The sequence below is a fragment of the Saccopteryx bilineata genome, chromosome 8 (genome assembly GCF_036850765.1).
Source record: "Saccopteryx bilineata isolate mSacBil1 chromosome 8, mSacBil1_pri_phased_curated, whole genome shotgun sequence".
NCBI lineage: Eukaryota > Metazoa > Chordata > Mammalia > Chiroptera > Emballonuridae > Saccopteryx > Saccopteryx bilineata.
The window spans coordinates 55,072,846-55,312,330 of NC_089497.1; the positions used below are offsets into that span (position 1 = coordinate 55,072,846).

Here is a 239,485-nt window from a genome sequence, read left to right on the forward strand (position 1 = left end):
AGCACCCATCTGCTTCTCCACCCTTCTTCCTCTCACTTCTTTCTCTCTCTCTTCCCCTCCTGCAGCCATGGCTTGACTAGAGCGAGTTGGCCCGGGCGCTGAGGATGGCTCCATGGCCTCCACCTCAGGCTGGGCAACAGAGCAACACCCCAGATGGGTAGAGCACCGTCCCTAAAGGGCTTGCCGGTGGATCCCGGTCGGAATGCATGTGGGAATCTGTCTCTGCCTCCCCTCCTTTCACTGAATTAAACAAGAAAAAAAAAAGAAATTGTATGAAAATCAGCACAATACTTCATTTATTTATTGTATAAGTTTGGCAAACAGCACAAAAATCCAGCAACATTTTAAACATGTAAAAAAGTCAAATGCTGAACAGTACTGGGGATTTTTTTTTTTACATAATTTCTAATGAGCACATGTAAGATTCTGCAAAGCTAGCAAAATGAGGGTGCTTGGCTTCTGAACATATACCACAAAAACACACACCAAAAAAACAATATAATTTATCTTTACAAAAATTATAGCCAAGCAATAGAAATGAAGGATGTTAATGAAGATACTAACACATATGTTCACTACACATCTTATACACTGAAATGCTACATCTTGTACCCTGAAATGCCATGTGGAAAGAGCCAAGCAGAGTAAATTTAGGCTCATCACTGAGGTTAAGAATTATTTGAGAAAAATTTAATGCTTATATGTAACATACTCAATTCTATATAGCAATTCCTAGATCATAACAATGTATTCCATTATATATCTGAGGAGTTGAGTCTTCTTTGTTGGCAGTATAAAATTTCTGACCAGTATCAAAATTCTGGTAAAACACAAATTGAAGGCATTTTCAAGTGTATGCAAATGTTATAGGGGGCATCATGAATGTGGGAGAAAATCTGAGATTTTACACTAAGTTTCTGCTGAGCCTTGTCAAACCGAACAGCTCAACTATAAGGCATGAAAAAATAACCCCCTATAACAGATTAGTGGGTCTTGTCAAGTGAAGATAGGACTTCAATCTTGGAAAAAACTCTATACATAAACAGATCTAAAACAGCTGGAATTGAAATAAACACCTAGAAATTACCCAACATTTTGACATTTGGTCATTGGTTCAGAAGCCTAACACTCTACTGGTATATTTTATCAAATTAACTTTTTGGAATCAGCACCAGTCCCCAAAACCTCAAATTACAATATTTAACCTTCACTAAAATACATCCTTTTGTGCTATATAAACACAACTACAATCAAATTAAAGAAAGCTGAATTTACTCAACTTATATATTTTTGTGTAAACTGGGTTGCAACTTAAATTTTTTAATTTACTTGTGCTTCTGTTTTGGGGCACTTTGATTGGAGAGAAATTCATTTCACAGGATTACATCTTGCTGAAGCATTCCTTAGCATTGGTCCAAACTTGAATTCCCTGAAGAAAAATAGAAAGAGAGCTTTAAAATGTGATTTCTGACAGGATCCTGAACACCCAAGCATTTGGCTTGCTGGTATGCGACCTTTTGCTTTTGGGAAAAAAATTAACAAATCCTACAACGATAACACCTTCTGGCAATGGCTAATAGATGTGTCTAATGTTTCCGAGAAAAGTAAGAAAATCATTTCTATGAGCCTGTCTGCAAAATGCACAGAACTCCGCAACTTCTTTTTCAAAAACTGAGTTTTCAAGGTCCAAAATATAAATTCATTTACTCATATCACATTTATTAATATTACTTTTATTAGTAAACCAAACATGTTTTCATGTAGTTTTTCTATGTAATGTTTAAAAAAAAGAAAAAAACCTTATTAGTCTAACAGTTACATATAAATTAATGAATTATTAAATTATTACTTTAATAACTAATGTTTTGATAGAAACCAATTATGTACTAACCTATCAAACCCCTCTCAATGGTTCTGGCACACTGCTGAGCACAAAGATAATATGGTATAATATACCTAATATGCTTAAACAAAAATACATGTTTGTAGAAATATAATAGTAAAACCTAAGGAAGTAGTAAAAACAAATGTATTTTTTCACTGAACATACATATTCTCTAATAACCACTAAATTATGAAAAATAAATATTTTAATATTTAAATATCAAAATGTGTGTACATTTATCAAGGCTTCAACCAATAGGAAAAAAAGAAATCTTTTTTTCCCTTGACAATACAAAAAGCAAATAAAATTTAAAAACACAAAAAATCCTTTAAAATGATTCAGATTGGCTGGATAAAGTAGTAGCTAATGACTCGAGTATTTGTTGTTAGAGAGGATAGCATAGCTTGGCCCATGGTGGCTCACTGAATAGAGCACTGACTTGGAACACCAAGGTCGCTGGTTTCAAACCCTGGGCTTACCTGGTCAAGGCACATGCAGGAAGCAACTACTACAAGTTGATGCTTCCCGCTTCCCCCACTCTCTCTCCTCTCTAAAAATCAATAAATAAATATAAAAAAGAAAGAATAGATCTCATGCACTAGCATATACCATATTTCCCCATGTATAAGGTGCACCTTAATGTTGGGGCCTGAAATTTGGGGGAAAAAGTATTATATAAAGTTGTTGAACTCAAGTTTTACTCATCATAAAATTCATACAACTCCTCATCACTGTCTTCAACAATGAGTGCAAAAATAAGTGCAAAAAAAGTGGGAAGTGCAAGTAAAAAAAATCTACAACCACTGTATAAGACGCACCCAGTTTTTAACCCCCAAATTTTTCAAAAAAGGGTGGGAAATATGGTATATAATGCAACCCTGCTCTTGTGAAAAAGAGGAAAGTGTGTATTTTCTAAATGACTATATGTAAACAAACTTCTGGAAGGATACAGAGCAGGTGTAACAGTGCTGAGTTTTCTAAAAGGGATTTGGGGAGGAGGATAAAAATTTTTACTTAATAATGCTTCTAGATTATTTGAAATTTTTGCAATAAACATTTTTATGACAATTTTTTAAATTTAAAAAGAGCTTGAAAATCAATCATTTTTTTAAAAAGATTTTATTTATTCATTTTAGATAGGGGAGAGGGAGAAAGAAAGGCAAGGAGGAGCAGGAAGCATCAACTCCCACACGGGCCTTGACCAGGCAAGCCTGGGGTTTCAAACCAACAACCTCAGCATCCCAGGTTGATGCTTTATCCACTGCACCACCACAGGTCAGGTTCAATCACGTATTTCTTTTTTTTCACTTTTTTTTTTTTTCCATTTTTTCCAAAGCTGGAAACGGGGAGGCAGTCAGACAGACTCCCGCATGCACCTGACCGGGATCCACCCGACATGCCCACCAGGGGGCGATGTTCTGCCCCTCTGGGGCATCGCTGTGTTGCATCCAGAGCCATTCTAGCGCCTGAGGCAGAGGCCACAGAGCTATCCTCAGCGCCCAGGCCAACTTTGCTCCAATGGAGCCTCGGCTGTGGGAGGGGAAGAGAGAGACAGAGAGGAAGGAGAGGGGGAGGGGTGGAGAAGCAGATCGGCGCTTCTCCTGTGTGCCCTGGCCGGGAGTCGAACCCGGGACTCCTGCATGCCAGGCCGATGCTCTACTGCTGAGCCAACCGGCCAAGGCCTCAATCACGTATTTCTTTAAAAAACCTCAGCCTTGCCTGACCAGGCAGTGGCTCAGTGGATAGAGTGTCAGACTGGGATGCAGAGGACACAGGTTCGAGACCCCGAGGTCGCCAGCTTGAATGCGGGCTCATCTGGTTTGAGGAAAAGCTCACCAGCTTGGACCCAAGGTCGCTGGCTCAAGCAAGGGGTTACTTGGTCTGCTGAAGGCCCCCCGGTCAAGGCACATATGAGAAAGCAATCAATGAACAACTAAGTTCTCACAATAAAAAACTGATGATTGATGCTTCTCATCTCTCTGAGTTCCTGTCTGTCCCTATCTATCCCTCTCTCTGACTCTCTCTCTGTTCCTGTAAAAAACAAACAAACAAAACCTCAGCCTTCTTGATTCAACAAATTAGAAATTCACTATCAAAAAGGTTGACCAGCCCTGGCCAGTTGGCTCAGTGGTAGAGCGTCGGCCTGGCGTGCAGGAGTCCTGGGTTCGATTCCCGGCCAGGGCACACAGGAGAGGTGCCCATTTGCTTCTCCACCCCTCCCCCTCTCCTTCCTCTCTGTCTCTCTCTTCCCCTCCCGCAGCGAGGCTCCATTGGAGCAAAGATGGCCCGGGTGCTGGGGATGGCTCTGTGGCCTCTGCCTCAGGCGCTAGAATGGCTCTGGACACAACAGAGCGAAGCCCCAGATGGGCAGAGCATTGCCCCCTGGTGGGCATGCAGGGTGGATCCCGGTCGGGCGCATGCGGGAGTCTGTCTGACTGCCTCCCCGTTTCCAGCTTCGGAAAAATGGGGGGGGGAGAAAGGTTGACCAATAAAACACAAGGGATAGTGGATTTTAATGCTAATATTAATATTTTTATTAAAATTTTTGTTTTGGTTTATTACTACTATAATTTAGTATGTGATTATATTCAATTACCAATCTGAATAGCTAACAAAGTATGATATATTTTAAGTTATACACAAGTAAAATATACAAAATATAGCCACCCATATTTATCCCCCCCAAAATAAACTAATGTTAATCTTAATTTCTTGTACTTAATTTTATGTTTCTAAAGGAAAAAAACCACTGTAGATTTTCTTTTTTTTTCTTTTTCTTTTTTTTGCATTTTCTGAAGCTGGAAACAGGGAGAGACAGACAGACAGACTCCCGCATGCGCCCGACCGGGATCCACCAGGCACGCCCACCAGGGGGCGACGCTCTGCCCACCAGGGGGCGATGCTCTGCCCATCCTGGGTGTCGCCATGTTGCGACCAGAGCCACTCTAGTGCCTGAGGCAGAGGCCACAGAGCCATCCCCAGCGCCCGGGCCATCTTTGCTCCAATGGAGCCTTGGCTGCGGGAGGGGAAGAGAGAGACAGAGAGGAAGGCGCTGCAGAGGGGTGGAGAAGCAAATGGGCGCTTCTCCTGTGTGCCCTGGCCGGGAATCGAACCCGGGTCCTCCGCATGCTAGGCCAACGCTCTACCGCTGAGCCAACCGGCCAGGGCTGTAGATTTTCTTCTTTGTTGTTTTCTTTCCTTCTTCTCTGTTTTTTTTTGGTAAATTTTCAGATATAAAAATCTATTGTTCTTAGGGAAGAAAGAAAAACTGTAATTCTGTTCTTGAGAAAAAAAGTGAACGTGTACTCTTATTAATCTCATGTGAGTCTACAACAGTTATTATCTTAGGATACCTGAGTGGTCCCACAAAATATCCAAGGTATGTATAAATATACCTATAGTAACATCCTTTTTTATTCAGTGATTAATGAGATTAATTTCTAATACCCTCAAAGACCCCACTCTAAACAAAGGAGGGGAATTTCAACCATTATATGAAGTCTGCATTTTATTTTGGGGAAAGAAGCAAATGGAGATCACAAGGAGCTAGTTACTAATAAGTCTTTTATAGGAAACAAAAAACCTTTGTTATCTGATCTTTCAGACCACTCAAGATTTAAAAGGCAGATTAGGAGGACTGTAAAAGTGAAGCACCCTGTGAAGCAGCAAGGCAGGCAGGAGGAGTTGACAGAATACCAGCAACAGCCAGAACCACCACCACACTACAAATACCCAACCATCGCCCTGGCCGGGTAGCTCAGTGGTTAACAGCATCAACCCAAACAACAAGGTTGTGGGTTAGATCCTCGGTCTGGCACACACGGGAAGCAATTAATGAATGCAAAACTGAATGGAACAACAAATGAATGCTTCCTTCACCCTCCTCCCTCTCTCTCTTCTTCCGTCTCTCTAAAAATCAATCAGTAAAAAAATTAAGCTCTGGACAACTCAGTTGGTTGAAGTGTTGTCCCAAAGCATGGAGATTGACAGTTTGATCCCTGGTCAGGGCACATACAGGAGCAACTTGATGTTCCTGCCTCTCTACCTTTGTTTCTCTCAAAAAAGAAAAAAAAAAGTGTGTGTGTGTGTATGTGTGTGTGTGTGTGTGTGTGTGTGTGTATATATATATATGTGTATATATTTATATATCTCCAACCATCAGCATTTGCAGATTGACCAGTCATGATTTTAACTTCTCTTAAGTGACCCCAACAATCCACAACATGAACTAATATACTATTCCAATGATGAATTAGTCCAACACAAAAGGAGCCCACTTGACTAGTGTGTAAGACTGGTGTTTATGTCCCAAAATATGTTTGTTCTTTACTGCTATTACTGTTGATACAAGTAAAAAGTTTTAGAAAGTGATGATTTGATAATTCCTGGCCAGAAAATATAAATTTAGGATAAATTAAAGCATAAGAGTCAGTGGTAGAGCATCAGCCCAGCATGTGGAAGTCTCAGGTTCGTTTTCCATTTGAACCGTACAGGAGAAGTACCATCTGCTTCTCTACTCCTCCCCCTTTTCCCTCTCTTTCTCCTTCCCTGGTTTGATTAGAGCAAGATGGGCCCAGGCACTGAGGACGGCTCCATAGCCTCACCTCAGGCACTAAAATAGCTTGGTTGCCGAGCAATGGAGCACTGGCCCCAGATAGGCAGAGCATAGCCTGGTAGGGGGCTTGGTGGGTGGATCCCGGTTGGGGTACATGCAGGAGTCTGTCACTCTGCCTCCCCACGCTCACTTAATATATATATATATATTAAAAAAGCATTAAGAGTGTTTCCGCCCTGGCCGGTTGGCTCAGCAGTAGAGCGTCGGCCTAGTGTGCGGAGGACCCGGGTTCGATTCCCGGCCAGGGCACACAGGAGAAGCGCCCATTTGCTTCTCCACCTCTCCGCCGCGCTTTCCTCTCTGTCTCTCTCTTCCCCTCCCGCAGCCAAGGCTCCATTGGAGCAAAGATGGCCCGGGTGCTGGGGATGGCTCTGTGGCCTCTGCCCCAGGCGCTAGAGTGGCTCTGGTCGCAACATGGCGACACCCAGGATGGGCAGAGCATCGCCCCCTGGTGGGCAGAGCGTCGCCCCTGGTGGGCGTGCTGGGTGGATCCCGGTCGGGCGCATGTCTGTCTGTCTCTCCCTGTTTCCAGCTTCAGAAAAATGCAAAAAGAAAAAAAAAAATTAAAAAAAAAAAAGAGTGTTTCCATGAGTGTGATTTTCCCTCTAAGGTCTTCATACATATGGGAATTCACCTTACTATATGATTTACTGAGATATTGCATGTTAAATTGCTTGATAAATTGTGAAGTGCTAGACAAATGTAAAAGCACACAGGCAGATCCTGGGCTAAGAAAAAGCTGTTAAGGAATGTTTTATATTTTGTTCTTATAACAGCATTTTAGAAAGAGTTACACCGTTGTTGAAACACTTATTTTAACTAAAATGATCTTCAGCCTGACGCAGTGGATAAAGCGTCGACCTGGAAATGCTGAGGTCACCGGTTCAAAACCCTGGGCTTGCCTGGTCAAGGCACATATGGGAGTTGATGCTTCCTGCTCCTCCCCCCTGTCTCTCTCTCTCTCTCTCTTTCTTTCTCTCTCCCTCTCTCTCCTCTCTAAAATGAATAAATAAAATAAAAATTAAAAAGAAAATGATCTTCAATGTTTGTATCTTCTACTACAGATATCAGCTACCTGAAGGATTTACTCTGATCTCATTTTCCCAAACTAATGTAAGCTACTTTCCAATCAAAGTATCCATCACTGTTAGGAATGGTATTTTACTGCCCTGTCCAAGAACATTATATTATCAAAGCAATGCTGTTAATATATATTTTCAGCCTGACCAGGTGGTGGCGCAGTGGATAGAGCGTCGGACTGGGATGCGGAAGGACCCAGGTTCGAGACCCCGAGCTCACCAGATTGAGCATGGGCTCATCTGGCTTGAGCAAAGAGCTCACCAGCTTGGACCCAAGGTCGCTGGCTCCAGCAGGGGGTTACTCGGTCTGCTGAAGGCCCACGGTCAAGGCACATGTGAGAAAGCAATCAATGAACAACTAAGAAGTCGCAACGCGCAACGAGAAACTGATGATTGATGCTTCTCATCTCTCTCCGTTCCTGTCTGTCTGTCCCTGTCTATCTCTGCCTCTGTAAAAAAAAAAAAAAAAAAAAAAAAATATATATATATATATATATATATATATATATATATATATTTTCAAATACAATTGATAAATGGAGCATACAAACTTGAAACTTTAGCTGAGTGGAGACACAGTAACTGATATTTTTAAATTAAGTTGAAAAGTTGGGAAATATTCTGGAAGGGAAGAAGAATGGGCTTTAAAATGAAAATGAAAGCCTGACCTATGGTGGTGCAGTGGATAAAGCAGGGGTTGGGAACCTATGGCTCGCAAGCCAGATGTGGCTCTTTTGATGGCTGCATCTGGCTCGCAGACAAATCTTTAATTAAAAAAATAATGTTAAAAATATAAAACATTCTCATGTATTACAATCCATTCATTTCCTACCGCTCATGTTCATGGCTGCAGGTGGCTGGAGCCAATCACAGCTGTCCTCCAGGACAACACCAAATTTTTAATGGATAATGCATAACGTACACGGGTCATTGTATGGCTCTCATGGAATTACATTTTAAAATATGTGGCGTTCATGGCTCTCTCAACCAAAAAGGTTCCTGACCCCTGGGATAAAGTATTGACCTGAAATGCTGAGGTCCCTGGTTCAAAACCTGGGTTTGCCCAGTCAAGGGACATACGACAAGCAACTACTACAAGTTGATGCTTCCCATACTTCTCTCCCTTCCTTTTTCTCCCTCCCTCTTAAATCAATATATAAAACCTTTTTTTTTTTTTTTAAGTGAGAGGAGGAACAAAGATAGTGAGATGGGCTCCTGCACAGGCACTTACTGGGACCTACCCAGCAACTGTTGTCAGGGGCTGATGTTCAAATCAGCCAAGCTATTTTTACTGCCTGAAGCTGACACGCTCAAACCAACCAAGTTATCCTCAGCACCCAGGGCTGACACTCAAACCAACAAAGCCACTGGCTGCAGAAAGGGAAAAGGGAGAGGAGGGGAAGAGGGATGGGGAAAGAAGCAGATGGTTGCTTCTCCTGTGTGCCCTGACTGGGAATTGAACACAGGACATCCATATGCCAGGCCAATGCTCTATCCACTGAGCCAACCAGTCAGGGCCTAAAGAAAATCTTTTAAAAAATGAAATGATAAATACTTTGACTCACATAGGATCACTTGGGTTTTTAAAAAATCTGTAAGCTCTTCTTTTTTGTGTGTGACAGAGACAGAGAGAGGGACAGACAGGGACAGACAGGAAGGGAAAGAGAAGAGAGAAGCATCAATTCTTTGTTGTGGCACCTTAGTTGTTCATTGATTGCTTTCTCGTATGTGCCTTGACTGGGGGGCTACAGCAGAGCAAGTGACCCTTGCTCAAGCCTATGACCTTGGTCTCAAGCTGGTGAGCCTTGCTCAAACCAGATGAGTTGGCAACCTTGGGGTTTTGAACCCAGGTCCTCCGCATCCTAGTCTGATGCTCTATCCACTACGCCATCACCTGGTCAGGCCCTGTAAGCACTTCTGCATCTACTTGTATCTTCACTGAAACCAAAACCTACCTTTTTGCACATACTGATCTGCATGACTGCATAGCTTATGAGAGCCTCCTTTAAGTCATGGTTCTTTTGCTCTTTGAAGCGTTCAATATCGGCCCAAGCATTTTTCACAAATTCTCTGAAATAAAAAAAATAGTTACTGTCATGTTTATTTAAATTAAATATACTTTATAAATTCAAATAACCGGTTCTCGTTTGAGTTGGTTTTTATTTGTCTATATAAAGGAAAAAGCTATTGCTTGTATAAGATCTATTTCTTGCTTCTTAGAAATTACAGTGGGAGAAAAAGCAGCCAGCCAAACAGTCCTCTAATTATGCCCTGGCTGGAGAGCTCGGTTGGTTAGAGCATCACTCTGAAGCACAGAGGTAGCCGGTTCGATCCTCGGTCAGGGCACATACAGGAACAGCTCAATGTTCCTGTTCTGTTTCTCTCTCTCTCTCTCTCTCTCTCTCTGTCTCTCTCTCTCCCCCTTCCTCTCTCACTAAGATCAATAAATAAAAAAATTTTTTTAAATACCTCTAATTTTAATAATTAATATTTTTGCCAAAAGAATTCCAGCTTCAAATTATTCCTAAAAAACCGATAGAGATGGCTTCTGGAACCAGCTCATAAGCCTAACAGATGCCACATGAAGTTGCTTGCCTGGGGTCACCAGAAAATATTATATATATTCTTTTTGACAAGATGAATTATGTATTACATTTATCATGTACTTGTTTTAACTGACAACTACAGCTTTAAAAATCTTACAGGCATTTATTTGTCTTTTTAAATCTATTCATGAAAGTTTACTTCGACTTATTGAAGCCAGCAGTTCTAAAAATTAACAAAACCACCTCCACACTCATGATACACTCTTTGCCTGCCTTGGTCTACTCAGTGACTAACAGATGAAAACATTAAAGGTGGCCCTAGCCGGTTGACTCAGTGGTAGAGCGTTGGCCTGGCATGTAGATGTCTCCAGTTCAATTCCTGGTCAGTGTACACGGGAGAAGTGACCATTTACTTCTCCACCCCTCCCCGCTTCCTCTCCTGCAGCCATGGCTCAAAGGTTTGAGTGCGTTGGGCCCAGGTACTGAGAATGGCTCTGTGAAGCTCCTGCCTCAGGTGCTAAGAATAGCTTGGTTGTCGAGCAATGGAGCTCAGAACCAGATGGGCAAAGCATCACCCTTAGGGGGCTTGCCAGGTGGATCATGTCAGGGCACATGCAGGAGTCTGTCTCTCTGACTCCCACCTCTCACTTAATAAAAAAGAAAAGAAAGAAAATAAGGGAAATGAACCAAACAGTGATGGCAGATCTTTAAAAAGTGAATTTCTAGATATATTTATGGAATAATTGTATAGCAAGCCCTATGCAAGATGTAGAAACATAATGATGAAAAAGACACGGTCACTGGCTTTGAAGGGCTCTTAATTTAGCCAGGGACATTCACACAGAGCAATTAACTGTTCAGTACAAAGCCACTGCGTTATATTGGCATGAACCAAGTGATACAATAGCTTGTGAGGATAAGAGAAGGATTCTCAAAGAAAGTGACACAACAGCTGGGCAATGAAGAACGATTAGGCTTTTGTGAAATGACAGAAAAGAAAGGCTAGACAGGGGTCCCCAAACTTTTAACACAGGGGGCCAGTTCACTGTCCCTCAGACCGTTGGAGGGCCACCACATACAGTGCTCCTCTCACTGACCACCAATGAAAGAGGTGCCCCTTCCGGAAGTACGGAGGGGGGCCGGATAAATGGCCTCACGGGGTCACATGCGGCCCGTGGGCCGTAGTTTGGGGGCACCTGGTAGAGGGAGCTTGACCTCTGGTGGCGCAGTGGACCTGGAATGCTGAGGTTATCCATTTAAAACTCTGGACTTGCACAGTCAAGGCATATAGGCCAAGGCACATATGGATACTTTTCACTCCCTCTTTCTCCTCCCCACTTTCTAAAATAACAAAATAAAAAAGAAAAGAACAAGAAGGAAAAAGCAGAGAAAATGTGCAAAGGACAAAAACCATGAAAAGTGCAGGAAACTAATATGAAGTTGAAACTCTTCTTCCTTTCCCCCACACTAACACAGCTGTTTCTATAATCTTGTCAATAACTCAGATTTCTTAGGAATCCAATAACTGCATTTTAGAAAAACACGCCATCTCTAGGGATGCTAATGAAGCTGGGAATTGTTATAAAGGACAATCTGCCACATCGTCTACATTACTGTCTTTGTTAAACATCTCAGCACTTTTACCTGCTTTCCAGATTTTTAGACTTTAACTGCTGTTCTCCTTCACTTATTTGTTCTTCAAGTACCTTTATTCTGGCTTCTCTTTGCTCTGGAGTTTCTTGACCAAAAAGTTTGGTAGTCATTCCCTTCAAAGAAAATGTTCTCACAGTCTAAAAGGATATAGAAACAGATGAAGATAAACAAAATGTGACTGCATACATACAATGAAATATTATTCAGTCATAAAAAGGAAGAAAATTCTGACAGAAGTTACAACATGGATGAACCTTGAGGACATTATGCTAAGAGAAAATAAGCCAGTCACAAAAAGACAAATACTGTTTGAATCCACTAATAAGAGGTATCTAGCCTGATCTGTGGTGGCTCAGTAGATAGTGTCAACCTGAAACTCTGAGGTCGCCGGTTCGAAACCCTAGGCTTGCCTGGTCAAGGCCCATATGGGAGTTGATGCTTCCTGCTTCTGCCTCCTTCTCTTTCTCTGTCTCCTCTCTAAAATGAATAAAGTCTTTAAAAAAGAAATAAAAGAGATATCTAGAGTAATCAGGTTCACAGACAGAAAGTGGAATGGTGGCTGCCAGGAGTTGGGGGAAGAGGGAAACTGACAGTTCATATTTAATGGGTATAGTTTCAATTTTGCAAGATGAAAAGAGTTCTGGAGGTTGGCTGCACAACTACATGAATGTACTTACTACTACTAAACTGTACACTTAAAAATAGTTAAGATGACAGCCTGACATGTGGTAGCACAGTGGATAAAGCATTGGCCTGGATGGCTGAGGTCACTGTTCAAATCCCCGGGCTTGCCCAGTCAGGGCACATACAAGAAGCAACTATAAGCTGATGCTTCCCACTCCACTCCAATTCCCCCTGCCAACCTTTCTCTCTCTCTCCTCTCTCTAAAATTAATAAATAGCCTGACCAGGGAGTGGCACAGTGGATGGAGTGTTGGACTGGGATGCAGAAGACCTGGGTTCAAAGCCCTGAGGTCGCCAGCTTGAGCACCGGCTCATCTGGTTTGAGCAAGAATCACCAGCTTGAGCCCAGGGTTACTGGCTTGAGCAAGGGGTCACTTGGTCTGCTGGAGCGCCCCAGTCAAGGCACATATGAGAAATCAATCAATGAACAACTAAGGATCTGCAGCAAAGAACTGATGCTTCTCATCTCTCTCCTTTCCTGTCTGTCCCTATCTCTCTGTCTCTCTCTGTCACAAAAATAAAATCTATTTAAAAAATAGTTAAGATGATAAATTTTATGTTATGTATCTCTCATCACAATTAAAAATTTTTGGCCCTGACCGTTGGCTCAGTGGTTGAGCCTGGCGTGTAGATGTCCCGGGGTAAACTTCCAGTTAGGGCACACAAGAGAAGCGCCCATTTGTTTTTCCATCACTTCCCCTCTCGCCTCTCTCTCTCTCTCTCTCCCCTCCTGCAGCTGTGGCTCGATTGGAGTGAATAGTGCTGAGCATGCTCCATGGCCTCTGCCTCAGGTGCTAAGAAGAGCTCGGTTGCTGAGCAATGGAGCAATACTCCACATGGGCAGCGCATCACCCCCTAGTGGGTTTGCTGGGTGGATCCTGGTCAGGATGCATGTGGGAGTCTGTCTCTGCCTCCCCTCCTCTCACTGATTAAAAAAAAAACTTTTAAAAAAAGGAAAAAGGAAACTTCTGTCATTCTCCCCCTCTCCCAAATCATACAGAAGCATCATAAGCCCTTATAACTATAGGGCTCCTAATCTGATTGCTAACACTGAATAATATGGAGTAGACAAAAAAGGGTAAAATGCTAACTGAACTTCTTAATCAAATGAAAAATGTATAGCTGAAGTATTAGGCAAGTTATTTCTTTATATTAGTAGTTATATTTTTCAAAAGTACTCTGACATAAAAAAAATAGATAAAATTCAACAGGCTAAAATAGAAATAACCCAAACTAAAAAAAAAATACTTAAAATCTGCATAACTCACACTGGAAACTTGGATATCTTTAATAAAATAGAATGTCTAAGCCCAATCATTAAGCTTCACTGCTTTAACATTTCCTCATGCTCTGGAATTTATGAGGGAAACATTTTCCCTCATGTGCAGGAGTGAAGAGCAAAGCTCCCTGAAAATAAACTGGGAAAAAACTATGACTTTTAAAAATGTTAACCCTATTATTATATACCTGTTTCATGGTCAAAGGTGTTTTTCCACATAAATCTATAACTTCTCATACAGGTAGTTACTGGGTAACCAATAAAGACTTTTAAAACTAAAGTACTTGCCAGCTATGAAGTGACTTATAAATGGTAGTACTGTTACTGCTTCATTACTTCAGGACGTGTACTCTCACTCTGACAGCAAATTTATTTCAATGAAATAGCAGTAGAGTAGAATGTTGATTATAAAAATGATCAAAGTCTAATACAATAAGACATGGAATTTTCTTTACAAGTACTCACTGTGGGCATTCAAGAATAAATACACGCCTGACCAGGCGATGGCACAGGCAGAGGTAGTCAACCTGATCCCTACCGCCCACTAGTGGGCATTCCAGCTTTCATGGTGGGCGGTAGAGGAGCAACCAAAGTATAAATAAAAAGATAGATTTAACTATAGTAAGTTGTTTTATAAAGATTTATTCTGCCAAACTCAGCGAAAACATGACATAAAGTATACTTGGTAAGTAATTATTATTAATGCTTTAACTTGCTGTAACTCTGCTTTATAAATTTTATAAAGTAAAGTTACTTCCCTACTTTATAAATCACCATTACTGTGGAACTGGTGGGCGGTTATAAAATTTTACTACTAACAGAGATACAAAAGTGGGCAGTAAGTATAAAAAGGTTGACTACCTCTGGCATAGAGTGTCAGCCTGGGATGCTGAAGACTCAAGTTTGAGGTCATGAGACCACCAGCTTGAGCACAGGGTCGCTGGCTTGAGTGTGAGATCATAGACATGACCCCATGGTCACTAGCTTGAGCCCAAAGGTCACTGGCTCGGCTGGAGCCCCCCAGTCCAGGCACATATGAGAAGGCAATCAATGAACAGCTAAGGTACCGCAACTATGAGTTGATGCTTCTCATATCTCTTCCTGTCTTTCCGTCTGTCCCTTTCTCACAAAAATAAAAATAAAAAAGAATAAAGTACACAAAAAGCTCCTTGTAAAGACAGACATACTGATTCTAACTGGGTATGGTTTTTCAAAGTAAACCAAAAATTTTAAAACATACCTTGTAAAATTAAACTTGACAAAGGTTATTATTTCAATCCTAAAGAATAACATTTTTTTCACTTGGACTTAATCAGAAATGAGATGACCTTGTGAGTACTACAACTGCAGCTCCTTCCACATAAGGCTTACTACAATAATGCCGGAGGCCTAATGGAAAAACACTCACCCCGGTTGCCAGTTCCTCACATTGCTGCTTCTTGGAAGCTAAGTCCTGAGCAGCCATCTCCAAGTCATACTGCATAAGTTCATGTTTCCTGCACACAGCCCTGCAGATGAAGAAAGGGCTGCCATTTAATTTTTGTGGTTTCTCTTTTAGCATGTTAAAACTTCTTCTCAGGGGTAAAGGAGAGGCATCACAATGTCTCAGCAGGATCAGAAATTGTGTACCCAAATTTTCAAGTTTAAATGTATATAGAAGCCCAACATCAAAAATTAAATCTAGCAGAACCTAAGCATAAAAATATATGACTTAAGACAAAAGGTTGTTTTCTAGATACTTGCATTTTTTTTCAATAAACATACAAAATTATCACATCATAAAAAATATTTTGTATAACATAGAAACTATTGCTATAATCTCACATAGTAATTGAGTGTTCTTTAAAAAAAGATCTCAAAACTTCCCTTTTTATTTAGAAATGTCTATTAGTTTTTATTATCATAAAAGTAATTCATGCTCACTGTAAAAAAATTCTAACACAGGAATAACCAAGTAAAAAATGTTTCAAGAATCCTCTCTTTTCCCCAACCTCACTCTCCAGACATAATCCATGGTAATAGATGGTGTTTATCCTTTCAGACTTTAGCTAGGCATTTACAAATACATATATCTACACACCCCAAGTGATTCCGCATCTTTTCTTACTGACTATATATGATATATATGTATATCATGAACATGTTTCTATTTCAATACAATCTCTCTTGGCTTGAAACAACACAAATCTATTTTCTTGTAGTTCTGAAGGTCAGAAATCCAAAATGAGTCTCATTGGACTAAAATCAAGTTGTTCGCAGGACTCTATTTCTTCTGGAGGCTACAGGGGAAGGTCTTTCTTTTTCTTTTTTTTTTTTTTTTTTTTTTTCCATTTTTTCATTTTTCTGAAGCTGGAAACGGGGAGAGACAGTCAGACAGACTCCCGCATGCGCCCGACCGGGATCCACCCGGCACGCCCACCAGGGGCAATGCTCTGCCCACCAGGGGGAGATGCTCTGCCCATCCTGGGCGTCGCCATATTGCGACCAGAGCCACTCTAGCGCCTGAGGCAGAGGCCACAGAGCCATCCCCAGCGCCCGGGCCATCTCCGCTCCAATGGAGCCTTGGCTGCGGGAGGGGAAGAGAGAGACAGAGAGGAAAGCGCGGCGGAGGGGTGGAGAAGCAAATGGGCGCTTCTCCTGTGTGCCCTGGCCGGGAATCGAACCCGGGTCCTCCGCACGCTAGGCCGACGCTCTACCGCTGAGCCAACCGGCCAGGGCCTGGTCTTTCTTTTTCAATCCTTTCTATATATGATATAATTTTTAATTTTATTTATTTATTTTTACAGAGACACAGAGTGAGTCAGAGAGAGGGATAGACAGGGACAGACTCTATATATGATATAATTTTTAAGAGCTGCAAAAAATTCCACTCTATTTAGCAACTTTCTATTTTTTTGGTAACTTGAAAATACCTTGGTGAAATGATTTACTACTTAAAACTCTGGAAGGAAGAAGGCTAACAATGTCGTGTTTTCATACATGTTACTGCCCAGGTACAAAAATATTGCTCCACTGTTTTACTAACAGGATTTTTATATTGCTTTTAAAAGTGACAAGAAAATGACCAAAAGTAGTTACAACCAAAAGTCACCTATTACAAGAAAATGATTCACTTTTCTACAATGGACAGAAAAAATGTAGTAATTTCTTAATTAATATGACTACCTACTAGAGAGTTCTGTTTGCTTTGTAGGAGATACCATAAAACCAGAAGACAGCCCTGGCCAGTGGGCTCAGTGGTAGAGCGTCGGCCTGGCGTGCAGGAGTCCTGGGTTCGATTCCCGGCCAGGGCACACAAGAGAAGCGCCCATCTGCTTCTCCACCCCTCCCCCTCTCCTTCCTTTCTGTCTCTCTCTTCCCCTCCTTCAGCCAGGGCTCCATTGAAGCAGATAGCCCGTGCGCTGAGGATGGCTCTGTGGCCTCTGCCTCAGGCGCTAGAATGGCTCTGGTTGCAACAGAGCAACGCTGCAGATGGGCAGAGCGTCGCCCCTGGTGGGCGTGCCGGGTGGATCCCCGTAGGGCGCATGCAGGAGTCTGTCTGACTGCCTCCCCGTTTCCAACTTCAGAAAAATACAAAAAAAACCCCAAAAAACAGAAGACAAACTCCTGATATTAGTAAGTTTTACAACCTTACTAAGGAGGTAAGATATGCAAGTGTAAAAAAAATTTCAGAATAAAAATGGCAATATACAACCTACTAACAGATAATGCTGCACACACAATCTGAGCTTTGCTTCCAATCTTCAAATTGAAAAAAAACAAAGAACAACATTCCAAGACCTGATGCTTGAGACTGATGGGTTTTATCAATACAATGTTTCAAGGACAGGAACTGTCTTAAATTTCTATGCCCAGCATTCTGTAACACAGAAGATTACAAAGAGACCTCATTCAATATCTGGAGGAATGAATTCATTTAAAAACCTTACTATCTTTATATTATTCTTTATATTACAGTAGTATTGAGTAGTGACCAGCCACAGGGCTGCATCTGAAACTCATACTTACCGTAGGGCTTCTGCATAAAAAAGATACTCCTTTAACTGATCTGCATAATGTTCTTCATCTTCCAAAATATCATCAATAGAAGATGCATACCTGTTTAAAAAACATTGCAGAAGTAACTTTTATCAGGACATTCTAAAGAAGTGCTATTCCAAGTGTGGTCCTCAGACCCTCTGTTATCCATTAGTGAAAGGTAAGTACAGAAAGTAAGAATACATATTTAGACACATTTACAGCAATTTCTAATTACCAAGACAATTTTACTGCATTTCACTATAATGTTTCAATCAGCAACTGGAAATACCATATAAAACAAACAAAAAACTGGCCCTTCTTACAGGTAACTTAAGAAGCACTGGCAGACTTTTATAACGTATTATGTTCAAAGATACTATAAAAGGGCTACAAAATCTATAGAAAGAGAAAGAGCTTAGTATAATTGGTGCACAAATGTTGTTGGCAACTACATACAGTAATGCCAAAAAGCTATCAAAGAAAATGTTAAGCAAATAAAGATTACAGCAAATTTTAGAAGCCTTATTTTATGTAAATTCTCAATAAACCTCTGCTTTGATTCAAACACACTCCTCACTGTTAAGACCCTCTTGTTCCTGGACCCAGGTCTCTCTTTGTACAGGAATGTCATAGCTCTCTACACGCTTCTCCAAATCCTACAGGCCCATATCTGAACCTCTAGGAAATCTTCCCAGACTTTTTAGTCTTATTCACCACTCTACTTCTAATCTCTTATCAACAATTTAGAACTTAAATTGTACCAAAGTAACATCTGGAGTATTAGTTTTCTCTGATCACATTATAAATTCTGTAAGGACATGAGACATGTCATTTACTATTCTGATTCCTTAGCATAGGGAATAAAAAATATATGTGCTTTATGTCTCCAGGCCTGCTTCATGTAGGCAAGTAAACAAAGTTCACTGAAGTTCTAAAACTGAGTGGATCTAAGTTAAGATTCACTAAAAAACGATGTGCTTATATGGATTTATAAAAGTAGGCAAATTACATAGTCTATAATTACATTTGTAGAGTGTGGAATATCTTCTAAGAATCATTACTTTGAGTAGGAAAAACTGGCTTTACTTCATTAAACCTATGATTCTGGCAGAGTTAATGTTAAGGAAACCATAATGAAGAATCATAGTGTTAGTGGCTTAACAACAGGAAACACAATATAGGGATAAGTGGCACATTCTTGGTTAGAAAAGGGTTAAGTGGTAAAGAATTTTAGCTACCAGCACTAACAGTAATTTTATTTAATACTTTACAATCAATTAAAGGGATAATCCTAAATTCCTGCAAATTACTGAAAATGTTAACAGAATGCAGGAAGAATTCTTAACAAACTGACTGAAAAGTAGTCAGCTTACATATGGTCCAAAGAAAAATAATACTTAGAAAAAATTAAAATTTTCTCATTTTTTTGTTTTGTTTTGAATTCTTCTGAAGTTTGAAGCAGGGAGGCAAAGAGACAGACTCCTGCATGTGCCCAACCAGGGTCTACCGGCAAGCCCACTAGGGGGCAATGCTCTGCCCATCTGGGCCATTGCTCTGTTGCAACCGGGGCCATTCTAGCGCCTGAGGCGGAGGCCATGGAGCCATCCTCAGAGCTCAGGCCAACTTTTTCATCCAATGAAGCCTTGGCTGCGGGAGGAGAAGAGGGGGAAGGGTGGAGAAGCAGATGGGTGCTTCTCCAATGTGCCCTGGATGGGAATTGAACCTGGGACTTCCACATGCCGGGCTAACGCTCTACCACTGAGCAAACCAGCCAGGGCCAAAATTTTCTAATTTTTCCTATGAGTTGTAGTTCTTTGTATACGATGGTTGGAAAAGTCTCCTAGTCTGGGACTTGCCTCTTCATTATCTTAATGGTGTCTTTTATATGTATGTATATAGTAAAATACACATAACAAAAAATTTACCTCTTTAGAATTTTTAAGTGTACAGGATAGTGGCATTAAGTACCTTCACATTATGCAAGCATCACCACCATCCATCTTCCCCAATTAAAATGATAACAAATAAATTCCCACATTTCTTTTCCCCCCAAAAATTTTTAATTGGCAAAATTTTTAATTTTGATGAAGAACAATTTACCATTAAAAATATTTCTTGCGGACCAAGCAGTGGCACAGTGAATAGAGTGTCAGCCTGGGATGCTGAGGACCCAGGCTCAAAACCCCAATGTTGCCAGCTTGAGCACAGGCTCATCTGGCTTGTGTGCAGGCTCACCAGCTTGAGCGCATGGTTGCTGGCTTGAGCATGGGATCATAGACATGACCCCATGGTCACTGGCATAAGCCCTAAGGTTGCTGGCTTGAAACCCAAGGTTACTAGCTTGAGGCAAGGTCGCTGGCTTGAGCAAGGGGTCACTAGCTGAGCTGGAGCCCCCCAGTCAAGGCACATAAGAGAAAGCAATCAATGAACAACTAAGGTGCCGCAACTGTGAGTTGATGCTTTTCATCTCCCTTCCTGTCTGACCCCCACCCCGTGTGTGTGTGTCTGTGTGTGTGTGTCTCTCTTCCTAAAAAAATTTTTTAATGTTTTTCTTTTCTTATCCTCTTTAAGAAATCTTTGCCAACTGGAAGGTTACAACAATATTTTCCTGTTTTCTACTAAAAGCTGTAATTTTAACTTTTACAGTTATGTATATGATCCAAATTGAGTTAGTTTTTATGTAAGGTATGAGATATGCCTCAAAGTTCATTTCTCCCCTGCTGTAGATATCCAGTTAATTTCCAGAATCATCTCTTTATTTTTTTTTGTATTTTTCCAAAGTTAGAAGCGGGGAGACAGACTCCTGCATGCCCACTAGGGGGCGATGCTCTGCCCATCTGGGGCATTGCTCCTTTGAAGCCAGAGCCATTCTAGGTGGAGGCCATGGAGCCATCCTCAGTGCCTGGGCCAACTTTGCTCCAATGGAGTCTTGGATGCAGGAGGGAAAGAGAGAGAGAGAGAGAGAGAGAGAGAGAGAGAGAGAGAGAGAGAGGAGGGGGAAGGGTGGAGAAGCAGATGGGCACTTTCTCAGTGTGCCCTGACTGGGAATCAAACCTGAGACTTCCATATACTGGGCCGACACTTTACCACTGAGCTAACCGACCAGGGCTCCAAAATCATCTCTTGAAATAGAATGTTTCTGCACTCTATTCTGTTCCACTTATCTGTCTACTTCAATATTACTATATAAAGCTGTAGTTATCAAGATAGTTATCACTATATTTGGTATCATTTTAATTGGGGAAGATGGATGGTGGTGATAGTTGCATAATGTGAAGGTACTTGATGTCACTATCCTGTACACTATCTTGATAACTACAGCTTTATATAGTAAGTCATTTTTTTTTTTAATATATATATTTTTTTTACAGAGGCAGAGATAGACAGGGACAGACAGGAACGGAGAGAGGTGAGAAGCATCAATCATCAGTTTCTCGTTGCGCGTTGCGACTTCTTAGTTGTTCATTGATTGCTTTCTCACATGTGCCTTGACCGCAGGCCTTCAGCAGACTGAGTAACCCCCTGCTGGAGCCAGCGACCTTGGGTCCAAGCTGGTGAGCTCTTTGCTCAAGCCAGATGAGCCCGCAAGCGGCGACCTCGGGGTCTCGAACCTGGGTCCTTCCACATCCCAGTCCGACGCTCTATCCACTGCGCCACCACCTGGTCAGGCTATAGTAAATCATTTTAACACTACTGAGTCTTCTGATCCATGACCATGACTTATCTCTCCATTTATTTATGTCTTCTTTAAGTTCTCTCAGAAAGTTTATATATAAAGTTTTCAGTGTAGAGATCTGTCACATCTCTCACTAAATCTTTAAGAATTCTGGTTTGATGGTATTATAAATAGCACTGTTTTTCAATTTTTATTTTCCAATTGTTAGTATATAAAAACAGTAAGTTTCGGCCTGGCCTGTGGTGACACAGTGGATAGAGCACGGACCTAGAATGCTGAGGTCTCTGGTTTGAAACCCTGGGCTTGCCCATTTAAGGCACATATGACAAGCAACCAATGAACCACTCAAGTGAAGCAACTATGAATCGATACTTCTCATTCCTCCCCTCTCTGTAAAATGAATAAAAATCTTTTAAAAAATAACAATGTTTTTATATATTGATCATATATTCTGCATTTGTTAAATTGAATTTCTAATTCTATAATGTTTGTTATTGATTTTTTTATGTACATATCCTGTTAATTACAAATAAAGATGGTTTAATTTATTCCTTTCTAAGATGCAGTCTAAGGTTGATTTTCTTGCCTTGTGGCACAACTAGGACCTCTAGGACAACAGATGACAGTCTTGTCTTGTTCCTCATCTTAGGAGGAAGTGTGTTTCACTATTAAGCACAATATCAGCTGTAAGTTTTAAACTGAGGTAATCCCTTTTATTACTAGTTGGATAATTTTTACTGTGAACGAATGTTGCAATGCTTTTTCTACATGTATCGAAATGAACATACACTTTCTTCTTTATTCTGCTAATATGTAGGTTAGACTGATCAGTTTTTGAATATTAAATTAACTCTGTACCCCTGAGAAAAAGTTAAGACAGATCTGTATACACAAAGTATAATGTAACTGTCAGCAAACTTGATAAAAACAGAAAAGAACAATCACTAACACCAGCACTAAAACTTCACCACTGGTTTTACCTCACATTCTCTACCTCCATGATGGTGAACCTATGACACACGTGTCAGCTCTGACACACATAGCCATTTTCGATGACATGCGGCTGCATACCAGAGAAGTATGGGGCCACATGCCTAGAAAGACGTTTCATCCTCAGCTCCTGCACAGCCAGGTGCAGTAGCCGAGGATAAAACATTTGCTGTAGTGTAGACACTCTGTGCTGAGGTCTGTAGTCCAAAACAACAGAATTCCGGCACAGAGTGTCTAGTTCTGGGACTTCCAGTTAGGCCGTTAGGGGATCTTTGACCTCACTTCCGGCCGGCGGAGCAGGGAGCAGCAGAATGCCATGGGGGATGCATCTCTGGGGGCCCTGTGATCGCCATTACCAGCAACCACATAACCACAGCAACCATCATCCAATCTACTGTTCTGGGGTGTTGTGGATTTCTAATTGACCATCATTACTGAGATAAGTGAGGGGGAGCCTGGGAGAGGCAAGGGCCTGTGCTATGGGTGCCGGTTCCCAGCATTAGAAATAGTGGCAGCCATCTTAATTTACATAAGATGCAACTTGCAGAATTTCAAGATAGCATCTGGGCTCAGGTGTTTGTCGACTTGAGGTCAAAGCTTGAGAATTTGGAAAGGTGCCGCTTGGAGAATCAAGAGGAGTGCCACTACGAACAGGAGATTTGGAGTGCCTGGAACCAATTATCAGACACTTTTAGCACCCTGAAAAATATAGCAATGGCTTTACCCACAATTTTTCCCTCTACGTACTTTTGTGAGACCTTATTCTCAGCGTTAAATATCAAAATCAACAAAAGAAACAGATTGACAGATGAAGTTAGTAGCGCTTGCTTGAGCTTGAAGTGTACAAAATACCAACCTTCAATTGATTTAGCCAATGAAATTCAGCAACAGAAAAGTCACTAATAGGTTAAAGAATTCCCCCTCCCCCTCACTTATCTTAGTTCACGGCACCCCACACAAATTAAATAATATCAAGACCAACAAAAGAAACCGACTGACAGATGAACAAAGAAGTCACTAAGAAGGTAAGTTAAATAATTAATTTTTGGTTTATTAAATACAGTTATATATTACAATTATACATTTTTGTTATTTAAACTATAAATATTGCAAAATTACGGTTTTTTTCTCGAAGTGACACACCACTTGAGTTATGCTCGGTTTTTTGGCGAATTTTGAAAAGATTGCCCATCATGCTCTACCTACTTACACGTCCATATGATGACCCGCACTCTGCAGTCCATCACCCATTTCTTTTTCTATGGCACTCCATTCACTATAGAGAAAAAGATAAAACCCCAAACATCATGAATTAGATATGGAATATTATTGAATGAAATTAAAAAGAAAATTTTTGTGGATGTTTATTTTATTGATTTTAGAGAGAGGAAGGGAGAGACAGACAGAGACAGGAACATCAATCTGCTCCTGTCTGTGCCCTGACCGGGGATCAAACTGGCAACCTCTGTGCTTGCTTCAGGAGGCTGTTCTAGCCCAACGGGGCTATCCAGCCAGGGCTTAAATGGAATATTTTACAAGGTTTTTTCCTAACTTGGAATGCACAGTATCTGTATTTGGATTTATTTTCTGTGACTCAAATATGCTGCTTTCTCCTTAAGTTTAACAACTAAATGCAGGTGAAGGCTATAAAATGTTAATTCAAAAGTTGATAGTCCACTGTTGTCAAGTGCAAAGCAAGTACCATACAAATAGCTTCTGCACACAGACAACTTTGTCAGCAATGCTGCCTATTTAAATCAATTGTGGAGGCTGGCCCTGCTGTTGACCTACTTAATCAAAATCTCTGGGAGAGCTGAGACTTGTATATTTTTAAATACTCCACAGAGGATTCTAATGAACACAGCTGATTATATGACACTATATAACAGCCAACACAAAATGATGATTGTACAGAAATATTAGGTGCAATGTGAAGTTTCAATCATTTGCACTAAAACTAAAGTTGCATGAGGTTTACTAGAAACCACAAATTATTTTGTTAAAATATTCCAGGTAAAAATTCCCTTTTATAGAAATTATACATGTATATTATAGCAAATTGGGAGAAACAATGTATGTAGTATACTGGTTTAATGATTTCAAATTCATTATTTATGACTTGTTTTTAATTCACTTCTTTATGACAAACACAAAAATAGTTGTTTTTAGAAGTAAAAGTTGTTTTGATGTAAGAATGAAGTAAGTTATTTCAGAATGTCATCATCTCTAATGACTCTGATAAGCACCTCAGCAGCCTAGCTTATCAGTAAGAATGCGTGAAGAGGCCTGACCTGTGGTGGCGCAGTGGATAAAGCGTCGACCTAGAAATGCTGAGGTCGCCGGTTCGAAACCCTGGGCTTGCCTGGTCAAGGCACATATGGGAGTTGATGCTTCCAGCTCCTCCCTGCCTTCTCTCTCTCTGTATCTCCCTCTCCTCTCTAAAATGAATAAATTTAAAAAAAAACTAAGCTTAAAAAAAAAAAAAAGAATGCGTGAAGAACACGGTAATAGCTTTTTGGCGGGCCTTCCTTTGTGGGTCTCTCACAGTGCCCCCATGCCAGAGGAAACTGCAGCCTGGAACCATTGCCCAGCCTCCTTTCTAGTGGGCTGTGAGCACTAAAGAGAATTTTACAGTATGCGAAAGAAATAAAAAGAAAAAAAAAAAGCCCTGGCTCGATAGCTCAGTTGGTTAGAGCCTCGTCCTGAAGCACAAAGGTTGCCAGTTTGATCCCCAGTCAGGTCACACAGAGAAACAGATCAATGTTTCTGTCTCTCACTCTCCCCCTTCCTCTGTTTAAAAAAAAAACACCAAATAAATTAAAAGAAAAGAAAAAAAGTGCCTGACCAGGCAGTGGTGCAATGAATAGAGCGTTGGCCTGGGATGCTGAGGACCCAAATTCAAAACCCCGAAGTTGCTGCCTTGAGTGCAGGTCCATCCAGCTTGAGCATGGGCTCACCAGCTTGTGCGCAGGGTTGCCGGCTTGAGCATGGCATCACAGACATGACCCCATGGTCACTGGCTTGAAGCCCAAGGTTGCTGGCTTAAGCAAGGGGTCACTGGCTCGGTTAGAGCCCCACCCCACCCCCGCCCCTGACAAGGCACATATGAGAAGCAATCAATGAACAACTCAGGTGCTGCAACGAAGAACTGATGCTTCTCATCTCTCTTCCTTCCTGTGTATCCCTGTCTGTCCCTCTCTCTCTCTCTCTAGTAAAATAAAGAAGAAAAAAAATGGTTTGTGGAAGTCCCAGGTTCGATTCCCGGCCAGGGCACACAGGAGAAGCGCCCATCTGCTTCTCCACCCCTCCCCCTTTCCTTCCTCTCTCTCTCTTCCCCTCCCGCAGCCAAGGCTCCATTGGAGCAAAGTTGGCCCAGGCGCTGAGGATGGCTCCACAGCCTCCACCTCAGGCGCTAGAATGGCTCCAGTTGAAATGGAGCATCACCCTGTGGTGGGCATGCCAGATGGATCCTGGTCGGGCCTATGCGGGAGTCTGTCTGTCTGCCTCCCCCACCCCCCTGCTTCTCACTTCGGGGAAAAAAACAAAAAAAAAATGGCTGTGCAAAGAAGCAACTATGGCAAGGGACATTTAGACTACAAATACTGAGTCTGTGAGAAGTATTAGAGTTTCAGTTTGGGTGAGGCCACTCTCTGCTAACCAAAAAAGCTCTCTGAAGTCCCTTGGGGCAGTAACTCCTGCTAAGGGTAGAGGTTCAATGGCCCCAAGAAGGAAGCCTGCCAACACCACCTTCTTTGTTTCTGAGTGACATGCTCTCACAACTGGGGAATTTCACTTTCGCACTCGCAGCTGGAAATCATCTCTCGGATGGTCACGACTCCACCTTGCATAAGAAGGTACACCTTGTACTAAACTTAAAACTTTATTTCTTCATTGTCCCTTGCCCAGAACAACAGTGTGATTAATCTGCTATTTGTTTAAAGTATGTTGCTTCTTTATTTGACTTACTAAGATATATTCTTTATTAGCTGTTATCCTGTATGCTACTCTGGCTTATAAAACTATTACAATTCACTCAACTAAGCTGTGCTAAATAAATTGCTGCCAAAACAAAGTTTCTGAGTATAACTTTTGCTGCCTCCTCAAAACAAAATAATCTATAATCCAAAATACCAAGAGATGACCTAAGTTGATATATTTACTTCTAGTCTTTATTTACTCATCTTAATGTGTCTGAGAAAATGCAACATAAACAATTCTGTATCACGTTTTTTCTCCTTAACAGTATTTTCCCATATTATTAAAATAGTCTTAAACATTGTTTAAAATGGCCATGCATAATTTTTTTACAAATATTTTCCTGGCCATTCAGGCTGTTTTCAATTTTTCTGCTATGTAAAGTCTGTCTGATAAATATCTTCAATTGTGCCATATCACAAAAGGAAAAAACTTAAAACACTATATTATTCTGTTAACCAATAGTTTTTTGTTTTTTTTTTTACAGAGACAGAGAGAGAGTCAGAGAGAGGGACAGACATACAGGAACAGAGAGAGATGATGAGAAACATCAATCATTAGTTTTTCGTTGCGACACCTTAATTGTTCATTGATTGCTTTCTCATATGTGCCTTGACTGGGAGGCTACAGCAAACCGAGTAACCCCTTGCTCAAGCCAGCGACCTTGGGTCCAAGAAGATGAGCTTTGCTCAAGACAGATGAGCCCACGCTCAAGCTGGCGACCTCGAGGTCTCAAACCTGGGTTCTCCGCATCCCAGTCCGATGCTCTATCCACTGTGCCACCACCTGGTCAGGCCACATTGTTCTTGAAATAACAGTTTATCTGCTTATAGCACTAGAAGGAAAAAAGTCCTGTGGTTTTTAAGGAAGCAAAGCAAACATGTAAATCATTTATGTAACACTACAGTTATGATTCAATAAAATAGGCAGGGCTATCTCCGATAATTTTCTTTCCTCATGTTTACTCTCAAAAAGTAACAGAACAGTTAAACTTATTTTCAATGCTTTGCTCTTTACAAAATGATTTTTTAACATCTCTAGCTGCATTACCTAAGCTTTAAAACCATATTTCTAATGCCTACAATTTTGCTTTCACATAACTTTGTCACTTCAAATTCAACATATCCAAAACCCAGTTCTTTATGTGAAAAAAGAAAATCTAAGGATTTTAGCAGATGACAGGTATAACTAGCCAAATGTGTAATGTAGCAATCAGTTAATGCAGCTGTAGCTCATGCTAACAGAACTGAGGGGCAGTCCAGATCACTGTTTATATTCCACAGGTACTTCATCCATCTAATCTGAGCACCTTCTTATATGCTACCAACTCAAAGTCAACATAACTAAATTCTTTTAAAAAGAACCAAACTAAAAACTAGTTCAAGAACAGTAGGACCTATACTCAATCACCTATTTTCCTGTTATGTTGTCTGAAACCTAATAAATACTTGGCATTTATCGTCTGTAGGGCAAATGAAAGAATGAACCAATAAATAATACATGTAAGAAGGGAACATGTACTGAGCTCTATTATCACCACCACTAGGCACAAGATCTCTTCCTTCAAGGTACATATAGTCTACCCAATGCTACTCAAACTGTGATCACTAGAAACTTGTTAGATCGCAGGACCCATTTCAGATCTACTGAATCAGAATATTTAACAGTTCTCCAGGTGAATTGTATGCCCATTAAATTTAAGAAGCACTGATTAACCTGTGGTGGCGCAGCGGCGACAACCTGGAGTGCTGATGTTGCCAGTTGGAAACCCTGGGCTTGCCGGCTGAAGCACTTATGTGAAGCAACTCCTTCCCCCACCCCCCACCCCCTTGTCTCTCTCCTCTTTCTAAACCAAATAAAGAAAATCTTTTAAAAAATGTTTAAGAAGCACTTGCTAAACACAGGTTCTAATCTGGGGTCTGTGGATATGTCTAGGATTGGAAATTGGAAATGTTAACCCATAGGGAAATAAGGGAACCATTAACATACAAACAACTACTAAAGAGAAGGATTTAGCATCAATTTTATAAGAGGCATAATTACTATTACAAATTACTTAATGGGTGGGTAATTGTCAAGGATGAACCAGATCAAAGAGGGTCATGGGTCTTTGTAGCATCTGATGAAGACTACAGACCTTTTCTTTAAGGGGGAAAAAAATCACAAACTTTTGCATATAATTTCAGAGACTTCAAACAACCTCAAGTCCATCTTAACCTCTTAGTTTAGGAACATCTGAGCTATAAAACCGCCAAGATCCCTCCTGCTCTAATATTCAACATTCCATTAAAGAAAGAAAGGAAAAGACTCCAGGAACACCCAAGTGACAAGACTTTGGTAAGGAATTAAAAATACTACATTGCAATATACAGATAATGTATTATGTATAGAATGGTAGACTTGAAACTTATAAAATGTTGTTAACCAATGTCACCAAATAAATTTTATTACAACAAAAATAAAGATTTCTCGCTGGTTCGAAACCCTGGGCACATATGGGAGTTGATGCTTCCAGCTCCTCCCCCCCCTTCTCTCTCTCTGTCTCTCCCCCTCCTCTCTGAAATGAATAAAAAATAAATAAATAAATAAAATAAAGATTTAAAGTTAACCTTAGTCACCCAATCTGGTGCTCATCAGGATAGAGGCACAAGAGGGAACGTCTCCAGCCCCACGCACGTCTGTGGTAATAGGTTTTATCTGTTTATATATATTTCTGTATGAGATTTCATTTAACAAATGTCCATCCTAAGGAAGGGATTGGAAATCACTCTCCTCATTTAATCTCACATTTGAATAATGACAAGAAAAAAATATGAGGTGTCCTATATTAAATTACAACAGGCAGGAAAAGTGGAATGTGGAGTCAAGAAAGTTAATCAGTTAAGAGCTGCCAGTCAAAACCAACAAAAAACTTCTTACATTCCTGCATGTATGTGGAAACTTTGAATTAACTTCCAGAGTAGCTTACTACAGGGGGCGCCACCACATCTGCCTATGCATGAACTTTCCAGACTGTTGCCCACCACCAATACGAAGGAGCAAACACTTCTTCCTTACAGACAATGCACCTGTCCCAGAACTAGCCCCACTCCACCTTTTCCCACCTCTTTTATCTACAGCCAGTGTATATTCTTTCAAAACAAATTACATCTCCTTCTCCAGACTTTCTGTGTAAAATGCTGTCAGCCACAGTATAGGGCCTGTCTTCTCCAGCCAGCCCTGCTGCCGGGGGCTTACAGGGCATGCCCAGGACCTGCTCCTTTTATGACTAGCATAAAACCTTTCTTTCAGAAAAGCTGGCATCAGTGGAGATTTTTAAGAACGGATACTTAAAATCAAGCTCAGAGATCTAACATAATTTACTAAAAGTCAGGCAGCTGATTAGAGACAGAGCTGAGAAGAGAATCAACTGCTGATAGTGTTCTATCTGCTAATCCCAACCTCTAACACTTCCTTTTTTTGGTTTTCTTATTCAAAGGAGCTCTTTACCTCCACCCACTATACATATGACTGAAATATAAAATCATTAAACAAAATACATCCTGTGCCTGGCCGGTTGGCTCAGCAGTAGAGCGTCGGCCTAGCATGCGGAGGACCCGGGTTCGATTCCCGGCCAGGGCACACAGGAGAAGCGCCCATTTGCTTCTCCACCCCTCCGCCGCACCTTCCTCTCTGTCTCTCTCTTCCCCTCCCGCAGCCAAGGCTCCACTGGAGCAAAGATGGCCCGGGCGCGGGGGATGGCTCCTTGGCCTCTGCCTCAGGCGCTAGAGTGGCTCTGGTCGCAACATGGCGACGCCCAGGATGGGCAGAGCATCGCCCCCTGGTGGGCAGAGCATCGCCCCATGGTGGGCGTGCCGGGTGGATCCCGGTCAGGCGCATGCGGGAGTCTGTCTGACTGTCTCTCCCTGTTTCCAGCTTCAGAAAAATGCAAAAAATAAAAATTAAAAAAAATCTGAAAATACATCCTGTGTCTTTAAGCTCTTGGGTACCTGAGTTTTGGGTTTCCCTAAAAATGTGCACATGACTTTCTGCAAGAAATTTGCTTTGTATTTTCCTGAAATCCCTTGAAATAAATTATATCAATTAAATCTGCTCTTGACAATGTCCGGTGAGTTACTTCCACCTGTCCCTTTGAAGTTCCAGGTAACTATTCCATTCCTTAGCTCAGGATGGCATATAAGCCTCAAATGCCCAACTTGCCCTTGAATCTCATAGCTTTGGGGCTCCCGTTAAGTATGAAATTGTATTTGTTTTTTTCTCCTGTTAATATGTCTTTTGCCAATGTAGTTATTAGACCTAATAACCAAGATATGCAAGGAAATATCCTAAAAATCCATCTCACAAAAGTCTTCAGAAATTATAAAGTGAGACAGAGAGAAAATCATAATTCTGGAAGACAGTGATTGGCAATACAATCTTCTTGGGCATTCTTCTAAGAAAGAAAAAGGTGCCTGACCTGTGGTGGTATAGTGAATCAGTGTCAACCTGGAATGCTGTGCTTGCTGGTTTGAAACCCCAGGCTCGACGGGTCAAGGCACATACTATGAAAGCAACTACTATGAGGGAATGCTTCCCACTCCTCCCCTCCCCCCTTTCTCTAAAATTAATAAACAAAATCTTTAAAAAGAAGAAAAAAAAAGAGGTAAAAGGTAGAACATTGTTTCACAGTAGTTTCACTACTCTGCTCAATGTATAGGACTTCCTCGTTATTTTTTATTTAAAACAACTGCTACTACTACAAAAAAAACTGCTACAGGACATCATTTTAAAAATAATCTTCTACTTTTCAGACCCATAAATTTTTAAGAATGATTGTTCTCAGATAAAAAAAGCTAATTAGAGCTCATTGTTATTTATTTTAAAAATTTATGTAATGCTTACCTGAAAACGCGTCCGTAATTCCCATGTACTTTATAGACACCATAGAGCCGATCTGCTACTCTCTGGAACAAATATTAAGAAGAAATTGTTATTATATGGTCAAAGCTATATACATTTAAAAAAATGCTTAGTACAATAAACTTGAAAAATATGGAAAAGAAAAGCCTTAAATATCCCTAAGTCTTACAGTCCTGACATAGGAGACTTAAAGACATATACAGAAAAAAATATGAAAGAGAATACATATATATGACTGCATTATTTTTCCCCATAATATTTTTATCCAGCAGGTTAAAGATATCACTTTAAACAGTTGCATAAAATTCCACCTAGTCAGTATAGACTATGTAAACATTCCTTGTTGGATATTTAGTTATTCCTAATTTTTTCAAACTTATAAATAATCTTGTAGTAAGTATCTGAGAGTAGGTTCTTCCCAAATTTCAGATTGTTTCCTTATGATAAAGTCCTCAAAGTGGAATACATAGAAAAGAATATAGATGTTTCCAATTCTATTGATAGTTTTATACATAAATACTCAACACAAGCAACATACTTTTTTGCTACTCTGTCAAAACAACTCCTAATCAACAAAAACATTATATTTCTAATAACAACAAAATTTTAATTTAGATCACTGGGTTGAACTATGTATTGCCTAGGCCTGGCATGGCCAACATATGGCCCGTGGGCCACATATGGCCTGCGTAATGAGTTTATGTGGCCCGCAATTAAATTTTTAATATTCTCCGCACAATGCACTATGGAAATGAAATAAGCGGTGCTTTGAAATCATTATACATAAACTACGATATCTTCAGTAATCTTCAGCTCAACTTATATTTGTGAACAAACTTTTTCTTTTATGTATCTAAATAAAAGTACAAGATCAAGATTGAATGATTTACATTTGGAGGCTGTGTTAATAATAGCTACAAGTATAGAGCCAGATATTAAAAAAATAATAGGCGATGTAAAGCGCCTCAACACGTCACATTAGTTTTTTTGTTAATTTGTTGTCCTAAATTATTTACATTTATTCATAAACAAATTACATAAGAAAATTTCGTTACTTAAACAAATGGTTTTTGTATTTAACTTTTTATTTTTTTTACAGAGAAAGAGAGAGAGAGTCAGAGAGAGAGAGAGATAGGGACAGACAGTCAGGAACGGAGAGAGATGAGAAGCATCAATCATCAGTTTCTCGTGGCGACACCTTAGTTGTTCATTGATTGCTTTCTCATATGTGCCTTGACCTTGGGGCTACAGCAGACCGAGTAACCCTTTGCTTGAGCCAGCAACCTCCAAGCTGGTGAGCTTTGCTCAAACCAGATGAGCCCGCGCTCAAGCTGGCGACCTCGGAGTCTCGAACCTGGGTCCTCTGCATCCAGTCCGACGCTCCATCCACTGCACCACTGCCTGGTCAGGCTATATTTACATTTTTTAATTTGAATATTTCGTCCAGCTCATGAAAAAAGTTTTCTTTCTAATCTAGTCCGGGGGCAAAAACTGGTGGCCATGCCTGGCCTAGGCATTTATACATAATTTATAAAAAAAATAAAACAAAACACCACATCGGATAATTTGCTTTGCTCTCCCCAGTGTTATGGACAAGAACTGGAAGACCAGAAGTTAATTCCACATAAAACCCTAAAAAAAATTCATAGGATACAGTTTCTAAATGTAAACCCTAAGGATAAATTACCTCCCTAATTCCTTACTTAAACAGGAGTAATTTGAGAAATTAGGCACTACCCATACAACAAATCTCAACCCTTTAAATAATTCAGCTTCAAGTGAACAAACCACGATTATAAATACTTGGAGCTGGTCTAAGAGGATCATAAAATGTTTTTCATCTCGTCTTGGCCTGCTGTGAAGTAACACACACCCACTGGACCAGGAACAGCACACGACAGGTTTTTTGTTTTGTTTTGTTTTTTGTTTTTGTGACAGAGGCAGAGAGAGTCAGAGAGAGAGACAGATAGGGACAGACAGAAAGGGAAAGAGATGAGAAGCATCAATTCTTCGTTGTGGCACCTTAGTTGTTCATTGATTGCTTTCTCTTATGTGCCTTGATGGGGGGGGGAGCTACAGCAGAGCGAGTGACCCCTTGCTCGAACCAGATGAGCTCACGCTCAAGCTGGAGACCTTGGGGTCTCAAACCTGGGTCCTCCGTGTCCCAGTCCGACACTCTATCCACTGCGCCACCGCCTGGTCAGGCCACATGAGAGGTTTTCAGCTTGTTTTCTGTCAAGTCCTTTTGGAACACAGTCATGCACATTCACATTAGCACAGTCCACGGCTGCTTTCATAGCAGAGATGAATAGATTCAACAGGGTCATATGGCCCAGAAAGCTAAAAATATTTACCATCTGTCCTTTTGAAAAAGTTTGCCAACCCCTGCACTAGACTCACCTTTCAGGACAAAGCTCATAGTCATTATTCTCTTTGAAACTTTTTCAGGATGCCTAACCTATCGTGGCGCAGTGGATAAAGCGTCAACCTAGAAAACTGAGATTGCTGGTTCAAAACTCCCAGCTTGCCTGGTTAAGGCACATACTGGAGTTGATAGTTCCTGCTCCTCCCCTGCTTTTCTCTCTTTCTCTCTCTCTCTCTCCTTCTCCCCCCATCCTCAGCTCTCTAAAATGAATAAAATATAAAAAATAAAAAAACTCATTAAAAAAAGAAAAAAAAGAAACTTTCTAGGGTTGTCTCTAGTCCACTAAATTTATTTTCATGGGAAATTATTTCCCAATTATTTCTTGAAAGCCCTGTAGTGTATCAAAGGTTATTTTTTTAAAAGTGTTTCCATCATCAAGTAAGTTTGGGAAACAGTGAAATAAAGTCACCAGGTTTCTATTTGCAGGACATTTTAGATCTTTAACACCATATATGAGTCATAAATGTCCAAGAAAGAGAGATGGTTTACAGTGACATCTACAGGACTGGCACTCCAAACACACAAAACAGAAATGCCATTCTAGACCAGGAACTTTCTAGATCCTTCAACTTTCAGAGATGAAACCTCCTCCTCAAAGTTGAGCATTTTATCATCCACTGAAGATACGAACCGTGGAAGAGGAGAGAGAGCGTGTTTACCACATAAGAACAAAAACTAGAAGCAACCTAAGTATAAAATACATATCCAAAATAACTGTTTAACGAAAAAGCCCATCAGTCCCAATTAGTGAAAGGTTTCTTCTTTAAAGTATATCACTACTGGCACTGGTACAAAAGGAGCTTCTACCACAGTAATTAGAAGTCTGGACACTATTTTGATCCACATAGTGTAATGAAAAGAGGCAAGAGTTTTCATCCAAAGTTTCCTCTGCAAGTGGGGCACCGCTAGGATCAGCAGCAGGAGCATTAAGCAGGAAGCTAGATGCTGTTCCCAAAGGGATGGCAATGCCTCTGAATAAAGTCCAGACCTAGAGAGCTGAGGGTGCGTCTTTGATTAAGGCGTCCGTTTCCAGCTCTGCAAAAGCTTCTTCCTCCTTTGTGAAATCTTCTATACCTATCACCAATGCTAAAAACTGTGAAATACAAAATTGTGAGCAACCTCAAAAAACTCTTGTTAGTCCTCTAAAAACAGAAGGGTATTTATGTGACACAGAGAGAGAGTGTGTAACAGAGACAGGGACAGATAGCAATAGATAGGTAGGAAAGGAAAGAGATGAGAAGCATCAATTCTTCGTTACAGCATCTTAATTGTTCAATGATTGCTTTCTCATATGCGCCTTGACCAGGGGGCAATAGCAGAGAGTGAGCCCTTGCTCAAGCCAGCGACCTTAGGTCATTGTCTATGATTCCACGCTCAAGCCAGCAACCCCGCGCTCAAGCCAGATGAGCCTACGCTCAAGCCAATGACCTCGGAATTTCGAACCTAGGTCCTCTGCATCCAGGTGACGCTCTATCCACTGAGCCACCACCTGGTCAGGAGGAAAACAGAGGTATTGAAACCAATTGGGAAGTCAGTTGTTTGGCCCAAGGAAGAATTAAATAGAGAAATTTGTCTTCAGTCTCAATCTAAACACAAATTTACATCGCCAGAATGAACAGGAGTCCAGTTTTTCCAGGAATGCTTTGGAGAGCATTGTCAAGACTGTACCAAAGAAAAGTCCAGCTTGTAGTGCACTTCACAGAACCCTCATTATCACTCCAAACACAAAAGTCATCCAGGAAAGATTAGTAAAGCAATCTACAACCCATGGAGCACAATGGCTCAAGCAGAAACATAAAAAAGAACTAGCACGCTTTTGTGGCCAGTCTGACAGGGCAATTTATTGAGTACAGAAAAAGGCAAAAACTCAAGAAACAAACAACTAGAAACCAAACAGAAAATTCACTGTCAGAACACTCCCCTCAAAAAACATGAAGTTGTTTCAAATACCGCTCCGCTTCCAATAACAGAAAAGGAAAAGGTGACAGAAAATCAGATACCAGCAAAATCTCCCAGTACAGAACCTATAGGTTTCTCTGAATGTGAAATGAAGTCTAGCCCTTTGAAAATAACACTGTTTTTAAACTTTTTTTTTTTTTTTTGTATTTTTCCGTAGTTGGAAACGGGAAGGCAGTCAGACAGACTCCCGCATGTGCCCCACCGGGATCCACCCGGCATGCCCACCAGGGGGCGATGCTTTGCCCATCTTGGGGCATCGCTCTGCCGCAATCAGAGCCATTCTAGCGCCTGAAGCAGAGGCCACAGAGCCATCCTCAGCACCCGGGCAAACCTTGCTCCAGTGGAGCCTTGGCTGCAGGAGGGGAAGAGAGAGACAGAGAGGAAGGAGAGGGGGAGGGGTGGAGAAGCAGATGGGCACCTCTCCTGTGTGCCCTGGCCGGGAATCGAACCCGGGACTCCTGCATGCCAGACCGACACTCTACCACTGAGCCAACCGGCCAGGGCCCTAACACTGTTTTTAGAAGAGGGAAAGTCTTTAAAAGTAACATCAGATCCAAAGGTTGAGCAGCAGACAGAAGTGGTACATGAAATTGAGATGACAATGGATGACAAAAATGATATACATCGTTCAAAAGCAATTAATGACATCTTCAGAAGTGTTCTCCTAGACGAAGGTGAAAGAGACAAGAAGAGATGGATCAAGCAGAAGCAAAGACCAACAAAGAGCAAGAAGATGTACTGAGTATCTCCTCAACGTCTCTGCTTGCTCTGTTAGCACAGACAGTTGGTGCAGTAAGTCCAGAGAGTTGTTTCCACGCCTAGATTGGAAGTGAAAGACGGTAGCTTAAGTGACGAGAGTCCAAAACCAGGAAAATTCCAAAGAACCTTTGTCTCTCAGGCTGAGTCTGATGATAGCAATGGTTCTGAAGACTGTGATCTTTTTTTACAGCATGGTTACATATAGCTCTCAAAGAATCAAAACAGACCTTCCTTCAATAAAGCAGGTGATTGTTCAGAAGGAAGATATTACTTCAAAATTGGAGGAAAAAGAATGCTGAAGAAAAGAATGGCTTTCCTTGTCAAGTTAATATCAAACAGAAAATGGAGAAAATAATGAAATCAATCTGCAGCAGACAGTGATCTATCAGGCCAGGAAAAGGGTCCCTAGAAGGAGCTGAAGCAGAAAGACTCCTTCAGGTCACAACTGAGAACACTTCTGACTGATGAGCTGAGTAAATTAAAGGATAAAGGGGCTGAGAGGAAGAATAAAGGCAGGTCCCATATTCCAAAGTGAATCCACTTGTCTTTAAAAGCAGATTTTTGTCTGCAGTGCAGTTAAGAAATCAGATACAGCAAATTATCATTTATTAATTATACTGAAAGCAGGAGTTAAAAATATGGTAGTCATACCAAGTACTTCAAATTCTCTTAATAGTGATGCTCTGACATTTTCTTTTTTTTTTTTTTTTTTCTTTTTCATTTTTTCATTTTTCTGAAGCTGGAAACGGGGAGAGACAGTCAGACAGACTCCCGCATGCGCCTGACCGGGATCCACCCGGCACGCCCACCAGGGGCGACGCTCTGCCCACCAGGGGGCGATGCTCTGCCCATCCTGGGCGTCGCCATATTGCGACCAGAGCCACTCTAGCGCCTGAGGCAGAGGCCACAGAGCCATCCCCAGCGCCCGGGCCATCTCTGCTCCAATGGAGCCTTGGCTGCGGGAGGGGAAGAGAGAGACAGAGAGGAAAGCGCGGCGGAGGGGTGGAGAAGCAAATGGGCGCTTCTCCTGTGTGCCCTGGCCGGGAATCGAACCCGGGTCCTCCGCATGCTAGGCCGACGCTCTACCGCTGAGCCAACCGGCCAGGGCCTGACATTTTCTACTACATATACTCTGGAAGCTGTATCCAATGACTTTGAAATAGTGAATATTGAAGTTTACAGTTTGGTGCAAAAGAAAGATCCTTCAGAATCAGATAAGAAAAACACATATAAGTCAAGCATTTAACTTCAAAGCAACTTCTCACATCTATAACCACAAAAAGCACCCTTCATTCTTCAGTTATGGTCAGTCCAGGTGGTCTCAATGCTGTGCATACCAGTAACTTTATCCTTGTTGTATATTTCCACACTCATTATCGCCAGTAGGAAACACTAAAGTTCTCTGGAGAAGGTACCTTTTTGATCTCCTTAGAAAGGTCATATTTATTTAAAAATAAAATGTTAAGTGAATTTAAGTGTTGAAGAAAGAGGCTATCTAACCATATTTGAAGGTGTTAGTGGTTTTGGTGCCTGGCATCAAAGGTGGTATGTTCTCTCTGGAAACTATCTTTTACTACATTTATTCAGATGTTGAGAAACACACGAATCCCATAGGAGGGATAAATCTGGCCAATTGTACCAGTTGTCAGACAGGACTAGCCAACAGAGAACTGTGTGCAAGATGTAACACTTTTGAATTATTTACTCTCTGAGCACAAAGAGAAGATGACCAACTCTTGCCAGCCAATGCAGGGACACACTCTGTGTCACCATGCACTGTCTGTCTACAGATACCAAGGAAGAGCAGGATCTCTGGATGCAAAAACTCAAGTTCTTGTTGATATTCGCCTCTGACAACCTGGTACTTGCTACAAACCTACTGAAAAGCCCAAAACTGTAGCAATTTCCAAGTTAGTTAGAGGTTTTTTTGGCTATGTCATAAATATATCAAAAGCATCAGATATGCTGATTGAATTTTATGCTTTAAAAACAAAAGGGTATATGCTAATATTCACTACGTTATATATATCATTTATATATACGTTTGTATATGTGTCCGTAAAGTCATGGTGCACTTTTGACCTATCACAGGAAAGCGACAAAAGACGATAGAAATGTGAAATCTGAACCAAATAAAAGGAAAACTCCCAGTTTCATATCTATTCAGTGCAGTTCAATTTTTTAGGGCTCCTTAAGGTAGCTATCCCGTATAGCCTCTATAGACTCGTCACTGACTGATGGCCTACCAGAACGGGGTTTCTCCACCAAACTGCTGGTTTCCTTCAACTAACTGCTTATCCCACCGAGTAATGCTATTTTTATGTGGTGGCGCTTCGTTAAAAACGCGCCGATATTCACATTGCACTTTGGTCACAGATTCGAATTTAGCAAGCCACAGAACACACTGAACTTTCCTCTGTACCGTCCACATCTCGACCGGCATGGCCGTGGGCTGCTCCACTGTATACATGGTGTTACGTCATCATCTGCACATGCGCACATGCTGCCACATCATCCTACAGAAACTGGGAGGGTTTTCCTTTTATTTGGTGCAGATTTCACATTTCTATAGTCTTTCGTTGCTTTCCTGTGACCAGTCAAAAGTGCACCATGATTTTACGGACACACTGTATAACTTCAACTGATTTCTCATCTGTCATTCATAAATTATTTGAAGAAAATGCATTATAGTTGATTTTCCTAAATCTTAATTTAAAAATCTCATTTTCCTAGAAATTTAATTATTCATTTATTTATAATGAATTTTTTTAAGTAAGAAATTTTAAGTTGTCTTCTGGAGCTGTGGATCATAAAGTCGAGAGGTCTTCCAGGTGTTAGAGATCGTTCTTTCTCTAGCCTCAGTATTTTTTTCTTTAGGTTCTGGTTCTTTATTGGATATACATACCTTGTTAATGAAAAAATTTCTAAGGGACTATACAGAAACATTTTCAATAATGGAGGTAAGGACTTTTTAAAATAACAAATGTACATTAGTTTAAAATTCAAGGCTTCGAACAGGAGATGTGAATTTAGAGAAGACTGTGTGAGATTTTGGGATTAAATATTTTATTTAGAAGACTTAATAATCACATGGTCTATATTTACCCAGTTACTCTAGATGCTGTATAGTGTACGTTTTCACAGAATACAGGCTTCTAAAAGTAATTATTTGTGCTATATAGCTTACAGACTCCTCAAATATACCTGGCATGTGAATTTCTTTCTGTCAGTAACAAAAACAAATGTAAACTGGATCTTTATAAGAAAAAGTAGCTCTGGCCAGTTAGCTCAGAGGTAGAGCATCGGCCCAGTATGTGGATGTCCTGGGTTCGATTCCCACTCAGGACACACAGAAGAAGTGCCCATATGCTTCTCCACCCCTCCTCTTCTCGATTCTCTCTCTCTCTTTCACACTGCAGCCATGACTCGGAGTGAGTTGGACCCAGGCGCTGAGGATGGTTCCATGGCCTCCACCTAAGACGCTAAGAAGCACTCAGTTGCTGAATAACAGAGCAATGCCCCAAATGGGCAGACCATCACCCCATAGTGGGCCTGCCAGTTGGATCCCAGTCAGTGGGCATGCAGAAGTCTTTCTGCCTCCCCTACTCTAAGTAAAAAAATAAATAAATAAAGTAAAGTAGCCTCATCAGGCGGCGGCACAATGGATAGAACCTTGACCTGGGATGCTGAGGATCCAGGTTCAAAACCCCGAAGTCACAGGCTTGAGCATGGGATCATCTGGCTTGAGTGCGGGGTTGCTGGCTTGAGCCAAAAGGTTGCTGGCCCAAGGTCACTAGCTTGAGGCCCAAGGTCTCTAGCTTAAGCAAAGGATCCCTGGCTTGGCTGGAGCACCCCAGTCACAGCACATATGAGAAAGCAATCAATAAACAACTCAAGTACCACAACTATGAGTTGATGCTTCTCATAGATATGGGCTCATATCTATGATCCCACTGTCAAGTTGGTGGCCCCACACTCAAGCTGGTGAGCTAGTGCTCAAGCCGGAGGAGCCCATGGTCAAGCTGGTGACTTCGGGGTTTCAAACCTGGGTTCTCAGCATCCCAGGCCAAGGCTCTAGCCCCTGTACCACTGCCTGGTCTAGCAGATTTAAGTAAGACTCTAGATACCACCAAATGGTTCCCAAAGAAGCCACATGTAAACTTTTACTGCCATTATCACTAAATATTTTACACTAGATATTACAACATTTATAAATAACTACAAATTAAATGTTAAACAGTATCACAATAATTATAATTTGCATTTTTAGAGTATTAGCAAAGTTAACCCCTACTTTTTAAATTTGATTTCTCCTAGAGAGGCAGCATTTTTGGTAGTAGGAAATAAGGGATTTGGAGTCAGATAATTATAAATGCAAATCCAACTTCTTATTTTAAAGTTTGACTTTAGGGAATATATTAAGTCTGTAAGCCTTATTATTATATTTATCTACTGGAAATGTAAAAAAAACCCTCTATCATATGACTTTGTGAGTATTAAATAAGATGACATTTGTAAGGTTTTTAGCAATAAGTAAAGAGGCTCAATGAAAATCAGTTTTCTTCTTCAATCTCCTCAAATTCATGTCAAGAGCATGGGTTCTGGCCTGACCAGGCAGTGGCACAATGGACAGAGCATCGGCCTGGGATGCTGAGGACCCAGGTTCAAAACCCCAAGGTCACCAGCTTGAGTGCAGGCTCACCCGGCTTGAACGTGGGGTCATATATATGATCCCAAGGTCACTGTGAGCAAGGGGTCACTGGCTCAGCTGGAGCCCCTCCTGCCCCCCATCAAGGCATATATGAGAAAGCAATCACTGAACAACTAAGGTGCAACAACTATAAGTTGGTGTTTCTTAACTCTCTCCCTTCCTGTCTCTCTCTCGCTCTCTTAAAAAAAAAAGCATGGAGTCAGAGAGACAAAGATTTAAATTCTGGTTGCACATATCTATTTATAGTGTGATATTAAGCAAATATTTAACTTCATTTGTCTCTGTTTCCTCATCTATAAAATGAGGACAATAATAGTACCTACCTTCAAATGGCTACTGTAGGGATTAGGTAAGAATAATATAATATGCTCAAAAACCGGGTCTGATAAACTGAGGAATGGAATAGAGCAGTGGTCCCCTATCCCTGGGCCGCGCCGTGGGCCATTTGGTACTGGTCCACAGAGAAAGAATAAATAACTTACATTATTTCCGTTTTATTTATATTTAAGTCTGAATGATGTTTTTTTGTTGTTGTTGTTGGTTTTTTGTTTTTTGCATTTTTCTGAAGCTGGAAACGGAGAGACAGTCAGACAGACTCCCGCATGAGCCCCACCGGGATCCACCCGGCACGCCCACCATGGGGCGATGCTCTGCCCACCAGGGGGCGATGCTCTGCCCATCCTGGGCATCGCCATGTTGTGACCAGAGCCACTCTAGCGCCTGAGGCAGAGGCCACAGAGCCATCCCCAGCACCCGGGCCATCGTTGCTCCAGTGGAGCCTTGGCTGCGGGAGGGGAAGAGAGAGACAGAGAAGAAGGCACAGCGGAGGGGTGGAGAAGCAAATGGGCGCTTCTCCTGTGTGCCCTGGCCGGGAATCGAACCCGGGTCCTCCGCACGCTAGGCCGACGCTCTACCGCTGAGCCAACCGGCCAGGGCCTGAATGATGTTTTATTTTTTAAAAATGACCAGATTCCCTCTGTTACATCTGTCTAAGACTCACTCTTGACACTTGTCTCGGTCACGTGATACATTTATCCATCCCACCCTAAAGGTCAGTCAATGAAATTTTTTTCTGACATTAAACCGGTCCGTGCCCCAAAATAGGTTGGGGAGCACTGGAATAGAGGCAGAGGCAGGATTACGGGGAGCAGAGGGGCAGCCGTCAGAGGGAAGGGGGCTGAGGGGATGGGTTTAGAAGTGAAGGGATTAGTGAAATTATATATACGTAATACAGAAATACAGATAACAGGACAGCTTATCCCAGCAGGAATGTGGGGAGGGAGTCAGGGAGGAGACAAAGAAGGTGTAATGGGGGGCATGTTGTTGAGGCGTGAGGTATTATATTCAGTGGGACACTTGAATCCATGTTAACACAATAAATTAAATAACTTAATTAAAACAGCATGACCAGGCAGTGGCACAGTGAATAGAGCATTGAACTGGGATGCTGAGGGCCCAGGTTCGAAATCCTAAGATTGCTGGCTTGAGCACAGGCTCATCCAGCTTAAACAAAAGCTCATCAGCTTGAGCATGGGTTGCCAGCCTGAGCATGGGATCACAGACATGACCCCATGGTCACTGACTTGAGCAAGGCGTCTTTCGCTCTGCTGGAGCCCTCCAGTCAAGGCACATATGAGAAAGCAATCAATGAACAATTAAGTTGCCACAATGAAAAATTGATGCTTCTCATCTCTCTCTCCCTTTCTGTCTGTCCTTCTTGTTCTCTCACTTTAAAAAAATTTTTTTTCATTAAAACAAATAAATACCCGTGCCTGATATACAGTAGTGAATAAATGTTAAATGTCAGTATTATTTTCATTTAGTTTTAGTTTACAAAACAAATGATCTCATCTGAGTCTCATAACGCTGAATAAGGTATCTCTTTATATAATACACATTTATTCGGCATTTACAATGTGCCAGGTAGATATTCCCCAGCAAAGAAAACAAACTCTGAAAAGTTGCTGAATTTGTCAGAAGAACCTGGTAAACGGGAGAAACAAGTTTCAAACCCAGCTCCTCTTCGAAGGCCATCTGCCATTTCTTCTTCTATTTGACTTCTTAAATATTTAACTCTTTAACCCACTTGTAATTTATTTTTTGCCTTTTCTACTTTCTTTTTTTTTTTTTTTTTTAATTTTTTTTTTTTTTTTTATTCATTATAGAGAGGAGAGAGAAGGGGAGGGAGAGAGACAGAGAGGAGAGAGAGAGGAGAGAGAGAAGGGGGGAGGAGCTGGAAGCATCAACTCCCATATGTGCCTTGACCAGGCAAGCCCAGGGTTTCGAACTGGCGACCTCAGCATTTCCAGGTCAACGCTTTATCCACTGCGCCACCACAGGTCAGGCTCCTTTTCTACTTTCAAAAGAATTATCCTTCACAGAAAAGACAGTCAGGCCCTGGCCGGTTGGCTCAGCGATAGAGCATTGGCCTGGTGTGTGGAAGTCCTGGGTTCAATTCCCGATCAGGGCACACAGTGAGAAGCCCATCTGCTTCTCCACCCCTCCCCGTCTCCTTCCTCTCTGTCTCTCTTTTCTCCTCCAGCAGCCAAGGCTCCATTGGAGCAAAGTTGGCCCGGGCTCTGAGGATAGCTCCATGGCCTCTGCCTCAGGCACTAGAATGGCTCCAACCACAAAGGAGCAACGGCCCAGATGGTCAGAACATCACTCCCTGGTGGGCATGCCAGGTGGATTCCGGTCGGGTGCATGCAGGTGTCTGTCTGACTGCCTTCCCACTTCTAACTTCAGAAAAATACAAAAAAAAAAAAAAGAAAGAAAAGACAGTCAGATAATTCTATTTGCACGTTTTAACAATTCATCACCTGTCATAGTGTCTAAGCCTTCTCCTCTTGATGCTCTGAAACAAAAAGGCCCCTCCCCATGGTGCTTTCTGCATTGTTTGCAGGATTCTGTCAGTGTTGGGCTTTAAGCTTTCGTTTTCAATTATCTGTTACTGTCCACGACAAAATAGCCTTTCTCCCAATTTTAGAAGAATCAGAATTTTAGCTAATCAGAAAGCATTCTGTATTTTTCATTGGTATTTCTCTCATTGATACAGTCTAATTTAATTTTAACTCACAGATCAAGTGTTGCCTTTCCTTGGAAGAGCTCAAGCTATCTTTCATGTCAATAAAGTTTCTAAAGCCTGTTCTCATTAAGTTGAGGATAAATATCTATACCCAGAATTCCCTCACTTGTGTATCACGAACTCTTTGATGACAAGGTCATTTCTTTAAGAGTTCTTGTCATACATACATTAGTTACCAGTTCTATTAGTAGGTTATAATTAAATTCAAGAACCAATTTATCTTCTGGCTTTTTCAGATCTTTTTATTTTATTTATTTATTTTTTTTTTCTGAAGCTGGAAACGGGGAGAGACAGTCAGACAGACTCCCGCATGCGCCCGACCAGGATCCACCCAGCACGCCCACCAGGGGCGACGCTCTGCCCTCGGGGGCGTCGCTCTGCCGTGACCAGAGCCACTCTAGTGCCTGGGGCAGAGGCCAAGGAGCCATCCCCAGCGCCTGGGCCATCCTTGCTCCAGTGGAGCCTTGGCTGCGGGAGGGGAAGAGACAGACAGAGAGGAAGGAGGGGAGGGGTGGAGAAGCAGATGGGCGCTTCTCCTATGTGCCCTGGCCGGGAATCGAACCCGGGTCCCCTGCACGCCAGGCCGACGCTCCACCGCTGAGCCAATTGGCCAGGGCCTTTTTTCAGATCTTTTTACACATAGGAGAAGCGCCTATTTGCTTCTCCACCCCCCCCCCTCCTCTCTGTCTCTCTCTTCCCCTCCCGCAGGCAAGGCTCCATTGGAGCAAGGATGGCCCGGGCACTGGGGATGGCTCCTTGGCCTCTGCCCCAGGTGCTAGAGTGGCTCTGGTCTCGGCAGAGCGACGCCCCTGGTGGGCGTGCCGGGTGGATCCCGGTCCGGCGCATGCAGGAGTCTGTCTGTCTCTCCCCGTTTCCAGCTTCAAAAAAAAACCAAGAAAACAAAAACAAAAACAAAAACCTGTCAGCATATACATTCATTTACCCATCCATTCAATGTAAATGGAGTGAGTGCCTATCATGAGTCCGGCTTTATTCTAGGGACTTAGCAATGAGAGAACAAAGCTCCTACTCTGGTGGAGCTCACATACACTAGCAGGGGAGATAATTAACAAATGAGTACAGAATACAATGTCAGATACTGTTGCTATAAAGACAACAAGGACAGAAAATGACAAGGGAATAATAGAAAACTACATCATATTTTATTGATATATAAGATGCCCAAGGAAGATCTCTCTGAGGAGGCATTTGAGCCAAGACCTGAATGACAAGAGATAATAGGCCAAGGGAGGATCTCTGAAGTGGGAAGAATGGTACAGGCATGGGAAAAAGCAAATGACAGTCCTAGGGCAGAAACAAGTTTGTATGGTTGAGAATAGTTAAAAGGATAAAACTGCAGTGTAGACAGAATATAAAGGCATATACAAGCAGTTGTGTGGCACACTCTTAAAATTTTTTCTTTACACAAATTTCTTTACACCATACTTTAATTTTGTTATAATCTTTCTTTTTCTTTTTTTTTTTTTTTTTTTTACAAAGACAGAGAGAAAGAGTCAGAGAGAGGGATAGATAGGGACAGACAGACAAGAACGAAGAGAGATGAGAAGCATCAATTATTAGTTTCTTGTTGTGACACCTTAATTGTTCATTGATTGCTTTTTCATCTGTGCCTTGACCATGGGGCTACAGCAGACCCAGTAACCCCTTGCTCAAGCCAGCGACCTTGGGTCCAAGCTGGTGAGCTTTGCTCAAACCAGATGAGCCTGCACTCAAGCTGGCGACCTCGGGGTCTCGAACCTGGGTCCTCCGCATCCCAGTCCGATGCTCTATCCACTGTGCCACTGCCTGGTCAGGCAATTTTGTTATAATCTTTAAAGGTTATTAAATATTAATGACATTTTAAAATCTACTTTAAAATATTAGCAGAAAACCAAATATATCGCTATCATACCATGCTGTGTGACAATTTCCTTATTTGTTTTATGAAAGCAATCATCCAGACTTTCTTTCAGGCTAACTGATCTGCAGCACAGTCTCACAGCAACAATCATTTCTCCCCCCTTCAGATCTCACTTCAATTTATTTCCAATGCTTCATGAATTTTCTAAGTGCTTAACAGTTAAAATTTGTTCAATTCACCACTTATTTCTGAAAAAAAAATTTTTTTTTCATGACAGAGACAGACAGATGGGGCAGTCAGAAGGAAGGGAGAGAAATGAAAAGCATTAATTCTTCGTTGCTGCACCTTAGTTGTTCATTGACTGCTTTCTCATATGTGCCTTGATTGGGGGGGGCTACAGCAGAGCGAGTGACCAGTTGCTCAAGCCAGTGACCTTGGGCTCAAGCCAGTGACCTTGAGTTTCAAGATAGCGACCTCTGGGCTCAAGCCAGCGACTATGGGGTCGTGTCTATGATCCTACACTCAAGAAGGTGACCCAGCACTCAAGCTGGTGAGCCCACACTCAAGACAGTGACCTCAGAGTTTTGAACCTGGGTCCTCAGCATTACAGATCAACACTCTATCCACTGCACCATCATCTAGTCAGGCTCCGTTATCCCATTTTTTAAAAACTTATTATAGAAATCTTCAAACATACAAAAAGTAGAGAATAGTAGGATATTCTTCCATTTCCCAACACTCACCTTCAACAATTATGTGGCCAATCTAGTTTCACCTAAAACTGCCATACTCTCCACTCTTTACAGTAAACACTTTTATTAAAATAAATCCTAGATAATATATTTAATTTCAACAAGATACCAAACAATATAAGATGTGATAGTAGACCTGGCAACTCAGCATTTTTCAAATCCTTCAATAAGGCAAGCCCTGGTCAGGTAACTTAAGTTGGTTGGAGCATCACTCCAATATTCCACATGCCAAAGTTGCAGGTTCAGTCCCTGGTCAGGGCACATATGAGAATCAGCCAAAGCTTGTAAGGCAAGTTCTAAGTTTCCTCTAGGTTACTTTAAAGGACCAGAGTGGATAACATAATTTTCCAGGTACATTAATTTACCCCAAAGTATTTTACTCAATGTCTGTTACAGCCAAATTATACAGCTAAGTATAATGACTATTCTTAGATTTTTGTCATGCAGACCATTACCTCAAATAAGTTTATTTAGCAGAATTTAATAGCACAGACACCAGATGGCCTAAACAGTGATTTTCAACTTTTTCCATCTCATGGTACACATAAACTAATTACTAAAATTCTATGGCACACATAAACTAATTACTAAAATTCTATGGCACACCAAAAAATATTTTTTTTGCTTGTCTGACAAAAAAAAAAGGTATAATTTTGATTCACTCACATCAGATGGCTATTGTTGTTGGCTGTTGCCATTTTTTTATTTGACAATCTAAGGGAAAAGAGGTCAGTGTCCCTGACTAAATACTGTAGCTGGGTATTGCATGTTTTAAAAATTCTTGCAGCACACTGGTTGAAAATCATTGGTTTAACATATAAACTATTTCACAACCCTTGAAAAAAACAGATATTATATGTAGACATAAAATCCCACTTTTATATTGCCTGGTTTGTGGTAGCACAGTGAATAGTGTTGACCCGGAACACTGAGGTCGCTGGTTCGAAACCCTGGGCTTGCCTGCTCAAGGCACATATTGGGAGTTGATGCTTCCTGCTCCTCCACCTTCTCTTTCCCTTCTCTCTCTTTCTCTCTCTCCTCTATAAAATGAATAAATAAAATCTTTAAAAAAATAAATAAAATACTACTTATTTAATTATATTTCCAACACTGAAACACATCTTTTCACAAAATGCCAAAACAACCATATATAAACTATAGAAAAAACAATAGGCTAAATATCTTCAAGTCGTTTATGCTAGGAAACATTTCACATTTTTAAAAAAATGCAGTTTGGATGATAAACACTCCAGATTTAATTGTAAAATTCAGTTATTCATTATAAATACCATCCAATACTCCAAAGCAATGATTAAATGAGAAGCACTTTCTTACAGATTTGTGTCAAAAACCTCTTCGGGACCACTTACAGCTCTGACTCGAAGAAGATGTGAGATCACTGACTGCAGTTCATCACTGTAGTGCTTTAGGTCAGTAAATCTCCTGAAACAGGAAATGAAGAAAACATAATTTTTCTCATGAAAACACATCAAAAACTAAAAGACAAGACAGTACGGCTGACCCTTGAACAACACAGGTTTGAACTGTGCAGGTCCCCCCAGTAAATAACTGTAAATGTATTTTATCTCTTATCTTCCTTAAGATTTTCTTAAAATTTACTTCTCTCTAGTTTACTTTACTATTAGAATACAGTACAAAATACATATAACATACAAAATATGTGTTAACTTTATCAACAAGGCTTCTGGTCAATAGTAGGCTGTTAATAGTTAAGTTTTGGGGGAGTCAAAAGTTACATGTGGGTTTTAGACTATGTGGGGGGGAGGCGGTATTGGTGCCCCTAACTCCTATGTTGTTCAAGGATCAAGTGTAGTACCTGAGAATAATAAAATTGATTCTATTTAAACATATACTGGCCTTGAACATTTATATACCAATACAAACTTTAAAACTTCTAAAATAAAACCACCATAATTTCTTTTGATATTTTTAAAGCTGAGAAGAAATGTCATACTTCATCATTTGTACTGTGGAACTGAGATAGAGATAAATATTTGCTGGAATGAAAAATTACTTAAAAACAAAAAACAGGAAAATATTTACGGAGCTAAAAAAACTTACGGTGCAGACATAAACTCATCTTCTCTAACCTCAATCTTAATGCTCCTAATCTAATAACTGCCATTCTCCATTAAAACCTGAAATGTCTGATACCACCATCTGTCACTCTGTAACTTAGCTTCAAAGATTAATCAGATAGAAACTACCTCCACCTCCTACCAGTAAACTTAGAAAATTTCCAATATTACATCATTTTCCTTCCCTCTAGAACCTTCTTCCCATCCAATACTTGAGATTCTCCCCCAGTTATCCTCCATATGCCTGTTTTCTAACTTCCTCTCTCTACTGACTCCTTATCATTAGTATATCAATTAATTCATGGGTTTCTCTTAGATTAAAAAACACACACAGACACACACACATTTCCTTGACAACACACCTAACTCTTAACACCTTCTCAACGCTCCTTTTACAGCCACACTTCTACAAGGCATTATCTCTTTAGCAGAGACCACTTCTTCCCTTCCCATTCACTGCTCAGCCACTACAATCTAATTTCACCTCCAGCACTGTAGTGGAGGAATATTCTCAACAAAGTCACCTATTGTTTCATGTTGCTAAAATCCACTGACATACCTTAGTTCTTATTTTACTTGATCCTTCCAGCAAAGTAACAGCTGACTTCACCCTCCTCAAATATTTGTTTCTTTGACATCAGTGACATTTTGTCATGCTATTCCTTTTATTCTCTGGTCACTCCTAAAGTCTCCTTGGCAGTACTCACTTCCTTCACCCATCTCCTACACTCCAACTTTAGTATGCAAAGAATTCCTGAAGTGTTTACACAAACACTACTGAGGGCCTCCCAGTAAGAGAGAGTTGTGAATAACTACACAACTGTACAGAGGCCCTAAGGGGACTCAGGAATCTGAAGTTATGAAAGCTCACCTACAGAATTCAGTTGCTGGAAGTCTCAGATTACACTCTGGGAAACACCCTTAAAGTGTCAGCTTCTTCTAATCAGTCCAAACTCCTTGGCCATTTTACATCAATCTTTCAAAACTTCACAATTATGGTGTACATGCTGCTGAATTCCAATTCCTACCTCTAGCCCAACTTCTCTCTCCTAAATGCCAAATACATAATGCTGACTGACTAGGAGATATTTATACTTGTTCATATCCAAAACTCACCTTACCCTCCCTTATGTTCTTAACATCTTAGAGATGGAAACCTAGGTGCCGTCTGTACTTCCTCCCTCCTTTCATCCCACACATTCTACTGAACAACTGGTCCATGTCCTAAATATTGCTCAAACACTGTCCAAATATTGCCACATAAAAGTACAAGACCCTAGGTTCTCCTCTTCACTGCTCTTAACAGTCTAGTTTTAAGAAAGATAAACATGCATGTAGCAATTATCACATTGGTAATCTCTCTAAAATAACCTTTTGGGTTTTCTGGACTTTAAGAAAGGATAGAATAAAAGTATTTCAGTGATGTTAACTATTTTAGTAATGATATGAACAATAACTAATTTACTGGGCCAGAGAGATGTATAATAGAGATTCTGTATATTAAGAATTTGTTATAACAATCACTGATATAGACAATTCTCTTATCTTAAACTTCAGGCAAAAAAATCCTATTACTGATTACACCATAATTATACACTTTAACAAGAACTTAGAAATAAATAATTGCCTTGGTTATGTCATTCATCATATCACATTTAAAATTCTATACAGGGTGACGTCACGGAAATGGCGCCGTGAGCAGCGCGTCCGACAGCTCTCCCCTAAATCACAACAAATTTATCAACTAGAAACAGAAAAATTTATCCTCGGAGCATTCCGGAGTTCCACACAAACTGATAGCGAAAGGACTGTTATCACTTGAATCTGAGAGACGAGGGTGTGGAGGAATCTACCACAGGGACGTTCTTTCAAACTGCAAGGAAGTGCGCCTGTGGTGAGTTAGCCCATATACTTGGGAACCGCGAGCCGCCACCGCGAGCGGCCGCCCCGAACCGCCACCGTGAGCGGCTGCCGGGAGCGCGCCCGGTCCGGTTGAGCACCACTGACGTTCCCAGCAGCCCGCACACTGCGAGTGGGGGTTGCCGGCCACCGGTGCCCGGAGCGCCCCATTCGCGCGCCTGCCTTGGGCATTCCACGCGCCCAGGGCGCCCTGCTGGCCCGCACACCCAGGGGGCTCCATTATCCTGCACCTGGTGCGGTCCAGCCGCCAGCGGCGGGGCGGGCGGGGCGAGCGGGAGAGGCTTGGGAGATTCTCTCCGTGGGCGGGGCACCTCACCCAGCCATTCAAGCTAACAATCAAGCGTTGGGGGAGGGGTGCGCGCAGGCAGCCTAAAATACCTTCGGAAGCACAGCTGCGACCCAATCACTGAAATTAGCTTAACCCATGAAATCTGCGCACCCTCGGTTCTAATTGATAAGATCTCTCTCAGTTCAGCGATCCAAGACAAGAGGCGTGATATTTTTTAGTGCCTCTCGCTAAAGGGGCGGGGGCAACTTCTGATTGATAGAGCCTCCATATTCAGGGATAAACGCTAACAAGAAGGACTTGGCAGATAATAAGGTCTATACTACACTAGTCGTAAGCAGAGACTAGTGCCTCTTCTTCCCTGCAAAAACAGGCTACAAAGTGTGGAAAGCCTGGGTTGAGAGGTCCAACTAAATGATAGGCGCTGAACAGTCACCTTGACAACAATTGACTCCCACCCCCGCCTGATTACACTGGAGGCCCTGACTCTCAGAGCCTTTCCCAAAGCCTTGCACTGAGTGGGGATAGAGTGGGGATTTCCCAGCTCTTTGAGCCTCTTACTCCCCAGGCAGAAGCAGTTGCAGCCTTATAGCTGGATCACCAGGCTGCTAATTCAGAAAGGGGGGACTAGAAGAGGGAATCCAGGAAAGCAAACTCTCTCATCGTTGGACCCTGCAAACGCCAACAAGCCTTTACTTCCAGCAAGACTAAAGCCAAATATATGACATTGCCATAGAATCCCATCAACTGCAAATCCCTACCTAAGAGTGACACAGGGGCAGAGCCTGGGGTACAGAGTCACCAACCAGGAAGAGGGAGAGAAAAGAAAAAGGAAGAAGTTGCCCTGGCCGGTTGGCTCAGCGGTAGAGCGTTGGCCTAGCGTGCGGAGGACCCGGGTTCGATTCCCGGCCAGGGCACACAGGAGAAGCGCCCATTTGCTTCTCCACCCCTCCGCCGCGCTTTCCTCTCTGTCTCTCTCTTCCCCTCCCGCAGTCAAGGCTCCATTGGAGCAGAGATGGCCCGGGCGCTGGGCATGGCTCTGTGGCCTCTGCCTCAGGCGCTAGAGTGGCTCTGGTCGCAATATGGCGACGCCCAGGATGGGCAGAGCATCGCCCCCTGGGGGGCAGAGCACCGCCCCTGGTGGGCGGGCCGGGTGGATCCCGGTCGGGCGCATGCGGGAGTCTGTCTGACTGTCTCTCCCTGTTTCCAGCTTCAGAAAAATGAAAAAAATAAAAAATAAAAAAATAAAAAAAATAAAAAAAAAAAAAAGAAAAAGGAAGAAGTTAACCTCTCAAAATCAAGAAAAACCCACAGACTTTACAACTTGATCCACTAATTTTTTGTTGTTGTTGTTGTTGTTGTTTGTTTCTTCTATCTTTTTGCCTTTATTTCCTCCACCTCGGTCCTTCTATTCTCTGCCCATCTTATGCTTCCCCTTTCTTGAACTACACTACCCATGAGTGTTGCATTTTATTTTTCTTCTTCATCCTCACCCTCCTTTAAGGTTATACTCCAAAAGACTTAACTCTCACTCTCTCCTCTTTTGTTTTTTTTTTGTCTTGCTTTATTTTGTTTTTTTCTCTTCCTATTTTATTTCTTCCTTCGTTTTTCTCTTTTTCTTATTTTTTCCTTTCTATTCGTTTTTTTCTTTTCTCATTTTACTTTCCTCCCATATAATCCTCAATCACGAACAAATTAGTTAATTTGGGACTCAAGGCTTTTTTTTGGCTTTATTTCTCTTTTTTGCTTTTGCTTTTATTTTTATTTCTTGTTTGTTTATTTTTGTGGCATTTTGGGTCCTCCCAACCCAAGGTCTCCATTGTATTTAGTCTTCGCTCCACTTAATACAACAGATTTTTACTTATTATTTTTATTTTTTCTTCTTTATTATTCTTTTTTGGTCCTCTTTTCTGGTTCCCTCTTATCCCTCTCATTATATCTCTTAGTTGACCATCACTTACAAGCAAATCATCTTATGCTTGTCTAAGATTTTCTTCCCTTTTTTTTTTTTTTTTTTTTGCATTTAGTAGGTCCCTACTCCCTTTTTTTTGCCCCTTGAACTCTTCACCCCAAATCAGGCCCTCCATTATAGGCACGATATTTCCCTGAGGAGGGGAGAGGAGGGAAAGAGAAGAGAGAAAAAAAGGGGGAAATAATAAATTATTACTGTTTTTTTTTGTGGGGTATTTTACCCCTTTTTTTTTTTTTTTTTTACTTTTTACTCTCTATTAATTCTAATTAGTGCTATCAATAAGACCACCCTCAGATGCCGATAAGAAAGAGGAAATCGAATATTATGGATACAAAAGAAAGAGAGGTAACACAAATAGATGGGGAAAAATCTATGGAGAAAAGACTTAACATATTGGAAGCCTTGGAGCTAAATGACAGAGAATTTAAAATAGAAATCTTAAAAATACTCAGAGATATACAAGAAAACACAGAAAGGCAATATAGGGAGATCAGAAAACAACTCAATGAACACAAAGAATATATTACCAAGGAAATTGAAACTATAAAAACAAATCAAACAGAAATGAAAAACTCAATTCACGAGCTGAAAAACGAGGTAACAAGCTTAGCTAACAGAACAGCCCAGATTGAAGATAGGATTAGTGAAATAGAAGACAAACAACTTGAGGCACAACAGAGAGAAGAAGAAAGAGACTCAAAAATAATAAAAAACGAGAAAGCCCTACAGGAATTGTCTGACTCCATCAGAAAGAATAACATAAGAATAATAGGTATATCAGAGGGAGAAGAGAAAGAAAATGGAATGGAGAATATACTCAAACAAATAATAGATGAGAACTTCTCAAGCCTGTGGAAGGAACTAAAGCCTCAAATTCAAGAAGCAAACAGAACACCAAGTTTTCTTAACCCCAACAAACCCACTCCAAGGCACATCATAATAAAGATGACACAAACCAATGACAAAGAAAAAATTCTCAAGGCAGCCAGGGAAAAGAAGAGTACAACATATAAAGGAAGGCCTATTAGATTATCATCAGATTTCTCAGCAGAAACTATACAAGCTAGAAGAGAGTGGACCCCAATATTTAAAGCCCTGAAAGAGAGGAACTTTCAGCCAAGAATACTATACCCATCAAAGCTATCCTTCAAGTATGAAGGAGATATAAAAACATTCACAAATACAGAAAAGATGAGAGAATTTATCAACAGAAAGCCCCCACTCCAGGAAATACTAAAGGGGGTTTTCCAACCAGATTCAAAGAACAAAAGAAAACAACACCACAAGTAACAGCTCCACCAAGAACACAATAAAACCAAACTTAAACTGTGACAACAAAGGAAAAAAAGGGGGGAGAGGATGGAGATTAACAGTAGCAAAGGATGATGAAGTGCAGAAATACTTATAAGATAGGGTACTACAATGAATATGGTAGGTACCCTTTTCATTACTTAATGGTAACCACCCTTAAAAAAACCACCACAAAAACACTTGACTTAAAAAAGGTAGCAACAGAGGAAAGAAGTATGGAACACAAACAAACAAAAACAAATGATAGAAAAACAAAAAAGAAGAATCAAACTAGATACAAAACTAACAGAAAGCAATTTATAAAATGGCAGTAGGGAACCCACAAGTGTCAATAATTACACTAAATGTAAATGGATTAAACTTACCAATAAAAAGACACAGAGTAGCAGAATGGATTAAAAAAGAAAATCCAACTATATGCTGCCTACAAGAAACACATCTAAGCAACAAGGATAAAAACAAATTCAAAGTGAAAGGCTGGAAAACAATACTCCAAGCAAACAACACCCAAAAAAAAGCAGGCGTAGCAATACTCATATCTAATAATGCTGACTACAAGACAGAAAAAGTACTCAGAGACAAAAATGGTCATTTCATAATGATTAAGGGGAAGTTGAATCAAGAAGACATAACAATCCTTAATATATATGCACCAAACCAAGGAGCACCAAAATATATAAGACAGCTACTTATTGACCTTAAAACAAAAACTAACAAAAATACAATCATACTTGGAGACCTCAATACACCGCTGACGGCTCTAGATCAGTCATCCAAACAGAGAATCAATAAAGATATAGTGGCCTTAAACGAAATACTAGAACACCTGGATATGATAGACATCTACAGGACACTTCATCCCAAAGCGACAGAGTATACATTTTTCTCTAGTGTACATGGAACATTCTCAAGAATTGACCATATGTTGGGCCACAAAGACAATATCAGCAAATTTAGAAAAATTGAAATTGTACCAAGCATATTTTCTGATCATAAAGCCTTGAAACTAGAATTCAACTGCAAAAAAGAGGGGGAAAAACCCACAAAAATGTGGAAACTAAACAACATACTTCTAAAAAATGAATGGGTCAAAGAAGAAATAAGTGCAGAAATCAAAAGATATATACAGACAAATGAAAATGAAAATACGACATATCAGAATCTCTGGGATGCAGCAAAAGCAGTAATAAGAGGAAAGTTCATATCACTTCAGGCCTATATGAACAAACAAGAGAGAGCCGAAGTAAACCACTTAACTTCACACCTTAAGGAACTAGAAAAAGAAGAACAAAGACAAACCAAAACCAGCCAAAGAAAGGAGATAATAAAAATCAGAGCAGAAATAAATGAAATAGAGAACAGAAAAACTATAGAAAAAAATCAATAAAACAAGGAGCTGGTTCTTTGAAAAGATCAACAAAATTGACAAACCCTTGGCAAGATTCACCAAGGAAAAAAGACACAGGACTCAAATAAATAAAATCCAAAATGAAAGAGGAGAGATCACCACAGACATCATAGATATACAAAGAATTATTGTAGAATACTATGAAAAATTATATGCCACCAAATACAACAATCTAGAAGAAATGGATAAATTCCTAGAACAATACAACCTTCCTAGACTGAGTCATGAAGAAGCAGAAAGCCTAAACAGACCAATCAGCAGGGAGGAAATAGAAAAAACTATTAAAAATCTCCCCAAAAATAAAAGTCCAGGCCCAGACGGTTATACTAGTGAATTCTATCAAACATTCAAAGAAGACTTGGTTCCTATTCTACTCAAAGTCTTCCAAAAAATTGAAGAAGAAGCAATACTTCCAAACACATTTTATGAGGCCAACATAACCCTCATACCAAAACCTGGCAAGGATGGCACAAAGAAGGAAAACTACAGACCAATATCTCTAATGAATACAGATGCTAAAATACTAAACAAAATACTAGCAAACCGAATACAACAACATATTAAAAAAATAATACATCATGATCAAGTGGGATTCATCCCAGAATCTCAAGGATGGTTCAACATACGCAAAACGGTTAACGTAATACACCATATCAACAAAACAAAGAACAAAAACCACATGATCTTATCAATAGATGCAGAAAAGGCTTTTGATAAAATACAACACAATTTTATGTTTAAGACTCTCAACAAAATGGGTATAGAAGGAAAATATCTCAACATGATAAAGGCCATATATGATAAACCATCAGCCAACATCCTATTAAACGGCATAAAACTGAGGACTTTCTACCTTAAATCAGGAACAAGACAGAGTTGTCCACTCTCTCCACTCTTATTCAACGTGGTACTAGAGGTTCTAGCCAGAGCAATCAGACAAGACAAAGAAATAAAAGGCATCCATATCGGAAAAGAAGAAGTAAAGCTATCACTTTTTGCTGATGATATGATCCTATACATCGAAAACCCGAAGGACTCCACAAAAAGATTATTAGAAACAATAAACCAATACAGTAAGGTCGCAGGATACAAAATTAACATACAAAAGTCCATAGCCTTTCTATATGCCAACAATGAAATATTAGAAAACGAACTCAAAAAAATAATCCCCTTCACGATTGCAACAAAAAAAATAAAATACCTAGGAATAAACATAACAAAGAACGTAAAGGACCTATATAATGAAAATTACAAAGCATTGTTAAGGGAAATCGAAAAAGATACAATGAGATGGAAAAATATTCCTTGTTCTTGGATAGGAAGAATAAATATAATCAAAATGGCCATATTACCCAAAGCAATATACAAATTTAATGCAATTCCCATCAAAATCCCTATGAGATTTTTTAAAGAAATGGAACAAAAAATCATCAGATTTATATGGAACTATAAAAAACCCCAAATAGCCAAAACAATCCTAAGGAAAAAGAATGAAGCTGGGGGCATTACAATACCTGACTTTAAACTATATTATAGGGCCACGATAATCAAAACAGCATGGTATTGGCAGAAAAATAGACACTCAGACCAATGGAACAGAATGGAAAGCCCAGAAATAAAACCACATATATATGGTCAAATAATCTTTGATAAAGGGGCCAACAACACACAATGGAGAAAAGAAAGCCTCTTCAACAAATGGTGTTGGGAAAACTGGAAAGCCACATGCAAAAGAATGAAACTCGACTACAGCCTGTCCCCGTGTACTAAAATTAATTCAAAATGGATCAAAGACCTAAATATAAGACCTGAAACAATAAAGTACATAGAAGAAGACATAGGTACTAAAATCATGGACCTGGGTTTTAAAGAACATTTTATGAACTTGACTCCAATGGCAAGAGAAGTGAAGGCAAAGATAAATGAATGGGACTACATCAGAATTAAAAGTTTTTGCTCAGCAAGAGAAACTGATATCAAAATAAACAGACAGCCAACTAAATGGGAACTGATATTTTCAAACGACAGCTCAGATAAGGGCCTAATATCCAAAATTTACAAAGAACTCATAAAACTCAACAACAAACAAACAAACAATCCAATAAAAAAATGGGAAGAGGACATGAACAGACACTTCTCCCAGGAAGAGATACAAATGGCCAACAGATATATGAAAAGATGCTCAGCTTCATTAGTTATTAGAGAAATGCAAATCAAAACTACAATGAGATACCACCTCACTCCTGTTAGATTAGCTATTATCAACAAGACGGGTAATAGCAAATGTTGGAGAGGCTGTGGAGAAAAAGGAACCCTCATTCACTGTTGGTGGGACTGTAAAGTAGTACAACCATTATGGAGGAAAGTATGGTGGTTCCTCAAAAAACTGCAAATAGAACTACCTTATGATCCAGCAATCCCTCTACTGGGTATATACCCCAAAACCTCAGAAACATTGATACGTGAAGACACATGTAGCCCCATGTTCATTGCAGCACTGTTCACAGTGGCCAAGACATGGAAACAACCAAAAAGCCCTTCAATAGAAGACTGGATAAAGAAGATGTGGCACATATACACTATGGAATAGTACTCAGCCATAAGAAATGATGACATCAGATCATTTACAGCAAAATGGTGGGATCTTGATAACATTATAAGGAGTGAAATAAGTAAATCAGAAAAAAACAAGAACTACATGATTCCATACATTGGTGGAACATAAAAATGAGACTAAGAGACATGGACAAGAGTGTGGTGGTTACCAAGGGTGGGGGGGGGAGGGAGGACATGGGAGGGAGGGAGGGAGAGAGTTAGGAGGAGGGGGAGGGGCACAGAGAACTAGATAGAGGGTGATGGAGGACAATCTGACTTTGGGCGAGGGGTTTGCAACATAATTTGATGACAAAATAACCTAGACATGTTTTCTTTGAATATATGTACCCTGATTTATTAATGTCATCCCATTACCATTAATAAAAATTTATTAAAAAAATAAAAATAAATAAAATTCTATACAGTCATGTGCCACATAACAACATGGATACATTCTGAGAAATATGCTGTTAGGCAATTCTGTCATTGTGTGACCATCATAGAGGGTACTTACACAAACCTCAATGGTATAGCCCAGCAATTTCAACCTTTTTCATCTCATAGCATACAAAACTAATTACTAAAATTCTGTGGCACACCAAAAAATATATTTTTTGCCAATCTGACAAAAAAAAAGGTATAATTATGATGATTCATTCACACCAGAGTTACTGTTGCATTGGTTGCTGTCATTTTTTCATTTGACAATCTAAGGGAAAAGAGGTCGGTGGCCCTGACTAAATAGTCAAGTAGTGCATGTTTTAAAAATTCTTTCAGTATACCAGTTGAAAATTGTTGGTATAGCCTATTCCTCATATGCTACATGTCTGTACAGCATGTTACTATACAAAACAAGATAAGATTAAATCAAGCAAAAGAAAAAAAGGAAATATTAAATCAAGCACAAGAGAAAATGATGCAATCAAGAGGCATAATGCCTGACCAGGAGATGGCACAGTGGATAGAGCGTCGAATTGGGATGCAGAGGACCCAGGTTTGAGTCCCTGAGGTTGTGGGCTTGAGCGCAGGCTCATCCAGCTTAAGCATGGACTCACCCAGCTTGAGCACAGACTCATCAGCTTGAGTGGGGGGTAGCTTGCTTGAGCATGGGATCATAGACATGACCCTATGGTCACTGGCTTGAGCCCAAAGGTCACTGGCTTTAGCAAGAGGTCACTTGCTCTGCTGTAGCCCCCACCCCCCATCAAGGCACATATGAGAGAGCAATCAATGAAGAACTAAGGTGCCACAATGAATAATTGATGCTTCTCATCTCTTTCCCTTCTTGTCTGTCTCTACCTCTCTGTCTCTCTGTCTCTGTCACAAGAAAAGAGACATAGTAAACATGAGATATGAGGCTGCTGTCAGTGCAACACAGCAGTTTTACAGCAAACCTTTTTCATATGTAGAGAGAGCACACTAAAATAATGATAAAAAGTATACTATGTTAGCTACATAACCAGTAGCATAGTTGTTTATCATTATTAAGCACTACGTACTGTACATAATTATGTGTGCTGTATTTCTATAAAAGGTGCAGAGCAGGTTTTACACCAGTATCACCACAAATAGGCAAGTAATGTGTTATCTTATGACATCTGAGACAACTACATCACCAGGCAGTAGAAATTTTTCAGTTCCATTATAATCTTAAGGGACCACCATCATATATGTGGTCTGTTGTTAACTAAAATGTTAAGTGGCGCTTGACTGTATTGAATATGGATATCGCATAAAATTTAGCAATCTAGAAAACCTAGTTAGGTCATTCAACTAGTTAGACAAACATTCAACTGACAAAATATTTATTTTTTTCATTAAATTGGAAAACATTCAGTTGACAAAATATTAATATTAAAATACTAATTGAAAAAGTCTCATGTACATGCTGCTCTAATAAATGTACATCCATCAATGTCATAAACTTTCCTTGTAAGATTTTCCAAAGCTTTTCCTAAAGGGTGACATAATAATTTTAGTTCTTCATCTAGAAAACATCTCTTTTATACCATGAATGTCATTTTTAACCCTTATAAAAACCGCAGTGAAACCTTGAATGCACATTACGAGGTGAAAGAAGCTATCTGAAAAAGCTACATCCTATATGATAAGACATTGGAAAAGGTAAAACTATGGAGACAGTAAAAAGTTCAGCAGTTGCCATGGCTGCAGGGAGGAAGGGATAAAAAGGCGGGACAAAGAGGCTTTGTTGAGGCAGTCAAAATACTTTGTATGATACTATAATAACGTATACAATTGTCAAAACCCATGTAATATATAACACAAAGAGTGAATCCTAATGTAAACTATGGTCTTTGGGTGAAAATTTGTGTCAATGTAGGTTCATCGACTGTAACGAACCACTCCAGTGAGGCTAACAGACTGGGAGAGGTTATGCACGTGTAGCGGTGGTGTTTAGGCACAGTGGCAGAGGGTGTATGGGAACTCTCTACTTTCTGCTCTATTTTGCTGTCAACCTAAAACTACTCTTAAGAAATAAAGTTGATTTAAAAAAAAATCTCAGGCCCTGGCCGGTTGGTTCAGTGGTAGAGCATCGGCCTGGCGTTCAGGAGTCCCAGTTCGATTCCCGGCCAGGGCACACAGGAGAAGCACCCATCTACTTCTCTACCCCTCCCCCTCTCCTTCCTCTCTGTCTCTCTCTCTTCCCCTTCTGCAGCCAAGGATCCATTGGAGCAAAGTTGGCCTGGGTGCTGAGGATGGCTCCATGGCCTCTGCCTCAGGCGCTAGAGTGGCTCTGGTTGCAACAGAGTGACACCCCAGATGGGCAGAGCATTGCCCTCTGGTGGGCGTGCCAGGTGGATCCTGGTCGGGCGCATACGGGAGTCTGTCTGACTGCCTCCCCGTTTCCAACTTCAGAAAAATACAAAAAAAAAAAAAAAAAAAAAAAAATCTCAATGGTTACCATCACAATTTCTTAACAAAACTTTAAGATATTTACTTATATTTCATATTCAAAATATATCTTAAAAACTAAAGGCATTATGTTAATGTATTATGGTTTATAAAGTCAGGCATAATGGGCTATTAGACAATGCAAACTTGGCCTTTGTCTGCTAAGAATGTATACTACATAGAAATTAATGCCTAAGGCCTAACTAGAGAAATTCTAACAGACCTCATAAACTTAGTCATGAAAAATAGAAAAGCCTCATCTGCCTAAGCAACTTACTAACAGAAAGACTCAGCTGAACCAAACACCAGGTGAAAGTCCATATAAGTGAAGAGACTGATTTATCCAACAAACTCAGAGAATGAGCAAAACCAAAATCTTAAGAAATAGTTGGCTAGGTCCTATCCTAAGAAAAGTTATTTCTGAATATACTAGCTTCCTTTAATACAGAAATGCTTCCACAAACACCAAACATTATAAAGTTAATGAAGTTAAGTAATTGTCACAAACATACATCTCTATGAAATTATTATACTAGTATACATTTACCTATGAGAAGTTTTCTTGGTATGCAAAATAGAGTTTATTATTAAAATATGCATGTAATACAGAATCTTCTTATCTTGACCTTTTGTACATATTTGACAAGCAAAATCATATAAGAAAAACTGTTTTTATAAAATTAAAATTGCTTTTCTCATTTTTCTGATACCTTCAACATTCAAAATATTCTAGGAAAAAGCAGTGGCTTAGTTTTCTAAAACTTCAGAAGTTACAACCTGAAACCCAATCAAGTCACCAAATTTTGAAATCAGTTTTAGACTGTAAAATGATTTCACTAAATATGAATTAGTATTTAAAATATTTAGCAAAGAAAGTGCATACATTCAGAAATGAAAAATTAAATAGATAGGCACCATTCAAAACAACATTGTAACTGTTATTAAAACAAAACCTTACTTGTCTGGGTTTTTCACTCTGAATGTTGCATTAAGCGCTTTTAACCTGGAGTCTGCCTGGAAAAAATAATTTATTCACTTAATATAATTACATTTCAGGGTATAAATCCAAACAGTTTTATTTTCCCTTTAGAATTAAGATGCTTATGTACAGTTTCCTTCATTTCATTTGTGTCAAACACATTCAACATATCTAAAAAAACAGTATTTTTGTAAACACGACAAAAATGACATTATAAATTAAACTGAATACATGGCATTCAATGATATCAAAGTAAAATAACTGTAAACACCAATATGCTAACAGACATATAGCTCTGCATTATTATAACTCAAACTAGATCATATGAAAAAAGTAGTTTACTTTTTCTCAAAATCAAGAAAAGCAATAATCTGGAGAGATATACTAAATGAAAACTACTGCTTTGGAGCCTGTGCATTACTAAGGGTAGTTCTCAGGTGGAATCCAAACTAAATATACATTGGTTTTTCTCATTTTTAGGATCAGTATTACAGGAAAGAAAATAATATTAAAATGCCTATACTGAAGTAATACTGTACTAAAGTAAAACAAGCTAGATGACATCAAATTACTAGCTGGCAGAAAATGTTACAAGACAACACAACTTTTTAACTATCTTTCCCTATTTCTAGGTAACAGAGAGATCAACACTAAATAATTTCATTGCATAAGTTTATACTTAATAGATCTAAATCCTATCCTAAATTCCCATTAAAAAAAAAACACAAAAAAAAACCCAGAACAAAAAACCCACCAAATTACTTTTCTAACCCAGCACAGAAACTATAGGGTTCAATAAAGGGTAGTTCAATCAAGAATCAATTTCCTGGCCCTGGTCGGTTGGCTCAGTGGTAGAGCGTCGGCCTGGCGTGCAGGAGTCTCAGGTTCGATTCCTGGCCAAGGCACACAGGAGAGGCACCCATGTGCTTCTCCACCCCTCCCCGTCCTTCCTCTCTGTCTCTCTCTTCCCCTCCCGCAGCCGGGGCTCCACTGGAGCAAAGTTGGCCCGGGCGCTGAGGATGGCTCCATGGCCTCTGCCTCAGCTAGAATGGCTCTGGTTGCAGCAGAGTAACACCCCAGATGGGCAGAGCATCGCCCCCTGGTGGGCATGCTGGGTGTATCCCGGTAGGGCGCATGCGGGAGTCTGTCTGACTGCCTCACCGTTCGCAGCTTTGGAAAAATACAAAAAATAAAATAAATCAATTTCCTAATGTGGTTTGGTTTTTAAAATCCCTATCAGCTTAAAAATTTTACATTAGTATTCTAACCCATAATTATAAATATTTGCAAAAATAAAAAATAAAACATTACTTGGCTAAAAAGTGTTTTTAAATGTAACAAATATGATACTCCACAAACTCAGCTCCCAGACCTTGACACCAAAAGAAATAAAGATACTATGGAAGCTCAATTTGTCATGCATTTCAGGGGATTATTTTATTTCTAAAATCAGTATTTCACCAATTTCTTGACCTTTCTTATGTTTCAAGGGCATATGAGCTAATGTATAGGAAAGTTCTTACAAATAAAAGCACTTACAAATTTAAGGTATGTATCACTCCCTTATATTCTTTAAGCTAATTAAAATCACTAAATAATAAAGTGTTAATGACTTCACAGTCACATGCAAATATGTTTTTAAATGAGGATGAGATTTCATGAAAACCATCAGTAACAAAATTTTCATTTGTACCCTCCCTTTCTTGAATCTCATACTTCTTAATACCACCAATTTACTTTTTTTTTTTTTTCCTGAAGTTGGAAACGGGGAGGCAGTCAGACAGACTCTCGCATGCACCCGACAGGGATCCACCCGGCATGCCCACCAGGGGGCGATGCTCTGCCCATCTGGGGCATCACTCTGCCGCAATCAAGCCATTCTAGCACCTGAGGCAGAGGCCACGGAGCCATCCTCAGCGCCTGGGCAAACCTTGCTCCAATGGAGCCTTGGCTGCAGGAGGGGAAGAGAGAGAGAGGAAGGAGATGGGGAGGGGTGGAGAAGCAGATGGGTGCTTCTCCTGTGTGCCTTGACCAGGAATCGAACCTGGGACTCCCACACGCCAGGCCAACGCTCTACCACTGAGCCAACCGGCCAGGGCCCCATCAATTTACTTTTAATATCACAAAATTACCAATTTAGAAGTCATATAAAATGTAAAACATCACCATCCTATTAACTTTTGCTTACGAAACATTGTCAGGTCATGTTCATCACAACACCCAACTCAATATGCATTTCACAACATTTCATAAAAAGAGAAGTTGCCTAAAATGTCACCAAACCAGAAACTTCTCCCCAAAGCTAGATCTCTAAAAATACTACCTGGATGGGGGTGGGGCAAAAAAAACAGATAGAAGGGGACAGAAGACAATTTGACTTTGGATGATGGGTATACAACATAATCAAATGTCAAAATAACCTGGAGATGTTTTCTCTGAACCTATGTACCCTGACTGATCAATGTCACCCTATTAAAATTAATAATAAAGGGTAAAGAAAAAGATGCAATATAAAAATACTACCTGGACTATTCCAAAACTGACAGGTTACCATCTAAGCCCTTATGGAAGTACAAACTTCCAGATATAAAATAAGTCATAGGAATGTAATGTACAACACAGGAATAAAGTCAGTAATATTGTAATAACTATGTAAGTGACAGATACTAGACTTACTGTGATAATCACTATAAAAGGTACATAAATGTTGAATGACTATGATGTATACTTAAAACTAATATAATATTGTATGTCAACTCTAATTAAAAATAATGTTTAAAATAATAAAATAAAAAAGCCCTACTCATTGTTTCATTCCACCCTATTTTATTTCCTTTAGCACAGCACTATCTGAACTTACCTTGTTTTCTAGTTTCTTAGCTGTGCACTGGAATGTAAGAGCCATTTAAAACAAAAGCACAATGTGAACCCTGGAGCTACACAACAGCTGCCACAGTAATACATAGTTATCAGTGATAGAAAGGAAATAAATCATCACTGTGAAAGAGTGTGACAGCAGAGATTTTTTTCCAGGGGTTATTTTGAGATAGGTGAAAAAATGGGGATACTTTTAAGAGTAAAAAAGTGCACTGTTAACAATTAGATTAGGACAACAGGTGTAAACCAGGACTGTCCTGGGCAAACTGGGTCACATGGTTGCAGAGAGACAAATAACATTTGAGCTAAGACGTAAATAATAAGAAACCTGGCCTGACCAGGCGGTGGCGCAGTGGATAGAGCATCAGACTGGGATGCAGAGGACCCAGGATCGAGACCCCGAGGTCGTCAGCTTGAGCATGGCCTCATCTGGTTTGAGCAAAAGCTCACCAGCTTAGACCCAAGGTCGCTGGCTTGAGCAAGGGGTTACTGGGCCTGCTGGAGCCCCCCAGTCAAGGCACATATGAGAAAGCAATCAATGAACAACTAAGGTGTTGCAACACGCAACGAAAAATTAATGATTGATGCTTCTCATCTCTCTGTTCCTGTCTGTCTATCCCTCTCTCTGGCTCTCTCTCTGTCTCTGTTAAAAAAAGAAAAAAAAAAGAAACCTGCAGTGGAGTCAACCTTGGGAGCCAGTGTTAGAGAGAGAGGTCAAGCTGGGTAGCGGTTTACTAGACAAGGTTGAAGGGAAGATATGAAACAGGAATTGAAATAAAGGAAAGACAAGGTGCAGGGCAGACAAGTAAACTGCTTCATACTTTAAAGTATCTTATTTAAAATGCTCCATAAGAACAAGGAGCTTATGCCTGATGGTGCAGTAGATAAAGTATCAGACTGGGACGCTGAGGACCCAGGTTCGAAACCCCAAGGTCATTGGCTTGAGTGAGGGCTCATCTGACTTGAGTGCAGGCTCACTGGTTTGAACACAGGATCATAGACACGAGCCCATGGTTGCTGGCTTGAAGCCCGAGGTTGCTGGCTTGAGCAATGGGTCACTGGCTCAGTTGGAGCCCCCCGTCAAGGCGCATATGAGAAAGCAATCAATGAATAACTAAGGTACCACAACTATGAGTTGATGCTTCTCATCTCTCTCCTTTCCTGTCTGTCCCAGTCTCTCAGTCTGTCTCGCTAAAAAAAAAAAAAGAAAAAGGAAATAAGAAAAAAACATGGCGCTTATGTTTCCAGCTCATTCACTACTGTATCAACAGCACCTAGCAGATACCTGACACTCTGGGCACCTAGCATCTGGGATCTCCATGTTGGCTCCCAGAGTTCCTTTACAGTACACAGAGATTCAAAGGCCCCAGATCTTGTCTCTGGAAGTCCCCATTTCAAGCAACAGAGAGGGTTCCAGATTCTTTTAAGTAAGCCTAAATTCATTCATTTAAGGTTTGGGCAATTGAATGACACTTAATTTCATATAATTTAGTGAATTAATTGAGTTAAAGTAATATTACTTTAAACTAAATTAATTAGTTTATATGTTCATTACAGATAAACTCTGAATTGAATTCACTGAGTTGATTATGAATATTACATCAAATATTTTTTTAACAAAAGATGGAATGCCAATATACAGCCATAATAAAAAATATCTGTTGCTCATGTTTATGTTAAATAGAGCACAGATAAAAAGAAATAAAATTTTCATAATTATCTTTCTGGGTATAATTATTACTTAAAAAAGATCAATCTAATAGCCAAGGTCAAAAATCTTTTTCTTTTTTTTTTGTATTTTTCTAAAGTGAGAAGCTGAGAGGCAGACAGATTCCCACATGCACCCGACCCAGATCCACCGGGCAAGCCCACTAGGGGGCGATGATTTGCCCATCTAGGCGTGCTTGTTGCAACTGGAGCCATTCTAGCACCTAGGGCGAAGGCCATGGAGCCATCCTCAGCATCTGGGCCAACTTTGCTCCAATGGAGCCTTGGCTATGGGAGAGAAAGAGAGAGACAGAGAGAAAGGAGAGGGGGAAGGGTGGAGAAGCAGATGGTTGTTTCTCCTGTGTGCCCTGGCCTGGAATCAAACTCAGGACTTCCATACACCAGGCTGACATTCTACCACTGAGCCAACCAGCCAGGGCAACCAAGGTCAAAAATCTTATAAGAGGCCCTGGCCGGTTGGCTCAGTGGTAGAGCGTCAGCCTAGCGTGCGGAGGACCCGGGTTCGATTCCCGGCCAGGGCACACAGGAGAAGCGCCCATTTGCTTCTCCACCCCTCCGCCGCGCTTTCCTCTCTGTCTCTCTCTTCCCCTCCCGCAGCCAAGGCTCCATTGGAGCAAAGATGGCCCGGGCGCTGGGCATGGCTCTGTGGCCTCTGCCTCAGGCGCTAGAGTGGCTCTGGTCGCAATATGGCGACGCCCAGGATGGGCAGAGCATCGCCCCCTGGGGGGGCAGAGCACCGCCCCTGGTGGGCGTGCCGGGTGGATCCCGGTCGGGCGCATGCGGGAGTCTGTCTGACTGTCTCTCCCTGTTTCCAGCTTCAGAAAAAAGAAAAAAAAAAAAAAAAAAAAAAATCTTATAAGAATACAAGATTTTTGGTCTGATTCAGAACAATCTCATTTCATTGAAAAATAGTTTCCAACACTTCCTTTATCAACCATCTTTACATACATTAATTACATAGCTAATAAGTTAAAAGAGAGATAATATGGTATGATAATTAAGAAGAGTTTTGAGTTAAGTCTAAAGTTGGATTCAGACTCCATCACTTACAACTATGTGACCCTGGGTAAGTCACTTTCTAGGATTCCTCATCTAAAAAATGGGAATATTGTAATACCAAACTAACCCTCAAAGGTACTGAGGTAATACTTAGCAAACAAACAAACAAATAAACCCAAAACAGTATATTAGAGTACAAGGCTTCAGCACAGAGTAAACAATTATAATGCTGATTATACTCAAATATACTGCTTTAGCCAGACGTATGCTGACACAATGGATTAAACATCAACCTGGAATGCTGGGGTCACTGATTGAAAACCCCAGGCTTGTCCAGTCAGAGCACATATGAGAAGCGATTACTATGAGTTGATGCTTCCTGTTCTTCCCTTCCTTACTCTCTCTCCCCTCTCTAAATCAATAAATAAAATCTTAAAATAAATAAATAAAAAGATACTGCCTTGGGTCACAAAAAACTTTCTTTTGTTTACCACTTTGACACATTCCAAAATTATCTTTCCCAATACATTCTTATCTATCTCTTTATAGCAATGGTTGTCAAAATTTAGGCTGGTGGGAATCATGTCTGGAATGAACTCTAGGATTCAGTATTTTGCAAATAATCCCAACAAACTGAGATGTACAAAGTTGGCTGCTCATACTTTTAAAAATACTGCATTTAAAAGAAAAACAGCCTGACCAGGCAGTGGTGCAGTGGACAGTGTCAGACTGAGACGCGGAGGACCCAGGTTCAAAACCCCAAGGTCGCCGGCTTGAGCACAGGCTCACCAGCTTGAGCGTGGGGTCACTGGTTTGAGTGTGGAAATATAGACATGACCCCATGGTTGCTGGCTTGAGCCCAAGGTCGCTGGCTTGAGCAAGAGGTCACTCGCTCTGCAGCAGCCCCCTGGTCAAGGCACGTATGAGAAAGCAATCAATGAACAACTAAGATGCCACAATGAAGAGTTAATGCTTCTCATTTCTCTCCCTTCCTGTCTGTACCTATCTGTCCCTCTGTCTCTCTCTCTCTCTCTGTCACAAGGAAAATGAAAAACAAAACAATACACCCTGGCTGCATAGCTCAGTTGGTTAGAACATCATTCTGATACTGACATACCAAGGCTGTAGGTTTGATCCCATAATGGCACATACATTGATTGCACACTCTAGCTCTCTCTCTCTCTCTCTCAAATAAATAAATAGATAGATGATAGATAAAGTTTTTGGAAATAATTTAGAAACCAACAAAACTAGTAGTTGTATGCTAAAAAATTTTTTAAGAAAGGGGAAGAAACACTGAATTATAAGTACACAACATGTATAATTCACCCTTTCCTTGAGGCCTCAAGGCAGCCACAACCAATACTAAGCTCCATGTGATACAGTGAAGCACACCCAGTCAAGGCATGTATGAGAAGCAATCAATGAACAACGAAACTGATGCAACTGTGAGTTGATGCTTCTCATCTCTCTCCCTTCCTAACTCCATCTCTTTCTCTCTCCTTCTCTCTCAAAATATATAAATAAACAAATAAAAGTAAAACCAAGGTTTTACCATAAGGCTAGATATGCACAAAATATCTGAATACTTAAATAGCACCTACATACAAGATTCAAAGCATTCAGTAAATAGCATAGTCTATATGGATGGAGAAATTCAGGAGTTTCCTCAAGATTTACCAATGTTATCACCAAAACTGGGTTCAAGGACAAACAACAGATAACTAGTTACTAAACTAATAACTAAATCAATGACTAAAAATTTTTAATTTCTATTATATAAAGTGATGTCACCAAAACAATTATATTTATTTGCTCTTTTCCTTAGTATTAGTTTCTCCTTAGTTTCTAGCATACCTTAGAGTAGTTCTCAGAAAACCTTATCCTAATATAATTTTTTACAGTTCAGTTATTTCAAATCAATTCTAAACTAAAATTCTAGTTCTGAGTTCAATAAAGTAATAAATAACAGCTAAAAATTTTTTACTTTTTTTCATGTAAATTACCAACAAAATATATATTTATAAATTAGAATCCTTTTTATGGCCCTGGCTAGATAGCTCAGTTGGTTGGAGCATTGTCCCGGGGCGGTCCCTGGTCAGGGCACGTGTTGGAACAGAACGATGTTCCTGTCTCTCTCTCTCCCTTCCTCTCTCACTGAAATCAATAAATAAATGTCAAAAAAAAAAACTTTATAACAGAATTACATATTTGATTATATTATCAGTACAGAGAAAACAGTTCTTTTCCTAATTTTTTTGTGCTATATTTCATATACTTATGTAGCAATGTATAAATCTCTAGAGGGTGTTTTAATAATTATTATAAAGATATTCTGTTCTGGTTGCTTAGACCCATGAACTTTTGCTACTGGTTATATATCACCTGAATTGCTTATCAATTTATGTATTATATCAATTTATATATTTTTCTACTTACCTATTTAATTTACACAAGAAATGAAGACTTTGACAATTACCAAGAACCTTTGTTATGTTACTTTTGGGAACAAAAGAGAAAGCACAGCAGTGGTAGGGTGGCCACGCTACCACCATGATGCTCTCAATTTCGAGATAATAATGTCATTCCCAAATACTAATCCTAATGGCTAACTATGAAAAGCTGTACAAAAACTAAGTAAGCCTATTTCACTAACAGATGCTAATTCAAAATGACCCCTGTGCCCACTCAAAACTGGTCACCACGTCCTAGGAGGAAGAAACAGCAAGACTGATGGCTCATATTTTAGTTTACTATGATTGGAAAAGCAAAGCTCAATCTTTGGAAACACCCTTCATACCTAATAAAGACTGAGCAATTTCCGGGGCACCACTGGGAGTTGTAGTTGTAAGGACAAAGGAAAGAAAAACAAGATGCCAAGCCTGAGAAGGTGGTGGCGCAGTGGATAGATCATCTGTCTGGGATACTGAGGACCCAGATTCGAAGCCCCAAGGTAACTGACTTGAGCACAGGCTCACTAGTGTGGGGTCACCAGCTTGAATGTGGGATCATAGACATGACCCCATGGTCACTGGCTTGAGCCCAGGGTCTCTGGCTTGAGCAAGGGGTCACTAGCTCAGCTGAAGGCCCGTGGTCAAGACACATATGAGAAAGCAATCAAGGAATATTTAAGTGCCACAACTATAAGCTGATGCTTCTCATCTCTCTACCTTCCTGTCCTCCCTGCCTTTCTCTTATTAAAAAACAAACAAACAAAAAAGATGCCAAGTATAATATAAGCATACTGTAGGGGAAATCTACAGCTTGTGTCTAAATTACTGCTTCAAAATGTTCTTTCTTACAGAATTAAATTCATAAATATGCCCAGTATAGTCTCACTAGTAACTAAAATTATACAAATCATAATTAAATTGCAGTATTTCCTTGAAAATCTTACCAATGATACTGGATGCAAAGCCTATTTTTAACATTCATTCATTCAATAAGTACTAAGTACCTACTAAATGCACGGCACTGTTCTGGCAATTGTAAAGGAACACAGCAATTATTTCATACAAATATTCTTACCTTCAGCTGAAACCCAGTTTCATTCACAGTCTCCTTCCAGTTACCTTCCTAAAAATTAAAGTTAATTTTAAAAATCATTGCAAAATAAAACGACATAGAGCATATTTCAAATTAAAGAAAATACCTAACCCTAGTGGGTTGGCTCAGTGGAAGAGCATCAGCCCAGCATGTGGATGTCCCGGGTTTGATTCCTGGTCAGGGCACACAGTAGAAGTGATCATCTGCTTCTCCATCCCTCCCCCTTCTCTATCTCTCTCTCCCTTTCCTGCAACCATGGCTTGACTGGTTCAAGCGCATCGGCCTGGGCGCTGAGGATGGCGCTGTGGAGCCTCCACCTCAGGAGCTCGGTTGTGAGCATGGCCCCAGATAGGGGTTGGTGGGTGGGTCCTGGTTGGGGCGCATGCGTAGTCTATCTTCCCTCCTCTCACTTGGAAAAGAAGAAAAAAAAAGAAAAAAAACCTATCATTCTGTTCTTATTTCAAGGGAGATGGGAGAGAGAGAGGTCAAATAATTCTTTTCAGTTCAAAATTAAATATTAAATCCAGATTCCAAAAGATTATGAAAAGGACAAACCCAAGATTTTACAATATGGGCTTCAAATACTAAAGACTAACTTTTGATACCATTCAATATACCAAAAAGCACTGCCTTTATTATCTTTCAGTATAATAATGTTACCTGTTACCCAAAAGAATAATGTAACCAGTAATTTTGAAATTCAAAACAAACAAAAACGTATACAAATTAACAAAGCTGCTCCAAAAGGATCTTTAAGAGTAAGCACTCCAATAAAACTTATTAGGGTGATCATTTCATGAGTTATAAATGTTGTCCACATGAAATTAGTAATATTTTATGTCAACTATAATATAAAAAATTTTTTTTAAATAAAACAAATGCCTGATCAGGTGCTGACACAGTGGATAGAGCATCAAACTGGGACACTGAGGACCCAGGATCAAAACCCCGAAGTCACTGGCTTGAGCGTGGGCTCATCCAGTTTGACTGCAGGCTCAACACCTGAGCACAGGGTATCTGGCTTGAGCCCAAGGTCACTGGCTTAAGCAAGAAGTTACTGACTCAGCTGGAGCCCCCCAGTCAAGGCATGTATGAGAAAGCAATCAATGAATAGCTAAGATGCTGTAACTATGAGCTGATGCTTCTCATCTCTCCTTCTTTCTGTCTCTGTTTGTCTCTCTCTCTCTGGGAAAAAGAATAAGTATTCCACAATTAAAAATGTTAAAAATCCCAAGCCAAATGAATTTTTTTAAAGGCTAAATAAAAGAAAAATACCTGTGTTAAAAACAAATAGAAGATTTTGTCTCTACAAAGGATGGGATGTGAAGCAACTCTCAAGAGAAAGTTTTCCAAACCAATTCGTCGTCTTTCCACAAAATCCGGGTCCATATTGTCAGCAGAGAGTTTATGCCAAACAAATTCTGCCTAGGTAAACAAAACAATCATTAAGAATAGTCTCAATGTTAAATATTTCTTAACAGTACTGCCGTGTCATTTCTTACCCTTTTTTCTGGTAGAGGTGGCACAACAATATGTGGATAGTAAACTAAAAGGTAGTTTCTCAACAACTCAAATTCACTATACCGCCTCCATAGTGAGTCTGTTAGGACACTCGGACCATCAATATGTTCAACTGACCTGAAAAGAAATAGAGTAAGATTGCTATTATGTTTTAAAAATACAAATACTTGCACATAACCTCCTTTAAATTTTATAACTCTATTTATTGAATGCTATGAACCAGACACTGAGTAAAAGCATTTTCATGTGACCTGACCAGGCGGTGGTGCAGTGACTAGAAGGTTGGCCTGGGACGCTGCGGACCCAGGTTCAAAACCCCGAGGTTCCCAGCTTGAGCGTGGCTCATCCGGCTTGAGCACAGGCTCAACAGCTTGAGCTCAGGGTCTTCAGCTTGAGCGTAGGATCATAGACATGACCCATGATTGCTGGCTTGAGCAAGGGGTCACTGGATCAGCTGATGCCCCAACCCCCGCCAGTCAAGGCACATATGAGAAAGCAATCAATTAAACAACTAAGGTGCCACAACTACGAGTTGATGTTTCTCACCTCTCTCCCATCCTGTCTGTCCTTGTCTATCCCCCAACCTCTCCTTAAAAAATAAAAATTTTCATGTGGTGAACACACAATACAATATACAGACAATGCATTATAGAATTGTATACTTGGAACTTATAATTTATTAAACAATGTCACCCCAATAAAATGTTTTGTTTTAACTTTTTATTTTTTGTGACAGAGAGAGGGACAGATAGGGAAAGACAGACAGACAGGAAGGGGGAGAAATGAGAAGAATCCATTCTCTGTTGTAGCACCTTAGTTATTCATTGATTGCTTTCTCATACATGCCTTGACTGGGGGGCTACAGCAGACCAAGTAACCCATTGCTCAAGCCAGCGACCTTGGGTTCAAGTTGGTGAGCCTTGCTCAAACCAGATGAGCGCGCTCAAGCTGGCAATTTTGGGGATTTTGAACCTGGGTCCTCCGTGTCCCAGTCTGACACTCTATCCACTGCGCCACCGCCTAGTCAGGCTAAAATGTTTTTTTTGAAAATAGAAATTTTCATGTGTTATTTTTTCTTTTGTGAAGGATTCTTTTTTTTTTTAAGATTTATTTATTTTATAGAGGAGAAAGAGAGAATGAGAAGGGAGGCGGAGCAGGAAGCATCAACTCCCATATGTGCCTTTACCAGGTAAGCACAGGGTTTTGAACCAGTGACCTCAGCATTCCAGATCAATGCTTTATCCACTACGCCACTAAAGGTCAGGTTGTGTTATTTTACTTAATCCTTACAACAACCCTGTGAAGCAGGGATTACTGTAACCATTTTACAGATGAGGAAGCAAGCAGCCGCACAGTATATGTTCTTCCTACAATCACAACGGTCTGTGGATACAGCAGCACTCAGACTAACCCATTTCCAAGCCCTCACTCGTAGCCACTTTCCTTCTGTCACAGAAAACCTCTGGACTTAAGAGAACCAGTCATATTAGGAACACTAAAAGTGTCAATTCAGGTTATATATAATAATTGATTTTATGATATAGCAAAATCTGGCTTAGCTGTTGTTTCATTAAATAAAAAGTATTTGTAACTGCACGTCTGCCACAATGAGACAACATTCATCTTGAAATATAAGAGTGCAAAAATCTTGATTCAAGGTTGTAAATAAATTGGATGTATCTAAGAACCAAAATTTCAATTAACTCCAAAAGGGTGGGGGAGAGGGATGTAAATATTGTCTCTAGTTCTACCTTTTTTAAAAAATGTGCTTACTGAGAGAAGGGAGAAGGAGAAAGAGGGAGTGAGAGTGTTGTTTCATTTATTTATGCATTCATGTACGTGCACTGTCGGGATCAAATCCGCAACCTTGGCATATCAGAACAATGCTCTGACCAAGTGAACAACCAGGCCAGGGCTCTCATTCTACCTTTAATATAAAGGGCTAGCCCTGGCCGGTTGGCTCAGCGGTAGAGCGTCAGCCTAGCGTGCGGAGGACCCGGGTTCAATTCCCGGCCAGGGCACACAGGAGAAGCGCCCATTTGCTTCTCCACCCCTCCGATGCACCTTCCTCTCTGTCTCTCTCTTCCCCTCCCGCAGCCAAGGCTCCATTGGAGCAAAGATGGCCCGGGCGCTGGGGATGGCTCCTTGGCCTCTGCCTCAGGCGCTAGAGTGGCTCTGGTCGCAATATGGCGACGCCCAGGATGGGCAGAGCATCGCCCCCTGGTGGGCGAAGCGTCGCCCATGGTGGGCGTGCCGGGTGGATCCCGGTCAGGCGCATGCGGGAGTCTGTCTGACTGTCTCTCCCCGTTTCCAGCTTCAGAAAAATACAAAAAAAAAAATAATAATAATAATAATAATAATAATAATATAAAGGGCTGCCCTGGCCGGTTGGTTCAGTGGTAGAGCGTCGGCCTGGCGTGCAGAGGTCCCGGGTTCGATTCCCGGCCAGGGCACACAGGAGAAGCGCCCATCTGCTTCTCCACCCCTCTCCCTCTCCTTCCTGTCTCTCTCTTCCCCTCCTGAAGCAAGGCTCCACTGGAGCAAAGATGGCCCGGGCACTGGGGATGGCTCCTTGGCCACTGCCTCAGGCGCTAGAGTGGCTCTGGTCGCAACAGAGCAACACCCCGGAGGGGCAGAGCATCGCCCCCTGGTGGGCAGAGCGTCGCCCCCTGGTGGGCGTGCCGGGTGGATCCCGGTCGGGCGCATGCGGGAGTCTGACTGTATCTCCCCGTTTCCAGCTTCAGAAAAATACAAAAAAAATTACAAAATTAAAAATAAATAAATAAATAAAGGGCTGAAGGAAAAACCATGACTCATTATATAAAAGCTCAGCTTATATTTGGGAGAGGTTAGGGTAAAATCATATAAATATCTAAAACTAGTTTGACTACTTAAAATTTCCACTAGCAAACACTGTTAGAAAGCATCAGAATGACGTCAGAGTAATGGGAATGTGATACTCCTGACCTTTCCCCTTGAAATTTCAACAAATTGCCCTGGTGGGTTAGTTCAGTGGTAGAGTTCAGCCTGGCATGTGGATGTCCCAGGTTTGATTCCAAGTCAGGGCACATAGGAGAAGTGACCACCTGTTTCTCCACCCCTCACCCTCCCCTTCTCTCTACATCTCTCTTACTCTCACACAACCATGTTTCAGTTGGAACAAACTGGCCCCGGGCGCTGAGAATGGCTCGATGGCCTTGCCTCAGGTGCTAAAATGGCTTGGTTGCTGAGCAATGGAGCAAAGGCGCCAGATGGGCAGAGCATCACCCCAGTAGGGGGCTTGCTGGGTGGATCCCAGTGAGGGTACATGTAGGAGTCTGTCTCTCTGCTTCTCATTTAAGAAAAATTAAAAAAGAGAAAGAAATTTCAACAAATTGAACATCTATAATGCAGCAAAATAACCACAGCCAGGCTTGCAGGTGTGCCTGAAAGATCCATGCACTGAATGAACCAAAGGTAGGACGGGTTGAAAAGGGGAGCGAAAGATAAAACACATTCGAGGGTGGGTCTGGGGAAGAGACACACCCAGACTGGGTTTTTCTTCCTATGCCAGACTATGGGGAGGCGGGAAGCTCAGGCTGTTTGGATTTTGTCTGAGGGGTACACAGAGGGAAACCTGGAGTAATTGGGTCTCCTTCTGACAGAAAGAGTGGTGAAATAGCGGTCCCCAGGTGTGTGGAGATGTGAGAAGGAGCGCCCAGAAGCCTGAGATCATCACCACTGCTAAGTCATAATTCTATAAAGCCAAGCCATAAAGCCCTCACAACAGACCACACCCACCAACACAACTGCAGCCCTGCCTACATCATTGTGACAGCAACATCTCAGCAGAGGACAGCCCAGGAACTTCACAGAGCTAAAACTTGTAATACACGCCCTCTGGTGGGCATGCCGGGTGGATCCCGGTCAGGCGCATGTGGGAGTCTTTCTGACTGCCTCCCCATTTCCAGCTTTGGAAAAATACAAAAAAACCACAACAAAAAAAACCAACTTGTAATATAGTTGCACCTACTGAAAGAAACCTCTCGATTTTTTTTTTTTTTTTGGTGGCAGAGACAGAGAGAGTCAGAGAGAGACAGATAGGGACAGACAGACAGGAAGGGAGAGAGATGAGAAACATCAATTCTTTGTTGCGGCTCCTTAGTTGTTCACTGATTACTTTCTCTCATGTGCCTTGACCGCGGGCCTTCAGCAGACCGAGTAACCCCTTGCTCGAGCCAGCGACCTTGGGTCTAAGCTGGTGAGCTTTGCTCAAACCAGATGAGCCCGTGCTCAAGCTGGTGACCTTGGGGGTCTGGAACCTGGATCCTCTGCATCCCAGTCTGACACTCTATCCACTGCACCACCACCTGGTCAGGCGATTTTTTTTAATTCAGTGAGAGGAGGGGAGATAGAGAGACTGACTCCCACATGTGTCCTGACGGGATACACCTGGCAAGCCCAGTAGGGGACGATGCTCTGCCTATTGGGGGCATTGCTATATTGCTCAGCAACTGAGCTCTTCACAGCTGAGGCTCAATGCCCAGGGACAACTTGCTCCAATCAAGCCATGGATGCAGGAGATGAAGAAAGAGAGAGAGAGAAACAAAGGAGGGGTGGAGGAGCAGATAGGCACCTTTCCTGTGTGCCCTGACTGGGAATCAAATCTGGGATGTCCACATGCCAGGTTGACACTCTACCACTGAACAAACCAGCCAGGGCCTTCAAAATTGGCACTTCCTTTTTTACCTTCATTTTTTTCCTTTTTCCATTCTTATTCTTTTTTCCTTGTTCTCTCTTTTGGATTTCATTTTCTTTCATTTTTATATATTTTATTCGTACTTTTCCATGGGTGTTTCTTTTCTCTTTTTTTTTGGTATTTTTCTGAAGCTGGAAACGGGGAGGCAGTCAGATAGACTCCCGCATGCGTCTGTCCGGGATCCACCCGGCATGCCCACCAGGGGGCGATGCTCTGCCCATCTGGGCGTTACTCTGTTGCAACCAGAGCCATTCTAGTTCCTGAGGCAGAGGACATGGAGCCATCCTCAGCATCCGGGCCAACTTTGCTCCAATGGGCTGCGGGAGAGGAAGAGAGAGAAGGAGAGGGGGAGGGGTGGAGAAGCAGATGGGTGCTTCTCCTTTGTGCCCTGGCCGGGAATTGAACCTGGGACTCCTGCACGCCAGGCCAACACTCTACCAATGAGCCAGCCAGCCAGGGCCTTGTTTTGTTTTTGATGTTTTGTTGTTTTTGATCTTTTATCCTGTGGTTTTTCTTCTTGACACACTTTTAAATGTTTATATTTTTTAACTGTATTTTTTATTTTTCTTTTTTTTTGTTGCTTTTTTGTTAGGGTTCTTTTTTTTACAGAGACAGAGATTGCTTCAGAGAGAGGGATAGACAGGGACAGAAAAGACAGGAATGGAGAGAGATGAGAAGTATCAATCATTAGTTTTTCATTGCACGTTGCAACACCTTAGTTGTTCATTGATTGCTTTTCCACATGTGCCCCGACTGCGGGCCTTCAGCAGACTGAGTAACCCTTTGCTGGACCCAGCGACCTTTGGTTCACGCTGGTGGGCTTTTTTGCTCAAACCAGATGAGCCGCGCTCAAGTTGGTGACCTCAGGGTCTCGAACCTGTGTCTTCCGCATCCCAGTTCGACTCTCTATCCACTGAGCCACCACCTGGTCAGGCTTGTTAGGGTTCTTAATGACACCACTTTCAAATGCCATCAAGACAGAAGAAATCAAACACTGTGGCTACACAAGATAGAGATGTAGTTCAGAAAGAAAATGAACCCCCCCCCCCAATCTCAATCACATGGAAACCTTGGAGTTAAATGATAGAAAATTCAAAATTGAAATTCTGAAAATACTTAATGAGATGTGAAAAGACACCAATAGGCAACTTAATGAGCTCAGAAAATAAAACGAACAATTCACCAAGGAGACTAAAACTTTAAAAACAGAGATGAAGAACTCAATACATAAACTGAAAACTGAGGTAACAGTATGGCTAATAGAATAAGACAGAGGAAAGAATCAGTGACATCGAAGACAGGCAACTAGAGATGCTACAGAGAAAGACAAATTAAAAAAAACTGAGAGAGCTCTTACAAGAACTGTCCGACTCTATCAGAAAGAGCAATATAATAATAATGAGTATATCAGAAGAAGAGAGGGAAAAGGGAATGGAGAGCCTATTCATATAAATAATTAATGAGAATTTCTCAAGTTTATGGAACAGAGCCTCGAATCCAAGAAGCAATCAGAACACTGAGTTACCTCAACCCAAAGACCTACTCCAAAGCACATCATAATGAAATTTTCAAAAATCAGTGACAGCAACAAAAAAAATAAAATACTTAGGAATAAACATAACAAAGAATGTAAAGGACTTATATAATGAAAACTATAAACCATTTTTAAGGGAAATTGAAAAAGATATAATGAGATGGAAGAATATACCTTGTTCTTGGCTAGGAAGAATAAATATAATCAAGATGGCTATATTACCCAAAGCAATATACAAATTTAATGCAATTCCCATCAAACTTCCAATGACATTTTTCAAAGAAATAGAGCAAAAAATCATCAGATTTATATGGAACTATAAAAAACCCCGAATAGCCAAAGCAATCCTAAAGAAAAAGAATGAAGCTGGGGGCATTACAATACCTGACTTCAAACTATATTATAGGGCCACGACAATCAAAACAGCATGGTATTGGCAGAAAAATAGACACTCAGACCAATGGAACAGAATAGAAAGTCCAGAAATAAAACCACATATATATAGTCAAATAATTTTTGATAAAGGGGCCAACAACACACAATGGAGAAAAGAAAGCCTCTTCAATAAATGGTGCTGGGAAAACTGGAAAGCCACATGCAAAAGAATGAAACTGGACTACAGTCTCTCCCCCTGTACAAAAATTAACTCAAAATGGATCAAAGATCTAAACATAAGACCTGAAACAATTAAGTACATAGAAGAAGACATAGGTACTCAACTCATGGACCTGGGTTTTAAAGAGCATTTTATGAATTTGACTCCACAGGCAAGAGAAGTGAAGGAAAAATTAATGAATGGGACTACATCAGACTAAGAAGTTTTTGCTCAGCAAGAGAAACTGACAACAAAATAAACAGAAAGCCAACTAAATGGGAAATGATATTTTCAAACAACAGCTCAGATAAGGGCCTAATATCCAAAATATACAAAGAACTCATAAAACTCAACAACAAACAAACAATCCCATAAAAAAATGGGAAGAGGATATGAACAGACACTTCTCCCAGGAAGAAATACAAATGGCCAACAGATATATGAAAAGATGCTCATCTTCTTTAGCTATTAGAGAAATGCAAATCAAAACGGCAATGGGATACCACCTCACACCTGTTCAATTAGCTATTATTAGCAAGACAGGTAATAGCAAATGTTGGAGAGGCTGTGGAGAAAAGGAACCCTCATACACTGTTGGTGGGAATGTAAAGTAGTACAACCATTATGGAAGAAAGTATGGTGGTTCCTCAAAAACTGAAAATAGAACTACCTTATGACCCAGCAATACCTCTACTGGGTATATATCCCAAAAACTAAGAAACACTGATACGTAAAGACACATGCAGCCCCATGTTTATTGCAGCATTGTTCACAGTGGCCAGGACATGGAAACAACCAAAAAGCCCGTCAATAGATGACTGGATAAAGAAGATGTGGCACATATACACTATGGAATACTACTCAGCCATAAGAAATGATGACATCGGAACATTTACAGCAAAATGGTGGGATCTTGATAACATGATACGAAGCAAAATAAGTAAATCAGAAAAAACCAGGAACTGCATTATTCCATACGTAGGTGGGACATAAAAGTGAAACTAAGAGACACTGATAAGAGTGTGGTGGTTACAGGGGGGAGGGAGAAATGGGAGAGGGAAAGGGGGAGGGGAAGGGGCACAAAGAAAACAAGATAGAAGGTGACAGAGGACAATCTGACTTTGGGTGATGGGTATGCAACATAATTGAACGACAAGATACCCTGGACTTGTTATCTTTGAATATATGTATCCTGATTTATTGATGTCACCCCATTAAAAAAATAAAATTATTTAAAAAAAAAATCAGCGACAAAGAAAGAATCCTCAAGGTAGCTAGGAAAAAGAGGAACATAACATATGAAGGAAAGCACATAAGGTTAGCATCAGATTTCTCAGCAGAAACTCTACAAGCCGTAAGAGAATGGACTCAAACTTTCAAAGTACTGAAAGAGAAGAATTACCAGCTAACTATACTATATCCATCAAAACTATCCTTCAAATATGAAGGAGAGCCTGACCTGTGGTGGCGCAGTGGATAAAGCATCAACCTGGAATGCTGAGGTTGCTGGTTCAAAACCCTGGGATTACATGGTCAAGGCACATATGGGAGTTGATGCTTCCTGCTCCTCCCCTCTTCTCTCTCTCTCTCTCTCTCTCTCTTTCTCCTCCTTCTCTCCTCTTTAAAATGAATAAAGTCTTAAAAAAAAAAAGAAAAAAAATATGAAGGAGAAATAAACATTTTTACAGACAAACAGAAACTGAGGGAATTTATCACCAGAAAACACACACTGCAGGAAACAATCAAGAGGGTTATTCGACCAGATACAAAGAACAAAACAAAGCAAAACTATAAGTAAAAGCTTCGATAAGATCAAGGATAATCTGTGACAACAATAACATAAAAAGGGGGAGGATAAAGATCTGCAGTAGCAAAGGAAGATGAAGTGCAGGAGCACTCATAAGACAAAGGACTCTTATACATGTGAACATTTTTCTCTAAAGAATCTAATGGTAACCACCCATGAAAAAGCCACTAGTGAAACGCACAATTTAAAAAAAAGAAGAAACAGGGGAAAGAAGTATGGAATACCACCAAACAAAAACAACTGACAGAAACACTAAAGAAAAGACCCAAACAAGACACAGAGCTACCATAAAACAAAACATAAAAGGGCTATAGGAAATCCTCAATTGTCAATAATTACCCTTAATGTAAATGGACTGAATTCACTAATAAAGAGGCACAAAGTAGCAGATTAGATCAAAAAGCAAAACCCAACCATATGCTGCCTTCAAGACACATCTAAGCTGCAAGGACAAAAGTAGACTCAAAGTGAAAGGTTGGAAAATGATTCTCTAAGCAAATAATATCCAAAAGAAAGTAGGTATAGTCGTACTCATATCTGACAATGCTGACTTTAAGACAACAAAGATAACCATAGACAAAGATGGACATTTCATAATGATAAAAGGGATACTGTATCAAGAACACATAACACTTCTTATGGATTCACCAAACCAGAGAGCACCAAAATATATGACATCTACTAACTGATCTAAAAATAGAAGCAGACAAAAACACAATCATACTTGGAGATTTCAACACACCATTGACATCTTTAGATAGATAATCCAAACTGAAAATCAATAAAGAAATATCAGCCTTAGCCTGACCTTCAGTGGCACAGTGGATAAAGCATCAACCTGGAATGCTGAGGTCACTGGTTCGAAACCCTGGTCTTGTCCGGTCAAGGTACATATGGAACTTGATGCTTCCTGCTCCTCGTCGCCCTCCCTCTCCCTTTTAAAATAAATAAATAAATAAATCATTTTTATTTTATTTATTTTTTTTTTAAGATTTTATTTATTCATTATAGGGGGGGGGAGAGAGAGAGAGAGAAGGGGGGAGGAGCAGGAAGCATCAACTCCCATATGTGCCTTGACCAGGCAAGCCCAGGGTTTTGAACCGGCAACCTCAGCGTTTCCAGGTTGACGCTTTATCTACTGCGCCACCACAGGTCAGGCAAATAAATCATTTTTAAAAAAGTAAAAGAAGTATCAGCCTTAAATGAAACACTGCACCAAATGGACATATGTTTACAGGACAGTTCATCCCAAAATGTCAGATTATACATTCTTCTCCAGTGTGCATGGACATTCTCAAGGATAGACCATATGTTAGGCCACAGAAATAACATTAACATATTCAGGAAGATTTAAATTATGCCAAGCATATTTTCTGACTGTATGGCTTAAAAATTAAAATTCAACTGCAAAAAAAGTAAAGAAACCCACAAAAATGTGACAATTAAACAACATACTTCTAAAAAAATGACTGGGTCAAAGAAGAAATAAAAGCAGAGATCAAAAGATATAAACAAACAAATGAAAATGACAACATGACATGTCAAAATTTCTGGGATGCAGTAAAAGCAGTAATAAGAGGAAAGTTTATATTTTTATAGGCTTATATCAAGAAACAAAAGAGATCCCAAATAAAAAACCTAACATCACATCTTAAGAAGCTAGACAACAGAGAACAAAGGCAACTCTAAGTGAGAAGGAAATACAGTGGTACCTTGACACACGAGCACCTTAAATCATGAGCAATTTGAGAGACGAGCAGTCACTCATGGGATTTTTGCTTTAAGTCACAAGTAGATATTTGAATCACGAGTGTTGGGCAAATGAGTTTGTAATTTGTGTTTTTTGAGTTTGCTCACTTTTATTGTTAAAGATCGTGCTGGGCAGTTGTCTGTGAAATTGCTAATTACCTTCCTGCTTGGGAAGGGCCATTGTTATGCTAATGTCTCATCCCCCTCCACCAGCATCTCTGCCTGACCTTGAAGGTAAATATACTTCATAAACCAGTTTATTTCTTTACATTCTCTCTTATTATGTATATATGTAATTGTTATTTATAAAGTACATTTTCTTACTTAGAAGCATATAAAACAAAAAATGTGTGTGGTTTTCGGGGGCCGGAATGGAGTAATTGCATTCCCATTAATTTAAATGGGGAAATTCAATTTGACACATGAGCAAATTCAGTCACGAGCTTGGCCATGAAACAAATTAAACTTGTGTGTCAAGGTACCACTGTAGTGAAAATTAGAGCAGAACTAAATGAAATAGAGAACAAAAAAAAACCGGCCCTGGCAGGTTGGCTCAGTGGTAGAGCGTCGGCCTGGCGTGCGGGGGACCCGGGTTCAATTCCCAGCCAGGGCACATAGGAGAAGCGCCCATTTGCTTCTCCACCCCCCAAACCCTCCTTCCTCTCTGTCTCTCTCTTCCCCTCCCACAGCCAAGGCTCCATTGGAGCAAAGATGGCCCGGGCCCTGGGGATGGCTCCTTGGCCTCTGCCCCAGGCGCTAGAGTGGCTCTGGTCGCGGCAGAGCGACGCCCCGGAGGGGCAGAGCATCGCCCCCTGGTGGGCAGAGCGTCGCCCCTGGTGGGCATGCAGGGTGGATCCCGGTCGGGCGCATGCGGGAGTCTGACTGTCTCTCCCCGTTTCCAGCTTCAGAAAAGTACAAAAAAAAAAAAAAAAAACCTATAGAAAAAATTAATACAACAAAGAGCTGGTTCTTTGAAAAGATAAACAGAATTGACAAACCACTGGCTAGACTCACTAAGGAAAAAAGAAGGACTCATATAAACAAAATCCAAAATGAAGAGAAGAAATTACCACAGACATCACAGATATACAAAGAATCATAGTAGAATATTATAAAAAAAAGACTATATGACACCAAATTCAACAACCTAGAGGAAATGGATAAGTTCCTAGAACTATACTGTACCTATATACTGAAAACTATAAAACATTATTGAAATAAATTGAAAAAGACCCAATGAAATGAAAAAATATTCCATGTTCATGGATTAGAAGAACATAGTTAAAATGACCATATTATCCAAAGCAATATACAAATTTAATGCAATCCCCATCAAACCAATGTCATTTTTTAAAGAAATAGAACAAAAAATTACCAGGTTTGTTTGGAACCATAAAAAACCCCGAATAGCCAAAGCAATCCTGAGGAAAAATAATGAAGCTGGAGATATCACACTACCTGACTTCAAATTATACTATAGAGCCACAATAATCAAAACAATGTGGTATTGGCAAAAAAACAGACACACAGACCAATGGAACAGAACTGAGAGCCCAGAAATAAAACCACATATAAGTGGACAAATCATCTTCGACAAAGAAGCCAAAAACACACAATAGAGAAAAGAAAGCCTCTTTAATAAATGTTGCTGGGAAAATGGGAAAGCCACATGCAAAAGAATGAAACTTGACTACAGTTTGTCCCCATGCACAAAAATTAATTCAAAATGGATCAAAGACCTAAATATAAGATCTAAAACAATAAATTACATAGAAGAAAACATAGGTAACTAAACTCATGGACCTTGGCTGTAGAGAACAATTTATGAATTTGACCCCAAAGGCAAGGGAAGTAAAGGATGAATGAGATTATATCAAACTAAAAAGCTTCTGCACAGCAAAAGAAACTGACAACAAGACAGGCAGCCAACTAAATGGGAGGTGATATTTGCAAACAACAGCTCCAATAAGGGGTTAATATCCAAAATATACAAAGAACTCAGGAACTCAGCAACAAACAAGCAAACAATCCAAATAAAAAATGGGGAGAGGACCTGAACAGATACTTCTCCCAAGAGGACATAAAATTACCAACAGATACATGAAAAAGATGCTTATCTTCACTAGCTATTCAAGAAATGCAAATCAAAACTACAATGAGGTACCACCTCACACCTGTTAGATTGACTATTATCAAAAAGACAGGAAAAAAAAAAAAGAGACAGGTAATAACAAGTGTTGGAAAGGCTGTGGAGAAAATGGAATCCTTACTCACTGCTGGTGGGAATGCAAACTAGTACAACCATTATAGAAAAAAGTATGGTGGTTCCTTAAAAAATTAAGAATAGAATTACCATATGTACCAGCAATCCCTCTACTGGGAATCTACCCCAGAAGCTCGAAAACATTGGTACGTAAAGACACATGCACCCCCATGTTCATCACAGCATTATTCACAGTGGCCAAGATATAAAAACAACCAAAGTGTCCCTTGGTATAGGATTGGATAAAGAAGATATGATACATATATACAATGGAATACTACTCAGCCACAAGAAATGATGACACAGTGACATTTACAACACGGATTGACCTTGAGAACATTATACTGAGTGAAATAAGTAAATCACAAAAAGGTAAGAACTGTATGATGTCACACATAGGTGGGATATAAAACTGAGACTCCTGGACATAGATAAAAGTGAAGTGGTTACCAGAGGGAGGGGAACATGGGGGAGAGGATTGGGGAAGGGTATAAAGAGAGACAAACATAAAGTAACGGAAAATGATTTGATTTTGGCTGTTTGGTATACAACATAATCAATAGCTCAAATGCTATAGAAAAGTATACCTGAAATATATGTGCTCTTATTGATCAATATCACCCTGTTAAATTTAATTTTCTAAGTAAAAGAAAAGCATCAGTGTTGTAAACATTATCAGGACCTTCCTATTTTCTAATTGTTTGCTTAACAATAGGATGCACAGAAACACAACATGCATTTGAACTTTAGGGAATAAAGGCACAGAAGCTAAAATCAGTCTTAGAATAAAGTAAATACACTAAATTAAAATAAAGAATTTTTTAAAAATAAAGTAAAATTTTTAGAAATTATATATGTACTAGTAGGCCATGCTCAGTACAAAGGATGTTCAATATTATTTATTTATTTGTTTGTTTTTTAGAGAGATAAACAGGAAGGCAGAGAGACAGGAAGGGAGTGAGAGAAGAGGAAAGAGATGAGAAGCATCAACTCTTAGTAGTGGTACTTTAGTTGTTCATTCATTACTTCTCTTATGTGCCTGGATAGGGGATGGGAGGCTCCTCCTAAGCCAGTGACTCCTTGCTCAAGCCAGCAATCTTGGGCTTCAAGTCAGTGACTTTGAGATCATGTCGACGATTCCATGCTCAAGTGGCAACCCAGTGCACAAGCGAGTGAATTTGAGTTTCGAACCAGGGACCTCAGCATTCTGGGTCAACACTCCACTCACTGTGCTACCATTAGTCAGGCCAATATTTTTATTATTTATGTATTAAGTTTTCCACTGAGTCTATTCATTGCATATTAGTAAAAATGAAACAAATTATAAAATTCAAAATGCAGAAATGGCTCCAATGGAAAAATACAGGATCATTAAATAATTCATTTTAAAGACTTGATCTAACCATTAGCTATAATTAATACTATTGCAATTCAGCCCTGGGCAGGTAGCTCAGCTGGTTAGAGCATCATCCCAATAGGCCTAGGTTGAGGATTCGATCCCAGGTCAGGACACATACAAGAATCAACCAATGAATGCACAAATAAAGTGGAACAACAAATCAGTGTTTCCTCTCTCTCTCTCCCTTTCTCTTTCTCTGAAATCAATTTTTAAAAATATTATTCTAATTCAGACCCTCATCTTCAGTTAAAAGAAATCTATGTTAATATTGTTTCAAATTATTCAAAATCATTACCAACAGAACCCACATCTTACTAATAATTAGATAAATACAGTTTATAAGCAATACTCATACAAGGCTGTTAGAAGACCTACTAACTGGTTTTGTTTTTTTTTAATAAAGGGGCACCTAAGGCCTAACAAGGTAGTGGCACAGTGGATAGAGCGTCAGACTAGGGTGCAGAGGACCCAGATTCTAAGCCTCGAGGTTGCCGGCTTGAGTGCAGGCTCATCCGGATTGAGCGTGGGCTCAGCAGCTTGAGCGTGGGATTGCTGGCTTCAGCATGGGATCACAGACATGAACCTATGGTCGCTGGCTTGAGCCCAAGGTTGCTGGCTTGAGCAAAGGGTCACTGGCTCAGCTGCAGCCCCCCTCCCCGGGTCAAGGCATATATGAGAAAGTAATCAATAAACAACTAAGGTGCCACAACAAAGAATTGATGCTTCTCATCTCTTTCCCTTTCTGTTTATCTGTCCCTCTCTGTTTCTTTGCCTCTGTCTCTGTCAAAAAAAATAGGGCACCTAAGGCAGGGTCTAGTCCTTGGAAACTGACTAAAAACATAGAGAAGACTCTCACTGGGCCACAAAAGTACCCCCAGTTAATCAATCATTAACTCATATTTAATAGCATATAACTGGTTTTACATGCAACATTTAATATAACCCTCACGCCCAGGGGTCTTCAAACTTTTTATAAAAACCGCCCACTTTTGCAGTGCTGGTCAACCTGGTCCCTACCTCGCAACCAAACCGCTGCGATTGGCAGTAGCACAGTGGATAGAGCGTTGGACTGGGATGCAGAGGACCCAGGTTCAAGACCCCAAGGTCGCCAGCTTGAGAGCGGGCTCATCTGGTTTGAGCAAAAGCTCACCAGCTTGGACCCAAGGTTGCTGGCTCGAGCAAGGGATTACTCGGTCTGCTAAAGGCCCACCCGTGGTCAAGGCACATATGAGAAAGCAATCAATGAACAACAACTAAGGTCTCTCAACGAAAAACTGATGATTGATGCTTCTCATCTCTCTCCATTCCTGTCTGTCTGTCCCTGTCTATCCTCTCTCTCTTTCTCTCTGTCCCAATAATAATAATAATAATAATAATTTTAAAAAAGTTTAATATAACCCTCACAACAAAGTAGACAGTATCATTAGCTTCGTTTTATAAATTAGTGGAAGAATTAAATAATATCATACTGGTTTCTAAACCATGGAGACATTCTCACTTATTCTAAAAGAAGCATTTCTTATCTATTTAAAAGGGTTCATATTCTATGAACAAGTAAACACAAAATGTCTGGAAAATTAAAAACCAGTGGCTTTAGCCTCATTCAGTCTTAGCCTACTAACTACAGATTTATAGTTAAATTGTAACATTATTGGCAATTGTTAAATGGGCTTCCTAAGTTTGAAAGTTCTGTAGTTGTTAAAGGTAGGTTAACCTTAGAGGTACGGTAGTTCACAAAACACAAAGCAGTTCTCTTAAGTGGATATCTATATATGGGGTAGGGAAGAATTTCTCAAAATAGGGAAAATACATATAAAGAAAAAAGACATAAATTTGACTATCTTAAAATTTAAAGCCTTTGTACTTTATTTTTTATTTTAATTTTTTATTGATTGATTTTAGGGAGGGAGGGAAGAGGAGGGGAGGGAGAATGAGACAGAGAAGAGGGAGGGGAAGGAGAGAGAAACATCAATTTGTTTTCCACTTATTTGTACATTCATTGGTTGCTTCTTGTAAGTGCTCTGACTGGGGATCAAATACACAACCCTGACCTACTGGGATGATGCTCTAACCAACCGAGCTACCCGGCCAGGGCCAAAATGACCTAATTTTAAAAAGACCCACCTTACCTCTCTTTTTTCCAAAAATTCCTACTGTTTCTCTTGTTTTTGAAAGATTCTTTTTTCTTCTCTTTTTTTGGGGGGGTAGAGATAAGAAACTATAGTAAGAAAAAAGATTTTCAAAATTGTCTGCAGATTAAAAAACTTTACCAAGATTTAACCTTAATTTTAGATAAAACCACAGACCTGGAGAAAGCCTGGAAAATTATAGGGTTCAGCCTTAAGGTAAACTTGGTGACTTTTGGTAAAATCTAGGAAATGGAAGGTTTAAAACTTTTTTCTTAATGTATTCATATTAAAAGATGGTCATAACTCTTCATCATCTAGGTCTGATGGTTTTATCATTTTATTTTACTGGCTATGAAAAAGTTCTCTCATATCTGTTTTAATTGAAAGTATTTCTGTTCAGTCTTCAGAAAGAAAAGAACTAGTCAGTATACATAGTCTTTATATAGACTATTTATAACAGACAATATAAGCTGAGTCTTCCCTTGTTTCTCTAGACAAAACAATCTAATTCCTTTTAACTTTTCCTTATGATATAAAAGAACATTTGCCTGACTAGGCGGTGGCGCAGTGGATAGAGTGTCGGGACTGGGACTCAGAAGATCCAGGTTCGAAACCCCAAGGTCCGCTGGTTTGAACAAGGGGACACTCAGTCTGCTGTAGCCCCCTGGTCAAGGCACATACAAGAAAACAATCAATGAACAACTAAGGAGCTGCAACAAAGAATTGATGCTTCTCATCTCTCTTCCTTCCTGTCTGTCCCTATCTGTCCCTCTCTGTCTTTCTCTGACACTGTCACAAAAAATAAAATAAAATAACATTTTAGCTTTGATTTCTTACTCCATGAGCCTGAGTCGCTGGTTGTCCAGTGGCTAGAATTCTTACTCCATGATTTACTTTTTGTCTTTTTAATTTTACTCCAAAATCTAAAACTCCAGCCTCAATAAAATTTTCTCCTGTTAATTTCTCTCTAACTTCCAACTCTCCTGAAATGATTCAAACTGTATTCTTTCTAGACTTCATCAATATCTCCACTTATCTAAGTCTACTTAATATATCTGATATCCTTTCCTAAAACTGCACAGGGATTCTATCTAACACCAAGAACTTAATATAATTACTGGCCTAGCCCAGTAGCTCAGTTGGTTAGAGCGCTATCCCAATGGCCAATATGCCAATGTTCAATCCCTGGTTAGGGCACATACAAGAGTCAACTAATAAATGCCTAAATAAGTGAACAATAAATCGATGTCTCTCCCTTTCTTTCCCTCTCTCTCCTTCCTCTCTCTCTAAAATCAATAATTAAAAATAAAAGAATATAGATACCAAGAGTACCATAGTAAGACATGCCTGTTTATGTTACACGTTAAAAAGTAAAAAAAAAAAAAAGGCCTGACCTTTGGTGGCACAGTGTATACAGCGTCAGCCTGGAATGCTGAGGTCCCAGGTTCAAAACCCCGGGCTTGCTCAGTCAAGGCACATAGGAGAAGCAATTACAAGTTGATGCTTCCTATCCTCCCTCCCCACCTTTCTCTCTCTCTACCCTCTTTCTAAAATCAGTAAATAAAATCTAAAAAACACACACACACACAATCCTTAAAAGGACAATAACCTGTAAACAATTCCATTATACAACAGAATTTACATCAATACCTACCAAAGTTTTTTTTGTTTGTTTGTTTTCTGTATTTTTCTGAAGCCGGAAACGGGGAGAGACAGTCAGACTCCTCGCATGCGCCCGACCGGGATCCACCCAGCACGCCCACCAGGGGGCGACGCTCTGCCCACCAGGGGGCGATGCTCTGCCCCTCCAGGGCGTCGCTCTGTTGCGACCAGAGCCACTCTAGTGCCTGGGGCAGAGGCCGAGGAGCCATCCCCAGCGCCCGGGCCATCTTTGCTCCAGTGGAGCCTCGGCTGCAGGAGGGGAAGAGAGAGACAGAGAGGAAGGAGAGGGGGAGGGGTGAAGAAGCAAATGGGCACTTCTCCTGTGTGCCCTGGCCGGGAATCGAACCCAGGACTTCTGCACGCTAGGCCAACGCTCTACCACTGAGCCAACCGGCCAGGGCCAAAGTTATTTTTTTTAACTAAACCTTGGCCTAATTCTCATCACTAACCTTGTTTCAATGAGGTAAGCAGTATATGTTTCTTGCATGTTCATGGCATTTCTTCCAGTTCGCTTTTCTGCTTCTGAAACACTAATTTCTATCTTCTTCAACCAAAAATTATTTTCTGTCATCTGCACAAAAACACAAACGGAAGAACAAAACACAAAAAACCTTTAAGATGGCATGGGAACAAACCCCACTATTATAATAAAATCAATTATTGGGACATATTTCAAATTAGTTTCTTGTATTTCCTAGGTTGCTAGGGGTTTGCTAATGACAGCAGCAAATGATATGCCTCTCCTTACCAGCATACGATAGCACATTAAACTTTCCCAGAAGCTATTTTAACAGGTATCATACATTTAATTATTAAAACACAAAAAGATAATCGGAGAAATTAAAGTTAAATATAGACATTTCATACAAGTGACCAAGAATAAATCTATATAAACATGTATCAGAAAAAAATCTAAATATATATTATACAAAGATGAATGATCCTCAATAATGATACCTACTTTTCATTTTTACCAAACTCAAATTTCTCTCAAAAATAAAATACTATACATATGATAGAAGCCAAGATTTTCAGCAGGCAGTTTTATTTAAAAATTACAAGGCCAGGTAGGTCAGTAAATAAAGCATCAATCGTCCTGGCGCACCAAGGTTACAGGTTCAATCTCCATCAGGGCACATACAAGAAGCAACCTATGAGTACACAACTAAATGGAACAAAGTGGAACTCTAAATTGATGCATCACCCCCCCCCCACAAATCAATGTGAAAATCTTTTTTAAAAATTAAAAATTATAAAAGTAGAAATCATTTTATATTCAACTTTATTTATTTATTTTATCTTCTTTTCCAAGCAAGAGGAGAGGAGAGGAGATAGAGAGACAGACTCCTGCATGCACTCCGACCAGGAATCATCCGGCAACCTCTGTCTGGGGCCAATGCTCTTCCCATCTGAGGCCATGCTGACAACTGAGCTATTTTTAGTGCCTGAGGCAGAGGCTCCAGGGAACCATCCTCAGCACCTGGGGCCGAGGTGCTTAAACCAATCAAGTCATGGCACTGTGTGTGTGTGTGTGTACGCCGGGGGGGGGGGGGGGGGATGCAGACAGAGAGAGAGAGAGAGAAAGAGAGAGAGAAGGGAGGGGAGAGGGAGAGATGGAGAAGCAGATAGTCACTTCTCCTGTGTGCCCTCACTGGGAATCAAACCCAGGACATCCACATGCCAGGTCGACCCTCCACCACAGAGCCAATCGGCCAAGGCCTCAACTTAACTTTTTTAATTGATTTTTTTTTGAAGTGACAGGTGGGGAAATAGACTCCCACATGCGCCCTGACAGGAATCCACCCAGCAATCACCGTATGGAGCCAATGATCGAATCAGCTGAGCTATCTTCAGCACCTGAGGCAAATGCTCGACCCAATCAAGCCACTGGCTATGAGAGAGGAAGAGAGAGAGAGAAGGGGGGGAGAGAGGGGAAAAGAAACAGATGGTCACTTCTCACATGTGCCCTGATCAGAGATCAAATCCAAGATGTCTGCACACGAGGCCAATGCTCTATCCACTGAGCAAGCAGCCAGGGCCTAATATTCAACTTTATATTGGCCTAACCTTTTTGGCAGTAGTTAATAGACTCCAACTGTGAGTCAGCAGCAGGGCTTAAGAAGAAAAGACTTTTTCTGAGCTAAGTATCTCCAGGTCTACATCAAAGGACCAAAAAAACCAAACACACCACTGGTGGTTCATAGGCTCTATTTGTGGGAAATGCACCACTAAAGAAGGGAGTTGAATATACCCAAAGTTAACTAAAAATCTAAACAAAGAAGACAAAGGGAAATCATGTGCTAAGTGCTGTGCTTTGGATATTTTTCCTCCCTTGCTCATTCTAAATTTCAGAGGTGAGTTTTAATAAAAAACACTGGACAGGCCCTGGCCAACTGGCTCAGTGGCAGATCATCGGCCAGTGTGTGGAAAGCCCACTTTCGATTCCTGGCCAGGGCACACAGGAGAAATGTCCATCTGCTTCTCCACCCTTCCCCTTCTCCTTTCTCTCTATCTCTCTCTTCCCTTCCAGCAGCCAAGGCTCCATGGAAGCAAAGTTGGCCCGGGCGCTGAGGATGGCTCAATGGCCTCCGCCTCAGGCGCTAGAATGGCTCCAGTTGCAGCGTAGCAATGCTCTAGATAGGTTGAGTATCGCCGGTGGGCATGCCAGGTGGATCCTGGTCAGGCACATCCAGGAGTCTGTCTGCCACGCGCCCACTCCCCCACTTCTCACTTCGGAAAAATACAAAAAAACCCCAAAAAACACTGGACAGCCTGACTAGTGGTGGTGCAGTGGACAGAGTATTGACCTGGGACGCTGGAGTCCCAGGTGCAAAACCCCGAGGTGACTGGCTTGAGTGTGGGCTCATTGGGCACAGGCTCACCAGCTTAAGTGTGGGGTCAATGCCTTGAGTGCTGGTTCACTGACATGATCCCCAGTCTCTGGCTTGAGCCCAAAGGTCACTGGCTTGAACTTCAAGGTCATTGCTTAAGCAAGGGGTCACTATCTTGGCATGAACTCCTGGTCAAGGCACAAATGAAAAATAATCAATAAACAACTAAAGTGACGCAACTACGAGTTGATGCTTCTCATCTCTCTCTCTTCCTGCCTGTCTCTGTCTCTCTCTTGTGCAAAAAATAAATAATGACACGGTAGTATATATTATAATTGCAGGCAGTTTGTGAATAAGAGATATACTGTAAGTAGAAAGATGGATGCACCAAAAGGTAAAAGAGAAAGCTGCCTACAGTAAAATACATGGTGATACTTTACTTTACACAGATGAATAAGGCTAAGTACTATGAGAACAGAAAAAGCTATGTGATAGTGCAAAAAAATTAAAGCAATGATGAATAAAGATGACAAACTAAGGAAGTGCCCTCAAAATGATGAAAAATGGAGAAGGTAAAAACACTAAAAAGAAGATAAAGAAAAAGGACAGAGAACAAAGAGCCAACCCAATGAAAAGGAATTGTTATTAGTTAACAAAAACAGAAATCAGTCACCAAACAAGACATTTTTGTAGAGTATAAATTGTATGTTTACATACTAAGAGATAAGAGAAACAGAAGAAAATCATTCAATCGTGTACTTGCTTATAAATTTGAGTCACTTCTAAAGATGAGATTATTTTTAAAAAGATTTTAGGCCCTGGCCAGTTTGCTCAGTGGATAAAGCATCAGCCTGGCATGTCCGATGTCCGGGTTCAATTCCTGGTTAGAGCACACAAGAGAAGCGACCATCTGTTTCTCTTCCTTTCTCTCTCCTCTTTCTCTCTCTCTTTCCCTCTCACAGCCAGTGGCTCAACTGGTTTGAGGGTCAGCTCCAGGCACTGAGGATAGCTTGGTTGGTCCAAGCTTAAGCCTTAGGTGCTAAAGATAGCTTGGCTGATTTGAGCTCTGGCCCCAGGCGAGGGCTGCTGGTGGATCCCGGTTGGGGTGCTGCGGGAGTCTGTCTCCCCTCCTCTCACTTAAAAAAAATTTTTAGGCCCTGGCCGGTTGGCTCAGCGGTAGAGCGTCGGCCTGGCATGCAGGAGTCCCGGGGTCGATTCCTGGCCAGGGCATATAGGAGAAGCGCCCATCTGCTTCTCCACCCCTCCCCCTCTCCTTCCTCTCTGTCTCTCTCTTCCCCTCCCGCAGCCAAGGCTCCATTGGAGCAAAGTTGGCCCGGACGCCGAGGATGGCTCTGTGGCCTCTGCCTCAGGCGCTAGAATGGCTCTGGTTGCAACAGAGCGACGCTCAAGATGGGCAGAGCATCACCTCCTGGTGGGCGTGCCAGGTAGATCCCGGTTGGGCGCATGCAAGAGTCTGTCTGACTGCCTCCCCGTTTCCAACTTCAGAAAAATACAAAAAAAGAAAAAAGAAAAAAAATTTTTTAATGGTTATTACATTTATAAAAATAATTGTCTCAGTTATGTTTTGGGGAAGAAAAAACAAAGATACAGGCCTTCCAAATAATTACAGAGGATAAAACCAAAGAAATTATGGTCCACAAAGGAAGACCCAAAAACAGAAACTAAAATAAGAAAGTATAAATTGAATAAATTCAACTAATAAATTCAACTAAAAACAGCTTGACTAGGTGGTGGCACAGTAGATAGAGCATCAACCTGGGATGTTGAGGACCCAGGTTTGAAACTTCAAGGACACCGGCTTGATGCAGGCTTGAATGTAGGCTCACCAGCTTGAGCGCAGGGTCGGTGGCTTGAGCGTAGGATCACAGACATAATCTCATGTTCTCCGGCTTGAGCAAGGTGTCACTGGGTTGGCTGGAGCACCCCCCTCCATTCCCCCATCAAGGCAAACATAAGAAAGCAGTCAATGAACAACTAATGTGCCGCAACCATGAATTGATGTTTCTCATCTCTCTCCCTTCCAGTCTGTCTGTTTCTCTCACTTTTAAAAAAAAATCAACTAAAAACAAAGCCAGTTAAGGTAATAAATGCAAATGTTTTCAATTTCTTACGATAAAAAGAGTAAGAGTTAAAACACAAAACTTGGCATAAAAATTATAAAATAGACACACACAAATAAAACTGATGTAGCATTAGTCCAATCAGTTAATCAGGAAAATATAAAAGTTTGTAATTAGATCAGTTCTCCCTCAGATTAGTAACCAGCTTTCCAGAATTTGAATCCCATCTCTGCCACAGATTACTGTGTAATCTCTGGGCAAGTTATTTAACCTCTCTGCCTCAGTTTCCTCATCTGTAAAATAGGGATAAAAGTACCTAATACATAATTATCAGGCACATTTGATGAGTTAATGCATGTAAAGAGTTTTAAATATTGCCTAGCATGTAGCAAGAACTCAAATACAAATTACCTATCACCTACTATTTGTAGATTTATTTTTCTGATTATGAAAATTAAAACATGCTTAATGTACAAAACTTTAAAAAAGAAAAAAAATTAAGTAAACATAAACCATTTTATCTCAGTGCTAAACATTCTTAATACATTGGGGTATTTCTTCAGAATCATTTTATTCTGGGTGTGATGCTTCTGTTACCGAAAAAGGTCAGACATCTAGAGTTTACAAACTATTTAACGAATCTATATCCCTAGCCCTGGTCGGCAAACTGCAGCTAACGAGCCACCTGCAGCTTTTTGGCCCCTTGAGTGTGGCTCTTCCACAAAATACCATGTGCGGGCACTACCTTGATAAGGAATGTACCTACCTACATAGTTTAAGTTTAAAAAATTTGGTTCTCAACAGAAATTTCAATCATTGTACTGTTGATATTTGGCTCTGTTGACTAATGAGTTTGCCCACCACTGCCCCTAGGCCTATGATGGCAAACCTTTTTATAAAAACTGCCCACTTTTGCAGCGCTGGTCAACCTGGTCCCTCCCGCCCACTAATGGGCGGTCCAGCTTTCATGGTGGGCCAATCGCTGCGCTGTTTGGTTGCTCCGCTACCGCCCACCATGAAAGCTGGACAGCCCAATAGTGGGCACAAGGGCCCAGGTTGACCAGCACTGCAAAGTGGGCAGGGGTCTTTTTTTGTTTGTTTTTTTTTCATTTTTCCGAAGCTGGAAATGGGGAGGCAGTAGACAGACTTCCGCATGCGCCTGACCGGGATCCACCCGGCATGCCCACCAGGGGGCGATGCCCCTCTGGGGCGTTGCTCTGCTGCATCCAGAGCCATTCTAGCGCCTGAGGCAGAGGCCATAGAACCATCCTCAGCACCCAGGCCATCTTTGCACCAATGGAGCCTCGGCTGGGCGGGAGGGGAAGAGAGAGACAGAGAGGAAGGAGTGGGGGAGGGGTAGAGAAGCAGATGGGCGCTTCTCCTGTGTGCCCTGGCCGGGAATCGAACCCGGGACTCCTGCACACCAGGTCGACGCTCTACCGCTGAGCCAACCGGCCAGGGCCTAAAAGTGGGCAGGTTTTTAAAAAGGTTCACCATCACGGACCTAGGGGATGTCTCTAGTGGTCAAAAGTAGCTGTTATTAAGCAGGGGGGAAAAAAAGTTTACTTAGGCCTAATAGTATGTTTACTTCAGCTGTATTTCTTAAATAACTAAGAAAAATGGGGTTATAATAATGAGCTGTTTTCTTGTGCTTTTTATCTATTAAAAAACATTTAAAAATAGCACAGCTATTCATAAAACTTTAGTTTTTATTTAAAACAAAATAACATATAAGTTTGAACAATTTTCCAAACTGAATCACAATACATTCATGGTTCATAAAATTAATTTGGTGGGTTGTGGCCAACATTTCTTTTTAATGAAAAATAAAAAAATCAGAGGGCACTGCATGAAGTAATGCTTAAGTAGTTTTCTGAAACATTTACGTATGAAAGTATATGCTGATTATGTTGTAAAAACATATTTTGCACTATGAGTCACCTTAAGAAATTTCTGAGAGCTGCTGAGGTAGAAAAATGAGAAAAACTCTGAGTATGATGTAATCATCTGCTGCTAAACAGAAATTCATTTTTATAGTAATTCTCACTCACAGATGCCTCAAACCTACAGTTGTGGCCTACTCCATTCAGTGTTCGGCAGCCACTCAGGGAAGATGTATTGTGTATAGAAATTTCTAAGCACTCTGCTCTCACCAGCACTCCCAGGCCTAGAGCACTCTCCTTAAAAAAATCACTCAGGCACTGTGGTTCTTCTCTAGATAAATACTGTTCACTACCAACTCAATGGTATCCTCCAGTCTAAAATAGAAGTATTCTTACTCCCACTCCCATGCTATTTCCACTCTTCTGTCTGGACTAATTACTACTTTCTGATATATCGGATTCCTCTCTCATTTTCCCATTTTCTAAATTACTTTAAATAGAATTGGCAATACTTAAAAAAAGAAAGCATTCTTCCTTACATGGAAAAAGTACAAAAGGAAAAGAAAGAAGACTTCTAATTAGACAATGGAAAGAAAGAGGATTGAACACTCACAGAAAGAAAAACAAGAAACTTCAGAATAAGAGCTTATAGAAGAACTTAGAATCTTGATTAGTGATGTTTAAAATCAGAAGAAACTTGCAAGTCTTAGGCAGTGCTTGTTTCTAGTACCCCTAGGTGTAGAGCAATTGGTACTTATTACTCTCTACCCAAAGTCTTCAGTTAAATTCAAGGCTCATGAACTTTTTTCCATTTTTGCACACTATTTGTATAGACATTTTTGTGGTAAAGAACTGCTTGAGCCAGACCTGTGGTGGTGCCATGGATAGAGCCTCGACCTGGGAAACTGCAGTCCTAGGTTCAAAACCCCAAGCTGGCTTGACCACAGGCTCATCTGGCTCAAGTACAGGCTCACCAGCTTGAGCACAGAATGAATCGTTGACAAGATCCCATGGTCACTGGCTTAAGACAAAAGCTCTTTGGCTTGAAGCCCAAGGTCGCTGGCTTGAGCAAAGGGTCACTAGCTTAGCTGGAACCCCCACCTCATCGTCAAGGCACACCTGAGAAGCAATCAGTGAACAACTGAAGTGCTACAAATACGAGTTGATGCTTCTCATCTCTCTCTCTCTCCCTTCCTATTTCTCTCTCTCTCAAAAACAACAACAAACTGCTTGATAAAACAACACACTACTTAAAACTTCATTTTTAAAATTACAACTTACTCTTAACCACACTAAAAAATTTAAAATACAGTATTAGAGTAATTTACAAGACTATTTGCCTCATGTTCTCAAAAATATTTAATGACACAGGAAATACTGTTAAGTGAAAAGAACTGACAGAAAAACCATACATAAAAAGAAAACAGCCTGACCAGGCGGTGGCGCAGTGGATAGAGCGTTGGACTGGGATGCTGAGGACCCAGGTTCGAGACCCCGAGGTTGCCAGCTTGAGCGTGGACTCATCTGGTTTGAGCAAAAAGCTCACCAGCTTGGACCTAAGGTCACTGGCTTGAGCAAGGGGTTACTCCGTCTTCTGAAGGCCCACAGTCAAGGCACATATGAGAAAGCAATCAATGAACAACTAAGGTGTCGCAATGCGCAACAAAAAACTAATGATTGATGCTTCTCATCTCTCCGTTCCTGTCTGTCTGTCCCTCTCTCTGACTCTCTCTTTCTGCCTCTGTAAAAAAAAATTTAAAAATAAATAAAAAAAAACAAGGCCTTGGCCGATTGGCTCAGTGGTAGAGCATCGGCCTGGCGTGCGGGTGTCCCAGTTTCGATTCCCAGCCAGGGCACACAGGAGAGGCGCCAATCTGCTTCTCAACCCCTCCCCCTCTCCTTCCTCTCTGTCTCTCTCTTCCCCTCCTGCAGCCAAGGCTTCATTGGAGCGAAGTTGGCCCGGGCACTGAGGATGGCTCTGTGGCCTCTGCTTCAGGCGCTAGAATGGCTCTGGTTGCAACAGAACAACGCCCCAGATGGGCAGAGCATTGCCCCCTGGTGGGCGTGCTGGGTGGATCCCGGTCGAGTGCATGTGGGAGTCTGTCTGACTGCCTCCCCCTTTCCAACTTCAGAAAAATACAAAAAAATAAAAACACACAAAAGCTAGAAAAATATCAGACAAGAGAGCATCACAGCATTAACAGTGATTATAGGGTTGTGGACTTCAGGATTTATTTGACTATTTTTAACTGTTTTGGTGGGGGGCAGGGGAGAGGAATGAAGTGGTATGGCTTAATGAACAGACTAATTTCAAAGTCAGGCAGACCTGGCCTCAAGTCCCAGCCATGCCAATGACTACCTAGTAACCTTGGCCAAATCTCTTATCTACCAGCCTCTGCTTCATCTATAGCATTTGGGGTAATTTTGGAAATTATATAAAGAGTAGAGCCTTCTGTGAATAGCACAAAGAACAAATCAAACTTACCTTTCTGCTCAGACCACATTCCTATCAGTAACAGTAGCAACATGGTGCTAGTTATAGCAATACTTCTCAAATGGGGAAGAACTGGAGTGAAAGAGGGGACAGAAAGAGGGAAAATAAGTACATGACCCTTTATGGAGGGTTTAGGTTTGGGAGGAGGGAACAGAGTACAAAGTATATATGTGCACTTGAAACCTATATAATTTTTTGACTGGTCCACTTAGCTGTACACCCATGGACTGCTTCTCTGTGTGCCATGATCAGGGCTCCAACAGGCTCCCAAAACAGCACCCTCGGGATCTATGCTCAGGAAGCTGTGCCACTCACCAGGGTGAAACCTGATTAATTTTGTTAACCAGTGCCACCCCAATAAATTCAATTAAAAAATAAAACATATACATAAATGTTTATGTATTTAAACTCCTGGTAATTCTGAAATATTTGTCCAAAAGGCTTGTGTCTATGAATTACTAAATTGGGGAACTGTTCACGAAACCCTCTAAGTTTGGTCACTAACAGGTGGTCTCTTGGAATATATATTGACAAACATTTTCCTAAAATGTCAGGTAATACAATATAACTACAGTACCAATTATATGATGGCATTTTTGGGTTTTCAAATATCTTAAACTAAAAGTATATACTTTTTTTTAATTAGATGTTTATAATTCTTTTTTTTTTTTTTTTTTAGCGAGAGACAGAGAGATAGGAAAAGAGATGAGAAGCATCAACTCATAGTTGCATCACTTTGGTTGTTCATTGATTGTTTCTCATATGTGCCTTCATTGGGAGGGGGGTCCTCCAGCCGAGCCAGTGACCCCTTGCTAAAGCCAGAGACCTTGGGCTCAAGCCAGCAACCTGGGGCTCAAGCCTGATGAGCCCATGCTCAAGCAGGAACCCTCAGGGTTTTGAACCTGGGTCCTCAATATTGAACATGCTACTACCTACAATCCTGCAATTCCACTCATACATTTATATTAAACTCTAAGACATTTGCACCAGAGATATATAGGAAGAACTTAATTAATGGTAGAAGTAATTTTTTAGAAAGAGCAAGAATCTTGTAACAACCCCAAGAAAAGAGAAATCAATTGTAGAGTAACTATAAATTGGCATACTATATAGCCATGAATATAAATGAACTAAATCACATTCGAATGAACCCCAAAACCAAAATACTGAGCAAAACAAGAAAATCATTGCAGTATTATTCCAATTACATAAATTTCAAAATAAAATAAAATTAAACAATATACAGTATTGGTTAAGGATACATATAGTAATGAATAAGAAAAGCAAGGGAATTATTTAATACAAAATTTAAAATACTGGTTACCTCTGTGGTATAGGGAGTGGATATAACCCAGAACATGCAAGCTTCAAAGGAACTGAAAATAATTTTGTGAGAATTTTCTCTGCATTAATTGTACATACCTTACAATAATTTTTTAAAGAGAGACAACAGAAAAACTAAGTCAAACAGCTTCCCCTAAGAGTTAAATTATGCACTACAAATGCATACACCTTTCTCTCACATTTGAGTCACTGACTTCTCCACAAATAATTCTAGAATTAAAAAAAAAAATTCAATGAAAAACTTAAAATTCACCTAAAAAGTCTTCATGCTGTTACCCCCTATATACCTCAACATTACCCCAAGCAGACAAAACCTTCAACTCCTGTGAAGTTCCTGGCTATCTGGCCTGTGAACTTAGAGTTTCTCTAGTTACAGTCACCAAACAAGTTTAACTTTTCTTTATCCATCATCAGGCAGTTTTATATTAGCACTAACACCAGTCCGGGGGGAGGGGGGAACCAGCAAAATGGATGAGCAATGAGCACTGGGTAGGGTGTTCTGATGGGGAGCACTAGATTGAGTTTCTGAAACACTTCTCAACTTCGACTATCCATCACGCATTATAAATGAAAACACTTTGGATTGAAAACATTTACAAATATAAAATGATGCATCTTCTTTTTTCCTCAAGCAAATGAAAATCACTAATTATCAAAGGGGCTTCACAAAGTAGATACACGAGACATCTATGACAAGTCTCCAGTGGGAAATAAGAGCCCTGATCCACAAATAAAAGTACAGCCAAATAAGGAGTTTAAAATGCTTTTTTTCTTAAATTTGCACCTTTTCTGGACTTTAACACTCTTCAATTTCCTGATTTGGGCGCCAAGTCAATCACCTTTATTGCCCCAGACCTGTTCCTCAGGTCCCCATCCTACTCCTTCTCAGACGCCGCTGCCCAGACCCCAGGATGTCTCTCGTTCAGTCATCTCCTCTGCAAACCCCTGGCCAGGCTGCCAAAACCATCGGCGTTCCTCTTTCAGGTCCAAACCTTCGGGCTCCCGGACCTCTGAAAACCCGCCCAGAGCCCGGGGCTCCCCACGCCCGCGGTACTGCACCCACAGGCCCCCTTGATCCCCTGGCCTCCGTTCTCTCGACCTTCCCTTGTTGCCGCAGCACCTGGCGCTCGCCCCCTACCCAGGACCCCTTTTCCCATTGAGCCTCCTCCTCACTGCACCTGCGGCCCGGCTTTTCTACCCGCTTCCTTGTCACTGCCGGCCGTCCAGGCCGAAACCACCCGCCCCCGCCAGCCCAGCCCAGCCCAGCCCGCTAGGCCCGAACACAGGCCGGGCAGTCTCCGCCGCCCTGCTCCTCACCGTGCGGTCTCCGGAGCCCTCCTCGTCCCGGGACCCCTCCGCTTCCTCACTGACCACAGCCTCCAGCCCACTGTCGGGCTGGCTCAGAGGCTCTAGGTGCGCCGGCTGCAAAACTCGCTCGAGGTCCGAGGGTGCCTGCTCCATGGCTGCAGCTCCGTGCAGCGAACCCAGTGCGCGCCTGCGCCGCCGCCCCTCGACAAACCCCGCCCCTCCGCCGTGGCCCCACCTCCTAGCCCCGCCCCGCCCCTCTCGGTAGCCACGCCCCGTCCAACTTGCTCGCGGAGACGGAGGCCTGTGGGCTCGCCCACCAGGGCTGGAGTTGGGGCTAGAGCTGGGGCTAGTGTGGGAAGCTCACCTGCAAAGAAAGTGGTCAACTACTAAATCAGGAGGCCCAGAAATCCAGGAGAACCGATGGAGGGAGAGAAATAGAGAAAGGCAAAGGGAAGGTGAAGATCAGAGTAGGGATTAGACCCAATCAGGTTGGTGGTAACCGAAAATTTGAAACTCAAAAGAAATTGGAGATCCCTCTCTGACATTCTCCCTCTTGTCCTCTGTCTTAAGTGCCATTATTGGTTCCTACTTTTTTCCTCTAGGAAGATCTAGGAAGTGACATAGATTATTGACTTTCAGAAGGTTGAGTAACACAGTCAGCAATAGGTAACACTTTCAAGTGTTTGAAAACAGTGAAGTGCTTGGCTGAAGCAGTGCTTGACTTCTACATATTTTAAGTATTTCATGAACCCCTGGAGATTTTGGATAATTTTCTACAAACCTCTACTTGAATTTCCGGAACCTGATTCCTTGACAATCATTCACTGTGGCAACCTGATGGAAAACACTCATTGGGTGTACTAGACTGTGTAGTACCCTGAGGTGCCTCCTATACAAAGTCTAGGTCATCTGACCAGAAACTGATCTTTCTGCCAAAATACTTAGCTATTTCAAGCTGTGACACACAATTTCCTCCTCCTCCTCTTGGAATGCTTTCTCCCATTCACCTTAAAACCTTACGTTATCACATCTGTGTGCTAATACACTTTGTTCATAGATCAGTTATGTTCATAAATCATTATTTTACAATTACTTATTTATATGTATGTTTGCCCCAACTATACTTCAGACTCTTTTAGGACAAGGAACCCATTTTATTATTTTTTCCTCTTACCAAACATAGGACAACATGTACTCAATAAATGTTTAAAGGCGTTTTACCAGTTTATCAGGGACTATTCATGCTAGACAAATTCTCAGAAAACATTTTTTTAAAGATTTTATTGATTGATTTTAGAGATAGGAGAGAGAGAAGAGGGAGGAGCAGGAAGCATCAAAACATAGTAGTTGCTACTGGAATTGATAAATGAATTCAGCAAAGTGGCAGGATATAAAATCAATACTCAGAAATCAGAGGCATTTTTTTATACGCCAACAATGAACAGTCAGAAAGAGAAATTAAGGAAACAATCCCCTTCACAATTACAACCAAAAAAATAAAGTACCTAGGAGTACAATTAACCAAGAAGACTAAAGACTTGTACTCGGAAAATTACAAAGCGTTGATAAAAGAAATCAAGGAAGATACAAACAAGTGGAAGCATATACCGTGCTCATGGTTAGGAAGAATAAACATCATTAAAATGTCTATATTACCCAAAGCAATTTATAAATTCAATGCAATACCAATTAAAATACCAATGACATACTTCAAAGATATAGATCACATATTCCAAAAATTTATATGGAACCAAAAAAGAACACGAATAGCCTCAGCAATCTTAAAAAAGAAGAATAAAGTGGGAGGTATCACACTTCCTGATATCAAGTTATACTACAAGGCCATTGTACTCAAAACAGCCTGGTACTGGCATAAGAACAGGCATATAGATCAATGGAACAGAACAGAGAACCCAGAAATAAACCCACAGTTTTATGGACAACTGATATTTGACAAAGGAGGTAAGGAAATACAATGGAATAAAGACAACCTCTTTAACAAATGGTGTTGGAAAAATTGGACAGCTACCTGCAAAAAAATGAAACTAGATCACCAGCTTACACCACTCACAAAAATAAACTCAAAATGGATAAAAGACTTAAATGTAAGCCTTAAAACTATAGGCATATTAGAAGAAAACATAGGCAGTAAGCTCTCTGACATCTCTCGGAGCAATATATTTGCTGATTTATCTCCACGGGGAAGTGAAATAAAAGACAGGATAAACAAATGGGACTGTATCAAACTAAAAAGCTTTTGCACAGGTAAAGACAACAAGAACAGAATAAAAAGACAATCTACACAATGGGAGAACATATTTGACAATACGTCTGATAAGGGGTTAATAACCAAAATTTATAAAGAACTTGAAAAACTTAATACCAGGAAGACAAACAATCCAATCCAAAAATGGGCAAAAGAAATGAATAGACACTTCTCCAAAGAGGACATACAGATGGCCAATAGGCATATGAAAAAATGCTCAACATCACTAATCATTAGAGAAATGCAAATTAAAACCACAATGAGATATCACCTCACACCAGTCAGAATGGTGCTCATCAACAAAACAACACAGAATAAGTGCTGGCGAGGATGTGGAGAAAAGGGAACCCTCCTGCACTGCTGGTGGGAATGCAGACTGGTGCAGCCACTGTGGAAAACAGTATGGAGAGTCCTCAAAAAATTAAAAATCGAACTGCCTTTTGACCCAGCTATCCCACTGTTAGGAATATATCCCAAGAACACCATAGCACTGTATGAAAAGAAGAAATGCACCCCCATGTTTATGGCAGCATTGTTCACAGTAGCGAAGATCTGGAAACAGCCCAAGTGTCTGTCAGAGGACGAGTGGATTAAAAAGCTTTGGTACATATATACTATGGAATACTACTCAGCCATAAGAAATTACATCGGATCATTTACAATAACATGGATGGACCTTGATAACATTATATGGAGTGAAATAAGTAAATCAGAAAAAAACTAAGAACTATATGAATCCATACATAGATGGGACATAAAAATGAGACTCAGAGCCCTGGCCGGTTGGCTCAGCGGTAGAGCGTCGGCCTAGCGTGTGGAGGACCAGGGTTCGATTCCCGGCCAGGGCACACAGGAGAAGCGCCCATTTGCTTCTCCACCCCTCTGTCCCACCTTCCTCTCTGTCTCTCTCTTCCCCTCCTGCAGCCAAGGCTCCATTGGAGCAAAGACGGCCCGGGCGCTGGGGATGGCTCTGTGGCCTCTGCCTCAGGCGCTAGAGTGGCTCTGGTAGCAACATGGCGACGCCCAGGATGGGCAGAGCATCGCCCCCCTGGTGGGCAGAGCGTCGCCCCCTGGTGGGCGTGCCGGGTGGATCCCGATCGGGCGCATGCGGGAGTCTGTCTGACTGTCTCTCCCTGTTTCCAGCTTCAGAAAAATGCAAAAAAAAAAAAAAAATGAGACTCAGAGACATGAACAAGAATGTGATGGCAACGGGGGTGGGGGGAAGGGGAATGGGGCGAGGAAGGAGAGAGGGGTTGGGTGAGGGGAGGGGCTCAAAGAAAACCAGATAGAAGGTGACAGAAGACAATTTGACTTTGGGGGAGGGGTATACAGCACAATCAAATGTCAAAATAACCTGGAGATGTTTTCTCTCAACATATGTACCCTGATTTATCAATGTCACTGCATTAAATTTAATAAATAAATTTTAAAAACAAAACAAAACATAGTAGTTGCTTCTTCTATGTACCTGACCCGACCTGGGAAGCACTGCTGAACTGGCGACTTTAGTCACCAGGTGGGTGCTTTATCCATGTGCCATCACAGGTCAGGCTGAGGAAACACTTTTAAATCAGAATACTATTTCATTAATTTATCAAAGGAGGGAAAATTATCTTTCCAGAAACAGATTTATATCTATTACGCTGTGCCCTTTTCCCAGTTTTGATATAGATACACCAAAATCTAGGTACTAGAGCCATTAGGATAACTTCCCTGAGCTAGTGACTTGAGCATATCACCCTGCAGGGTGTAGGAACAAGGAAAAGGGCTTTAGGCTTTACAAAACAGTCACACGAAGGGAGGCCACAGTGCTATCAGCAGTTTCTATATAAAAGAAAGCAAAGAAGAAAGGGAGGGAGGGAGGAAAAAGAGAGAAAGCAAAAAGAAAAGAGAGAAAGAAAAGAAAGAAGGAAAGAAAGAAGGAAAAAGAAAGAAAGAAAGAAAGAGAAAAGAGGAGAGAGGGAGGGAGGGAGGGAGGAAGGGTAAAACAGAATAGGGTGAGAGGGAAGGAAGAAGGGAGGGAGGGAGGGAGGGAGGGAGGGAGGGAGAGAGGGAGAGAGAGAGGAAGGAAGGAAGGAGGAAAGGAAGGAAGGAAGGAAGGAAGGAAGGAAGGAAGGAAGGAAGGAAGGGAGGAAGGAAGGGAGGGAGGGAGGAAGGAAGAAGGGTAAAACAGAATAGGGAGGGAGGAAAGGGAGGAGGGAGGGAGGGAAGGAGGAGGGAAGGAGGAAGGAAGGAAGGAAGGAAGGAAGGAAGGAAGGAAGGAAGGAAGGAAGGAAGGAAGGAGGGAGGGAGGGAGGGAGGGAGGGAGGGAGGGAGGGAGGGAGGAAGGAAGGAAGGAAGGAAGGAAGGAAGGAAGGAAGGAAGGAAGGAAGGAAGGGTAAAACAGAATAGGGGCACCTTTTCCCCTTCATTTACACCTCTTTTCTGTGGAAAACAAAACTCAAGACTGCTTTTTTTTTTTTTTTTAGAATTTATTTATTCATTTTTTGAGAGAGATAGAGAAAGGGAGAGAAAGAGGGGAGGAGCAGGAAGCATCAACTCCCATATATGCCTTGACCAGGCAAGACGGGTTTCGAACTGGCAACCTCAGCATTCCACTGTGCCACCACAGGTCAGACTCAAGACCAGATCACTTTTGATATCTATTTAAGTTGTTTCAGCTAGATACAACTTTGTTCTATTTCTTTTCTTTTTGTTTTTCTTTTTCGGCGAAAGAAAGAGGGACAGACAAGAAGGGAGAGAGATGAGAAGCATATACTTATAGTGGTAGCACTTTAGTTTTTTATTGATTGCTTCTCATATGTGCCTTGACTGGGGGTCTCCAACTGAATCAGTGACCCCTTGCTCAAGTAAGTGACCTTGGGCTTCAAGCCAGCAACTTTTGGGCTCTAACCAGAGATCATGGGGTCATGTCTATGATCCTACGCTCAAACCATTGACCCCACGCTCAAGCCGCAACATCAGGGTTTCAAACCTGAGTGAGCATCGCAGATGGACACTCTATCCACTGTGCCACCACCTGGTCAGGCTGTTCTATTTCTTCTTAAGAGCTGGCCTTGCCCTGGCTTGATAGCTCAAGTTGGCTAGAGCATTATCCTGATGCACAAAGGCTGTGGGTTCAATCCCCAGACTGCACATACAGGAACATATGTTTCTGTCTGTCTCTCTCTCTCTCCCTTCTGCTCTTTCTAAAAATCAAAAAATTTAAAAAAATGTTTAAAGACGGTTTTAAAGAAAACATTTGAAAAATAAAAAGGGTGCTTGAAGAATAAAATCAGGGCAAACATGGTAACATGGTCATTTTCTCCTATGTTATATATGTATTAATATGTATTTATTGTTGGAAAATTAAAAAATAGTAAGGAGTAAAAATAAAATAAAGCTATCTATATATCCGCACCCAAAGAAAAGATAAGCACTGTTCACCTTTAACATATGTATATATCCCTTCTATCATACCTATATACTAAAAATAGAATCACACAACAATGATATTTTATAATTTATTCACTTAATGAAGCAAGAGCACCTTTCTATGCAATTACATAGAATTTTTTGTTTGTTTGTTTGTTTAGAGGCAAGGAGATAGAGAGAGAGACAGGAACATTAAGCTGCTCTGTATGTGCCTGGACCGGGTAATCAAACGAGCAACCTCTGTGCTCTGGGATGATGCTCCAACCAACAAAGCTATCTAGCCAGGGCTTATTGGATTTTAGAGACAGAGAGTGGAAGGGAGAGAGGGGTGAGGGGGAAGGGAAGCATTCATTGTTTGTTCCACTCAGTTGTGCATTTTTTGTTTGCTGCCTATGTGTTCCCTAACCACGGACTGACCTTGACGGGGAGGTGAGGGGGGCTTCAGCCAATCTAATGACTCCTTGCTCAAGCCAGTGACCTTGGGCTTCAAGCCAGTGACCTTTGGGCTCAAGCCAGTGACCATGGGGTCATGTCTATGCTCCAACATTCAAGCTCCCAACCTGCACGCAAGCCAGATGAGCCAATGCTCAAGCCAGCGACCTCAGGATTTCATACCTGGGACAGCGTCCCAGGTTGACAATCTATCCCAGGGGTCGGGAACCTTTTTGGCTGAGAGAGCCATGAACGCCACATATTTTAAAATGTAATTTTGTGAGAGCCATACAATATGTTTACTAATATATATTTATATATATACACTAAATACAAGTAAATGTGTGCATTTTATGTAAGACCAACACTTTTAAAATATAATAAGTCTTTAAATTCTTTTTAATAACGTTGTTATGCTGTTGCTAACCAATGATGAATAAAGTACTTCTTAGCATTAATGTGACTTCTGGGGCTGCATGGTTTTGCTGATGGCTTTGTAGTCTGGTTGATACGTGGTAAGGTTAAGTAAGCTTCATGCAGGCGTTGAGACTTCCATCCGTTAAACGTGATCATAGGTTGGTCTTAACATTCTTTAGATGTGAGAAAGACTGCTCACATGCATACGTAGAGCCAAACATTGTCAGTACAGCAATACTCACATGCTGCAGCGTGTGGTATGTGACGGGAAGCGCGTTCCAAGTTTTGACAATCAGCTGGTCCACGGTTTGAAGTTATTTCATTTCTCCCCACTTGCATTTGCTCGCCAACTCTGCTTGCTGTCGTGCAAGTCTTTCCAAATCTTCATTCAGTGACTTGAACTTATTCACCCACATGTCTGAGGCCTTCAGGTCAGCAGCTTATAGCTCAAAATCTCTGACAGAGACACTGGGAATATAACTCAGGTCAGCGCTGTCCACTGCCGGGTGATGAACCTAAAAAGACGAGTGCGCTCACAAAATTCTCCAAAATGCGCTCTGAATGACTGCAGGAGATTAGATGCGAAGCCCACTAGCTGCTGGAGATCAAGATGTTGAGCAGGGTTACTTGCTGTGCATGCATCTTTAAATTCTCCCAGTTTTTCAAAGGGTAGTAAACAACCTGTTTCAATGTCAGCTATGAAGAGTTCCAGCTTGTTTTCAAATGCAAACACTGCTGTTGAAGGGATAAGACTGTATTTCCAATGCCTTGCATTTTCACATTGAGCTGGTTCAGATGTTCAGTCATGTCCACGAGATAGTAGAACTTCAGGAGCCACTCAGTGTTAGCTAACTCAGGATGTTTTTCATTTTAAGAAAAGTCCAGATTTCGCTCAGACAAGCCACGAAACGGCTAAGCACCTTCCCTCGTGACAACCAACGCACATTGCTGTGCAGAAGCAGACCAGGATAATTATTCCCAACTTCATCCAGCAGTGTTTTAAACTGGCGATCATTTAAAGCTCAGGCAACAATAAAGTTGACCACCTGAATGACCAGTGACATCACCTCACCAAGCTCTCGCCACACATCTGAGCACAAAGCGCCTCCTGATGTAGGATGCAGTGAAAACGTAGGATGGGTCTCTTCTCATGTTCATGAAGAAGCACTACAAATCCTCTGTTTTTCCCCACCATGCACAGAGCACCATCAGTACACACCGAAGTAAGTTTATCCATCGGTAGATTTCTTTTTCTTTAGCGAACTCAGTGAAAGACTTGAATAAATCCTCCCCTCTTGTTGTCTCTTTCATAGGCAAAACAGCAAGACTTTCCTAACATAGTGTGTCACCGACAACATACCTTGCAATCACGCTGAACTGGGATAAATGGCTTACGTCTGTTGACTCATCCAAAGCGAGAGAAAAGAATGGTGCTGCATTTATGTCCTTCCCTTGTGTTGCCTCAATTTGATTTGCCATCATGATAGTACAATCTTCAACAGTTCTTGCCGACAGAAGCATGTCTTTTATTCGTTTGATTATCTTGTCTTTATCTGAAAAGTTGTCAAAAAGTTCATTGGCAACATCAAGCATGAATGTTTTGGCATACTCCTCATCTGTGAATGGCTTTCCATTTCTCACAATTGCTAAAGCACCAGCAAAGCTAGCTGAATTCCAGTCACCTTGTTGGGTCCAAACATGGAGTTGCTGCTGACTAGCCTGCACCCTGCACAGTAGCTCTTGACATGCTTTCTTCCTGCTGTCCCCTGCTGGATATTTCGATGCAAATGTAGTATGGCGTCTGTTGAAGTGCCGCTTTATATTTGACCGTTTCATCGATGCAATTTTATCATTGCATATTAGACACACTGCAGAACCTGAGCTCTCCACAAAGGCGAATTCCTCTGTCCATTTCTGCTGAAAAGTATGATACTCCTCATCTTTTTTTCTTTTAGCCATCTTCTTCGTCAAAAGGGTTTCTGCAATTAGCTAGTTGACTACTTGATTAAAAAGAGGGAAATTTACTTCCCAACCTCACAACGACCCATGTACGTTATGCATTATCCAATAAAAATTTGGTGTTGTCCCAGAGGACAGCTGTGATTGGCTCCAGCCACTTGCAACCATGAACATGAATGGGAGAAAATGAATGGATGGTAATACATGAGAATGTTTTATATTTTTAACGTTATTATATATTTTTTTAATTAAAGATTTGTCTGCAAGCCAGATGCAGCCATCAAAAGAGCCACATCTGGCTCACGAGCCATAGGTTCCCAACCCCTGATCTATCCACTGCACTACCACCAGTCAGGCTTTGGGTCCTGTTTCTAGGAGAGAAGTGGGATATCAAGAAGAGACGGATGGCCTTGGCCTGGTAGCTCAGTGGGTTAGAGTATCATCCCAACATACTAAGGTTGTGGGTTTGATCCTCAGTCAGAGCACATACAAGAATCAACCAATGGGCCTGGCTTGTGGTGGCTCAGTGGATAAAGCATTGACCTGGAACGCTGAGGTCACTAGTTCAAAACCCTGGGCTTGCCTGGTTAAGGCACATATAGGAGTTGGTGCTTTCTGCTCCTCCTCCCTTCTCTCTCTCTCTCTCTCTTCCCTAAAATGAATAAATAAAATCTTAAAAATAAAAAAGAGAATCAACCAATAAATGCATGAATAAGTGGAACAACAAATCAGTATTTCTTTTTTTTTTTTTTACAGAGACAGAGAGTCAGTGAGATGGACAGATAGGGACAGACAGACAGGAAGGAAGAGAGAGATGAGAAGCATCAATTCTTCGTTGAGGCTCCTTAGTTGTTCATTGATTGCTTTCTCAATGAATATGTGCCTTGATTGGGGGCTACAGCAGAGCGAGTGACCCCTTGCTCAAGCTAGCAACCTTGGGCTCAAGCTGGTAAACCTTGCTCAAACCAGATGAGCCCACGCTCAAGCTGGCGACTTCGGGGTTTTGAACCTGGGTCCTCCCCATTCCAATCTGATACTTTATCCACTGCGCCACCGCCTGGTCAGGCAATCAGTGTTTCTCTTTATCTCTCTCCCTCTCTTTCTCTAAAATGAATCGTCTGGTCTGTGGTGGCACAATGGACAGATTGTGGCCCTGGAATGATGAGGTTGCTGGTTCGAAACCCTGGGCTTACCCAGTCAGGGCACATATGACAAGCAACCAGTGAATAGCTAGAGTGAAGCAACTATTTCTTATCAACCCCCTTGTGAAATCAATAAATATCTTTTAAAAATAAAATAAATCAATTAATAAAAAAGAGAGGAACAAGGTAAAACAATTATCCAATAGTAGTAGTATTTCACTCCTGTCAAAGAGTTTAGTCCAATAAAAGGAGAAATTTAATTACTAATAAATGTATTATTTTTCATAGGAATTTTTAACTCTTTTTATCTGTGGTGACACAGAGGATAAAAGTATCGACCTGGAATGCTGAGATTGCTGGTTCAAAAACCTCATGTTTGCCCAGTCAAGGCACATGAGGAACAACTACAGCAATGCCTCGGTTTTCGTTGACTTTGGTTATTGTTGGTTTTGGTTTTCGTCGATTTTTTTTTTCCCCGCGAAAAATTTGTCCTCAGTTTTCATCGGTTGCCTCGGACTTTGTCAGTGTGCTCACATAACCTCGCTGCTAATTTTTTGAAAACAAAGGGCGACCCGTGCGTTTCTCCTGCTCAGTGGGGCATTGTTTCTTGTTGTGCGAGCATCACCCCGCCCATATAGCCAAACAATTTCATTACTTTCTAGTGTTTTTGTGCTTTTTTTTTTTTTTTTTGTAGGTGCTAATACTACAACTACATGTAAGTGATTACTGCATATACAGTATTAGGTGTAATGTGTTTATGTTTTTCAGTTTCAAAATGTACGTAAGGCACATAAGATAAAATCACGTGTTCAAATCTCATTGTCCCTGTTAAGTGTTTCCCTCGCTAATAAGTTAACCCTTTCCTTTTAGCTCCATCATGGGACCAAAGAAAGTTTCCAGAGCCAGCAGTCCTTCAAAGAAGAAGGCCAGGAACACGATCGAGTTGAAGAAGGAAATCACTGAAAAATACGAGAGCAGCTTCAAGATTGCTGAAATCAGCCGCATGTATGGGAATCTGCCATCCACGGTAAGTTCCACTGTGGCGAAAAAGGAAGCAATAAAGGAGGCTAACGTAGTGGAAGGCGTGAATGTGCTAACAAAACAGAGATCGCAAACAATTGAAGATGTCGAAGTTATTAATTTGGATCAATCAAAAAGAGTTAGATGGTGGCCCTGGCCGGTTGGCTCAGCGGTAGAGCGTCGGCCTAGCGTGCGGAGGACCCGGGTTCGATTCCCGACCAGGGCACACAGGAGAAGCGCCCATTTGCTTCTCCATCCCTCCGCCGCGCCTTCCTCTCTGTCTCTCTCTTCCCCTCCTGCAGCCAAGGCTCCATTGGAGCAAAGATGGCCCGGGCGCTTTGGGATGGCTCCTTGGCCTCTGCTCAGGCGCTAGAGTGGCTCTGGTCGCAACATGGTGACGCCCAGGATGGGCAGAGCATCGCCCCCTGGTGGGCAGAGCTTCGCCCCTGGTGGGCGTGCCAGGTGGATCCCAGTTGGGCGCATACGGGAGTCTGTCTGACTGTCTCTCCCCGTTTCCAGCTTCAGAAAAATGCAAAAAAAAAAAAAAAAAAAAAGAGTTAGATGGTAATTCTGTTTTGGAGGCCATCTTATGTGAAAACTGCAGACTGTTGTATGCCGATCTCATTAAGAAAATGCCTGGGACAAGTGCTAGTGATTTTAAGGCCGGCAGAAGCTGGTTCGAAAAATTCTAGAGGCGCACTGGCAGACAGTGTTACCAGGCATGGTGAAGGTGGGAGTTCAGACAAGTCTGGGGCCAAAAACATTGTGTCTGTATTCAAAGATTACATAGAGGCTGAAGGTTTATCCCCCAAGTCTTCAACTGTGATGAAACTGGCCTCTTTTGGAAGAAAATGCCAAAGATGATGTTCATTACATAGGAGAAAACGGCACTGCCAGGACATAAGCCTATGAAAGATAGGCTAACTCTTTTGTTGTGTGGTGATGCTAGTGGTGATTGTAAAGTGAAGCCCTTACTGGTGTGCCATTCAGAAACTCCTAGAGTGTTTAGCAGAAACAATGTGATTAAAAATGAATTGTTGGACCTGGCCAGTTCGCTCGTCAGTAGAGCGTTGGCCGGCGTGTGGAAGTCCCAGGTTTAATTCCCGGCCAGGGCACACAGGAGAAATGCCCATCTGCTTCTCCACCCCTCCCCTTCCTCTCCTTCCTCTCTGTCTCTCTCGTCCCCTCTCGCAGCCAAGGTTCCATTGGAGCAAAGTTGGCCCAGGCGCTGAGAATGACTCCGTGGCCTCTGCCTCAGGCACTAGAATGGCTCTGGCCGCAAGGCAGAAATGCCCCAGATGGGCAGAACATCGCCTCCTGGTGGACATGCTGGGTGGGTCCCAGCCGGGCGCATGCAGGAGTCTGTCTGCCTCCTGGCTTTTAACTTCAGAAAAAATACTAAATAAATAAATAGATAGATAGATAAATTGTGTGTGATGTGGAGGGCAAATAAGAAAGTGTGGTCATGAGGCCAATTTTCATTGAGTGGATGAATGAAGTGTTTGGCCCGAGTGTGAAAAAATACTGTACCTCCAGGATAATCAGTTGCCCCTTCAGTGCCTCCTGGTAATGGACAATGCTCCTGCACATCCTCCAGGTTTGGAAGACATATTGTTGGAAGTGTTCAGTTTTACCACAATGAAGTTCTTGCCCCCTAATACCACACCACTCATCCAGCCCATGGACTAGAATGTCATTTCAAATTTCAAGAAACTGTACACAAAAGCAATGTTTCAAAGATGCTTTGAGGTGACATAAAATACAGAATTGTCCTTAACAGAGCTCTAGAAAAAGCATTTCAACATTCTCAACTGCATTAGCCTCATAGATAAGGCTTGGCAGGGAGTGACATCCAGGATGAACTCTGCCTAGAAGAAATTATGGCCAGGGTATGTGCATGAGAGAGACTTTGAAGGGTTTGAGCCTTCCCCCTGATGGACCTACACATGTGGTGCAGTTAATTGTTGATTTGGGGAAGTGCATGGGTTTGGAAGTGAGTGGTGAGGATGTGGAAGAACTGGTGGATGACCACAGTGAAGAACTCACCGCTGAAGAGCTGCAAGACCTGCACCTAGAAGTGCAGTAGACGGCAGATGAAGATGAGGAGGAAGAGACAGGGGAGAATGTGCCCTCTCAGAGATTAAGGACCTATTCTCCATGTGGAATAAGGTACAGGGGTTTGTGGAGAAAAATCACCCAGACAAAGCTGTTGCAGGCCATGTCTGCAACTTGTTTAATGATAATGTCTTGCCCCATTTTAGGCAAATCTTAAAGAGGCAGCAGGAATAGACCTCTTTGGACAGCTTTCTTGTGTGACATGGGTCCACGGATTCTGAAGCTGGTGCTGTGAAAAGACCAAGAAGGGAAGTGACCCCAGATAGTGGCTTGACACCTAAGGTCCTTATGGAGGGGGATTCCCCTTCTCTCCCCTCCCAGTCGTCTTCCATACGCCAAGAAGAGTCTTCAGAAAGGTAAGTGCCATGTTAAATGTTCATTTATTCTTACATTAGTCATTTATATTCATTTTATATTAATTTCTTATTGTTTTTAGTATTAAACACTACATTTATTCTTTATAAAATGTGTTTTTGGTATGTATTTTGGAGTGTCTAGAATGAATTAATTGGATTTACATTGATTCACATGGAGATAATTGCCTCAGTTTTCATCAGTTTCGGATTTCACTGATTGTTTTTGGACAGATTATCAACGAAAACCAAGGTATCACCGTACCTATCAATTGAAGCTTCCTGCTCCTCCATCCCCCCTGTTGCTTTTCTCACTCACTCTCTCCACTCTAAACTCAATAAACGAAAATCCTGCCCAGTGGCTCAGTGGTAGAGCACCAACCTGGTGCGACGCATGGATGTCCTGGGTTCAGTTCTTGATCAGGGCACACAGGGGAAGCAACCATCTGCCCTCCCCCTTATTTCTCTTTCTTTCTTTCTTACCCTCCCACAGCCACTGATTCCTTCAAGCATGTTAGCCCTGGGTGCTGAGGATGGCTTCATGGAGTCTCAGCTCAGGTGCTAAAAATAGCTCGGTTAAGAACATAGCTCAGGATGGGCAGAGCATTGGCCCCAGGTGAGGGTTGCCAGGTGGATCCCAGTTGGGGAACATAAAGGAGTCTGTCTCTCTATCTCCCCTCCTCTCACTTGGAAAAGAAAGAAAAAAAGAATTGTTAAACTCAATAAATTTACTCCTTTATCAAAGAGATTCCTGAATATAGGGATTTAAAGAGAAAAATCAATGTCTCTCAAATGTACAGGGCAATAACTCCACTAAAATATGAACTTCTTATTTCTCTCCAATCATAAGACAGACAAAAGCATTACTGTTCTCTAGTTTTATTATTTTTCAATCTTCCCAACACATGAACTATATTTTTTCAGTGCATTTCACAGCAAAAATGAACAAGGGAATCATTAAAATGGTTGTACATAAACCAGTTATTTTTTTATAATTTACAATTTGTTGAAAAATTGTTTTGTTGTTTTTGTCCTATTAACCCTTTCAATAAAACACAATTTATCAGAGCACAAAGTTTAAATTTTTTATGACGCAACAGATACAGCCACCTACAATGGCTAATGAATAACAGGTATATATCACATACACTGATTGGAAGACCACATCAGAAGAAACAGAATAAGGCACCACTCTTGGAAAATTAAGGTAGCTTGCAATTACAAGGGTTGAGTACCATAAGTAGGTGCTCAAAAAATCCTTGAATGAATGATGAAAGCCGTAATTAGCACTATTCTTTTAGTTGCTAGAAATTCTTTAACCTCAATAAAATACTTATTTAAAAAAAGATTTGTACCTGAATACAATTTCCTGATATCTTTTAATTTCATACTTTCTTCAGCATTGGAGTTTCCTTGAAGAGAAAAATAACACCATACTGTATACACTCGCAGTCATGTCTATAACATCTGAATTACCAACAAATATGAATAGTTGTTTTAAATTTTGAGTGAACAGAGGTAAGATGAAGCATACTTATCCAAAGGGATAACACATAATACTGTATATTAACCTACAAGTGGGAAAAAAGTTAAGGACAAAAGTAACAGTTTTATATTTGCTATATGTTCTTTATGCCTCAGTTCTTGAGATAGGCCAAAATTTCATCATATTGACATGAACACATTTAAAAAATTGTTTCTCAAGTGTAATATTTAATAAAACTAGGTATTGAAAAATGTTCTGAAATTTTTCAAGTCAACGTTGCTTTCAAGTATATTAAAATGCTCAGAAGAAAAAGTTCTCCATGGTTATAATTTGAATTAATTTATAAATATACTTTTTAAAAGAGTCCAAGAGAGGTGGAAAATGGTAAGATCTTCAGACACAGGCACACAGTCTCTCTGAAGGAACAGAATGCCTTGTTACTACAACCTGGTTGGTTTTTCTTTTTAACACTGATTTCAGGCACAATGGCTGAATCCACTTCTGGGTCATCTTTCTCCTCCTCTCAATTTGTTTATGAGTACTGAAAACTTACTGACAGAAAGCAAAGCAGACTCTGAAAGAGACTTCACTTTTCACTATAAAGAGATCCAAGTCATTGAGTTTTTTACCATTGTGTTCATCTGCTGTCCCCATGCAAAAAATAGGGGATTCAAATTTAGCTTTAGGAGCAAGAACTGGATAAAAGATTAATCATCTAACAAGTCAGGCGAAAAGCTTTCAGATGCTATTGCTCACATCACGTGAACAGGTTGGTGAGAGGTCCATAATGCTTCTTCAACACTCTGGTCTCGCTGCAGCTCTATGGTGCCCTAATAGGTACATTCATGTTTAGCTAGTTTCAGTCTGCAATCAGGGAGCACGTCACTCAGTGCAATGACTCCATTCTGGGAGGGTTTAGGGTAGACAGAGAAAAATTCCATTTGGTCGAGTCTTAGATAGTTTGTGTCACTCTGCTGGTTGTGTTGTTGGAATTATTTTCCAAAGGGGTTTGTGATAAACCCAGCCATCACCCTGAAACAAGTGAAAGAATAAATTAATTAACCATTTCCTCTAATACTTTCAGAATCAGTAACCAAAACTAGAAGCAAAACCTTTGTTGAAATGGAATTCTATCCCAACATTTGAAAACAAGTTTCTGAAAAGGAAAAATATTTCTGTGCTTAATTAAGACATAAAACAATTCCTGTGGTTTAGCTAGGACTAGGTGAGAAGTTGTAGCCTGGAAAGCCACACACACTCCATGAACACTTTATTTTGCAGAAGTCATTGGTAGAAATCCTGCCAGTTCTGCCAAGATGCTGCAGATTGAGGCTCACCCAGAGTGCAGGCAGCAGGTGGAGAACAAATAAACCATCATGACGGTACTACCTGGTCTCTCCATCTCAACTGGACTCTCTAGTATCTAAGTTTTGTTTTCTAGTTGTTTCCTGACTCTACCTTATTAATTTTCCCTTATTCCTATGGATAGAAGGATACCATAAAGAGACAGAGTTAGAGTCAGAGACAGAGACTAAACTAAGGACAGGAGAGACCAAGTGAGGGGGGAAAGCTTGCAGCAAATGCATAATACTGGGGTGGGAGCTTGGCAGAGTTGAGGCCACAGTAGTTACAACTGGAATTCAGCGTTAATGGGACGAAGAGAAGTCAGTAAGATCTAAACCTCTGTCCTTAACCTTGACATATCCTTCAATTTAAACATTAAAAAAATATATATATTTGTGTGTGTGTGTGACAGAGACAGAAGGACAGACAGGAAGGGAGAGAGAGGAGAAGCATCAATTCTTTGTTGTGGCACCTTAGCTGTTCATTGATTGCTTTCTCGTATGTGCCTTGACCGGGGGGCTACAGCAGAGTGAGTGACCCCTTGCTCAAGCCAGCAACCTTGGGCTCAAGCTGGTGAACCTTGCTTAAACCAGATGAGCCCGTGCTCAAGCCGGTGACCTCGGGGTTTCGATGCTGTATCCTCTGCACCACTGCCTGGTCAGTCTTAAAAAATATTCTTATATATTTACCCTACCTTGTATCAAAAATGATTTAAGGCCACCAATTATTTGTCTCATAGTAACAATTATTTGGCTCTCCTTGACCAAATTTTAGACTCCTTAGAGACTCTCTTTCTTTCTTTTTTTTTTTAAATCAAGTGAGAGGCAGGGAGGTGGAGAGACACACCCTTGCATGTGCCCTGACTGGGATCTACCTGGCAACCTCCATCTGGGGCAGATGCTCTGCCCACCTGCGGCCACTGCTCTGCTGTTCAGCAACCAAGCTATTTTAGCACCTGAGGTGACGCCATGGAGACACCTCAGCATCCAGGGTCAACTTGCTCATTCAAGTCATGGCTGTGGGAGAGGGAAAGATACAGAGAGAGAGGAGGGGGTGAGGAGGTGGAGAAGCAGAGGGTCACCTCTGTATGCCCTGACTAGAATCGAACCAGTAACTTCCACATACAGGGCTGATGCTCTACTGCTGAACCAACTGGCCAAGGCCAAGACTCTCTTCTTGACTAGGTCTCATCTTGGCCTGCTGAGCCCAGTTTTAGCAAAAAATAAAAAATAAAAAAATATTAAAAATTCTGATAAACTGGTTTATCAACCTTGCCTGACCAGTGATGGGGCAGTGGATAGAAGCATTGGCCTGGAACACTGAGGTCCCAGGTTCAAAACTGCAAGGTCACTGACTTAAGTGTAGGCTCATCTATCTGGCCTGCACACAGGCTCACCAGCTTGAGCATAGGGCTGCCGGCTTGAGCATGGGATTATCGATATGATCCCATGGTCGCTGGCTTGAGCCCAACAACTCTGGCTTGAGCAAAGGGTCATGGCTCAGCTGGAACCCCCTGGTCAAGGCACATATGAGTAGCAATCAATGAACAACTAAAGTTACACATCTACGAGTTGATGTTTTTTTTTTTCCCAATGAGAGAGAGACAGAGACAGACAGGAAGGGAGAGATAAGAAACATCAACTTGTAGTCGCGTCACTTTTAGTTGTTCATTGGTTGCTTCTCATATGTGCCTTGACTCGGGGGCTCCAACTGATCCAGTGACCCCTTACTCAAACCAACAACCTTTTGGGCTCAAGCCAGCAACCATGGGGTCATGCCTAAGATCCCACTCTCAAGTTGGCAACCTCGGGGTTTTGAATCTGGGTCCTCAGTGTCCCAGGTCAACACTCTATCCACTGTGCCACCACCTGGTTAGGAGAATTGATGCTTCTCATCTCTCTCCCTTTCTGTCTGTCTCTTGTTTAAAAAAAAAAAAGAATCACCTCAGTCTTTTTTTTTTTTTTTCTTTTCATTTTTTTTTTTTTTTCCTTTTCATTTTTTCATTTTTCTGAAGCTGGAAACGGGGAGAGACAGTCAGACAGACTCCCGCATGCGCCCAACTGGGATCCACCCGGCACGCCCACCAGGGGCGACGCTCTGCCCACCAGGGGGCGATGCTCTGCCCATCCTGGGCATCGCCATATTGCGACCAGAGCCACTCTAGCGCCTGAGGCAGAGGCCACAGAGCCATCCCCAGCGCCCGGGCCATCTCTGCTCCAATGGAGCCTTGGCTGCGGGAGGGGAAGAGAGAGACAGAGAGGAAAGCGCGGCGGAGGGGTGGAGAAGCAAATGGGCGCTTCTCCTGTGTGCCCTGGTCGGGAATCGAACCCGGGTCCTCCGCACGCTAGGCCGACGCTCTACCGCTGAGCCAACCGGCCAGGGCTCACCTCAGTCTTAATAGCCAATCAAACTCCTCCTTCTCCCATCATTAATATCTAATCAAGTGCTTCCCTTCTCTTATCCTTGATACCTAACAAAGTTCCTCTTAGTAATTTTTTCACTTCCTCGCCCTCCTATTGGCTATAAATTCCCACTTGTCCCCCTATTCAGAGTTGAGTTCAATGTCTCTCCTCTATTGCAATAGTCTCGAATAAAGTCTTCCTTGGGGTTTTTAATTGTTTCAGAATAATTTCTCATTAACTATAGCAGCCATTGGGTTTTTTTAATATTTTTTTAATTATTATTATTTTTTGTATTTTTCTGAAGCTGGAAACGGAGAGGCAGTCAGACAGACTCCCGCATGCGCCCGACCGGGATCCACCCGGCACACCCACCAGGGGGTGATGCTCTCTGCCCATCCGGGGCATTGCTCTGTCGCAACCAGAGCCATTCTAGCGCCTGGGGCAGAGGTCAAGGAGCCATCCCCAGCGCCCGGGCCATCTTTTGCTCCAATGGAGCCTTGGCTGCAGGAGGGGAAGAGAGAGACAGAGAGGAAGGAGAGGGGGAGGGGTGGAGAAGCAGATGGGCGCCTCTCCTGTGTGCCCTGGCCGGGAATCGAACCTGGGACTTCCGCACACCAGGCCGATGCTCTACCACTGAGCCAATCGGCCAGGGCTTGGGTTTTTTATTATAGTAAATCACCTGGTTAATTCTCAACAGCTATACTGTTCTTTAAAAAAGATGTGGTTACCTAAACACATTCCAGAATGCATGGTTTAGAAATTAAGACATGCCTGCCATCCATCTCATTTCACAGACAAAGAAACTAAGGCTCTGAAGTGAAATGAGTTTCCCAATTGCATCAAGGAAGAAGCAGAGGCCTTTTCAGTGCACCTTCCATATATTTATCCCCATTTTACAATGGAAAATTGCGGTTGTAAGTGGTAAATAAACAATCCAAGGTAAGAGCTGAGGCTCACCCTTAGCACATCTGAGTCCAAATATGGCCAACTATACTATAAAAACTGTCTAACTTGCATTTATATACAACTTAAGAAACATTAAACAGCCACTTAAGAGGATTAAAATAATTGATCCTGGTGGACATGTACAATATAAGGGAAGAAATAAGAGACCTAATACATTGAATGTCAGTGAGAACTAGGAAAAGAAGGTGGGTATAACTGAATGATACTACAAACACATTAAAGTTCACCTTGACTTTCTCAGGTTACTCTATCTCCCCCTTCCTATATACCAACTGACCATATTCTTTACTCCTCCATCTAACTAAGATCAACTCCTAACTGGTCTAATGGTCAGTTTTAGAGCAATAATAGAAGTACAAAATAAGTAGAAAAGCCCTTGTTATTCATAACAATGTTTATTAAACATCTACTATGTGCCCAGCATTCTGTTTAGGACCACAGGGGAAACAAAATCAACTTTTCAGTAACATGATTCTTAGCAAAGTGCCATACACAATGGCAAGAGCTCCAAATTTGTTAAGAACTTCGTGATATCAACCAACTTCAACTAGCTGCCATCTTCATCAGCCTCACCTGTACTCACAGTGCTTCTCAGATGTGATGGCACACATTATTATGTCCAGTCAAATACAGAATGCAACCTGGCTGCTTCATGGGCTTAGGGAATTAACATATAACACAAATCTAGCCCATATACTATATTAGCGTGCCACAGCATGCCATTTAGGAAGCCCTGCTTATATCCTGTCACCCAAAGGGGCCCAAATCTGAGTCAGCACCTCTAATTTACTGTTCTATCACGGCAATTTTCAACCTTTTTCATCTCATGGCACACACTGGCACACCAAAAAATATATTTTTGCCTATCTGACAAAAAAAAAAGGTATAATTTTGATTCATTTGATCCAGCTGTAAAAAACAGTGCAGTAAACTCTCCTAAATACACCACAGTCTCTTATATAGGCCTAGCAATGGTGAATACATTACTATAAAATGTACCCTGTTATTACTGGATATTTTTTATTGTCTTACAATGTTTCTTATGTTAAACTCAAAACGTGCTTCCTTATAGTTTGGGCTTAGTTTAAGTCTGCTATTAGAATTGACAAAAAAGTTCTATATGATAAGTCTACATATTTTTGAAGGTTATAATGAATGGCCCCTATTTTCTGTTTTTCAGGCTAACACTCATACTTCAATATTTTTTCCTTAAATGCTGCTAAGAGTTTAGTCACTTCACTATCCTTTGTGTAGTCAATTAAGTTTTTTATGTCTCCCTTAAAATGTGGTCTCTGGAAGCAAACACAGAATTTCAGTGTTGTACAAAGGCAATAAAATTATAAATTCTATTATTATGATTAAATATTTTAACATTTTCATTTGTGACCAATTAAATTCCCAAATTATTTCATTTGAACTACTGGTTAACTATATATTTTATTTTGACAAATTGTGAATAGCTCATAAAACAGCTCAGGGTTAAGCTAGACTATTTTTAGAAATGGAGATGTGTAAGTGAAAACAATTTAAGAAAGTCTAGTTAGTCTGACCAGGCAGTGGCGCAGTGGATAGAGCATTGGACTGGGATGCAGAGGACTCAGGTTCGAGACCTTGAGGTCACCAGCTTGAGCGCGGGCTCATCTGGTTTGAGCAAAAGCTCACCAGCTTGGACCCAAGGTCTCTGCCTAGAGCAAGGGGTAACTTGGTCTGCTGTAACCCCATGGTCAAGGCACATATGAGAAAGCAATCAATGAACAACTAAGGTGTAGCAACAAAAAACTAATGATTGATGCTTCTTATCTCTCTCTGTTTCTGTCTGTCTGTCCCCGTCTATCCCTCTCTGTGACTCTCTGTCTGTATAAAAAAAAAAAAAAAAAAAAGCTTAGTTAGCTAAAGTTTTCACGAAGTAGATAATTAGTTTTGGTCTGAAGACAGGTAGGACATACCTCTTTAATAAAGTATTTGGTTTTCCAGGGTGTGCCTGTTTCAACACGATGCCTCTCTTCAGTCCTCTGGCGCTCTTCCAGGGTACGTTTGTGCTCGGTGGCCTTGTCAATTTCAGATTCCCTCAGAGACTCTGTCACATCTTTCCACAATCGCCTGAAATCAGGAAACCACACATTTTACAAACATTCTTCCAACAAGTTATTAAATAGAACTGATACCTTCAAAATTAATAGTAATTTTTAAACACTACATTTCCTGGCCCTGGCTGGTGTTGCAATAGATAGAGCATCATCCCAGAGTCCTGGGGTCATGGGTTCAAGCCCTGGTCCAGGCCCCAGTCAGGGCACATAGGACAAGCAGTCAATGGCACAACTAAGTGGAACACGAGTTGATGCTTCTCTCTCTGCTCCCTCCTTTCCTCTTTCTCTCTCAAAAAACATTAATTTCCTATATCAGTCTATAATTTCATGACTAAGAGTTATAAGATAATTGATACTATGTTGTTGCTGATATTAATTTCTAAGATGCTGATGCTTCTACTTCTTTTTTAATTAAAAATTATTTATATGATATTTTTAAATGACAAAACCAAAATTTTTATTTTTAAGAAAATTAGGACATACCAAAGAAAAAGAGAAAAAAAATTTAAAAAGAGATAATTTCTGCTTCTAGACATGACAATGTAATAGGCATCAGATTTACCCTCCTGCCTTTAATCAACTAGGAAACTAGATAAAATACAATAAAACAATGGTTTTCAGATATTGAGCAAAAGGCAGCACAGGACAGTGTTTCCCAAGAGTAGGGAAACAACTCCAATGCACCTTAATTTTGGGGCCCAAAATTTGAAAAAAGAATGTATTACATAAAGTTATTCAACTCAAGTTGTACTCATCATAAAATTTATAAAACTCCTCCTCACTGTCAAAACTCCCATCCATTAGCTTGTCCTCATCTGTGTCTGATCACGAATCGCTGTCTGTCCTCAACAATGAGTGCAAAAAAGTGGAAAATGAAAGTAAAAAAATCTACAACTACTGTATAAGATGCACCAAGTTTTTAGACCCTAAATTTTTGGGGAAAGTGTGTGTCGTATACATGGAGAAATATGGTACACCATCTGGTCAACAAATGATGCTGAGACAACGGGATATCCACATGCAAAAAGATGACCTTTGACCCTTACCTCATAATACAACTTTTAGAAGATATAGGAGAAAATGTTTGAGACTTTGGGTTAGGCAAAGATTTTTTAGATTCAACTCCTAAAACCATATCCATAAATGAAAACATTGATAATCTCACCTCATCAAAATTAAAAATTTTTACTGAAAAATGAACCCTATTAAAAATGCAAAGATGAGAGTAACCAATAGAGAAGAGAAATAGGGAAGCTCTTCCTGCGTCCCGGTGTTGACTGAAGATGGCGGCTGCCGAGGGGCTGGTGGTTTTGCGAGTGGCTGAGGTTTTTTTATTCATTATTCTTCCCTGGGCTAATTGTATGTGGAATTTTATGTTTGTGTTTTGTCCTTATCCTGTGGGGAATCAGAGTCAGAGTGCAGCTACAGAAAAAGAAAAACTCAGCATCAACTGGCAAAAAAGGAAAAGATCAAATGGTGATTGCACTTTTTCATCTGTACTGCAGTGCCGGCGGCGGAGGAGAAAGGGTATTATGGTGTGCAATAAGGGCCCTGCAGAAAAAGTAGGTATCCTTCAGCATCTTATGTTGTTTATACCAGTGATGTTAATGTCAGCAGTAAACAAATACTAGAAGGTGCGTTCAGAAGATTTAACATCAGATGAATGCACCCAGTGAAGTTTGTTTTTTTAAGAAAGCGCTACCCCATGGAAGATTCCCTCTATCCTCACTTCACAGTGCTGGGCCAAAGTCTAGGGTCCATCTTCCTTGGCTGGGAAGCTCTGATGCAGTGTGTTCCTGATGTTTACATCGACACAATGGGCCACACTTTCACACTTCCTCTGTTTAAGTATTGGCTTCTGAGTTGGAAGCTATGTTCATTATCTCACTATTAGCACGGACATGCTTTCTGTAGTGAAGAATCAAAATGTTGAAATTAATAATGCAGTCTTTATTACCAAGAATCCTTTTCTCAGCAAAGTAAAGCTCATTTATTAAAAAAAAAAAGCAAAGATGAGCAACAAGCTAAAATATTTGTGTAGCATATCCAATAAAGGATTTTATACAAAATTTACGAATAACTGCTATAACACAATAAAAAGACAATTCAATTTTTAAAAATGGGTAAAAAGATATAAGGAGACATTTCACCAGGGAAGATATACAAATGGCTAATCAGCACATGAAAACAGACTCACTAGGAAATGCAAATTAAAATCACAATGAGATACTATTTCACACCATCTAGAATAAGGTATATTAAATAAGACAGTATCAAATGTTGATGAGAATGTAGAGAATTGGAACCCTCATACACTGCTGTCAAGGTCATTTTGGAAAATCGTTTGGCAGTTTTTTGAAAAGTTCGATATAAAACTACCACATAAACCAGCAATTTTATTCCTAGCCTTTTCGAAAAAAATGAAAACATGTCCACACAAAGATTTGCATGAGAATGTTCATAGCAGTATCAATCATAGTTCAGAAGTGGAAATGCCCATAAATTGGTAAATGGATAGACAAAATGTGGTATTATACAAAAGACATAAAACAATGATACACTCTACAACATAGATGAAGCTTAACAACATGTTAAGTGAGAACAGCTAGTGGGGATGGAGTGAGACTTTGAAGGGGGCATGGGGGGCACAATGCAGGGGGCAGTGGGTGTTACACTGAGTGGGACACTTGAAACCATGTCAATACAATAAATTAAAAAAACAAACAAACTAGGCACAAGAGATCACGTTTTGCATGATTTCATTTATCTGAAATTTACAGAGACAGCAGGTTCCCTGAGACTGGGGGTAGGCATGAGGCTTAGCTGTACATGAGTAAGACAGATCTTATGGGAGGATAAAGAATCTAAAACTGACTTATGGTGATGACTGCACCACTTAAGAAAGAAGTAAATTTTATAATATGTAAAATATGTCTCAATAAAGTTTTTTTAAAATTTTTATTTATTTATTTATTTATTTATTTATTTATTTTTACAGAGACAGAGAGCGAGCCAGAGAGAGGGACAGACAGGGACAGACAGAAAGGAACAGAGAGAGAGACAAGAAGCATCAATCACCAGTCCCTCATTGCGCGCTGCAACACCCCAACCGCCCACCGACTGCTCCCCAACATGTGCCCCGACCGCGGGCCCCCAGCAGACCAAGCAACCCTCCGCTGGAGCCAGCGACCCTGGGCTCAAGCCGGTGGGCCTTCCCTCAAACCAGATGAGCCTGCACTCAAGCCGGTGACCCCGGGGTCTCGAACCCGGGCCCTCCGCATCCCAGTCCGACGCTCCATCCACTGCGCCACCGCCTGGTCAGGCAATAATAAAGTTATTTTTTAAGTGGCAATTTGATATTGAATTAGAATTCAAAGCAAGAACTATGACCAGGGATAAAGAATCATTTCATAATAATCAAGGGTCAATGCATAAAGACATACAATCCTAAATATGTATGGCGCTCATAACAGAAATTCAAATAATATGAAGTAAAATCTTATAGAACTACAATAAGAAATAATTAATTATAAATAAATGGCAATTTCAGTAGCTGATTTCAATAACTGATCTTTACTAACAGAGAAAGCACACAGAAAATCAGTAAAGACAGAGAAGATTAGAAAAATACTATCAGACTGATCAGGCGGTGACGCAGTGGATAGAGCATCGACCTGGGATGCTGAGGATCCAGGTTCAAAACCCCAGTGTTGCCGGCTTGAACGTGGGCTCACCAGCTTGAGTGTGCATGTGCAGTTGCCAGCTTGAGCAAGGGGTCACTGGCTCAGCTGGAGCCCCCAGGTCAAGGCATGTATGAGAAAGCAATGAGGCCCTGGCTGATTGACTCAGTGGTAGAGTGTCAGCCTGGCCTGTGGATGTTCCAGGCTTGATTCCGGTTAGGGCACAAAGGAGAAGCAACTATCTGCTTCTCTACTCCTCCCTTTCTCTCCCCCACTCTGTTCTCCTGCACCCATGGCTCAACTGGTTCATTGGCTCAAGCTTATTGGCCCCGGGTGCTGAGGATTGCTCTATGGAGCCTCCGCCTCAGGTGCTAAAGATAGCTTGGTTGCAAGCATAGCTCCAGATGGGCAGAGTATTGGCCCAAGACGGGTTGCTGAGTGGATCCCAGTCAGGGAGCATGCAAGAGTCTGTCTGTCTATCTCCCCTCCTCTCACTTGGAAAAGAAAAGAGAAATTTAAAAAAAAAAAAAAAAGAGAAAGCAATCAATGAACTAAAAGTGCTGCAACTACGAGCTGATGCTTCTCATCATCTCTCTCCCTTCCTGTCTGTCTGTCCTTCTCTGTCTCGTTAAAAATTAAAAAAAAAAAAAAAATACTATTAACTCACTTAACCTAAATAACATTTACAGAATACTCTCACCTAACATCAGCAGAATACACATTCTTGTCAAGTACATATGAAACATTCATCAGATACAATGTTTTGAGGGCCACAAAACAAATCTCAGTGAATTTAAAGAATGGAAACCACACGCCCTGGCGGGTTGACTCAGCGGTAGAGCGTCGGCCTGGCGTGCGGGAGACCTGGGTTTGATTCCCGGCCAGGGCACACAGGAGAAGCGCCCATTTGCTTCTCCAACCCCCCCCTCCTTCCTCTCTGTCTCTCTGTTCCCCTCCCACAGCCGAGGCTCCATTGGAGCAAAGATGGCCCGGGCACTGGGGATGGCTCCTTGGCCTCTGCCCCAGGCGCTAGAGTGGCTCTGGTTGCGGCAGAGCAACGCCCCGGAGGGGCAGAGCGTCGCCCCTGGTGGTCGTGCTGGGTGGATCCCGGTCAGGCGCATGTGGGAGTCTGTCTGACTGTCTCTCCCCGTTTCCAGCTTCAGAGAAATACAAAAACAAAAACAAAAACAAACAAAAAAAGAATGGAAACCACACAAAGTGCATTCTTTTAAATTGTTTTTAATTTTTCCATTGATCTGAGAGAGGAAGGGGAGAGCAGGGAAGAAAAGAAGGAAGAAAGGGAGAGCGGGAGGGAAGGAAAGAAGGAGGAAGGGGGAGGAAGAGAGAGAGAGCGATAGAGAGAGAGAAGCCTCACTTACTTGTGCACTTAGTTGTGCACTCACTGATTGCTTCTCATATATGCTCCAAGAGGGACTGAACCCATGACCTCAGCATGTGGGGACAGCATTCTATCCACTCAGACACCCGGCCAGGGTGCATTCTTTGACCAAAATCAAATTAAATTAAAAATGAATAATAGTAAGGTAACTGGAAAATCTCCAAATATTTGGAAATTAAACAACACATTACTACATAACTTAGTGAGTCAAAAAATATCACAAGGGAAATTAAAAAATATATAACAAAATTTCAAAAGTTGCAGGACATAGATAAAGCAGACTTACAGGGAAGTATATAGCATTAAACATTTATATTAGGAAAAAAGAAAAATCAATGATCTAACCCAGGGGTTAAACTATCATCTACTGCCCATTTTTTTAAATAAAAAATTTTTAAAAGATTTTATTTGTTGATTTTTTTTTTTTTTTGAGAGAGAGGAGAAAGACAAAGAGAAAGGGGGCTGGTGAGGAGCAGGAAGCCTCAACTCGTAGTAGTTGCTTCCCGTATGTGCCTTGACCAGGCAAGCCCGGGGTTCAAACGGCGACCTCAGTGTTTCAGGGCAACACTTTATCCACTGAGCCACCACAGCTCAGGCTGAAATAAAGTTTTATTTTAAAATAGCAACATCCATCCCATCTATCCCTATTTTCATTTTACAGTGGCATAGCTGAGTAACTATGGTAGAGACTATATGCCCCATTAAGCCTAAGATATTTACTCCCTAGTCTTTTCTTTCTTTAAATTTTTCTACTGATTGAGAGAAAGAGAGAGAGAGAGAAGGGAGGAAGAGGGAGAAAGAAAAAGAGAGAAGCATCTACTCACTGTTCCACTTAGTTGTGCACTCACTGATTGCTCTTCATACATGCCCTGACCAGGGATCAAACCGACAACCTCAGTACGCCGGGATGATGCTCTATCCACTAGGCAACCTGGCCAGGGCCTATACACGGTATTTTCTTTATCCAATCATCCACTGATGAACACTTAGGTTGTTTTTATATCTTGCCTATTGTACATAATGTTGCAATGAAAATGGAGGTCATATATTTTTTCAAATTAGTGTTTATTTTTTAAAAATCAATACCCAGAAGTAGAATTGGTGGATCACATATGGAAGTTCTGTGCTCAATTTTTTTGCAAAATATCCACACTATTTTCCATATTGATGAATTAATTTATATTCTTACCAACAATGCAGTTTTTTGCTCCTTAGATTCCACAAACAAGTGAGATTATACAGTATATGTCTCTCTCTGTCTGACTTATTTCACTACGCATAATGCCTCAAGGTCCATCCATGTTGTTACAAATGGCAGGATTTCCTTCATTTTTTATGTCTGAATAATATTTCACATATATGTTTACACACACACACACAGTCCACAACTTCCTTATCTATTTATCTGCTGATGAACACTTAGGTTGTTTCTACTTAAAATTTACTATTTGCAACAAATATTCTCTTTTTTTTTTTTGACAGAGACAGACAGAGAGAGTCAGAGAGAGGAACACGTAGGGACAGACAGACAGAAAGGGAAAGAAATAAATTTTTCATTGCATCCTCTTAGTTGTTCAGTGATTGCTTTCTCATATGTGCCTTGACCAGGGGACTACAGCAGAGTGAGTGACCCCTTGCTCAAGCCAGTGACCTTGGGCTCAAGCCAGTGACCATGGGGTCATGTCTATGATCCCACACTCAAGCCAGCGACCCCTTGCTCAAGCTGGTGAGCCCATGCTCAAGCCAGATGAGCCTGCACTCAAGCCGGTGACCTCAGGGTTTTGAACCTGGGTCCTCACGTCCCAGTCTGAACCTCTACCTACTGTGCCACCTCCTGGTCAGGCTGCAACAAATACTCTCAGTTGTTTTCTTTGAAGTGCTATCTTTTTCTTTTTTAAGTGAGAGGACGGGAGGTCGAGAGACAGACTCCAGCATGCACTCCACCCAGGATCTACCTGCAACCCCGTCTGGGGCTGATGCTCAAATCAACCAAACTATCCTCAGTGTCCGGGCCTGACTCTCAGACCAATCAAGCCATTGGCTATGAGAGAGTAAAAGAGAGAAAGGGGAGGGGGAGGGGAAGAGAAGCAGATGGTCGTTTCTCTTGTGTGCCCTGACCTGCGATTGAACTCAGGACATCCACACATCAGACCAATGCTCTATCCACTGAGTCAGCCTGCCAGGGCCACATTATTCATTTATAAGGAAGATCTAATATTGAAATTAGAACAGCTACTTATAACTCAAACAACTGCACAAGTGTATTTCCTTCAGAAAACCCCTCAGTAAGTGCTTTATGCCTACTCCCAATTTGTTATAACCGAGTATTAAGAAGACTTCTTTTTCAAGAAACTGGTATTTTATTGATTTTTAAAATTTATTGATTTTAGAGGAAGAGGAAGAGGAAGAGAGGAAGGGAGGGAGAGAGAAAAGGAGATCAAGATTTGTTTCTCTGTGTCTGTATGTGCCCTGACCAGAGGTCGAACTGGTAACCTTTGCATATTGGGATGATGCTCTAACCGACAGAGCTAACCAATCAGGGCAAGAAACTGGCATTTTAGCCTGACCTGTGGTGATGCAGTGGCTAAAGCATCACCCTGGAATGCTGAGGTTGCAAGTTCAAAACCCTGGGCTTGCCCAAACAAGGCACATACAAGCAACTACTATAAGTTGATGCTTCCTGCTCTTCCCCTCCATTCTCTCTCCTTTCTTGAATGAATGAATGAATGAATGAATGAATGCATGAACAAATGAACAAATGAATGAATAAATGAAAATACCTTTAAAAATTGCAAGTATACAGCAACACAAGTATACAGAATACAATGAGGCTTGTGAAATTCCGTGCCACTGCGCTGATCAGTGCCAGGCCCAGCAGTGCTACCACCACTGTTTCACAGCACCAAAGCAAGTGCCAGCGGAGTGAATAAAGCAAATAACATCTTAGCATTATTATAACAAATATATTCAAATTACAGCTATCCTGAAAAAACCTCAAAGATCCTGAAGACCAAATTTTGAGAAGCTCTTCTTTGGGATAAATCCCTAGAAAAAACTTGATTTCAATCAGTACTGTTTTATTTTTTCACCCAAACCGAGTCTTTGGTTAATAGCTATTTAATCCCTTTACTCATCTAAACTTTTTGGGTCCATTTATATGATCTTAACTTAAGATTTTTGAATGCTACCTTATATTTTCTTTATTCTTTTTTAAAATTGATATATTACTTCCACATGAAATAAAATTTAAGCAGTACAAAAAGGCAGTGTGTGAAAAGGACATCTCTTTCCTATCCCTGGTCCCCGTACTCCTTTCCAGATGTAACCACTGTCAACACATTTTGGAGACAGGACCTTCTTAACAAATACAAATAGATGCATTTCACTTATTTTTAAAGGCTTCTGATATAGAGTGCCAGAATACTCCCTAGGAAGGTTGTTCTAGTTTACCTTAAAAAATATTTATTTATTTATTTATTCATTCATTCATTCATTCATTCATTTTACATAGGAGAGAAAGAGAGAGAGAGAGAGAAGAGGGGGAAAGGGCAGGAAGCATCAACTCCCATATGTACCCTAATCAGGCAAAATCCAGAGTTTTGAACCAGCGACCTCAGCGTTCCAGGTCAATGCTTTATCCACTGCGCCACCACAGGTCAGGCCCAGTTTACCTTCTTTTTTTTTTTTTTTTTACAGAGACAGAGAGAGAGTCAGATAGAGAGATTGATAGGGACAGACAGACAGGAACTGAGAGAGATGAGAAGCATCCATCATCAGTTTTTCGTTGTGACACCGTAGTTGTTCATTGATTGCTTTCTCATATGTGCCATGACCACGGGCCTTCAGCAGACTGAGTAACCCCCTGCTCGAGCCAGTGACCTTGGGTCCAAGCTAGTGAGCTTTTTGTTCAAGCCAGATGAGCCTGCGCTCAAGCTGGCAAACCTGGGGTCTCAAACCTGGGTCCTTCCGCATCCCAGACCGACGCTCTATCCACTGCGCCACTGCCTGGTCAGGCCCAGTTTACCTTCTGACCTGCAGTGTGAAAGTATCTCTTTGATCACACTTTCCCTCAAAAAGAGGTATTTTTTAAACATTTTTTTTTAATTGAAAGAGGAAAGGAGGGGAGAGGGAGAGAGGAAGAGAGAAAAAGAGAGAAAGAGAAACATCGATTTGTTCCTGTATGTGCCCTGACCAGGGATTGAACCTGCAACCCCTGAGCTTTGGGACAATGCTCTAATCAAGTGAGCTATCTGGCCAGGGCCAAACGAGGTATTATTATTTTTTAATTAATTAATTAATTAATTAATTCATTTTAGAGAGGAGAGGAGAGGGGGAGAGAGAGAGAGAGAAGGGGGAGGAGCAGGAAGCATCAACTCCCATATGTGCCTTGACCAGGCAAGCCCAGGGTTTTGAACCAGCAACCTCAGTGTTTCCAGGTTGACGCTTTATCCACTGCGCCACCACAGGTCAGGCCAAACGGGGTATTATTTTAAAAACTAATTTGGGCCCTGGTCGGTTGGGTCAGTAGTAGAGTGATGATCTGGCATGTGGAAGTTCCAGGTTTGATTCCTTGTCAGGGCACACAGGAGAAACAACGATGTGCTTCTCCAACCCTCCCCTTTCCCCTTCTCTCTCTCTCTCCCTCTCTCTCTCCCCCACCTGCAGCCATGTCTCAATTGATTCAGCATGTAGGCCCCAGGCATTGAGAATGGCTCCCGTGAGGTGCTAAAAATAGCTCGGTTGTGAGCATGGGCTCCAGATGGGCAGAGCAGTGCCCCAGATGGCGGTTACTGGGTGAATCCTGGTGGGGGTGCATGTGGGAGTCTGCCTATCTCCCCTCCTCTCACTTAAATAAAATAGTAATAATAAAAATACTAATTTGTCTTATTGTTTAATTTATATTTCTTTCCTTTTTTGGGGGGGGGTGAACTACCTACCTCTTCATGTCCTTTGTCCATTTTTCTGTTGAAGGCTACCTGTCTTTTTGTTAATAATGTTTAAGAGTATCCACGATAAGGATAAAAGTAACCCTTTGTGTTAAATGTTAGTATTTGACCAGTTTACCAATGTTTGATTTTTACTAAAATGTGACTGTCATATAATGCCATCGCTGGTAAGGGGTTTAAGAACATCGGATCAGCCCAAACCCTTTCAATTTACAGATGAGGAAACTGATGCAAAATAGTGAAGGACTTCCCCACGATTGCAAGTTAGTACACAGGCTTAGATTAAGATCCAGAGCTTCTCCTTCCTGGGGAACACATGGATGCTATACCTGGATTCAAATGGGTCCTGCTTCTCCAGAGGTCTCACTCTTTTCTTCGTCACTGCCAACTTAGTCAAGTCCACATTCTTGGTCTCTCCATTGCTGTAAGTGAACTCAAGAACACTATTCCATTCGCCTTGTACTCGGCACACCACAGTGTTGGTAATGTTGTGCTTTACCTCACCTGTAACCCTAGAAGCAGGCAGAAAAAAGGATAGGCTGTAATAAAATGATATTGTGCTTTTATCTTCAGATTCTGAAACCCCAGAAAGTACTTTGTAAATTCTTTAAATTAGTTATACAGCTCACTTCAGTTTGTCAGTGCCGAAGTCAGACTCTGTAAATCCACATTAGCTTCCTAGATACGTTTTCAAATAACGTCAGCTTCAATTTTTAGAAAGAACACTGGGAATCGAAATAGAGACTTGATCACCATAAACGATCACAAAGTGTAGTCTTTAAAATGTTTGCTACAAACAAAACTATTTAATATTAAAACTAAAGAGGAAAACAAAAAATATTAACATTTACTTTTTTATCACAGTTGGAAAATGTTACAATATTACAATCTACTTAACTTTTTAAAAACTAGTCCTATTTATTTAATAGTTTATAGAGTCCCTAATTTGAAGTTCTGGCTATATCAATTGTGTATAAAGAACCACATATGCCTGATTTTAAATTAAATGTAGAAACCAGACAAATCTGTAAGAGGTAGAAAAATAGAAACAGATAGGATGCAGCTCAAATGAAGAATGGAATAGGAATAGGTCTAATTATTATTATTATTTTTTTATTAACTGAGAGGAGGGGAGGCAGAGACAGACTCCCACATGCACACCGATTGGGATCCACCTGGCAAGCCCCCTAAGTGGTGATGCTCTCTCCATCTGGAGCATTGCTCTGTTGCTCAGCAATCGAGCTATTCTTAGTGCCTGAGGCAGAGGCCAGGGAGCCATTCTCAGCACTTGGGGCCAACTCGCTCCAATAGAACCATAGCTGCAGGAGGGGAAGAGAGGGAGAAAGAGAGAGAAGTGAGAGGGGGAGGGGTAAAAAAGCAGATGATTGCCTCTCTGGTGTGCCCTGACCAGGAATCAAACCTGGGACATCCACACGCCAGGCCGATGCTCTACCACTTAGCCAACTGGCCAGGGCCCAGGTCTAATTATTTTTAATGAAGTATTTTATGTTCATTGAGAGACACAATTTACAACAGGGTCAGATCAGGTAGACATTCAGAACTCACAGAATAGTGGAGTTTAGGGTCTAATCAGTGTGCCAGAGATCGTGGTTTATCAGCAGTCACAGGGGAATCCAAAAACCAAAACCTGAAGGTGACAGCTCAAGAATCCTAAGAAGCATTGTTTGGTATAAGCCAAGGGCCTGGGCATTAAAACTACATAGTTGAATTTAGGGAGTCCACAGTTTTTCATTAGAAGTCAACAGTCTACAAACTCAGAGCTCAAAGCAGAGGCATAGGAGCCAATATGCAAATGGTCAATGAACCAGATCTTGAAGATCAAAGTGTAAACAGGTCTGGAATCCAAGAGCAAATCAAACATTCAAAAATCAAAAGTTAGGCTTAACTATAGCTCAGTGGACGCAAAGAACACTATTGCCATAGACAGCTTGATTTCACAAGGGTGGGGACTCTGGATTATACTTTAAAGCATCTGAACAGAAATAATTGTGCTACTAAAGGTTTTTTTTTTTTTTTTTTTTTTTTTTTTTTTTTTCCTGAAGCTGGAAACGGGGAGGCAGTCAGACTCCCGCATGCGCCCGACCGGGATCCACCCAGCATGCCCACCAGGGGGCGATGCTCTGCCCCTCCGGGGCGACGCTCTGTTGCGACCAGAGCCACTCTAGCACCTGGGGCAGAGGCCATGGAGCCATCCCCAAGCCTGGGCTATCTTTTGCTCCAATGGAGCATCGGCTGCGGAGGGGAAGAGAGAGACAGAGAGGAAGGAGAGGGGGAGGGGTGGAGAAGCAGATGGGCGCCTCTCCTGTGTGCCCTGGCCGGGAATCAAAACCGGGACTTCCGCACGCCAGGCCGATGCTCTACCACTGAGCCAACCGGCCAGGGCCGCTACTAAAGGTTTTTGCCTGACTGAATATTTCTTGTGATATCCATGTTCCCTCCCTGATCTCACTTGCCAACACTGTTCCCTTCCTTGAAAATTTATCTGTGACCAAACAGGATATGAGACGATGACACCGTACGCTTATCTCTTTCTTTCTCTATCCATACATACCCAGAACTATGTTCTGGGAACTGAGAAACAACAATCTACTCCTCACTTGATCTCTCTTTTACTGCCACAGCACAATCTCCCAAGTAATCGTTATCTCCTCCATAAGCCTTTTCACTTGACAAATAACAAGCCCTAGTCTCTGTTCATGCACGCTGGGTTACACGGGGTCCTTGCCCCTCAGTGCAGCTACAGAGCAAGGGCAGCATGAAGAAAACTTGGGAAGGAAACAAGAATTGCACATATCAGAGGCAGGCTGTGAGGACCTTGCTACAGGAGCACAAGGAGGAAGAAGGACCTCACCTCATTTTGCTTATAATAATTCTTAACGGTCTAATCCAGGGTTGGCAAAATTCTTTTGCAAAGGACCAGAAAATAAATCTTAGGATCTGTAGGCTAGACTGTCTCTGTAGCATGAAAGCAATCATAGATAATAAGTAAATGAATATCTAAATGTCTAAAGCATGTAGATCTAGATCTGGTATCAATTAATGACAGAGTATGTTGCCCTTAAGACACTTAACAAAGAGCTACATCTTTTTTTTTTTTTTTTTTTCATTTTTCTGAAGCTGGAAACAGGGAGAGACAGTCAGACAGACTCCCGCATGCGCCGGACTGGGATCCACCCGGCATGCCCACCATGGGGCGACGCTCTGCCCACCAGGGGGCGATGCTCTGCCCATCCTGGGCGTCGCCATGTTGCGACCAGAGCCACTCTAGCGCCTGAGGCAGAGGCCACAGAGCCATCCCCAGCGCCCGGGCCATCTTTGCTCCAATGGAGCCTTGGCTGCGGGAGGGGAAGAGAGAGACAGAGAGGAAAGCGCGGCGGAGGGGTGGAGAAGCAAATGGGGGCTTCTCCTGTGTGCCCTGGCCGGGAATCGTACCCGGGTCCTCCGCACGCTAGGCCGACGCTCTACCGCTGAGCCAACCGGCCAGGGCCCAAAGAGCTAAATCTTAAGTTGTCAACCTATTCATCTCTAAAGTTAGAATAGTTGCTAACTAGTAAGGTGTTTTCCCTCTTATTTTCTAAAAACTTTACATCAAGGTGGCTCTTCAGATTGTCTAGACCCTGTCTTTATAGCTATTTGGAATAGAGCTATTTGGAAAATCACTGGCTGTATTAACTTGGCTTCATATAGAAAGCTTCTATCATTTGAAAGTCAACACTTTAGCTTTGGGTTTTATTGATGTATACATAAGAAATACTCACATGAAGGGTAATTACATTTTATGCAGAACTACTAAAGAATACACTATTATGTTACTCAAAGCTACCATATAAGGATACGTGCAACACATCCCTTTAGAATTTAATACCAGGGAAATAGTTCATCTCTCTTGAAAAAGGGATAGGCTTCGTTTATCAGACAAGAAGGATGTTGAGCATCATGCTTCTTTCTTTACTTTAACAGAAGAGTCTAAATAAAATTTTATTTTCAGGCATAGTAATTATCTAATCTCAGCTTCACCATGTTATTGCCCTTCTCCATCATTATGGTTATTATAACAGATTTTATTTTCAGCTGTCTATTATATCTGAGTTTTTCCTAAAAGCCTTACAAATGCTTTTCAAAGATAGGGTCCTGGATTCCAATACTAGACTAAAACCTTCTCAAAGGCAGAAACAGTCTTTTTCCTTCTCTGTATCTCCAATATGGAGGAAAGTATGTCACTTAGCAGGTAGTTAACATACTCTTAATGACATTATACTACTATATAGATAAAAGTCATCATCCCAAAGTGAGTGTGGAAATGGGGTTACAAGATCTACAAGGACACAAGGTTTGTTAAGTAGGTTTGCTTGACTTCTTCAGATAGTAGTGGAAAATGAGGGAGTAAAGGAAGACAAGTGGAAGATAATCTTTATTATATGCGGCTTAAGTGTCTGTTTGTTGCCGATAGCTTATTGGTTGCTTGCGTAACTGTATTAGCCAATGGGGTGAAGTTGCCACGGCTGAACGCAAATTGAGCAGGTCAGGGGGAAGGTGAACATTTGTTTGCATTGGCAATCATCTGCTTTTGAAATAATTTAAGGCTGAACGCAAATTGAGCGGGTCAGGGGGGAGGTGAACATTTGTTTGCATTGGCAATCATCTGCTTTTGAAATAATTTAAGGCTGAACGCAAATTGAGCGTGTCAGGGGGAAGGTGAACATTTGCTTGCGTTGGCAATCATCTGTTTTACATAAAAACTACGTCTTAACGTAATTTCTTTTAAGAATGCCTCCTAGAAAATACAGCACTGAAGAGGATAGAAAAGGAGCTAAAGCTGCACAAAAACGGCTTTCTCGACAAAAAGAAACCACTGAGCAGAGAAAGACAAGGCTTGCTTCAGTCGCAGAGTAAATGCATCTTTCTCAGCAAAATGAGACTGATGAGCATAGAGAAACAAGGCTTGCCTCAGATGCAAGACAAAAAAGCCTGTCTCGACAAAATGAGTCCCTTGAACAAAGGCAGGAGAGAAATGCAAAAAAACGACAGAGTAATGCTGACCGAAACGCAAAAAGGATTAAAACAGTTTCAAACGGAGAAACTTTAATTTTTGAGCATTCCTCTGGTGACATGAATATTAAATGTGAACACTGTCAGTCTTTAAACTTCAAGTTAGAAACTAATCGATTTGACTGTGGCAAGAAAGGATTTTCTCAATGTTGCAAGTACGGAAACATTGTAGTTCCACTAATTGAGAATTATCCACCACTCTTGAATAAATTATTGACTAATCAGCATCCAAATAGCAAACAGTACATGGATAGCATTTGATCCATTAATAGTTCGTTTGCTTTTGCGTCCATGAGAAACAAACCAATTGACTTGCCTGGACCAAGACTTTATGCGAGCTTAAAAATGATGGAAAGATCTACACAAGAAATGTTGTGTACAAAGAGATCTTTGACATGTGAATTAACATTTTATTATTTAAATCACCTTTATTTATTGAGCTAGAGGTGGCTCTTAAGAAATGTACCGCCAGTGGTTTCCTTCATTGCACTCTACTTTAAGCAATTAAGCAAGTAGAAGGGGGAAACCCCGTGGGGCACTAAGCAAAGGGGCGTCCTCGCCGCCTGCCCTGGGTAATTCAGTTTGAATTAGCAGACATCTTTGCACAAATCATTTTAATTACAATTTATAATATCTAGAACAGCGGTCATTTCGTATGACCGCCGGGCTTTCTAGTATATTTATAACAAATGTAGATGACAGGTAATGTGTCTCTTTTGATTGCAGATAGTAGAAAAACTAAGTTATGTCTGAGGAGGGAGGCATGGGATGCTGAGGACCCACATTCGAAACCCTCAGGTCACCGGCTTGAGTGTGGGCTCATCTGGCTTCAGCACAGGGCCACCGGCTTAAGCATGAGATCACAGATATGACCCCATGGTCATAAGATTGAGCTCAAGGTTGCTGATTTGAGCAAGGGGTCACTGGCTCAGCTAGAGCCCCCACCCCCATCCAGGCACATATGAGAAAGCAATCAATGAACAACTAAGGTGCTGCAACTATGAGTTGATGCTTCTCACCTATCCCTTCCTGTCTGTTCCTGTCTGCCTCCCCCCCCAAAAAAAGGTGTTTGAAAATGAAATAATAGGCTGCCCGCTGTGAGTTCTGTGCTAATAATATTGTTCCAATACATACTGAACAATCAGTTATCAGGATGTTGCAAAGGACTTATGTGTTAGTAAATGTTGATCTAATGACTTCTAAATTTAAAGTCTAAATTCTGTGATCACTATGATGAGACTAAGAGAAACACATACAACAAAGTGTGAACCATATTAATATCTTCTCTAAGAATAAAAGGTGACGATTCTGATGTGTAGTGGTTCTGTCTGGGTAATCTGTATTTTCTTAAATTCTCTGCTTCAGTGTTTTAAGGTCTACCGGAAAGTTCTGTCTGTTTCTATCACAACAAGTTTCGACACATAAGCATGTTTATTTGGCACATGTGTGCCTCTCTATTTTTATCACTTAATGTATACATACTGACGTAGCAAATTAACTAAAACAAAGTTGATTCATGTTAGTCTTATGTGTGAAGCGATAGTGTACCCATGGCTACTGATAAAGTTCATTTATGCCGCTGTAATTTTTACAAATTTTAACAAGGAAAAAATGCTACAGAAGCATGTCTGTCGCATCCACCATATTCCCCAGACTTAGCACCCTCCGACTATCACTTGTTTTGGTCCTTATAAAATTTTTTGAAGGGCAAAAAATTCAAAAATGAAGAAGATATCAAACAAGCACTGGTTCAATTTTTCGCATCAAAAGATAAAACATTTTTCAAAAATGGGATATACAAATTGCCCTCATGCTGACAAGAAATCATTAACAATAATGGCAATTATATTATTTAATAAAGTTTATTGATGGTAAGAAAAATTGTATTTTGTTTTATTCCAAAAACAGACAGAACTTTCTGGTAGACCTTATATATATTTTAAAAGGCCTATTTAACGCCAGAGAGCCAATAAATCTTTCTTTCAACTTCTAAGATTGTTGAGTACCAGTTAACTGATGGAGAAGTAAAATAGCTATATGTTCCAGAAAGTCTCATACAGGACTGCAGGAAGTGTATTTTGATATAAACTTTTTAAAAAATTGACAGTATCTAATAAAGTTCAACATCATACCCTGCAACCCAGCAATTCCACTCCTAGGCACCTATTTAAGAAATTCATATATAGATTCATCAAACACTGACCTAACAGTACTATATAATAGTCCAATATTGGACACTGCTAAGATGCTCATCAACAGTAGAATAAATAAATAAATTGTGGCAATCATACAATGGAAAAAATCAATAAAGAGAATAAACTACAAGTTTACATGGATGAATCTCAAATATATAATGTTGAGAAAAATAAGTAAGGTATGAAAGAGCACATAGTATATGGTTTCATTTATACAGACTTCAAAGCCAAACTCATCTACAGTGTTCGAAATCAGATGGCGGTTACTGTAGTGGGAAGGCTGTATGTGGTAACCTAAGTGTGTGATGTATGCATACATGTGTGTGCAACCGTGTGATGTATGCGTACATGTGTGTGCAACTGTGACAGGGCATGAAGAAAGCCTCTGAGATGCCAATAATGCTCCATGTCTAAATCAAAGTGCTCAAATTTTCACATCAAATTAACCTGTATACTTTTGTGTGTGTTGTTCTTTAATGAGAACTTTCCCTACTTCAGGGACAGTCAGAATAGACAGACATCAAAAGCTTAAGGAAAGCATTAGTATCCTTTTGAGAATCCTATACAAAAGCTTGTCTTCATGCAGTTTGGGTGATCTAAACTAGTGCTGAAGAGATCAACAAGCCACAAAAAAAAAGTATAGCTGGCCAATTTCTAGATGGAATTAAAACAAAGCCACGATTCAATATTAATTTTTAAAGGCAACAGCTTCCTTCACTGTATTTCTTGACCTATTTCTAATGGTCAGATGTATTTTTAACCTGACCTGTAGTAATAGCTAAACTAACTTCCCAGAGATCCGGATCCAGTCTGAATCCCTTTCCAAGGCAGAAATAGGCCAGAGGCTGCATTAGGCATTTGTTATGATTCTACATCTCATTGGCTATTTAACCAGGAAAATTTTTATAAGAGTAGATAAATCTATCACTATTTTTTTTTTAAGTGAAAGGAGGGTAGATAGAGATACAGACTCCAGCATGCGCCCTGACTGGGATCCACCCAGCAACTCCCATTTGGGGATGATGCTTGAAATCAACTGAGCTACTCTCACAGCCCAGGGCCGACACATCGAACCAATCTGGCCACTGGCTGTGAAGAGGGAGAGGGAGAGGGAGAGGGAGAGGGAGAGGGAGAGGGAGAGGGAGAGGGAGAGGGAGAGGGAGAGGGAGAGGGAGAGGGAGAGGGAGAGGGAGAGGGAGAGGGAGAGGGAGAGGGAGAGGGAGAGGGAGAGGGAGAGGGAGAGGGAGAGGGAGAGGGAGAGGGAGAGGGAGAGGGAGAGGGAGAGGGAGAGGGAGAGGGAGAGGGAGAGGGAGAGGGAGAGGGAGAGGGAGAGGGAGAGGGAGAGGGAGAGGGAGAGGGAGAGGGAGAGGGAGAGGGAGAGGGAGAGGGAGAGGGAGAGGGAGAGGGAGAGGGAGAGGGAGAGGGAGAGGGAGAGGGAGAGGGAGAGGGAGAGGGAGAGGGAGAGGGAGAGGGAGAGGGAGAGGGAGAGGGAGAGGGAGAGGGAGAGGGAGAGGGAGAGGGAGAGGGAGAGGGAGAGGGAGAGGGAGAGGGAGAGGGAGAGGGAGAGGGAGAGGGAGAGGGAGAGGGAGAGGGAGAGGGAGAGGGAGAGGGAGAGGGAGAGAAGCAGCTGGTTGCTTCTCATGTGTGCCCTGACCGAGGATGGAGCTTGGGACGTCTGCCTGCCGGGCCAATGCTCTATTCACTGGGCCAATTGGCCAGGACCTGTTACTATTTTTAAAACCAGGTCATGCCCTGGCCAGATAGCTCAGTTGTATTTGAGCACTGTCTCGAAACAGAGATGTTGCTGGATTGATCCCCAGTCAGGAACAGGAACAGACCAATGTTCCTGTCTCTCTCTCTCACTTCTTCTCTCCTCTCAAATCAATAAACATTATAAAAAGGGGAAGGATCATGAGTTCCAGAACACCTTGAAAGATAAAATATATTAAAACATAAACATGGGCCCTGGCCGGTTGGCTCAGTGGTAGAGCATTGGCCTGGGGTGCAGGAGTCCCGGGTTCAATTCCCAGCCAGGGCACACAGGAGAAGCGCCTATCTGCTTCTCCACCCCTCCCCTTCTCCTTCCTCTCTTCCTCTCCCGCAGCCAAGGCTCCATTGGAGCAAAGTTGGCCCGGGCGCTGAGGATGGCTCTATGGCCTCTGCCTAAGGCACTAGAATGGCTCTGGTTGCAACAGAGCAACACCCCAGATGGGCGGAGCATCGGCCCCTGGTGGGCATGCTGGGTGGATCCTGGTCTGGTGCATGCGGGAGTCTGTCTGAGCGGGAGTCTGTCTGACTGCCTCCCTGTTTCCAACTTCAGAAAAATACAAAAAAAATAAATAAATAAAATAAAAATAAAATAAACATGAATGAAAATCCAACTCCATTTCACATAAAACAAAGCCAAAAAACAATAAGAAGTTATAAATATAATAAAAGATCAAACTGATAGAATAAGAGCCAAGTATCATTAAAATGTTCTTACCGGTGCAGTTTGCCACCATAAAATGGCTTAGTATGAAAAGTGATGCTGGCTGAATACCCAGTTTTTGCACAGTTGACACTGATTTTGCCACCTAGCTCTACCCAAGGAACAGTTAAAATTGACCGGGCATATGCACAAGGTAGAGAAAATGTATACTCTTCTCCATGCTCCAACAGGCTAAGGATACCTGAATGTAAAAACATGGAGGTTGTTAATATCTTAATAAGACAGCTATAAAGAAATCTATATTGTGTTTTATCTAGAAAATAAACATAATTCTGCTTAATTTTCATTTAGCTTTAGATGAAACTGGCTTCATTTACAATTGTATTTGACACCAATTCTTGCCAATAGTGAATCCAGGTTACTTTACTATGATCTTACTATGTCTGTGGGGTTCATTAAACCAGAAACTGTGACAGTGGAAATAGTTCAAGAGTTTCCTCTAATGATCCTAAAAATAAAATAAAACCTTAAGTCAGAGTTAAAACCATGCTATATTGCATCATATTAAGATCTGATCATTACTAAACTAATTAGTACTAATAACTTTTTTCAGCAGTTTGGGAATGACTAATTGTTTAATGTTATAGAGTCTTAGACCTTAATCTAAGATGGTACAATAAAGTGTTCAACATTCTATTTTATCAATATTAAGGAAAAAAAGTAACTTTATGACAAAACAACGGTCATCAAAATTCTGTTGGACAAATTCTCAAATATTTATGGTAAAGTTACAAAAGAAGAGCACTTAAAAAAAATATTCTAGTGGGGCTTGTTACATATTAGTAATATTATGATATATTAAAGAGTATTAAAAAACATAAGGGAATTACATTAATGAGTAATCGATCTATTCTAAATAATTAAGAGACTCTAAGGAGAGCTGAGCTCTATAATTAACCTTAGCTTATTATCTAGCTACCATCAAAACAAATACTGAACTGGGTTCCAGTTATCTCTCTCTTAATGAATGTCCATTAAGTATCCTGTTCTTAACATTCACAAACAAGGACAACAGTTATAATAAATATTTTAATATAATTAATTTTTAGGATAAGCAGACAAACTGAGATTCTATACAGTCTACTTTACAAGTAGCACAAAAGGGTAACAATAAAGAAAGAATTATTGAGCCATTTCATAAGTTACATAGCTTTGGCTATAACATATTTATATTGATATAGAATAGGAGATGTCAGAAAACATAGATAACATACATTAGTATACTTCAAGAGTTTAATAACTTGATTAATTCAAAATTGAAAAAGATGTATTTTTATTACTTTTCTAAAAATATATAATTTTATAAACTAGGTTTATAATCTTTGATTTCTAAGAATATTTAACATAAGTAGCACACATAATAGAATATAAGATCTGAATTAAGATCTACAGGTAAGACTCATACCATAACACACCTAGTTTCAAATATATGTGATAATACACTAGTAAAGACAAGAGATTTAAAGAATTCTAAAATCTCATTTATCTAGTAATTAAACAGAATTTTCTTCAACTATTAAATAAAAAGCATGGCTAATCAGAGCGAAATGAATTGTAGTAAGTCCCATTACATGATTTAATTTACTTCCTGTTGAAGGTGTCAATAACAATTTAATTTGTAAAAGGCAACTCATAAACATATAATTAAGACTTAAATAATAAAAAATTAACTATTATATAGTTCTTTCACGATTAATGACTGTTTAAGATATTAATGCTTTCCCTCATTTCTTGAGGTATTTCCTTTCTTGGAGTGTGAGAGTGTAGCATTACCAGATTCCTGCTGTTATATGAGCTGATCAGTAGCTGTCCTTGGGGAGAGTGCGCCAAAGAATGCGGTTCTACGCCTCCTTCTGCTATGCCTTTCTTAACCTTTATGACCCCAGAAAAACCATCACCTCTTTCAGTTTTTTTTTAATTTATAAAATAAATAGATTTATAAAGTGCTCAGGGCTAATGTTAAAAGCTTATATCTGAAGGTGGTAAACTTCATTTTTAAAATAATAAAATGATATTTAATATTATAAAACTTTTTTTTAGAGATTTTATTTATTCATTTTAGAGAGGGGGAGAGGGAGAGAGAGAGAGATAAGGGGAAAGGGGCAGGAAGCACCATCTCCCAAATGTGCCTTGATTAGGCAAGCCGAGGGTTTTGAACTGGCAAACTCAGTGTTCCAGGTCGACACTTTATCCACTGCACCACCACAGGACAGACATAAAACTTTTGATTACCTAGTTTGAAGCATTATCTGGAAATTGGTAAGACTCATACCATAACAGATGTTAAAAATAGGGAAGAATGAAAAGGGGGATAAAATATTTTCTTCATAACCACAATAACACAATCTGAAAATGTTAGTCACAGGAGTAATTATGTCATACATACCCTCTTAAGTTTATTCTATGCATGATAGTATTCCTTTAACATTAAAATGGTAGTTTTTTTCCTGCCATTAAACAGGGTAGGGCAAAAGTAGGTTTACAAGTTGCGAGTACATGAAACACAGTTTATGTTTGTATTAGTATTTATTGTATTATTTTCTTTTTTTAAATGAGAGAAGGAAAGATAGTGAGACAGACTCCTGCTTGCACCCCCACCAGGATCTACCTGGCATCCCCTGTCTGGGACCGATGCTCAAATCAACTGAGCTATTTTTAGTCCCTAAGGCTGATCCTCCCATGAGCTATCCTCAGCACTCTGGGCTGATGCTTGAACAAACTGATCCATTGGCTGAGGGAGGGGAAGAGGGAGAAAAAGGGGAGAGAAGCAGATGGCCGCTTCTCCCCTGTGGCCTGACTGGGAACTGAACCTGGGACGTCTATATGCCAGGCTGATGCTCAACCCACTGAGCAAACCAGCCAGGGCCTATTATATTATTTTCAATATGAACAACTATAAACCTATTTTTGCCCCACTGTGTATTTTCATGAGCTCTGCAATGATTTCCATAAAGGTTTTTGTTGAGGTTTTTGTTGTTGTTGTTGTTAACTGGTATTTTTTATACTCTTGGCCAAAAAAAACATGGCATTTCCTTAAATTATTTTTTATAATCTTTTGCTGAAATAGAATTAAAGTTTTGCAATGTATTTTAAAATGTTCTATGGATATCTCCTTATAAATACAAATATATTTACAAGAAATATAAAAAGATACAGATTTACATCAAGATGTTACTTGAGTACTTTTTATAATAGTAAAAATATATGACATGGAAAAATTACCATTTAGTGCAAAAAAAAGCAGGACAAAAAACTATATAGAGAAAATTACTCCTAATTTTATAAAACTAAAAGTATAAACATACATACACAAACAAAAAAATACAATATATTAGCTAAATTTATCTCTATCTGAATGGATTAAAGATACTTTTATTTTCTCCTTGATATTCTTTTACATTTTCCAAATTTTCTATAGTAAAAATATTTTACACTTAAAATCAGGGAGCCTGACCAGGTGGTGGCGCAGTGGATAGAGCGTCAGACTAGGATGCGGAGGACCCAGGTTCGAGACTCCGAGGTTGCCAGCTTGAGCGCGGGGCTCATCTGGCTTGAGCAAGGGGTTACGCGGTCTGCTGAAGGCCTGCGGTCAAGGCACATATGAGAAAGCAATCAATGAACAGCTAAGGTGTCGCAACGAAAAACTGATGATTGCTGCTTTTCATCTCTCTGTTCTTGTTTGTCTGTCCCTATCTATCCCTCTCTCTGACTCTCTCTTTGTCCCTGTTAAAAAAAAAAATCATGTAAAAAAAGAGGTTCTATTTTTCCATAGATACAACCCTTCACCTCATCAGCATTCTGAACATACCAGGACTTGGGAAAATAAAAAAGTAGTACACATAACATTTCAAATTTATGATTAATACTTATCTAGCTTCCCAAAATTTAAGATTACAGTTTAATATTAAAAACTGAAGAACAATTTCTCCACTTACCTTCTCCGACCATTGTCACACCTATCGACATGCCTAAGAATTTGCTCTTAGTCCAGACGTGCGCATTAACACACATCTTTCTCTCTGCACATTCTGCATAAAATCCTGATACTGGAGGATGATGAGAAACCTGCTCAGCAACAAATCTGACTGTGTAACAGTCTGGTCCCACCTGGCTCAAAGCCTCCTCTGATAGAGGAGCATGATTTGCGACTGCCTGGGTGGAAGAGTTGCTAGTAGCACTGGATGCTCCCTCGCTTTTTGGCATTTTCCAAGAACAGTGAAATGTTTCTCCAATGATTGGATTGTACGGTTTCTTAGCAATGGCTCCCTTACGGCCTTCGTGAAATGAGGTAAGGTAGTACTCAACAAAACGAATCATTCTGTCCTCAGCAGTGGCTCCATTAGTGATAGCTATAAATAGGTCTGGATGAGACATAAAGTCTGCATACATTTCCAGCAGGGAACGCTTCTCTAGGATAAATGTAGGAAGGACCACCTAAAACAATAACAACAATAAAATAAATTGAAGAGAAAAATTTTAATGCAATGTAGATACTATTATTTATCTCTCTATAAACATTTCATTCTAGATGGGTATTAAAAACAAAGTCACAAAAGAAAAGTAATTTGGTCTCATTAAAAAAAATAAGCACCATCCATTTTTACATAAATTTTTTAAAAATATATTTTAAAATAGTATGCTTAAAAGGAAACAAAAGCATTCCCAAATGGAGAGAAAAAAAGAGAAAAAGAGAGGACCATGACGTGCAATAGCCATGTAATAAGAGTTTCAGAGAGAACAGGAAAAAATATGGAGGGAAAATTACCAATGAAATAATTCAAGGAAATTTCAGAGAACGGAAAAATATGAGTTATACTGAAAAGGCCCACCAACTGCCCAGAGACAATGGATAAAGAGAATCCTATACTGAGATATGTCACTGCTGTCTGGATTGGCTGAATAGCAATCATTTCACCCACAGACATGATGTGGCCACAATTTACTGCTTCACAGTTGGCTTATAAGCAGGAAGTACTGGGCAGCTCACTTCCTGGTCTACATTCCTGCTGGATGTCCGGATCTGGTCACACCAAATGCTCTAATTTTGTGAGCCTAATATTTCACAGGACTTATTCACAATTATGCCTTCTGATTTTTTAGATAGGGCTCTTCTAAGTGTTCTCAATAATTTATAAAAAGCCAGGGACCGTTTAGTTTATCTTCTGGGAGCCTTCTTCTATGAATGGCAATACAGCCCTTTCCTTACACAGCTAAGCTAGTACTAGCTATTCGCCTTTTTCTAAACTAAGTAACATTGTTATAGGGTATATATATAGATGGTAAAAATATAAAGGAAAGTAGAGGGATGATTAACACAATAGTCAAGTAAGTGGTTGCATCTAGGAAAAAGTAGAGAACTATAACCAGGAGTGGCATTCAGAGTTTCCAAGTTCTGATAATGTTCTATAAATGAATCTGAGTTGTGGGTACATGGATATTCTTTCCATCATTGTTCTTTGAAATGTTTATATGCATTCTATTTAGTCTTCTGTATAATACATTTCATAAAAAAAAAAATACAGTGTGTCCGTAAAGTCATGATGCACTTTTGACCGGTCACAGGAAAGCAACAAAAGATGATAGAAATGTGAAATCTGCACCAAATAAAAGGAAAACCCTCCCAGTTTCTGTAGGATGATGTGGCAGCATGTGCGCATGCGCAGATGATGACGTAACACCGTGTATACAGCGGAGCAGCCCACGGACATGCCAGTCAAGATGTGGACGGTACAGAGGAAAGTTCAGTGTGTTCTGTGGCTCACTAAATTCGAATTTGTGACCAAAGTGCAATGTAAATATCGGCACGTTTATAATGAAGTGCCACCACATAGGAATAACATTACTCGGTGGGATAAGCAGTTGAAGGAAACCAGCAGTTTGGTGGAGAAACCCCGTTCTGGTAGGACATCAGTCAGTGATGATTCTGTAGAGCAGCAGTTCTCAACCTGTGGGTCGCGACCCCCCACAGGTTGAGAACTGCTGCTGTAGAGGCTATAAGGGATAGCTACCTAAGGAGCCCTAAAAAATCTGTGTGTGAGCCCACATCGAACTGCACTGAATAGGTATGAAACTGGGAGAGTTTTCCTTTTATTTGGTGCAGATTTCACATTTCTATCGTCTTTCGTTGCTTTTCTGTGACCAGTCAAAAGTGCACTATGACTTTAGGAACACACCGTATATCTCAGAAAAGCAAACTTAGATATAAACTATGTATATATATGATAGATGGAAGGGAATCCCAGAAAGTGAGTTGTACTGTTAGGATGGTGAAAGTATAGGAGATTTTTTTTCCTTTTATTTTCTAAAATTTTCTGTGAGGTGTTTAATTATACTAAATTTATATTATTTAAAAAGGAACAAAATGAACAGTGGGGAAAATATACATTACTTATTCGCCACATGCAGGCTGTGCACATGGTTACCTTCTTTGTTGCTATAGTCTCAGCACTCAGCATAGTGTCTGGAATATTCACGAGCTTGATAAATATTTGTTGTATCAGTATTATTATAGATAGGAGATGAACGTGACTGCAGTTTCATCATCAGGTTCTTTAATGTTGTTCAAAAAACACCATTTAAAAAAAATGTTATGTGAATGTTTGCAATTCGTGATTGCTTAATATTAGTGATTTAACATATACATCTTTTTAATTACAAGGCACAAATGTGGGGCAACTATACTATATACAGTTACCCATGCCAACAGAGTGCTTTACCATCCAGATTACTCTCATATCACATTCTTTTCAAATGTTCTTATGTCTCATAAACTCCAACATTTTACTTACACCTTATAAACCTAAATCTACTAAGGGACAGCAAATACTATAATAATGAAACAAATCACTTACATGACTATTCATTATAACTAATTTTAGAACTAATAATCTTTTCTGAACCACTAATATAAAAGTATTTCTAGCACAGAAATGATACCCAGTTGAAATAGTAAGGTTAGATGAAAGAGGAAAGGTCATGGTTTGTTTGTTTTTTACTATTAACTTTTTTTTAAGAGAATGGGGAAGAGAAAGGAAAGGAGAGAGATGAGAAGCATCAATTCATAGTTGTATCACTTTAGTTGTTCATTGATTGCTTCTCATATGTGCCTTGACCAGAGAGCTCCAATTGAGCCAGAGAACCCTTGCTCAAGCCAGCGACCAAAATCATGTTGATGATCCCATGCTCAAGCCAGTGGCCCTGCACTCAAGCTGGTGACCTACAGGCTTTGAAGCTGGGACCTCAGCATCCCAGGTTGTCTCTCTATTCACTGCACCACCACTGGTCAGGAAATGGGTTTCTTTATTAATTCCTAAAATGTCTGCTTCATAGTAGGCCATTAATTCAAACCACTCATTTATCTTTTTATTTATTTATTTATTTTTGGCAAGAGTGAGAGAGAAAGAGGAAGAGAGACAGGCAGGAAGGGATAGAGATGAGAAGCATCAACTCGTAGCTGTGGCACTTTAGTTGTTCATTCATTGATTGCTTTTTCATATGTGCCTGAACCAAGGGGTTCCAGCTGAGCCAGTGACCCCTTGCTCAAGCCAGTGACCTTGGGTTCAAGCCAGTGAGCCCATGCTCAAGCCAGCAACATCAGGTCTTTGAAACTTGGTCCTCAGCATCCTAGGCACTCTATCCACTGCGCCACCACCTGGTCAAGTCATTTATTTATCTTTTTAAGCTTTAATTGGCTTTATTAAGTGATTCATGAATTGGGCAGCATCCCATATAGCAACCAGAAGTGCACTCCCCAACCCATTTACATTTTTTTTTTTTGTGACAGAGACAGAGAGAGAGAGACAGAGAGAGGTACAGATAGGAAGAAACAGACAGAAAGAGAGAGAGATAAGAAGCATCAATTCTTTGTTGCAGCACCTTAGTTGTTCATTGATTGTTTTCTTGTATGTGCCTTGACCGGGGGCTACAGCAGAATGAGTGACCCCTTGCTCAAGCCAGCAACCTTGGGCTCAAGCTGGTGAGCTTTGCTCAAACCAGATGAGCCTGCGCTCAAGCTGGAGACCTCAGGGTTTCGAACCTGGGTCCTCCACATCCCAGTCCGACACTCTAACCATTGCACCATCGCCTGGTCAGGCAATGGAGCCATTTTTTTAATGCCTCAGGCGAGGCCACAGAGCCATCTTCAGCACCCAAGGCTGACTCATTCGAACCAATAGAGTCATAACTGTGAGAGGGAAGAGAGAGAAAGAGAGAGAAGAGGGAGGGGTGGAGAGCAGATGGTTGCTTCTCCTATGTGCCCCGACTGGGAATCGAATCTGGGACATTCACATGCTGAGCTGACGTTCTACCACTAAGCCAACTGGCCTGGGCCAGAAGACTATAGGTCTTTCTTTAGAATAATATGCTAGCATTTTTTGAAACTAAGAAATTAATTTTTTAATGAAAATAAGAAATGTTGATCAAGAGACTAAGAAACCAAATAATAAATAATAAAAAGCCCTAATGACATTAATGATTGATTACAAATGTAGCAGGTATAACCGTGACCCAATGATCTCCATAGACAATCCTATTACTTACTCTTGTTAAGTCCATGCCCAGCTTGAGCTGTGACAAGAGATGTAGGATAACACTGCGCTGGTCTTCCACAGCTCCCAGGTCATCCTCTTTGTTGTCACAAGTATCCTCTACCTCGTCATCTGCATTTATTTCTTCAGGCTCCTTGATGCAAAACAAAAGTCTATTGTAACAAATATTTATTAATATTCATTAAGAAAAAAGAACAAATAGCAGACCTGAAGACATTTATATTGGGCCTAAATGAATCTGAAAATAGGTAATAATCTTTCTAAAAATGTATATCACTTGCTCATGGAATAGATTTCTTTCAAGGAACCCATTATCACTGACATTGAATTTTTTTAGGTTTTGCCATCTATCACACATAAAATCATATATTTTGTAAACGTAGGATTTTTCAAAAAGACTGAAAATTGTCAGTTGTGAATCTTAGGCTTTGTAGGCTCTGACTACCTGCTTGGGAATACCACTACTACCTATAATTTAATTTCAGGATATTTTGAGACTTAAATATTTGTCCTATTTTTAAGCTAAAACTATAAAAGTAAAATTTTAAAGTGTAAATGTTAAATTGAACTACTGTAATCTATATGTACTCATTCATTCTTGGAGTTGTTAGGAAGAAACTGGGGTTGAAGAAAACTGTTGGTGCAGGTATGGAAACCCTATAGGTCTTCATGCCATCTTAATGCCACAAAAAGTTCTTTGCACAGCTCTCCAATCAGTCAGTCAGTCAGTCGAACAACCCCTTAGATAACTTGAAACGTTTACTTTCATCTCAATAAGGTCTTAGCTTTAAATAACTGGCTAAGAGACTTAATTTCTTACTTATTTCTATTTAACAACAAATAATAGTTTCAAATCCCAAGATTTTATAGCACCCTATCAGCTGTCACTCTCCATGTTTACCTGGGGGTAGTGTCCCACCTCCGTCACGGTACCTCTTCTTACTACCTCTGTGCAAGACAGCTTCACAGAAATATTCTGCCTTTGGTACTGTCTTAGATTTTAAGTTATGAGGATTTTAAACAGGAAATCATTGTTCTTTTTAAAAATGTCTCTGCCTTTGATTTTTTTCTTCCCATAATCAAATCCTATCAAGCCAAACTGTTCTGGGTAGCTAAGTAAAGAAAACCAATTATAACTAGGCACAAAATCAAGAACTTAATGTTCTCTCAAAATACTCACTACAAAATAGAGAACACAGTGACGGAGTCAACGGGTAATGAATTTTTCTCCTTTTCCCTCTTCCCTCCCACCAAGGATATCTGTATCAGCTCAAATTCTGATAAATCAAATAATGGTCTAGTTCATTTCCTTGTGTTAAGACCAAAAGACAACGGTTGTTTGTACAAATCAGAATTACTTCTGTTTTTATGACCTTGATGAGAAATTCCAAGGCTTTTGCACTTCCCCCTTTCAATGGCTAGTCTGTCAGGAAGTATTTCCTGTTATCTAGTCTAAATCAGTTGCACAATACAGTTTAAGTATACTTGTGAATGTTGACTCATAAAATGGGGAAAAGTTGACCACCCCCTCTGTACATATGGATACCAAATAAAATAACTATTCATTTGAGAACTGTTGTGGGGGACACACCTAACAGGCCTTGCTTGATTAATGTGTTCTAAGCCCCTGACTAGGTACCACTGCACTGAGGCCATTACCTAGATTACTAATGCAAATATAACCTTATTGGTACTATACAAGCCAAAGTTTACTTCGCAGTTTCTCTGAATGAAAATCATTTTAAAGAAATAAAACAATCTGGTAGAAAAGCTGCTGAAAAGAACACAGTTTTTCCTGTATTTATAAAAATAGTCAAATCATTTAACAGAAAAGAAATTTTATTAACAAATACTGATTCTAAAACCTGGTGTGAATAAAAGAATTTGGAAGTTCTCTTCTCTGGTTTTTTTTTTTTTAAGATTTTATTTTTATTTATTTTAGAGAGGGGAGAGAGAGAAAGAGAGAGAGAGAAGGGAGGAGGAGCAGGAAGCATCAACTCCTGTATGTGCCTTGACCAGGCAAGCCCGGGGTTGTGAACCAGAAACCTCAGCATTCCAGGTTGACGCTTTATTCACTACGCCACCACAAGCCAGGCAGAAGTTCTCCTTCCTTTTTAAAACGCCTTTTCTTACAGGTCATCACGGCTTTTTTTTTTTTTTTTTTTTACAGAGACAGAGAGAGTCAGAGAGAGGGATAGATAGCGACAGATAGGAACAGAGAGAGATGAGAAGCATCAATCATTAGTTTTTCGTTGTGACACCTTAGTTGTTCATTGATTGCTTTCTCATATGTGCCTTGACCACGGGCCTTCAGAAGACCGAGTAACCCCTTGCTCGAGCCAGCAACCTTGGGTCCAAGCTGGTGAGCTTTGCTCAAACCAGATGAGCCCTCACTCAAGCTGGCAACCTCGGGGTCTCGAACCTGGGTGTCTTCTGCATCCCAGTCTGACGCTCTATCCACTGTGCCACCGCCTGATCAGGCTCATCATGGCTTTTTTTTTTTTTTTTCCCTGTATCTTTCCGAAGCTGGAAACAGGGAGGCAGTCAGACAGACTCCCGCATGCGCCCGACTGGGATCCACCCGGCACGCCCACCAGGGGGCGACGCTCTGCCCATCCGGGCGTCGCTCTGTCGCGACCAGAGCCACTCCAGCACCTGGGGCAGAGGCCAAGGAGCCATCCCCAGCGCCCGGGCCATCTTTTGCTCCAATGGAGCCTCGGCTGCGGGAGGGGAAGAGAGAGACAAAGCGGAAAGAGAGGGGCAGGGGTGGAGAAGCAGATGGGCGCCTCCCGTGTGCCCTGGCCAGGAATCAAACCCGGGACTTCCGCACGCCAGGCCGACGCTCTACCACTGAGCCAACCGGCCAGGGCCTCATCATGGCTTTCTTAAAGAAAATGTAAAAAAAAAAAAAAGCCCTACCAAAATTTAAATAAACATGCAAATGTATAAAATCCCTACAAACTCAACATGGTTATCAATTACAGAAGAATAAGAGCTGTTGAGTTTCTAGAAATTCAATTCGGAGATTGCCCGGCAAAGGGAAACCCCTATTTTTTGTGCTGATTTCTGAATTGAGCGTGAGAGAACCATGGGCTTTATTCTAACCTCAGTGGGATTTATTTCCTCTATCACCTGACAGTAAAATCTCTACTACTATAATATATATGTGTCTCCACCTTGCATCAACACTCATATTTCAAAGAGTTATATATGAAAACTTTTGAAATTCAGGTCTATTCTGATATGCTTCAATAAAGTTTAATGTCTTATAATGCTTTTTTAAAAAATATGCTTATTTTTTCTACTTACATTATGTGATATACTTGGTCTACTCAACATTTCAAAAAAATTAAAAACATAGCAATCCTCTCCTTCCCACCGCTGTTCCCCATCTCCAACATATGCCTCTACCCTGACCTCCAGCACACTTTGTATTCTCATTTGGAAGAATAAAGATGAACTAGAGCCTGACCAGGCGGTGGTGCAGTGGATAGAACATCAGACTGGGACGCAGAGGACCGAGGTTTGAAACCCTAAGGTCGCTGGCTTGAGCGTGAGATCATAGACATGACCCCATGGTCGCTGGCTTGAGCCCAAAGGTTGCTGGCTTGAAACCCAAGGTCGCTGGCTTGCGCAAGGGGTCACTTGCTCTGCTGGAGCCCCAAGGACAAGGCACATCTGAGAAAGCAATCAATGAACAACTAAGGCACTGCCACGAAGAAATGATGCTTCTCATCTCTCTCCCTTCCTGTCTGTCTGTCTCTCTCTCTCACTTGCAAATTACATCTCTAGTACTACTCTCTCTCCAAAGCTTTAGTTTCATTATTTTCAATTGCTTTTTATATACATTTACAATCATTTATCCTATTCTCACATAAAATCTAACTATGTTCATACCAAACCAACTCTCAAAAAGTTTTTTCTTCCTAATTTTCCTAGCTTTATGACTGCCAGGCACAATTTTATCTAGTTATTTAGGCTTTTGATACCACCCTGTGTCCAGTCAATCGCAAATTCAACTGATCTTTCACTTGAAATGCATTATTATTACCTATTCATGTATCTTCATTTCTACTTCTATAGCCTCTAATCACACTTTAATTCCAAGTCATATATACCAGTCTTCTTAAACATGTCTCATCCCTCCCCATGCTCATGACCTTATTATCTGCCACATTAAGACTAAATTTTTCTGCATGACTTTTATGTTCCCTTGAGGGTAGTTTACACTGTATTCTATGGAGCAATGCTCCAGAGATTATAATTCTACATTGAATACAGCATGAATGGTCACTGGATTTATAAAATCTAACCTTGGAATAATTTTCCATAAACAGGTGCTCTACTAAATTTATTTTATCTTCATAACAATCTAATATGGTGTTATTTTCCCTGCTTTACAGATGAGCTAAGATTAGTTAATTAATTGGCCCACATGTTAGTAAATAACAAGATGTGGATTGAAAACCATCAGGCAAGCATTTTCCACAGTAAGTATACATGCCATAGTAGCCCTGCTTATGTGTAGCCTGCTTATGGGGACACAGTAGCTCCCATCTTGAGATTCCTTCACTACTCCTCTTCTCTTCAATCTGGGCTCCTTTCAAAGCCCAATTCCAATTTCTCTTTAAAGCATTTCTTTTTATTTATTTATTCATTTTTAGAGAGGAGAGAGAGAGAGACAGAGAGGGAGAAAGAGGAGAGAGAGAGAGAAGGGGGGAGGAGCTGGAAGCATCAACTCCCATATGTGCCTTGACCAGGCAAGCCCAAGGTTTCGAACCGGCGACCTCAGTATTTCCAGGTCGACGCTTTATCCACTGTGCCACCACAGGTCAGGCGACTAAAGCATTTCTCATATACTCTATTCAGTACATCTTTCTTTGAATGCCCATATCCCAAAAGTCTAAACAATGTCACTTAAGAAGAAAAAAAATACTGCTTCATAATCTTTTTTAAGAGAGAGAGACAGGCAGACAGACAGAGAGACAGAAAGACAGGAAGGGAAAGAGATGAAAAGCATAAATTCATAGTTGTGGCACCTTAGTTGTTCATTGATTGCTTTCTCATATATGCCTTGATGGGGGGAGCTCCAACTGAGCCAGTGATACCTTGTTCAAGCCAGCAACCTTGGGTTCAAGCCAGTGACCTTGGGGCTCAAGCGAGCGACCATGGGGTCATGTCTATGATGTCATGCTCAAGTCAGGGACGCCACACTCAAGCTGGATGAGCCTGCACTCGAGCTGGAGACCTCAGTTTTTCCAGCCTGGGTCTTCTGCGTCCAGGTCAACGTCTATCCACTGTGCCACTGTCTGTCAGGCAAAATACTGTTTCATATTATCACCTCATTTTTTCAGCGCAGATGTGTTATGATTTTAAGTAAATTCTAAGTCTCTTCAATGAAAGAACTATCTCCTATTTTTGTGTCTCCTCTAATTTTTAATATTGAATTTGTCATATACCAGGTAATTTAAGAAATACTTACTAATTCATTGACTCCACAAATAACCTAGTCAAAAACTATAAAAAAAGCATTATAATACTTCTTTGCCTTTCCCCACTGCCTACTCTGCCACCATTGCCTATTTCAGTAAGACAAGGCCCTTGCCAGTTTTAGAAGTTCCTGTATCATATATTTCTTTAAAAAAGTAATTTGCTAATACACAAATAACCATAAACTGTGCATTGCTCTTAACTGAGTAATTCTACTTAGAAATATAACCTAAAGATAGAATCCAAATAAAGGGGAGAAAAAAACAGTAGACAAAATACAGTAATATAGTGCTTCTAAAATAACCAAAAATAAATGACTGAGATATTCAGTAGAAAAGCCTTTCAGTTTAAAAGTATATGGATTTCAACCTTTAAAACTTGAATTACATAGGCCAGAATAACATAGAAAAGTACTTATGAGAAATATCAAGTAACAAGAGGATAAAATAAAACTATATCTGTAATTGCTAATCACAAAAATAACAAATGTGAACTCAAAAGGCAATATATATATATACACACACACACACACACACACTGTAAATTCAATAAAACATTCTTTAGCTTTTGAGAAATGTAGAATAGCTAATACTTTATAAAAAATACTAAACCCTAAGACTGTGTACTATTTAAGCAGAATAACATTTTAAAATTTTGGTTTGGTAAAGTGCTTACTACAAAAAGCTAACAATAAACTTTTAAAGCTGTAAACATAATATTAAACATCTAGCAAATAATGTTAAATTCAGAATTGTAAGAGATACATATGCAAATAATCTTATATTAGATGAGTTATTTTCTCAAAAAAAAAATGTGCAATTTCCATTTTTAAATAAATTTTTATCAAGCAAAAATAAACCAAAACTGAAAAGGGCACATAATTTAACCTGGAAAACACAATATGTATAAGTTTCATACAACAGACTTCTCCCAAAGTCAATGCCTTTAGAGTCTGCAAGGATGCTGCTCTGGTGTTAGGTTGACTTGCTTGCCTTGACAATGAAAAGAAAACTGACTCTTTTCAGTGGTTCCTAACTTTCATACCAAAACCACATTTTCACATTACCTTACCCTTGCCAATAATCCAGATTCCGCAACACATTGTTCTTCTGAGGCCACCACTGGCTTAGTCTGCTCAGTTGCAAAAGGCTGGTCAGCTCCATTTTTATAGTGGTTTGATAAAGGTATCTTTGGTTCTAACCACTCAATTGTCGTTCCTGATGAAGCAAGAGAAAACTTTTGCTGAAACTTGCTCATAATCTGGAAAGTTCAGCAGATGTGGATTTTATAAAATAGTTTTGTTTTGAGCCTACAAGACTAAAAGCAATTCAACCTGTTACAAGACTCTGCAAGACAGCCATGTGTATCTCATTAGCATGTGCACCATGATTGGGTGTTTCACAAAAGAGCAACTGGCAACTTGAAATCAGATATCACCATTAAAAGAATCAACCCTGAATAGAACTGAATTCACTTCCTGGGGAAATCTGTGAATCATAAGGCATATTCCCATCCTAACAGTTGATTTGTTGTCCTTTCTGTAGGAACCCTACCCCTCTAATGATCACAAAGTATGCAATTGGGCTTTAGGGAATAAACAATTACAGGAGGAGCCTGGGACTGTGAAACAGCAAAATTTGCTTCAATTTGAGTTGAGAATTATTCTCAGTAGCAATTCTCTAACCAATCAATATAACCCTCTTTGATCTAATTTAAGACTTTAAGTATATGTCCATTCTTTTTTTCAATCATATAAAAAAGATCCATATACTTTTAAACTGAAGGGCTCTTCTACTGAATAAATAATAGCTGACCCAGTGGAAGACAGTAGTCACATTTACAGACCTGTCATCTTCTCAGTTAATGACTCAAATGTCTCTTATTACCCTCAACTAGTTCAACAAAGTGGATTCTATGCCTAATCAATAATGGAAAATGTTCCATTTGATTTCAGAGACTGATCTAGGTTTCACAGAAGCTTGGTTATAGAATGCCATAACAAGAAATGCTCAGTGTACCAAGCAGAAATTTTAAACAGTATAGAATCTACTCAGTCTAAACAAAACCCCAGACTTCCTCAGAGAAATAAATTACAAAGTTACCAGGCTACCAGAGCATTTTGCCTTACCATTCATTTCAGTTTCACTTGGCAGTGAGGAAACTCATAACTGGGTAAGTTCGTGGAGCCGCTTTGAAAACTTCAAAGAAATGAGAATACTTTGTTCCTACCTTAAAATGTTTATTTTTAATATCATATCTAGATTCCTTTACCTCTAAAAATAAAATACATACAAACAATAAATTTAAGAGCTCTATTTTAAGAGATCACTCAATGATTAGAAACCATAACAAAACTCTTTATCAAACCAATCATTTGGTCTCAGGACCATATGGGACTAAACACTAATTTGAAATTAGATTTCATTTCTTATGTCATAATAACATTTGAATGGAAAGCTAATTCAGTTTTTCTTTCTAATTATATATGAGAATAAATTTCTACAGACCTAATTTGGAAAAAATGGCAATTTACAGTGAGAAATACCAATACTAGTTAAGTACTCCCCCAAATTACCAGAAATCTGTGCTCCAGAAACACAGTGATATGAGAGAACGTTTTTTACTTCACATTTCTATAAAGCTTACGTTTCACTTTTTTAAATTAAAAAAGTAAATTTATATTCTGCATCCTTCATTAATCATGAAGCAATATTTAAAAATAAGACTATATTAATTTAAACTACAAAATAAAATTTCTATGAATTTTTAAAACTATACAGATTTAATTAACCAAGTATTTGTTTAGCATCTAGTTTCTACCATTATCCTACTATTTGATGTACTTTAAAAATATTAAATAGCATAAACTAGAAACAAACTGTTTTATTTAACTGGCAAAATTACTATCAAACTAGAATTAAACCTGCCTGACCAGGCAGTGGTGCAGTCAATAGAGCATTGGACTGGGATGCAGAGGACCCAGGTTCGAGACCCCGAGGTTGCCAGCTTGAGTGCGGGCTCATCTGGCTTGAGCAAAAAGCTCACCAGCTTGGACCTAAGGTCGCTGAGCAAGGGGTCACTTGGTCTGCCGAAGGCCCACGGTCAAGGCACATATGAAAAAGCAATCAATGAACAACTAAGGTGTCGCAACAAGAAACTGATGATTGATGCTTCTCATCTCTCTCTGTTCCTGTCTATCTGTCCCTATCTATCCCTCTCTCTCTGTCGCTGTAAAAAAACATAAAACAAAAAAAAACCCAATTAAGTGAAACAAACAAAAAACTAATAATAAAAACAGATAAAACTGGTAGGGAGTATACTAATATATTCAGAGCAGAAGTTTCTGGTTGATAAAACAATGCATAATTTTTGTTTTGTCTTTCAATTGTATAGTAGTTTTTAAGTTTTTTATAATGTGTTGCTCTATAATAGGATTTTTCCTAATAGGATTCTCAGAAGTCCTATAATAGGTGGACTTCTGAGAATTCCAGCAAGGCAGCAGTTCGTGTTCACAACTTACAATTTAGGCTCTTCTATCCCTTTAGAATGCCCTCTTCCTAAAATCTCCTACCCATAAGCTAACTGGTTTGTGTAGCTTTTCTCTGCCTTTCCCATACCTTTTTCTATCAGAAGTAATAGTCGCTTTACATATTCTCCCACAGTACTTTGCTCCCATTTAAGTGGCACTTTATATATTATATTTAAGTATTTACATGTTGTCCCCAAGTACACTATGAGTTCCTTAAGGGAAATATTCATAGTTTATTGGCCTCTGTAATACTGCCTGGACTTACACCCACAATTGTCATTAAAAATAAGTTGTGCCTGACCAGGTGGTGGCGCAGTGTATAGAGCGTTGGACTGGGATGCAGAGGACCCACATTTGAGACCCTGAAGTTGCTAGCTTGAGTGTGGGCTCATCTGGTTTGAACAAAAAGCTCACCAGAGGCCCTGGCCAGTTGGCTCAGTGGTAGAGCGTCGGCCTGTTGTGCGGAAGTTCCGGGTGCGATTCCCAGCCAGGGCACACAGGAGAGGTGCCCATCTGCTTCTCCACTCCTCCCCCTCTCCTTCCTCTCCGTCTCTCTCTTCCCTTCCTGCAGCAAGACTCCATTGGAGCCAAGATGGCCCGGGTGCTGGGGACGGCTCCATGTCCTCTGCCCCAGGCGCTAGAGTGGCTCTGGTCACAACAGAGCGATGCCCCGGATGGACAGAGCATCGCCCCCTGGTGGGCGTGCCGGGTGGATCCCAGTTGGGTGCATGCGGGAGTCTGACTGCCTCCCCGTTTCCAGCTTAAAAAAAAAAAAAAAAAAAAGCTCACCAGCTTGGACCCAAGGTCAGGGGCTCGAGCAAGGGGTTACGCGGTCTGCTGAAGGCCCGCGGTCAAGGCACATATGAGAAAACAATCAATGAACAACTAAGGTGTCGCAACGAAAAACTGATGATTGATGCTTCTCATCTCTCTCCATTCCTGTCTGTCTGTCCCTGTCTATCCCTCTCTCTGTCCCTGTAAAAAAATAAAAAAAATAATAAGTTGTTAGGCCTGACCTGTGGCGGTGCAATGCGTAAAGCATTCGACCTAGAATGCTAAGGTCACTGAAACCCTGGGCTTGCCTGGTCAATGCACATATGGAAGTAATTACTATGAGTTGATGCTTCCGGCTCCTCTCCACCCCCCTTTCTCTCTGTCTCTCTCCTTTCTCTAAAAATCAATAAATTTTTAAAAAAAACTTTTAAAAAATAATACGTTAGTTTGAAACACTAAATTTTAGTCACATGTAAGGATGGGATACATACTATATTTGTATCAAGATCTGACTATGGTAAACTTTTACTGAGCAGAGACTCAATCTTTCTAAAATACCTTTCTGTCACAAGTAAGGGGAGTACCTTGGATAAGAGAACAATGAGTGGCTGTGAAATACTAAGTTATTTTTAATACAACGTGGTGGGGGATTGCAGAGATGTTGTTAAAGGGCACAAACTCAAAACTAGAAGATGAAGACATCCCAGAGACTTAATGTATGGCATAACAATCATAGTCAGAAATACTGTATTATCTACATCAAAGTTATTAAGAAACTAGATCCTAAATGTCCTCACCACAAGAAGAAATGATAATTATGTGACATGACTGAGGTGTTAGCTAATGCTTTAGAGGTAATCATATAAATGTATCTATGTTGCAATATATATGTATCAAATCAACAGGTACTGTATACCTTAAACTCAATGTTACATGTCAATTACAGCTCAACAAAAAAGCCTAATGTGATGAGTTAATTCATCTCATTTAGTAGAAAAACTCACTTTTTATTCTTCCATGCAGAACATTCTTTCCCCCAATAAATTAATTTCAATAAACAGGTGCTCTCAAATACTAGATGTATAGTGTGCCTTATTTCTTAAATTGAAAGGTGAGTTACAGACTTTACTATATATCTCAATACAGAAACAATGAATAGTGGACTGAACCAAAGCTCAAGAAATGATCCCAGCATTTCCACTTTGGTCAACCAAAGACTGATAGAACCAACTTTAACAGAAATACAAGAGATGTGGGTTTTGAGTTGTTTTTTCTTTAACTTTTTTTTTAATAATGTAATTTATATGAAATCATTTGAAACTGTTTGCAGTGATCATGTAGGTTAAGTCTGTGAACACAGGTCACACTCTTCACTCCAAGGTATATATATCACAGAGGAAAATGAAAAACGGGATATTCAATCAGAGACCTTTAGCAACTTAAAACTGTCTCAGTTTTCCTTATCTATAAAAAAAGGGACTAACATTTAACTTTCCACAGACCATGAAGACTAATGATACCTTACCTTTATATTATCTACTTTAATTAAATTACGTTAAAATATTACTCATTAAAAAACATGTATGGCATCTCTTGTGCAGCAAACACTGTTAGGTGGGAAGTTCACTGAGTTCAGGTTTTGATATGTTGAGTTTGAGGTCTCTAACGAGATACTCAACGATTTTAGATATTAGACCCAAAATCATTTTAGATTGTAAAAAGGGCACAATAAAAAAAAGACTTCTTATAATAATCATTAAAAGAGGTTCATTCGTTCTCTATGTTCTTGTTTGTTTTTCTTTTTTCTTTTTCTTTTTTTACAGTGACAGAGAGTCAGAGAGAGGGATAGGCAGGGACAGACAGACAGGAATGAAGAGAGATGAGAAGCATCAATCATCAGTTTTTCATTGTGACACCTTAGTTGTTCATTGATTGCTTTCTCATATGTGCCCTGACCATGGAGATGCAGCAGACCGAGTAACCCCTTGCTCAAGCCAGCAACCTTGGTTCCAAGCTGGTGAGCTTTTTGCTCAAACCAGATGAGCCTGCGCTCAAGCTGGCGACCTCAGGGTCTTGAACCTGGGTCCTCCGCATCCTAGACCTATGCTCTGTCCACTGTGCCACTGCCTGATCAGGCTTATTTGTTTTCCAATTAAGATTTTCTAAAATTATCCCAACAAAAGCAGTCCTTTCCAGGTTTTGGCCATAATGTTAAGTCCTACCTTTAATCTGTAACTCACCTGAAGGCAATGAGCCCTTCTGGTGTGATGCATGCTGCAACTGGAGAATATGAAAGCAATCATTCAAGCAGTTCATAGTTGCCATGGAAGTAGCTTTGAGCATTAAGAGATCCTGGTCCAAGGAGCTGATATGGCCAGAAGTAGGAAGGCATTCAATTCGTCTGATTAAGTCTCTTTGTTGTCCTTCAGCATGAGACATCATCTAAGGAAAACAACAGTTCTGTGTGTCCCTCTCACGATTTCTACATATACTACAGATACAGTTGCCATTTTAATGACTATATTCAGCTTTTAAACAACTTTTAAGATATAGGCTTAAAAGTCTATTTTAACTGTTTGGCTAGTCTCAATTAATGAGCATTTAATAGTACTTATCAACTGAGCAAAAGACGGCGACCTCTGACAGCTGCACTTTTTCTTTGGCAGCAACAAAGCTCTAAAGCCCTGACAAACCTTTTATTAGCAGCATAAATTTATACAAATCTTCAAAAGAACATTCCATTCCAGATCATCTTTAATAGCACTATTAAATATTCCATTCCAAAGTAAAAATAATTCCCAATCTGGGCTCTCAACCATTCTTTCCTCAACACATCTGTTCAGGTTCAATGTGAACCTACATTAACAATATGATGGTTTATCTTCTTCTTATTTCCTAATCTAATTTTTTGGTCCCGTTAGCCTGATTTTGGAGCAAGTACTGAACATAAGCTTTTCAGGTTAAAAGAGTTTAATACATTCTGCTTTGATTAGGAGCTGTAGACAGGAGAAGGTGTGTAAGCTCCTCTGACTAAATCAGTAACCAGGGAAGAATAATGAGCCTACTTACATTATCTCAGGGCAAACCATGGGGGACAGTCATATATACATATGACCTATATACGAGGGTGGGCAAAGCAGTTGTAGCACATCAAGAAACAAAGTGAAGACAATAAAGAACTCTGTGCTAAAGTGTACTTGAATAGCAAGGAGACTACAAGAATGTGTAAATAATGAAGGCTGGTCATTTGAGCACTTATGAGATTGTACCTAAGCGCACTGTGCTATTGTGACATTCCTTTGAGTTAATAAAGCTATAGTAATAATCATGATCTGCATGTCTTTATCCACACGAACAACTGTAAACCTACTCTTATCCAAGCCCATATATATATGGCCTATTGTTGTTGTTGTTTTATTGACTTTTACTGAGAGAGAGAGAGAGAGAGAGAGAAGGGGAGAAGTGGGGAGTACCAACTCGTAGTAGTTGCTTCCTGTATGTGCCTTGACCCGGCAAGCCCAGGGTTTTGAGCAGATGACCTCAGCGTTCCAGGTCCATGGCGTTCCACTGCGCCACCACAGGTCAGGCCTGGCCTATTCAGTTTTAACACTAAAGAATCAATAATATAAAATAACAGTGCCTGTTCTTTATAAATTCTGGTAAAAATTCTTCTCAAGGGGTTTCAAAGCAGTGTTACTCTTTCCAGACTATCTGACACCAGAGACCATGATGACCCAACCTTATCTCCCTTACACATTCCTCTGTTTAATGTAAAACCATTAAATCATCACTGAAGTGTACATACTCTAACTGAAACTTTTATAGCATCAGATGTAGTTCCTATTTATTCCTCTACCTGTGTAAGTACCCTCATCCCCACTTTTCCAAAGTTAGAGCACTGTTTTAAGGCTTCTTGAAGGTCTCCCTTCAGGCCACAGTCCTCAGATAAGCCCAAATAAAATTCTTTCTAGTATCCTCAGAAATTCAGGTTCTTTTCATTGACAAAGCCCTGTCCACTTTTTTGAACAAAGCCAATGGAATAACAATGATAGATAAGCAACCCAATTTTTAAAAATGAAAGTAAATTTACTGTGCTTAATTATCTTCAATTGTGAGAAGATTCTTAGATTATCATCCTTCATATACTATTTTTTTACAGAGACAGAGAGAGTCACAGAGGGACAGACAGACAGAAACGGATAGAGATGAAAAGCATCAATTCTTTATTGCATCACCTCAGTTGTTCACTGATTGCTTTCTCATATGTGCCTTGACTGGGGGAGGGGGACTATACAGCAGAGGGAGTAACCCATTGCTCAAGTCAGCAACCTTTGGGCTCAAGCTAGTGACCACGGGGTTGTCTATGATCCCACATTCAAGCCAGTGACCCCATGCTCTAGCTAGTGAGCCTGCACTCAAGCCTGAGACCTTGGGGTTTCAAATCTGGGTCCCCCACTTCTCAGTCCTATGCTCTGTCCACTGCGCCACCGCCTAGTCAGGCCCTTCATATACTATTTTAATTCCATAAAAACTTTATAATGGAGAGATACTTTTAACTTTTAGAGGCACTGCTCTAGATAATTTTTAATATAGTACTTCAGAGGGCTAGTGAAACAGATGCAAAATGACCCTACCAAACAAATCAGATGTGTCACAAATAAAATAGCCCCTGAAAAAATATATTATAGTATTGGATCAAACATTCACCCTTACCAGAAAAAAAATTTTTTTTAATGACAGGGTGGGTATAAAAGTATCTATACACATGCATGTATATGTGTGTTTTGTATGTGTATAATGGTTTTGTACATAAATTTTGAAACAAACATCCAATAATCCAAACTTATGAATAAGTATAATCACTTTGGAAAACAGTTGGCAATATCTACTAGAATTAAGTTTATAGAGCTAAATAAATGCAATCCTTTGTCAAACAATTACTTTTTTTTAACTTTTTTTTAATTTATTGTGTTTGTATAGATTCAAGTGTCCCACTGAATATATCTCCCCCTCCATCAAATAATTACTTTTAAATATGTATGCAACCGATAGATACGTGTATATATGTTCATCAACTCAAGTGTCCATCAACACTGGAACAGATAAATAAAATTAAGATATATTCATACAATAAATACTGTACAGCAATGGAAAGAACTGCTACTGCTACACTCAATACCATGAATCTCAAACTTAATGTTGACTGAAAAGAAGCCATACTCAAAGGAGTACACATTATTTAATTCCAGTTTAGAAATTTCAGGAATAGGTAAAATAAATCTATGGTGTTAGAAATCAGGATAGTAAGTAAGGGTACAGTGATGGAGAGGCATGAGAGGATCTTCTAAGGTGTTAGCAATATTTAATTTCTTAATACAAGATATGACTAAATGGAAATTACATCAAGATTGCACACTTATAGTTTGTGTACTTTTCTATAACATAAACTAATAAAAGTTTATAAAGAAAAAAATCATAAGTAGGATATTCACAACATAAATAATCAGCTATCACAATAGAACACCTAAGAGAAAAAAAATGTTGCCTGGGGGATGACGTCAGAGTAATGGCGGAGTAGGAAGCGATACCGATAAATCTCCCCCAAAACTCAACAAGATCTTCAACCAGAAACAGAAAAACCTATACTTGGAGCTTCCAGATTCTTCGCAATACACCCAAAGGTATGATTGAGTGAAAAATTGGCTAAATATATAACCAAACCCCGAAGGAAATAGGGAGTAAGAAATGCTCCGCCTTCCTCACTAACCTAAACAGGGCGGCTTTCTCTGGTAACTGTGAATATAGAAACTGAGGCGGGCAAAGGGGGTGAATAGATCCAGGCCGCCGCAGCAAAAACGGCCGAACCAGGCTGTGGCTCAGAGATCCAAGCCGAGGAAAATCTGATCCTGTGGCAACCCGGGCAATACAAGCTAACACTCGCGCCAAACCCAAACAAAGAAAGACAAGCGGAGCGGCCATTTTACCCGGTCTCCTGGTCGGTGCGCAGTTAGTGGGAGAGAGATTTCTTCCTAAGCCGCGGAAGTGGGTGCCCGTGTTGCCCCACGGAGAGGCAGGGTCAGAGGCCTTTCTGTGGGCTGAGGGCAGAGTCTCTGGGCAGCCCCAGCACCCTGGGAAAGCCACGCACGGGAGGGAGTGAGAACTAATCCCAACGGTGGAGATTTTCCGTGCTGGAGGCTGTTTCACTCAGAGGGAACCACGGCCGGCCTCATATCCTGGTTTGCGCGCGCAGATAAGGAGTGAGCGATTCCTCCGAGTGCCTCGGCAGTGCGCGCCCGTGTTATCGCACAGAGGGGCAGAGTCAGGGGCCTTTGTGTGGGCCAAAGCGGAATCTCGGGCCGCCCCAGCGCCTTGCAAAAGCCGCACACGGGGACGGAGCGAGACTCAATTCCAACGCTGCAACTTTTCCCTGCGGTTGGGGGTTTCACTCAGAGCGTGAGACTGCTGACTGGATATCCTGGTTGCAGACAGTGAGTGAGAGTTTCCTCCAAGCGCCCCGGAAGTGGGCGCCCGCTTGTGTTACCGGATAGAGTGGCAGAGCCAGAGGTCTTCGAGTGGGCGGAAAGCCCGCCTGATTATGCTAGCAGCTCTGACTGACTGAGCCTTACCCAGAGCCCTGTGCTGAGTGGAAATAGAGTGGGGAGTTGCCAGCAATTTGAGCCTCTTACTATCCAGGCAGAGGCAGCAGCAACCCCATACCTGGACTATCAGGCTACTAATTGAGGAAGGAAAGACTAGGAGAAAGGCTCCAGGAACACGGACTCTCTCACTGTCAGAGCCTATAAATGCTAATGAGCCTCGACTCCCAACGAGAATAAAGCACAGTACATGACATTGCCATAGAGACTTATCAACTGCAAACCTCTACCTGAGCGTGCCAAAGGGGCAGAACCCGGGGTACAGAGCCACCGACCAGGAAGAGGGAGAGAAAAGAAAAAGCAAGAAGATAACCTCTCAAAATCAAGAATAATCTGCAGACTTTATAACCTATCCCATTTTATTATATTTGTTCGTTTGTTTCTCTTATCTTCATTCTTGAGACTTTTTTTTCCTCCTCCAATTTGGCCGATTAACTCTCTACCGGTCTTACTCTCTCCTCTCCTTGAACTACACTACCCATAAGTGTTACATCTCCCATTATCATTTCTCTTCTCTTCCTTTCTCTCTATGAGGGTTGCACTCCAAAACCCTTAACTCTCTCTCTCTCTCTCCTTTCTTTTTTCTTCTTTTAGTGGTTCCCTCTTTTTTTCTCTCTCTCTCTTTCTTTTCTCCCTCTATATTAGTATCTTCCTTTCTCCTTTACATCTCCTCTCATTCAAACCTCAATAACAAACAAATTATCTTATCTGGGACTCAAACCTATGTTTGTGGCATTTTGGGGGGTTTTTACTTCACCTTTTTAACTCACTAGCAGTGCTCCCATCCCTGGCTCTCCATATTATCTAGTTCTTGTTCCACTAAATACAATAGTAAGTTTTTAATTTGTCCCCCCATTTTTCCATTTTCCTCTTATTCCTCTCATCATAACTCTTAGAAAACCAACACCTAAAAGCAAATCATTTTATTCTTGACCCAAATTTTTTCCTTATTTGCTTTTTGTGGGTCCATACGCTCTTTTTTTTTTCTTTTTTTTTTTTTTTTCTTTCTCTCTTTTTTGCCCCTTTATTACTTTTCCCCAATTCAGGCCCTCCATCACAGGCATTGTTTGTTATAACTCACAGTCCACCACAAGATATTCTCAAGAAAGAGGGGAGAGGAGAGGAGAGGAAAAAAAGAGGGGGGGAATAATTTCCTTTTTTAAAAAAATTTTTATTTTATTTTATTTTTCTTTATTTCATTATTAATTTTTTTTAAAAAAAACAACTCTTTTCGATTTGTTATTTTTTTATTTTTTTTAACTTTTTATTCTTTATTAAATCTCATTAATACTATCAACAAAACCACCCTCAGATGCCATTAAGGAAGAGAAAATCGAATATCATGGATACAAAAGAAAGAGAGGTAACACAGCTAGATGAGGAAAAATCTATGGAGAAAAAATTTAATATATTGGAAACCTTGGAGCTAAATGACAGAGAATTCAAGATAGAAATCCTAAAAATCCTCCGAGATATACAAGAAAACACAGAAAGGCAATATAGGGAGCTCAGAAAACAACTCCATGAACACAAAGAATATATGTCCAAGGAAATTGAAACTATAAAAACAAATCAAACAGAGATGAAAAACTCAATTCACGAGCTGAAAAACGAAGTAACAAGCTTAGCTAATAGAACAGGTCAGATAGAAGAGAGGATTAGTGAAATAGAAGACAAGCAACTTGAGGCACAACAGAGAGAAGAAGAAAGAGACTCAAAAATTAAAAAAAATGAGATAGCCCTACAAGAATTATCTGACTCCATCAAAAAGAATAACATAAGAATAATAGGTATATCAGAGGGAGAAGAGAGAGAAAATGGAATGGAGAACATACTTAAACAAATAATTGATGAGAACTTCCCAAGCCTGTGGAAAGAACTAAAGCCTCAAGTTCAAGAAGCAAACAGAACTCCAAGTTTTCTTAACCCCAACAAACCTACTCCAAGGCATATCATAATGAAATTGACACAAACCAACAGCAAAGAAAAAATTCTCAAGGCAGCCAGGGAAAAGAAGAATACAACATATAAAGGAAGGCCCATTAGATTATCATCAGATTTCTCAGCAGAAACTCTACAAGCTAGAAGAGAGTGGACCCCAATATTTAAAGTCCTGAAAGAGAGGAACTTTCAGCCACGAATACTATACCCATCAAAGCTATCCTTCAAATACGAAGGAGAAATAAAAACATTCACAGATACAGAAAAGATGAGGGAATTTATCATCAGAAAACCCCCACTCCAGGAATTACTAAAGGGGGTTCTCCAATCAGATACAAAGAACAAAAAAAAACAGAGCCACAAGTAAAAGCTCCAAGAAGAACACAATAAAACCAAATTTAAACTGTGACAACAACAAAAAGAAAGAGGGGGAGAAGACGGAGATTAACAGTAGCAAAGGACGATGGAGTGCAAAAGTACTCACAAAATAGTTCACTACAATGAACAGGGTAGGGACCCTTTTCATTACTCAAAGGTAACCACCATTGAAAAAACCACCACAGAAGCACATGATATAAAAAAGATAGCAACAGAGGAAAGATGTATGGAATACAACCAAATAAAAACAAAAGATAGAAAAACAAAAGAGAAGGATCAAACAAGACACAAAACTAACAGAAAGCAAGATATAAAATGGCAATAGGGAACTCACAAGTATCAATAATTACACTAAATGTAAATGGATTAAACTCACCAATAAAAAGGCACAGAGTAGCAGAATGGATTAAAAAAGAAAATCCAACTGTATGCTGCCTACAGGAAACTCATCTAAGTAACAAGGATAAAAACAAATTCAAAGTGAAAGGCTGGAAAACAATACTCCAAGCAAATAACATCCAAAAAAAAGCAGGTGTAGCAATACTCATATCGGATAATGCTGACTACAAGACAGGAAAAGTACTTAGAGACAAAAATGGCCATTTCATAATGGCTAAGGGGACACTGAATCAAGAAGACATAACAATTCTTAATATATATGCACCAAACCAAGGAGCACCAAAATATATAAGACAGCTACTTATTGATCTTAAAACAAAAACTGACAAAAATACAATCATACTTGGAGACCTCAATACACCGCTGACGGCTCTAGATCGGTCATCCAAACAGAGAATCAACAAAGACATAGTGACCTTAAACAAAACACTAGAGCACCTGGATATGATAGACATCTACAGGACATTTCATCCCAAAGTGACTGAGTATACATTTTTCTCCAGTGTACATGGATCATTCTCAAGAATTGACCATATGTTGGGCCACAAAAACAATATCAGCAAATTCAGAAAAATTGAAGTTGTACCAAGCATATTTTCTGATCATAAAGCCTTGAAACTAGAATTCAACTGCAAAAAAGAGGAAAAAAATCCCACAAAAATGTGGAAACTAAACAACATACTTTTAAAAAATGAATGGGTCAAAGAAGAAATAAGTGCAGAGATCAAAAGATATATACAGACTAATGAAAATGACAATACGACATATCAGAATCTATGGGATGCAGCAAAAGCAGTGATAAGAGGGAAGTTCATATCGCTTCAGGCATATATGAACAAACAAGAGAGAGCCCAAGTGAACCACTTAACTTCCCACCTTAAGGAACTAGAAAAAGAAGAACAAAGACAACCCAAAACCAGCCGAAGAAAGGAGATAATAAAAATCAGAGCAGAAATAAATGAATTAGAGAACAGAAAAACTATAGAAAAAATTAATAGAACAAGGAGCTGGTTCTTTGAAAAGATCAACAAAATTGACAAACCCTTGGCAAGACTTAACCAAGGAAAAAAGAGAAAGAACTCATATAAACAAAATCCAAAATGAAAGAGGAGAAATCACCACGGACACTGTAGATATACAAAGAATTATTGTAGAATACTATGAAAAACTTTATGCCACTAAATTCAACAACCTAGAAGAAATGGATAAATTCCTAGAAAAATACAACCTTCCTAGACTGAGTCAAGAAGAAGCAGAAAGCCTAAACAGACCTATCAGTAGAGAAGAAATAGAAAAAACCATTAAAAACCTCCCCAAAAATAAAAGTCCAGGCCCTGACGGCTATACCAGCGAATTTTATCAAACATTCAAAGAAGACTTGGTTCCTATTCTACTCAAAGTCTTCCAAAAAATTGAAGAAGAAGCAATACTTCCAAACACATTTTATGAGGCCAACATAACCCTCATACCAAAACCAGGCAAGGATGGCACAAAAAAAGAAAACTACAGACCAATATCTCTAATGAATACAGATGCTAAAATACTAAACAAAATACTAGCAAATCGAATACAACAACATATTAAAAAAATAATACATCATGATCAAGTGGGATTCATCCCAGAATCTCAAGGATGGTTCAACATACGTAAAACAGTTAATGTAATACACCATATCAACAAAACAAAGAACAAAAACCACATGATCTTATCAATAGACGCAGAAAAGGCTTTCGATAAAATACAACACAATTTTATGTTTAAGACTCTCAACAAAATGGGTATAGAAGGAAAATATCTCAACATGATAAAGGCCATATATGATAAACCATCAGCTAACGTCATATTAAATGGCACTAAACTGAAGGCTTTCCCCCTTAAATCAGGAACAAGACAGGGTTGTCCACTCTCTCCACTCTTATTTAATGTGGTACTAGAGGTTCTAGCCAGAGCAATCAGACAAGACAAAGAAATAAAAGGCATCCATATCGGAAAAGAAGAAGTAAAGATATCACTTTTTGCAGATGATATGATCCTATACATCGAAAACCCCAAAGAATCCACAAAAAGACTACTAGAAACAATAAGCCAATACAGTAAGGTCGCAGGATACAAAATTAACATACAGAAGTCAATAGCCTTTCTATATGCCAACAATGAAACAACTGAGAAGGAACTCAAAAGAATAATCCCCTTCACGATTGCAACAAAAAAAATAAAATACTTAGGAATAAACATAACAAAGAATGTAAAGGACTTATATAATGAAAACTATAAACCATTGTTAAGGGAAATCGAAAAAGATATAATGAGATGGAAGAATATACCTTGTTCTTGGCTAGGAAGAATAAATATAATCAAGATGGCTATATTACCCAAAGCAATATACAAATTTAATGCAATTCCCATCAAAATTCCAATGACATTTTTTAAAGAAATAGAGCAAAAAATCATCAGATTTATATGGAACTATAAAAAACCCCAAATAGCCAAAGCAATCCTAAAGAAAAAGAATGAAGCTGGGGGCATAACAATACCTGACTTCAAACTCTATTATAGGGCCACGACAATCAAAACAGCATGGTATTGGCAGAAAAATAGACACTCAGACCAATGGAACAGAATAGAAAGTCCAGAAATAAAACCACATATATATAGTCAAATAATTTTTGATAAAGGGGCCAACAACACACAATGGAGAAAAGAAAGCCTCTTCAATAAATGGTGCTGGGAAAACTGGAAAGCCACATGCAAAAGAATGAAACTGGACTACAGTCTCTCCCCCTGTACAAAAATTAACTCAAAATGGATCAAAGATCTAAACATAAGACCTGAAACAATTAAGTACATAGAAGAAGACATAGGTACTCAACTCATGGACCTGGGTTTTAAAGAGCATTTTATGAATTTGACTCCAATGGCAAGAGAAGTGAAGGCAAAAATTAATGAATGGGACTACATCAGACTAAGAAGTTTTTGCTCAGCAAGGGAAACTGATAACAAAATAAACAGAAAGCCAACTAAATGGGAAATGATATTTTCAAACAACAGCTCAGATAAGGGCCTAATATCCAAAATATACAAAGAACTCATAAAACTCAACAACAAACAAACAAACAATCCAATAAAAAAATGGGACGAGGATATGAATAGACACTTCTCCCAGGAAGAAATACAAATGGCCAACAGATATATGAAAAGATGCTCATCTTCTTTAGCTATTAGAGAAATGCAAATCAAAACGGCAATGAGATACCACCTCACACCTGTTCGATTAGCTGTTATTAGCAAGTCAGGTAATAGCAAATGTTGGAGAGGCTGTGGAGAAAAAGGAACCCTCATACACTGTTGGTGGGAATGTAAAGTAGTACAACCATTATGGAAGAAAGTATGGTGGTTCCTCAAAAAACTGAAAATAGAACTACCTTATGACCCAGCAATCCCTCTACTGGGTATATATCCCCAAAACTCAGAAACATTGATACGTAAAGACACATGCAGCCCCATGTTTATTGCAGCATTGTTCACAGTGGCCAGGACATGGAAACAACCAAAAAGCCCATCAATAGATGACTGGATAAAGAAGATGTGGCACATATACACTATGGAATACTACTCAGCCATAAGAAATGATGACATCGGAACATTTACAGCAAAATGGTGGGATCTTGATAACATGATACGAAGCGAAATAAGTAAATCAGAAAAAAACAGGAACTGTATTATTCCATACGTAGGTGGGACATAATAGTGAAACTAAGAGACATTGATAAGAGTGTGGTGGTTACAGGGGGGAGGGGGGAATGGGAGAGGGATAGGGGGTGGGAGGGGCACAAAGAAAACAAGATAGAAGGTGACAGAGGACAATCTGACTTTGGGTGGTGGGTATGCAACATAATTGAACGACAAGATAACCTGGACTTGTTATCTTTGAATATATGTATCCTGATTTATTGATGTCACCCCATTAAAAAAAAAAAAAAAAATGTTGCCTGACTGGTGGTGGTGCAGTGGATAGGGCATCAACCTGGAACGCTGAAGTAGGTCCAGGTCAAAACCCCAAGGTCACCGGCTTAAGCACAGGTTCACCAGCTTGACTGAGGGTTCATCGGCTTGAGTGCGGGGTCACTGGCTTGAGCACGGGATCGTCGACATGATCCCAAGGCCACTGGCTTGAGTAAGGGCTCAGTGGCTCAGCTTGATCCCCCCAATCAAAACACATATGAGAAACAATCAATGAACAACTAAAAAGTAAAAACAACTATGTGTTGATGCTTTTCCTCTCTTTCTTCTTTCTCTCTCTCTTAAAAAAAAAGAAAAAATGTTTCTTTGTACAAAGAGCCCCCAAAAGCCACCTATCAGAGCTGATGTCAGAAGTGAAGAGGCCTAAGAAAGCGATAGTCTTGGGTAGAAAAAAAGTAACTTTAAATATGACTATTGCCTGGCCTGTGGTGGCGCAGTAGTAGAACATCAACCTGGAGTGCTGAGGTTGCTGCTTCACAATCCCAGGCTTGCCAGGTCAAAGCACATATGACAAGCAACCAACGAACAACTAATGTGAAACAACTGTGAGTTCATTATTTCTCGCTCCCCCCCACCCTCTCCTCTCTCTGTAAAACAAATAAATAAAAACTTAATATATATATATATATATGTTATAGGTACCATAATTCTCAAGAATATATATATAATTATAGCATAAATGTTAAAATTTGGTAATAGCTCTCTCCAAAGCAAACAAATGAGTTGGTCATATATTTAAAAAGCTATAGAAAACTGACTTGTGAAGCTATTTTAGTGATTGTCCCTATAAAAACCAGTTCCTCAAGAAAGAGAAAACCTCAGGAAAGTTGAAAACTTTGTTTTATACCTAGTTGTGGTGAATATGGTGATAGTGGCACAGAACTTAGGTGATATCTAGTTTGTCTGAAAACCAGATTAGAATCATGATTTTATCACTTGTACTTTGTCTATCTTCTTTATAAAACTTGTCACTTTAACGACTCCTAGGGCACAGAATAGCACCAGCATGAAGCATGCACTGAATAACAAAGAATTTAATAAACAGCACTAACAATAAATAATAAATACTAAAATAGGTCATTTTAATTAGGTAAATCTTAGTAATAAGTTCATGTTTAAGCACAACATGGCTGTTCTCAATAGTTAGTTGCTTTTGTCAACTGTTATTTAATCTATTGCCAGACTTACCCATGGACTTGTATTAAAATGTTCCTTTTAAACTACTGTGAATTATAGCTTTGCATTACAACCTCCTGGAACTGGATCATTCTAGACGAGCAAGTCTCCGAGTGTGAACTAGCTGTTTTTCCCACAGACTACCATTCTGACATAAAAGGATATGTAACATAAGAAATATGTATTTGGTCTCTGCCGCCCGCCCCTTCCTGGCACACAGCAACTAAACCTTTGTAAAATGTTTAGAGCACAGGAGCATCTTTTGTAGTATTTATTTGGTTTTGTTCTTGAAAAAGTTTTAAAGCATAAAGGTAAAATGGGTATCTTTTGTTACACTTTACAAACCCTTTTCAACCACACTAGAGTTTACGGTAATGTGGTGATTTTTGATGAGTCCTGCCTTATCTAGGGCCTGGTTGCCAGGGGAACACTGTGGTTAGAGGGTGAGAACTTTCAGCCTACCCCCCAACCTCTCAGCAGGAGAGGGCCAGGGGCTAGAGGTTAAATTAATCACCAACAACCAATGATTCAGTCATATCATGGATACATAATAAAGACTCCATAAGAACCCAAAGAGAAAAGGTTTGGAGAGCTTCTTGTCAATGAACACTTGGAAGCCAGGGAGAGAGGCACAGCCAGAGGGCTGGAAGCTCCATGCCCCTCACCCACATCTTGCCCTATGCATGTTCTGAGTTACACTCTTTTATAATACACTGGTGAAATAGTAAATAAACTGTTCTCCTGAGTTCTATGAGCTCTTCTAGCCAATAATCGTACCTGAGGAAGGAGTAGTAGAAACCTTAGATTTATAGCCAGTTGGTCAGAGGCACAGGTGACAACCTGGACTTGAGACTGGAGCCTGAAGTGGGAGCAGAGTCTTGTGAGATCTGACACTATCTCAGACAGTGTCAGAATTGAATTAAATTGTAGGATGGTGTGGAGGAACAGTATATTAAAAAAAATTGAGAGTGACCAGGTGGAGGCACAGTGGATAGAGCATCAGCCTAGGATGCTGAGGACCCAGGTTCAAACCCACAAGGTCTCCGGCTTGAGCGTGGGCTTATCTGGCTTAAGTGTGGGGTCACTGGCTTGAGCATGGGGTCATAGACATGACCCCATGGTTGCTGGCTTGAGCAAGGGGTCACTCGGTCTGTTGAAACCCCCGCCCGACAAGGCACATATAAGAAGCAATCAATGGACAACTAAGGTGCAGCAATGAAGAATTGATGCTTCTCATCTCTCTCTATTCCTGTCTGTCCCTGTCTCTCTCTCTCTCACACAAAATAAATAAATAAATAAATAAATATATATATGAATTTGAACTCAATTCAACATGAACAATAAGGGTCACAAAAAATGGTAACAGGAATGACTGTGTTGTTTACTCAGGATGGTCTTTTTGTGACAGAGACAGAGTCAGAGAGAGACAGACAGGAAGGGAGATTCTCATCAATTCTTCGTTGTGGCAACTTAGTTGTTCATTGATTGCTTTTCATATGTGCCTTGACTGGGGGGCTACAGCAGACTGAGTGACCCCTTGCTTGAGCCAGCGACCTTGGGTCCAAGCTGGTGAGCTTTTGCTCCAACCAGATGAGCCCCCACTCAATCCGGTGACCTTGGGGTCTCGAGCTTGGGTCCTCTGTGTCCCAGTCCGAAGCTCTATCTATTGTGCCACCGCTTGGTCAGGCACTCAGGATGGTCTTTACTCAGGATGGTCTTTACTCAGGATGGTCTTCAGATATCCTGCTTTCCCTGAGGCTGCTCAGGTATGCAGTTTCCCTGAGGCCACAGGGAGGTTGTTACCACTTGACTGCCAGCCTAGTTAATTATTTCATAATGTGGTGACCTTTCTTTGTTCCTAGAGGCTATGCATGAAGCACCTACCAATTTTCCCATAAAATTGGTAGGGTCTCAGACTCTTCCCTCCACGTGCAGGGCAGGTGGCTGACTCTGGAGTCCAGGCTGAGGCCTCAAAGTCTGGTTAGGTGTTCCTCCATGGTTTGGTGAGGTTTGTACATACTCATAATTCTCTTTTTCTCAGTCTACTGCATTAATTAACTATATATTATTCTAGAACCCAGGCTGATGTTTCTCTGTCTGATGATGTGTAGCTTACTGTTGTGTTGATTCTTTCCTTTATTCTACTTTAGGTTACATAGTTCAAACCCTTTTGATTTTGCCTTATTCTTTTTTTAAAACTATTTCTATTTTTTTAGATTTTATTTACTGATTTTTGGAGAGACAGGCATGAAAGAGAGAGAGAGAGAGAGAGAGAGGGGCCATTAGAAAGGGAGGAGAAGCAGGAAGCATCTACTCATAGTAGTTGATTCCTATATGTGCCTTGACCAGGCAAGCCCAGGGATTCGAAATGGCGTCCTCAGTGTTCTAGGTTGACACTTTATCCAATGCACCACCACAAGTCAGGCTTGGTTATTTTTTATTATTATTGATCATGATAAATTCCCTCCTAAAATCCATCCGTGAGTAATTACATCTCTGTACCATGCCTCCTGCACAGCACTGATAACCGGCTAGTGCCCACAGAGAATTATAGAGAACTGCTTAGCGTGGAGGAAACCCCCACACCACTGTTGACCAGAGAGCACAGCAGTGTGGAGTTCTGCAGGAGAGGAGAAGCACAGGACTGTCTCCTTTACAGAATGACTGTTAGAAACTACAAATAGTCAGACCTGGGAGTTTATAGTAGACTTTTTCTCAAAATTAAACAAAATGAGCCTGACGCTTCAAGAAAAACTGACAGTATCTGTTGCCAATTATAAAATCTGAGTTTAAAATAAAATTAGAATTTTGGAAAACCTATCTCTGTCACCACAAGCTTGACAGCTTCCCAATACTGAAAGCCTTTTCTGGTGGGATGTTAATGAATGTGAATTTTTAATTTTTTAAAAAAAATGAGACAGAGAGAGGAACAGACAGAGAATGACAGGAAGAGAGAGAGAAATGAGAAGCATCAGCTCATACTTGCAGCACCTTAGTTGTTCATTGATTGCTTTCTCTAATGTGCCTTGATTGGGGGCTCCAACTGAGCCAGTGACCTCTTGCTCAAGCCAGTGACCTTATGCTCAAGCCAGTGACCTTGGGCTCAAGCCAGCAACCTTGGGCTCAGGCCAACGACCCTGTGGCTCAAGTTGGTAAGCTGGATGAGTTCACACTCAAGCCAGCGACCTTGGGGTTTCAAACCTGGGTCCTCAGTGTCCCAGGTCAACACTCTATCCACTGCACCACTGCCTGGTCAAGTGTGAATTTTTAATTTTATGTAATGATAAAATAGTAACTCTGTGAACTGATGTTTTCTAAATGACTAATGCATGGTGTAACAAAATCATGCATAGTTTAGGGTCCATTCAAAGTACAAAACACACCAATGAATTTTCATATGAGAAGTTCACTTTCATATTAGATTCCACACTATATCTAATATGTAGTGGATATAGATATACCACTTTCAAGTTTCCGTGCAGCACCAAAGAAGAATAGCCACAACTAACTTAAAAGGCTATTAAAATATTCCTCTAACTTCCATCCACATTATCTGTGTGAGGCCACTGCACAGATATCTACAAACTATCAAATTTAACTCAGCAAACAATACCTGTAATATTTAGAACCTAACAACTGCATCCTTTATTAACTAGAATTATATGGCACTGTGTTTGAAAGAGAAAGAGGCAATGTTGAGGTAAGGCAACATCAAAGATTACTATTCTGGCCCTGGCCGGTTGGCTCAGCGGTAGAGCGTTGGCCTGGCGTGCAGGGGACCCGGGTTCGATTCCCAGCCAGGGCACATAGGAGAAGCGCCCATTTGCTTCTCCACCTCCACCCCCTCCTTCCTCTCTGTCTCTCTCTTCCCCTTCCGCAGCCAAGGCTCCACTGGAGCAAAGATGGCCCGGGCGCTGGGGATGGCTCTTTGGCCTCTGCCCCAGGCGCTAGAGTGGCTCTGGCCTCGGCAGAGCGACGCCCCGGAGGGGCAAAGCATCACCCCCTGGTGGGCAGAGCATCGCCCCTGGTGGGCGTGCCGGGTGGATCCCAGTCGGGCGCATGCGGGAGTCTGTCTGACTGTCTCTCCCCGTTTCCAGCTTCAGAAAAATACAAAAAAAAACCCCAAAAAACAAAAAAAAAGAAAAAAGAAAAGATTACTATTCTATTTTAGTGTATACTTGAAAAATTTTTTTTTATAAATTTTTATTAATTTGAAATTTTATATATATATATATTTTTTTAAAGAGTCACTTGTTTGGCCATATAGTCTTCCCACTGGCTTATATTTTACATCAAAAGAGTCTATACGCTTACTTGAAAAATAAAGGATACAGACTTTTGAAAAAATAAATGTAACAAGTACACAGCTGACAGACTTGAGGAAACTATGCACACAATATAAAACTAGGCAATTTCTGTTTTAAAATTTTCAACCACAGTCCACATTCAGTATCATTCTGTACTACTTGCAATTGTACGGCACAGTGACCGGACAACCACACACTTCAGGCACCCACCTGGCCCCACACAGCCATCATAACATCACTGACTATATCCCCCACGCTGCTGCAATCCACATCCCTGTGACTACTTCATAACTATCCACTTGAACTGCTTAATCCCTTCACTTTTTCACCCAGCCCTAAACCCCCACCCTAATCAAGGAGTCTTTACATCATAAAAATTATCTGAGCATACTAGATGGGAAACATTGAGGGCTCCAAAAGACACAAACAATTAAAAAATTTTTTGTGATAATATCAAATAGGTAGGGTTATTTTGTGCATTTTAACTTGATTTCAATTTATACTTACTTCTCTGACTTCCACAAGATGGTCTGGAGGTAAGTGAGCTCTTTTGCTCGTTGATTGTAGTTTGGAATGTCCAACATTAAAAAAAGAAATGGCATTTTGACTTGGTCTTCTCTGGGTTATGGGTGAATTACCACTGGACGCCAGTGAGAAGCTCCGTGATTTCAGAGGAGGATTATTCTATTAGACAAACAAAGAAAATCATTCCTTTTAATGGCTCTCTAACCCTCAACCTATGAGGTCTACATGAGTAGTTTTAAAAATTAAATTAATCTCAGAATTGACTATAAGAATGTTTCTGAAAAAAAAATTTTTTTTTAGGTGAGAGGAGGGGAGATAGTGAGGCAGACTCCTACATGCACCCCAACCAGGATCCACCTGGCAACCCTGTTGGGGCCAATGCTCGAGTATTGAGCTATTTTTAGTGCCTGAGGCTGATGCAATCCAAAAGAGCTATCCTCAGCACCCAGGGTCACACTTGACCCAATCAAGCCACTGGCTGTGGGAGGAAAAGAGGGAGAGAAGAAGAGGGAGGGGGTTAGAAGAAGATGGTTGCTTCTCCTGTGTGCATCAACCAGGAATCAAACCTGGGACATACATACCCCAGGCCAATGCTCTATCCACTGAGCAACTGGCCAGGGCCTGAAAATTATGAATTGTAATATTATTATTATTTTGTGTGTGTATGTGAGAGAGAGAGAGGCAAGGAGAGAGAGACAAAGACAGGAACATCAATTTGCTCCAGATGATGCCCTGACCAGGATCAAACTGGAGTAGTAAATGTAACATGCAAGCATCTTTGGAACAAACTGGTGCTTTCTGATCACTGCCAATGATTATCATCTTGCAGTATGAATAATATTTTTGTGTCAAACTTCCTGAAGACTGTGAAGCAGGCATAAATTACAAACAACTTTTTTTTTTAAGTTTTTTTAATTCAAACTATCACCCAATTATGGAATCCTTTTAAAGTAAGCACTGGTCTTTGTTTTGTTTTTCAAGACTTTATTTATTCATTTTAGAGAGAACAGGGAGAGAGAAGGTGGGGAGGAGCAGGAAGCATCAACTCCCATATGTGCCTTGAGAGGGCAAGCCTAGGGTTTTGAACCAGCGACCTCAGCATTTCAGGTCAACACTTTATCTGCTGTGCCACCACAGTTCAAGGGAATCCTTTAACTATTCTTCCCACATACTAGTTTTTAAATATCTCATCCTCTAATTTCTAGGACTTAGACTCTCCTTTTCACCCTAAAAAATAAACTCCAAAGAAGATATACAAATGGCCAATAAGCATACAAGAAGACTCTCAACATTATTAGTCATTAAGAAATAAAATCAAAATAACATTGACATTCCACCTCACACCCACTAGGATGGCTATAACAATTTTTTAAAAAGGATTACGGGCCTGGATGGTTAGCTCAGTCAGTTAAGAGTGTTGTCCCGAAACAAGGTTGCGGGTTCAATCCCTGGTCAGGGCACACACGGGAAGCAACCAAAAAATGCACAACTGAGTGGAACAACAAAATGCTTCCCTTCCCCCTCCCTTCTTTCTCCCTTCCTCTCTCTGTTTCCCTAAAAATCAATAAAAATTAAGCCCTGGCCATTTAGCTTGGTTGGCTGGAACATCGTCCCAGAGCAGAGAAGTTGTTGGTTCAATTCCCTGGTCAGGGCACAGACAAGAGCAACTCCATACTCCTATCTCTCTCTCTCCTTGCTCCTCTCAAAAGAAAAAGAAAAAAAGAAAAAAGGACTATAATAACAAGCATTGGTGAGAAGGTAGAAAACTTAAACCCTCATATATTGCTTGTGGGAATGTGGAATGGCTCAGCTGCTTTAGAGAACACTTCGGCAGTTCCTCAAAAAATTAAACAGAGGATGTGTTGTGATAAGAATTAAAGCTGGGTGTGATGATCAAAGGCTACCTTGGTTGTTTCCATATTTTGGCCACCAGAAAGGGGGCTGGGGGGTAGGTAGGAAAGGGTAAAGTGATCAAATAGTGATGGAAGGAGATTTGACACTGGGTGGTGGACACACAATGCAATATGAAAATAATGTATCATAGAACTGTACACTTGAAAACTATAGAATTTTATTAACCAATATCGCCCCAATAAATACATTTTTTAAAACAAGACTACAATAGAAAAGACCCAAGTACATAAAACCTAAAATTCCCATTTGAAAAAAAAGCTACAAAAAAAAAAAATTAAACAGAGAACTACCACACCACATGACCCAGTGATTCCACTAAGTACATACTCTAAAGAACTGAAATCGTATTTTCACACAAAAACTTAAACACAAATGTTCACTGTAGTATTATTCATTATGGCCAAAAAAAGAAAATACAATGTCCGTCAACTGATGAATGAATAAAAAAGATGGTATATATCCATACAATGGAATATTGTTCACCCATTAAAAAGGACTAAATTGTGATACATGCAATGACATAGATGGACCTTAAAGACATGCTGAGTATATGAAGCCAGACACAAAAACCCCACATATTGCACGATTCCATTTATATGAAAGCCCAGAACAGAAAATCCATAGGAATAAAAATAGATTAGTGTTTGCCAGCAACCTGGAAAGGGGAGAAGAGTGAGTGACTAAGTTTTTTGGAGGGTGATGAAAATGTTCTGGAATTAGATAGCTGTAATGGTTGCAGAATATTGCAAATATACTAAAAACTATGGAATTACACACTTAAAAGGGTAGATTTTATGGTATGTGAATAGCGTTTTGATTTAAAAATATAAAAAGAAATTTTAAAAATTCTTTCACCATGTTTGTGCATAGTATCATACCGGGATATCATAATAGCCACATACCTTCCCAATGGCCTCAGTGTGATGTTGCGTACATATCTGAAGTCTGCTCACCCAGTGCTGACGCTCTTTAGCATCCGTGGCTGATAAGAAGAATCTACAAGTTATTCACTTTTACGATAATTTTTGGAATAAAACTGTCTACAGCATGAAGAAAGATCACTGAAAACCAAGTATTAGTCCCACTCTCCCTAGAGAGCAAATGCCCCTGACTGCAGGAAAGCAAAAAAGATTCCACACACCAGCCTTGCTAGGTAACACAGTAGCTGGATGTGGGGATTTCATAATGAGGATAAATTACATGCAGCTAGACGGGGATATGAGACTTGACATATTTTAAATTTCTCATGAAAATATGCTCTTATTTAAAGAAATAACCTTGATTAAACACTTAATGTGTACTCCATATTTCAGATCTCAAGCAGTATGCTCAGCTAGGATTATCATTATACTTTGTGCACATTAATTATATAAAAAATACAAACTTCTACATAAATTAAATTTATCTAAATAAATATAACTTATTTTAATGAATATGAACATTTTAATAAATACCAACTCTGTCCATTAGTTCTTGAAAACCACGAAGGTGGCATACAAATCAAATCAAGAAAAGGGGCAAACTACTAATCAATGGCAGACATGAAAAAGTATCATTTAAAGAAGGCTGTGCTCCTAGTTTTCAGTAGGTACGGTTTTGTCTCCACAAATATTTGAGTGGGGTTGATCTTAGATTCGTTCATTGTTCCACTTAAAAAAAGTATTTATTAAAAGATTTCATAAATTCTTAAAGCGATTCCAAGGTTTAGAATAGTATGTCTACAACATCAATGACAGTAGTTTCTATTTCCAAAACCTAAATGAAGTACACCAACTTCTCAAGGGAAAAAGAAAAACACACTAATAATTCTCATATCTCAACCATACCTCTGAGTTTATACTGTTCCCCACTGGCAGCATTTACAGTGAAGGTGTGAGAGTCCTCATCACTGGGTGATATCACAGCTCCTGCAAGTTGCAAAGTACCTCTGGGTTTTTGATTTCTAGATTGTTCATTCACAAAGTATTCCAATAACCCAGCTTCATTGTTTAAGACAAAAAACCTGTAATAATTTTAAAAAGAAAAGGTCATAATTTTTCAACATTCCTCTAGTCAAACTAAAGCAAACCCAATTTGTTTGTTTGTTTGTTTGTTTTGGAGAGAGAGGAAGGGAGAGAGATGAAAAGCATCAACTCGTAGCTGCATTACTTTTAGTTGTTCATTGATTGCTTCTCATACATACATAGACTCTGGGGGGCTCTAGCTGAGCCAGTGAGCTTGGGCTTTAAGCAAATGACTTTTGGGCTCGAGCCAGTGACCATAGGATCATATAGATGATCCCATGCTCAAGCTGGTGAGCCCACACTCAAGCTGGATGAGCCCAGGGTTAAGTCAGCAACCTTGGGGTTTCGACCTGGGACCTCTGCATCTCAGGTTAATGCTCTACCCACTGCACAACCACTGGTTAAGCTCAAACTAAGTTTTAATCACTTACACACTTTAAAGTTTTTGCCAGAAAAAAAAAAGAAATTCGGCCCTGGCCAGTTGGCTCAGCGGTAGAGCGTCGGCCTGGCGTGCAGGGGACCCGGGTTCGATTCCCAGCCAGGGCACATAGGAGAAGCGCCCATTTGCTTCTCCACCTCCACCCCCTCCTTCCTCTCTGTCTCTCTCTTCCCCTCCCGCAGCCAAGGCTCCATTGGAGCAAAGATGGCCCGGGCGCTGGGGATGGCTCCTTGGCCTCTGCCCCAGGTGCTAGAGTGGCTCTGGTCGCGGCAGAGCTACACCCCAGAGGGGCATAGCATCGCCCCCTGGTGGGCAGAGCGTCGCCCCTGGTGGGCGTGCTGGGTGGATCCCAGTTGGGCGCATGCAGGAGTCTGTCTGACTGTCTCTCCCCATTTCCAGCTTCAGAAAAATACAAAAAAGAAAAAAAAAAGAAATTCAAAAATATTTCAAGAAATACTTGGAGCCTGACCAGTGGTGGTGTAGTAAATAGAGTGTTGATTTGGGTCACTTGAGGTCCCAGTTTGAAATCCCAAGGTCACCGACTTGAGCACAGGCTCTCCAGCTTGAGCATAGGGTCGCTGGCTTGTAGGAGATCATCAACATGATCCCAAGGTTGCAGGCTTGAAGTCCAAAGTCAATGGCTTCAGCAAGGGGTCACTGGCTTGGCTCGAGCCCGCTAGTAAAGGTACATTTGAGAAGCAATCAATGAACAACTAAGGTGCCTCAACTACGAATTATCCATCTCTCTCCCTTCCTGTCTATCTCCCTCTACTTTAAAAAAAAAAAAAAAAAGAAAAAGGAAAAGAAATAATTTGAAGATACTAGGTTGAATTTCCTAGAAGTAAAGATTATTGAAATACTGAATGAGTTTAATAAAAGATACAAAACTGCCAGCTAAGAGAGAGGCACTTAATAGGGAAGAAGCATACCCGATAATAAAAAAAGGAATAAAAAACACAGCATCCTCTCAGAGGAAGATTTCCCTCCAGGATTCATTAACAAGAAAGGTAAATTGCCCAAAGAGAAATGGCAGCGAGAATTTTTATTTAAAATTTATGGCAAATAAATCAAAACATGAACTCTGAGGTATAACGAAATGCTAGGTAAATTAATTTAAGATTTAATCAGTGAAATTTACATTAAGAAAAATGTCAAATGTGAATGTATCATTAAGTAGGCCACAACTAAAGATTACTTATCCTGTTTAAAAATGAAAAAGCTGCAACTGGAGATGCAGAAACATAAGAAACTTGAAACTAAATGATGAACTACTGATACACTTCGGAAAAGAATTTGATGTTCTGACTTGGTTCTAGATTAACTACTCTAGGAAATATATTAAGTCAGATTCCAATGTAATTAGTGTAATAGCTCTTTTCTTTAAAAAGTGTAAGAAGTTCCAATTTCAAAAACATTAATGTTTGGGCTGAGAGCCATTTGGCATTCTACATGTGAATGTGCTCTATAATCCTAGACAGTTTGATCTAGTTCAAGGTCCCAGAAGATATTTTCTTTTAATTTGTTATTTATTTATTTTATTTTTTTTTAAGAGAGGGGTAGAGAGAGAGTGAGAGGAACATCAATCTGCTGCTGTATGTGCCCTGACCGGGGATCAAACCAGCAAGCTCTAGGCAGGACCACGCTAACCAACTGAGCTATCCCCCAGAAGGTATTATCTAAGCCAGGGGTCCCCAAACTACGGCCCGGCCGCGGGCTGCATGCGGCTCCCTGAGGCCATTTATCCTGCCCCCGCCGCACTTCCAGAAGGGGCACCTCTTTCATTGGTGGTCAGTGAGAGGAGCATAGTTCCCATTGAAATACTGGTCAGTTTGTTGATTTAAATTTACTTGTTCTTTATTTTAAATATTGTATTAATATTTGTTCCCATTTTGTTTTTTTACTTTAAAATAAGATATGTGCAGTGTGCATAGGGATTTGTTCATAGTTTTTTTTATAGTCCGGCCCTCCAACGGTCTGAGGGAGAGTGAACTGGCCCCCTGTATAAAAACTTTGGGGACCCCTGATCTAAGCAGTGCAGCAACCATTCCAAACTGGGAGAGAATGGAATCAGCCTTTTACTCAGGAAAAGAAAAACAACAATGAGAAGCAAGCAAAAGGAGCTGAAAGTAGTCGCCTGAGAAGGGAGATGGGAAAGCAAAGAACTACTGTTTTTCTTGTTCACCTTTTAGCATGCTTCTGATTTTTAAAATTATGTTTATATATTTTGGTAAAAAATACATATTAATTTTAACATTTTTGAGAGTTTTAAAACTTCCATGTCATTAATTACTACAGGCATTAAACATATGCGTTATTGACCATCCATAGTTCTACTTATAGTGAACTGCCTGTTAAACTTTGCTCATGTTTAATAAGGTTATTTTTATTTCCCCAAAGATTTGAACGAATTATTTGAATTAACATAAAATGATCACTAACACAAACTTAAATTTCTGAAACATAAGACCAGTCCTAAGTAAAATGAACATATGAATCTGCTATGATCTGGGTGTGTCCTCCCCGCAAATCCATATGATAAAATCCTAACCCCTTTGGCTCAGTGGTAGAGCATCGACCTGGCGTGCAGGAGTCCCAGGTTCGATTCCCGGCCAGGGCACACAGGAGAAGTGCCCATCTGCTTCTCCACCCCTCCCCCTCTCCTTCCTCTCTGTCTCTCTCTTCCCCTCCCGCAGCCAAGGCTCCATTGGAGCAAAGTTGGCCCAGGCGCTGAGGATGGCTCTGTGGCCTCTGCCTCAGGCACTAGAATGGCTCTGGTTGCAACAGAGTGTCGCCCCAGATGGGGAGAGCATCACCCCCTGGTGGGCGTGCGGGTGGATCCCGGTCAGGCACATGCGGGAGTCTGTCTGACTGCCTCCTCGTTTCCAACTTCAGAAAAAAAAAAATCCTAACCCTTAAGGTAATAGTTTTAAGAGACTGAGCCTTTGGGAAGTGATTAGGTCATGAGGGCAGAATCCTCATGAATGAGATTACAGGTAGTGCCCTCATAAAGAACCAAGAGCACGCCCTTGCCCCTTTTCTGCCCTGTGAGAATACAACCGGAATCTGCAATAGGAACAGCGTGGTCCTTACTTGACCACGCTGGCACCCTGATCTTGGACTTCCAAGCTCCAGAACTGTGAGAAACAAATTTATTGTTTATAAGCTACCCATTCTGTGGTATTTTGTTAGAGTAGCCAAATGGACAAAGACATGAAAGCAATCTCTTCAATATATTAAGCACCACTGAGTTATACATTTAAGTGGGCAAGTTGTATGATATGTGAATTCTATCTTAATAAAGCTGTTAACAAGAAGAATGAACAAACAAAAAAGAAAGGAAGGAAAAAAATTTCTTCCCACTGCTCTGAGCAAAAAGTACAATTTATTTCAACAGGCAAAGAAAAATGATCTCTTCTAAAAGCAGTCAATTCAAAGAAAATTTAGAGTACAATATGGTCGAAAATGTTAAGTTTGCTATGAACCCATATTTCTTATCCCAAAAGCATTACTACAAATTTACAGCATGGGAGACACTCACCTGGATATACAGAAAGTAAGGGTGAGAAGGGACTAATAAAATTATAGAAATGAGCCAATAACTGCACAGCATGGTCACTCTACAGTTAATACTGTATTGTATATCTGAAAGATGCTAAGACATTAGATCTTAAAAGTTCTCATTACAAGAAAAACAATTTTAACTATGTATGGTGATGATGTAAACTAGACTTATTGTGGTGATCATTTCCCAATACAAGTATACCTCAGAGATACTGATGTCTGGTACAACACTACCACAATAAAGCAAATATTGCAATAAAGTAATTCACAAATTTTTTCTGGTTTCGCAATGTACATAAATGTTAGATTTACACTATATTGTAGTCTACCAAGTGCACAATAGCATTATGTCTAAAAAAATGTGCATCGGTCCCATGTGCAGACGTCCCGGGTTCGATCCCCTGGGAAACATGAGAAGCGACCACCTGCTACTCTCCCCCCCTTCCCCTCTCATAGCCAGTGGCTCAGTTGGTTCAAGCATCTGCTCCAGATGGGGGTTGCTGGGTGGATCCTGGTCGGGGCACATGCTGGAGTCTGTATCTCTATCTCCCCTCCTCTCGCTTAAAAAAAAATTAAATAAGAATAAATACCTTAATTAAAAAATACTTTATTTCTAAAACAAATGTTAACCTACACCAGTGCCTTCAGTGACTTGTATACTTTTTTGATGACGGGGGTCTTGCCTCCACTTTGCCGGCTGATCAGGGTGGGGCTGCTGAAGGACGGGTGGCTGTGGCAATTCTTAGAATAAAACAATGCAGTCTGCAGCACTGACTGAGCACAGGTTTTCTGTAGGATGCAATGATGTGGACAGCATTCTACTCACAGCAGAATTCAATCCTCTCAAACCCTGATGCTGCTTTATCAACTGAGCTTACGTATATTCTAAATCCTTTGTTGTCATTTCAACAATTTTCACAGCATCTTCTTGATTCCAAATCAAGAAACCATGTTTTTTGCTCATCCTCCAAAAAAGGAATTCCTCATTTGTTCAAGTTTTATCATGAGATTACAGCAATTCAGGAACATCTTCAGGCTCCACTTCTAATTCTAGCTCTCTTGCTGTTTCTACCACAAAAGCATTTACTTCCCTCACTGAAGTCTTAAACCCCTCAAAGTCACCCTTGAGGGTTGGAATCAACTTCTTCCAAATTTCTATTAATGCTGATACTCTGAACTCATCTCACAAATCATGAATATTCTTAATGTCATCTAGAATAATAAATCCTTCCCAAAGGGTTTTCAATTCGCTTTGCCCAGATCATTCATGTGTTCATTGAAGTAGCAGTAATTTAAATTTCCTTCATCAGCCTGACCAAGCGGTGGCGCAGTGGACAGAGCATCAGCCTGGTTGGCTGAGGATCCAGGTTCGAAACCCCGGGGTCACCAGCTTGAGAATGGGGTCACTAGCTTGTAACCCTAAGTCGCTGGCTTGAACCCAAGGTTGCTGGCTTGAGCAAGGGGTCACTGGCTCAGCTGGGAGCCCCCCAGTCAAAGCACATATGAGAAAGCAATCAATGAACAACTAAGGTGCCACAATTATGAGTTGATACTTCTCATCTCTCTCCTTTCCTGTCTGTCTGTCCCTGTTTGTCCCTCTGTCTCTCGTCTAAAAAAAAATTTCCTTCATCAAATGCAATTTTAATCCACAAAATTATTCTGACTCTGAAGTATATCTTATGATGAGAGCAATTAACTTTAGTGAGGATTCTGGAAGGAAAGGTACAACCATGTACTTTGCTCCGACCATCCTGGGGCTTTAATGTTCAGTGTATCATAGATTTCTAAGCCAAATGGGAAGTGATCTCACCTTCAGGAATCTGAGTTGAACAGTGGAGGGAGGTGGGTTCAGGAGAGGTTCTTGCTGCTATGTACTTTCCTAGGGCACTAGATTGCACGGCGAGCAGTTATTTATACAAGTATGCCCATGCCAGATTTCTCCAAGTTGCTCTAAGTCAAGTTCTAAATTGCTCTAAATTGTCCATAGTCAAACCAGACATGGATTACAGGGAACAGAGCTTCAGTATCTGACACAGGTGCAGTGCTTTTGTTACATAAGCTTCACCTGTAGCACATGAACAAAAGTAGCTAGACATGCTGAAGAAACCGAGCTACTAAGCCTAGGGTCCCTTAACATGGTCTTACCCTTTCTTTTCCCCTTCGATCATTCAATCTATATGTTCCATGCTGAGGACCTGCTCTCTCTCTCCTGTACCAGAGTTACAAAAAATGGAAGATGAAATATTTTCTAAAATGGGACTACAACTGCCAATTTGGCAAGCTGAGACCTCTCTCTCATGGGGCAAGGTGGTAAGAGATCCTGTGTTCCTAGTAGCAAACAGGAATGAGTTGTCATCATCCCCACACTTTCTGGTGCTGCTAAACTAGCCTCTTACACAGCTGGAGAGATTAAACTGGCAGAGGCAATGCCCCTATCTAGAATGTTTACTTCAATCTGGAGGCTAACTCTCCAGGCAATCAGTAGCCAATAAATCTTTATAATAGGCTGCCTCATACAACAATGCAAACACCTGCCTGCTTGTCCCGCATCCTCAAGTTGTCACTGACCTGAAATGTCATCTTGAACATATACTAACCCCTATATGCTTGCGTATGTTTTGGAGCTTACTCTGTTCCACTTCTGAGACAGTCTCAGTAATATTCTATGGTATCATATGAATAAAAGTTACTGAATGTTGGGCGGGAGAGTTAACTTATTCTTTTTTTTTTTTTTTTTTTTTTTCCTGAAGCTGGAAACAGGGAGAGACAGACAGACTCCCGCATGCGCCCGACTGGGATCCACCCGGCACGCCCACCAGGGGCGGTGCTCTGCCCCCCAGGGGGCGATGCTCTGCCCATCCTGGGCGTCGCCATATTGCGACCAGAGCCACTCTAGCGCCTGAGGCAGAGGCCACAGAGCCATGCCCAGCGCCCGGGCCATCTTTGCTCCAATGGAGCCTTGGCTGCGGGAGGGGAAGAGAGAGACAGAGAGGAAAGCGCGGCGGAGGGGTGGAGAAGCAAATGGGCGCTTCTCCTATGTGCCCTGGCCGGGAATCGAACCCGGGTCCTCCGCACGCTAGGCCGACGCTCTACCACTGAGCCAACCGGCCAGGGCCTTATTCTTAAGAGAACAAAAAAATTTTAAATTATTATTCTGTATGTCATTTCAATGTGTAAGCCTTCAACAAATTACCAAAAAACTGAGGTGGAAAAATGCAAAATGAAAAGGCTCCCTTGACTCTGCTTTTTTTTTTTTTTTTGAACAAAAGATGGGAACCCTGGAGAACTGCCCTTTTTGCTTCAATAAGAACAATTCCCTACTAATTTTTCATATCCAGCTTTGAAACTTCTTGCATGTCACTCCTATTTGGATTCCCTAACGTTATTTCTAACTAAACATGGCCCAAACTGCCTTCCATATTAAACAATCACATTTTCATCAATGTTTCTATTATTCTTTAAAATGTATGAAAATCTTTCTTTTATATATTATATCTCATTTCATAGTTGTTTAAGGTAGGAAGAAAAGTTCAACTTTGGTTATTCTAGCATAGCCAAAAGCAGAAGTCTCCAAATGACATAGGAATTAGAAGTAATATAATACAATGTAAAAACATAGACTTTGGAGTCAGAATTGTGTGGGTTCAAATTCTAGCACTTTCATTTTTAAAAAGTTTAAAATCCACAAAATGATTGTGGATGACTATTATAAAAAAGAAATAGAAAATAAGTGTTGGTGAGGATGTGTAGAAATTAGAACCCTTGTGCACTGCTGGTAGCAATGTAAAATGGTGTAGCCACTATGGAAAGTGGTCCAGAGATTCCCCAAAAAGTCAAATATAGAATTAGCATAAGATCCAGCAATTTCACTTCTGGGATGTGCACAAAAGAGGTGAAAGCTGGGATTCAAAGAAATATTTGTACAGCAATATTCATAGCAGCATTATTCAACAGAGCCAAGAGGTAAAAGCACCCCAAATAGCCACTGACAGATAACAGGTGAATAAAATGTGGTGTATACATGCAACGGAATATTATCCAGCCTTCGAAAGGAAGGAAAGCTAACACATGCTACAATATGGGTGAACCTTGACAATATCATGCTAGGTGAACTAAGCCAGTCACAAAAGAATAAATACTGTCTGACTCCACTTATACAAGGTACCTAGAATAGTCAAATTCATACAGACAGAAAGTAGAACGGTGGTTAGCAGAGGTGGGGGAGGGGAGATTGGAGAGTTATTTAATGGGTACAGATGTGAGAGGAGACAAAGAGTTCTGGAGACGGAACACGATGATGGTTGCTCAACAGTGTGAATGTATTTAATGCCACAGAACTGTACACATATAAATGGTTTAAAATGGTAAATTTTGTTAGATATATTTTACCATAATTTAAAAAATAAATGTTTAATCCTCCTGCTCCACAACTGCCAATTCTACGAATTATTTAAGATAGCTGGCCTTGCTAGTTACTAACTGGCCTGTGTGACCCTGGGTTGGCTAATTAAACTGCAAAGTCCCAGAGAAGTTTTGAGCATTGTACACAAAACAGGCACCTAACACAAATCTGTTTGGTGCCTCCAAACCACCTGAATAGCATAATCACCATAAGTATTTTAATAAGCCCAAATCAGGTAAACAATTGATTCTAATCCTAAAATAATAGTAATTTCTGAGGCATTTGGAGGCTATCATTTGGAAGATGTCAACTTCTCCCATCCTCTAAAAATGAGAAGCCCTCAGACTTTTAGAAAACATGGTAAATCCTTCCCTGATGGTTTCCCAGCCATGTTTATACTGAAATAATATCAGAATAGAAAATTATCATCCCCAATTCTGGTCTCTTAGGAGAATAATGTCATAGAATAATCACACTTACCTGTACTGCCACCCAGTGACAAGGTTGGTATATTTCATTAAGTAGCCATACACATTTTCCATGTGATCACTGTTTCAAGAAATCAGAAAGTGTTCAAGTCAGTGAAAATTGCAAGAAATATCAGGAAGTAAACTGTATAGATTTAAACATAGCTGTAGACATATATGTTCTATAAATGCCTCAAATTTTCATCAGAAGTAAAAGTTGTAGGTTAACAAACAGAGGTATTTAACCCCCCAAATTTCATACCCATGGAACTTCATTTTATCAGAATCCTTCAAAACAAGTATAATCCAACATAATTATATTATTTCAAATATAAAATCATTATATAAGTATAAAGTTACATAAATATGAATATACTATAAATATAATTATAAATAAAAATGTTTTATATGAGATATCGTAATACACTAATGGTGATGATAGTTTTAGTCATAACAACAAAGTGTTGACTTGGAAATGTCTTGTATACATACATACATACACATGTGTACCTATGCATAGATGTAGCTACAGACATGGGCATATAAAATGACACATTCATCCTTTAATACATAAGTCAATACAAGGTGTGTTTTTTTTCATTTAAAAAATGTTTTATAACAATTCAGTGGTGAAAAAAAATAATCTAGTTTTATGGCTCTAGTATATATTTAAAAAGGCCTCTACACCCAATACTTCCTCCTCACTCTGACAGGACACACAAGAGGCCAAGCTGTCTCTGATTCCTTGGACTCCCATAGCGACAATCCTATTTTTGATGAGAATGCGACATCCTCACTCCTATTCCCCCACCCCAGACAGGCAGAAGGGAAAGCACTCACTACCTGTCTTGCCCTGGGCGCTTTTACTTGGGACCTGGATCATCAGCCTTACTACACTTGAGGTTCTTTACTTCCTGCCTTATTTTTTCATTTATTGCATGTAAGGTCTATTACAGTGGTTCCTAGAAAATGCAGTATCTCACTGATAATTTTTTTTTCACTATTTTAAGTTTCCTTATAACTAGGGAAATATGTTAAAGCTAGACTTACACTGATATATCTTTTCTATATGTAGGCTTCATTTTTTTTTTTTTTTTATAGAGGCAGAGATAGACAGGGACAGACAGACAGGAACGGAGAGAGATGAGAAGCATCAATCATCAGTTTCTCGTTGTGCGTTGCGACTTCTTAGTTGTTCATTGATTGCTTTCTCACATGTGCCTTGACCGTGGGCCTTCAGCAGACCGAGTAACCCCCTGCTGGAGCCAGGGACCCTGGGTCCAAGCTGGTGAGCTCTTTGCTCAAGCCAGATGAGCCCGCGCTCAAGCTGGCGACCTCGGGGACTTGAACCTGGGTCCTTCCGCATCCCAGTCCGACGCTCTATCCACTGTGCCACCACCTGGTCAGGCTAGGCTTCATTTTTTGATTTTGTAAATTACATTAAGAATACATTGACCCTGGCCGGTTGGTTCAGTGGTAGAGCGTCGCCTGGCGTGCAGGAGTCCCGGGTTCAATTCCCAGCCAGGGCACACAGGAGAAACGCCCATCTGCTTCTCCACCCCTCCCCCTCTCCTTCCTCTGTCTCTCTCTTCCACTCCCGCAGCCAAGGCTCCATTGGAGCAAAGTTGGCCTGGGTGCTGAGGATGGCTCTGTGGCCTCTGCCTCAGGCGCTAGAATGGCTCTGATTGCGGCAGAGCGACGCCCCAAGATGGGCAGAGCATCGCCCCCTGGTGGGCATACCAGGTGGATGCCAGTCAGGCACATGTGGGAGTCTGTCTGACTGCCTCCCCATTTCCAACTTCAGGAAAAAAAAAAAGAATACATTTTAAGCATATCTACTCTAAAGTTTTAACTTTACACTACAAAATGCAATGAATATTAAACACTTGTTTTGTCTACTACACTGAATCACAAAGCATATTTGGTAAAATTTCAACTAACCAGCATCTAGGAAATTAAAAGTGTCAGGCAATTAGCAACCTGTAAAACATGAATGTTGCCTGACCTGTGGTGGTACAGTGGGAAAAGCGTTTACCTGGAACTTTGAGGTCATCATTTCGAAACCCTGGGCTTGCCAAGTCAAGACACATATAAGAAGCAACTACTGCCTGACCTGTGGTGGCGCAGTGGATAAAGCGTCAACTTGGAAACACTGAGGTTGCCGGTTCAAATCCCTGGGCTTGCCTGGTCAAGGCACATATGGGAGTTGATGCTTCCTGCTCCTCCCCCTTCTCTCTCTCTCTCTTTGTCTCTCACTCTCTCTCTCTCTCCCCTCTCTATAATGAATAAATAAAATCTTAAAAAAAAAAGCAACTACAATAAGTTGATGCTTCCCACTCTTAACCACCCCCCTCCACTCTCTCTAAAATCAATAAATAAAATCTTACCCCCCCCCCAAAAAAAAGAATGTCAAAGGCAAAAAAGCAAGGGAGAGCTGACACACCAATAAAACAAAGTCCAAAAAAGATTTAGATTGATCTGAATGACAGATGAAAAGGGCTGAAGATAAGGACACTCTCTCAGGCAAACAAAATAGCCAAAATTGATTATAAGATCTAGCAGCTATTACTGGTGAATGAGGGCAGTAATAAACTCAATGTTTGGTGCCTTTCTGATTTAATTTTTTCAAAGTGTTTGAAAATAAAGATAAAATCTAAAAATAAAGGCTTGAACCCATAACTAAATTTTGTTCCCTGTACTATTCTTCTATTCCAAGGTTAGCAGGCAACGCTAGTTATTAATGTTAAATGAAACTGCTCAAGTCCTTTCGGTTTCATAAAGTTCACTAATCTAAAGAAGCAAAGGTAGTCAAATTCTAAAATGCCAACCTGATGTTCTGATAACTCAGGGGTAGTCAACCTTTTTATATCTACCACCCACTTTTGTATCTCTGGTAGTAGTAAAATTTTCTAACCGCCCACCAGTTCCACAGTAATGGTGATTTATAAAGTAGGGAAATAACTTTACTTTATAAAATTTATAAAGCAGAGTTACAGCAAGTTAAAGCATATAATAATAATTACTTACCAAGTACTTTGTGTCGGATTTTCGCTAAGTTTGGCAGAATAAATCTTTATAAAACAACTTACTATACTTAAATCTATCTTTTTATTTATACTTTGGTTGCTCTGCTACCGCCCACCAAGGAAGCTGGAATGCCCACTAGTGGGCGTCAGGGACCAGGTTGATTACCATTGTGATCATTATATTTCTATTCTATCATGTTAAAACTGACAGGAACAGTTTAATTCTCATTTCATTATTTTCTAAGGATGTGGATATAGAGGAAATGATTCTTCTCTAAAAATGCAAGCCCTTTAGTTTTTACTAGAGTTCCTCTCTTCCCAGCCCCAGGTCACAGCAAAGCCATTTCTCGTGGGTCATTGGTACTTGAAAAAGCAGAGAGATACTTCTGTTGTTGGCTCTTACATCTTTCCCAGGCTTCGGGCTTAATTAGGAGAGAGATACTGACATGGTTTATTTGATAGCAGCATAAAGCCAGCCTCAAAAGAATCAGAGATTTGAACATGCAATTATAAACTACTGGGCTGCTTTTGCTATATAAAACAAATACCTGAGGTTACAAGAACAACTTAAGAACACCCTATTCTTTAGAAAAGCGGGTTGCACAGTCCTTCCTCTCTCATCCTTCCTGTCTGCTATAGTCAGTGCCACCAGCTGACGTGGAACGACTGTGCCATCTGGTGGCTAGCATAAAGAGCTTTGTGGGCAAATACCATTTGTTCACACTCTCCTTTCTTCTCTCTATGGCTGTATAATTGAGTGATCATGTAATACTCTTAAGCTTCATGCTTTTCTCCCATTTAAAGTGCGTGATTTTTTTATAGTAGGTTTAAAATAACTGTAAATATGAATAAAATCTAATTGTTAAAGTGGAAACACACCCCATATCTGATTATATCATAATCCTATTTTGTGTTCTATGAAGTAGAGAGATGATGATCCAAAAGACTAATATGCTAAAAAATAAGCAATGAAAAAGTTAATTTCTTCTTTAGTCCTTCAGCAACTCTACCACTCAACAAATTGGGTATATTCTGATCTTTTAAACATGTTAACATACAATTAGGATAGGCTCTAGAAGCTGACAGTCTATAAAAATAGTTGAATAACTGAACTACGCCAAGTGGCATAATTATATTTAGTTTGAGGCTCATCTCCTATATGTCTTAATAATGAGTGCTTCAATTCCTAAATCTCCATTATTATAATACATTTATTTCTTAATTACCTTTAATTATCCAAATTAAGGAAGGTATGTAACTTTTTTCTTCTATTTTATTTTTTTTGTTAGCGAGAGACAGAGAGAGAGGGACAGACAGGGACAGTCAGGAAGGGAGAGAGATGAGAAGCATCAACTTATAGTTGCAGCACCTTAGTTGTTCATTGATTGCTCTCTCACATGTGCCTTGAGCGGGGGGCTCCAGCTAAGCTGCTGACCTCTTGCTCAAACCAGGAACCTTTGGGCTTAAGCCAGCGACCATGGGATCATGTTTATGATCCCATGTTCAAGTCAGCAACCACATGCTCAAGCTGGTGAGCCCATGCTCAAGGTGGATAAGCCCGCGCTCAAGCCAGTGACTTCTGGGTTTTGAACCTGGGTCCTCAGTGTCCCAGGCTGACATTCTATCCACTGTGCCACTGCCTGGTCAGGCAAGATATATAGCTTTTAAAATTAAGCTATTTTTAAACAATTCTCAAGTATACCACATTAGAATTTGAATCTGTTATCTACCATAAAGTGATCACCTTGAAAAGTCTCGTGACCATCTATCACCATACAATTGACACCATTCACCCATGTTACACACCCCAACCTCCTTCCCATCTGGGAATCACCAATCTACTCTCTGTCTCTATGTTTGTTTTTAGATTCCACATATGAGTGAAATCATATGGTAGTTGTCTTTCTCCTCCTCACTTATTCCACTTGCATTATACCCTCAAGGTCCATCTATGTTGTCACAAACAGCTAGATTTCATTCTTTTTTATGGCTAAGTGGTATTCTATTACACACACACACACACACACACACATCTTTACCCTATTTTTGAATAGTTTCAAATCCGTTCATTTCAGTTCAACACAATTACTCAGTACCTTCTAAATGCAAAGCATTCTGAAAATCCATTGAAAAGGGGTGAGAAAATAAAAAAGCTAATTCGTCTCCATCCTCAATCCATAATCTAATATAGGAGAACTCTAGCACCCGAAGAAAAAGACAATGAAAAGGGCTCCTACTGGAAAAGACACACTGGACTGTGTTTGTTTTTTGTTTGTTTGTTTGTTTTTATTAAGTGAGAGGCAGGAATGCAGAGAGACAGACTCCTACATGCACCCCAACTGGAATCCACTCAGCAAGCCCCCTATTCTGAGATGCTCTGCCTATCTGGGTCGACTGCTCCGTTGCTCAGCAACTGAGCTATTTTAGCACCTGAGGTGAAGCCATGGAGCCATCCTTAGAACCCGGAACCAACTTTGCTTGAACCATTCAAGCCATGGCTGCGGGTGGGGAAGAGGGAGAAAAAGAGAGAGAGAGAGAAGGTGGAGGGGTGGAGAAGCAGATGGTCACTTTTCCTGTGTGCCCTAACTGGGAATCGAATGCAGGACTTCTATACACTGGGCGGATGTTCTACTGCCGAGCCAATCAGCAAGGGCTGAGATTGTGTTTTTAGCTGTCATACAAATGAAAGGAATTCCATTAAAGACACAGGGTTCACTAACCAAAGACGTAGGATTTAATAGTGATTTGGGTTGAAATGACTGGTCTTGACTGATGCGAAGTAAGAAAGAGAACAAAAGTCAGAGTAGAGTGGGAGAGGAGCAAGGACAACACCCACTTTTCCAGAGAGAACAACTGTGTCGATACTAATGCTTCAGAGAAACTGAGACCATAAAGGAGGTTTTGGATGTGTTCCAATATAACACGCTGAACTTAAGGGACCTGTGGGACGTACATAGGAAGACACTCACTGTAGCATGGCTTGGGTTGGACACAGATTCAGTGGTAATCAATAGATAGATATGAACTGGTATTTGAAGCCATGAGAGTAAATAAAATGACACAGGAAGTATTAGAAAATGACAAAAGATGGGAAGGAGTCAAAGAGAGAACCCTAAAGAGAAGTCTTAAAGGAAAGAGGAGTGCAAATAGGAGACAAGTAGTAGCTGAGTAGTAGGAAGAAACCAGGGGCATTTCAAGTTGTGGTCAAGAATGCTCAATACGCCTCACCAGGCAGTGGTGCAGTGGATGGAGCATTGGACTGGGATGCGGAGGACCCAGGTTTGAGACCCCGAGGTCGCCAGCTTGAGCGCGGGCTCATCTGGTTTGAGCAAAGCTCACCAGCTTGAACCCAAGGTCGCTGGCTTGAGCAAGGGGTTACTTGGTCTGCTGAAGGCCCACAGTCAAGGCACATATGAGAAAGCAATCAATGAACAACTAAGGTGTCGCATCAAAAAACTGATGATTGATGCTTCTCATCTCTCTCCGTTCCTGCCTGTCTGTCCCTATCTATCCCTCTCTCTGTCTATGTAATAATAATTAAAAAAAAAAAAAAAGAATGATCAATGCTATAGCAGGGTAAAGATAAAGACTGACAAGTTTCTATTCGGTTTAAGAACCAAGAAATAGAATGATGGAGGCAGAGCCAGATGGCAGTAACTGAAAAGAGACTGGGAGAAATAAGAGTGGTTAAGAGAATGTGCTTAAAGAGAGTAGTTATAAGTGCCTAACAGAAAGTAGATCGTCAAGAGAGAAAGGCTCAAGACTCAGGAGAAAGATAGCAGGGAAATAGGAGACAGGTGGGCTCCACAGTGCTGGCAGAGGAATTAGTCTTAGACACTGCTCAAGGTATTTTAACTGTAGGCAGGAACTTATGTAAGCTGTAGTAGGTATAAAGGAGGCGCCCGTCAAGCCCCATCAAAATTCCTACTTTCTATTAGGCAAAAACTGTCCTCCAAAAAGGCCTAGTTTTGGTTCATTTCCTCAATAACATAAATAGAATGATGAAGGGAGGGAACAGCCTGCTCAGCGAAGGAAAGGAACAACAGATGTCAGTGACTGCAGCACATGTACCTCCGGCTGCAAAGATATTCTACAGAGTAGTGTCTGCTTCCGCTCCTCCTATTACAGCACTCCGTGCATGGCCTAGAATAGAGCAAGTGTTCAATAAATCTCTGTTGAATGAATCAAACAACTGGAAGGTAAAACCACAAGACAATGCTGAGTAGTCTGCAAAAACAAAACCCATTCAATTCAAAGCCCATATATTCAAATCAGACAAAACAAATTCTAAATTCAACTGTGTCTTAACCTATATCAAAAAGTGTAGTCAAGGAGAGATCCAACCTCCTGCTTAGAGCCTTAAAAGCACTTTTAGGCCTGGCCGGTTGGCTCAGTGGTAGAGAGTCGGCCTGGTGTGCAGGAGTCCCGGGTTCGATTCCCAGCCAGGGCACAGAGGAGAGGCATCCCCTCTCCTTCCTCTCTATCTCTCTCTTCCCTTCCCGCAGCCAAGGCTCCATTGAAGCAAAGTTGGCCCAGGCGCTGAGGATGGCTCTGTGGCCTCTGCCTCAGGCGCTAGAGTGGCTCTGGTTGCAACAGAGCGACGCCCCAGATGGGCAGAGCATTGCCCCCTGGTAGGCATGCCGGTGGATCCCGTCAGGCGCATGCGGGAGTCTGTTTGACTGCCTTCCCATTTCCAACTTCAGAAAAATACAAAAAAAAACACCCCAAAACACTTTTAGGTGCCTAGGCTAAGACAAATGATTAAAAATGTAGACACAGTGGTAAAGCGTCGGCCTGGCGTACAGAAGTCCCGGGTTCGATTCCCGGTCAGGGCACATAGGAGAAGCGCCCATCTGCTTCTCCACCCCTCCCCCTTTCCTTCCTCTCTGTCTCTCTCTTCCCCTCCCACAGCGAGGCTCCATTGGAGCAAAGATGGCCTGGGCGCTGGGGATGGCTCCTTGGCCTCTGCCCCAGGCGCTGGAGTGGCTCTGGTCGCAACAGAGCAATGCCCCAGAGGGGCAGAGCATCGCCCCCTGGTGGGCAGAGCGTCGCCCCCTGGTGGGTGTGCCGGGTGGATCCCGGTCGGGCACACGCAGGAGTCTGTCTGTCTCTCCCCGTTTCCAGCTTCAGAAAAATACAAAAAAAAAAAAAAAATGTAGACAAAGATAATAGGCAACCATGTCCACTGTAGCACTATTTATAATAGTAAAATATAAAAAATGAGGAAAAAGAGGAAATAAATGAAGAGGAAAAGAAGAAAAACAAGCTAAATAAATGGCACTAGGAGAATAATTTTTAAATACCCCAGAACAATATTCACCAATTAAAAGGTGTATGAGTTTCTAACAATATGGGGAACTGCTTACTAAGATTATTATAACTACAGGTTACAAAATTTTGGCCCTGGCCAATTGGCTCAGCAGTAGAGTGTCGGACCAGCATGTGGAAGTCCTGGGTTCAATTCTTGGTCAGGGCACTCAGAAGAAACAATCACCTGCTTCTCCATTCTTCAATCTCTCTCTTCCCCTCCCTCAGCCATGGCTCAAATGGTTCTAGTGAAACTGGCCCTGGGTGCTGAGGAAGGCTCCATGACTTCACTCAGGCACTAAAGTAGCTCAGTTGCCAAGCAACAGAGCAGTGCGCAGACACTATCCTGTCTGATCACTATGTCCCATCTTTCAACTGGTTCTGAACTCAAAATATTATTCATTGACCTCTGGAAAACCCAATAACAGATGTTTTACAGAACAGAATATGAGAGCCTCATGAGGGCCTGACCTGTGGCGGCGCAGTAGACAGAGCGTTGACCTGGAATGCTGAGGCTGCCAGTTCAAAACCGGGGCTTGACCGGTCAAGGCACATATGGGAGTTGATGCTTCCTGCTCTCCCCCCCCTTCTCTCTCTCTCTCTCTCTCTCTTTCCCCTCTCTAAAATGAATATATAAAATCTTTATAAAAAATTACAAACAAGACCCTCTGAGGGTACCTACTATTTTACAGTTAGAGATATTTCACACAAAAAATTTGACAAGCACAGCTATATATTTAATCTTTGCCTACACATAACAGAAAAAGAAAAAAAATCCTATTCATAATCTGATTGTCACAGATAACTAACTTTGGGAAATCACTCACAAAAATAACTGGCTATCTGACAAACAGAGCTTCAGTGAAGATGGGACAGAAGAAACTTCCACATAGAAAAGTAGAATTTCACTTCTAATACCTTCAGAAAGTTAGGACGCTGTTTATTATCATGGAAAGAGTGTGGGCTTAACACCAGACATATACAGGTTTGAATTCCAGTGACCTTAGGCAAGTAACACAGCTGGTCCTACATTTCCTCACCTGTAAATGGGGATAAGAACGTCTATATTGCAAATTTACAAGGAAAAAGAGAGATAACATACTTCAATCCATACACACTTGAACATGATAAATACTCAACAAGTATTTGTTTTCTCCCACTCCAACAAGTCAATTCCTCTGCAGGCAAAGGACTCGTTTTCTTTTTTCTTTTTTAGCAAGAAAGAGACAGACAGACAGGAAGGAAGAGAGACAAGCATCAACTCATAGTTGCGGCACCTTAGTTGTTCACTGATTGCTTTCTCATATGTGCCTTGACCGGGGGGCTCCAGTTTAGCCAGTGACCCCCTGCTCAAGCCAGCGACCAGGGGGTCATGTCTATGATCTCACACTCAAGCCAGTGACCTCAGCATTTTGGGCCAATGCTCTATTCACTACGCCACCGCCTGGTCAGGCAGGACTCATGTCTAAATCAATTTTCTAGATGTCTTATTTTCTTAGCCTGAAATTTTCAAGTCAGAATGATGGAACCTAAAAAGCCCTGAGACTTCCACTTCTCCTTCTTTGTTCTTTTCCACAGGGCAAGGAACAACTATTCTCATAGCTGAGCAAAGAAGGAGGCCCACAGCCTCGAAAGCAACAGAGGCAGCCCCCTCCCAGCTCTAGCCCTCGCCTCTTGATATGGCAGCTGCAGGTGGGCCAGGTCAGGAGCCAGGGTGACAGCCTGGGCAGGAGCCAGCTGGCCCTGGAACAGCAACAGGCAGCGGCAGCAGCACGTTATAGATGGGGACAGGAGTGTTAGTTGAGCTGACTGATGTCCATTCCTCTATGGATGGTGTTTGGTGAGGGCACTGAGGGGGAGGGGAACGGCTGTGAGGTAGGGGCATCTGGTATATCTCAGTCGGCAACAAAGCAGCTGCAAATATAAGGAGTAATCACTGCCAGGCAGCAAGTTCTCCCTGGTGACAGCACTGCAGCCCTGGACACATCAGTGGCCTCACGAGTCGTGTTAAGAGAACAGTGCTCTAGGCAGGTCCTGCTTGTTGGCAAAGATGAGAAGGGTAGCTCCTGCCAGACGCCCCTCCACCAACAGGCTCTGGAGTTCCTGCTGGCAGCCCTGCATGTGCTGATGGTCGATGCTGCCTACCCCCCAGCTGAGGTTTAAAGTGCTCTCAAAGTAGCTCCACCAATTGGAGCGTAGGGACTCCTGGCCAGCCACACCCTAGATGTTCAGCTTGATTCCCTGGTGCTCCAGGGTCTTGATGTTGAAGCCCACCATTGGAGAGATGGTGTCAGCTTCTTCCCCACTAAACTTCTTGAGGATGACAACCTCATTGTCCAGGCTGAGCATAAGCAGTTGCAGATCCTGCTTTTTGCTTCATTTTTTTCCTTCACTTCAAATAATTTTTGTAGGCCCTGGCCGGTTGGCTCAGTAGTAGAGCATCAGACCAGTGTGCAGAAGTCCCAGGTTCGATTCCCAGTCAAGGCACACAGGAGAAGCAACCATCTGCTACTCCACCCTTCCCCCTTCTCTCTTTCACTCTCTATCTCTCCCCCTCCTGCAGCCATGGCTCAAATGGTTCGACCAAGTTGGCCCTGGCCTTGCTTCAGGCACTAAAATAGCTTGGTTCCTGAACAACAGAGCAATGGCCCCAGATGAGCAGAGCATCACCCAGTAGGTAGCTTGCCAGGTGGATCCTGGTCAGGGTGCATGTGGGAGTCTGTCTGCTTCCCTGGTTCTCACTTAATAAAAATAATAATAACTATTATTATTATTGTATAATAATAATTGTTATTGTATTTTTTCCAGTAGGTATTGTCAAGAACTATGAAGGGTCTGAGATATTGCCTACTTGCAAGTTAACCAATTAACCTGCCATAGTTTCATGAATGTTGGCAGAAGACATAAGACTCCTGAGTCAGAGACAAAGACATCAGCAGTCACAGTAATAGCAGTAGACAGATTATCAGCCCCAATCACATGAGGAAACACAAGGGCAGGGGATGCCTGCACATGTGGTGGGTTGTAGTACAGATAAGGAATCTTTAGGGTAGGGAAGCCAAATCTTTTTTTTTTTTTTTTTTTTTTTTACAGAGAGAGGGATAGACAGGGACAGACAGACAGGAACGGAGAGATGAGAGGCATCGATCATTAGTTTTTCGTTGCGCATTGCGACACCTTAATTGTTCATTGATTGCTCTCCCATACGTGCCTTGACCGCGGGCCTTCAGCAGACCGAGAAACCCCTTGCTGGAGCCAGCGACGTTGGGCTCAAGCTGGTGAGCTTTTGCTCAAACCAGATGAGCCCGCGTTCAAGCTGGCGACCTCGGGGTCTCGAACCTGGGTCTTCTGCATCCCAGTCCGACGCTCTATCCACTGTGCCATCGCCTGGTCAGGCGGAAGCCAAATCTTTTAATGGACAGCAAGTCTGCCTGACCTCTAAGTCAAGAAGATATTATTATTTCAGACAGTAAATAAACATGACTTTTGCTCAGGAGAAATATACCATTTCTATCTTCCAAAACTATTTGCTATATAAATATTTTTGAAAAAAACAGTACAGAACAAAGGGCATTTGGTACCACTAATTACAAGACTTGCAGAAACATGAGATGCCCATGAAGAATTGCTCCCAACAAGAATTACAATACATGCATATTCCAGTGAAAAGTCTGTTATTATCCAACTCTGTCTTCCAGCCACCAGTTCCCCTCTTCAGAGACAAGAACTTCCCTCAACTTCTTATGTATCTCTTCAGAGATATTCTATGTGCCTACAAGCACACACACTCTTATTTTTTTAAACAAATGGTTGTAATTACACACTGTTCAACACCTTGCTTTTTTATTATAGTTTTCTTAAGGATGATTTCATTTCAACACATAGGGATCTAACTCACTCTTAACATCTGCACAGTAATCCCTTGAATAGCAATATTATCGTGTATTTAACAAGAACACCTACTAACAGACATTTGTTTCCAAGCTTTTATTACTACAAATAATACTACTGCAACAAACCAAGTTGTACATATCTTTGTGTATTTTCTTTTTTTTTTTTTTTTTTTTGCATTTTTCTGAAGCTGGAAACAGGGAGAGACAGTCAGACAGACTCCCGCATGCGCCCGACTGGGATCCACCTGGCACGCCCACCAGGGGGCAACGCTCTGCCCACCAGGGGGGATGCTCTGCCCATCCTGGGCGTCGCCATGTTGCGACCAGAGCCACTCTAGCGCCTGAGGCAGAGACCACAGAGCCATCCCCAGCGCCCGGGCCATCTTTGCTCCAATGGAGCCTTGGCTGTGGGAGGGGAAGAGAGAGACAGAGAGGAAGGAGCGGCAGAGGGGTGGAGAAGCAAATGGGCGCTTCTCCTGTGTGCCCTGGCCAGGAATCGAACCCGGGTCCTCCGCACGCTAGGCCGACGCTCTACCGCTGAGCCAACCAGCCAGGGCAATGTATTTTCTAAAAGTACAACTGCTAAGTAAAACGTATATGCTTTTTTTTTTTTTTGTATTTTTCTGAAGATAGAAACGGGGAGGCAGTCAGACAGACTCCCGCATGCGCCCAACCGGGATACACCCAGCATGTCCACCAGGGGGTGATGCTCTGCCCATCTGGGGCATTGCTCTGTTGCAACCAGAGCCATTCTAGCGCCTGAGGCAGAGGCCATAGAGCCATCCTCAGCGCCCGGGCCAACTTTGCTCCAATGGAGCCTTGGCTGCGGGAGGGGAAGAGAGAGACAGAGAGGAAGGAGAGGGAGAGAAGTAGAGAAACAGATGGGTGCTTCTGTGTGCCCTGGCCGGGAATCGAACCCGGGACTCCTGCACACCAGGCCGATGCTCTACCACTGAGCCAACCGGCCAGGGCCTGCATTTTTAGTTTTCATAGATGTTGCCCACCTGCCCTCCAAATAGGCTGTACAATTTAACTCCCACGCTTCAATGTAAAGAAAAGGACCAGTTTCCTCAAACTAGCCAATGACAGCAGGGTTTACCAACAAAAATAGCTTTTACCTCTAGCCAGGACTTTCAGACATTACTAGTAGACTTTTTAGTACACCTTATGTTCAAAGTTAAGTTTCTAGAGTTAAGTGTGAGATAGCGTTAGGCTGAGGAATGAGCACCCAAAAGGGATAGTGGATCTAATTCTGACTTTCCCACTGACTAATGCCATGAGTGACCTTGGCTAAATCACCTAATCTGGGACGCAATTTTCTCATGTATCAAATGACCCTTTCAAGCTACAATGATGGTACATCACTCATCACTCAAAATTCTAAACGCTTTTCTCAATAAGAAAATTATTTCAGCCTGACCAGGTGGTGGCGCAGTGAATAGAGTGTCGGACTGGGATGTGGAAGGACCCAGGTTCGAGACCCCAAGGTTGCCAGCTTGAGCGCGGGCTCATCTGGCTTGAGCCAAAAAAAGCTCACCAGCTTGGACCCAAGGTCGCTGGCTCGAGCAAGGGGTTACTCGGTCTACTGAAGGCCCTTGGTCAAGGCACATATGAGAAAGCAGTCAATGAACAACTAAGGAGTCCCAACGAAAAACTGATGATTGATGCTTCTCAACTCTCTCCGTTCCTGTCTGTCTGTCCCTATCTCTCTCTCTCTCTCTCTCTCTGACTCTCTCTCTGTCCCTGTAAAAAAAATAATAAATAAAAATTAAAAAAAAATTATTTCAAAAATGTTTGTAAATAAGAGCAACGCATTTATAATTTTTTAGAATAGAACATTTTTTTTTCTAGTACATCTTGTTCCCACAGTACTATTTATTCACCCTCCATATACTTCCAGAAGTTCATTGTAGCCATTTCAATAAGACCAAGGCACCAGAAACCAGGCTAACAGCAGGATACTAAAAATCCCACTGCCACCTCTCAATCTGAATATCTATGCTTTCATTCTATTTTGTTCGTACTTCTCTCTCGCTATACACCACACTTAGTTCCATAATATACTCAGAGGAACATTTATTTTTTCTCTGTAATAGCTGTGAAAGAAAAACAGCAAAATGCAGTTCATATTGTCAAGATAGCAATGGGAGCCTCTGGGAAGCTAAACTAACGCATCCCCCTTCATGTGAAACTAAACTCTGAACTGGGCTACACCAAACAGCTTCATCCTGATACAGTTCTTAGTACAAGGTCTGTATCACTGAACTCTCTATTAAAAAAATTAATTTTTCACCTAGCAATAGATATAAGCAATCAATCGTGTATAGCAGGGGTCCCCAAACTTTTTACACAAGGAGCCAGTTCACTGTCCCTCAGATCGTTGGAGGGCTGCCACATACAGTGCTCTTCTCACTGACCACCAGTGAAAGAGGTGCCCCTTCTAGAAGTGTGGCGGGGGGCGGATAAATGGCCTCAGGGGCCGCATGCGGCCCGCGGGCCATAGTTTGGGGATGGCTGGTGTATAGCATAAGTCCACTTGCCAGCATCAATCATAGTTCTGTCAAAACAACTTGGGTATAATCTCTTTGGAAGCCCCCTTTTTCTATTTTTACAAACTCTGTCCCTTTTTCCCCCTCAGAACACAGCTGGAGTTTCTATTCCAACCTGTCTCCAGGATTGCAATTCCTAAAAATGACCCCCATATAAAGGGGGTTTTTTTGTTTCGTATTATTCTGAAGTGAGAAGGGGGTGGGGGGAGGCAGGCAGACAGACTCCCCCATGCATGGGACCAGGATCCACCCGGCATGACCACCAGGGGGAGATGCTCTGCCCATCTGGGGAGTTGCTCCACTGCAATCTGAGCTATTCTTGCGCCTGAGGCGGAGGCCATGGAGCCATCCTCATTGCCCGGGCCAACTTGGCTCCCATGGAGCCTTGGCTGCGGGAGGGGAAGAGAGAGAGAGAGAGAAAGGAGAGGGGGAAGAGTGGAGAAGCAGATGGGTGCTTCTCCTGTGTGCCCTGGCCAGGAATCAAACCCAGGACTTCCAGGACTTCCGCACACCGGGCCAATGCTCTACTGCTGAGCCAACAGGCCCGGGCCCATATAAAGCTTTTGTTTGCCTTGCAGCTCTTGATCAAAACTGACTGACATTACATAGATCAGAGAAACGGGATCCAGAGTGATTGCTTCCTTCTCCCGTGCCTAAGTAAGGCACCTACAAACTCACTGCATTCTATTGCCTGGGTTGTTGTGGTTAAGTCCTTCTGGACTTGAACCTCCCACTTTGGCTGAGGTTCTGGCTCTACTTGGTATGGCCCTGTTGCCAGCATACTGACTATAAGACTTAAAAAACTTCTGTCTAGTATATTTTTGAAAAATGAGAAGTTGACTTTCTAAAGGAACAGTTGCTAAACAGCCACCTTCTGTAATTCCATCCAGGTGATTTGTGTACAGAAATTAGGGGACCTCAGCCTAGAACTTTCTATCTCACTGGACCACAATTGCCCAGGATGATTTACAATTAAACTGGCCAACCTGGGGCTCCTTTGAAATCCCCAAGCTCATCTATCTGCAGTCAAATGAGAAAAGCCTATAAAACTAGGCAACCTGAATAGGAAGCATATTTTAATTGGCATTTTGAAGCCTCCAAACATAAATGATTCAAAAATTGCTTCCTTCCAAGACACAAATTCTAAATTAACCAAAGCAAAGTGAATTGTCTCAGAGGCTTACTAAACTTAAGGAAACTTCTAAATGTCTCATTAACTGTACCTTCTGCTCCTCTGCAGCTTGCCTGTCCTCCCCCTCTTTCCCCTCTGCCGGATGAATTATACATATTTTCATAACAATGAATCTGAGGCTCTATTCAATCCCCATTCTCTTACTGCCCAATTTAAAGTTAAACCATCTGAGTGGTCTAGCCCAGGATGACAACCCCTTATTTCTTACACCCCCTTGGACTAAAACTGAGCTCTGTCCTTTTACTAAAGATTTCCCTAATCCCAAAGAGGAGCCCATTGGGTTTGCTAGAGAATTTCTACTCAATAATCAAACATGAGCCAAGGTTCTCTGACCACAATTAGCTGATCCATAGGCTCACTGAGAAAGATGTCCTAATTATCAATTGCCCTTTTTTCTTTTCATCCTTAGATGTCTTGATCCTATGACAGGAAACCAATATGGACCCACTGGATACTATAGCCAACAATTAGGTATGGTGGCCAAAGGTCTCCGACTCAATATGATAGTTATGGTGGCCACTGCCAATTTATTTCAACATGCAGAAAAGATAATAGGTTCTCCATTAACTCTTTTTGTGCCTCATGGAATCTATCTGCTAACAGACTACTGTCCTACAAAATTCTTTTATTGTTTTCATCTAATGTGATTTATTGCTCACTGTACTACTCTGAACCCTGCAACTCTCCTGCCTCAGACGAAATCCCTCACACCTGCCTGACATTAATAGACTGACTACTAACTCACTGATTTGATTCACAGGAAATCACTTTTGAAAATGCTGAACTAGTTTGGTTTACTGATAGTTCATACCTAACGGATGAAATAGGCCACTGTCAAGCAGGCTATACAATCATCTCTAAATAAAGCCACAGAAGCCAGTCCAGTGCCTCAGGCAACTTCTGCTCTATGCATTAATTTGAGCTTGCAGTTGGGCCAAAGACAGCTAACATTTACCCTGACAACAGGAATGTCTTTGGCAAATCTGCCCAAGGACAACCCTGGCAAGCTTATTCATACCTATACGGGGCATCTTCCCTTGCCTTTGGGACCCTTTAAGGTCTGACAAATGGACTTGACTCAGTCGCCCCCTTCTCAAGGATAGATACAAAGTGTTAGGAATGATCTGTATACTTTCTCACTAGGATGAAGCATTCCTGGGCAAGCAGCGCTACAGCCTCAGCAGTCATTAAATACATACCGTATTTCCCCAGGTATAAGACGCTCCCATGTATAAGATGCACCTTAATTTTGGGGACTGAAATTTGAAAAAAAAAAGTATTACATAAAGTTATTGAATTCAAGTTGTATCATAAAATTCATACAACTCCTCATCACTGTCAAAACTCCCATCCATTAGCTTGTCCTCATCCGTATCTGATGACGAATCACTGTCTTCAACAATGAGCACAAAAACAAGCGTGAAAAAGCAGGAAATGTAAGGAAAAAAAAAAACTACAACCACTGTATAAGACGCACCCAGTTTTTAGACCCCAAGTTTTTCCAAAAATGGTGCGTCCAAAAACGGTGGGGAAATACGGTACTCCTAGAGAAGAGCTTTCCAACCCGGGGAATCCCTACAGAGCTCCACTTCACAGGACAAACTACACAATCTGTAAGACATGGCTGACAACATCTCCATTGTGGTCATCATCCCTAGTCCTCTGGTTTTACAGAATCCACTCACCAGGTAATCAAAACTCAATTGGCAAAACCTGAAGTCTTAATCGGCCTTGGCCTAAGGCTCTTCCTGGGTATGCAACCTAAAATCCACTCCCTCGGCCCAAAACAACTGTGTCCTTTTGAAATTACTACCGGAGGACCCATGAGATTAAATCATGGAATGTATGAACCTACAATGCTGAAAAGACGACCTGATTTATTGTAAAGGAACGACAGCCCAATGTCTAGAGATGTTACAATGAATAAAACCAACTGATTCCCGGCCAGGGTACACAGGAGAAGCGCCCATTTGCTTCTCCACCCCTCCGCCGCGCTTTCCTCTCTGTCTCTCTCTTCCCCTCCCGCAGCCAAGGCTCCATTGGAGCAAAGATGGCCCGGGCGCTGGGGATGGCTCTGTGGCCTCTGCCCCAGGCGCTAGAGTGGCTCTGGTTGCAACATGGCGACGCCCAGGATGGGCAGATTATCGCCCCCTGGTGGGCAGAGCGTCGCCCCTGGTGGGCGTGCCGGGTGGATCCCGGTCGGGCGCATGCGGGAGTCTGTCTGACGGTCTCTCCCCATTTCCAGCTTCAGAAAAAATGAAATAAATAAATAAATAAATAAATAAATAAATAAATAAATAAAACCAACTGCGAACACCTCTATAAAGGAACTTTTGATCTGAAAAATATGTGACTTAGCTCTGCTTCCAAAAAGCCTCTTTATTACTCAAATGTGCCCAAAAACACTCTTACTGTACACTCAGGAGGTCACTTTCCCCTCTGTGCTGGACGTGACATACCAGAAGTAAGCCTTCCAGTGATAAACCATCCTCAGAGCCCTGGCCCAATGTGCTCGAACCAACTGAGCCATGGCTGCAAGAAGGGAAGAGAGAGAGAACTGAGGGGGACAAGGGGAAAAGCAGATGGGCGCTCCTCCTGTGTGCCCTGACTGGGAATCGAACCTGGGCCATCCACACGCCAGGTTGATGCTCTACCACCGAGCCAACCAGCTAGGGCCAGTCTTTATAAACTCTTGTTTCTTCCTCTCTCCCTCAGAACACAGTTGGATTTCTCCCCAAATTGCAGATCGCATTCTCATTTCATTCCATTCCCTTCCCTTCCTTCCTCCTTCCATTTCTGTGTCTATCTCTTTGCTACGTCCTTTTTCTTTCCCCATTTTCCTTCTTGTTCCTTCTCATCTTCTCTCCCTTCTAGCCCTCTGAATGGGTTTCCAGCTGCCGCCAGTAGCAACCAGACTTCAGTTTATGCCCTCCAGGGACCTTCTAGGAAACCTCAAGAATAGCAATGGAACTAAATGCAAAGGCAGTCAAACTCAGGTGCAGGGAGACACCAAGTAGGAAATCATACTTGGTTACACATAATAAACCAAAAAGAAAATCCTGGCCCTGGTTGGTTGCTCAGTGGTGGTGTGCTCAGTCACACCCTCTACTAGACACCCCCCACCCCCTGGAATATGGACGTCCTGGGTTCAATTCCCTGACAGGGCACACAGGAGAAGTGGCCACCTGCTTCTCTCCTTCTCCCCCTTCTCTCCCTCTTCCCCTCCCACAGCTAGTGGCTCAGTAGGTTCGAGCATGGCCCCCGGTGCTAAGGATAGCTCAATTGAGGCGCATCAGCCTCAGGCACTAAAAATAGCCGGTAAAGCAAATATATAAGGAAATTAAAAATTTAGATACTACCACCTGACCTGTGGTGGCGCAGTGGATGGAGCATTGACCTGGAATGCTGAGGTCACCAGTTCAAAAGCCGGGGCTTCCCTGGTTAAGGCACAGACAAGAAGCAGCTGCTAATGCTTCCTTCTCCTCCACCCATTTCTCTCTCTCTCCTCTGTTTTTTATTTAATCAATAAATAAAATCTTAAAAAAGAAGAAAATGGCCCTGGCCGGTTGGCTCAGCGGTAGAGCATTGGCCTGGGCGTGCAGGAATCCCGGGTTCGATTCCTGGCCAGGGCACACAGGAGAAGCGCCCATCTGCTTCTCCACCCCTCCCCCTCTCCTTCCTCTCTGTCTCTCTCTTCCCCTCCTGCAGCCGAGGCTCCATTGGAGCAAAGATGGCCCGGGCGCTGGGGATGGCTCTGTGGCCTCTGCCTCAGGCGCTAGAATGGCTCTGGATGCAACAGAGCGACGCCCCAGAGGGGCAAAACATCGTCCCCTGGTGGGCATGCCGGGTGGATCCCGGTCGGGCGCAAGCGGGAGTCTGTCTGACTGACTCCTCGTTTCCAGCTTTGAAAAAATAAAAAATAAAAAAAAGAAGAAAATGCCTGACAAGCCGATGAGGCACTGGTTCCATGAATAGAGCATCAGCCTGGGACACAGAGGACCCAGGTTCAAAATCCTGAGGTCACCGGCTTGAGCACAGGGTCACTGGCTTGAGCCCAAAAGTTGCTGGCTGGCTTGAACCTAAAGTCACTTGCTGTCTTGAGTAAAGAGTCACACCCTCTACTAGACACCCCCCACCCCCTGTCAAGGCACACATGAGAAAACAATCAATGAACAATTAAGGAGCCATAACTACGAGTTGATGCTTCTCATCTCTCTCTCTTCCTGTCTGTCTGTCCCTCTCCCTCCCTCTCTCTAAAGAAAATAAAAATAAAAAATTAGAGACTACCATAATACACCAAATCTTGTTCCTCACGGCTTGGTATACTATAAATCTCAATAGATTTTTGGAACAATGTTTTCTAGTTTTCATTTACATGTCTACAAGTAGTGTTCTCTTTTTGCTAGCATCTATTGCAGATTCCAGATAAGAAAAACAAAAACTAGGGTACAGAAATATGCACTCAACTCACCTTTAATTTCTACAGAGAAAAAAGCATACATTTATGACTTTTTCTTCAAATCATCCTCAAAAAAAAAGTGGTAAAAACTAGAAGACAGTAAACATTAGGTTATATTTAGGCAGATCTCCTTTCCCCATTTGTAAGTCGGTACTTTTTCTTATAACAGTATTTAGAATGGAAGACACATTCTAAATCCACTTACTGAAACACATAACTGTTTGCTAATGAGGAAAAGACCTGCCTGTTGTTAACGGTGGTTAGCCAGCCTAGAGCTCAAATAAGAAAAGCAGACCCATCATATATACCCAAGTTGGCGTTTCAGTTCCTCCTCTGGGTAGTTAGTTGCCCTCTGTCTACTCTGATAAACAAGTGGCAGGCAGATTTGCAGATCTGTAACTTTTCCTGAAAGCTGACATGTAGAATACAAAAATAATGAAAACACGCACATTTTATAAACTTGGAACATTTACAATGAAAAAGGAAGAACCCAGAATTAAGAAATTTACTTTCCTCTTAAATGGTGAGCAAAGACCATATCATATGAGTATCAATTTCCCTGGAAAAAAGAAAATTTAAGGCTAATCTAATAAATTTTCTCAGCTTTGGTTTTTTTAAAAAAGATCATCATGATAAATTGTGCAAATGCAGCTGAGGTATTCCCCTTTCTGATTCATTTTCATGTTCTCCCAAAATAAGCCTTGTTGTCCCTAGTTTCCATTGCTAGGCTTTACACATCAATATGATCCCACGGGCTCAGAGGGCTTCACACATGATAGAGGCTCAAAAATGCTTGCTACATGAATTAGAACACTAGTAAATGATGGAACCGCCATGGCCTAAATGAAGTATTAATAATTATTCTTTCCTTTAGAGAGCTTGTCTACTTTTAATACCTCCATGTAAATATCTACCTAGGAATAAAAGTTCTTCTATTTACTAGCTATGTAACTTTGGCCAACTCATTTTGACTTCCATTTTCTTTAACTGTAAAATGTGGATAACCATACCCTAAAGAACTGTGATGAAGTTTAAATATAACAGAAGTGAAAACATTCTAGATACTATAAAGGCAATTATCCACATTTCTAATGCTCTATATGTCTAAGGTATGGATGGATACAACACTTAACCATTCTGGCAACTTAAGCTCAATGTATCTAAAACCAAATGCATCATTTGACTCCCAAAATCTTCTTCTCCAGCCGACTTTCCAAAGTTTCGAGTCTGGATCAGTATGGCCAATTTCCTTATCTCACTACTACCATCCACCCAGTCAATCACCAAGGTCTACCAATCTTCTAATGCAGTGGTCCCAAAGCTCGCCAGCTTGAGTCCAAAAGGTGCTGGTATGAAAAGTCCAAGGGCGCTGGCTTAAACAAGGGGACACTGGCATAGCCTGGTGGCCCATTCAAGACACATATGAGGAGTTTAATGTACTACTAAAGTTAAAGCAACAACAAGTTAATGCTTCCCACTTTTTCTCTCCCTTCCTATCTCTCTCGCTCTAAAAAAAAAAAAAAAGACAGACAATAACAAGTGTTGTTGAGAATGTGAAGAAATTAAAACCTTAGCCTGATCAGTGGAGGCACAGTGGATAGAGTGTTGACCTGGGAAGCTGAGGTCCCAGGTTCGAAACCTGAGGTTGCCGGCTTGAGCACAGGCTCTCCAGCTTAAGCTCAAGGGTCGCCAGCTTGAGCGTGTGATCATCAACATGATCCCAAGGTCTCTGGCTTGAGCAAGGGGTCACTGGCTCAGCTGGAGCCCTCCAGTCAAGGCATATATTAGAAGCAATCAATGAACAACTAAAGTACCACAACTATGAGTTGATATTTCTCTCCCTTCCTCTCTCTCTTGCTCGCTCCCTTTCTCTCTTTAGCTAAAAACAAACCACCAAAAAACCCTCATACACTGCTGGTAAGAATGTAAAAACGATGCAGCTACTTTGTAAAACGGGCTGTCAGTTCCTCAAAAAGTTAAGTGTAGAGTTAAACAATTCCACTCTGACATACAGTAAGTCCTCCTTAATGTCATCCATAGGTATTGTGACTCTAAGCAAAATGATGACGAAACCAATTTATCATAGGCTGTTTTAAACAAGAGTTAAATTCCTACAGCATCTTATCGACATGACAAATGGTATTATTCAAGGACTTCCTATATTCCTAAGAGAAATGAAAACATATTCCCACACAAAACTTGAACACAAATGTTCACAGCGCTTCATAATAGCCATAAGATGGCAACATCCCTAATGTCCATCAATTGATGAATGGTTAAGTAAAATGTGCTATATTCCTATAATGGAATATTATTCAGCCATAAAAAGGAATAAAATAATGATTCATGCTACATTTATGAAATTTGAAAACATTATGCTGATTAAGTTTCTAAGTCTGCAAGGTCAAACCACAGAATCTTTACTAAATTTCAACCACTCCATGAGATTACTTGAAAGTTCCATTTTAAAAATGGGACAGTAGTAGTGCCTGACCTGTGGTGGTGCAGAATATAGAGCATAGACCTAGAACACTGAGATCGCCAGCTCGAAGCCTGGGCTTGCCTGGTAAAGGCACATATGAGAAACAATCAATGAACAACTAAAGTGAAGCAACTATGAGTTGATGTTTCTCTCTCACCCCCCTCTAAAAATCAATCAATAAAATATATTTTTTTTAAATGGGAGGCAAATTACAGGTAAGCAGCTGGATATATGGCTCTCAAGTTCCAAAAAAAGAGCTAAAGCCATGGAAGAGAATGAAATAAGAAATAAAACATGCAGCATAAGAAGAGAAGACGATGGCCTGACCAGGTGGTAGCGAGGTGGATAGAGCGTCAGACTGGGATGAGGAGGACCCAAGTTCAAAACCCTGAGGTCGCTGGCTTGAGCATGGGCTCATAAGCTTAAGCACGGGCTCACCAGCTTGAGCGCAGGGTCACTGGCTTGAGCAAGGGGTCACTTGCTCTGCTGTAGCACCCCAGTCAAGGCACATATGAGAAAGCAATCAATGAACAGTCAACAAACAACTAAGATGCTGCAAGGAAGAATTGATGCTACTCATCTCTCTCCCTTCCTGTCTGTCTGTCCCTATCTGTCCCTCTTTCTGACTCTCTCTGTCTCTAAAAAAAAAAGAAGAGAAGAGGATGCAGTATCTATCATACCAACCTTCAAAGGAAAAGAGACAAGCAAAGAACTGAGAAAGGAACAGTCAGACGAATAGAGGAGAAATCAAGAGAAAGCAATATCAAAAAAGTCAAGAAAAGGCCCTCAGCTGGTAGTTCAGTTGGTTAGAGCAGTGGTCCCCAACCTTTTTTGGGCCAGGGACCGGTTTAATGTCAGAAAATATTTTCACGGACCGGCCTCTAGGGTGGGACGGATAAATGTATCACGTGACTGAGATAAGCATCAAGAGTGAGTCTTAGACATATGTAACAGAGGGAATCTGGTCATTTTTAAAAAATAAAACATTGTTCAGACTTAAATATAAATAAAACAAAAATAATGTAAGTTATTTATTCTTTCTCTGCGGACCGGTACCAAATGACCCGCAGCCCGGGGTTGGGGACCACTGGGTTAGAGAATCATCCCAATATACCAAAGTTACAGGTTTGATCCCTGGTCAGGGCACATATGAGAATCAACCAATGAGTGCATACATAGGTGGAACAACAAATTGATGTTTCTCTCTCTGTCTCTCTCTCTCTCGAATCAATATTTTAAAAAAAAATTAAGTCAAGAAAAAAATTATAACAGATATACTTAGAGAAATCAATTGGAATAAGAATCTAAAAACATCCCTTGTTCTTCATGCATATCCTTTGTGAGGACAGAGCCAACTGTGATGGGGTAAGCAACAAATGACGGTCAAAGAAACAGAGGCGGCAGTGAGTACAAACTGCTTTTTAAGAGGAAAGAATTAGGCTGAGTTTTTATTATTATTGTTGTTTTTAAAAGTCTAGAGACTTTGCCTGACTAGGCGGTGGCACAGTGGATAGAGCATTAGACTGGGATGCAGAGGACCCAGGTTCGAGACCCGGAGGTTGTCAGCTTGAGCACGGGCTCATCTGGTTTGAGCAAAGCTCACCAGCTTGGACCCAAGGTCGCTGGCTCAAGCAGGGGTTACTTGGTCGGCTGAAGGCCTGCGGTCAAGGCACATACGAGAAAGCAATCAATGAACAACTAAGGTGTTGCAACGAAAAACTAATGATTGATGCTTCTCATCTCTCTCTGTTCCTATCTGTCTGTCCCTGTCTATTTCTCTCTCTGACTCTCTCTCTGTCTCTGTAAAAAAAATAAAAATTAAAAAAAGTCTAGAGATTTAGATCCTGAGGTGAAGAACCCAGGGAAGACAATGGAGAAAACTGTTTCTCCTAAAGGACAAAGGGATAAATTAGTCCAGGGGTCGGGAACCTTTTTGGCTGAGAGAGCCATGAACGCCGCATATTTTAAAATGTAATTCCATGAGAGCCATACAATGACCCGTGTACATTAAGCATTATCCAATAAAAATTTGGTGTTGTCCGGAGGACTGCTGTGATTGGCTCCAGCCACCCGCAACCATGAACATGAGCGGTAGGAAATGAATGGATTGTAATACATGAGAATGTTTTATATTTTTAACGTTATTATTTTTTTTATTAAAGATTTGTCTGCTGGCCAGATGCAGCCATCAAAAGAGCCACATCTGGCTCGTGAGCCGTAGGTTCCAGACCCCTGAGTTAGACTGAGTGCTAGGATGAAGGATAGCCTTAGACAAGCCTCAAGAAAATAAAAATATATGTCAGTATGTAAATATAGTAATACCTTATTTATCTATACTATATCTTTGGGGAAGAGTTACACATAACTAAATTTTCCAGACAGTTTTAAAATTTTAGCTATCTTAAACAGAATGTACTTTACTGGACGACTTACTGTCATTGTGACCATGATTACTGTACTAGGAAGTAATATACCTGAGCCTGCATGTTAATTTTCCAAATTTTCTTTGACTGTCCTACATTGTCAGTTGCCATTTTCTCTGCACATTTCCCATGATAACCATTTTCATTTATGCTTCCAACTGATACTAGTTTGAAAATTATGTAACCATCAACTAATACCCTAAGCAAATGGATATTAAAGTTCTGAATGAAAGTAAAGTGCATGGCTTTATAACAACTCTCCCCAGTGCTTCTAAGAAACTTGTTTCCCTCTTCCTTCCATTCAGTTGAGACTAGGTTTCAAAAAGAGTTAAGGATGTCAGAAAATTGACCTCTGGCTACAAGGAATATTTATTTTGCTTTCTTAAGTCATATCAAAATTATCCATGCCAAGAAATTGATGATTGATGGTTAGTCTTAAACCACAAACAAAAAAATGTTAACATGCTAATCCAAAAAGTGGGCCTAGACACCTCTCAGTAAAAATACTTGCCTGTCTTAAATCATTTACCAATAAAAGTTCTAACCTACACTTTTTTCTATATATGTTAATTTGGTCATGCACCTCTGAATATTATCCATGAAAAATGTATACCCTTCACAAAATCTTGACTTTAATGTCTCTTGAGTTTCACACAAATTTGACAACTACAACCAACACAAGAGCTAAAAAGGACTAAAGTCGGACAAAATTGAAGAATTCATTACCTCTGCCTTTAATTCCAATACCATGGAATATCCTAATTTCATTCATTCTTAAGATTCTGGAAGGGTATATCCCCCTATATCTCATATATCAAAGAACAAAAACAAAACTATTGTTGCTTCTCCAGGATTCTCTTCCCATTCTTTAAGCTTTTCATTTAGATTAATAAAAATTAACAAATGCAGAATTTCTCATCAAGACCGAGATCTTGTAAGTGGCCTGATCAACTCAAAGTGAAACCCTCCAGGCTCACTGGTTTAGTATCAGAGGCAGTTAGCTTCTGTACCTCTGCCTTTGTATTAAAATTATTTATGTGCATCTCCCCTTTTAAGTCACAAACACCAGGAGAGCAAGAATCTTTCTGATTCAATCATTTCATTCACTCACTCGACAAACACGTTTTGATGCACCTAGTATTTGCTAGCTTCTGAAGAAAGCTGAGTTAAACAGCCCAAGCCCTTACAGTTAAGCAGAGGTGGCAGGCTTGTAAACAAATTGCAACACAAACAGGAACAAAAATTAGTACAGAATTAAATCAGAGGAAGGGGAAACTCGAGGGTTGGAGAAGTTCAATGATACATTTATGTATTCTCCAATTGGCCGCCTCAATAAATACCTGTTGAGCAGATGAATGAATGAATTAAATCTTGCTAATGAAAGATGTAATCACGGATCCAAATGAAGTTAGTTGCTCCTGGAAGTCAGTAGATAAACTTTACCTTCCAATAGCTGCAGGAACGCGACTCCAGCATACCCACCTCCACCCCCACCTCCGGAAATCACCTTGGAGAAAGGGCCTTACCTGTACTGCCAGCCTTTTGCACTGCCTCCGCGGCTGCTACTGCTGCTGCTGCTGCTGCTGCTGATCCCACCCCCACAGCTGCTGTTGCTGCTGTTCTTGTTCGGGGTCACCGCTGTGGCCAGGCCCTCCAGCTTGCCTTCGCTCTCGGAGACTTTCACAGTTGACCCTGGTTCACCCCCTTGCATCTTAACTCCAAAGTCCATCTGCCTTTCTTGGGCGGAGAGAGCAGCTCTGTCGTTTTGTGGGTAATTTTTAAGATCGGATCTAAAGGTGAGCCCACGCGCTAAGTCAGACGGTGGCTGGAGTGGGTACCATCAAAAAATCCAGGGAAGGAATACAAGCATTCCCACTGAAGGAAAACTTTTAAGAGGGCAGGGCTAGAGAGAAGGACAGCGACCCTTTAAACATGTATCTCCTACCAACAAAGCAAGGGAGAAAAATCACGCTGACAGGATTTGGTGGTATAGTCGAAGGAGAAGCAGAAGCAACGCGAGGAGGTCGCGGACACCTGCCAAAAGGGCTGGGCGAAGGACGAGGAGCCGGGGACGGGGACCAGCGGCCTGACCTCTGAGCTCAGAGGCTGACCCGCCGCGCTCCCTCTTCTCCAGCGGGGTCTTACGGGGGGTGGGGGTGGGTACGGTCCAGCCCGCTCGGCGGTTCCCGCCGCAGCCCCCAAAACTGAGCTGGGGGCGCCCGCGCGCTGCCCAGGAGGGTCCGGGAAGGAGGCCGCCGGGGGCGGAACGCCGGCTCCCAGGGCCGCCTCCCCTTCGGCCAGATGCCAGCCGCTCGAGGCGACTTCCTGCAACACACCCGGTCCTGGGCCCTCAACTGGGTTCGTAGAGGCGAGCCAGTCCCTCGCTTGCCCTCCGCTCCCCAACGTGAGAATCACAGCCACTGCCGCCGCCCCACCCACAGCCCTACGGTGGGTCACCCACCCCCTTGCCTGCTCCCCGCCTTCCCTTCCGGAGTAGCGTGAGCTCACTTCCCTAGAGCAGAAGCTCTTGCGCCATCTTGGAGAAGGGCAGGCGGCCCTGAAGGGGGTGGAGCCTCCGGGTGGGTAGCGGCACTGAGGGGGCTGATGGGGGAAAAAGAGCACAAGACTGAGGGTGCGGCGGAAGGAGGGAGAAGGAAGTGGGACAGCCCCGGAGGGAGAAACAAAGGAGTGGTTGGAGATAGAGCCTTTGTGGACTGTGACTTCCGGCCTTCCTAACAGGTTCTATCCTTCTATTCGAGGTTCCATTTCAGGCATTTTAGGAAGAAAACTTAGTAAAATAATGCCATTTCTACCAGAAATTGCAAAAATATTCTACCTCATTTTAGTAATTTTGCAACAAATACATGGCATTGAAATAAGGCAAATAAGTGTTACAAATGAAAAAGAAATATTCACTGCTGTGAATATTGGGAGCTCTCAGAACAAAAGTTACTGTACGCTTTCTGACCCCAAACAAATTTTTCACCTTATTTATTTACTTATTTTTCAGGCACCTGGAACAAGGATCACCATTCATGACAGAAACCCTTTTTCACCCTCTAAATCAGGGATCCAGAACCTATGGCTTGCGAGCCAGATGTGGCTCTTTTTTTTTTTTTTTTCTCCCATTTTTCGTAAGCTGGAAACGGGGAGGCAGTCAGACAGACTCCCGCATGCGCCCGACCGGGATCCACCCGGCACGCCCACCAGGGGCGATGCTCTGCCCACCAGCGGGCGATGCTCTGCCCACCAGCAGGCGATGTTCTGCCCCTCTGGGGCGTCGCTCTGTTGCATCCAGAGCCATTCTAGCGCCTGAGGCAGAGGCCACAGAGCCATCCCCAGCGCGCCCCGGGGCCATCTTTGCTCCAATGGAGCCTCCCCTGAGGGAGGGGAAGAGAAAGACAGAGAGGAAGGAGAGGGGGAGGGGTGGAGAAGCAGATGAGTGCTTCTCCTGTGTGCCCTGGCAGAGAATCGAACCCGGGACTCCTGCACGCCAGGCCGACGCTCTACCGCTGAGCCAACCGGCCAGGGCCAGATGTGGCTCTTTTGATGGCTGCATCTGGCCAGCAGACAAAACTTTAATAAAAAAATGTTAAAAATATAAAACATTCTCCTACTGCTCATGTTCATGGTTGCACGTGGCTGGAGCCAATCACAGCTGTCCTCTGGGACAACACCAAATTTTTATTGGATAATGCATAATGTATACTGATCGGGTCGTTGTATGGCTGTCACAGAATTATATTTAAAAATATGTGGTGTTCATGGCTCTCTCACCCAAAAAGGTTCCCAACCCCTGCTCTAGATACTGGTTTTTGCCTCTATCAAGTAACAGTGGTTGACTAGGTGATTTTTTAAAATTGATTTTAGAGAAAGAGCAAGGAGCAAGGGAGAAGAGAGAGAGAGGGAGACATCAACTTGTTGCTCCACATATTTCCCCATGTATAAGACACACCTTAATTTTGGGGCCCACAATTTGGGGAAAAAATGTATCATATAAAGTTATTGAACTCAAGTTTTATTCATCATAAAATTTATACAACTCATCACTGTCAAAGCTCCCATCCATTAGCTTGTCCTCATCTGTGTCTGACGAGGAATCACTGTCTTCAACAATGAGCTCAAAAACAAGCGCGGAAAGAGTGGAAAATGTAAGTAAAAAAAAAAATACAACCACTGTATAAAACGCACCCAGTTTTTAGACCCCAAATTTTTTGAAAAATGGTGCATCTTATACGTGGGGAATAATGGTATTCATGCATTCATATATGTGCCCTGACGTGGAATCAAATCCTCAGCCTTGGCTACTGAGATGACTCTCTCACCAACTTAGTAGGCCAGCCAGGGCGCCAACCTATATTTTAAAAATACTCTAGTCTTTTCAACAAATGGTGCTGAGACAACTGGATATACATATACAAAAGAGTGAAATTGGACTTCTACCCCACATCATATACAAAAATTAACTCAAAACGGATCAAAGACATGAATGTAAGAGCCAAAACTATAAGAAAAACGTAGGAGTAAATCTCCATGACCTGGAGTTAGGCAAAGCCTTCTTAGATAGGAGACCAAAGTATAACTGACAAAAGAAAAAAACAGATAAATTGGGCTTCGTTGAAATTAAAAACTTTTGTGCTCTAAATAATACCATACGGAAAGTGCAAAAACAACTCATAAAAATGAGAAAGTCTGACCTGTGGTGGCGCAGTGGATAAAGCGTGGACCTGGAAATGCTGAGGTCGCCGGTTCGAAACCCTGGGCTTGCCTGGTCAAGGCACATATGGGAGTTGATGCTTCCAGCTCCTCCCCCCTTCTCTCTCTCTGTCTCTCCTCTCTCTCTCTCTCTCTCTCTCTCTCTGTCTCTCCCTCTCCTCTCTAAAAATGAATAAATAAAAAATAAAATAAAAATAAAAATGAGAAAAAAAACCTGACCAGGTAGTGACAGTGGATAGAACATTGGACTGGAACGCAGAGGACCCAGGTTCAAAACCCCAATATCTCTGGCTTGAGTGTGGGTTCGCCAGCTTGAGCTTGAGTGTGGGATCATAGACATAACCCCAAGGTCGCTAGCTTGAACCCAAAGTCACTGGCTTGAGCAAGGGGTCACTCGTTCTGCTGTAGCCTTACAGTCAAGGCACAGATGTGAAAGCAATCAATGAACAACTAAGGTGCCACAATGAAGAATTGATGCTCCTCATCTCTCTCCCTTCCTGTCTGTCTGTCCCTATCTGTCCCTCTCTCTGTATCTGTCACAAAAAGAAAAAAAAATGGAAAAAATATTTACAAACCATATATCTGATAAGGAACATATCTAGACTATGTAAAGAGCTCTGAAAACTCATGAATAAATGTCTATTAGCCAATGTCACCCAATAAATTCAATTTAAAAAGAAAATAAGTAAGCCAATTTAAAAAATAAGTAAAGGAGCTACAAAGATATTTCTCCAAAGAAGATATACAAAAGGTAAATAAATCATGAAGATTATCAACATTGGCCTTGGCCCCGTAGCTCAGTTGGTTAGCGTGTCATTCTAATACACCAGTTTGCGAGTTTGATCCTCTCAAGGCATATACAAGAATCAACCAATGAATGCGTAAATAAGCGGAAGAACAAATTGATGTTTCTCTCTCTCATCCCCTCCCTTCCTCTCTCTCTTAAATCCATTAATAAGTAAAAATTTTTTAAAAGAGAGATTCTCAACATCATTAGTCATCAAAGAAATAACAGATTAAAACCACAATGAGATAGCATTTTATACACACTAGGATGACTGTAAGCCAAAAGATAGTCCATAATCAATGTGTTGTTTTTTTTACAATAATCAATATTGATGAGGGATGTGGAGAAATTGGAACCGTCATACACTGCTGGTAGAAATGCAAATGTGGTATATCTGTACAATGAAATATTATTTGGTCATAAAAAGAAATGAAAAGTGAAAGAAGCAAAACACAAAAAGCTATGTATTGTGTGATTCTATCTCTATGAGAAGTCCAGAATAGGCAATTCTATAGAGGCAGAAAATAGATTCCTGGCTGCCAGGGGCTTGAAGGAAGAAGGAATGGAGAGTGAATTCTAAATGAATATGGGATTTTCTTTTTTATTTTTTTATTTTTTGTACTTTTCTGAAGCCGGAAACGGGGAGAGACAGTCAGACAGACTCCTGCATGCGCCCGACCGGGATCCACCCCGCACGCCCACCAGGGGCGACGCTCTGCCCACCAGGGGGCGATGCTCTGCCCCTCCGGGGCGTCACTCTGCCGCGACCAGAGCCACTCTAGCGCCTGGGGCAGAGGCCAAGGAGCCATCCCCAGCACCCGGGCCATCTTTGCTCCAATGGAGCCTCGGCTGCGGGAGGGGAAGAGAGAGACAGAGAGGAAGGAGGGGTGGGGGTGGAGAAGCAAATGGGCACTTCTCCTATGTGCCCTGGCCGGGAATCAAACCCGGGTCCCCCGCACGCCAGGCCGACGCTCTACCGCTGAGCCAACCGGCCAGGGCCGAATATGGGATTTTCTGAGAGGTAATGAAAGTGTTTTAAAATTAGATAGTAGTGCCTGACCAGGCAGTGGCGCAGTGGATAGAGCGCTGGACTGGGATGTGGAGGACCTGGGTTCGAGACCCCGAGGTCGCCAGCGTTGCCAGCTTGAGTGCAGGCTCATCTGATTTGAGCAAAGCTCACCAACTTGGACTCAAGGTCGCTGGCTCAAGCAGGGGGTTACTTGGTCTGCTGTAGCCCCACAGTCAAGGCACATATGAAAAAGCAATCAATGAACAACTAAGGTGTCGCATCGAAAAACTGATGATTGATGCTTCTCATCTCTCTCTGTTCCTGTCTGTCTGTCCCTATCTGTCCCTCTCTCTGACTCACTCTCTGTCTCTGTAAAAAAAAACAAAAAACTAGACAGTAGTGATAGTTGCACAATCATGTGAATATGAATATACTAAAATTCACTTAATTGTATACTTTAAATTGTAAGTGTATGGTAGGTGAATAACACAAAAATAATGCTATTATTAAAAAAAATAAATTCTTGCCTGACCTGTGGTGGCTCAGTGGATAAAGCTGAGACCTGGAACACTGAGGTCACTGGTTTGAAACCCTGGGCTTGTCCAGTCAAGGCACATATGGGAATTGATGCTTCCTGCTCCTCCCCCCTTTTCTCTCTCTCAATAAATAAATTTTAAAAAATTAATAAATAAATTCTCTAGCTGCCAGATAGAGAATTGATTTTAGCGAGACAAAAAGAGGATGCAGGGAGACTAGTTAGGAGACTATTACAGGAAATGAGGAGAGAAGCGATAACGCCTTGGACTAAGCCGGTATTGGCATTCGAGATAGAAGTAAATGATACAAACTGTGTGGAGGTGGTAGGGTTGGGTAGCTACAGTGCTGCAAATAGATTGGATTTGCCATAGTGCAATAATGTTCCTACAGACCTCTCCACTTCCCCTCTGTTCTACATATGTCCCAGATCATGACTAAATCAACATGCTCCTTTGAAACTTAGAAACCTCCAAAGTCCTTTCATTATTTATGGAATAAATTTCTAACTCTGTCCAAGGAAAAGTGGTGTGGAAGCTGTTGTAATAGCTACTGTAATATATATCATCTATAGAATTTAGGGTTATTCTGTTATAGTTCAGTACTGGGTGAGATGAGGATCTCTATGTAATCAATGAGGTCAGCCAGCAGTAGAAGCAAGCCACTTTAAGCCATGATCATTCAAACTCCAATCAAGGAAAAAGAAGCCTTGTGAGTGGATGCCTTCATTGGAGCAATAGAGGTGTAAAGGAGGAACATGCCAACCCAAAGAGGAGTGCAGAAAAGGCTTCAGTTTTAGAGACCCAGAAACTATTTTGTAATTTCTCTGGTGGTGAAGAGATTTGGGGAGTGGCTCATGTTAAACAAACAGACTGATATTGGAACTGGAAAGACAGGTGTTAATTAAGGAAAAATACAGTCCATGGCACTCCAGTTTGAGTGTTAGCTCATTCTGTGTAAGTCACTCCACAGGATAAGCTAAATTATTTCTAGAAGGCTACATGGTGCTCACAGAATCAGAGCCAGGGTCGTTGCTTGGATACATGTCTTTTTCTTTTTTTAAGCAAATTTTTTTTTTTTTTTCATTTTAGAGAGGAGGGGGAGAGAGGGGGGGAGGAGCAGGAAGCATCAACTCCCATATGTGCCTTGACCAGGCAAGCCAGGGTTTTGAACCGGCAACCTCGGTGTTTCCAGGTTGATGGTTTATCCACTGCGCCACCACAGGTCAGGTGCAAAATCTTTTTATGTTGTTGTATAGTAGGGTCTGAGTCTATTTGATTCAATATCTAAGGATAAGGGAAAGCATATGATTTGAACAAGGAAGATTTTATAGTGCACTTTTTTTAAAGCTTTCAAGAATACATTCATCTCTGTAGAGAATCTGTGGTACTTTTTCCAGCAATCTGGCTAAATGATGGGTCATTGCATCCTTCCACATGGAGAGAGGCGACATAGTACAGTATTCAAGTACATGGGCTCCAAGGTCAGACTGACAATGCTTGGATACTGATTCTACTGTGTGTGTCCTTAGGCAAGTTATCTAAGCTGTTTGTACCTGTTTCTTCATTTGTAAAATGGGCATAATAGTAACATTTCTGATATGGGTTAAATTGTGTTCCCCTAAAATTCTATGTTGAAGCCCTCATCCCTAAATTGATGGTATTTGGAGATGGGACTTTGAGAGATAATTAGGTTTAGATGAGGTGTCCCCCGTGATGGGATTCGTGTCCTAATAAGAAGAGACAGCCCCTGACCTATGGTGGCACAATGGATAAAGTGTCAATCTGGAATGCAGAGGTCATTGGTTCGAAACCTTGGGCTTGCCCAGTCAAGGCTTGTACGAAAAGCAAGTACTATGAGTTGCTGCTTTCCTCTCCTACCCCACCTTTCTCTCCCTCTCTCCTCTCTCTAAAAACTATATATATATTTTTTTTCTTTTTCTTTTTTTTTTTTTTTACAGAGACAGAGAGTCAGAGAGAGGGATAGATAGGACAGACAGGAACGGAGAGAGATGAGAAGCACCAATCATCAGTTTTTCATTATAGCACCTTAGTTGTTCATTGATTGCTTTCTCATATGTGCCTTGACCGTGGGCCTTCAGCAGACTGAGTAACCCCTTGCTCAAGCCAGCGACCTTGGGTCCAAGCTGATGAGCTTTGCTTAAACCAGATGAGCCCGCGCTCAAGCTGGTGACCTCGGAGTCTTGAACCTGGGTCCTCTGCATCCCAGTCCAATGCTCTAGCCACTGCACCACCACCTGGTCAGGCTAAAAACAATATTTTTAAAAAGAATATATTAAAGGAAAAAAAAGAAGAGATATCATAGATTGAGCTCTCCTGCCTCCCACCATCCCCACCATGTGAGGTCTCAAGAAGGCCACCTACAAGCCAGGAAGAGAGTTCTCAACAGAACCATCCATGCTGGATCTTGGACTTCTAGCCTTCAGAATTATGAGAAAAGAAATTTCTCTTGTTTATTGTATTTCATTACGGCAGTTAGAACTGACTAAGGCAAGCTCCCTGTTTGAGTGATTGCAGCATTAAACAAATTGATACGTGTAGACCACCTAGACCCACGTCTTATTAATGACATGGTAAGTTCCCAGCTACTCTTGGCCATTGTTATTATACAAAGTGCTGTATCTGGTGAGGTCATGTTTTTGCTGACATCTCTGAAAACACACCAAGCAGTATATTTTTAAAGATATCCAACATATTTCTGTAGGAGAATGCCAGCTTTGTCTCCCAAATGAAACGCAGTCCCAGGAACATTACCTGAAATCGCCAGCTTCTGGAGACCAGGGTGAATATCCGGCTGCAGAGGGAAAGCTTCGCTCTAGGGTCACCCCCTCACGGAGGCCTTCCCGGCCCACTCTGTGTAGAGTAGCAGCCCCCCATTACTCTTCACCCCAATTATCCTGTTTTTATTTTTTTCATAGTCCCTGACATTATGTGCTTTCTTGTGCATTTTATGAGTCCTTGCTTTTTTCCCCACTCCTGAATCTCTAGTTCTTGAACATTGCCTACTGCATTCATTGAACATGTGAATGAATTTACTACAGTGGGTAAGAGTGTGAACTTTGTCATCAGCCTTCAAATCCTTACCACTTCATGTATGTGATCTTGAGCAAGTTACTTACCTTGGTGAGACTGTTATCTCATCTGTAAATTGGAAACAGAATGACATAAAATACATAGAAAGTGTTTATCACAGTACCTAGTTTCTAGTCTGTGCTAAACAAATGCTTACTACTTTTTAATATATATATATTTATTTTTAGAGAGAGGAAGGGAGAGAAAGAGAAATATCGATTTGTTATTCCACCTATTTATGCACTTATTCATTGATTCTTGCATGTGCCCTGACCGGGCATTGAACCTGCAACCTTGATGTATCAGGACAACACCCTAATCAACTGAGCTGCTCAGCTAGGGAAATGTTGGCTATTTTCATTTTCTCTTTCTAAGCCTGATGTACAGAATTGGGGAGGGTGATTTATTCTCCTGAAGCACAAGAGACCTGCTTTCTCCATAAGCCTGCCGCTGTGGTAGCTGGAGTGAAGAGGACAGGCCGGAGAGAACCTGGGGGCGGGGCAGAGGGGAGCAGTACTGACCCCAAGAGACACTGTGAGAATAAGGCTGTGGACTCACAATTTCTTTCCTTTTTTCTTTTCTTTTTCTTTTTTTAAGGAAAGAAGGAAAAAGGAAGAAAAATTCTGAGAAGAAAATATGTTCACATTCACAATAGATGTTACTTCTACTGTGGTGAAGCAGGGTTTCGATAAACCAGGAGCCCCCTCCTCCCCACCTCCAGCTTAGGCAGATCCGTCAGCCATTTCCCATCCCAATGGGGTGATTCAGTGAAAGGGCTCCAAGGGAGCAAGCATTTCACTGGGAACACTCTCCTGCCAAGCTCAAAGCGTGTCCGTGGGAGTAAAAGAAATAGACACACTCAGACCTTTTGTTTGAAAGGAGGAAAGAAGATTGGGGAAGAGAGAATGGAGTAGCTGCTGTGCTCTGATTTTGATAAAATGTTTTTCCTTGCATTCTTTGCTTCTCTCAGTATCTCTCCCCTGAATCCCTATTGAACCTAAAACTGTTTTGCTTAAATACCCAATAGACAGTAAAATGAGCTCTTAAAACTGCGTTATAAAATGAGAACACATCTTCCTTCAATGTGGTGGGTTCACCTTGTCCATTTTTTAGACTCATTTGCCTAGTGCAGGTTGTGTTCTGCGGACAGGAGCCCATAAAAATGCAGTGAACTGGAGTCACGTGACCTTTCCATCATCAAGTGGTGAATACTATGGGAAAGGAGGCAAAAGAAAAGCCAATTACTAATGCTTTATGGTGAAATTACATGGGTATGAATCCTGGGGGTCAGTGTGCAAATTTATTGTTGCCATCAAATAAGTTGGTTGATAGAAGAACACTGATTTACTTAACAGGGCATGTGCTAAAATCTCTTGAAAAAATTGCATTCCATCACCAAAAAATAGGTAAATAAATAAAAAGAAATACCAGGTTAACCACTTTTCAATATGTTCTCCATTCAATATTACATAGAGATGTATTTTATATATTGATTTAAGGGAGAGAAAGACAGACAGAAACATCCATCTGTTCCTGTATGTGCCCTGAACGGGGGATTGAACCTGTGTATTAGAATGATGCTCTAACTAACCCAGCTATCCAACCAGGACTACTGCAGAATATTAATAGATGATAATTGATTTTAAATTTTTCTTGGTGTGATTAGATATATCTGAAAGACATAAATTTTTTTTAGTTACACTAATTTCTTTGACAGTGACAGAGAGAGACAGAGAGAGCAACAGATAGGGACAGACAGGCAGGAAGGGAGAAAGATGAGAAGCATTAATTTTTCATTGCAGCCATTGACTGCTTTCTCATATGTGCCTTGATAGGTTGCCCCATAGCAGAGCAAGTAACCCCTTGCTCAAGCCAGTGACCATGTGATCATGTCTATGACCCCATGCTCAAGACAGCGACCCTGCACTCAAGCTAGTGAGCCTGTGCTCAAGCCACTGACCTCAGGGTTTCAAATCTGAGTCCTCTGCATCCCAGTTCGATGCTCTATCCCAGGGGTCAGGAACCTATGGCTCGCGAGCCAGATGTGGCTCTTTTGATGGCTGCATCTGGCTTGCAGACAAATCTTTAATAAAAAAATAATAACAATAATATAAAACATTCTCATGTATTACAATTCATTCATTTCCTACCACTCATGTTCATGGTTGCGGGTGGCTGGAGCCAATTACAGCTGTCCTCCGGGACAATACCAAATTTTTATTGGATAATGCATAATGTACACGGGTCGGATATGGCTCTCACGGAATTACATTTTAAAATATGTGGCATTCATGGCTCTCTCAGCCAAAAACTTTCCCGACCCCTGCTCTATCCACTGCGCCACGGCCTTGTCAGGTTATACTGGTTTCTTTATTGCAGAAGTTCTTGGAGAATTAAATATGCTAATGTACATTATAAATCTTCATAAAGCAGATGGAACGTACAATATTTCCCAAAAATATTTGACCAGAGAACTCCTTTTACATAGAACATGTCCCGGGAATAGTGTCCGTAAAGTGTATAGATTGGAATACCATTAGATAGTAAGTAAACTTTTATGAGAAAACCCATCCAGATTAAATTCTCATTTTGCAAGTTTTAGCATCATTTCATTCCCTGCCCTCTGCCTCTGCGTGACTTTGAATCTCTCTCCTGAGAATAACTCCCTGGGTGGTGGTTTGGACAGAGGCTTCAGATGTGCACATACAGGCCCTGGCAGGGAAGGAATTGCACCTTTGTGGTCCTAAGCACTGAAAGATGGTGCTTCTCATATATATTCAAAATAATAATAATAATAATAATAATAATGACAACCTATGAACAAATGAAAAGATACCCAACAATATTTGGATTCCCCCAGTGGTGGGATTCAGCCAATTCACATGGGTTCGGCAGAACTGATACCTAATTTTTTGTTGAGTTTGGCAACACAAAAATTTTTGGTTGAGTGCTGGTTGTTAAAGTAGCACTTGTCATCAGGGCTCCTGGACAGCTGCCCAATGTGGACGCCTGGACAGCTGCCCAATGTGGAAATCACAAATTACTTTTTTAATGTTCATCTGCGCAAAAGCATGTTCTAAGCGCCCAAAGAAATATTCATTCCGTTCATAGGTGAAAAAAAATTGCAAGTGAGGATGCCAATCAAGAAGCAAAATGGAAATATCTCTAATAACAGCTTTATTGTTTTTGTCAGGTATTATTTAATGTTTTTTTATTAATATTTTAAAACTCATAACATAATCTAGTTTTGTGTACCCCTTTTATTACTCTTACTTAAGTATTAAACACATTAAATAATAATAAACTACCTTTCTATATATCTTTTTTTTTATATTTAAAATGGTCATTAGGGCAGAGAACTGGTTGTTAAATTATTTGAATCCCACTACTGGCTTTCCTCCATGAAAAACTGTTCTGAAGTGTCATGTTCTGCCCTGGCCAGAGGGCTGGGTTTGCTAGAGCGTTGTCCTGGTATGCACAGGCAGCATGTTTGATCCCCAGTCAGGGCACAAACAGGAACAGATGGATGTTTTTGTCTCTCCCTTCCTCTCTCTCTCTCAAATCAATAAAATAAAATTTTAAAAATTGTCATGATTCGGCCCTGGCCAGTTGGCTCAGAGGTAGAGCGTCGGCCTGGTGTGCGGGGGACCCGGATTCAATTCCCGGCCAGGGCACATAGGAGAAGCACCCATCTGCTTCTCCACCCCCACCCCTCCTTCCTCTCTGTCTCTCTCTTCCCCTCCTGCAGCCAAGGCTCCATTGGAGCAAAGATGGCTCGGGCGCTGGGGATGGCTCCTTGGCCTCTGCCCCAGGCGCTAGAGTGGCTCTGGTCTCGGCAGAGCGACGCCCCGGAGGGGCAGAGCATCGCCCCCTGGTGGGCAGAGCGTTACCCCTGGTGGGCGTGCCGGGTGATTCCCGGTCGAGCGCATGTGGGAGTCTGTCTGACTGTCTCCCCGTTTCCAGCTTCAGGGGAAAAAAAAAATGGTCATGTTTCAAACTTGAGATATTGGGAGAGGTAGTGCTTTAACTGGTGTGCTTATTGGCTCCTAGAAAAATACCTCCATTCCTGGCGGTAGTGGTACAGGGTGCTCTTCCCTGTTACAGATGGATTTAGTTCAATCCCTTTGCCATCTGTGACAGGACACTTGGGATGCTGAAGTAGTAGAAAACTGCGCAACAGGAAGGGACCCGGGGCTACCACACTGAGGACAGGCTCATGGCAATAGGGAACTGGGAGTGGTCTGGCTACATCGATGGTGGGTTGCCTATTTGATGGTTTTGCCGTGGGTCCTCTTTTTAGTCTTTCTCCCCAGGATGCTGGATAGCTGCTATGTGTTCTGTGCTTCAGATCTCTGTGGGATTATATTTATATTTACATGAAGTCTTTAATGTCAGTCTTGGATAACACAAGAACAGAAATTATCTTTTTCATATAGGAACTCCTCCCTCCTCACCCTCAAGTCAGGCTGTGAGCACCTAGAATGCAGATTACTAGGCCCTGAGCACCCAACACAGCCGGGTGCAGATCAGGTCCATGTAAATGCCCGTGGGATGAAGGAATGATGGGAGGGACCTTTCAGAAAGCAAGATACTTTATCCCCTCCTGGCCTGGCTTCTCCCCTCAGCGTTCAGGCCAGGACTCTGCATTCAGTGGGCCCCAGCTTCATGGTATGTTCTGGGCTGGCTCTGAAAGAAAGTTGATCTTACCACCCTTTTATCCTCAGAGCCAGCAGCCTCAGTGTTTAATTGTGATGATGGCATTTGTGATGTCACTCACATTAGCCAAAGGATCAGATTCTCTCATCTTTACATGCACTAGCCACCAGCTCTTCCCCAGGGTCATTGTCATTGGATTTCTAAATACTAAACTCAAATAGAGTACAATGTCACTCTGGTGTCTATTTTCTGTTTTGTTATATTTTGTTTTTTATGTATGTATATATGTATGTATGTATGTATGTATGTATTTTAGTGAGACAGGCAGGCAGGCAGGCAGGGACAGACAGAAGGATGGAGTGACCAGAGCTCAAAACGATATAACAAAAAGTGAGTCTAGAGGTGTAGTTAGGGATCAGGTGACAGGCCAAGAAATTCAGACTTTTTTCTAAGCATAAGAGGAGCCATTTTACTTAAAATGATTCTAAGCAAAATAATTGATTGTATGATGAGATTTAGGTTGTTTAATATATATAGAATGACGTTATTTCTAGACCTAGTTTGTACCTAGATCTAAGTACAACCTTGCCCCAAATTAGGTTAAGAAGATATTTTCCCATGCACACTGCTGGATTTCAAGTAGAAAAACTGCTACTACCAGGTCTTACAAACCCTTGGATAAGCACTGAAACTTTCATCATCTTCTCTTGATGACTACAAGAGTTAAGTACCATATTTCCCCATGTATAAGATGTACCCTTTTCTGAAAATTTTGGGGTCTAAAAACTGGGTGCATCCTATACAGTGGTTGTGGCACTTCAAATGCCACAGATGGAGCTGAGGACGAGGCAATATATGAAGACAGTAATTCGTCATCAGACACAGATAGGACAAGCTAATGGGTGGGAGTTTTGACAGTGATGAGGAGTTGTATTAATTTTATGATGAATAAAACTTGAGTTCAATAAGTTTATGTAATACATTTTTTTCAAATTTCAGGTTCCAAAATTAAGATGCATCTTATACATGGGAGCGTCTTATACCTGGAGAAGTACGGTAATGGAATTTTTTTTTTTTAATTAAGTGAGAGGCATGGAGGCAGAGACAGACTCATGCATGTGCCCTGACTGGGATCCACCTGGCAAGCCCTTACCAGGTGATACTCTGCCCAGCTGGGCCGCAGCTCCATTGCTCAGCAACCAAGCTATTTTAGCACTTGAGGCCCTGGCCATGGAACTATCCTCAGTGCCTGGGGCCAACTTTGCTCAAGCCATGACTGCAGGAGGGGAAGAGAAAGAGAGAAAAAAAGAGGGGGAGCAGACAGTCACTTCTCCTGTGAGCCCTGACTGGGAATCAAACCTGGGACTTCTACAGGCCGGGCAGATGTTCTACCACTGAGCCAACAGGCCAGGTAATGGATCTTCATTCTACCTGCTTACATTTCTCAATCTCCTGACTCGTTTGACCCTTGTATAAACATGTCAATTCTCTCCTAGTTTGTTCTTTGCTTCTCCTCCTACCATCTCTACAGTTTTTTAAGTGATACTGGGCACCATACAGCTTAATACAATGGACACAGCAAATCAAAAGATTTTATTTCACTGGGCCTTCCTGGCAATGGTCTGTTGGAGTGAAATAGTGTTTGTCTCTTTGGGGAGATAGTCACCTTCCACTTTCCACCTGGCCTTCTGCATTCATTTACCTGATTCTGTTCAGCATTTGTGTCTATGACTCCTGTAAATTTTGGAGGACATAATTCAACCCAAAGCAGCAACTTCTCTATCCTCATGTAGCTCCTTCTAGAGCAGCACACACTTCTTCCATTTCTCTCATTTAATGGAAGCAGGCAGCCTGGGAAACATGTATGAACTAATTCTCATCTCTACCGAACCTTGTGGAAAAAGTCAAAGAAAAAAGATCCAGAAACACTGCCTGTTAGAGCAGAAAGAGTTTGAAGATCAGACTTCTGCTTAGATATCATTTTATAGATGAGGAAATAAGACACAGGAGGATCCTGTGACATGCCAGGGGGCCAAGGTCACAGCCTGTCTGAACTGGAAGAGGCCTTGCATATCATCTCTTCTGTCATTCTCTGAGGGATGGCTTCCTTGCACAATGTTCCTGCCAAAAGGCCCAAGTTCATTTCACATCTGCCTGTCAGAGATCCAAGTATTTCAAGACAGAGACCATGTCACATAAATTTTTTTTAAATAAAAATCTTCAATTCTAAATAAAATATTCAATTCCTTTTAAGACTTGATTTCAAGTGTCTTTATTGTCCTGTACACCCCCTTGTGTTTGTTATCTTACAGGGTGTGCCTAGAAAAGGAAACTTGTAGAGGTGGCCAGACTTTCATAAAGTGGATCAAGTCAATTACCTCCCTTACTCTTGATATTATGCTTCTGTAAATACAGCCTTTAGTCATCTTAGCACATCTCTCTGCCCTTGTACGTTACTCAAGTCTTAAATCCTTTACATGTGTGTTATGAAAAGCCCAGCCCCTCACCTAGTGCCTGGGTATTTGGCTTTTCTCCTGTTAACTTCCATCTTGCTAAATTCTCCTCATTGCTCCAGCCTAATGAGCTCTCTTGGTATTCTGATCCCTGCATCCTCTCCATTTACTGCGTCCTCTGGCTTCATTCACATCGGCTGCAGATTCATCAGGTGGTCACTTGTACTTATCTAGCTCGTGGGCAAAATTTTCACCAGGACAGAGACTTTCCCCTGGATTCACATGAATCCAATCAATCAGAACTCCTTGGTGTGGTACATTGTGTTCATTCTCATCCAGCTTGTATTTCTCCATCTAATTCGAAAAGATGTTTTAAGAGATTAAGCTGAAATCCTGTGGCTCCAGTATTTCCCTGCCCTACGGTCTAGCAGCCCATATTTTAAATAATCACTCAACAAGTTAGTGGCTGAGCTCAAACAGGGTGATATCTACTGTCCTAAATCTCTCCATATATTTGAGAAACATACAAGTAAACACAGTCAAGAGGACTGGGCTCTTCTCTTTTCCATCAGTCAGAGATAAAAGGGATACGTGAAGGGAGGGATTTAGAGTGACCTGTCCATGATCTAAACTTAAGAATAGAGCTGCAGGCAGTTAAAACATCTTTGGCTGAATCTGCTTTGAGTATACCATGTTCTTTCCCAGTTTTCTCTCCTACAACTTTGAAAAATTATATATTTTTTCAGTACAGGTTATTAGTCATTTGAAACAGTTCTCCTCGGCTCCTGTAGAATCTCCTTCCCAGAAACGTTGTTAGAGTTGGCATAGACTGGCTTTCAGGCAGATTTGGCAGGATTTCTGGGCCAGATGACTATTACAGTCCCTGCAATCATGTTTCTTGAACAGTGAGGACCAAGGAAGACGGTATTTGTTTCAAGCATCCACGGCAAGGAGGTATTTCACACTGAAGTGCTGCATGGTTGCAGATCAAGTGGGTTCAAGTTGTGTCTCCTTCACTGTGCCTGTGTCAAAAATGGATCCAGCACTATGGTTTAAAGACACTTCTTAGCCTGACCAGGCAGTGGCACAGTGGATAGAGTGTCAGATGAATGCGGAGGACCGATGTTCTAAACCCTGAGGTCTCCAGCTCGAGCACAGGTTCACTAACTTGAGCGTGGGCTCTCCAGCTTGAGCGCGGAGTCCCTGGCTTGAGCGTGGGATCATAGGCTCATGATCGCATGGTCACTGGCTTGAGCTCAAAGGTCGCTGGCTTGAGCAAGGTGTCAATGAACAACTAAGGTGCCACAACGAAGAATTGAGGCTTCTCCTCTCTCTCCCTTCCTGTCAGTCTGTCCCTATCTGTCTCTCTCTCTGTCTCTGTCACAAAAATAAATAAACAAACAACCAAATAAATAAATAATACTTCTTAGGAATATTCTGTTCTCTTAAATAAAAGAATGTTTTTATTATGTGACATGCTAACCTGTGGATGGTTCTGACCTAATCCAGTGCTCAAAAGTTTCTATGCTGCTTGACCTGTGGTGACGCAGTGGACAAAGCATCAACCTGGAATACTAAAGTCACCAGTTCAAAACACCAGGCTGGCTTGACTGGTCAAGGCACATATGAGAAGTAACAATGGGTTAATGCTTCCTGCTTTTGTCACCCCACCCCACCCCTACCTTTCTCTCTAAAAATAATAATAATAAAATAAAATAAGTCAATAAATAAAATCTTTTTTAAAAAAAGCCTGACCTGTGGCGCTGCAGTGGGTAAGGCATTGACCTAGAACGCTGTGGCTTACCTGGTCAAGGCACATACAAGAAGCAACTGTAAGTTGATGTTTCCCACTCCACTCTCCCCTCCTCCCCACTACCTTTCTCTCTCTCTCCTCCTCTCTGTAAAATCAATAAATAAAATCTTCAAAAATAATTCTTATGCTTGTCTCAAGTTCCATCCTCCTGTGCTATCATAACTCTAATACAGGGGGTCCTTGGGTTACAACACTCTCAACATATGGCGTTTTGAGTTTATGATGCTCACTCCCATAAAAACTTTAAAAAATTGAGACATGAGTGTTTCAACTTACACCGTTAGCATTATACTTACAAACTGCATGGGCAAACTAGTTTGGTTGTACATGGCGGAAAAACATACAGTAATGTGAAATATGAGTAAGGGAGTTGGCATCCCCCAGTACGCTTAACTATGTCATTGTGGACTGTTAAAAGCGCAAGTGTTCCATTTGTGTGAGGCTAGGGTATGTTTTGACTCACACCAAAATTCAGGTTATGTCACTGTCATAGGAGCAGAATTGTGTTGTAACCCAAGGACCCCTGTATCATAACTGACCTCTGGTCCCTCAGCTTTGTC

The 239,485-nt window shown here is 41.1% G+C and overlaps 2 protein-coding genes, 2 non-coding genes and 2 pseudogenes across 6 annotated transcripts; 3 read left to right on the plus strand and 3 right to left on the minus strand.

Moving 5' to 3' along the window:
* Positions 1-281: 281 nt before the first annotated feature.
* On the minus strand, positions 282-103,014 carry SNX4 (sorting nexin 4). Its single transcript, XM_066240656.1, has 14 exons — positions 102,833-103,014; positions 91,332-91,453; positions 72,988-73,123; positions 72,761-72,910; positions 71,468-71,515; positions 62,315-62,370; positions 48,223-48,295; positions 31,283-31,344; positions 23,637-23,702; positions 17,749-17,838; positions 15,149-15,248; positions 11,770-11,915; positions 9,535-9,649; positions 282-1,429 (listed from the first exon to the last, which is right to left on the minus strand). Exons 1-14 carry the CDS (start codon positions 102,974-102,976, stop codon positions 1,382-1,384), a joined length of 1,356 nt encoding a protein of 451 aa, XP_066096753.1. The 5' UTR covers positions 102,977-103,014; the 3' UTR covers positions 282-1,381.
* Positions 24,926-25,062, plus strand: LOC136312395 (small nucleolar RNA SNORA42/SNORA80 family). The gene has a single exon (XR_010726984.1). It is a non-coding gene; the product is annotated as a small nucleolar RNA SNORA42/SNORA80 family (small nucleolar RNA).
* LOC136312165 (anillin-like) lies at positions 32,039-38,563 on the plus strand (annotated as a pseudogene).
* A 13,792-nt stretch (positions 103,015-116,806) lies between the features above and the next one.
* On the minus strand, positions 116,807-222,331 carry OSBPL11 (oxysterol binding protein like 11). 3 transcript variants are annotated; one of them, XM_066240654.1, is made up of 14 exons: positions 221,392-221,533; positions 211,701-211,757; positions 194,548-194,616; positions 185,489-185,664; positions 184,565-184,644; positions 181,731-181,907; positions 164,587-164,788; positions 159,115-159,260; positions 152,546-152,686; positions 147,943-148,441; positions 144,002-144,188; positions 134,581-134,763; positions 124,086-124,239; positions 116,807-118,459 (listed from the first exon to the last, which is right to left on the minus strand). In XM_066240654.1, exons 3-14 carry the CDS (start codon positions 194,607-194,609, stop codon positions 118,394-118,396), a joined length of 2,073 nt encoding a protein of 690 aa, XP_066096751.1. In that variant the 5' UTR covers positions 194,610-194,616; positions 211,701-211,757; positions 221,392-221,533; the 3' UTR covers positions 116,807-118,393. The 3 variants fall into 3 exon arrangements, with proteins under 3 accessions (XP_066096751.1, XP_066096752.1, XP_066096750.1); XM_066240655.1 differs by lacking the exon at positions 221,392-221,533 and adding an exon at positions 214,973-214,987; XM_066240653.1 differs by lacking the exon at positions 211,701-211,757 and having other exon boundaries at positions 221,392-222,331.
* On the plus strand, positions 161,992-162,067 carry TRNAN-GUU (transfer RNA asparagine (anticodon GUU)). The gene has a single exon. It is a non-coding gene; the product is annotated as a tRNA-Asn (tRNA).
* Positions 204,692-211,852, minus strand: LOC136312166 (ADP-ribosylation factor-like protein 2 pseudogene; annotated as a pseudogene).
* Positions 222,332-239,485: the final 17,154 nt, after the last annotated feature.

Bases quoted from the DNA above. Each gene is read 5' to 3' on its own strand.
- SNX4 (XM_066240656.1), bottom strand. From the start codon at position 102,976: ATGGAGCAGGCACCCTCGGACCTCGAGCGAGTTTTGCAGCCGGCGCAC. The intron at 71,516-72,760 runs GTATTTTTCTTT...TTTAATTTTTAG, and splicing joins TCTATTTGTTTTTAACACAG to GAAGGTAACTGGAAGGAGAC. The intron at 23,703-31,282 runs GTAAGCATTACA...TTTTCTCTATAG, and splicing joins AATTACGGACGCGTTTTCAG to TGAATGGAGTGCCATAGAAA.
- OSBPL11 (XM_066240653.1), bottom strand. From the start codon at position 221,594: ATGGACTTTGGAGTTAAGATGCAAGGGGGTGAACCAGGGTCAACTGTG. The intron at 164,789-181,730 runs GTAAGTATAAAT...TGTTTTCCTTAG, and splicing joins ATCTTGTGGAAGTCAGAGAA to ATGATGTCTCATGCTGAAGG. The intron at 148,442-152,545 runs GTAAGTAATAGG...TTATTGTTTTAG, and splicing joins TGGGCATGGACTTAACAAGA to GTGGTCCTTCCTACATTTAT.